This window comes from Jaculus jaculus, chromosome 8 (genome assembly GCF_020740685.1).
Source record: "Jaculus jaculus isolate mJacJac1 chromosome 8, mJacJac1.mat.Y.cur, whole genome shotgun sequence".
NCBI lineage: Eukaryota > Metazoa > Chordata > Mammalia > Rodentia > Dipodidae > Jaculus > Jaculus jaculus.
In genome coordinates, this window is record NC_059109.1 from 50,766,442 (window position 1) to 51,054,799 (window position 288,358).

The 288,358-nt window shown below is 38.2% G+C and overlaps 1 protein-coding gene across 1 annotated transcript; it reads left to right on the top strand.

Annotated features, from left to right (window-relative positions):
• The first annotated feature begins 113,311 nt into the window (after positions 1-113,311).
• Positions 113,312-115,234, top strand: LOC123462851 (keratin-associated protein 10-2-like). Its single transcript, XM_045156988.1, has 3 exons — positions 113,312-113,498; positions 113,638-114,120; positions 115,191-115,234. The coding sequence occupies exons 1-3, from the start codon at positions 113,312-113,314 to the stop codon at positions 115,232-115,234; spliced, it is 714 nt and encodes a 237-aa protein (XP_045012923.1).
• The last annotated feature ends 173,124 nt before the right edge of the window (positions 115,235-288,358 follow it).

The window sequence follows — 288,358 nt, forward strand, 5'->3', positions numbered from 1 at the left end:
GCTGTTGTAGCATACAGGAGGCACAGGGAGGAGGCAGCCCTCTTAAACACAAAATTTAGCATAGAGCTTGCACATAAAGAAAGGTTTGAAATAATCAAGGAATTTGGTGACTTTGGACTTCAGCATGTGGGAACATGTGGCAGTGACTCACAGTGACAGAGAGGATGTTGTACAAGGCCACCTCTCTTACACAGGGAGCACCAGCTGAAAAGAGAGCTAGAAATGTGTTTCTCACAAGAGATTTTAACATCAATGAGAAGGTAAGAGTGAAAAGTCATAATATCAAGTCTTCTGAATGCCTACTAAACACCTTTTAGAAACAAATAAATTACTAAAATTGAGTGGAGGAGATCAGTAAGCCATTGACCTTCAGGTCATGTCTAGAGGTTATCTGAACCATGCCCAAGGTGATGGAGATGGTAGTCACTCAATTTACATTGAAAGACTCATAAAACACACTTGACAGCATTAAAAATAAGCTCTTAGTTAAGACTGTATGAAGCAAAATAAAGGAACCTTACTTAGGAGCATAATGTTATACAAGTATACCTAACATATTATTTAACAATGAAACACTAAAGACATTCTGACTAACATCACAAGCAAGACAATGACTGGGCTATTTCCATTATTAGCACTTCCCTGGAAGATTCATCCAAATATAATAAGATGTTAAAAAGAAAGAGGTAGAAAATTTTCATTATTTGGCTATGAGATTATATCCCTCAGATGTTCTAAGAAATTAAATTTCCTAGAATCAGTAAGACTTGAATCAGAATATTTTAAAGTTAATGCATATTTGCATTCATATATAAAACAATAAAAACCAATTAGAAATTTTTTTTAAAAAAGAGTTTTTAGTTACAGCAGCTATTAAAATAATCTAGAAACTCTATCAAGAGGAAATACAGAACTTTCAAAAGAAGAGTACAAAGGTTTCCAGCGATGTGTGACAACTTAACCTTTTAATATGGAATGTATTTATCCTAATTTCTTAGTGAGTGGCCCAATTTTTAAAAATTCAGACATACAATTTTTACCTTTTTAAATGTGACAGTAGATTTTTTAATTTTTTTCTTTAATGTGTAGGTCAAACTTTTTCAATGTAAAATGCAGAAAGTTGCTGAATGGAAGGCTGGATGAGATATATTATGATGGGATGCATGATTTTTAAAAATTGAATGATGAAAGCCGGGCATGGTGGCGCACGCCTTTAATCCCAGCACTCGGGAGGCAGATGTAGGAGGATTGCTGTGAGTTCAAGGCCACCCTGAGACTCCATAGGTAATTCCAGGTCAGCCTGAGCTAGAGTGAGACCCTACCTCGAAAAACCAAAAAAAAAAAAAAAAAAAGAAAGAGAAAAAGAAAAAGAAAAAGCATAAAAATTGAATGATGAACAGAAACATAGGGACATAGACTAATCATCTAAGAGTATGTGGAGTTGGATATTTGTGAGAGAAAAGACTAGAGTTCATGACCAGAAGGATCACAGCTATGTTAAAAAAGGCATTTTTATAAAAAAGAACTAACAGCATGTTATGATAAGAGGACAGAGAGACTACATTCATAAACAGAAGAAAAGGCCAAGTGTTTTATCCTGGAAGATTAACTGGAGAGGGGAAAAAACAAATGTGAGAACAGATGAGAGAATGTAATAAATTCTCTTTGGAGCACACGGCACTTCAGCAGTAGTTTTGTCAAGTCAGGGTATCAGCGAAACTCTTCATAGACATATTTACAATAACTCTGATGATAGAAGTACTCTGGATAAAGATATGCAACAAATGAATATCTTCAATGACAGAGGGCAATAGGCAGGACGATAGGGTAGAGGAGGGATAAAGGGCTGTACTGATAAACATTATATGTTCCAAACAAAGAAAGGAATTAACTGTAACCTAAGATAAATGAGACTTAATACTTTAATTTCATAATTCTATTATTTTGTTCATTTTTATTTATTTATTTGAGAGTGACAGAGAGAGAAAGAGGCAGAGAGAGAGAGAGAAAGAGAATGGGTGTGCCAGGGCTTCCAGCCACTGCAAACAAACTCCAGACACGTGAGCCCCCTTGTGCATCTGGCTAACGTGGGTCCTGGAGAATCAAGCCTGGAACCAGGGTCAGTAGGCTTCATAGGCAAGCGCTTAACCACTAAGCCAGCTCTCCAGCCCCATAATTCTATTATTTCAATGAATACTGTAACATTATCCTACATCATGAATTTAATAAAAATTTTTGTTTAACTACAGTCCCATTGACCATGAAAAGTCAATCTAAAATATGGTCTGTTTCATCATTCTATTTGAATGAGGAAGCAACCCTCATTCATCTACAAATTTATCCTTCAAGGATAAAGAACTCCATATATAACTATAAATTTATCCTTGAAGGATAAATTTAATTTCACTTATACATTATAAATCTCAGAATCCCTAGCTCAGTGCTAAGGTTTCCCTCTGAATTCTAAATAGAAAATCTGGCAATGTAAAAATGACGCATCGTTACAAAATCTTTGAGTCATCACAGCAGATCTGCATGAAGCTATTTAGCACAGGTGTTTGCAAAGTTGAGGCATATTCAGGGAATTGAGGGTTCCTATGGTTCACACATGCACACTCCTGGTGTGATTTTGTGCTAATGTTAGTAAAACAGATATAATGTTAAATAACCTATATTTCTCAATGACTCATTAGATGGTAAGAGTTTGTTACATGAGAGCCAAAATTTTCCTACATATCTATCTTGGGTAATTTCTATATTTATATTTGCTCATTTAGAGAAAATTCCAAAGACTTTGAAAGCTCATAGTGAAATCATAAGAACGGCTGAAGTTTTGTATGTCAGATCATATTCTGATACATCCAAATAATGGAACACATACCCTCCTTCGTCCCCACATATACACCTGTCTTTGCAATGAGATGCATTACAGCTATTTATTTCCATAGCAGTCTTCTTCATGATTCTGATGATTCTGCAAGGAATAGGTACATTTTTTTTCTTTTCTTTTCTTTTTTCTTTCTTTTTCCAAGTAGAGTCTTGCTCTAGCCCAGGATGACCTAGAATTCAGTATGTAGTCTCAAGCTGGACTCATGGAAATCCTATTACCTCTGTCTCCAAAGTGCCACCATGCCTGGCAGGGACATTCATTTATATGTGTTATATTTATTTTTATGTCTACCAAACAATGTTTTGTATAGAGCAAGCATTTATTAAGCTCTTTTAAACTGAATGATAAAAAATAATCACGATAATAGTTTAATACTTGGATTATTATGAAATAACATACAAAATTCAATGAGACCCTCTAAGAGCAACTATATTAATAATTCAATTTACTGAAATGTGGAATTTATTAAAAGTTTTCCAGTTACTACTAGTTTGAATTCTAGTTTAGAGGTTTCTTCTGTATATTTCTTTCTGGCTTGTGACTTCTTTCATGAGTAATACATTGTAGTTATTTATTCAACTATTAGATAACTATAAGATTAAAACATGTTAGAATTCACTATTCTATTCTACTCTTAGTTGTAAAGGTTGTAGGACAGAGCAAGATACAGAGTAAAGGAAGAGGATATTATTAGTGTGGGCCTGTACTGTATATACCAATGATGTGACAGAAATCAATATCTGATTTGCATATTTCTTGTTTTTATCCTAAAGTTGTGTGCACCCTTTGCTAGCTCTTGTAACCATCAGTATCATCATGTCAGATGTGATTGTTTGTTTTTGAGAGAGGGTCTTACTATGTAGTGCAGGGAGGCCCTGAGTTCACCATGTAGCACAGGATGGCTTTGAACTCATGGTGATTCTGGGGCCTTTGCTTTACAAATACTGTGGTTGCAGGAATGAGCCACATTTTTTAAAGAATTACATAAAGCTATTTGCATGTTTTCTGGCATATTGATGATATCTATTGCTGCTAGTGGTTTTATGTGATACTCGAAGAGTTTTTATAGACAAGAAATGGTTATCTCTCTGTAGTATTAGGATTTAGGGATTAAATGAAATAGAATTATTTATGAGAGAAGTGATACAATTTATAAAAGATGAAAACATCAAAGATAGCTATGTATAAACATTGATTATTTTTCAACTTACTATCCATAAGATCCCATACATTCTCTGAGACTCTATTTTCTGACCTGTAAAATGTAAGTTAAAAATATATAGCTCATATGATTTTAATAGTATTAAATAAGATGATTCATATGAAAATAATGCTTGACACCACACAAACTTTCAGAGAGAGGAAGGGAGGAAAGAAAGCATAAAAAAAGAGAAAGGATGGGGCTGGAGGAATGGCTTACCAGTTACTGTGTTTGCTGGCAAAGCCAAAGCACCCAGGTTCGATTCTCCAGGACCCATGTTAGCCAGATGCACAAAGGAGCACACATGTCTGGAGTTCATTTGCAGTGGCTGGAGGCCCTAGTGCACTCATTCTCTCTCTTTCTCTTTCAAGTAAATAAATAAAATGAAAAATAAATAAAATGTTTAAATAAAGAAAGAAGAGAAGTAAGATAAGAGAGGAAAGAGATGGCAAAGGGTAGAGAATAAAGTAAGGCTTTCTTGTATGATATTTAGTTATATCATTGAGTAACAAATCACTTAAAATTTAGAATGTTAAGACATTTATCATTTTGGTCAAGAGTCCAGACACAGCTGTATGGACCTGTGCTCCAGGTGTCCTCAGAAGCCTTCAGGGCACAGTGTGCAGTCCTGGAAAGGTGCAAGAGTAGAAAGATGAACACCCAAATCTACTTATATAGCTGTTGACAAGATTCAGTTCCTTACAAAATGTTAGCCTGCAAAGCTCAGTTCTTTTGTGACCATCATAACTCTTAGTTCCCCACCACTTCATAGCATCACAATCTGCTTCTTCAGGATGTATGCTGAGGAGTAAAGAGAGGGAAGAAAGCAACATTGGCTCTTTTTTATAATTTTTTAATTAGTTATCTATTCAGCAAATACAGGCAGTTTGGTACCACTATTAGGCTCATCCATGACCTACCCCCTCCCCAATGGCCCCTCCTTGTTGATGTATATGGGTTGTGCATTATGGAGTTAGCTCACAGTTATTGGTATGATAAATGTCTCTGCATATCATGACCCAACATGTGGGTCTGACATACTTATGTCAAAGTATGTCTGTTTTTTTTTTTTAGGTAAGGTCTTGCTCTAGTCCAGGCTGACCTGGAATTCACAATGCAGTCTCAGGCTGTCCTTTAACTAATAGTGATCCTCCTACCTCAGTGTCCTGAGTGCTCAGATTAAAAATGTGAACCACCATACCAGGTGGATCACTGCCTCTCTTATTTTGATTTTAGAAAGATCACACTTTTTTCTGCTAGAAGCAAACCATTCATCCAGCTCTAGAAAAGTTATAGACAGGTGACAAACTATGAGATTGTGCTGCCTATACAACTCTTCCTACTGATAAATAACATTTACAAATGTAGTGATTAAGAACATGGCCTTGAGAGCCATATTGCTTGTCTTACTTAACAAATTAACCATTAAGTACAAGTTACTTAATCCATTTATTTCCCTGTTTTCTTATCTGTAAAGGAGAGATGAAAATAATTACTATATTTGGAACAAATAATGTAATTTTATGAAGTGAAGTAATTCAAATATCAGAAATACATCCTTAAAACATAGTGATTGTCATTGTCATCCTCACTGTTGTTAATTTTAAACTGTAGGAAAGGCAGAAGAACTCCACCCAGCCACAGAGTGAGGAGCAATGAAAAAAAAAAAAAAAAGAGTAATTCAAATGAGTTTAATCTCACAACACATTTCCTCCTAGGCATTTTAAGAAGAGACATGTCTGGATCTGGTTACCTGCCTGAACCATATCCTAAAAACAGGAGGCTGGGTTTCATGACAAGCAAACTCTCTTGTGCTTGCTAGTGGGATGAGTCCTGCTACCATTGGCAAAAATGAATTTTCATAGTGATTTTTCTGAGAAAAATAATCAATATTTCAAGCCAGAATATTAGGTCTCCCAATATCCTCCTCTGTGACAGCAAACCTAGAAATATGGGAGAGGCAATCCTAGTTTTATAAATGATAAAAGCAGTGAATTTTGCAGTGAATTTACACATATATTCACAATAGAGAAATTGTTTTATTTCTAGCTCCTCGTTTTATTGTTAGTAAAAGCCTTACAGAACAACTGCTCGTAAAATATTTTTCTTTTCTCTTGGGTGATAATGAATTTCCCAGTGGAACTAGAAAAGTTTTGTGTTTTGCTACATAATAACTCAAATATTTTAGCATGTTATACCATAATATTTTTAATTATCTAATCAACAAGGCGTTGTATGTAAAAATAAAACTAAAAATTCAAATGCATATTTTTTTCATTTACATAGGATTCTATAGTAAAGGAGACTCTTGAAATGAAGTAACCTTATGCTTTCACGTTGAAGACAAAATAAATGAGGCTAAGATACTAAAGCCTTTCCTAGTTTGTGCAGTGGTTGGAGTATAACAGAGTAATAATAATTCACATACCTACAATAATAAGTCAATGCTAAGTCAGGCACTATATCAGGCCCTTCCCATTTCTATTTCATGTGAATCTCTCACCATTATTAGTCACTTCACAGTGGAAAACAGAGGCCTGGAAATATATTTATTAACTGTTTTAATATTTTTGTGCACCTTCTACATACTATCATGTAAAATAGTATGTTAAACGTATTTAGACAATAGGATAAGTATCTGTCTTTGAGGAGTTGTCATAGAGTAAGGGCTCACCAGCTCATAACAAGCAAGTAAATAAGCATATAAGTATGCTAGTTAAAATTGTGGTAAGTGAAGAAAGCTGTGCTAAGAATCAAAATCAGTTTACTATAGATACCTGCACACTCATGTGTATAACCATACCATTCATAATAGCTAAATTATGAATGGTTTTATAAAATGTGGCATATGTATACAATGGACTTTTGCTTAGCTATAGAGAATGAATTAACTATGTAGTCTCAGGGTGGTCTCGAACTCACTGTGATCCTAATACCTCTGTCTCCCCAGTGCTGGGATTAAAGACATGCACCACAATGCCCCACAGACCCTAGCAGAGCACTTGATTACCCACCAGAGGTTAATGGTAAGAACCTACTGCTAAAGACACCAATTGCTGTCAGCATGGACCAAGCAAAAACCTGATTGGAATCCAGAGGAGAGTCAGTTCTCAGGTAATTAGCCCATCCAGTGCTGGAAGGTGCTACATGAGCTACTAGGGGAAAGTGGCCAACATATGTCCAAGCAAAGTCTAAGTGACTCAGAAGCAATCAACCTGACATGATGCTCACACAGTGCAATAGTGGCACACAGCCATGGTGTAACCAAGTGCTCTTGGCTTGGCTAACAGAACCACTCAGTGGAAAGGAAACCATATCTGGAATTGGGAAATAGGTCAGAATCATATCCAGATAATGATTCTGCTTTCAATTGTCAAGCTCCCACTAATCTTACACTATAAAAGTATCTAAACCCTTATAATTCTCTCTAAATTAATAATGGTTATCCCATTTAACTTGTGCTGACTTCCTCTCTGTTAGAGAACCTGCTTCTCTTTTTCAAATGGGAACTGGACTTGAGGAGATAAACCACCCAGGACACTCCACCCTGTGCCAGCTGAAACCACAGAGGAATTGGGGAAATAAGCAAGAATGCTGCTCCCTTAATTAAGCTGATATCAGCACAAGGGTGATGGAGAAAGATACTGACGACCCTCAACACCTATCACACCAGACAGCTAGATGTTCCTAAGTGACCATCATTGAAGTAGACTTAAAATGTTTCCAGCATGACTCAGGGAACCTTGTGGAAGAGGGAGTGGAAAGATTGTTAGAGCCACAAGTTGGGACATTTTACACAGACATTGCCTCTTCCCCATAACTGAATGCTGCCCCATAATGCATGACCCACCATACCCATGGTGTTGACCTGCATCCCCAATAGGAAGGCATCTTCAGAAAAGGGGCAAGGAAGAGGAAAAGGATGGTGCCAATGTGATACTTACATGTGATATTTACATATAAATATGTTCATATCTCATAATAAAAAATAAAATATATATTTTTAAAAGCATGAATTATATTGTTTATAGGAAAATGGGTGGAACTAGAAGTCATCATGTTAATTAAATTGACACAGTCTACAAAACACAGTTCTTTCATATCTTCTATCATATGTGGAATCATGGAGAGAAGATGGCATCAAAGTTAATGGAGGACTACTAGGAATATGAAAGTGGAAGTGAAGAGGAAATGTGCAGTATAAGAAAGAGCAAAACAGGGGCTGGAGAGATGGATTAGCAGTTAAGTGCTTGCCTGTGAAGCCTAAGGACCCTGGTTCGTGGCTCCATTCCCAACTCATGTTAGCCAGATGCAGAAGGGGGCACATGCGTCTGGAGTTTGTTTGCAGCGGTTAGAGGCTCTGGAATCCCCCCCCCATCCCTTTCTCTCTCTGTCTGTCACTCTCAAATAAATAAATAAATAATGAACAAAAATATTAAAAAAAAGAAGAAAGAGCAATACAGAAGCCAAACAAAGTATGTAATATACATGTATTTAACTTTCCCAACAAAACATTACATTGAATAATCGGCATCTGTTAATTAAAATCAATAAGGAAGAAACAACCAGCAATAAATGATCATGAAGTAGCAATGTTAAATCTGAGCCTAGTCATTCAGAAGAAGAGCGAAATTAGGTGTTCCAAGGGTAGAAAGAAAGGACAGAGCCTGAGAAAGGAAAGTCTATGAAGCTATTGTTCATGTTTGGTACCCCAGAACTTGGAAAACTGAGGCAAGATGATTGCCACAAGTTCAAGTCTAGCCTAGAATAAAATGTGAGACTCTGTCATGAAAAAGGAAGAAAGGAAGAGAAGGATAGAAGGAGGGAGGAAGGGGGGTAGAAGAAGAGGAGGAAAAGAAGGGGAGGAGGTTCTACGTACTGGGAACATTGGCTCTGGGTAAGTAACTGCCTGAAGTCACTAAAAAGACAAAATAGTGAGTCATATCTAGACTCAAAATATGATCCTGGTCTGTCCTTTGACTATACTCTTAAGTCAACTAATAAAAGACACCAAAATAACCATAACCCTTAATGTCTGATAAAGCATCTTCCTTCCAAAAACCTTCAGAAATGATGACAATCTCAATGGAAACATGTATTTTTAAACTTATACAAAATTGGGAAATTTGTCAGTTATCATTTTTCATGATTATAAATTTCAAACATGAAAAATACCAAAAGGTGAGTGTGGCTTTCAGCTATCCAACTAAAAATAAGACTTACTAGAGTCCAAGCCAATAGCAGAACCACCTCTCACTATCCCCAAGATACTGCCAGTTGAAAGATATGCTGAGAACCCCAAATCTAAGGCTGGAATCCTTACTGAAAATTGTGGGTTTTTTTTCCCATGTTGGCTTGAGGCTGTAATATACCAACAGTTTTAACTATAAAAGAAGCAAATTAGTCTTATATTAACACTGATGAGAGAAGAAACTTGACTGACTACCTCCTAAATGTCAAGGAACATTATAGTCCCTGTGCTTATACTGCCTAACTTTTCCCCCTCACAGAAAACCACGATGTAGGTATTTTTTAAATGTAACTTTCCAAAAAAGCCTCAACAAAGGAATTTTTTACTCAAACTCACACAAATGAAAAATGTAAACCCATACCCAATTACTGCAGATGATATCTTCCCCCAAAACTTACTTTTTGAGGTGAAACATTAGGGTAGAGTAATGAATCTGAAGCTCAGACATGGATAGTGATAGATTATCTGTCTAATTTGAAAAAAACTCAACACTCTTGGATTCATCTAGATCATTCATCAGTCATTGTATTTGGGAAGCTGTAGAGAATCTCTGTGCTATATAATTTGGCTTTTAAATCAAGCTCCTTTGAATTCCGATCTGTAAGTCAAGGCAGAATCAACAAATCCTAGTACAGTCTCTGGTGTAGGCAAACAATCTGGCACCAAATGCAAACACCCCCATACAACCCACATTTGTGTGCTCAGTCAAAATGCTATAGGAATATCAATTCCTGCCCAGCAGAGTCTAACACTCTGTGCTTGTGTTCTGGGATCCTTCTGCGAGATGCTGCCCCAATTCTCTTCTCTACACTAATGGGCACATTGCCTTACAAGTACAAATCATTATCAGAATAGACCAGGGATTTGACAGCACCTTTCATCAACAATTTCAAATGCACTAGGCTGGATACCAAGAAAAAAAAAAATGAATCAACCTGTTCTAAAAGCAGGTAAGCTGAACTACAAGTTAGCTTCTGGAAAAGGCAAGTGTAAATGAGGCTCACAGTCATCCGAACCAAAAAGAAAAAAATATTTCAGTGCAGAGAGGTGTTATTTTTTTCATTCCTCCAAGCAGTTGTCAAGATTTAGATTTTGCCCCACCCCATTTTTCCTCCTTTAAAAAGCGCCAGAATATGATTGTTAGGCTTAAATGTGCCCTAAAAAGTTATGTAAGCAGTTCCATTACAGGAATGTACGAGAAAGTTTTACAGATAAAAATAATGACTAGGGCTGGAGAGATGGCTTAGTAGTTAAGGTGCTTTCCTGCAAAGACTAAGAACTCAGTTTTGATTCCCTACTACCCACATAAGCCAGGGGCACAAGGTAACACATGCATCTGGAATTTGTTTGCAGTGGCTGGAGGCCCTGGCACACCCACTCTCTCTCTCTCTCTCTCTGTCAGTCTCTTCTTCTCTTTTTCCCTCCTCCCTCTATTAAATAAATAGATACATAAAAATATTTTTAAAAAGTCAGATTTTTAAAAAATGGTTAATTAAAGCTATTCTAGGCACTGGCTAGAGTGTTCTTGCCTCAAAAAAAAAAGTAACTTAAAAAATTTGAACACATAGTCAATATGAACTAAGATTGAAATTTATACAGAGACAAATAAATGAAATAATATAAATATTGTTAGGATTTGGGAAATCCAACCAAACATACTACAAATAAGATTGTATCCACATTGAACCACAGCATGTTGTATTTGGTCTACTCAAAAGGCTCATTGCATATTATCTTTTCATCATCATAAATTAATGAAAGCATCAGCAATGACACAACAGGCGATAGCTCTGGGATTCACAGTAAAAGTTGTCTGGTTGACAACTTTTTTCTCTTCTATGTAGTAGAACCCAGAAATAGGGGTATGAGATTAACCAGGTGGAGGGAAGGTGGGTCTGTGGGTAAAGCACACAGTGTGAGAACCAATCTTCAGAACCCCAAAACCTATGTGAGCTGACATAGTAGTATGTGCCTGTTATCTCAACATTCTTAAGACAGAGTGGGGGTGAAAGACAGAATTCCAAAAATCCCTTGGGCCAGCTAGCCTGGCACATCTATGATGAACAAGAAACCCTGAATCAAGTAAAGTGGAAGGTGAGGACAGACACCTGGATTTCTTCTCTGAGGCCACAGTCATTCTATTGCATACTGTGTACCTATACTTACTATTCTCTCTCCACCTCTCTTTCTCTGTCTCTGTCTTACACACACACACACGTGCGCACACACACACACACACACACACACACACACAGAGAGAGAGAGAGAGGTGGGGGGCAATGAAACCTGGAAAAATCAAGAATTTAGGTTTACATTAATGAGTCATTAAGAGACTTTTTAGACAAGTAAACAGGGACACATCACAGGACACTTATATATCACATTAAAGAATTAAACTTTTGCTTTGTTATCGTCTTATTCTTTAAAAAAATCTTGAACAGCGATTTGCCAGGTGGTCTAGGAATGGGACAGGAATAGAAAGGAACAGATGTGGTAGGGGGTGACATTCCAGGAAGAATAGAAACAAGACAAAAGACACGAAGATTTCCCTCTTAGCTGGCTTTCTCTTCCTTTCCACCCTTTCGCATTCAAACTTCAGGCTTACAGCACTGCTGACCCTCTTCTCAGGGTCACGCCTTCTTATAACTCAGTAGTTTGGCCACATCAGTTTCTTTAATGTTATGTAAAATATCCCTTTCTCTTTTGACCCTTAAGATTCTGGTTAAATAAAAGTGATCTGTGTTATATCCATCATCTTCATCTTGTACCCAGCACTCTACCTGATATATAGTAAATTTGTCAGATACAAGAATGAATGGACAGGACAGGTAACAAGAGTGAAAGCATGAATGCAAAACTATTGAGGAAATCAAATTCACCTGTGAGAGGCAAAAGTATCTTCATGTAAAAATTAAAACTAATGAATCCAGAAGGAGCTCCAGGAAAGGAGGCTTTTATGTATTAACTTTCTTTCTTCCTCCCTTCATTTCTTTCTTTCTTCCTTCTTTCTTCCTTTCTTTTTTGAGAAAAAGATTTGAGGCAAGATTAATTGGTTAGAGGTAAGCAAGTTAGTTGATTGATTGGTAGACTAAGGTTATGGAATCATAGACTAAACTAACATTCACATACATTTTGAAGTATGGATGTTGTGGTCTTTTTTGTAAGTCTATCAGGATAAATCTAAATTTAAAATAGTCTATATAAATATTTAATTTAATACCTCCTTCTACACCCTAAATCCTGAGAACTCAAGAGGATATTTTCGGGTGGAATTAAGGTTGTTAATCAGTTCAAGTCAAATACAAAGATGGTCCTAGATTATCCAGGGGAGTCCAATGTAATCACAAATAAGGGTCCTTTAAAGTAGGAAAGGTGAAAGGAAGTCAGAGATACTGAGTTCTGAAATGTACCCCTGCTGGTTTGAAGAGAAAAACTGGGCCATGGGTCAAGGAATGCTAGGTCTCTGGAATATATTACAAGGAAGCTAAAAGAGGGCAACAAACAAGGCCTCCCTGAGAGGATAGCAGAAGAGATAGCCCCACACCTTGATTTCAGCTCTTTAAAACCCTCTTCAGGTTCCTGATCTCCAGAATAAAAAGACAACAAAGTCATTGAGTTTTAAGACATTAAATTTATGGTAATTTGTTGCAGCACCAATAAAAAACCAATATAGATGTTAAAATCCACACTAATATAATTGGATAATACTTATCTAATCAAATCAAAACTCATAGTTTGTCTGAATTGTAAATCAGTTTTCCAAGTATGACCTTTTCTTTTGCTTGCACTAGGAAAGAATTCCTGGAATAACTGGCCTCAATTGTGTATATAGAGAAATATTGAGAAATAGCCCAAAATTAATTATGATTTATTACCATGTACATGAAGCAAAGTTTCCTGGCCTCTCCACTTCCATGCTCAGGAAGCATATCGAAGATCATGGAGAAAACTTAAGAAACCAAAGAAAACAGCCCAAGTCCAGGCTTTCCTTCCTATTGGAAAAGGAACCATTGGACAATGGTAGAGGCAACATTGAATTGTAATAATATCTAGGTACCTAGGACATGCCTCTATTTGTTCTAATTACCTGAGATCCGGACTATTCAAGCACAGAGAAGCTATCCTGAAAAAACATGCCTACTCTTTTCTTCTGTTCAGTGCCTCACTGGAGCCATTTAAGCACCTAAGATTCTTCTTGCTGTCATGATAGTCCTCTGAGGGCATTTGAATTTACTCCTGACAATAAGCTGTAGCCTTTTATTGTGCATCAGGTTAGTTTATAGTCCTATTGTGGAACCTTATTAATCATTTATTTTCCACAAGTACCATCTTTCAATTTGGGTTGAATATAAAATTTGGCAGGAAGTGACCAGAACAGATACATTTGTCCCTTACTTCCTACACATACCCACTCTACTTTTCCTATAAACCTATACAACATGCAAGTTAAAACCATTTCCCCATTTCTCCCTGCCAATGAAAAGTGTATCAAATTTGCAATACAGTCTTCTGTAGCTGAAAAGCCACATTCATTCTATAGGCAATAAACAGTGAGCTCCCACCAAGGACTGATCTGGAGTTTGTGATATGAAAGCAGTTTTGTGACAGCTGAATATATAAGCATTTTCTCCCACATGCCTCTGACCTTTACACAGAGACAGGCATTTCAAAGGTAATGAAATCCTTTGTCTCTATTGACAGGAAAAGCATTTACAAATGACAATTTTTATCACATAGTAAATTGTCCCAAAATCCAGCCAAGAGAGTAGTACTTTTGTCAAGTAGAAGTTTCAGAATTGAGCTTAAGTTGCCAATAAAATCTTTAAAAATAAAATAAAGTAGAAACAGCAAATCTATCCCAGCTAACATTTGGCTTTATGTGTCATCTCCTCTGAAGTTCAAATACTGAATGATGCTTTATGCCAAAAGAAATTGTCCCCTTATATTTGGTAGCTGAAGGTTACAAGGTCCAGATCCTTCATAAAGGCCTCTTTGGATTTGCATCAACACAATTCAGTATAATTTGAGAAGAGGAGTAGGACTGGGAGATAAGGACAGAAAAAGTCTAGACAGTACTGTGATATGACCACGATATGTTATATGCACTTATGAAAATGTCACAATGTTATTCTGACTATTTGCACTAACAAAATTGGAAGTAACTTAGTCTAATATGGTTGTGTTGTGCCTTCGCAGTCTTACCCTGCCCCTCATGCTCTGTTTACATTCATACTTCCTATGCCCTGCTGAAACATGTCTCTTGTCATGGTATAGGATCCAACTGTAAGTAGTAGAAAACAAATTTGAGTCATATGCTTAAAAGACTCACATTCAAAACTAAGCTATATGGTTTACTGGCTTTGTACAATTTGAGGATTGTGCCTTCTGAATGTTAGCTCATCCTACTTCTTTTATAGACCATTTTGCAGAAAAATTTGCTTTAAACTTTTTTTCTCTCTCTAGTAATTATATATAACCCATATCATGTTGGGTTTATTTCTGCTACTGCTGGTGGATGAGTATAAAAAATCGAATTTTATACCTTAAAGGAAATATCAATTAACATTTTCATTCTTTAGAATTTGGGGGTTTATCGTAGTGATCACAAAATATTAAGAGTCTTCAAGGAGACAGTATCAGAACTTGTCTAGGAAAAACTGTCTCAAAATTAGAAGTGGATGCTCCAGTAAAAGGTTTTCTGTCCTACTGTCTTTGGTCCTAAAGAGTGAGGTCAAAGGTAAAACTCAAAACACCAGGGATTTTACATGAAAAAGGATTTTTTTGCAACAGTTTTGTTGTTAATCATGCTTTCTTTGTTCAAATTTGAGATTTCTCTTTAAATGTAGGCAAGTAAGTTCCTGAATTTCAACTAAGAGTTGATAAATTTTCACAAGGCAGACAATTCTTTGATTTTATTCCATGCTCTTTGGCTCACCAAAAGCCATGGTTGCCTGGAAAAAAAAAAAAAAAAAAGCGTCCTAGTGTTGCAGTCAGGTTCACAGTGCTGGTAGTAGAAATCACCCAACCAAGAACAGCTTGTGGGAAAAAGAGGTTTATTTTGGCTTATAGGCTTGGGGGGAAGTCCACAATGGCAGGGGAAAGCAATGGCATGAGCAGAGGGTGGACATTACCCCCTGACCCACATAAGGTGGACAATAGCAACAGCAGAGTGTGCCCTAAACTGGCAACAGGACACTGGCTATAACACCCATAAGCCCACCCGCAAGAACACACTTCCTCCAGGGGGCTTTGACTTCCAATCATTAACAGCAGGGGAGATTAGCATTCAGAGTACCTAAGTTTATGGGGGACACCTGACTCAAACCACCACACCTAGTAATATCAATGTAATATATACCTAGAAAATTCTATTTGCAGCCATATTGTGTTAAGTGATTGAAATGTTATCTAATAAAAGTGCTTAATTAAAAAATAAATGCAGGGCTGGAGAGATGACTTCACAGTTAAGACACTTGACTGCAAAGTCTAAGAACTTATTTTCAAATCTCTAGCTCCCATGTAGCCAGACACACAGTGATGCAAGCATGCAATGTTTCACATGTGTACAAGGGGTCATACATGTCTGGAGTTAGTTCACAGAAGCTAAAGGTCCTGGCATACCCATTCTCTTTTTCTCCCTCTTACTCTAAATAAAAATCATAAAAAAATTAAATGCAGGACTGGGGATATGGCTCACCATTCAAGCCTGAGAGTCTGACTTCAATCCTCCCCAGACCTCAAATAAGAAAATGGTAGCTGTCATGGACTTCTGTAAACTCAGCATGCTCTTATGGCCAGGTGGGACACATAGACAAGAGAATGTACCCAAAGCTCAGTGAAAGTGCAATGGCAATCATGCTTCTACACACACACTTGCACACATATGCACACATGCACACACACACACACACACACATACTAATTGCAAGACAGATTTACAAAATCAGTTTTATTTTATTTGCTCTGGTTTCTTCCCATAGTACTTCATTACATGTTGGATAAATAAATGAACATACAAACACGACTGTGTACATGTCCTTTATGAAACCAATATTATTATTACCCCCCAAAGCATATCTCATCATTTGACTTAATTGTCTTAAAACTTCCTGTATTTCCCTGACTAAGCTAAGTTTCTCTGTTTAAATACTGTCATAGAAACTTCTTCTATTTTACAAATTTGCACAAATAGAATTATGCTATTGGATCATCACCTTTAAAATCCCTGTTCTTACTAGATTGTTTGTGCCCTGAATGCAAGAATCAGGCTCATCTTGCTACAGCTACAAAGACCTTATTAAATTTTTAGGAAATGAATGCATACATGTATGATTAGATTCTCTACAAAGTAATCCAAAATGCTACAGTATTCTGCTTCTCCTATTATTTGGGGATTCCCCATAATCTTTGTGGTCCAATTAATATACTTATACTTAAAAAGATATTATTTAACTTATATAAAATATTGGAGGGAAATTAATCTGCCTAGGATGGCAAATAAATCCCCATGAACTTATCCTGAGCCATCTTCTTCTAAATTTGACTTTCCATTATGCATCCAGGTTTTTAGCTATACTGGACTACTTAGCACCTTCCAAACATCCCATACATTTTTGTACTTTTTTGAAGTACTTCAAATTATTTCTGGAATGGGGAATACAAATGAATGAGTAATGTTATTTCAATAAATACTTTGGTACTCTTGTTAGGCTATTTTCTCTTTTCTTTCCGTTCCTCCCTCTCTTTACTAACCTCTAAGGTCTAGCTCAAACACTGCTCCTCTGTTAAGCTTTTCCTGACATTCATCCCACGCCACCCCTGGAAAACTGAGAAGAATGAATCACTCACCACACAAAGATGCCTCTACATTTTATCACATTCTGCTTCACCAAAGTCCATTATTCATCTGTCTCTCTTTTCTGTCTCTCTAGGCCTTGGAAACCCTTGACCAAGAATGTGCAGTATCCATTCCAACACACACAGCATCTAACAGCTATTGCCATGTATGGGGATCCAGACACAGTGACTTGGATCTTCTTCAGACTTTTATAAAATTATGTAGTCAAAGCATCAGTCAGAGCAGTGGTCCATCCAAGGCTCATATGTAAAAACTCTGCTGCAAGGTTCGCATAGATGTTAGAAGAATTTACTTCCTTGTACATAGTTTGGTGGAGTGCCTCAGAGTTCTTGGTGCTTGCCAATTTGAGGTTGCCTTCAACCTCTGCCATAGGACCTCTTCAAACATAAGTTCACAGTTTGGTGTCTGCTTCTTTATGGACTAAAAAAGGGAAACAATGTATCAGCAAAATGGGCATTACAAAACACACACCCACATATCCCTCACATTTTCCATATGATGCAGATTAGAAAGAAGGCATTCTCTGGACACTTAAGAGGAAAGAATTGTAAAAAGGTATGAATACCAGAAATAATGAATCTTAAGAACCCCATGCTGTCATTTGAATCAGATGCCCCCCATAAAATCATGTGTTTTGAATATGTAGGCTCAATCTAGTGGAAAATGGGAGGAAGAGCCTTGCTGGAAGAAGTGTATTGCTGGAAGTGGGCTTAAGGTTGTTGTAGACATTTCACCTTCCCAGAGCTCAGCTCACTCTCCTGCTACTATTTTCCACCTTTGGTGGCAGAGCTGATATCCAGGCTCTACCATATTGTCCCTGCCACCATGAAGCTTCCCTTAAAGAATAAAAGCCAAAATAAACCCTTTCTTCCTTTCAGCTGTTGGGTGTTTATGCCAGCAATATGAAGGTAGGTACAATACCACACTAGAGACTTTCTGTCAGCATCTGCATGGAGTAGCAAGTATAGGAGACAGAAATGATTCTGGAGTCTAAACAATCCAATAATATGAAGGCAAGCAAACAGAGATTCCAAGAATCAAGTGAGCTAAGAGTTTCCAATGTTCTTTGTATTGTGCTTATATTTGTATGGATAAACATTCATTAGATATAAACAGCAAATACCATTAATTATTTAATCTTAATCTGTTATTCATGATTTAATCAGTAATTATTAGATTATTATTAAATTTGCTTATTATACATTTGTATTTTAGATTTAATATTTATACTTACATTTATAAATCAAAAATTAACTAACTTAACTAGAGAACTTTCTGGTATAAGAAGGAAACCTAAAAGTAGGCACTTTTGTTTTTCTTTAAAAAAAAAAAAAGGTGAGTTATTTCTTGTGAGCACAGAACAAGCTTACTATTGGCTATTGGCACTGCCTTCAGGGGTCAGTATAAGTATAATTCACATATGACCCGTCATTTTAAGGCTAGACCACCCAGGCAAATGAAATTCACAATCCTTTGGAAATGTGTAGCTGAAACTAGTCTTAATCATACCTTTCAAACAAAACTTTTGTGAGTAAATGCAAAGGGCTTTATGATAATGAAGTTGCAACTTCCAGTTTTGCTAAAGTTCAAATATCTCCAAATTCAGGAGTGAACTTGACAACCAAATAAACCAAAAATATTAAATTAAGGTGTTTTCTTAGGACAAAGGATTTTATGTTCAAGAATTCTAACAGACACTTTTCCATGTAGATCTATTAACAAGGCTATCACCACATAAAATATACCAGAAGGTATTACTATTAATAAAAAATTATAGCAAGTTATCCTTAAATAAATGTTTTGTTCAGAGTCTATACAGAAGGTGAACACACCAGGTATTGTGCAGATGTGTGTATATGTGTTTAAAGAGAAACTTAAAGGTATTAATTTAGACACACTATGTTTAAACTAATTTATTAATGGCATGTCAAGGAAATTTAAATATAGAAGAATTTCTTCTCTATGTTTCTTGGCTGTTAGAATGATATCTATATTTTAAAGAATGGATGAAATATAAAAACATGTAATTGAAAATACACTGACCTTAATTAAAACCAATGTTGATTTGATTTCCAACTCTTCCATAAACTAGAATTCTGACTTTATCCAAGTCCTGCTCTGAAAAAATGGCTACAAATAATTTCACTTGAAAAATCTCATAGCCATTTTCCAGTCTAAAATCTGTTTTAGACCATTGGTATGTCTTACACCAAAAGTTATCTTGAAAATACTCAAACACAATCTTTTGAAATATGTAAATGTTTATGAGATTTCAAAGTGTCCCACACTTAAGCTTTGAAACTTCTTATTTGATGGATTCCACAGCATACACTTGCAATAATAACATGATAATAAGAAATCTTTTGTTTATTTTCACTTTTCCCTAAGTAATTTTTTTCTTGCTTCTAGCCTTCTCTTTCAAATAAAGTGTCTTTAAATGAAGTTTTCCTTAGAACCAACTTAGAAACACATTTGGATCAAATTTCCTGGAGAATATCTGATGAAGTATTATGGGTTGCTTTACTCTCCTCAAAGCCATTCCAATATAATTCAGCCAGAAAACAATAAAATAGGCTCATGTGTGAGGGTGTTTTGTTGGCATCCCTATTTGGGGGCATAAAAATGTGGGTGCACATCACAAACAGCTTAGAAATAAATATCCAAATTTCTTATTATCAGTTTATTATAAACCAACATATTTCATCACCTAAAAAATGAAAACAGTCTTTTTATGTCTTGTCATCTGCTTCAAAACCCATAACCAAACAGTGGAACTTGACATAGAGCCAGGGAAAATTAGTCCCACTAATTGAATGGCCTTTGGCTTACAGAAGAAGAGCAATGCATGATGCTCAATTTATAACTGAGAAAATTATATGCACCACTGGCAGAGAAGATACAAGGTAGGCTTTCCCACTCTAAGGTTATTTAGATTGTATGTTCATAAAGTAAATAAGCTACTAATTAATTGATACACAGTAAAATTGCTTTGACTCCAAATAAATTATGTAACTAGCATGTGAGGCTTGAATATACTTAAATACTCACTTAGTAAGTACTCAGCTACCACAAATGGAGTCACTTTTAGAAAATAAGTCCAATTTATCTTAAAACATTAAATTCATGTGGCCTATAAAATACTTTAACACTGACAATATACAGATATTATATTGAAAGAGAAGGCGGTCAAAAATTTTATTTTATTATTCTTCTAAGGGCATTTCCTCATAGCCCTAAATGTGTATGTATTTGAGTGTTGAAGGGTTCAATCTCTCTTTTTTTTTAAGTTGTCAAGGTCTTGCATGTCAGCAGCATACAAAGGTTACAAAACATTCTTGGGCATTGATAAAAACATCTCTGTTTTCATCTGCTGCTTTTTAACTTTTTCCCATTGCCAACCTTTAAATAGAATAACACAAAATGTCAAAATTATTCATCAAGGTGTCTATATGGAGAACTACTTATGAATATGGAAATGGAGATCATAATCATAGATCCAACCAGCCACCCTCCTAGCCCAGGATTGTTCCTGTCATGGAGGCAAAGGTAAATGCTACAAACTGGCAGCCTGTGGACTAAAAAAAATCCCATAGCTACATCTGGAGAGGCTTTTAACATTTTTTAATTGGCAGATTTCATATAAGAATACAGAGTTTCAGTTTTTCTTGAGAAAGCCATATAGCCGGCAACACTGACCCAAATTCACATAGGGCAATAATAGGCAAAACCTAGGTAGCAACTGCTTCCTTAACACAAGATGCTCTCAGGCATATGACATTCCCCCTTCATTATATTACATTTAGGCTTCTCTGCTCATTAACTTACCTCCCTGGTTCCCATAGGCATCTGAATTTGCTATTTCTGGATTAGAACATGAAAGTAGCAATTCCCACTTCATAACTTATTGGTAGCTTTTCTTTATTTCTTCCTTTCTTTTCCTTTCTTTCTTTCTTTTTTCCTTTTTTTCTCTCTCTTTCTTATTTTTTCCTTTCCTTTTCATTCTTTCTTTTTTTCTTTCTTGCTCTCTCTCTTTCTCTCTCTCTCTCTTCCCTTCCTTCCTTCCTTCCTTCCTTCTTTCCTTCCTTCCTTCCTTCCTTCCTTCCTTCCTTTCTTTCTTTCTTTCTTTCTTTCTTCCTTCCTTTCTTTCTTTTTTCTTTGTTTGTTTTTTGAGGTAGGGTTTCCCTCTAGCCCAGACTGACCTGGAATTCACTATGTAATCTCAGGGTGGCCTCAAACTCATGGTGATTCTCCTTTTGCTCCCCCCCACCACCAGTGCTGGGAATAAAGGACTGTGCCACCATGACCAACTCCCTTTTAACTTTCCATTACCAGCTGTTAGGCACCTGTCATATTTCTTAGAATTTTAAATGACATTGCTTCTTTTATTTTTTTAAATTTTTTCCTCTTAAAATGTAGTGTTCTCTGGGACACCACCTGAAACCTTTTTACTTGCTCATTTTTCTCACACAAATATAATCATATCTATAGCTTCAATTCTTTGTGAAAATCACTCAAATATAGATCTTTCCCCAGACCTCTAGGCCAATATGTCCAAGTATACAAATTCCATTTCCATAAAAATATACTACTAGATAAATGAGTGAAAATACCTATTAATTATCCCTTCTACAAAATCTGTATGTTTTTTACATTCATCATTAAAATGGCTTTATTATCACTTACCCATAATGAACTTTTCTTTTTCATTTCCCTCCAAATGTTTTAGAGATTCTGAACCATGTTTTAATTTTCTATTGCTACTCATATCTGTGTCTACTTCAATCAACATCCTTACTACTTACCAAGTGGACTAATATATTATTTTATCATTCCCCTTTTTATTCTAGAAAATGTTAATTTTCCAATCATAGATGTAATTATTTCATTTTTTAAAGTTGCATTCGCTGCATTCAGGATAAAATTCAAGTTCTCTACTGTGGCATAAAATTACAATATAATTTCCTATTTGTCACATCAGAATTTATCCTGCTTCTATTTTGTCAGAGAAAATTATTCCCTGAAGAAAATATTTTGTTCTATTAAACTCTGGTATAAACCATTTTATTCTCCACCAGGGCACTAGCTATTGTTTTCTTAAGGTGTTAGACACTAGTTGTGGGGAGCTTTTTCCCCTTGACCATTTTTTCCATACAGTTTTTATGCTGTTTATTCCTCTACCATAGTACCCATCACTATATGCTCTACTATTGATTTAGTCCCATGACTTATCAACAAGATTTCAGTGTCCTAAAAGAAAAGAATGGTATCCTATATTTGCATTCAAAATATTTACAAGTGATTAATATATAGTAAATACTTAATGAGGAAGACAGAAAGGGAAGAGAGAGATTATTGGTGTGGAAGGGCCTCTTGACACTACAAATGAACTCCAGACCCATGCACCACTTAGTATGTCTGGCTTTATATGGGTTCTGGGGAATCAAACCTGGGCCATCAGGTTTTACAACCAAGTACTTTTAACCACTGAGCAATCTTCCCAACCCCAGTTACTTTGTTTCCTTCATGGTTGGCCACATCATAATTTTAATGTTAAATGCTTATTTTAATAGTCTTTAAAAATGGATAAAACTAAATCTCACTTTTGAAGCAAGTCTTTGTATTCTCTAAAAATTGCACTTCAATGAGTCCTCTTTCTAAAACATTATTTTCCCAAAATTACTTCTAAATCTTGAGAGGTAATAGTGTTTGCACCTACTTAATGGGATTAGGAGATATTTTTGAGCTCATAAGTTTACTACAATAATTTATAAGATAAATCTTATATTTGTTCTCAGTTATATTCAATAACTTTCATCCTTACCTATACAAACTAATCTCTTCATAGTCCTGTTAAGTTCACAATTCTAGCTTCAGAGTGATTATAACATCTGTACTTTTAAATTATAAACTTATGTTATAAGTTATTTTCCAACAATTATTGCATTTAAGTTGTATTGTAATGGAGGTTTCTGCCAGTGCAGCAATGTAGCAGGAGAGAAAAGAAGAGAAAGTGAAAGTGAAGGAGCAACTGCCGTTTAATGAGCATTTTAATAGAAAAAAAATACTAAAAGTAAGAGAATTCCTAAACACACTAGTGATGTGTAAACCAACAACATTCCTGCTACAAGCAGTAAACAGTTTAAACATGTCATTTTTGGAAGAGGTTATTTCTCTTGGTTATTTCTATTATAATTTCTTATATTATTATTTTATTATATATTATTTCTATTGGTTATTTCCCAATTTTATATGGCAATGAAGGGGCAAGTCAGATAGAAGCCAGGTTCTCAGTGCTCTGCATACAGGCATGAGTTACAGGGTTTTCTGCTTCTAAGTATGATACATTTGTTTTAAAGAAAACAGTCCAAAACATACAATTATATGAATCTTGCCTAGACTACAACAAAATTGCCCTTTGTTCTCATTCACTGTAAAGCAATAACCTAAAATATGGAGGATGCACAGGAATAACTATTTATCTTTGGCACATTTTTCAAAACATCCTGAAAAAACAAAGTGCAGCTCCATTTTGATTCAGGAAAAAGCAAACAAATGAAACCTTTGAAAACCTCAAGGTAAGGCTGTAGAGCAGAAGTAATCACCAACTGGTACAGGAGTTAGAATAATAGGAAGAGGAACACTATTCCAAAGAAAGATGCTGAAACCCACAGTGAGAAAATGTCTGAAAAGTGTATAGAGAAGAAGAGCCCTGCAGACTGGAGAGATGGCTAAGCAGTTAACACACTTGCCGGTGAAGCCTAACAACCCAGCCAATTCCCTAGGGCCTACTTAAGTCAGGTGCACATGGGGATGCATGCATCTGGAGTTTGTTTGTGATGGCTAGATGCCACAGTGCTGTGGTCTCCTCTCTCATATGTATATTTTGTGTTTGTGTGTGTGTTTTGAGGTGGGGTCTCACACTAGCTCAGGCTGACCTGGAATTCCATTCTCAGAGTGGCCTGAAATTTTCACAGATCCTCCTACCTCTGCATCCCAAGTGCTAGGGTTAAAGGCATTTGCCACCACACCCGGATAAATAAAATATTTTTTTAAAGGAAGAGAAAATAAAAGTCCTGCATCACCAGTGAGTAAACCAAGCACAGCTTTCTGCTAAGGGAAGGCAGTAAGCACTGCTTCCAAAAGGCAAGTTAAGCAAGAGCTGGGCAGTCCTACCTGAGGACAAGCCCGCAGCCCTCACAAGACTCAAATCCAGTTGCAGGTTTGGGTGAGACTGTGGTGCATCCTCTGGGACAGGTAGGCAGTGAAGAGAAATCCCATTTTGCCACATAACGTGACTCTGAGGGCAGTGTCCAGTCACCTACTGAGAACCTATTGGTGAAACCTGCAGCTACCCTGTGGACTCGCCAGCAGGGAAGAACCACGTGTCAGGATGTATTCGCCTAAACCAGAGGAGTGCCAAGGGAAGGATAGCCCCACCCTGGGAGGCCAAGAGCAGCAATGAGCTTGGAGATCAAGTGAATGGATCAGCCTCGGGAACCACCTGTCTGCTGAAGAGCCCAGGCAACCTGAAAGCTCAGCAGTGCGCTTCCATCCACAGGGCATCCCTCCAGCACAGTGAGGAAGAGACAAGAGACCAGGAAATCACAAAGATTCTCTTCCTGTCTAGAAACCAGTTCTGCAGTTTTTCCCCACACTCCAAACAGACTTGGGAGACTCCCAGCTAGAACAGTAGCTATCCCACAGGGATCCACACTGGGGAGTTTCAGGATAGTGAGAGAGCCTACGCCATGTGCAAAGAGGAACTGCTAAAACGAAGACAGTTCTGGCCAACAGTGCACTTTTATCCAACACAGTAGCATCAGCCATAGGAAAGAAAAGTTCAGCTGGTTTTCCATGCTGTCACTACAGAACTGGCAATCCCCAGTTATCTGGGGCCCAGAAGCAGTCATTCCTACATTTCATCCTTTTCAAAATCTTTTGATTCCTTTTTTTTTTCCTCTTTACTATTACCAGCATTTTTACTTTATCATATTTTTAATTCTTATTTTTTATTGACAACTTCTATACTTACAGGCAATAAACCATGATATTTCCCTCTCCACCAATTTCTCCTTCACAACTCTGCTCTCTATCATATCCCCCTCCCTCTCTCCATTAGTCTCTCTTTTAATTTGATGTCATCATCTTTTTCTGCTAAAATGATGGTCTTGTGTTAGTATTGCTAGGCACTGAGAGGTCATGGATATCGAGGCCAATTTCTGTCTGGACAGTTGCATTGTAAGGAGTGGCACCCTTCTTTGGCTCTTACAATCCCTTATAGTATTATTAATTATAGTTTTTTATACTTTCATACATTCAACCAATTTTTCATTTTTCACAGTTTTTCATTATTGGACAATCTTTTGTTCTTTTCCTGTTGTCTTAGTTTTTCTTTTTTAACTTTATGTTTTCCTTTTCTCACCCTATATTTTTAATGCTTTTTTCACCTTACCTTATTGTGATTTCCAAAAATATTCTAATGTTTCTTTTATCCTCTATCTTACATTTACCTAATTTTACTTCTGAACATGTACATTAGTGGGGATTTTTCCTTTTCAAAATGTTTTTTTTCAAAATTCCGTTTCCTCTTTCCTTGTATAATGTCATTCTTACTGCCTCTTCTTTCTTGATTCTTCTATTTAAACTTGTCCCACCTCTATTTCCCAATTTTTCCTACTTCTTTCTTTTATTTTATTTACCATTTCAAACTTACCCTGAATATTTTTTTTGCTCCACAACACGTCCCTCAGTGGTTCTGTTACATTGGTTACTGTTCTTATTGTTACAACCAAATACTTGACAAAAACCAGCTTAAAGGAGGATGGTTTTGTTTTGACTCATAGTTTGAGAGCATAGAGTTCATAATGGAGGGTGGAGGTGCAGCCAGGTGTCATGTATTAGAACAGAAAACAGAGGAAAACTGGAAGTGGAGCTGATAGGCATCCTCCCAAGTGACCTACTTCCTCAATTACAACTTTCCCAGCTGCAACACCAGCTGACAGCCAAGTATTCAGATACATGTGACAGTGGATGACATTTCAAACTTTAACCACAATGCCTGACTTAACAAACAAAATCAAAATTTACAAACTAAAGAAGTATTAATCAAATTATATAAAAGGAACATAATAATATGAGATTCAGTATGTAAAGAAGGTCTCTCAGGGTAGTATACTTTGGAGTCAAAACTCATTTGATTCAACCTCATTCGTCAACTGTTTACTAGGTGATTAGCCTTTTTCCAGTAACTTCTGCAAAATTTTATTTTTAACTATCACATAGCATTTTGAGAATTGTTGTAATAATATAATTTAAATATGCACACTAACTTTTATTACCCAGGAATTTTTTAAGTACTTTACATCTAGAAACAGTATAAATAAACTAATCGAGGGCCTACACCTATTAAATTCTCTGTAAAAAATAAGGGTTATTCAATTTATATGGTGCCAACTTTACTCTCTATTGGAGAATCTGTTTCTCTTTTTCAGATAGACATAGATCCTAAAGAGAAAACCACCCCAAAAGGGCCCTAGCTAAAACTAGGAATAATTGGCAAAGCAACATGGCACCAGCACAAGGGTGAAGGAGACCAACACAGAGAACAATCAACTCCTACCAAATCATATATCCAGAGACACAGAGGCTCCCGATGCCTTATTACTGAAGCAGACCCCAAATGAACCCAACATGGCTCAGGGAAATTTTGCAGAAGAGGGGCAGAAAGAATGTCAGAGCCACACATTGCATCATGACACACAGAGACATTTCCTCCTACCAATAACTGTGGGCTAACTCCACAATGCATGACCCATATACCTCAACAAGGAGGAGCCAGGGGAGGGGGTAGTATATGGATGAGCCTAACAATTGTATCAACATGACTATATTCACTGAGTACAAAACTAATTTAAAAAATTAAAAAATAAAACCCAAAATTTTATAAACCTCAATGTGGGATATTGATGCTTCCCACCTTCTAGGCTGTACATTAAACACTGTATTGTGTTTATTGTGGTATCTCAAGCATGAAAAGAGTATTAACACAGTAAGCATTCAATCAACATCATGTGTAAAGTGAAAGTGTCACTTACCTATTGTATAAGCTCATACCAGTTATGAGGTATCACATTTAACTCATTCTTCTGTTATAAAAAATGATAATATAAGGCTACTTGACATGAACTGAGAATGTAGCTCCTGGGTAGAGCAATTAAATACTATGTACAAGGGAGGGAATTTAGGAATAAAATAAAGAAATAGAAAAGTGATGAAGGGGAGGAAGGGAAGGAAAGAAGGAAGAAAGGAAGGAAAGAAGGAAGGAAGGAAGGAAAGGAGGGAAGGAAAGAAGGAAGGAAATAAAAGAAAGTCAGAAAGACATGTCTGATTTGAACAAAAACTTACCTCATAGGCTCATGTATTGAACAACTCGTCCTAGCTAATAGCACTTTTTTGGAAGGTGGTAGAATATTTAGGAGGTGAAGCCTTGCTATAGTAAATTAAGAAGTTGGAGATGGGTATTGAGATTTGATTGTCTGCCTCTACTTCCTGTTCTCACTCTGCTTCCTGACTATTGATACTATGTGAACAACTGCCTCATTTTCCTGCCACCATGCCTTCCCTGCCCTGATGGATTCTACCTCTCTTAATTTGTAAGCCAAAAACATCTGTCCTCCCTTTAGTCATTTATTGTCAGGTAGTTGGTGACAACAATAAAAATAACTATATTCTGCAATTTGCCTACCCAGGTTCAGTGTCATATTGTGGTAGGAACCATCAACTCTCTATGTCACTTTTTCTTTCCCTGTTAATAAGACCAAAACCACATCAATATTCATCTTGTGCAATTCAATCTGGCTAGATAAGCAGATATGATTAGGAGGGACTTAAATATTTTTGAAAGTAACAATCATTAAGGACATATCTTTGCTGCTTTCAGCCTTTTGAGAATTGTGAATATGGATGTAACCCCTGAATATACTGGGCCATAGGAGCAGAGGCTTCATTGTTGGAAATACTGGGGTAAGAAAACATAAAGTACTTCAAGTAGGCCGGGCGTGGTGGCGCACACCTTTAATCCCAGCACTTGGGAGGCAGAGGTAGGAGTATCACTGTAAGTTCAAGGCCACCCTGAGACTCCATAGTGAATTCCAGGTCAGCCTGGGCTACAGTGAGACCCTACCTCGATAAACCAAAAAAAAAAGTACCTCAGGTAGGATACTGTCAGAGAGCAATGCTACAGACTGACGTTATCAGTAGATCCTAGCTTGAGTAGAAATTTTTATGCTAATAAATGTTAATTTTCATCAACATTAATGTCAAGAGGTTTCTTCACCTAGAAAATACTACACAAGTTGAGCTGATTGTCTCCAGGACCCGAACCAACTTACTATCTGCACATCCTTGTTTCTGGTCCTATGATTATCATTTCACAGTCATCACATGCCTCTTGTTTCTTTTCATGACCACTGTCAATTTCATTTTCTGTAATCAAATCCAAACTTAAGATCTGTTTTGAGACCCTGTTTCTCTGTGTGTGTTCCTAACACAGAGATTCTACAGCAGAATGACTAAAATTGGAAATATAATTTTTATTTTTATAACGATAGCAGTAGTTTTTGGGTTTTTGGCAGTCACTCCATCAAATTACTCTTTCAAGAAATCAATTTCAGGATGCCTGGCATAAGTAATGTTTGTTTAGTTATCATCCTGGATAGTGTAGGATTTCAGGTTTCACATTTTATAACCCTTGGGTATAACTGACTTTTATTGCTGTTTGGACTTTTAAATCAGCATGTCTTCTCCCCAGAACAAGGGAGACAGCAACAAACATGGATCCTTTCCTATGACTTCAGTCCCCTGAAAAGCTTCAGAGTCTACTTTCTGCTGCATCCCAAACCTTTACAAATACATGTCGTGAGCTCTCCTGTATCTGCCTACAGTCCAGTCTTAGGTGGGCTGATCAGTTTTTGCTAGTTTTGACCTTTTGCTTTCTGACTCATCCATAATTTAGAATTGTTTAGCTGTGTTTCTTATAAGTGTACTGAAGTCAACATGTTCCTTGTTTTTGGTAAAGAACACAGAATTTTAGTTTTCCTTAGGCCCACAAAAGTAATGAGAGACATGTGGCCATGAATAGAAAGAGGGCTTTCCAGTCTGAGACGCCTATTCAGACTCCAAGATATATCGCAATTATAACAATTTCAAAATAAAATAGGCTATTAATGACCCGGAATAAACCATTACCACTATCAGGAATGGAAAAGTGAAAGCCATTTTCATAAATTGCAATGTTGATGGAATTAATTTCATGCAGACTTTAAATAGTTAATTACATCACAGACTGCCTTCACTGAGGATAATGCAGCTTGTAAACCAGATTCTTGTCATACAAAGCCATTCAAGTCAAATAACTGAAGCAACAGCTTGAAAAAAATAAAAAGCAACTTTAGCTGGGTGTGGTGGCACATGCCTTGAGTCCCAGCTCTAGGGAGGAAGAGATAGGAGGATTGCTGAGAGTTTGAGGCCACACTGAGACTACATAGCGAATTCCATGTCAGCTTGGGCTACAGTGAATCAATGTTGGTGCTATGATATATAAGAAAGAAGAAGTGACATCTTTATTCAAAATATCCAAGCCAGGTGTGATGACATCAATATATCTAATCTGGTCACCATGTGTTGGGCCCTGAAAGGCAGAGGCATGAGGCCTAGTGGAACTTCCTGAGCCTAGCTAAAGTTTGGCGACCTGTCTCTGGCCAGATATGACTCAGCAAGATACCTAATGGCTTCTGGCCTGCTACCTCCACGTAGCAATTGTAATTACCATATCAATACCTAAAGTTTACTATTGGCCCTTACCTCTTCCCCCATCCTAAAATCCCCGCTTTCGTCCCCAACATGATATAGGCAACTGCTCAGAGTAATAAAGCAAGTTGTTTCTGCCAGTTCCTGCATCCAAAAGACTCCCAACTTAGTGTGGTTTTTCTCCAGTGACCAGGAGAGGTTTCTATCATCCCCTCAACCTCTAGGGAGGAACCAGCAGGCCTGGTCCTTCCCTCGGCACTACCTGACTGGGGAGGAGCCCTGCATCTGGTGTCCAATGTGGCGCTCTGGGACCCCAACAGACTAGTGCACCCAGTGAGAGGCAGTCATTGAGGAGGTAATTGGTGTGTGTGGGTGAGCGTCCCCTCATGAGTTATGAGGCAGTCTTCATATTTAGTGCACTAAACTTTGCTTCTATACCCTGTACTTACTTGTCGACATCTCTTCATTCTCTTTTTCCTTTCCCTTTCATTTCACAGACAAGCTGCATCTGCGGCTTTTGTACAACATGTTTACCTATCTTTTGGATCCTTGCGGTTGTGTTATACTCGTGTGTATGTGGGTTGCTATTGCCCTAGTTTTATGGCCATCTCTCTCTCAACTTTATAATAAGGGACAGTCTACCTATAAATCCAGTCCTGCCTTAGAATCTCTCAGGGCACTCCTAAAGAGTAGAGGGCTTAATTTGACTTATAATCAGGCTTGACAGACCTGGGAATGCCTTTACAAGCTGGCGCCATGGCTGCCGGGAAGAAATCTCTTTGATTGGGACACGTGGGTTAGGGTAGAGGCCCTTGTTTGTTGGGCACATGTGTAGAAGGGTCAAATACTCCCCTCAGGGGTCCTCCCTACAATCTCGGCCCTCAAGGACTGCTTCCCTCCAAGACCAACCAAACATAAACAAAAGACAGAAGGAAAAGATAATATACAGCCTGATCCGGCTACTCCTCCTGGAGATACAGCTATAAAAGCCCCGAAAGAGGATACATCTTTATACTCCTCACTCGATCCCTTTGAGAGTGCTCCCTTGCCTTCTGGGAGACATCCTCCACCTCCTCCATTGACTAACCCTTTCTGGACCCCCTCAGCCCCTCCTTCATATTCAGCCGCCAAGACCCCCTTGGCCCCTCCTTCATATTTGGCTGCCAAGCCGCCAAAAAAATAAAGCTACTTTTTTTATTTCCTGTCAATCTAAATCCTGGGGGCAAATGCCCTGCTGCTTGGTATCTGTGGGAAGCTCAGGACCTTAAGGAGCTTAAAAAGGCAGTCTCAGAGGATGGACCCAACTCTCCTTGGGCTGAGACCCTATTACAGGGACTTGCCCATAAACTTTGTACAACCCGAGATTGGAAAAATCTAGTCAGGGCTGTCTTGTCGGGACCCTATACCTTAAGTAATGTGCCTGTTTTAAAGATGAGTGCCCTGCACAGGCAGAACGAAACCAAAATCAATAGCCCCCTGTGCCAATAACTTTTGGGGTGCTCTTCAGTATCTCTGATCAATATGCTACAGGCACTCAACAGGCGGCTATAGGGATCAGGTCAGGGCACTGGGCTTGGCAGCATGGAAAAAACTTGATGAGGGACCCTCTGTAACCCCCCTTATGAGTATTACTCAAAAACCATCTGAGTACTTGGCTACATTTATAGATAGGGTGGAAAAAAGTCTTCAAATAAAATTTCCCCCAGGGACATTACAAGATCAGTTTACTAAAATGTTGGTCTGGGAAGGGATGATGGCTGATCACCGCCTCGCCTGTGCAGGTCTCAAAGGACAACTCCATGAGTAGATGGATTGTAGCCACCAAGGATGTTGGCACTATCTCCTATCAGGCTGGGGCTATGGCTACCGCCCTTCAGGAAACTAAACAGGGAGATTTAGCTAATAAGACCTGCGCATTACAGTTAAATCCTAAAAACTCAACATGTTTTGGGTGTGGGGACGTGGGCCACTTTAAAAAGGAGTGCCCCAACAAGACAAAGCCTCCCCTGCCCTCTGGGGGGATGACCTGCTGCCCTAAATGCAATAAGGGGTTTCATTGGGCTAGGGACTGCCAACCAAAATTTAACATACAGGGAAAGCCTTTAAACTTCTTCCGGGGCTCCCCCCAGCCCCATTAAATAAGGGGAAAGAATCTATCAAAGCCCATTGGACCGTCCCTCTGGTCCCAGCCTTAGACTCAAAATTATTTTAAAATATTGGCAATAAAAAATTCAAACTTCTCATTGACACTAGAGCAGACCGAACAGTCCTGAGAAAGGAGGAAGTGCCCCCCTCCTGGCAGCTTGTGCCGAGCCCTCCCCTACTGGGAGTTGGCAGACAATCCACCTCCTGGGAGAGTGCCACGTGGCTCCCTTGGACTGACCCAGGTGGAGAAAAGGGAAAAGTCCACCCTCTTGTGGTGACTGGGCTCAGTGCTAACTTACTAGGGCAAGACATCCTTGGAGATGCCGAGGCTTTCATCACTACTGACCATAAGGCCTTTTATAATGATTTGTTAAATAAAAAAAATATATATATATATATATGTCACAACAGTTTGAGGAAGGGAGGGAATGTCATCTCAATTACTCCAATGAACATCCCCAATTCTAAGGGCCACTGCCCAGCCCCCCCCCATTTAAAATCCAGTGGAGACCGAGGGACCCTATATGGGTTGAGCAGTGGCCTCTCCCTTCTTCTAAGTTACACCAGCTCCACATACTTATTGATCAACAGTTGGAGGCCGGACATATCCGTCCCTCCACTAGTCCCTGAAACTCTCCTGTCTTTGTCATAAAAAAGCCTAATGGGTCCTGGAGATTTTTACATGATTTAAGAAAGATCAATGAATGCATGATCCCCTTAGAGACCCCCCCAGAGGGGACTCCCATGGATCCCAGCTATTCCCAATATATACCATATTACTATCATTGACATTAAAAATTGCTTCTTCTCTATCTCTCTCCATCCAGGAGACATGGAAAAATTTGCATTCTCTGTACCCGCTGTTAATTTTTGTGGCCCAGATAGGAGATTTGAATGGACTGTCTTACCTCAGGGCATGGCTAATAGCCCACCCATTTGTCAATATTACCTGTCATCCATTTTCTCTTCTCTTATCAATCTTCCCAATACCCTGTTTTATATCTACATGGATGATATTATTCCTGGGTTCCTAGATTCCTCCACACTCCAGGACCTTACCCACTAATGTCTAACTATCCTTCATACTCACAGCTTTAAAGTAGCTCCTGAAAAAGTTCAAACTGTGCCTCCCTTTAAGATCTTGGGCTCGACCCTTACCCTAGATACAGTTTCACCTGTTAAACCACAACTTTATATGCAGGATTATTACACCTTGCCTCTACTCCAGAAGCTCTTGGGAGAAATTAACTGGATGAGGCTTTGGATACCCATAACTACTGAAGAGCTGTCTCCTTTGTTTGACCTCCTTAAAGATCTTAACTTCTCTCAGGTAATTTTGTCCTCTTGTCATCCACAAATTTTTCATAAGTTACAACAGGCTATAAATACTGTGACCTTAAAGAGGTTCAATCATAATTTGCCCATCTCCCTCTACATTTTCTCTGGGGAAACATTATGCAACACACTGTTGGCCCAGGAAGGTGAGCACATCCAATGGATCCACCTCTCAATCGGCGGGACCCCCAGAGTTTATTCTATAACCAACCGGGTTGCTGATTGCATTATCAAGGACAGGGATACCTCTGTCCAGTTGTTTGTCACAGAACCTCGCCTTATTGCCACTCCATTTAAGATAACTGATTTCACCTGGCTTCAGAGAAATAATAACAGAGTTGCTATAGCTCTCGAGAGGTTTCTAGGTAAAATTGATTGACATTATGGCCCCTACAAATGGATGAGTTCTTTCTCCAGGTTAGAATGGAAGCCCCCCAGGCTTTTTCTGTCCTTACCTAACCCTGACTTTCTTACTGTGTTTACCAATGGAGGGCGCCTGGGGGCTTCCCTAGCCATTTACCCTCCCTTAAAACAGGAAAAAGAGCCTATCCCCATAAAGTCAGTCTCCCATGAGATTGAGGGGTCAGCACAATTCAATGAACTATTTGCTGTCTTTCTAGCTTTGGACACTATTCAAGAGCTGTTTAACTTATTTTCTGACAGCCTTTATGTTGTTAATTTATTACCCAACCTGGTTGAGGACCATATTAGACTGGACTCCAACCCTATATCTCCTTTGATGATTCAAGCTCATTCCCTACTCAAACAACAAATCAATCCTATTTTTCTTCAACATCTCAGGGGTCATCAAAACTTACCAGGATTTCTCTCTCAAGGAAACAATTTGGCTGATAAAATGGCTTCTATGCCTCAATGTAATACTATTACAGAAGCTACACACTTCTACTTATTGACCCATGTCAACTGGAGAGGTCTCAAGCACAGGTTTCCACAGGTACCAGTCAAGAACCTTAAAAAAATTGTCTGGACTTGTAAGTCCTGTCAGCCTTTCCTCCAAGTACCCCCCCCGACACCAAATTTCAAATTACAGGAAACAATCCTTGAGGGCTCTGCCCTAATCATCTTTGGCAAATTGATGTCACACACTATTCTCCATTTGGAAAGCTTAAATATATCTTTCTTTCAGTTGATACCTTCTCCCGCACCTGCTGGGCATCAGCACATTCAAGGGAAAATCCAAACATGCCATTAGACATATGCTTCAATGTTTTGCCACTCTTGGTCTGCCTGATCAAGTTAAAACAGATAATGACCTCTGCTTCATAATCAAGGCCTTTATATATTTTCTACAGACCTGGAAAATCACACATTCCACAGGCATCCCATACAACCTCTGGGGCCAAGCTATAGTTAAAAGATATAATCAGACTCTCAAGTATCAATTACAAAAACAAAAGGGGGAATCCTTACCCCCCACATGACCAACTAAAAAATGCATTATTTACCCTAAACATTTTAAACTTTTCTAAAGAAAATAAACAATTATCCTCTTTTCAAAAACATTGGTCCTCATCTGTTACCTACAGTTCTACCTGGGTAAGATGGAGGGACCTCTTGACTGGGGTCTGGAGAGGGCCTAATCTGCTCCTCACAGCAGAGAGAGGGTTTGGATGTGTCTTCCCTCAAGATGAAAAAAGACCCATTTGGGTACCAGCTAGAGACCTAAAATGTTTGTCCCAACAAGGGGACACTGACAATCACTTCTCTAGGGAGTGTCCCGCCCCTGAGGACTGTTCCTAAAATGGCCCTTCACCCTGCTAAACTAAATAACTCCCTCCCTTGCAGAGGATTGCTGGCTTTGCCTCTGATCTGGGCCTCTCTGGCTGCTTGCAGTACAGTTGCCTGTATGACCTTAAAAAAACTGCTCAGCCACCTTCCCCATCCCCGTCCAGCTTTTCCCAATGCATCCTCTGGGCATTTGGGCCCTGCCTTCTCCCAATAATTCCCGTATAGATGTGGGATACATTCATCCTTCCTTATGTACTTTTAACACAACTGAGCCCAGTGCTCAACACTACCTGCCTTTTGGAATGGTTCCCTATGACATTCTGCCCACCAGTTTTACAGGCCTTGTGCCCCAGCCACCTTAATCCCAGATGTAGATATCATTTCTGGAAGCTAGATTCCCTGGCTAAGGTAGTCCTACAAAACAGGAGAGGACTAGAGCTACTAACATCCAAAAAGGGAGGCATATGTTTGTTTTTATAGGAAAAATGCCGCTTTTACGCCAATAAATCAGGAATCGTCCAGGACAAGATTAAGAGGCTCCAGGAGGACTTGAAGAGGAGATGGGAGGACCCCCAGGACAACCTGCTGTGGACGGTCCTACATGACTTCTTATCCTACCTCCAGCCTCTACCTGGACGCCTCCCCCTCCTTCCCCTTCTCCTTCTCCTCACTGTTGGGCCTTGTGTAATTAACAAACTTACACAATTTATACACCAGCGGCTAGAGGCAGTAAAACTTCATCAGGTACAGATACCACAGGCAGGCCACTCAGGAATTAAGTTCCTCAAATGACCCACTGCCACCTCCCCTGCCCTCCATGTGACCAGTGATGGGTAAGATCCCCAGAGGGGGACAACCTAAGACAGGCGATGCAGTGGGTTCTCAGCGAGCTAAACACCTGGTACTCAATGACGGGTAAGATCCCCAGAGGGGGACAACCTAAGACATGGGCCACGGAAACTAATGCTCTTACAAAAACAAAAGGGGGAGATGTTGGGCCCTGAAAGGCCCAGGTGTGAGGCCTAGTGGAACTTCCTGAGCCTAGCTAAAGTTTGGCGACCTGTCTCTGGCCAGATATGACTCAGCAAGATACCTAATGGCTTCTGGCCTGCTACCTCTGGGTGGCAATTGTAATTACCATTTCAATACTTAAAGTTTACTATTAGCCCTTACTTCTTCTCCCATCCTAAAATTCCCACCTTCATCCCCAACATGATATAGGCAACTGCTCAGAGTAATAAAGCGAGTTGTTTCTGCCAGTTCCTGCATCGAAAAGACTCCCAACTCAGCGTGGTTTTTCTCTAGTGACCAGGAGAGGTTTCTGAGTCATCTGACATTCATCATCCCCTCAACCTCTGGGGAGGAACCAGCAGGCCTGGTCCTTCCCTCGGCACTACCTGACCGGGAAGGAGCCCCACAACCATGTAGGTCAGGTGAATGTGAGCACATGGCACATGTAGTAACTACCCATGGCCTTCACACCCAAGTTTATCTTCTGATTTACTGTGTCACTGGCTACAGTGAATGCTAGAAATTATTTGTAGGTTTGGACCTATTGATTCACAAGTTTATTTAACTAATAATGACTGAATAGTTGTCATTTGTCAGATACTAGCCTAGATGTTAGTGATACATGAATAAGGAACATTGTTTTTCATCACAGTGGGACATTTACTGTAGCTCATGTAACATATTAGTGATATGGGAAAGGGTATTATTTCATGACAGTTAAGGGAAAGGGCATGTTCTTGGCTTCATGGGTAACCATACATTCACTAAGTACTGTAAAGAAACTTCATGTCTCCTTAAATAACATTAATTTTCCCTAGATAACTTTAAAGTTACCATTTTTCTTTATTTGTATAATGAAAATTCATATAACACTAAAACAGACATTGTTGGACAGAGAAAGATTTTGGTGGAAGTAGAAAAATCTCATATTTTTATAAAAACTTACATGCATAACTATTTGCCTATGAGAGCTAATCATGATTATCAACTTAACCAAATCTAGAATCATCAAGGAAACATATCTCTTGACATACCTATAAGGGATTCAAAGGGCATAAGGTGGGTTGGAGAGATTGCTTAATGGTTAAGGCATTTGCCTGTGAAGCCAAAGGACCCAGGTTTGATTCCCCAGGATCCATGTAAGCCAGGTGCACAAGATGGCACATGCATCTAGATTTTGTTTACAGAGGCTGAAGGACCTTGTGCACCGATTCTCTCTCTCCCTCTTTCTCAATCTCAAATAAAAAAATAAATAAAAATATTCAAAAGGTAGAAGGTTATGGATTAAGTGTTTTGATCTCAGGTTAACAAAGGTAGGCTTGTTACAGTTAATCTTGATGGTCAATGAAATTGATCTAGAATCACCTAGTAGATAAATCTCTGGTCATGTCTATGAGGATTTTCTAGATTAGGGTAATTGGGGTGGAAAAACTCCTCCAAACTGTGGGGAAAATAAATTATGGGATGTGGTTCAAGACAGAATAAAAAGAAGAAATCAAAATGAGCAGTAGCAGCCATTGCTGTCTGCTTCCTAACTATGTATCAACATGATCAGCTGCTTCATGTACCTACCACCATTTCTTCTCTGCAATGACAGACTGGAACCTCAAGTTGTGAACCAAACTTAACCCTTCTTTTCTTAAGCTGTGTTGGTCATAAAGAAATTAACTAATTCAAGTACACACCAGCATCAGTCTTGCCCTCAACATCTAAAATTTCTTACAGGCAGAGTCTTCCTTAGTTCTTAGCATAAAGAAAATCAAGTTTCTGCTACTATGGTTTCCACTATCTTCATCTGCTCTATCCAGTGCCTTCCTTAGAATATGAGAATCATGACACAAATTTTACTTAAAAACATGTTAGGAGAAGTACTTGGTATATTATGAAATTTTGTGCATACATCATCAATCCATGGCATTATCTGCATGTTTTGCAGTTGTTTGATAACTGGAATTAGAACAAAAATAAAGACCTTTTTTATTAATTCTCATCTACAAGTAAAAGGTTTTAATGATAGAGGTGACAGTAATAGTGACCTCTAAAGCAAATACCCTCTGTGATTACATAACTATCTTGACTGTTAATTTTCCCCATAAAGCTTGCCAGAGCACTATTTTTCCAAATGTTGTATATCTTCTCTCAATTCCCAAAGCAGATTATTCATTATGCTTTGCCAGTAGTTGTGATTATTATCACTTCTTTCCAATTTCCCGTCAAACCACTGATATGCATCCATTACCAACTTTAGGGACAGAGGTCTGTAGGCATTTGGGGAAATATGAGAATGATTAAAATAAGATTGACCCAATTAGGTCATAAGGTGGCTTGCTCATACAAGTTAATATAGAATGGATTATAAACATGCTGTAAAATATACAATATGAGCATTAAACTGTGTAGTGAAAATGAAATCTCTTAGCAGTCAAAATATATGCTTATAAAAAATATTCATTGTTGATACAAGATTCCATTTCCTGAGAACTTTACTTCAAATATATTAAACTTACTTTAAACATAGCAATAACTCATATTACATTTTGTCTGTCTAAAGTTTGTAATATCTAAAAGACACCGTAACTTTTAAAGGGGTTTATCTCAGTAGTTAGCTAAACTGTCATTATTTATAATTGTCACTACAAGTGGCCAAATTATAGGCTGGCCATAGACTTCAAAAAAGTAGCATAATACTGTCACTCAAGTTTCAGGGACCATGCAAGCAAACTGAAACGTTCATGAGTGGTTGACAGATGTTCTAAGACTATTAGAAGTGAAAATAGAATCAATGAGTAGGTCCACTTGGCCAGGGTACTTTGAAAAACCAAAAGGTAATTAGGTAACCTAGTTTACAGATATGCTTCAGGTCCTATGTGGATATCTGCTGAGTGACTTTCTAGTCTCATTTACTTGCTGCCCGATTCCCAGGGGTAAGATTTTTCTAGGACACAATCCTACTTTTGTTATTTCCAAATGTATTGTAATGAAACTTAGCATGTGTGAGCTATGGAAGTGTTTCTTGTCCTTGAACTCAAGGAATCAAACACATACAGACACACTAAGACACACAAACACATGTATACATATGAATTCACATGTACATACTCATGCCCCTTACAGTTTATTTCCTGGTACAATCAAAAAGTACAAACTTCTCAAAAAAAATTTCAGAAAACAAACAGAATATATCACTTATTAGAGAAAGAGAGAGGTGGCAGAGAGAGAGAGAGAATGGACACACCAAGGCCTGTAGCCACTGTAAAAAACTCTTGGTGCATATGCCACTTTGTGCATGTGGATTACGTGGGTACTGGGGAATTGAATCTGGGTCCTTAAGCTTGGCAGGCAAGTGTCTTAAGCACTATACCATCTCTCCAGCCTAAAGAGAAAATATTTTAAAGGTAAAACCTTTAATTTTCTTTTCATTAGCATTCACTAAAAGTAAGAGGTACACACACACATGCACACACACACACACAAACAACTCTTTGATTTCCTATTTTAAAATACTATTGGGGGCTGGTGAGATTGCTTAATAGTTAAGGCACTTGCCTACAAAGCCTGAGGACCCAGGTTCAATTCCCTAGTACCCATGTAAGCCATATGCACAAGGTGGTTCTGGAGTTTGTTTGCAGTGGCTGTAGGCTCTGGCATGCCTTTTCTCTCTCTACCTGCCTACCTGCCTCTCTCTCTCAAATAATTTAATAAATAAATAATTTAAAAATTACTGTTGACATTTATCAACTTAAATTACCAGGAAAAACATAATGTAGTCACAAAGCAAGAGAGGAATATTTATATAATGATTAAGCTAGACCAGTATCAAATTATGAGAATTGTAAATGCTTCAGTATTTATACTTAGAACCACTTATAACTTTAGAAATTTCCTAGTTTTATACAGAATAAAAGGATGCACAGGGCATTATCTGATGGCATCATTGTGAATGCTTATGACTTCCTGTGCTGCTGCCCACTGGGTTCTATCCAATCTTGGTTCCCATAGAGATTATGAGATCCCTGTGCAGGAACTAATATAAAAGTGCATCACTCCTCTTGAGAAAGGACAGGAACATCTGATTTTTAATATTCACTTACAGAAATGTAAAAACATAAAATCCCTAAGTTATATCATTTTAAAGCAATATATTCTGAAATACACCCTAACTGAAATATAACAGGACCATTTAATTGTTAGATTAGTTTGCTTACTGTCAGTGACAAGCGAATGAGAATGGGAAGCAGAATATCATTAAGTCAACGATTTACATGAAGGATGATAATTTGCATTTGAAGTGCAGAGTGCATCTCATTCACAAAGAGGATGAGTAACCATATTTGTTTTCTTTCCCCATAAATTACTCGAATTCAAGTGGCATAGTAATTATGTGGCCTGATTGCTCTCATGTTTTCAAAAATACTTACAGCATTTAGCCCAGCATTTACACAAGCTTCCCAATTTGGGTTTCAATGATGCATAGAACAATCCAACTTTAATTCAATTGTTCAATAAACTATTTGGTTCTAATTAGATGCACATTTGAAGCTCTAAGCTGAGCTTTAGAGAGCCTGACTGATTAAAGACTTAGACCTTATGTGGTGCATTCTCTCACACTCTTCAGTAGGAAAAGGATTCAATAAAATTAGAGTACTAAACATGATAAGGATTGGGTTGTTTATGTGCAGACAGCCCATTTTAAGTCTGATCATTTTCTAAGCACAATCAAATCATCTCTAAATTGTGTTTTTTTGGGGGGAGGCGATGCCACAAATCCAGCCCAAGACCTTGCATGTTCTAAACACATGCTTCACCAATGGGTTACACCTCCAGGTCATCTTTTTTAAACTTTGAATTGAAGTCATATGCATCTTACCTTGATTTTCCCAAGGTGAATTTTATGCTTCAAAGATATCTATAAACCTCTATCACTTTTTCTGCTGCATTTTTTATATAAAACATCATATGGCAGAAATCCAAGGATCATGGACATTAGGTTCTCTTTTGACAGATGGCATGATAGATATGAGAGAAGTACCAAAGTCACACAGTTGAGGCTCAAACAAATGAAGATGACTATCAGTGCACACTGCTGCCTCTCAGACAAAGGAAGGTGTCACTGGTGGATGCAACCGCTTCTTAAATTATGTAATAGCATCTTCAAAGAAAGCAATGAAGCTGCAGTTTGTTTTCTGTTTTAATTTCAACTTAAAATCCACTGGACTGCTTTGACTTTTATATTCATACAGACAGTATATCTGATGGTTAACCTTGATTTGATTAATAAACGCCTGGAAAAATGGTAAAGGGCACTTTTAGCTATGTCCTTTTGTATTTCCACACAGGAGAAACTAAATGGGAAGCATCCTTTCTTCAATGGGAGTGGTGCCATCCACAGTCAGAATCCTAGATTAACTTAGAGGTAAAACAAATAAATAAGCCACCTAGTACAGGCTTGCTCTCTTTTCTTTCCTGTTCTCTACTCACCTCTTTTCTCTTTCCTTCATGGCTGCACAGGTGAACTACCACAGCAGCCCACCAGGATGAACTGAAGCCATGGTCCAAAATAAATAATTCCTTCCAATAAGTTGTTTTTCTCAGGTTTATATCACAAGAGAAATTTGACTAAAACATAGCATTATGGAAAAATATATTTGTATGTAAACTACAAATTAGTTGTAATAGTGCTTTATGATATAACCTTTCTCAGTATTTTTCTTCCCTATGTCCAAATATATTATTCATGATTGACTTCTGTTTAGAAACATTGCTTCCTTGTCTGAAGCTCAGCATAGAAGTTCTTAAGTTGCTCTGAGGTCTGCTGGCAGTTAATATGGATAGATATCATGACTTGGATACATTTATTATTTTTAAATTATTTATTAAGACTATATCTCAAGCTTGCATGGAAATCCTTCCTTTCCTGCCTCAGTTTCTTGGATGATGTGATTTCAGAGCAAAGTATGTATGAGTCACATAAACTTGAAATGGAAGAGCAAAACTTAAATAACTTAAAGAAATCTTTGTAATAGAATCTATTCTCTTAATTTCACTGAAAGCTAACATAACATTTGCAATTCAGTGTATCTTACTCCCATTCATTTATCTGGGCTTTTGTAGCCTGAGCTTGTGGTATAATAACCAAGTAATTACTGTCAAGTCTAGCGTCAAAGATTTCTACCACCTCAAAGTTCTCTTCTAGGAATTTTATGGTTTCAGTTATTATATTTAGGCCCTATCTATTTGCAGTTGATTTGATGGAAAATAAAAATTCAAGTTTATTCCTTTGCATATAGAAATCTAGTCTCTTTATCATCTAAGTAGGAAGATTCAGCATTAAAAATGATGCAATCAACAAAAGAAAGAAATCTACAAAAGACAAATATTTCCAAGGCAAATATAAGTTGATAGACATACTCTGTTTAAAAAAAAAAAAACATGTAACTCAAGAGCCTGAAAACATATAGCCCAATTTTTAAAATAGACACAGGATATGAAGAGACATTTTTTCCAGAAATGTCAAAAAATGCCCAACACTACATCCCTGTTCTCCAGAAAAATGAAAATCAAAACCACTATGAGACTCAACTTCACCTGCTAGAATAGCTGTTATCAAAATACAAAGTGATAGCAAGTGGTGGAGAAGATGAAAGAAAAGAGAGGGAACCCATGTGATTGGTTGGTGCAGCCATTATGAAAAACAGGATGGAGGTTTCTAAGGAAACTAAAAGTGAGATTACCTTATGACCCACCTCCTAAAGATATCTGCCCTTCCATGTCTGATGTAGCAGTAGGCACAACAGCCATGATATGAAAACAACTTGGTTATCTATCAGTAGACACATGGATTAAGAAGGCGTGATATGTACACATACATACATGAACAAACAGTATAGAAAGACCATTCACTCTGAATCAAAGATACTGCCATTTTTCACAACATTGATGAAACTTGGAGGGTAATCATGCTAAGGATAGTAAGATACATGTGGAAAGAAATTTTTACATAAAATCATTTGTATAGGGATTTTTTAAGTCAAATATAGAAAGAGAGTCAAGCAGTGGTAACTAGGGTCAGTTTGGCCAAAGAATGTAAGAAGATGTAATGTAATATAAGAGGTCAATGTAAAAAGTAGCAAATATGTAGAATGAATAATGTTCAAAAATATAATTTATAACATAAATATAATATTTGTAAGAGAGTATTTAGTCTTCAGACTCTGGTAGCTATTGGGGTGAGAGTTGGTAGCTGTTTGAAATGATGTGCATGTTAAATTGGTAATGATACAAACCAAACCATAATAACTTTAGAATTAAGACAAAACTAAAAGAAGATTTTAGTCCCCAAACTAGGAGGAAGAAAAAAGTGAAACGGAGTATATAATAAGAATGCTGGCTGTGCACTCGGGAGGCAAAAGTAGGAGGATCACCACGAGTTCGAAGCCACCCTGGGACTACATAGTGAACTACAGGTCAGCCTGAGCTAGAGTGAAACCCTACCTTGAAAAACAAAACAAAACAGAACAAAAAAAAGCTGGATTTTACATGTTTATAGGCAAGTATCATCATAAGAAAGACATATTTCTTATTAATTGAATACTAAAAATAATTACATGTTTAGCCATTAGAGTAAATACTAATAAAATATGTAACTAACAAAATTGAGTAGATGTACAAATATACTAACATTTTAATTGATTCTTATAGATATGACATAATAGTACATATATATTTTGTGGTAGATATAATAATAAATTTATATTTTATTTCTGACCCAGAACTTTTAAAACCTTATCAATTGGGAACATTCACACAAAGCTCTTAAAATTCCTAGAATTTTCTGCATGGCTGGAGTATATTTATTTCTACTGAAGTAACTCTTTGGAGGCTCCTGTATAGCCTGCAGCTAGGACTCTGTTATCAGAAAAACCAAGCCAGGATTACAAACCTGGAACTTGCAGTTCTACCCTCATCTTTCACGGAGGGAAAAAGACTAATAGATCAAGTTAATCACGGGCACGGTCATAGTGAGCCACCCACAAAACTCCCTTCTTATTTGTGTCTTCACCCATATACTGGCAGGCCCACGTACTTCACGTGTATGTAGCATGGAGCTCCTGAGCCCAGGACTCCTTGGGATCTCACCCTTTATACCTCTCTGTGTCCTTGATGATATCTGTTATTGTATGCTAGCAGCTATGCATGGTCTTCTCTGAAATTAAATATTTAAATCACTTTAACACAAAATACACTGTATCTAGAAATTATAAACTAAAAATATTTTGGATTATTCTCAGTATCAAACACATTAGATGCAAAGGTAAAGAGTGGTAACAATGTCATAGAAGATTCTTAAAAAAAAAATCTCCAGTATATACTTTGAATATCTGTTAATTAAATATTGTATCATTAAAATACATGACCTAAGTGCCAGGAAATAGGAGAAAAGTTGTCACCAAACATGGGAGGGGAATTTTAATATACCTCTATTTGAAATGTCAAGAAGGCAGAATAGAAGTAAAAAATTAGATGGTCAAATAATAAAATTCACATTTACTGTTAAGATTTTAATAGTACTAATGACAATTTGTGCCCCAAGCAGCCTAACCAAATCAACAGCACAATAGAAAGGGACCTAGGTGGGCACTCAGCATAGAAGGGATTGGAAGGCATCCCAAAAGGTAACAGGACCTATTTATACAAAGCCAGGTACATAGGTCTGCACTGGAAGTGCTAATCTGTCTTCCATGCCAGGGCATATTATGTGTTAGCTTTGACTGATGTATGCTTGTTTGGCTTTACCATTCTCAAATAAACTGTAATTTGGTATTCACTATTATTGCCTTTGATGTTTCCTGATTTAGAGGGCCTTTGTCATTTTCTTCTCTCATTAGTGGGGTTAGAATCTCACTCAGCCCCAGGCTGACCAGGAACCCATTTGAGTTCAGAAATCTCAGCCTCCCAGTTGACAGGATTAATGTGGTGTGGTGCAACAGACACCCTTAGGGATTTTGGTTTTATTAGATTATCTGTTTTTGTTTTTTTTTTTTAATCTTCACTCTTGTATAACTACTCTTTGATGGCTTTGGCTGAATATGAATGCTGGTCAGTTGAATTTTAGAATTTGCTAGTAATATGGTCCACCTAGCCTACAAGAATACTTGAAGAGCATGCAAACTGAACACTTAGGGTCACTTCTGCTGTTACTCTGGGAGCAATATAAGAGGCAAACCAGGCACCTTAAACTCTTATGCTGAAGATATATAAAGTCAGATTTACACATCAAAGAATACTGCAGATAATTAGAAATCTCATGCATCAAATTAGCTCAAGAAGCAAAAATCTCTACATTATAATACAAGTAACACAAAAAATCAAGACAAAACAATTCCACGAAAAAACTACAAATCCATCAGAAATTACCCTCCAGTGATACTGATTTATATGAAATGCCTGAAAAGATTTCTAAAAAAACTTACTATATATGTGTTCAAAAAAGCCAAAGAAGCAGATTCTCCAACAGAGAGTAAGTTAGCACTCAGAAAATTGAGATAACACTTACTTTTTTAATAGAGAGTTTAATAGGTGTAGGCCCTCTTGTACCCCTTTTTTCAGATAGATGCAGATCCTAAGGAGAGAGCTGCCCCATCATACCTCAAAAGGGGCCCAATTGAAACTAAGGAAAATTGGCGAAACAAGCAAGGGTGATGTTTTCCTGATGAACCGGATACCAGCACAAAGGGAAAGGAGACCAACACAGAGAAAAATCAACTCCTATCAAATCAGAGAGCCAGAGTCTCAGAGGCCCCCAACAACTCAGCATTGAAGCAGACCAAAAATGAACCCAACATGGCTCAGGGAAATTTTGCGGAAGAGGGGGCAGAAAGAATGTCAGAGTCACATGTTGGGTCATGATATGCAGAGACATTTATCGTACCAAGAACTGTGGGCTAACTCCACAATGCATGAACCATTTACATCAACAAGGAGGGGCCAATGGGGAGGGGGTATGTCATGGATGAGCCTAAACAATGGTACCAAACTGCCTGTATTTGCTGAAAAGAAAACTAATAAAAAAAAAAGAAAAGTAGAAAAATGAAAATAAAAATTCTATCTTAAAAAAAATAGCCAAAGAAGGAATCAAAGAACTTAAGAAGAAAATAAATTCCTGAAAGACTCCCAAGAAAACACAGGAAAGTGGCAAAAGAAATGAGGAGGTCAATAAAGACATGAGTGAGGAAAAAGAAATCAAAAAAATATAGTCAGAAATACCAGAAATGAAAAATAGAGTAAGTCAAATAGAAAACTCTATAGAAAGTCTCACCAGTAGACCACATCAAAGAGAGGACAGAATATCCAAACTAGAAACCAGGTGGCAGATCTAATATAGTTCAACAGAGAGAAACACAAACTAATAGGAAGGCATGAATGGGAATTTCAAGACATTCAGGCCATTATGAAGATCTCAAACATAATAACTCAGGGTATAGTAGAAGAATTTCACTCCAAAGACATATGAGTTATTTTAAATAAAATCATAGGAGAAAATTAGCTATAGGCCTGCTCTTCAAGTATTCTTGTAGGCTAGGTGGAGCATATTACTGGCAAATTCTAAAATGGGGAAAACTTAAAGTTTTTCCACTAAGATCAAGAACAAGACAAGGGTGCCCACTATCCATCCCCCTTTTATTTAATATAGTGCTGGAAGTCATAACTATAGCAATAAGGCAAGAAATGTACATCAAAGGGATGCAAATTGGAAAGGAAGAGATCAAATTATCATTATTTGCAGATGATATGATTCTATACATAAAGGACTCTAAAGACTCTATCAGCAAACTGTTAAAGCTGATAAACACTTTTATCAATGTAGCAGGATACACAGTAAGTGCACAGAAATCAGTAGCCTTCCTATATGCTAACAACTAATATACTGACAATGAAACCAAGAAATCACTCCCATTCAATATTGCTTAAAAAATAAAGTATCTTGGAATAAAACTAACCAAGGAAGTAAAGATCTCTACATGAAAACTTGAAAACCCTCAAGAGAGAAATTTCAGAAGACATTAGGAAATGTAGACATTCTGTGTTTTTGGATTGGAATGATCAATATTGGGAAATGTCAATCTTATCAAAAGCAGTCTACACATTTAATGCAATACCCATCAAAAGTTCAATGATGGGGCAGGGCGGGGCTAGTAAAAAAAATTCAATGACATTCATTACAGAAATAGAAAACGAATCCTAAAATTCATTTGGAATCACTAAAAGAAAACCTCAAATAGTCAAAGCAATTTTGAGCAGCAAAACTAAGGCCAGCAGAATTACAATACCTGATCTTCAGCTATATCACATAGCCAGAGTCTTAAAAAAAAAAAAAGAAAGCACAGTACTGGTGCAAGAACAGACATGCACATCAATGGAATGGAATAGAGGACCCAGGTGTATGTCTGGAAAGCTACAGCCTTCTGATTTTTTACAAAAATGCCAAAAAGAATTATTGAAGAAAAGACAGCCTCTCTATCAAATGGTGCTGTGAAAACTGGATATCTATATGTAAAAGGATGAAAATAGATCTGTATCTCTCTCCATGAATAATAATCAAGTCTAAATTGATCAGGGATCTTACTATCAGACCTGAAACTTTGAAACTTCTAGAAAGAAAAGGAAGGAAAACCCTTCAACATATTGACGTAAGTAAGGAGTTTCTGAATATAACCCAGTTCTACAGGATATAAGCCACTAATCAACCACTAGAAACTCATGAAATTAAAAAGCTTTTGTATAGCTAAGGACACTGTGAATAGAGCAAAATGGCATCTTACAGAATGGGAGAAAGCCATTGCCAGATGTACATCTGGCAAAGGATTGATGTCCAGAATATACAATGAACTCAAAATATTAAATGATAAAAAATCAAACAACCCCATTGAAAATGGGATAGAGAGTTCTCAAAGAAGAAATACAGATGGTTTATAAACATCTAAAACAATGTTCTACATTCTTAGTCATCAGGAAAACATAAATTAAAACTAATTTGAGATTCTATCTGACTCCTATCAGAATGGCTACCATCAGAAAAATGATAATAAATGCTGGTGAAGATGTTGGAAAAGAATTTTACACTGTTGGTAGGAATGTAAACTGGTATAGTCATTGTGGAAATCAGTATGGATGTTCCTGAGACAACTAAAACTATATTTACCCTATGACCCAGCTATATCACTCTAAGACATGTATCCTAAGGGCTCATCTTACTACTTTATATATACTTGCACATCCATATTCTATTCACAATAGCTAGGAAATGGAACCAGCCTAGATGTTTCTCAACTAACTAATGGATTACAAAGATGTAGCACATTTATACAGCAGAATTCTATTCAGTGGTAAATAAAATTAAATTATAAAATTTGCATGGAAATGGATGGATCTGGAAAGGAAAGTAAGTGAGGTAGCCTAGGGCCAGAAAACCAAACACTGCATGTTTTCTCTAACTTGTAGATCCTAGCTAAAAATGTTTAGATTTTTTTGTGAGTTGGGTAAAAACCAGTAGCAGAGGCCAGTAATCTAGATATAAAGGAGGGAGGAAATGAGTGGATTTAAGAGGAGAGTATTGTATATATGTAAAAAGATGATTAGATTACTGGGGGTAGAATGGCCTAAGAAGAGATTGGAAGAGTGGGGGGAAGGGTTAATCAAATTTTAAAAGGTCATATGAATAAGCCATATAGAAACCTTCTTGTTTGGACAATAGTGCACCCAGAAGTCATAGATTATTACTAGAAAAATTTCAGTGCCAGGAAAGGATACCTTCCAGTGAGTTGTTGACTAGTGAGGGCCCTAATGCCCCAAATCATTATATCACATTGCCAAGGCTCTAGGTTTCCCACCAGGAATATATGGTAAGACCCTAAAGCTGAAGATTCCACATGCTTGGGGTACATGGTATCTGAGAAAGCAAGCTAGAGCTGAGCTGTAAAACTCCTCCCTGTAGACCAACTGACAGAAATCTGGAAAAAGCATGCAGCTCTATGGGAAAGAGAAGTCATCAGGGGAGATAAAGAATAGTGGTCACTATAAGCCTTAAATTTGGCTAATCAGGCCAAATGAGTCAATGGGTACATTAGTGGCATGCTGCTTATGGGATAAACTAACTGTTCTCTAATTGGACTGGAGGCCTACACCATACGAAGGAATACATGCCTGGTACTGAAAACCTATGATGGAGGCAGTCTTGAGCCCTATGGGTGATTATACTTACATAAACAATATTTTATTAAATATTAAATATTTTTGACAGGAAAATATTTGGAAAAATAAAATTTCCTAAAATTAGTGACTTCATTACATTAAAAAAGGCATATCTGTTAAGTGTAATGTGACATAACTATGAGAAAATGATAGAAAAGTAGAAAAGAGAGGTTACCAAGATATGTCTCTTAGAAAGGTCAATTTGAATAACCATACATGCACAACAATACCTTCACAAAAAGCGAGGGATCCAGATAAGAAATCACAGCACATAGGTGGGACACAGGAATAAGAAAGGAAACATGAAGCTTATGGAAATGAGTTGGAAGGACAGTTTCATGTTATTCATGACCATTTTCCCTAACTCCAAACACCACACCACAGATCACTTCCATAGGCACAGATATTTTTACAGATGCCAGCTCAAATCCACAGCAATAAACCCAAGATTAGACTGACTCCTATCACCTCACACTCCAAGTTAATACAACCATAAACTGGCCCTCAAAATCACAGAGCCCAGGTCAGCCTCCTCACCTATACCCATCTTCAAAGATCTCACTCCAGGCCAGCCTAGCAGGAGGCCAGTCCCTACAGACTCAAGTTACAGGACCACCACAGTAACCAATCAATCACTTGGAATCATGTGCCAAACTAGTCCCTGCAGAGAAGGCAACAAACTACCCCCATCCTTGAGCAAAGCAGTCAGGATCTCTAGGAAGGCTGCCTAGGGAAGGGCTTTCCCTCCTGAAAGAGGTTCCTGTTATCCAAACACACACACCAAAACAATATTTTGAGATAACAACAATGAAGAATATAAAATGCCAATAAAGTAACAAAATAAAAGAACAGTAACTGTCCATAAGCAAATATCTACAAACTGCCTGGCAAAGAAATCAAAGTTGTTATCTTAAAGAAGCTTAACAATATATAAGAGAATAAATATTACAAGGAAAAAGTATGTGAACAAAATAAATTACATGAACAAAAACAAAAAACAAAAATGTCTAAAGCTGAAGGAAGGAAGGAAGTAAAAGGGAAAGGGAATCAACGCCTCATGGAAGCAGTGTATTGGTGGGGGTGGGCTTATGGGTGTTTCAGTTTCCCTTTGCCAGTGTTTGGCACACTCTCCTATTGCTATTGTCCACCTGATGGCAGGGGGTGATGTCCACCTTTTCTCTGCTCATGCCATCGTTTTCCCTTCCATCATGGAGCTTCCCTTTCGAGCCTGTAAACCAAAATAAACCTCTTTTTTTTCCCCCACAAGCTGCTCTTGGTTAGATGATTTCTACTAGCAATGCTCTGTGAACTTTTAAAGATGGACTGAATGCATTGCATTTTACATCATGTATAGATATCATTTTATGGGGTCCAGGGGCAGAATGTAGTGTTTTGATTCAGGTATCCCCCATAAACTTAAGTGTTCTGTATGCTAGGTTCCCAGCTGATGGAGATTTGGGAATTAACAGCTCCAGGAGCCTGTGTATTGTTGGGCTTATGGGTGTTATGGCCAGTTTCCCCTTTCCAGTATTTGGCACACTCTCCTGTTGCTATGGTCCCACCTTATGTTGGCCAGGGAATTATGTCCACCCTCTGTTCATGCAGTCATTTTCCCCTGCCATTGTAGAGCTTCCCCATGAGTTTGTAAGCCAAAACAAACCTCTTTTTTTTTTTTTTTTTCCCACAAGCTACTCTGGGCTGTGATTTCTACCAGCAATGAGAACCTGACTGCAATAGAAACTATGTATTTTATAAAAGAACAATATCTAAAATATTTAAGGAACTTAAACAAATTAAAGAAATATAACTGGATTAAAATGGACAAAGGGTCTAAATGGACCTCCTTTCTTTTTGTTAATTAAGTACAAACTTTGTATGGACAATTCATGTGTTGGTACAATCATTTCCCTTCTCCCTGCCCCCTCTGCATATTCCCTCCTACCCTGTGGCCCTTACACTAAAATTCCCCAAGCCTTGGTATTTTTCATTTTTTATTTTTTGAGGTAGGGTCTCACTCTAGCCAAGGCTAACCTGGAATTCACTATGTAGTCTCAGGGTAGCCTCTAACTCATGGTGATCCACCTCCTCCTCCTACCTCTGCCTCGGAGTGCTGGGATTAAAGGTATGTACCACCACTCCTTGCTGGTAGGTGTGTTTTTGTGTTTAGTTCTTGGAAGTTTCTGGATTCTAGTATCCTCACTGTCTGTTTCCATCACTCTAGTGTAGATATTTCAACCTGAGTTCATCATACTAATTTTGAAGGGGAATATCTGGAAAGGAATTAAAAGAAAGTTCCAGAATAAAAGTGTTCATAATGGTTATGACTTTCAAAGAAAACACTTCATGTTGAATGTCATATGTAAAAAAATAAACTGGATGAAAAATGAGACCATACCATGGATTCTCTTCAGGATCACTTGAATTTTTCAATACAAGCATAATTCTCACAAGAATCTTTCATAACCAGCTCTCATGGGAGTGATTAAAGTCCTTTCATTACTTCTATAGAGAACAATGCGGTCTATGTTGAACCTGAGTATTTTAATTCTACAGAGTGTAACACCAGTATTATTATCTGCCCATTCATGAGGTGAATATTTTGTTGGTTTCATCATCCTCAAAATTCAGTATCTGACATATTACCATAATGAAGAATTCCACAACAGTATAAATAACATATATTATACCACACAGAACTATCACATCACCAAAATATGATGATTAAGACAAGTATTAGGTGAGTATAAATATTATATGTAATTTATTCACCATATATATCCTATTTTGCCATCATTCCTAAAGCATATTTCTAGCCATTTTTTCCACCAGATATACATTTTCAAAGCACAAAGACACAGAAAAGTATGTCAGAAATGCCTATATTAAGTAAATAAAGAACTTTAAAAGAGAACTAAGATATGAAGTCCAAACTTTGTGAGGAAAATTCAAGGTAAACAAACTGATATGTCCCTAGAAATACTATGAGTGTGTAAATAAAGAGGCCTAAATCAACTGGATGGGGTATGCCATAAGAAATAAAATGAAAATCTTGGTAGGCTCTATAGAGAAACACACTTCAGGCTTCCTGTCAGGAAGATATTTTGTATCTTAAATATTTTGGGCTTCTTCTCTTTTTGAGACTAATGCAACATTTTTTTTCTTCTCAATGACATACCAAATTTATGTGACCAATTAAATCTGAATAAAGTGAGAGGTTATTTTGTCATGACTTGGAATTAACTAAAGCTACAACATTTTTGTTATATGAATTGAAGAAGTTGACATCTTTGTTCCTAGCTTGTAAAATTTTTAAAAAATAGTCCCTTAAATTATTGACAAAAAAGTCTAACACCAGTTTTCTTTTATAAAAGTTATGGTCTGTTGGAGGGCAGTTGGTTTTCACCATGACAGACCTGTCACCATTGGCTCATTTGGCCTGGCTGGCCAATCATAAAGCTTGCAGTGTCCACTGTTGAATATCTTCATTGGTGGTATCTCTTTCTCCTATTGAACTACATGTAGAATGGCTTCTTCCAGCTTTCTGTCAGCTGGTCTACATGGAGGAGGTTATCATCTGAGTTCCAACAGGATTTCTCAGTGGCCTTGCAGCCCAAGTACGTGGAGTATTCAGCAATAGGGTCTTACCATCTATTCCTGGTGGGAAATCAAGGGCCTCGGCAATGGCCTATAATGTTCTGGGGGCATCAGGGACCTCCCTGGCCAACAACTCACTGGAGGTATACCATCCCTGGCACTGAAACTTTTCTAACAATGATCTATGGCTCCTGAGTGTTCCATTGCCCAAAACTGGAGAATTCCATATGATTTATTTGCCTCCTCTTAGATTTTGATTAGCCCTCCCTCCACCTTTTCTTTACTCAATGTCTTCCCCTAACCTCACTTTGGGCCTTTTCACCCCCATTAATCTATCCTTATACTTACATATATACAATACCAACCTATTAAGTACCCTCCTCCCTTCCTTTCTCTTCCCTTTATATTTCCTTTTTAACTTACTGGCCTCTGCTACTGAGTTTTTCCTTCTCACACAGAAGTCCAATCATCTGTATCTAAGATCCACATATGAGGGAGAACAGTTTTTCCTTCTCACACAGAAGTCCAATCATCTGTATCTAAGATCCACATATGAGGGAGAACATGTGGTGCTTGTATCTCTGGGCCTGGGTTACCTCACTTAGTATAATCCTTTCCAGATCCATCCATTTTTCTGCAAATTTCCTAACTTCATTTTTCTTTACCACTGAGTAGGACTCCATTGTATAAATGTGCCACATCTTCATTATCCACTCATCAGTTGAGGGACATTTAGGCTGGTTCCATTTCCCAGCTATTATGAATTGAGCGGCAATAAACATGGTTGAGCATGTACTTCTAAGGAAATGGGATGAGTCCTTAGGATATATGCCTAGGAGTGCTATAGATAGGTCATATGGTAGATCATTTTTCAGCTGTCTTAGGAACCTCCACACTGATTTCCACAATGGCTGGACCAGATTGCATTCCCACCAACAGTGTAGAAGGGTTCCTCTTTTTCCACATCCCTGCCAGCATTTATGATCATTTGTTTTCATGATGGTAGCCAATCTGACAGAAATGAGATAGAATCTCAATGTAGTTTTAATCTGCATTTCCCTGATGACTAGGGATGTAGAACATTTTTTATATGCTTATATGCCATCCATATTTCTTCTTTTGAGAACTCTCTATTTAGTTCCACAGCCCATTTTTTAATTGGCTTGTTTGATTTCTTATTATTTAACTTTTTGAATTCTTTGTATATCCTAGATATTAATCCTCTATCAATAGTGGCAGGTCTGTCATGGTGGAAACCAACTGCCTTCCAACTGGACTGGAGGCCCGCTCCATAGTGGGGGACACATCCCTAATACTGAAAACTTGAAACAGGGGTAGTCATGAGCCCTAGGTGTGTAACATCCGCTGATGTCTGGAAAAATGTATATACTATGCTTATCAAACTGCCCAGTAAGCACTTCTCTTAATATTTATACCCTTATATTAACACTACTCTCACTTTTGGTAGAGAATATTTTCTTTTCAGATGGCAGTGACCTTGGGATGACTTAGAAGGTATCATAGTGCTAGAAATAAGTGACTGGAGTACTGAGTAACATCTCGATCATACCTTCCAAGGCTCAGGGTCTAATGCAGAAGGGGTGGCATAAAGAATATGAGAGCCAAAGGAAGGGTAGGACTCCTTACAACATGCTCCCTCCAGACATAAAATGGTCGGGATATCCATGACCTCATAGTGCCTGACACTACCTACACAAGACCATCATAAGAGGAACATCAAAATAAAAGAGAGACTGATTGAGATGGGGAGGGGTTATGATGAAGAATGGAATTTCAAAGGGGCAAGTGGGGTGGGGTGGTAGGGAGGGTATTACTATCTGGGTTTTTTAAAAAAAATATTTTTTGTTCATTTTTTATTTCTTTATTTGAGAGTGACAGAGAGAATGGTTGCGCCAAAGGTCTCCAGCCAGTGCATACAAACTCCAGACATGTGCGCCCCCTTGTGCATCTGGCTAGCGTGGGTCCTGGGGAATCAAGCCTTGAACCGGGGTCCTTAGGCTCCATAGGCAAGCGCTTAACTGCTAAGCCATCTCTCCAGCCCGCAATCTTTTTTTTTTTAATATAATCATGGAAAATGTTAATAAAAATTGAGAAAAAAATAAGTTATGGCCCATTAAGATCTTATAATATTCAAGGTCTTTTCTTTCACAAAGTTGCAAATTCTTCCACATTTCATCTACAAACCAGTTCTAAAAAGCTAAGAACTATATGGTCAGATTTATCCCAGCAATAGCCCGATTTCTGGGTACCAATTTTCTGTATCAGTTACTCTCCTATTTCTATGTGTACCTGACTAGAAGCAGCTTATGAAAGAAAGAGCTTATTCTGGCTTATACCTCCTGAAGACAGAACCCATGTTGTCAGGGAAAAGATTGCAGGAACAGAAAGTCTACATCACATTGAAGCACAAGAAAAATAGGAGGCAGCTAAGTGGGGCTAAAGTCTAAAATCTTAAGATCTGCCCCCCAGGGACACCCTTACCGTAGAAAGTTACACCTCCTAAAAGTTCTAAACATCCTGAACAGTACAACCATGTGGTGATCAAGCATTCAAAATCACATTTTATATTCAAACAACCACAGCAATTAAAGACTATAAATTCCTGTGTACCAATGTCATTATCACTGATGTCATGTGCCATGGTTGGCACATTAATCTAATCTGAATAATTATTTAAGGTATTTTAAAGATACCCAAAATAAAACACTCAAAATCAAGTGATTTTCATTTAGTTTAGTCTTAAACTCACTCTTTTCATCTCCTCTACTCTCCCCTTCTTTTCTCTTTCCCTCCCTCTCTCCTGGCTCTGGACAGTACTGCATGTCCTGAAATAAAGTGACCATGGGTGTTTACATTTTTCAGGACATTTCTATACCCAAGTGAATGGTCTAATGCCTGTATAACCCATGACTGGGAAACATATGTATGTTGACAGAAGCCTCTGGGGCTTTCCTCTGACTTGTATCTAATTTATTTCCACCTTGTTAACTGTTCCCTAGAAAGACAATGACCAAAAGGAGAATTAGATTGGAGTTTGATGGTCAGGTGAGGCACAAAGAAGGTAGCAGGACAAAAAATGTGAGAAAACAGGTACCTGTTATTACTCACAAATCTACAGGAATAGAGAGGTGCCCTAGAGGGTTCATGAACAGCAGAAAGCTCCACTATCTGAAAGAAGATGGTGGGGGAAGATGACCCATGAGACCATCCATCTGTTGAGGGTCACTGACAGGAATTATCTCTTGTGTTTCCCTCGGGGGTACTAGACGTCCTAGTTTAAAGGGGACACATGGGGAATGGGAGTTTATTTATATGATTTCAGCGCTTACTATTAGATTTGTCACTGTCACCATTTGGAAGGGTTGTCAGGTCAGTGAGATGGAAACTAACAAGCTAGCTCACAGAAAACCACATAAGGAAAAACACTGCTAGAACACCGGAAATGGGGTAATACTGGGTTTAAAAAGTTCATGTCACAAGTAAAACTATATGCCAAGGTAAAAATTATCTTAAAATTTCCATAGCAATTCACTGCTCTTATTAGTAAGTAAAAAAATAAATAAATAAATGAAGCTAATATGTTTATTTGATAATAATAGTTAAAGTTGCTGTTAGGTTTGATAACATATCCTAGATAATTCTAAGTAGATTTTGTAGCAATTATTGATACTATATTTTATCCAACTTAAATAGAAACTTAAGGGGCCAGAAAGATGGCTTACCAGTTAAGACACTTGCCTGCAAAGTCTAAGGGCTTAGGTTCAACTCCTCAGAACCAATGTAAGCCAGATGCACATGGTGTCACATGTGTCTGGAGTTCAGGAGTTCACTTGTAGTGGCCAGACGCCCCAGCTCTTACATTCTCTCTCTGTCTCTTTCTCTCTGACTGTCTCATAAATAAATAAAAATGTTTTTAAAAGACACTTGAATCATAGTTCTTTTAACATTATCAATACAGCTGATATTTAGTTGTATTTTACAATTAACAAGATGAAAGTATATTTATTTACCATTAATTTAACAGATGGTTTTAATCATCTAAATATCTTAATTTTCTTTTGTTCAATGGTATCTGTGGCTTCAGTACAACCTTGGATTGATAGAAGAGGAAGAACACACCTTCCATATGGAATAGAGTTCTTTCAACACCTCAACATTGACAGTAAACCCCAGTCAAGCTTTAGAATATTTTCTTTCTTTTCCAGCAGGCATCATGTGGTTATCTCTTCTATGAGTCTACCTCTGCATGGTCTAGGTGCTTCAGTTTTGTTTGTTTGTTTTAAGGTAAGGTCTCACTCTAGCCCAGGCTGACCTAGAACTAATTCTGTAGTCCCAGGCTGGTCTCAAACTGACAGTGATCCTCCTACCTCTAATCTTGTAAAATCATTCAACTAAAAATGACTTTCAGTCCTAAAACTTGACAAAAATATTGACCCTGTCAGGAAATGTCTGCCATGAATCCCTAGGTCAGAGATGTTGCTGAGATTTCTCTTCCTGTGTCAGCTCTAACAGCATAGTAGCTGTCACTGGAACAATGTGCCCAGAGGGATCATAAGGTTATGCCCATTTCTGAAGGAAAGAATGCTGTGATTAGTCAGTGATTGGTACTATGGAAACAAGATGGATAGCAATGTAAATGTCACCTCATTCATATCCCATTTTGTAGTCAAATTTGCCAATTGTTCATTAATTAATTAATTAATTATGTTTTTTCAAGGGAGGATCTCATTCTAGCCCAGGTTGACCTGGAATTCACTATATAGTATCAGGTTGGTCTTGCATTTACAACCTCCAAAGTGCTGGGATTAAAGGTATGTATCACTAAACCTAGAAATGTGCCATTTTAAAGACTAAGATTAAAGAGACATGACTTATCCAAGGCCTCACAGTTATTTCTTGGTAAAGTTCCATCTAAAAACCCATCATGACTTCCATAGTAATAAATGATTCTTTGGGAAAGATGTTTGTCATTCGGCTAACCATAATCAACTCACCACTACCAATGTTAGCTCCTTGCTGTAAGCCAATATGACCAGAAGATAGTCCGGAATACTAGCCTTCTATGGCTGTTCCTATCTCAATCTGCAAAAGCTGAAATGTCTCTCTATGTGCTATTCTGTACTTCAGAATAGTTCCAAGAGGTTGGTAGGTTTTGCTAACAATGTGTTCTTCTTGAAACTCTGATTCATACATGGGAACATGAACAATAAAGAATTTTGGTTAGGCAGGTAAGATTTCTCAGTGGTTAAAGAAAATGGCAATGCTTAAACCATAGTTAGCACTCATATGTTTGACTGCTGCTCCAGAGTGATTGCCTTTGTAGCTACCTGGTCACAGTCCTCTATTTATCCTTTGGCTACCAGCTAAATGTCAAGTCATATACCTTTCCAATGCATCTTCTGTTTTGTTAAGGCCAAAAATATGTTCTGTTGCTTCACTTCCACCATCCAGCCAATCCAAAGTTATGTGCAAGCGTCCAAGATGTAGTACAGTCTTCAGATAAGCCACACACTTATATTTTCAACTCACAAAAGCTAGATAGGCAGTGTTCTACTAAAAGACACAGACCTGAGCATTTGTTTTCTTTTCTTTTCTTTTGTTTTCTTTTTTTTTTTTTTTTTTGAGAAATGATGTCTTGTAGTCCAAGCTTGCCTGAAATTCTCCATGTAGACAAGGTTTTCTTTGAACTTCTTATCATGATGTTTCCGTGTACTGAGTGCTATGACCATAGGCATGTACCATCATGCACAGTTTGTGGATACTGGGCATCCAGCCCAAGACTTCATGATACTATACTAGCACTCTACTAACTCAGCTGCATCCCCCAGCTTCAGCGTAGGCATTTAACACATGACTACTCATCTATACTCAAGTCATATAAATAGCACAATTACTCATTGTACAGATTCTCTTAATAATGTTTTCAATTCTACCAACAGTATCTTACTCTTTCGATGATAATCAGTAAAAAAAAATTAAATACCTAAACTGAAATAATGATTTGAATTTAAGGCTAGAGAGATGGCTCAGCACTTAAGGAACTTGCCTGAAAAGCCTTATGACCCAAGTTCAATTCTCCAGTACCCCATGTAAAGCCAGATGCACAAAGTGGTACATGTATCTAGAGTTTATTTGCAGTGGCTATAGACCCTGGCATGCCTATTCTCTCTCTGTCTCTCTCTCCTCTCTCTCTCTCTCTGCTTGCAGATAATTAAATTTTTTTTTTCAAAAAAGTCTTGAATTTAGACATTTAATATGAGTTAACCAGAAAAGTTTTCTCAATTTTCTTTGCCTCACCACATTCAGAATTGCTCACCTGTGACTGTAGTTTGCATAGAATATGTGTTTTTTAAATATTTTTAATATTCTCCTTTATAGAATATTTTCAAGTAAAATATAGCAAGCTAGTAAAAAAAATCTTGCTTACATGCAAAAGTTCCATTAATTTACACTTGACAAATCTTGTAATCCTAAGGCCCGACTGCTTACCAATTCTCAGGAGGGAAAGGTGAGAAAATATACTGCACCACAACTTCAAAATGTATTTCCATCATAAGGCCTCACCCTGAGGGCAACCCAGGGTGCATATCACTCTTCTTGGATATTTACATTAAGACATCTTTTGTTAAAGTAGGTTCTTTTAGTCCTCCTGTCTTCATTAATGAAAAATGATACTTTAAGAAATTTCTCCTTGCTTCCCCTTCCTGTTTCCTATAGAGATCTATGCGTAATCTGTAAAGCAGTCTGAGAAGAATGGCACAAGCAGTCAAAATATTTACATATTTCTCTGTAAAATATTTCATAGAAGATTTAACAGGCATAAGTAAGCTATGACAAGCATCTTCACTTATCTGAAGAAAAATACTTTGAGCTGATTTCCTGGCACCAATAGGAGAGCTAGTTAAGTGACATCTCCCTCTACGGAATGCAATGATTAAACCATCCCGTTGCACTTTGCCTTCCCAGGAAGGTCTGTGTGAAGGAGCTGCTTTCAGTGATGCTCAACGTGTTCACTTAAATAGTCACTTAAACCTATAAAGTTTCTTATTAACATTAGTGTGTGAAAGCTCACTATTGAAGTTAAAACAAAAGCAAAAGAAGAAAAGACTGAAAGGGAAATGTGCTTGTAAATATTTATATTATCAAATGTACATGAAACTGAAGGAGCATTGAGCATTTTGGCAATTAAGCAATTAAGCATTATCTTAACATTAAAGATGAATAAAGGGGTATCCCAAAACTCAATCTTATGATGTCCTTTATCCATAGCCAAAAATTAGCTTTTTTAATTATACTCCCAAACTGTGAGATGGATGTAATTACAGAATTCTGCCATGATTTCCCTCAGGATCCTTCTTCAGCCAGTGGAACAAAGAAACATTAGCAAAGGCATTAATTCACTCCCGTGAAAGAACTTCAAGCTCAGAGACGCTTTGAGATGAACAAGCTGGAATCCCATAAACTGTAAAGAAGTCCCACATATTCTCCCATGCAGAAGTGGTGAGTGTCTCACAGTGCAAATTTGTAGGCTGAGGGGGTAAAGCAGTGAATATTGAAGTCTGAGAAGATCAGATTCCAACCCAAATTCCTACGATATCATGGTGTCTTGAGCTCAACCTCTATTTTGCACAATTTCTTAGAATTTTAGTTTTTCTTTGCAAGGAGAAAGAGAAGAAAAGACAGAGAGGGACAGATGGGAATGCCAAGCCCTCTAGTCACTGCAAATCAGCAACAGATGCATGTGCCACTTTGTGCATCTGGCTTTACATGGGTACTGGGGAACTGAACCCAGGACATTAAACTTTGCAGGCAAACAAACACCTTAAACACTGAGCAATCTCTCCTGACCTCTCAAGTTTCTTGACTGGAGATTTAAAATAATTCCTCTCCCTTGAGAGAATGATAGAAATGTAATTAGGAAACCAGATTCACAAGGGGACACATGAATCTGGAGTTTGTTTTCAGTGGCTGGAGGCCCTGATATATCCTCTCTCTCTCTCTCCCTCTTTCTCTCTTTCTCTCTCTCTTTCCCTCCGTCCCTCTCTTTCTCTGTCTGTCTGCCTTTCTCAAATAACTAAAAATAAACAAAAAAGAAATATAATTAGGAAAAAGTTGATATCATCTACAAATTACCTATTTTGGAAAAGAATGGCAAATGAAATTATAAAGCTGGATATACTTCCTATTTTGCAGAAAACATGGTCACTGACAGTCTTCCCATTTAGAGTAGCATAATACATCATTTGCTCATAAGAGACCTTCTTATCAACAGCTTGGTCACAGCTTTCTTCACTCTAATCTATTTGTTATTTTATTTCAGTGGTAGGGATTCATTCTATCTTAGGCTGACCTGGACTTCACTCTGTAGTCTCAGGTTGGCCTCAAATTCATTATCATGGCGATTCTCCAACCTCTGCTTCCCAAGTGCTGGGATTAAAGGCATGTTTCACCATGCCTGGCCACTCTAACATATTTTGAATTGCTCAACTTAGAAGTATGTAGGACATAATTCTTAACTCTCAGAATTTCAATTGCTTTATAAACTCTACTTTTGGAAAATATTTAAACCAAGACATCCAATTCATAGTCCTTAAGACCTGTTGTAGTTACCTTCATGTTTCTAGGACAAAACACCCAACCCAAAGTAGTTTTTAGAGAAAAGGGTTTATTTTGGCTCATAACCTCTATGGAAAACTGAATCGTGGTATGAAAATGATGGTAGAGCAAGATGTCACCGTGACTACTTGCCTTAGCACTGGCAGAAAGCAAAACGGGCAAGGGGTGCTCTGGCAACAGGAATTTGCCTATAACCTTCCAAAGCTTTCCTCTAGCAACACACCCCATTCAGCAAAGCTCTATTTCCCAAATGAGTACCGCTTGGGAATCATGCATTCCAAAACAAATGGGGCTATTGCCAATTCAAACCACCATGCATTGCCTCTGGCCCCCAAAGACTCATGACCATCTCAGGATGTAAAATGCATTCAACCCAACTTTAAAGTCCCCATAGTTGTTTTACTTGTTTATTAAATTAATTCCAACACTGTTTTAAACTCCAAACTCTCATGTGAACTAGAATCTTAACTGTACTCCTTTCAACATATAATGTCACTGTTGCAGTCAGGTTCACATTGCTGGCAGAAATCACCCAACTATGAGCATCTTGTGGGGAAAAAGAAGTTTATTTTGGATTGCAGGCAAGAGGCAGAAAACTCCATGATGGCAGGGGAAAATGATGGCATGAGCAGAGGGTGGAAATCACCCCCGGTCAACATAAGGTAGACCATAGCAACAGGAGGGTATGCCAAGCACTGGCAAGGGGAAACTGGCTATAATACCCATAAGCTCACCCCCAACAATACATTGCCTCCTGGAGGTGTTAATTCCCAAATCTCCATCAGTTGGGAATCTAGCATTCAGAACACCTAAGTTTATGGGGGACACCTGAATCAAACCATCACATTCTGACCCAGGCCCTCAAAAACTGATAACCATGCATGATGTAAACTGAATGTATTCATCCAACTTTAAAACTCCCCATAGTTTTTATCAATCCCAATGATATTCAAACATTCCCATAGTCCAAGATTTTTTAACTGAGCCATAATACCCCCCCAAAAAAAGATAACCTCACAATGGCACATAATAAATGCAAAAGATGGCATTGGACATAACAAAGAAATATTCAACCAATATAACATTTAAACAGGGCAAACATCAAACTCTGTAGCCCCAAGTCCAACCACTCTAGTCAATGACAATTTTCAGGACCAATAATTCTAACCGGCAAAATGTCTCTGGAGTTACCAATTCTGCCCCTCCAGCTAGGCTACTCACAGCCCTGGAAAACTTCCTCTGGGGATGGCAGCTATCCTCAGTAGCAGCCATCTTCTGGTCCAAGCATCTGGGTCTCCACTGCAACCCACAGTCTATCCTAGTGGCTCCATCAGGTCTCCCTGCAGGCAATCCAGCAAACCTGCTTCACCCAGCCCATGGTCATTTCCAAAACACAAGACCGTTGCAAGTTCAATGAACCTCTCTTTTTTGCATGTCTTATACTCCATAATACCAGGTAGGGTGCCAATTTGTTAATTCAGGGGGGAATAAAGCAGACTTTGAAGAACAGGGCACGCCTTCAGAATTCAGCCCCCTTTAAAAGACTATTCTTTCTGTTGTTCCAATGCAGGTGAGCTGGCCCAATATCAATGATTGTAATTTCTCATACAATTGCAGCTTAATGGGCAGAAGTTTCAGCCGAAAGATTCCATTTCTGTGCCATATCCCTCTGCTCATGCCATTCTTTTTCAACACAAAGCAACCTTGCACAAGTTCCCAGGAATTGGGCATAACAGCAAGCCTCTCACACAAAATGGCTTCTAGCAGAGTCCAAGCAAAGCTTGCCCTCACAAACTTCACAGCACACAGTTCTTATTGCATTCAAGTCTTTCAGCTCTGACCAGAATAGTCCATCAAGATATACTGATAGCACTGCAAGACATCTCTTGAGCCAACATTTCAAATTCTGCCACATTCCTCGTGAAAATCAGCTCACAAAGGCCAAAGCCATACAGTCAGGTATCTAGCAGCAATCCCACTCCTCTGGTAACAACTTTACCATTGCATCAGGTTTGTATTTCTGGCAGAAATCACCTGCCCAAGAACAGCTTGTGAGAAAAAAAAAAAAAGTTTATTTTGGCTTGCAGGCTCAAGGGGGACACTCCATGATGGCAGGGAAAAAAGATGGTAAGAGCAGAGGGTGGATATCACCCACAGGCCAACATAAGGAGGACAATAGTGAAAGGAGACTGTGCCAAGCACTGGCAAGAGGAAACTGGCTATAACATCCATAAGCCCACCCCCAACAATATACTTCCTTCAAGAGGCTTTAATTTCCAATTGCCATTAGCTGGAGAGACTAGCATCCAGAATATCTAAGTTAATGGTAGACACCTGAATCAAACAACTACAGCCACAGAATAAATATTCCTACTGCAAAGAAGGCACCGGACCTAGCAAGAAAAAAAACTGCACCAATTCAAGATCAAAATCAAATTGGGCAAATAATCTAATCCTGTACCTCCATGCCTGGCATCTGTGACTTGCAATGTAATCTCTGGGCTCCAAATTTCACCTCCATTAATTGCAGGTACTTGTTGGTCAGATAGATAATCTGAGCCAGTTAGAATAGGTTTTGTAGGTGGCCATCCAATACTGCTGGTATCTCCAAAGTCCTGTGGTCTCCACTGTAATGAGTGCTCATCTTCATGGCTCCCTGACCTGGCTCTTCTCCTGGCCTCTGTGCAGGGACTATGGCTCTGCTCCACATCAACTATGGACCATCTGCAAAAATTCCATGTTGTAAGTCCAATGACCTACTCTTTCCTGCACTTGTCATACTTCCAAAGCAAGTACCAGATGGGTTCTCAAATGTGTTAATCCAGGGGGAAATAAAGATAACTATGAAGAGGAGGAAATTCTTTAGCATCCTTTCTTCAGTGCCCTCCTTTTAAAAGATCTTTCCTCTTGCTGCTCCAATTCAGAGCAGCTGGCCCAATGTCAATGGTGGTCATCTCTCAAACATTTGCAAATGTACAGGAACTACAGTTTCAGAACGGAAACTGCCATTTCTTTTTGTGACAACTTTTATCTTTATATCCTCCTTGTCTATGTTCTACCACACACACCAGTCCATTACTTTTAAATTTAAATTTGCTTAAGTTCTCAAGACACAGGAAGAGCACAAGTAGACCTTCACACAAACTGCCTCTTTGCCTAGCCTTGACAAAGTTCTTTTCCCCTCAGAAGGCAAACCTTTAGAGACCACAGTCATTTCTGCACCTAAGTCTTTCAACTAATCAGAATGGTCCATCAAGCCAGGGTTACAGCACGGCAAAACATCATAATCCAAAGTTTCAAATCTTTCCATATTATTCCCAAAAATAAGTTTCCAAAGATCAGAATCCATGTTTTTAACAGTCGTGACTCCATTCCTCTAGTACCAATGTTGTCTTCAGATTGCTGGTACAAAACAGGCAATCACAAACAGATAGTGAGAAGAAGGGGTTTATTTTGACTTGCAGTCTTGATGGGAAGCTCTGTTGTGGCAGGGGAGTGATGGTAGCACAGATCCTGGGTGTCACTTCTTGCCACAGCCGCTGATAGGAAGCAGTGTGAGCTGAGGTCTGGCAAGAGGGAAGCTGGGTTATAACGCCTCAAAACCTTATCCCAGCAACACATCTCCTCTTAGCAAAGCTCTGTAACTCAATGCCACCAGCTAGGGACCAAGCACTCAAAACACATAAAGCAACCGGATATGTCTCATCCAAGCCACCGTACTAACTTCAATTCATTTGCAAGAATAAAAATTCAAATTGAGCTTCTTAGAAGACCTAGCTCTACTTTTTTAGAATCTGTGTTCTTAGTCTCTATCAGCAATGTATGCAAGTGGCCAAGTAAAGCAGGGATTCCATGTTGACTCAACTGTTCAGCATGAAAAGCATGGCAACCTACTCAGACTAAAATGACTCTTGAAAGAGCTAATGGTAGTGATCAACTGTTGTCTCCAGACCAATAGGTTCTGCCAGATATTTTTAAAACTAAATAAACTTAACACCATTTTTAAGAATATTATTATTATCTCTGATTTTGAAGAGATATGATTAAATGTTATCTTTTTTGTTTGTTTTTGTTTTGTTTTTCAAGGTACAGTCTCATTCTAGCTCAGGCTGACCTGAAATTCACTATGTAGTCTCAGGTTAACCTCAAACTCATAATGATCCTTCTACCTCTGCCTCCCAAGTGCTGCAATTAAAGGCATTTGCCACCACACCTGGCTGAAATGCTATCTTTTTAAATAGAAGTGGAAGTTAAAAGGAACACGAACTTCTCTGCTTTGCTAAAACAATAGGATGCTTGGACTAGACATGGATGCAAAAGAGATTATGTTTGAGGTGATATTTCAACCCTTCATTTGAACAAGATGAAATAGTTTCAATGTAAAAAATGACTACATTAATCTGAAAGACCATATAATTATGATATTAGTTTAGAACATAGAGGATAAGGATCAAAGGAAAATCAAGGTTCATACCATTTTCAGAAATCATAGCTTTGTTACTTAATGTTTTAAGCTTCCCTCTTCATCAATAAGACAATATTCAGGTAAATTGCATGAGATTTTATAAATATTAAATGAGGTGGAAAATCATGAAATGAGCACTAGATATTTTTGTTGAAGCACATAAATTTGAGCTACATCATGTATATGGCAGATAAAGATAAAATGAATACTGTTTTCCTTAGTCTAAGTCATTGCTGCATACTTTATTTCCAATGTTATGAGTCCCCAGATTTTATCTGCATATTTCTTTGGATTGCTTCTCCTGGTAGCAAGCTCATTTATGTTTTGACATCTATTGACAGCCTCTGTGTACTAAGTGATTTATGATATAGGCTCAGTAAGCAAAAGAATGCAAATTGTTGTCTGGTCTTTGCCTAAAGAGCTATCAAGTGGTGATAGTCGGATGCCAAAAGCACACATGTTGCATACGTTAATGGGTTATGATAGTATTAATGCTAGGGTTCAAGTCAGTGGGCTGATAGGCATGGAAGTGCACGCCTTTTGTTCCAGCACTCGGGAGGCAGATGTAGGAGGATCATCATGAGTTTGAGGCCACCCTGAGACTATACAGTGATTTCCAGGTCAACCTGAATTAGAATGAGATCCTACCTTAAAAGAAACAAAAAGGCTACCAAACAAAATAAAAATATCTCACTGTAGCCGGGCATGGTGGCACACGCCTTTAATCCCAGCACTCAGGAGGCAGAGATAGGAGGATCACAGTGAGTTAAAGGCCACCCTGAGACTACATAGTGAACTCCAGGTCAGCCTGGGCTAGATCGAGACTCTACCTCAAAAAAAAAAAAAAAAAAAGCTCACTGAGACTATGCCTTTTAAGGACAGAAAAAGAGGTAATGTGTAGAGTCTTTGAGCCCAGTGGGAGGAAGAGCCTTGAGTAGTGTGGTGGACTTCCTTCCTCATGGCCAGTTGATAAGGGAGAAAATAGGATGGGAATTAGCTCCAAGATTCTAACATAAGTGTAACAATTGGTCTGGAGAGATGGCTCAACAGTTAAGGCACTTGCCTTTCAAGCTTCATGATCTGGGTTCAATTCCCCAGTACCCAAATAAAACCAAATGCAGAAAGAGGTACATGCACCTGAAGTTCATTTCATTAACTGGAGGCAGGCCCATTCTCTCTCTATCTCTATCTCTCTCTCCTTGTATAAAAATAGGTAAAAAAAAAAATATTTTTAAAAAGATGAACATAGATTGAGGCAGGAGTGAGACAGAAAATCAAACTTCCTAACAAAATACGTTGCCCAGCGGCATGTTATTTCACAAGTATTTCACAACATAATAAGGAGTGACACACAAAAATAGTAACTCCTGTAAAAACAGGGGTTCAATGTGGCTGGCACATTAGGACATGTCACAAAGCTGACTGGAAGCATGAGAGGAGGGATTTCATCTTCAATTAGTACAGAACTGCAAAGAATGAATTAACTTGAAAATAAAAAGTAATAAGAATTGCTTTTATTCTATATCTTATGAGTCAGGGCTTTTGCATATGAGTTCATGAATTCTAGGAAACCATCTATCATATACATGTCAATGTCATCCTCATTTTACTTATGGAAAAAACTTGTATGGAACAATTTGCCTAAGGATATGCAATTGTTGACAAATGGAGCTCAGATTCACACCTAGTCAGGCTAAGTCCCCATCTGGAATTTCACAACCTTATTCCATAATTCCATAGTCCACATGTTCCATTTTCTTTCTGTTTCCAATTAAGGAAGCTTGTGCTCCTAAAGATATGTGACCAGAGCCCATGATGAGCATATGACTTCTAGCTACAGCAACTTCACCAGCACTACATTGACAAGTTGCCACTAGAGAAATAATATGACCCAATTGCCTAGTCATCTGTAGCTACAGATGATGTGAATTTCTTATGGCTAAATTTAGTCCACAAAGTGTGTGAGCAGAAACAAAGTCAAAAATACAAACCAATGAAAAAACAAGTAATAGAGACCTTAGGATAATTTCATCTTCAGTGTAAGAATGATCAATTGGAACTAAATATTCCTTCTATGGATACCAGAAAAGCACAATCTATACAACACAGAAAAGCCCTACCTCAGAGTCCAAATACATCCAATGTCATGTGTAAGAAAATAGACTGAGGTGTGGTGAGAAATGGTTTGTGGCTTCTTTCCTTTATTCTTTCTTCCTTTTCTCATTTCTGTTCTTTCCAGCTTCTTTTCTTTCTCTTCTAACCTTATTTTCTATTTTTTTTCCTTTTTCCTTCCTTTTCTTTGTCTTTCACCCATTTTACCTTTCTCCTATTTTCTCCTGTGTAGTCTTTTATCACTGTATCTAATAATAAAGCTTTGTGATAGAAAAGTAAAGAGAAATCCCCCAATGTTGGGGACTGTCAGTTAATATTTTGAGGACTATTGGATTTAGAATAAATTTTGATAGTTAAATTTATCCCAGAAGTATGATCACCATAAGCTGTAACTATTCATGGTTCCCATAATAAAACAGTTCAGAGTATCAACATATCCGTTATGTCCATGCACTATCACTCAAGCAACCTGCCTGATAACTTAGATAGTAAAACTGTCAGTTAAGAGAAGATTTTAATAGTGTAGTAATCATAAATATTCAGGGCTAAAAGACATTGTGAAGATAATGCATTCCCTTGAATTCTTTCTAAAATATAGCAACTAAATAGTAGCTCTAAGCTAGAAAAGTATATTCCACCTTAATGTTCTGCAGTTACATTATATGCTTATTTTCTGTCATAAGAATGGGAATTCAATTGCATTGGCTGGCAGCCCTGGTGCACCAATTTTCTCCCTCTCCCTCTCTCTCTCTCTCTCTCTCTCTCTCTCTCTGTCTTGCATAAAATATTTTTTAAAAAATCAGAATTTTCTTAAGAATAACTGAGCCATCTTAATTCCAACTTTTCCTAATTTACGTATTACTTATATTCTATCCAGTGGCTATTTGTCTTCAGAACTATGAAACAAATAAATAATGTATTCAAGCATCATCTCCATGGATGAGGTTAAAGAAAATTAATTTTGAACAAATGGGATCTATGACAAAGGCACAGGAATAAGGTGATCAGTCCCCCAAATTAATCAGCATATAAATTAATCTTTCTTCTAAATAAAAAGTAGGACAGGAAGCCTTGTCATCAATAATGTACTATTCAAGACAGTCCCAAGATGAATATTAATGAACACAAGCAAGTAGTAGCTTCCAGAGAAATAAAAATTCTGGAAAGATTAAAAGGAACGATCTGAACATTTTTAAACTAAAAAAGTATACATGTGTTACATATCTTAGTACTGACATTATTGCTCTGGTATTAACTGATTTCCATTTAAAGAGCACCTTATCGAGTACCCATAAACTATAAAGAACTTTGCACATTATTTTTTTCTGGTTTTCACATTCATCTTTTGAAGTAGCTATTATCTCTAGTTTACAATTTCAATAACTGAAGCTCAGAGAGAGTTTTAATGATTCAAGTCTTAAGCTGAGACTCTATGTGCAGCTCTCCCAGTTTCAAAAACTTGGCTAATTTCACCGTCTAATGAAAATACATTTTCAAGTCATATAATTTATTGACATTGCATTTTTATAAATGTCATACTTATTGACTAATTGTTTTCTATGTTTATTTCAGAATGCATGCATTTTTAAAAATCATTCTTTATTTATTTATTTGAGAGAGAAAGAGGGAGACAGAGAGAGAATGGGCATGCCAGGGCCTCCAGCCACTGCAAACAAATGCCAGACATGTGCCACCTTATGTATCTGGCTTATGTGGGTCCTGGGAAGTAGAACCAAGGTCCTTTGCTTTTGTAGGCAAAGATCTTAACCCTTAAACCATCTCCCCAGCCCCCCAGAATGCATGTATTTTTTTTAATGGATAGCTTCACATTGTTTTTATCCTTCCGAACTTTTGGTGTGCTATAAGATGACCTACCAAAGGTTCTAGATGAATGAGGAAACAGATCATCTTATGGTGATATAGCAAGAAAGATTCAGTGAGGGTGACTTCACCCGACCTCACTCCACACAGAAGGCTTTATTCAGTCTTTCTTGTCTTAATTTCCTCTCAGTTTTTCTCCTCAGTTAATAACAAGTTACACAGGGAAAAATTACATTTTCAAGGTCACCAAGCATGCAAAATGAGGAAATATCCTGAATAAATAAATAGGTATGGTTAATAGTTTTTAAATATACTATAAGAAAGTATTTGGAGTAATGATTAATAATCCTTAATTCACAGGGTTCCTATAAATGAATATTAGTAAGAGGCTACATCTCAAAGATTATTTAACCTGAAAAAAATATAAACAAAATAATTACAAGAAGGAAGGAAAATGGACAACAAACTTCAGAAACATGTTCAATTTAACAGTAAACTGAAAATATATACAATCCACTCAACACTGCAAATGCATTATTAACTTACTTTAGTCTATTGAAATTTTAAAATGTTCATCACATTTTGCTCTAGAAAGAATGTGAGGAAGCAGTAATTATATATTGCTACAGTAAGAAGAAAAACCATTGTTTGAAGTAATATAGTAGTAGCTAATAACCTTTAAAACACATGCACTTTGACTCAGAATTTCTATTTTGGCAAAGCTACATTACAGATAAAAGCATATAATCATTATAACAATTATATCATTGTGTTGTATGGTCAATGTAACAGATATCTATGTGTCTATCAATCTTTCTATATATCATCTCTCTAATATATGCACATATCCACATACATATGTATTAGTTTTTATTATGATTATAGTTTATTTTTATTTTAAAAGTACCAAACAATGTTGCTTTGGGGATAAAGACTGAAGCTCTGATCAAAGAAAAATGTAGACATTTGTATTCTTTCTTCATAGCTATTTACTGTCTCCTAAAACTGCATACATATGCTATTTTCTTCTAGACATTTTGGTTTTTAAATATAAAAATAGCAGTTAAAAAGACTAATAGTAAATCTCATGGAGTTTAAGAGACAAAAGTTAATGTGTGATCTTGTCAAAATGTGAGGGTATTTGCAAACTGTTTCTCAGCTGAGCACTCAACAATTGTTAACAATTGTTGCTAGAAGTAAATACCTTCCATAGGTGTGAGGATAAATTGTAAGTGATTCCTTCCTACCAGAAATTTATGTACCTGACAGGGGAAACAGTAACCTCCTTAGAGAAATCTCTGTTGTTAATGGACCCTGTATTTCCTCTCTCAAGGGGAAAAAAATACCAGACATTAAAAAATGGGGTGAATTATTGAAAATCAAGTAAAAATTGATAGTAAATCAGATCTAAAGGTGATTTAGATTGTTGGTGGTGTCCAACAGAGATGTTAAATAGGTATTATATGAACAACCATGAACAGAAACAAAATGAGGTTGTGGAAATGTTCCAGTAGATAAAAGAGGTTGTCTCACAGAGAAGTGGGCCTGAGAGTGCCTGACTCCCTTCACTTCCCATGAAACTTCAGAAGCAGCTGGGAATAGCCAAGCACACCTGTATCCTCAACGCTGTGAAGAGTAGAGCCTGGAGGATTACTAGAGTACACTGGTCAGACAGTCTGACTGAAAACAGCAGCTCTGGGTTCAGGAAGAGTCAAAGAAACACGTGCATGAGGATCCAGCAGGCCATCCCTCATTCTCCTTTGGCTTCTTCACCCATGTGGATGGGCAAGGTACTTGCACACACATACATGCATAGAACATACACACTCACACTACACTAAACACACACACACCATACCACAAACAAAACCACACACATTACACTAAACATGCATACACCATACCACATATACTACCAGAAGCACTGCACTAAACCCACATGTACTATACTTTTATACTAGACACACCTACCAGTAAACACACATATGACACCACCCATACTATACATATATTCATACCACACTCAACATGCACACCATGCCACACATACTATCATTTATATCACACTAAACATGCATGTACCACATCTCACATACAATCACACACATATATACACTCTCACACACACATACACTACTAAACACACACACAATACCACACACCCCAGACTAAATGTGCATATACCATACTTCATATATTATACACACCCACCACTAAACACACATATGATACCACACATAGTACACTAAACATGCATGCACCATACCTCACATACTATCACACATACAAACACTCACACACACACACATCTACTACTACACACACACACAATTCCATACATACTATATATACACTCACACCACTAAACATGCACACCATCCCAAATATCCTATACACACACATTCAAACACACAGACACATACCACAATACACCAAACACACACATACACTGTACCACACATACCACACACACACACACATACACAAACAGTGAAAAACCATATTAGACAAGTGGACATTACAAAATTGAAAAATAGGAATTAGGAAATTAAAGATCATAAGTACTAAAGTTTAGAATCCATTTGTTAAATTAACATTTTGGGAAAATACTGCCCAAGAGTGCTATAGGACAAAGGAATAAAACCATGAAGTAAATATGTAGGATAAAGGAGTGAAACCATGAACTAAATAAAATCACAGATGTTTGTAGTCCTTATGCTATAATGAGTAAAAAGAACACAATAAAATAAACACATCTTAATATATATTTAGAGGGAACAGTAGATAAGGAACCTGAAAAGTTTAATTGAACAGAATGATAGAGCAAGACAAATAAAATCATAACAGTGCTTTCCTGGCAGAGCCAATAACAAATGTAACTGATCCAAGAGTCTAGTGTATTCTTAGCAGCAGAAGATAAGATTAATAATTGCTAGAGAAGCTTGAGAGCTTATTTAGAAGAGAAGATATGGGGTGGGTTTCGATTTGAAGAGTTTCATGATCTTACATTTATTTTAACATCAGATTATACTGTAAGTACTGAGAAAAAAAATCAACGAATTTCTGAAATTTATTGCAGCAATCCAAACAAGAGAAAATGATGATGGTTGTGAATCAAGATGGCATCACTGCAGAAAGTGAGAGGTGCTAATATTTGGATAGATTTTAAGTTAGGGGACAACAACCCATATAAAGATAAGCAGACCAGCAATGCCAAAATGTTTATCTAGTCAACTGTAGGTTTAAAAGTTGTCTGAAGCTAAGACTGTACTGACTTGTTCTGAGGTGGACAAGGCTCAAGGGTGCTGTTTTAAATGAGTGCTAGGCAGGCAGTCAAAACTTAACGAAACAGGGCTGGAGAGATGGCTTAGCGGTTAAGCGCTTGCCTGTGAAGCCTAAGGACCCCGGTTCGAGGCTCGGTTCCCCAGGTCCCACGTTAGCCAGATGCACAAGGGGGCGCACACGTCTGGAGTTCGTTTGCAGAGGCTGGAAGCCCTGGCGCGCCCATTCTCTCTCTCTTCCTCTATCTGTCTTTCTCTCTGTGTCTGTCGCTCTCAAAAAAAAAAAAAAAAAAAAAAAAAACGTAACGAAACAAAAGTACTTCTACTCCGATTTCTGTCTAGAACCCTTAGAATTTAATTTGGAAAAGAAGCATCTTTACCTTTGATATGCATTTGTAATGCAATATGTACCCAGAAATACTGAGCCCAATCATAATGGCAAAAATCACTTCATCTTTAATGAGTAAGGTGGAAGAAAGAATCTCACTGGTAACTTTTCACTCTCACTGTCACCTTTGTACTATAAACTCTGTAAAGATTTGAATAAATTAGAAAATTCATATTAAAAAAAGTTGTCATGGAGTGAAATGTAGAAAACCTTGAAAATAGGGGATCCAGTGGTAGAAGAAAATCAAGAGTTAAGTTTAGACACAGGAAGTAAAAGATCATTATTAATACAAGTCTAATGTCAAAAGTCAAAGAGTTCAATAATGAGATTTTGATGAAGATATAAACAGGAAATATGAATTTGTAAACAACTTGTATAGATTTTTACTTAAAATTAAGAGAGAGTAAAGGAGATCTACCAGGTACAAGAGGAATACAAAAGATTTAAAATATTATTTGCTAAATGATGGTATAAGATAAGAACTTACTTATAAAAATTAACTAATATACTATTAGTAATTGGGTAAAAATACAGAATCACTCAACCCTTATTCTTCTTTTAGTAATCAAACATAAAAATAATAATACAATAAAGATATGAGGGAGGAAGTGAGGGTAGAAGGAAAGAAGGAATGGAGGAAGGAGATGGGGAAAGAAATAAGAAGAAATGGGAGAGAGGAGAGTCAGGAGGAAGCAAAAGAGGGAAGGAAGGAGAAGAGTAAATCTAGTGACTGTTATCCAAGTCACTCGTAAATATGTGACATGAGTCCAAACTCAGTCCACATCTATGCTTCTAACTTCAAGTGTTTAAAGGGAGTTTCAGCTAACTAATGGAAGACTTGAAATGTCATGGCTCTGTTGCTTTATCCCCCTCTCCATTGCTTGTAATATAAAAATGTTTTTAGTTGTTACCCTGTTCCAGTAAGGGCTGATGGTGTGAATGGTGCCAGTTATCAATACTAGGGAAAAAACCACCAGGTAGCTTTTTCAGAAGTCTGAGTCACAATTTGTGATATGTTCCATTCGAAGTACAGTTTGAAGAAGTATAAGATTCCTGCACTATCTGCAGCTAAGTCTCCTGTGCATTTTTAACATTGATGATAATAAATGATAAAATATACTTTGAATGAATGTAGAGTCAATATGTTTGGTATATACTCCAATTAAGACATATTTTAGAGTATTCTTTTCCTGCAGTTTGGGAACACTTTAAAGCCCAGAAATTGATATGCCATGGCCAAAAGGAAAGCAATAAACAGGAAGAGGATGAAAATGGAAACAGTGATTACCTAAATGAGACAGGGATAGTTTAAGAAACTTGAGAATTGTATATAATTGGGGGAAAAATATAGGACCTTTGCTTTCTAATTCCTGGCAGATGGAGACTAAGGTGAAATTTACCGGCCAAACTTAGGCTTTATACAGACAGAACAAGAAAAAACTTACTAAGGAAGGCTTATGAGCAACTGGTAGCTAAGAATGAAACCAAAATCTATTCAGAGATGGGTTAGACCCCATTGTTTCATTACTAAAAGAAAATAATAAAGGTTGAGTGATTCCATATTTTTACCCAGTTACTAATAGTTTATTAGTTAATTTTTATACATAAGTTCTTATAGCTTCATTTAGAAAATAATATTTAAAATTTTTTGTATCAGGCAAACATGAAAAACTTAACTACTAACTTAAATAAAACTGTAGATTTCTATAGGGAAAATTTAAATGAAGCATTAAAATTTGCACTTACTGAGTTTCATAGGTAAACTTCATACCTGCTATATACTTATATACCTGAAAAAAATTAATGAGAAATGTAGGAGATGAAATATGAAATGTGTTTCACATTTTACAAGACAAGGTCAGTGAGTCTTTGCTGCTTTTCTCACTTTAGAATTCATCCATATTTTATTCTCCTTCATAAACAATGTTTAGATAAACCCAATGAATAATGGAGTTGAAAAGAAGAGGTCATCTTGTATATACCCCTTCCTTCAGACAAAATTGCATTCATGCCCACCCAAGAAGCAGTGTTCTCTTATGTCAGGTTTTGTTTGGGATGGTGTTTATTTTGTCCAAGGGAGAGTAGGTTTAGAGAAGAGAGTGATAAAGAGTGTGTTTGCCTTAAAAGCACAATCAGAGTTATTTTTAATGTAAGTGCCTCCCCCTTTCTAATGCCAGGGGCAGAATATACTCCTAACTCCTTATACATGTACTGTCAGCTCTAAATGTATTTGTGCAAATCTCATGAATCATCAAGGCTTTTGAAAATATTTATAGGAAGAGAAACTGTACCCTTTTCATTAGAATGAATAAAACTAACTTTTGTGTATCTCTATTGTCTATGGGGAACAATTGGTGGGTGGATGAAAGAGAATGTCAGCTGGATCAACAAACAGCTGTTCCAACAGGAGCCCTCCTCTCCCATGTAGTCCATCAGTATTCATTGCTGTCTTCCTTCTAAAGATGCTCAATAAACAGAACACCCTGCTTAGTGGTTGTCTGTAGTAAGGCTGCTTTCAAACCACCATTGTAGTGGACACCTGACTTCCAGAGAGAAGAGTACAGACCATAAAAGTTTACTATGAACTATAGAGAGACCTGCACCACCTTCCCAGAGAACCACTGGTGCTTTCAAATGATCTTCCTGAAGCTGCTGTCACCAATGTATAATGTGATGGTCTTTCCCTTGTGCTTCAGTGAAAAGAGGATTTTCTTTGCATATAACCTCTTGAAATACTAGTTTCCTAGCCTGATATTCAGTAAGAGTTACAGTAATTGGCCAGCATTCTAAAGGAGAATTTAATTAGCTAATTGCATGGGCAACTTATTTATTCATTGTGATGCACAGTTGACACAACCTTCTCAAAGGGTAGTTGTGAGAATCTAATGTGGTTTTGCATAAAAATCACTTATGACAACATGTCTGATACATATTAGATGATAATCTTTATAGCTCCCTATTCACAATTTATATTCTTTATCAATAGATACTTTCCATGTTTTTATCTACTGTTTGAGTCACGGAACACAGATAAAAATTTAGTAATATGAAAACTACAAATATTTCAAGCAGAGGAAAGATAACATTACATAATACTTAATAATTAACTCACATGTCCAAACACTTCACCAACAATAAAGTAAATGTTGTGATTCCATATGTTGCTTGTGTTAAACATGATGTTGTGGAATTTACTTAAAGCTTGCCTACTCTAAAATATATTTTGAAATGAGGTTTCTTTATATAACAGTTACAAATAACATTAAATTCTATCTTTATATTTCTCAAAATCCTTAATCATTTTATATATTAATATTTTACTCTGGGGGTTAAATAAAATATTTTTGACTTCTTTATATACAGTAGTCACTATTATTTCATAGAATTATATATTAAAATAGCAAATAGAGTCATTCTAAGTACCAATTCAGATGGTAAAACACTTGATATACCCTGTACACATAATTCTTTGAAAAGTGCTTTCAAATCAAATTATTTTGTGAGTCATGCTACATTTTTTCTCCCCTGTAATTTGCCAGAAATTGAGCTATGAAATATTTATGACAGTATTATGAATCTCAACTTGTACTATGAATAAATACAAACATATATTATAGCAGAATTTGGTCAATATTAAAGATTTTATACACACACACACACACACACACATATATATATATATATATATATATATATATATATATATATATATATATGCAAAATTAGACACAATGTGGTATGATGCATATACTGGCCATAAGACTTAGGCTATAACTTGTCATCTGTTTGATTCTCAGTTTCCTAAGTTGTAAAATGAAGACTGTGTAACAAGGAAGTTATAGGACTGGAGTTTCAGAGTATGTTTAGGAGTTCCTGTCTTTCTGTACATCCAAGATTCTTACTACTGTAAGAGAATCCCAGGTATTTCTCACCACAAATGTTTTAATTTTATGCTGCTTATCTTTAGTTTCTGCTCTTAGGATGTTATACTAGTTCTCTCCCATGAACTTAACTCTGTACTACTCTCATCTATATCTCTCCTTAATAACAAAAATAAAGATAAAGGAAGCAAAGCATTCCCACCAGAAGAACACACACAAGTCAAGTCTCAAGGGCACGGAGCACTGGCAGATGAGTCCAGTTGTACATTTTATTTATTTTACTTCATTTGGTTTGCTTGGTTTTTATACAGAAACCAATTCTCATTATACTGGATTTTCAAAGGTTTCTGGTGATGGTGAGGAAGGTAGACTAACTTTAGCAGCAGGAGCTAAGCAAGGTGAGAATTTCAGGCTGAGGTATAATCAAGGCTTGATGAAATTTTACACAGCACAAAATTAACTTTATGAGCTGTCACAGGAACATGTCTTAGAATGCATAGGACGAAAGGCCATAAAAGATGTTTTCTCCAGCTCTTCAATGTCATTTGTTCTCCCTATGTTGTGATGTCATTTTCAGAACCCAACTCTTAGGCTTACCACCGAAGCTTCTGAAAATGATACATGATGGGTTATATTTTCTAAATGCCTCCAACTGCTATCATATATTGGAAAAAATATGATTGTGACATATTTACTACAAGTGTAGTTTTTTTTTTAATTTATCATTACAAATGTAGTGAAATCCATCCAGATTTTGATGATTAGACTGAATCTCACTGTACTATAACCATCCATTAAGTTTTAAATGTCCTGCACTTTGCAATAAAATGGCTTCCATAAAGAGTCAGAAACTGATGCTAGCTTTAAACCTATTATATGTTATTGTAAAGACTCTTATCATCACTGGGTTCAGAGTGGATGACTATTGCATGCCACAGGATTCCAGAACCTGAGGCTCTGCTCAGATAAAGAAATATAACCAGCAGACTGTTGTATCCAAGGCTCTGTCAGTTGTTGATAAAGCTAAGAGGATATAAAGATCATCACAGCAATTTCACTCCCCCTGAAGTAATAGTCAAGCACTAACAATAGGCTACTGGGATTAAACTGTAGATGTATTGCTGAGACGGTCCCTCTTAGCCCTGACCTAGTCAGCAACTCTTTTGGCAGCTTAAATCCAGTGGTATTGGGATATTACATGAGTCTATTAAGCTTTACCAAGATATTTACTCTTTGCTGTCTATTAAAATAAAAGCCTTCTTTTTAACCTTTTCCTCTATTTACCAGACATTCTATCCCAATAAAACACCTACACATTCCTCAAGAACAAATGTCTGTTTAACATTTTTCACTGCTAACCTTTATGATAGCTATAGATGTTTGACAGCATGTAACTTAAACATTTCACCAGAGCTTAGCATAGTTCCCCAAGAAGCAATTGGTGGAAGTAAAAAGGAAACAATATTCTTTCCAGTAATCAGTCTGTACCCTACTGCCTGTATTTCTCCCTTCCTTTCCTCCTTCTTCTCTGGGATGTTGCCATGGTGCCAAATCACTTGTGTTGCAAGGGCTGCTGTTAACAATTTAAAATGAAGTATATACCCATTAAAGAAAACCAGTGGAGAAAATACAGAAGAATATAACGAGCAAGAGAAAAGTCAATCTATAATGAATCAATAATTACTCTTTTAGAAAGAGTTCCATAGAGCATTTCCTATGAATAAAAGTTTGGAAATTTGCTAGAGTCTTGTTTTGTTTTTAAGGTGTTTATACTGGTATGAGCCATAGTAGCTTTTTATATTCAAGAGTGATTTGGTTGCAACTGATGAAAGGACAAATCAAATTAGTTTCAGGAAAGGAAAAAGGAATAATCATTCTTATAATGTGGAGGAATATTTTGATAGGTATATTCTCAAATATTGCAAGTAAGTATTATTTACATAATGTGACAAGGAAGTATGTTTTGATGTCCTCCCAGAGTAGGACCCTCAGGAATATAGGGCATGCTAGATCCCAGAGTAGGACTCCAGCTGTTTATTACTTTCAATATTGTTATAGTAAGCTATGAATAATACTCCAAGAACTACAAGAAGTTGGGGAAGATAATTAATTTCCCAAAGAGAAAGGAAATGATATTTCTAAAAATCTAACCAGAAGGGATACTGGATACTCCAAACCAAAAAGGTGAGTATTGTCTAAAGCTATACATCACTAATATTCTAGGTGATCAGAAGATTCCTGTCTTACAAAAGGGGCAGAATTTCACAAGGTACTTTCTTATGCATTCTGCTACCCATCTTGAGGAAGTTTTGTTCATGTTTACCTGCTATTTCAGCTCTGTCTCTGAATTAGTAAACACAAATGGAAACAGATAAAGTTGTATGTCTCCACTGTGCTGGAGTTAAGAAAAACACAATTGTTTATTCACTAAGTGATGAAGGAAAATTTGCATGTGGATTCTTTGCATGAACCCATTACTTGAAACTTAGCTTGTTTATATTCTTTTATTGTCCATAATACTATATTGTACAGAAAGGATTTAATTTTTGAATTTTAGGGTTATTTAAAATCCAATTTTTAGATGTGAAATTATTGGGTCACAGGTTGTTATAAGATCTTTTGGTGTGTATTCCTGCTGTCATTGAAACAGTGTTTCCATAGTTTCTTGAAGCCAACTGGACCAGCAGTTCACTTGGTATTGTTATATGCCTGCTTTATTTCCACTCTCTTATTTAGAATTGTTGGTACTGCGTGTATTGCATTGCATATGAAACATATGAATAAAGTGCTTCTCAATGATGAGTGAGAAGATGTTGGGAGTCCAGGGATTTTCCTAATTAATCTGTATTTAGGATACAGGAGGGAAGAGGAAATTCCTTTTATATGCAAGCAGAACACTGAAGGCAAATTACCAACAGAGGAAAGTAACTCACCTCATTCATTAAGTATAAAAATAATGTAAGGTTTGCCTGTCTGTCTGCTGCTGACAGGAGATAAAGCTACTCCATATGTCCAAAAAATTAAGCATACCAGAATTTATGGAAAGAAAGATGCAGAGAGTGGAAAGAGCTCCCTCTCTGCAGACACAAAGCTCAGCTCCAAGGCTCTTAACCTTGCCAAGCACTGGTTACCTTACCTGATTAATGGAGCAGGAACACCTGCCACGCTGCTTCTTGGCACTACAGGGAAGAATGAATAGCTTAAGTCGTGAGTAGGCTCTTTATAAATTATAGAATTCTGCACAAATAAATTATACTTTCTGCCATTATTACAAGCCTGAAAGTGTTGTTGTTAAATGATTTGAGGTTGTAGTGCTCTTTGAAAATGTAATTCACATTCTGAGCTCAGTCAACAGAAAGAAAAATGTGTGCAGTTCAAAAATTACATGTGATTTAAAGGAGTTTATGAAATTTATAAACTCAGCAGATCATGGTTTTCAAAATGCACAAGCTAGTTAAAGCATTATAAAATCATACACTCTTGCCTCATTGACATCTCAAAAATGTTAGCATTATAACATATTTATGATGTATGTCATTATAGACATAACCAAACACAAACATGCCTCTTAATTATAAAGTTTTAGATGCAAAAAAGAAACATTTAAATTGCCCCAATCACAAGCTACTTGCACACTTGTCATATGGGTATACGTGGTAAGAAGTGGCCGGGGTGGGGGGGGTGGAATCAGGAGGAAAGGACAGAACAAGAAAGTAGTAACTATGGAAGATATCAAAGACAGGTTAGTGGGAAAATCAAAGACATGTAATCATCATGAGGGAGCTTCAATTGAAACACTATTTAACAAAAGGCAGAAGAAGCATGGACACAATATATGTGGCACAGAGTGGATATTCATGCAAAATTAGATAGATGATAGGTAAATATATTATTTTAAATGAATGAATATAAATGGATACTTTTCTTGAATGTATATTTTGTTGTATGCACTATGGGAGGTCTTAGACACAATATTTAATAAAGTTTATATGTTGTTGATATTAAGAAAACCTGTTATAAAAGAAAGGTAGAAAAAAATCAAGAAACAAAGTAGAAAGATAATTTCAAACACTTTATGTAGGATGGAACAAAAGGATTTTGTGGGACAAAGCCTGTGGGGTTGGTCTTGAAGTGTGACTAGAATTCAGGTGAGTTCAGGTATTAGACAGATCTGCAAGAGGACATTGCTACTCATACTAAATGAGAGCAGAGCCCAGAGCCAACCTAGGGTACTCCTAAGGAAAAGCATTTCATCCTGAAGACACACTCATACTTGCTGAATGATAAGAATAACCAATTGTTATTTTGCCCAGACTCTATCTTATCCTTTCCCATTCATAATGTAGATTGGAATCTGTTATTTACACATACCTGCAGGAATTATGATTCTTGGAGAAGTTTAGAAAGTAATATTTAGCAGATGTCCAGTTGTGGAAGGGAGGAAAGGTTAAATTATCAAAGCTGTAATCAATCAGTCCTAGAATTTGAACTCACTCCTTTCATGGCTAATGAATGCAGATTCATTAGCTGAGGCATGAAACATAAAAATGTTAGGATGCCCTTTTATAACTCATAGTAAAATGTAAAAGCTTTAGATATTATCTCCCTCAATCCCCTTGTTCTATCTTAGTGGAGAGGGACTGAAAATTGCTCATTTCTGGATGTTGTCTCTGTTTCTTAAAGTCTTCAATAGTGTTTGCTTTAAGCTTGTTTTGTGATTTCCACAGGTTCTTATATTTAAGCTCTGGAGCTTAAGTAGGAGATACAAGAGCTTAACTGCCACCCTAGGCAAATTTCTTAATAATCCCTTCACCCTTTTATGCCTGTGCATTCAGTTAACAGTCACTTCTTAAACAGTTGAACTAAAATGATGACATGGAGTCAACCTATTCTGTCGCTTATTCCAATAACAAATGTTGATCTATGTAGTGGACATTGTATTAGACACCAAAACATCTAAATGAATAAAAACAAGTTTTTTTTTTCTTTTTTAGGATTTGGTGTTGTGAGATTGAACAAAAAAATGCCAACAAAAGTATCCACTTTTAGAGTAGAGGTAAATATACTTGGGAATCCTGAAGGGTAGAATTATCTAATGCTAATTAAGTGGGCCCAGAAAAGTTTCACTGAGATGATGACATTTGAATTGACCAGAAATGAAATAGTCAAAGGTTTCAAAGCTGATACTGGTATTCATTAGCCACCTCCAATGTATCACCAACCATGTTAACCTTTGCCCTAGATACTTATGGCAGTCATTCTGCCTGTTTCATAGCTTTAATTCTTAGATACGTGGAGTCAGTGACTTCCCTGGGCTGAAGCCAGGACAAATATACAAACTTGCCCCAGATCACCTGAACATTCTATAACTATTGTCTGAGTCTTGCTTTGGAAACCAAACCTGAAACCATATAATTTTCATGTAGTCTCTTGTTTCACCATCAACAATTCACATGATACCAGGCTGAATTCATGTATAATATACGCAGGTGTAAAATTTCAGCCACCAAGTCACTTTAGACATATGTTAGATGGGGACTGAATTTGGCTTCATGAAAATACCTTGAGCTTCCACAGAGAAGACAGTTGTGTTTGTCATCACTCCAAGTATCCTCGACCCCAACCCTGACACCAAGCACCACTGGCTTGATTGTATAAAAAACACTTCCTGATTTGCAAAGCCCAGACAACAGATGCACTATATCCTAACTGACAGGTTGGTGTGTTGAGGCATTACAGTGGTCAGCCGCAAAGCTCAGTGAAAACGAACACACTTCAGCATAATGGTAGACAATGAATTGGTAGTGCAGTAAGGACTTAATACACGATTTCAAAAGCCACTAACATATGGGGAAACTTTCCAGTTCATAACAGTGTGGAAAGTAATGCAATAATATATTTGATTAGAAAGGATTTCGGGGCATATTAATGTAAGCATTTAGCACATCTCTCAAATATACCATTCTGCAATAAGCCTATAGATTTTTCAAATACATCCCTTTCCACTTAGCTTATATGTAGCTGATGATTCTAAATTCAGGACAGTTCAACAGGCTCTTTTATCTGCACTAAAACCAAAGCTCTTGATCCCATTTTGGTTTTATATATTTAAGTTTTAAAAAAAACCCTTAAATCTCTATATTTTGTTATAAACCACCACATTATCCTGGTTCTTAAAGTACATGTCTACTTTCAGTCCTCTTTTTTTTTTTTTTTTTAAGTGTGTAAGTACTATGTCCTTTCTCTCTATCCCTTTTTTCTTAGGATACTGATTTGCTTCAAATTCACCATAACAAACCATTGGATCAAATAGTAAATTAACAGTTAACCTGGAAAGCCATATTTTAAACTAGCCTAACAATGTTTGAGGTCGACTATTATGATGCAGGGAGCAACCCTTGAAAGCCTGGTAGAGGAAAAGAAAAGGTAAGACCTGTGGGATAACAGTGCTTTTTTCTTTAAAGAAAGATGTTAGGACATTGTGACAAGCTTCAGATAGTTGATGTAGATTGACTTTATGTGAACTTGGGGAACCAGAAAGGGGAATAAAACTGAGAAAAGATTACAATCACAAGGTTAAACATGGACTCGGCATAAGTGTGTAGTGCCTGGACAGCAGATGACCCATTAGGCCTGTGCCTTCTCTCCTGCCACAGGAGACCACTGACGGAGCACGGGCACACGCACGCACACATGCATGCACACGCACACACAAGAGGCCATACAGAAATCATAAACTGAATGGTTACAGTCGCATAAAATTCTTATGTTAGAGTAAGGTCTCAGCAAGGCTAGATGTGTCAGAGGAAGTAAATACAAATCTGTACCTTATTGTGGTCCTAGATTAAGTTCATTTTCTGGAAATATTAAGCATTCCTCAGTTTGTAGCAACATATCTCATTGTAATGTGGAATTCTTCCTTTATGTCTCTATATCACTGGACATCTCTCTTTCTGAACAAATGTTCACATTTATACAATTACAGTAATAGTAGAGTAAGGCTCACATAACAAACGTAACTTCCCTCAATTATCTTTACAGATATCTCCAAATAAGTTCTCATCTACTGAAATATGGAGGTTTAAGATTTCTCCATCTTTTAAGAGACACAATCCAATGTTAACACTAGGTTCATTCATTCATTTATGTGACAAATATTATAAATCATAATCTATGAGCTAGGGACTCATAAAGCACAATGTGTCCAAATTCCAAAGGCAGTTTCAGAATGCACAGATCTTTATATAAGATGACTATGTGAATAGATATTATAAGAATAATGAACATGTAGTATGTATAGGAAAAATGATTCTCCATTCATTTGGTTATTCATTTATAATTTTTATCATGACAGTGTGATGCTAGCAGCCTGAGAGGAGCACTGTGTAACTGAAGTCGGGGGAGGGAGGAACTACCTCCAAATGAGAGATGTCTTTATAAAAGATATATAGAAGTTGGCGAATTAGTCAAAGGATTGGTAAAGCAAATCCAGGTATAGAAAACTAAGCACAAGAAAAACCAAGGACAAAGAGCCAAGTAGGGAAGGTTTGTAGAGCTATGAGTTGATACATTTGTCACAGGGATTGGGCGAATGAAGGCATAGGTATGCAGCAGGAGAAGATTCTGAGTAGTGCACTGGAGTCGGGACTTCCTCTAGGGGTTAGCGGAGTCAAAATAAAGGAGTAAAAGAGTTGCATGCATGTTTCATGAAATCTCAGAAAACCCTGTAGTAAAGATGGAAGAGACCAAGTCCAGTGGTACACAGAATATTGTGATTGATGGTCAGGAAAGTAAAATGAGATCTTGAACGGAGGCACTTGTAACAGAGAAGACAAGAGGAAAGGAAAAGCTTCAGGAGAAATGCAGGGGAGGATATTACAGCTTTAGAATGGACAGTGGGCATAATCACAGAAGCTGTAGCCATCAGTTATTTAAGCTTCATTCACCTTTCATCACGGTGAATGTAGATTTTAGTTGCAGTGCACATGGAAGCTGGCTGAATATACACATTCACAAATATAGCCATATCATCAAACCTTCCCCCTACTGTTATATCTTCCTACCATACTATACACAGAAAGATGCACTCATCTATGCACCAGCATCAGTTGGGCTTTAAGATGTGTTAAGAAAATTGTTAGTTGAAGAAACTACAATATTCCCCCTATGGTTAAGACTGAAAGTACATCCCACCTAACTTCTTTAAATTTTGGTTCCAAAAGCATTACAGGAATCCATGAATGAAGAGAAAATGTTTTGAAATCCAAATTTTTTGAATAGCTCCAGCAATCATCAATAAATTGCAGACTTCACAGGCATCATTTTCAGTAAGGGTCAGCAAAATTCATTCATTAGAATTATATGAGATAAAAATTTAAATGTCTTTGTAATATTTATAGGAAAAGTATCATCAGCATAAAGCAGCTTTAAATCAGATTCATTCATTATTAAACACTCCTCTACATTTCTGAGTGAAGTTTCTAATGGGATGAACTCTCCTCATTTGCAATAACATCATGGTTGTCTATTCATAGCCAGGTATTCTTGGGTTGGGTATTAAAACAGGGTTTCTCTGTGAAGAGAGACATCTAAGTTTAACTGAATAACCCTATTACTTAGTAAACAGGAGGGTTCAATAATGTTAGAAACACCAGGCAATTATAACTAGATAATATGTGCCCTTAAAGTAGAGTAATACAATTTGCCTGAAGTCAGGTCTTTTGTTATTAATTTGCTTTTAACAACTATGGTTCCACATTGTATTTGAAGTCGGGTTAGCTGGATAGCACTGGATGAAATTCAGAATGAATATGGTTCCCTGTTGTCATTAAGCATATGGGAAGTCAGGTAAGCCATTCTGACATTATATTGGTAGAGATCATTTTTTAAATTATTTATTTATTTATTTATTTGAGAGCAACAGACACAGAGAGAAAGACAGATAGAGGGATAGAGAGAGAATGGGCGCGCCAGGGCTTCCAGCCTCTGCAAACGAACTCCAGACGCATGCGCCCCCTTGTGCATCTTGCTAACGTGGGACCTGGGAAACCGAGCCTCGAACCGGGGTCCTTAGGCTTCACAGGCAAGCGCTTAACCACTAAGCCATCTCTCCAGCCCGGTAGAGAGATCATTTTTCATCCTATTAGTGGCTATTTCCTTCCTATACACAACTGGATCTTTGATAATAGTTTCCATTTTAACTATCACTCATATATCGGCATGCATTTAAGTACACAAAACTGAAAATACACACCAGTGCATCTGCTCATTTTGCAAGCATGCACACACACACACACACACGTAGCCGGTGTAATTACTTGTTATTCAATTTACAAAATTGTGTCTTTTGTTAATAAAGCCTCAGGATACAACCAAATCATTAATTATGAAATATAAACTATTTCACATTGGTGAAATGCACAATGAAACACCTACACACAAAGTGTGAAGAAAGCATAGATGAAAATCAGTTATTAACTACTTACATCTCCAAGCTTGTAATTAGGACCTTTGTCCTCTTCTGAGTTGGACACCATTCAGACCTTGTGTTTTTGTTTTTTTTATCGACAACTTCCACAATTGTAAATAATATCCCATGGTAATTCCCTCCTTACCCCCATTGTCCCCCTTGAAACTCCACTCTCCATCATATCCCCTCCCCTTCTCAATCAGTCTCTCTCTAACTTTATTTTTTGTTGTTGTTTATAATTTTTATTTATTTATTTGAGAGCAACAGAGAAAGAGGCAGATAGAGAGAGAGAGAGAGAGAAAGAATGTACATGCCAGGGCCTCCAGTCACTACAAACGCTCCATACATGTGCGCCCCCTTGTGCCTCTGGCTAATGTGAGTCCTGAGGAATTAAGCCTCCAACCATGGTCCTTAGGCTTCACAGGCAAGTGCTTAACTGCTAAGCCATCTCTACAGCCCTCTCTCTTATTTTCATATCAGGATCTTTTCTTCCTATTATGATGATCTTGTGTAGATCCTGTCAGGCACAGTAATGTCATCGTTATCTAGGCCATTTTGTGTCTGGAAAAGCACGTTGTTAAGGAGTCTTACCCTTTCTTTGGCTCTTACATTCTTTCTGCCACCTCTTCCACAATGGACCCTGAGCCATGGAGGGTGTAATGGAGATATTTCAGTGCTGAGCACTCCTCTGTCAGTTCTTCTCAACACTGAATCCCAAAGACTCTACCAGCAAACTGTTAGAGCTGATGACACCTATAAACATCCATGTAGCAGGACACAAAATAAACACACAGAAATCGGTAGCCTTTATATATATTAACAACTAACACACAGAGGATGAAATCAGAGAATCACTCCTATTCATAATTGTATCAAAAACATAAATAAATAAAGCACCTTGGAATAAACCTAACCAAGGAAGTGAAGGATCTTTACAAAAAAACTTTAAGACGCTCAAGCCAGAAATTGAAGAAGAAACTAGGAAATGGAAAGACATCCCCTATTCTTGGATTAGAAGAATCAATATTGTGCAAATGGTAATCTTACCAAAAGAAATCTATACATTTAACGCAATCCCCATCAAAATTCTAATCACATTCTTCATGAAAATAGGGAAAAAAAGCAATTCAAAAATTCATTTGGAAGCACAAAAGATATCAAATATCTTAAACAATTTTGAGCAGCAAAAAATAAGGCTGATGGTATCACCATACCTGATTTTATCCTATACCTCATAGCCATAGTAACAAAAACAGCATAGTACTGGCCCAAAAAGTAGATATGTAGATCAATAGAACAGAATAGAGGACCCAGATGTAAGTCTGGGTAGCTATAGCCACCTGATCATTGACAAAAATGGCAAAACTACTCATTGGAGGAAAGACAGCCTCTTCAGCAAATGGTGCTGGGAAAACCTGATATGATTCTGTAGAAGGATGAAAATAGATCCTTATCTCTCTCCATGCACAAGAAATAAGTCCAAATGGATCAAAGATCTTAATATCAGACCAGAAACTCTGAAACTGATAGAGGAAAAAGTAGGGGAAATTCTTCAACATATTAGTCTTGGCAAAGATTTTTGGAATATAACCCCAATTTCTCAGGTAATGAAACCACAGATTAACCTCTGAAACTTCATAAAATTAAAAAGTTTTGTATGGCAAAAGACACTATGAATAGAGCAAAGAGGCAACCTACAGAATTGGAGAAAAATCTTTGCCACTTATACATCTGATAGAGGATAAATATCTAGGACATACAAAGAACTCAAAAAATTAAATAATAAGAAAACAAGCAACACAATTAAAAATGGGTTATAGAACTAAATAGAGAGTTCTCAAAAGAAGAAACATAGATGGCATATAAACATCTAAAAATTTATTCTACATCCCTAGTCATCAGGGAAGCGCAGATTAAACCTATGTTGAGGTTCTATCTGACTCCTGTCAGATTGGCTACCATCATGAAAACAAATGACCTTAAATACTGGTGAGGATGCAAAAAAAGAGGAACCCTTCTACACTGTTGATGGGAATGCAATCTGTTCCAGCCATTATGTAAATCAATGTCAAGATTCCTGAGACAGCTAAAAATAGATATACCATATGACCCAGCTATACCACTCCTTGGCATATATTCTAAGGATTCAACTCACTCCCTTAGAGACACTTGCTCAACCATGTTTATTGCCACTCTATTCACAATAGCTAGGAAATGGAAACAACCTAGATATCCCTTAACTGATGAATGGATAATGAAGATGTGGCACATTTACACAATGAGTTCCACACAGTGGTAAAGAAAAATAAAGTTATAAAATTTGCAGGCAAATGCATGTATCTGGAAAGGATTATACTAAGTGAGGTAACCCAGTCCCAGAAAGCCAAACATCACATGTTATCTCTCATATGTGGATCCTAGCTACAAATGATTGGACTTCTGTGTAAGTAGGAAGAAAACTTAGTAGCAGAGGGCAGTAAGCTAAAAAGGAGATATAAAGGGAAAATAAAGGGAGGTAGGGGGACTTAATAGGATGGTATTATATATATGTGAGCAGAAGAACATATTAATGGGGGTGAAAAGGTATAAGGGAGGTCACGGGAAGAGATTGAGTAAAGGAAAGTGGAGGTATGGCTAATCAAAATCTAAGAGGATATAAATAAGTCATAAGGAAACCTACTTTTTTTGGACAATGGAACACACAGGAGCCATAGATTGTTACTAGAAAGTTTTCAGTGCCAGGGATGGGATACCTTCCAGTGAGTTGTTGGCCAGGGAGGTCCCTGATGCTCCCCAAACATTATAGGCCATTGCCAAGACCCTTGGTTTCCCACCATGAGTAGATGGTAAGACCCTATTGCTGAAGACTCCACATACTTGAGCTGCAAGGTCATTGAGAAATCCTGATGGAGCTGAGCTGAAAAACTCCTTCATGTAGACCAGCTGACAGAAAGCTACAAAAAGCCATGCTGCATGTAGTTCAATGAGAGAGAGAGAAATCAGCAGTGAAGATACCCAACAGTGGGCATTGCAAGCCTTATATTTGGCCAGCCATGCCAAATGAGTCAATGGGTTCAATAGTGGCATGTCTGTTATGGGGGAAACCAACCTCCCTCCAATTTGACTGGAGGCCAGCTACAGGGGAGGGAATACACCCCTAATACTGAAAACCTACAACAGAGGTAATCATGAACCCTAGGGGTGTCTGGCTAAATGTATACACTACGCTCACCAAACTGCCCAGTAAGCACTTATCTTAATGTTCATACCCATATATTAATACTCCCCTCATTTTTTGTTAGAGAACCTTCTCTTTTCAGATAATGGTGATCTTGGGATGACTCAGGCCTTATGTTAGCACTGACTTTCTCATCCTACTGATCTCAGCTCCACTCTTGCAATAAAAGTCACTCTATAGAAGATGGTTCCATCTACGCACTATTTTTGTTTGTTGTTGTTCAACATAGGATCTTTTTCTCATCCAAAACACCTAGAATTTACAATGTAGTCTCAGGTTAGCTACAAACTCATGGGAATCCTCCTACCTCTACCTCCAGAGTGCTAGGATTAAAGACATGCACCACCATGCCCAGTTGTATGCACTGTTTTTGGTTGGTTTGTTTGTTTGTTTTTGTCTCCTTACAGAAATCTGTCATGCCAGGGAAGGCACACTTTACTTAGTAAGAAGCCAAGAAGGTTTCTTAGGATGGATGTCAGCTGTCAGCATGTGAAAGAAACACATTGGCATTCTTGGTAAACATGATGTCAGCACCCAAAGATACTGATGGCTCACTAGAGAGGTCAGCTATAACTGCAGATGAAACATGAGGAAAACAAACCATAAAAACAATTGACCTTAAGCTCAAATTAGGAAGCAAAAGGTTGGTAGATGCCTGGAGAGGGCTTATAGTAAATTGTACACTGAGTGAAAATAAATAAGGTGAGTGCTGGTACTAAAAGGCCAACAACCTAGGATACAGAGAGAAGCACTCAGAAAGGACCTCTATGGGAAAATATTGCCAGGAAAAAATTTTAATCTACCATGGAATGATAAAATTCTTTGAAAGTTGACAATGGCTGAATTTTTTTTCAAAGAATTTTGCCAATCTGGATAAAATTAATTATGATAAATTTTCCTCAAAGGGAAGCTAATTTGATAAGAGAATCTATGCAGAATATGAAAGAATATGATGATTTTTTCTTTGCACATGCAAACAATATATATCAATTTCGGTACATATTTATAAGACTTAAAAACAAAAATACTGTTGGTGCTTATGTGAACTTTATTTACATTTTAATCAAAAACAAAGCCTTAATTGGGATTCCTCTTTTACATATCCTGAAAATCACCTTATGTATTAAACTACCTAAAATCAACATTTCTGCTACTCCCTTAAAGGTATGTGTAATATTCTACTAAATTATGTTCAATTTTCATTCTTCTCTTTGCCCTACTTTACCAAGATAAATTATTATAAAGTCTCCATTTAGGATACTTCCAGCAAAAAATATCTATATCATTGAAGAATTTAATTTGTATATTAATGTTTCCAAGTAAATTAGCTACATGTACCACTTTCTGCATAACTGTCACATTACACTTTTTTTTAATATTTTTTTTGTTCATTATTTATTTATTTGAGAGCAACAGACACAGAGAAAGACAGATAGAGGGAGAGAGAATGGGCACGCCAGGGCTTCCAGCCACTGCAAACGAACTCCAGACACGTGCGCCCCCTTGTGCATCTGGCTAACGTGGGACCTGGGGAACCGAGCCTCGAACCAGGGTCCATAGGCTTCATAGGCGAGAGCTTAACCACTAAGCCATCTCTCCAGCCCACATTACACTTTTTATAAAAACAAAATGATCCCAGGAAAGTGATTGCAAGTCTAATTTTACCATAGAAAAAATCCATGCTAATCCTTCATCATTTTCATGTAGTCTATTATTTTCCAATGTGTCTAAAGATAAACTTCATAGGCCTCACATAAATTTGTTTTAAATATATTTATTTGCAAGGAAAGTGAGAGATAATGGGTGTGCCAGGGCTTCTTGCTACTGCAAATGAACTCCAGTTGCATGTGCTACTTTGTGCATCTGATTTACATGGGTGCTGGGGAATCAAATCCAGGCTGTCAGCCTTTGCAAGTATACACCTCAACTGCTGAACCATCTCTCCAGTCCAAAATTCACATAAGTTTTTGACCAAATTGTCAAAAATTACCATTATCATTCTCTTTTATATCCATTCCTCACATCCAATGAGGCAAGTTCATCGTCCTGATATTTTTATTTCATGTTATAAACATAATGTGATTTTAGTAGTGATTTCCAATATAGTGTTTCTACTTTGGAGAAGTAAGGTACACTTAAATCATATTGAAATTAAGTGAACAATAAATGGAAAGACAGAAAGTCTAGGGTGGTGAAGACTAAAGATAACCACTGACAATGCATTCTGATGTTATGCTGAGTATACTGGAGAAATTCAATAAGTCCCACCAAATTTGCTTTGTATAACACACACACACACACACACACACACACACACACACACACACACACACAGTTATTATGATGCAATGTGAATATAGCTAGGAATATTTAACTTGGAATAGGAGATATGGCTTCAAACCTTGAATACCAAGCATTTAATCTATATTTTTTTCCCCTGTGTATGAAATAGGGGCAGCATCATTTACTGACCTGGTTTTTAGTGATGCTGAGCATGATCTTATAAATTCCATAGTACAGGCAATGGCCAAAATGGCTACTTAATAAGATATAATTTTTATTTTTTGTTCTTTTTTTTGTATTCTCCAATACCTATACAGTAATTTCTATATTCAATCCGGGGGAAACTCATGTAGAGAAGCTAAGGGATTCTCCAACTGCTAAAGAAATGTTAAAGAAAAGATGAGCACTGTTTGACTCCCCCTTCCTGCCCCAGGTTAAGCCACTTGTTTCCCACTGGAGAGATGTTTTAGTGCTCAGACTGTTCTATTAAGTTTTGAGATTTTACTATATGTTTTGTAACAGTTCCACTGTGAACCCACTACTATTTTTTCTGATGCACAACCAATACTTCTCTCTCATATCTACTTTATTTTCTCTTTCTTCCTTATTCTGTCATGTTTTTACTTCTAAACACCAAACTTCCCTAGCTTTAATACTCTACCCTTCATATATACAAACAGTTTTAAACTTTATTTTCCTTTCATTTTTTCTCAATTGATGTAATATTAAGCTATATCCTTGACCTATTTCTTTTCCATTCCTAACATTTGTAGCTACTACCTACCATATTACAAAACATACTATTCCTTGTTTCTTTCTTTTTATTTATTTATGAGAGAGAGAGAGAGAGAGAGAGAGAGAGAGAGAGAGAGAGAGAAAAGCAGAGAGAAAGAGAGAATGGGCATGTCAGGGCTTCCAGCCACTGCAAACGAATTCCAGATACATGCTCCCCTTGTGTATCTGGCTTACCTGGGTCCTGGGGAATCAAGTCAGGGTCCATAAACATCTCAGGAAAATGCCTTAACTGATAAGCCATTTCCTCAGCCCCTCCTTGTTTCTTTATTGAAGTCAAACGAATAGGTGGTTTTAACCAGCAATTGAATTAATTATAAAATAGGTATATCCAGTCTGTTGCTTCTGCAGTTCATATTCTACTCCTTGAGTGGTGTTAAGGATCAAACACAGTTCTCTGAACACATAGGCTGAGGGTTAAGCTACTGAACTACCTCCTACTCCCCTGTGGAGTAACAGCTCCCAAACCCCACTACAACATACCACATGAACATTAGAGACACATCAACTGAAAGAATGCAGCAGAAAAATAATCACCCCCTCCAAAAAAACACATCCAGATTCTATGGAGAAGCCTCAGTTCAGAAATATAAGAAACATGAAAAATCAAGGGAAAATTACCAAATCAACAACAATGAGTTCCAGGAAGAGCGAAGTAGATGAAATCTCAGACAAAGCATTCAAAAAAGAAATTAAAGAATGTTTGACAAAAACAAAAGGGCTATAAATAAACTCCACAGAATTCAAAGAAAAGCTACAACAGCTTAATTAACTTAGAAAATAATATAGGATATTAAAGAGTAATTTTCAAAAGAGAAGTACTGCAAAATCAAAGTGAAATTTTGCAAATGAAAAGCTCATTAAATTAAATCAATAAACTCAGTAGACAACCTCACTACAGAAGGAGATAAGTAAAACACAGACTATCATGGAAGGACTACAAGACAGATGGATTAGAACATCCAGACACTGACAAAGACAAAACACAGGAATGTGTGAGCAGAGTATATGAGCTCTCTGTGATGCCAGTAAAAGAACAAACAAAAAAAAAAATCTTGGGAATAAAAGAAGATATGCAGGCAAATGGTATAAATAATTTACTCCATAAAATTATACCAGAAAATGGCCTAAATTTAAGGATAGAGATGGAAATTGGGTCTTCAGAACAGCAAAAGGACTTATTCTATTTAAAACAGTAAGTATAGAAAGGAACAAAAAATGTTGAAAGCTGAAAGCCACATATGAAGACAAATGAATCAGAATTACAGCAGATTTCTCAACAAAAACTCAAAAATGCCAGAAAACATGGAAAGATGTATTCCAAGTTAGAAAGATAATAACATGCATATATAATGATTAGTATATCCAGCAACTGTCTGTCATAATTGATGAAAAAAGAAAAAATGTCCATGATAAACACAGCAAAAAGAATTAACAACAACTAAGTCAGCATTGCAGAAAATATTTGAAGAACTCTTACCAGAAAGAAAGAGGAACACATCGATGAGGCTGCAGGAAAGAAAAGAGTTAAGCTAATAAGGAATAGGAAATCATGAAACTTTACAAAATTAACAAAATGACAGGAATATACATATACATGTATGTATGCACACACACACACATATATTCAATAACAAATTTGAATAATAATGTATTGAGTCCCAATCAAAAGACAAAGCCTAGTATATTGAGTTAAAAGATACAATGGAAACAATCCTAAGAAGGAAGCTTATAACTACAACTGATTGCATTAAAAAGCATTCAAGTATATCTCAAATAAGTAACATAATGATGCACCTTGGGACTATCAACAAAAAAAGAAGAAGAAGGCCAAATCTTAAATCAATAGATAGGGCCAGGACAGATGGCTTAGCAATTAATTCACTTACCTGCAAAGCCAAAGAATCCAGGTTCGATTCCCCAGAACCTATGTAGGCCAGATGTACAAGGTGGCACATGTGTCTGGAGTTCTTTTGCAGTAGCTAAAGGCCCTGACAGTGTGCCCATCTTCTGCCTATCTCTCTTTCTGTCTTAAATAAATAAGTAAATAAAAATGCAGAATCAGTAGGAAAAATAACAAAGGTAAAAGAAATTAATGAAATGGAAATACAATCAATACAGAGAACTAATGAAACACTTGAGTTAAATCTGATTAACAAACCCTCACCCAAAATAAAGAAAGGGAAGACCCAAGGTGATAACATTATAGATGAAATAAGAGGCTTTGTGACTAATACTAACAAAATTCAAAAAATCATTAGATCATATATAAAAAAGTTATATGCCAAGAAATCAAAAAGTCTAAAAAAATAGATCAACTTCCATATACAAATGGCATACCACAGTTAAATCAAGATAATATAAACAATTTAAACAGATCCACAATAAGGAATGAGATTGATGAAATAATAAAAAACATATTTCCAAAATAAAAAAGTCCAGGCCCAGATAAATTCATTAGTTGGTTCTACCAGTCCTGTAAAGACCTAGAATGGATGTTCCTACAACGATTTCATAAAATGGAAAATAAATAAATGCTGTCAGACTTTTTCATGAGCCCAGTGTTACCCTGATACCAAAACAGGATGATGATACAAGAAAAAATAAAATGTGGGTGAGACATTGATTTAAAAATCTCAAAAAAAATACTTATAATCAGAATTCAAGAATATACCAAAAAGATCATTCACCAAGATCAAATTGGCTTTATCTCTGGGATGAGGGGATGGCTCAACACATGCAATCTAATAGATGTAATACTTTAAAAGATGGATTCACTTAATCATTCCAGTAGATGCATAAAAGATCTTCAACTAAATACAATATCCCTTTGTGATAAAAAAAAAAAACCTGATCAAATGAGAAATAGAAGCCACATACCCCAACACAAAAAGGCTATATATTACAAACTTTTCATTATTGTGTTAAATAAATTATCGTGAAAATTTCCTCTAAAATCAGGAGTAGAACTAGGATTACCACTTTCTCCAGTCCTTCATTCAATACAATGTTTAAAGTCTTAGCTAGAACAATAAGACAAGAGACAGAAATAAAGGGGCACAAATAGTAAAATAAAGAAAGAAGTCAAAGTATACTAATTTACAGATGATGTGACCCTATATGTAATAGACATTAAAGCTGTACCAGAAAATTCTTAGAACTGAAAAAAAAAAAAAACTTGCAATTGGCAGAATAAAAAGTCAACATGCAAAAGTCTGTAGCTTCCCTACATAACAATAACAAAGATGCTGAGAAAGAAATAAGAAGACAATTCCATTCATAGTAACATCAGAAGAAATAATAAAATATCTTAGAATAAACTTAATCAAAAAGTGAAATATCTCTTAAGTAAAATAATAAATCAGTGCAGAAACTCAAGAAAAGGTAGGAATATAAATATCTCCCATATTCAATAATTCAAAGAATTAATATTAATATGAAATTTCCATGTTAGCAAAAGCAACCTATAGATTTAATGTGATCCCCATCAATATTTCAATGGCATTTTTCACAGACATAGAAAAATGCAGTCTAATAGTACATATAGAAGCATAAAGGTCCTGGATAGCCAAGGGAATCCTAAGCAAAAGGAATAATGTTAAAGGTATTTTTATACTTGATTTCAAGATATGTTACACAGCCATAGTAACAAAAATATCATGATTCTTGCCCCCCCCACACACACACATACACACACACATACAAAGTTCAAATTGATGAGAGAAAACAAAAGACCCAGAAATAAACCTATACAACTACGAATTACCTGATTTTTGGCAAATATTTCAAAACTATGCATTATAGTAGATACCCCTTCAACAATTGGTGATGGAAAAACTAGATATGCACATGCACAAAAACAAAATTAAGTTATTAATTATTTCATATTTATTGATTTGACAGAGAAAGAAGGATGGAGAGAGAGTGTGTGTGAATGCACGCCAGGGCCACCAGCCACTGCAAATGAAATCCAGACGCATGTGCCCCCTTGTGCATCTGGCTAACATGGGGTCCTGGGAAATTGAACCAGGGTACTTGGACTTTGTAGGCAAATGCCTTAACCACTAAGCCATCCCTACAGCCCAATGTCTCTTAACCAGTACACATACCAACTTCAAATGAATTAAAGACCTTTATTTAAGAACTGATATTCTGAAATTGTTAGAAGAAAAATCAGTGGCAATGATATTCTGAAAATGATGCCAATGTATTGCTCTGGAAAATAGTGTATTATTTTAAATTAATTTCACTCAAGTTCTCCAGGTGTGGACTGAATGTAGCCAGTTTCTTTGCAAGTACATTATGTAAACTTTCTCTAGCCTAGTTCCTAAGAGTGCTTGTTTTCCTCTGATATCTCATGGGTCAAGCTATAGTGGTTTGTATTTCTCTTGGCCTTCTTTAGTCTTTGAAATTAGCATCAAAATGGCTCAATGGGCTTTTCTTGCAGCATCATAAGTCTTCTTCAGTCCAAATTCCCAAATACTTCCATATTCCATCCCAAAACAATTTCCAAAAGAGTAAGAATCACAGGATTTGATTTAATGCAACAACGCTAGCACTTCTCAGTACCATATTTGTCTCAGTTACTTTCTTATTGCTTGGACAAAATACCTGACCCAAGCAGCTTAAGGAAGGAAAGGATTTACTATTAGCTCACAGTTTTGAGTGGTGGGGAAAGCATGGAAGGAGTTGGCCACATTCAGTCCAACAGTGAAGAAGGAGACAACAGTGATGAATTCCGAAAGCTCAGCTAGCACTTTCCTTGTCCTACTACATAGAAGCCCAGTCAATATGAAGGTGCTGCTCACAGGGAAGGTGAGTCCTCCCACCACATGCAATCTAATCTATAAATTCTTTACAGTGATTTGTTTCTGTGGTGATTCTAAATCCTGAAAAGCTGACAACCAGAAATTCACCATCACAGTAAGAAAATATAAAATCCCAGGCAAGTGCTGGGGAAATGGCTTAGTGGTTAACGGTGCTTGCTTGTTAAGCCTGCAGCCCTCCCAAAGCCCAATTCCCCAGTACCCACATAAAGTCAGAGGCACAAAGTGGTGCATGCATTTAGGATTCATCAGAAGTGGAAAGAGCCCTGAAATACCTAACTTATCCTCCCCATCTCTTTTCATTCTCTTTTTCTTTCACTCTTTCAAATAAGTAAAACGAAAATCCCAGGCAAGGAAATTGTACCCTCTTTGGTTATAATTGTTAAAAGAGAATACCATCATTAAATACAAAACTAATGTTCTGTACTGGGACAATAGAAAAGATCACTTGAGGACAAGACCCAACCCATTGAGGCTCAAAATAGTAAGAATGCAATTATTTTTAAAGGAAAGGTCTGAAGGGAGAAGATAGGGATTCCCTGTTCTCCAAGGTCAGTTTATAGGGGGCTACAACTGTGGTCCATTGCCAGGCTTCATCTTGATCTTGCTGTCACTGTTCACATGGTACTGGCCTCATAGGCATGACATTTACACAGTGCTTGTCACTACCTATCATAAATTGCTATGAAGAGCATTATAGAGCTAGCAGGACCACAGATGCCTACTAAGGAAGGCTGTGAGCTTGGAATGGCTCTGACCCAGGGGAGGAACAGGTAGCACATCTGGAGGAGTGGAGCTAACCAAGACTTTTAGAGCCTAGAGGATTCCATAATAAGTGCTAGGGATGGGAAATGAAGCTGTATTATTTGGTGTTTGCCTTGCTGGGTTTCCATTAAGCTTTGGCCTAACCTTTCCTTACTCTGACCTCATTCCTCCCTTTTGTAAAGGGAATGTTTACTATGTGTCATTATATGTTATAAATATGTAACCTGTATTTTGATTTTACAGAGCTCAAAATTGAGTGACCAATTTGAGATTTTGGACTTTTGAAGAGTGTTGGTACTGGATGCCTTTTGCACATAAGAGTCAAAATAAATCCATTCTCTTAAAGCTGCTTTTGTCAGGACTTTTGTTGCATCAATGAGAAATGTAATTAGTTCACTCACCTTTCTGCAAAGGATAATTCTAACAAAAATTAATGAAATGGTTGATATTGTAGAACTTCACGTCAAATAAAATAAAATAGTTAAAATAACATTCAATCATAAAATTAATGAAATGGTTAATATATTTAAATGTTTTGTATATTCCAGGCACTTGTGATGAATACCTAAAATATTTTATCTCATCTATCTAAAATTAACAGCTAATATTTGTTTATTTCTTAAAATGTTTCAGACACTGCTCTATGAACTTGTCACATTGGATTTAATTTCATTGCACAACACTCCTATCTCCTAAGTAGACACTGAAGCTTAGAGACAGTACAAGTGGCCTTTGGAAGGTGATTTCTTGGTGACCTTCAGGATCAGAATGCAATGCATAATGTGTGGTCTCGGTGGCTGAGCAGGAAGTTAGCACAAGACTCAAAATAGGACAGTGCTCTTCCAATGAGATGTTAGATCCAGACAGAACATCCTCATTGAACCCCTAAGGCTATACAACAAGCCAAGAGCCAGACAGGCAGTGACAAGGCTAGTACTGGCGCCAGGTCTCCTGACTTGTGTATGTGAAGCATAGGTCTCATTGTAAGACAGGGTCTGATGGGGTATATAGTATATAGGAGGAAAGAAGCCATTGTTCACTGAGATGCAGAAGCTAAATAACTTTAAAGTCAGGCTGAGGGATGGTGTAGTGGCTAAGGTGTTTGCCTGAAAAATCTGGGGACCCAGGTTCAATTCCCCAGTATCAACATAAGCCAAATATGCAAGGTGGCACATGCATCTGGGGTTCATTTGCAGTGGCTAAAGTCCCTGGCACACCTATTCATTCTATCTGCCTCTCTCTCTCTCTCTCTCTCTCTCTCTAATAAATAAATAAAATATATATTGTTTTAATTTTTTTCTCTCTCTCTCTCTGGATAGAGAGAGACATTTTAAAACCACCTCTTTTCCTCTTCCTTTTCTCCTACATATGAACAGCAACCCCTGCATGAATATTGCCACAGATCTCAGTCTGAACTGGGGACGTAGAAAGTTTTGTTTGCTAGGGGAACTTGTCCTTCTCTGTTAACATGAAAACATGGAGTGTTAGTTCCTTGCTCAGGAGCAGTGGTATGGAGTGAGTAGGCCAGACCCCTGTCTCCCAGCTCCTCCCAGTACCCTGGTCCTATTAGGTCCCATTGTGCCTTACTTGGAGCAGCCTGCTCCCTGAATGAGCTGTGGAATCTAGCCTTTTCCTCTGGTATCATGACTGGCCACTGGGTACCAGCATTCTTGTTCACCCAAGTCAAAGGTTATACTGGTCACAGGACAAAAACTTGCTTCTGCCTCAATAAAATGAAGAGTCTCCCTACAATGGGTAGACAACAATGCAAAAAAATCCAATGAAAGTCAGAAAACTGAGGGATCTCCACCAAAAATGCCTACTCCTACAATTAAAGCCTCCAATGAAATCATAAAGAAATCAACAGAAATTAATTCCCAAAATAAAAACACAAAAACCACTGAGACCCTGATCAAAAATATTGCTGAACTGGAAGCAAACAATCAAAAACTCAACAATTTTATCAGTGAAATTGAAAAGAATCATCTCCTAGAGTGCTCATCTTTTGACGGTAGGCCTAATTTGATGGAAGAAAAGATCAGAACCCTCCAAAGAGATATGAATAAATTGAAGGTGAGTCAAGAAATGGAAGAACTCAACAACTCATTGATTAAGCTTAATGAAGAATTGATCAAGAAGATCATAGTAACCAATATAACCAGTTCAAAATTGTATAGAACACAAGAAAACACCAAGCCCCATAAAATACCCTCTAATGGCAGGGATTAATTCAAACCTCACAGTAATAACCTTAAATATTAATGGTCTTAACTCACCCATCAAAAGACACAAATTATCAGGATGGATCAAAAAACTGGACCCTTCTTTCTGCTGTCTTCAAGAAACCCACCCCACCACTAAAGATAGACAAATCCTCAGGGTGTAAAGTTGGAAAATGATATTCCAAGCATATGAAAATAAAAAGAATAGGTGTTGCTATGTTAATATGTGACAAAATAGACTTCAAACCAAAAGTAATCATAAAGGAAAAAGAAGGCAACTTCCTACTTATCAACTTCCTACTTATCATACATATATATATATGTATGTATGTATGTGTATGTATGTATGTATGTATGTATGTATGTATGTGTGTGTATGTATGTATGTGTGTGTGTATATATATATATATATATATCCTAAACACAGGTACACCACAGCTTATGACAAAATCAACTTGATAATAAAACAGAAATAAACACCAACACCATCATAGTCAGACAACTTAATACCCCACTATCATCAATAGACATATCATTCAAGCATAACATCAACAGGGAAATAATAGATCTCAACAATATCATAGATTAACTACACCTAACAGATATATACAAAAATTTCCATCCCAACTCTACAAAATGAACATTCTTCTCAGCAGCCCATGGAATGTTCTCCAAAACTGACCATATATTAGGTCACTAAGTGTGCCTCTGTAAAGTCAGTAAAATTGAAGTAACTCCCTATGTCATGTCAGATGATGTTGCAGTCACATTCACATTGCTGGTAGAAATCACCCATCCAAGAGCACCTTGTGGGATAAAAGAGGTTTATTTTGGCTTATAGCCTGGAAGGGGAAGCTCCATGGTGGCAGGGAAAACAACAACATGAGCAGAGGGTGGATATCATGCCCTGGCCAACATAAGGTGGACCATAGCAACAGGAGAGTGTGCCAAATACTGGAAAAGGGAAGCTGGCTGTAACACTCATAAGCCCACCCCCAACTAAACACTGCCTCCTGGAGGTGTTAATCCCCAAATCTCTATCAGCTGAAAACCTAGCATTCATAATCCCTAAGTTTATGGGGGATACCTGATTCAAACAACCACATTCCACCCCTGGCCCCCATAAACTGATAATCATCCATGATGTAAAATGCAATGCATTCAGTCCAACTTTAAAAGTCCCCATAGTTTTTATCAATCCCAATGATGTTTAAACATCCCTATAGTCCAGGATCTTTTAACTGAGCCATTATACCCCCCCAAAAAAAATCTCCAAAAAACCCATAATGGCACAGAATAAAAACTTACACTGCAAAATATGGCATTGGCCCAAGCAAAGAATTACTTAAGCAATACATTATTTAACAAGTCAAACACCAAACTCTGTAGCATCACATCCAACAACTCTAGTCAGTAACAAGTCTCCAACTTCAATAATCCTAACCAGCAAAATGTCTCTGGCATTCCAGTTCTGCCCCACCAGCTAGGCTACTCGTGGTCCTGGAAAACTTCATCAGGGATGGAAGCTTTTTTTAGCAACCATCTCGTGGTCCTGGCATCTCCACTGGGTCACCACTGCAATCCATAGTTCATCCTCATGGCCCCATGGGGTCTCCATGCAGGCATCCAGCAAAACTGCTTCACACTGCCCATGGTCATTTCCAAAATACAAGACTGCATAGCAAATTCAATGACCCTCTCTTTCCTGCATTTCTTATACTTCACAATGCCAGGTAGGGTACCAATTTATTGATCCGGGGGAAAACAGAGCAGACTTTGAAGAACAGGACACTTATTGAGCATTCAGTCCCCTCCAAAAGAGTCTACATTCTTCCTGCTCTCCCAATGCAGGTCAGCTGGCCTGATCTTAAAGGTTGTAATCTCTCACTTGCAGCTGAATGGGCAGCAGTTCACCCAAAGATTTTGCTTTCCATGCTATATGCCTCTGCTCACACCAGTTTATTTCTATGCAAAGCAACCCTGCACAACTTCTCAGGACCCAGTCATAAAAGCAAGCTTCCCACACAAACTGCTAGGCCAGTCCAGGCAAAACTCTTTCTCCCCCTCATGAGGCAAACCTCACAGTCCATAGTTCTTCCTGAATTCAGGCCTTTCAACTCTGACCAAAATAGTCCATCAAGCTGTACTTACAGCACTGCAAGGTGTCTGTTAGGCTAAGGTTTCAAATACTTCCACATTTATCTTGAAAATCAGCTCTAAAAGGCCAAAACCACACCGTCAGGTGTCTAGCAGCAATCCCACTCTTTGGTACCACTTTACTATTGTCAGGTTCACACTGCTGGTAGAAATTATCCAACCAAGAGCAGCTGGTGGGAAAAAAGAGGTTTGTTTTGGCTTACAGGCTGGAGGGGAAGCTCCATGATGGCAGGAAAAACAACGACATGAGCAAAGGGTGGGCATCACCCCCTGGCCAACATAAGGTGGACCATAGCAACAGGCAACTGTGCCAAACACTGGCAAGGGGAAGCTGGCTATAACACCCATAAACCCACCCCCAACAATACACTGCCTCCTGGAGGTGTTAATTCCCAAATCCCCATCAGCTGAGAACCTAGCATTCAGAACTCTTAAGTTTATGGGAGACACCTGAATCAAACCACCACAGACAACAATGCTTTAAAGCTAGAAATTAACAACAGGAGACACATCAAGAACTCCATCAGCTCCTGTAAACTAAACAACACACTTTTAAACAATTCATGGGTTATGGAAGAAATCAAAAAAGAAATTGTAAAGTTCCTATCATTGAATGATAATGAAAACACAACCGACCAAAACTTGTGGTACACAATGAAGGCTATTCTTAGGGTAAAATTCATAGCCCTAAATTCCTTCATTACAAAAACAGAGAAATCTCAAATTAGAAACCTGTCTGTCGAACTAAAGGCACTGGAAAAAAAAAAAAAAATCCAATGCAAAGAGATGCAGATGGAAATAATTAGTCAAGATTAGATAAAAAAAAAATACTGAATTAGAAAATAAGAAAACAATTTTAAAATTCAGTAAAATGGAGAGCTGGGTCCTTGAAAAAAAAACTAACAAGATGGACAAACCCTTGGCCAATTATATCAAATAAAAAAATGACATCTCAAATTAATAAGATCAGAAATGAAAAAGAAGAGATCATAACAGACATCAATGAAATTGGAAGAGTTATCAGGGCATACTTCCAAAACCTGTATTCCTCAAATTTGAATAATCTGGAAGAATTGGATGAGTTCCTAGACACATACCACCTGCCAAAACTAAACTCAGAGCACATTAATCTCCTAAAAAAATCCTATTATATCCATAGAGCTTGAAAGGATAATCAAAAACCTCCCTCAAAAGAAAAATCCAGGACTGGATGGCTTCTCAGCTGAATTTTACCAAACCTTCATTGAAGAACTGAAACCAATTTTTCTCAACCTGTTTCACATAATTGAATACTAGAGAAACCTCTCAACTCCCTTTATGAAGCTACCATCACCCTAATACTAAAGCCAGACAGAGATGCAACAAGGAAAGGAAATTATAGGCCTATATCCCTAATGAATTTAGATGCAAAGATACTGAACAAAATCCTTGCGAACCAAATTCAACAACACATCAAAAGCATTATCTATCTTGATCAAGTTGGTTTCATCCCAATGATGCAGGGATGGTTTAACATATGGAAATCAGTCAATGTAATATACCACATAAATAAACTGAACCAAAAGAACCACATGATCATCCCAATTGATGCAGAGACGGTCTTTGACAAAATACAACTCCACTTCTTGATCAAAATACTGGAACAAGTAAGCATGGAGGGTTTATATCTCAATACAATAAAAGCTATGTGTAAATCTCCTAATTCTTAAATAATACTTAGTAGGGAAAAACGCAAGGAGTTTCCATTGGTACTGGGAGTAAGACAAGGGTGCCCACTCTCACCAATGCTCTTCAACATAGTACTAGAATTATTAGCCCAAGCAATAAGATATAAGAAAGAAATAAAAGGAATTCAAATTAGAACAGAAGAAGTCAAGTTTTCCCTATTTCCAGAAGACATGATCCAATATACAAGTGTCCAGAAAGTCTCCTTCTCAAAATTTCTAAAGGTGATAAATTCTTTCAGCAAAGAGGCAGGATATAAAATCAATGTACAAAAATCAGAACCTTTTCTATTTTCAAAGGAAAAAATATAGAGAGATAGAATTCAGTGAGGCTGTCCCATTTTCAATAACAACCAAAAAATTAAATACCTTGGAATAACACTAACCAAGGATTTGAAAGACCTATATGATTAAAAAATAATAATAAACTCAAGAAAGAAATTGAGGAGGACTTGAGAAAATGGAAGCACTTCCCATGCTCCTGGATAGGTACAATTGTTATTGTGAAAATGGTAATTCTAACCCAAATGAATATACATATTTAATACAATACCAATATCATTATTTACAAAGATTTCAAAATGATCTCAAAATTCATGTGGAATGGCATAAATCCTCAGTTATCAGAACATATCCTCAGCAAAAAAAAAAAGAAAGAAAGAAAATTCACCTCTGGAAGTATCACAATACCCAATGTAAAGCTATATCACAAAGCCATACTGATAAAAACAGACTGGTACTAGAATAAAAACAGAAACATAAACCAATGGAACAGAATGAAAGACCCAGACCTTAGGTCAAGTAACTATAGCTACTTGATCTTTGACAAAGGTGCCAATAATGTAGACTGGAGAAAAAGCAACATCTTCAACAAATGGTGTTGGACAAATAGGATGACCATATATAGAAAGTGAATTTAGACCTATTCATTTCACCATACACAAAAATCAAGTCCAAATGAATTAAAGCCCTCAACATAAGACCTGAAACTCTTCAAGCACTGGAAAGAAAAATAGGAGCCACTCTACATAATACAGGACTGGAAAAAGACTTCTTGAACAAAACTCCAGTAGCCCAGGAAATTAAACAAGCACTAAACCAATGGGATCTCATGAAGCTAAAAAGAATTTGCACAGACAAACATATCATAAGCATAGCCAATAGATTTCCCACTGAATGGGAGAAAATCTTTGCCAACTATACCACTGACAGAAGCCTAATATCTAGTATCTACAGAGAACTCAAAAAGTTAATAAAAAAAAAATTCAAACAACCCACTCCAAAAGTGGGGCAGAGAACTGAATATGGAGTTCTCAGAGGAAGAATTACAAATGGCTAACACACACTTTAGAAAATATTCAACCTCCCTAACCATTGAGGAAATGCAAATTAAAACAACTATGAGATTCTACCTTACCCCACTAAGCATAGCAAATATTACAAAATCGAATGAAACAAATGTTGGTGAAGATATGGAGATATAGGAACACTCATTCACTGTGGATGGGAATGAATGCCAGTACAACCACTATGGAAATCAACATGGAGACTCCTGAAAAGGATGAATGTAGAGCTACCCTTATGGACATTTACACCAAAAACTCCACATCTCAGTTCAGAGACACTTGCTCAACCATGTTTACAGCTGTTCATTTCATAAGATCTAAGAACTGGAACCAACCCAGGAGCCCATCATTGGACAAATAGATAATCAAGATGTGGTAATCCTATACAATAGAATTCTACTCAGCAGTAAGTAAAGAATGACACAATGAAAATTGCAGAGAAATGATTTAACTTAATGCTAACCATTCTAAGTTAACTCGCACAATCACAGAAATACAGTTGTCACAAGGTCTCACTCATCTGTGGGTCCTAACCTGGATCTGCCCAAGTTGCTGACATACCTGAATGGCATCTTGAGGCTTGAAAGATAGAAAGGGTAGGGCTTAGGTGTAGGGGAAGGATGGGGAAGGTGACACAAAACTGAATCCAGATTGAACTGGTACTATAGAATCTTATATCCTAGAAGTTAGACTCAAAGCTGGAACTCTCAAGAGTACCTCAAGGAGAGCCCCTAAATTGACAGGCCCTGGAGAGGGTAAGATGAAGCCTAACCTTAAATTTATCCTGTTTATCTTTCTTTGCCTTTTTATTTTTTTCTTTTCCCTTGTCACTAGCCTGTAATTCTCTCTACAAGGATGTGGTTTACATCCACAATGAGCTGTTGATCAGAGTCCTACTAGATCTCCCAAATCAAACAAGACAGATTTCTGTCAGAGCACTTGATGACCCACCAGAGGTTAATGATAAGACCCCACTGCTGAAGACACCATATGCTGTTGGCACTAACCATTGCAAGAACTGGTTGAAATCCAGAAGAGAGCCAGTTCCCAGACAATTAATCCATCTAGTGCTGGAAGGTGCTATATGAGCTACTGGGGGAAAGTGGACAACATCTGTCCAAAAAGCTCAAAGTCTAATCAACTCAGAAGCAAACAACCTGACTTGATGCTCACACAAGTGCAATAGTGCAACACAGGCATGGTCCAACTGCTTTCGATTGGCTAACAGATCTTCTCAGTGGAAAGGAAACCATATCTATAACTGGGAAACAAGTCAGAATCATATCCAGATAATGATTCTGCTTTCCATTGTCAAGCTCCCACTAATCTTGGGCTGTAAGAGGGTATAGACTCTAAATTCTCTCGAAATTAATAACAGTTATCCCATTTAACTGGTGCTGACTTTGCTTTCCTTTGGGTAATCTGCTTCTCTTGTTTAGACAGGAGCTGGATCTGAGGACATAAATGACTCAGCACGCTCCACCCTGGCCCCAGCTGAAACCACAGAGGAATTGGGGAAATTAGCAATAGTGTTTCTTTCTTAGTAAATCTGATATTAGCACAATGATGAAGGGGTAGGTACTGAAGACTCTCACCACCTACCAAACCAGAGATCCAGAGGCTCTTAAGAACCTATCACTGAAGTATACTTAAAATACACCAAACATGGCTCAGGGAATTTTGCAGAAGAGGAGAAGGAAAGATTGTTAGAGCCACAAGTTGGGACATTTTGCACAGAGATATTGCATCCCCCCACAACTGATTGTTGCCCCCACAATTTATGACTCACAGTCCCTATTGGGTTGACCTTTATCCCCTAAAGAAAGGCATCATCAGAAAAAGGACAAGGAGGAGGGAAAGAATGGTACCAACATGTCTTGTTTACATACTAAATATGTCCATATCTAATAAAAGTAAATTTTAAAAAATTCAAACACAGGAGTCTCAGGGACATTTTAGACTCAGTCCACCACAATTTAGGACTTCAGTGAAATTTGTAGATCCATATTGGTCACATATCCATTTTCATCATATTAATTCTGTAGACCCATGAACATGTGAGATATTTCCACCTTCTAGCCTCTTCTTCAATCCCTTTCTGTAGTGTTTATTTTTTTTTCACCAAAGAAGTCTTTCACTTCTTTAATTAGGTTTATTCCTAGGTACTTTTAACTATTGTGAATGATATTATTTTTCTTATTTGTTTTTCACCATGTTTGTCATTTGTATATAGGAAATGTACTGATTTTGTATGCTGCCATTTTGTTGAAAGTGTTTATCACTTCTAAAGGCTTTCTGTGTCTCTAGTACAGAGGATAATATCTGCAAGTAGAGTTAATTTGAGTTCATCCCTTCCTATTTGTATTCTATAATTTCTTACTGTTTATCTGAGCTAAAACTTCAAGCACTTTGGAGAATGTAAACACCACTGTCTCTTTCCTTAATTTTACTAGGAATAGTTTAAATTTGCCTCATTTAGTAAAATGTTGGCCTGCCAGTTTGTGATATATATATATATGATATATATATATATATATTCTCTTGATGTATATATTTCTTCTATACCTTTTGATAGGATCATGTGATTGCTCTCTTTCGATCTATTAGTGTCAAATATTTCACTGGTTTATGTATGTTAAACCATCCTTTCATCCCTGCAATGAAGGTCCACATGGTCATGGTGAATGATCTCAATGTGTAGTTAATTATTTTTTGTCAAAATATTTTTTTTTATTTTTATCTCTTTCAAATCAATTTTATAGAACTATATTGAATTTTAAACATACACAAAATTTTATAACACAATCTATAACTATTTGAACCTTAACCAACTCTATTAATTCTGTCAGTGGTACTTTGGCAAACTTGTTCAGTAATGACATAAGTTAAAATTAAAGTATTAAGCCTATTTTTAATACATATGCTTGATTTTATATTTAGTTAGTTAGTTAGTTGCAAGCAGAGAGAGAAAAGAAAGAGATAATGGGTGCACCATGGATTCTAGCCACTGTAAATGAACTTCATATGCATGTAGCACTTTGTGTATTTGGCTTTACATAGTACTAGGACACAAATCTGGGTTATTATGCTTTAAAGGTAAGCACCTAAATCACAGAGCCATCTCTCCAGCTCCCAGTTTGTGAATATTTTATTATTTATTTTTTTCACAATTTTTATTAACATTTTCCATGATTATAAAAAATATCCCATGGTAATACCCTCCCTTCCCCGCACTTTCCCCTTTGAAATTCCATTCTCCATCATATTACCTCTCCATCTCAATCATTGTAGTTACATATATACAATACCAACCTATTAAATACTCTCCTCCTTTCCTTTCTCTTCCCTTTTCTCCTTTTTAACTTACTGGCCTCTGCTACTAAGTATTTTCCTTCATGCAGAAGCCCAAACATCTGTAGCTAGGATCCACATATGAGAGAGAACATGTGATGTTTGGATTTCTGGGCCTGGGTTACCTCACTTAGTATAATCCTTTCCAGATCCATCCATTTTTCTACAAATTTCATAACTTCATTTTTCTTTACCAATGAGTAGAACTCCATTGTATAAATGTGCCACATCTTCATTATCCACTCATCAGTTGAGGGACATCTAGGCTGGTTCCATTTATGTTTGTGAATATTTTAATGTGACATTTTGCATTCAGGTTCACCACAGAAATTGGTCTATACTTTTCTTTTTTATTGTATACTTATCTGGTTTCAGTATGAGGTAATATTGTCTTTATAAGATGAATTTGGGGCTAGAGAGATGGCTTAGCGGTTAAGCGCTTGCCTATGAAGCCTAAGGACCCCGGTTCCAGGCTCGGTTTCCCAGGTCCCACGTTAGCCAGATGTACAAGGGGGCGCATGCGCCTGGAGTTCGTTTGCAGTGGCTGGAGGCCCTGGCATGCCCATTCTCTCTCCCTCTCCCTATCTGCCTCTTTCTGTCCCTCTCTGTTTCTCTCAAATAAATAAACAAAAATTACAAAAAAAAAAAAAAAAAAAACGAAGATGAATTTGGCATCATCATTTCTCTTTTTAGTTTCCGAGGTAGTTTGATGAGCACTGGTATTATTCTTCCTTAAACATTTGGTGGAATTCAATGGTAAATCTTGGCCTGGAATTTATTTTTAGTTGATAGAGTGTTTATTGCTGTGTCAATCTCATTGTTATATATCTAATTTAAATTGTTTATATTCTTTGTTTAATTTTGTTAAAACCATATGTATCAAGTCATTGAATCAGTACTTCCAAATTTTCCAATTTATAGGATTTCTTTCTTATTTAAAGCTGAATGATATTACATTGTGTTTACATATGTTATTTTACCTTTGTAAGTACATAGTTTTTATGTTTATATATCTAAAAAATGTTTGAAAATAGACTCAAATGACTTTGAAATACAATTATTGTTCAAAGTGATGATGACTGCCTGCATACCATCATGGTATTATTGTTTTAACCTCTGTATTTTAAAACTCTTACAAATGATCTTTATCATAAACGTAGACTAAGATCATGGAAAAAATTGCAAGTTGTAGCACAAGGGTCTGGTAATGTAGCATCGCACATCAAAGATGACCTTTTTTTATATTAGTGGGGAGCAAATGCTTCTGATGGAGTTAACCATTCCTTTCAGTTGCAAACAGGGATGCTATCAAAATTTTCTATGATGTTCTGATTCTGAGGAGGCCCAGAATTAATATAGCACACATCTAGGTTTAAATAGGCAGGAGAAACCCCTGCTCTGTTAATTCATTGACTTGTTTCATTATATGCAGGACTGAGGCTTGGGAATGCTAATTAGAAAACAACTGTGCATTGTTGCCCTCATTCTGGCTTTGTCTCTAACTTCCCAGAGGCTCACTCCATAGTACAGTGATTAAAACCAGGATCTGTTGGAGCTCCAGACACATCTCTGGAAGCAGCACTTCTGCCCTAAGATAAGGAGCTTTTATTGCATTAATTTATCAGTATTACTAAAGATTTTGTACTTGCAAACATCAGTCATATTTTCTCTCTCCACATGCATTTTGATGTCAATTTGAGAAATACATTGAGAAACATTACTACAGCTTTCTTTTCTTTCTTCCTTTCTTTTTTTTTCTTTTTTTGTACTTCCCAGGGACAAAACATAAGCTTTATTTTCATACTCAGCGAGATACAAAAGTGTCATAAAGAGCAGACAATTCTTTGGGGGATTACATTAGTCTCTTGAGGATGGATATTGCTACTCATTATGACAAAATTTGTATTTCTTCCACAGTTTGAAAATAATGGAATTTTGTATGGAGGGCTAGCTGAAAAAACACATTGCTGTTGAAGATGTGCTGTTTGGAGGAGGGGGGCTTTCTATAAGCAAAAGAATGCCTGTATTTACACTATTAAAAACACCCTTTTCTGACCTCAATATATTTTATAAAACAGATACATCAGCCCTTTTGTAAAAATTCATGTTTATTTTTTCTCAGTAATCTACTCACTAATGCTATAGAAAGGTTTTAGAAAAAAAAAATTAAGTGACAAGAATAAGCCACACTGGCAAAAGGCCACAACATGGAATTTCCTGAAGGGAACACCAAGGCTTGCAGTTATATACCTCGGGGCTGTAAGCAGAAAACCTTCAGCAGAAGAAAACAAATTAATTGACATTATTAAAATAGTGAGTTGGAAGAAAAATTTAGATAATCCCTCCTCTCCATTGTCTGGGGACATAATCTATGCTGTTTATAATCTTTCTGGTCAAATGAATGCATCTTAACATCTAGTTCAAAGAAAAGAAGTTTTAAACACTCCTCAAACCTAGCACATTTGGTGGATTTGGTGTGTCAACAGCTACAGTTGAATTCTTGTTTTGCCTAGTAATGCTGTGCAATTCCATATGTTGTATATGTCAAAACTGAATATAATTTTTCTTTTGATCTAATAAACAAACCCTACTTCATAAGTAGAGAGTTTTACAGGATTGGACAGACTGAAGCTTTGTGTCTGTTCAAAAATACTAATAGTCTGATAAACCATACCTGTGTATTGTGAACAATGACACATGGCATGCATATCAGCAACAAGTGTAGCCCAAAACATTTTTCATTTCCTCACAAGAGCACAGTAGATGATGACTTATTCAGTGTAACAAGACAGAGAGTATATGTTGTCTCAAAACAAAAGCAAGATCTGATATATCATTAGAGTGAATGCAACTTTAAACGTGTGCAGACATTATAGTGAATACTAGATTTCCTCATGACCTCTTATTGTGACTTCCTAGAGAACAGTTTGGAGAGAAAACTCTAAATCCAGGTTTCTACTCCATCAATGGTTAGAAAATACAGTGTGATGTTCTGGGGTCTCATGCCAAGGCTGCCCTTGTCAGTTGTGTTTCTGTGTAAGCTATTTACTTTCCCAACTCTGAGCTACAGATAATTATAGTACCCTTAGCCTGAGATGACAAAATCATTGAATAATGCTTTTATTCTGAAACCATCACACCATTTGTGCCACTGGGTACTATGAACAATTCACATGCTCATAATAAGGGATTTATCAAACACTATGGCTAATCAAGCACTACATTATAATTAAACTGGTCCTTCTATTACTTCATATGTTACTTTGTAATACATATGAAGAAACTTTGCCATTAACTAATAAAAATTGCAAAAACAAATAATGCACTGAAATCCTGACTGTATTTGTGTTTGGGTAGTGGATGGAATCTTGAGGAAATGTACTTCAAGATGCATGAAGAAAGTCTGCTTATGAAAGACAAGAAAACACTGGCAGAAATAATTCTCTACAGTGGAAATAAACACCATGAAAGGACTAAGAAAACTTAGGCAGCATATTATTACACTGTGCAGTGCTATTCTGGCTGTGCAGTGCTATGCTGTGCTGGCTGTGCAATGCTGTGCAGTGCTGGCTGTGCTGTGCTGTGTTGGCTGTGCTGGCTGTGCAGTGATGTTCTGTGCTGTGCAGTTCTGTGAAGTGATGTGCAGTGCTGGTGTGCTGTGCTGTGCAGGGCTGAGCTGCAATGGCTGTGCTGTGCTGTGCAGTGCTCTGCTGTGCTGTGCTGGCTGTGCAGTGCTGTGCTGTGCTGGCTGTGCAGTGCTTTCTGTGATGTGCTGTGCTGTGCTGTGCAGTACTGGCTGTGCTGTACTGCGCAGTGCTGGCTGTGCTGTACTGTGCAGTGCTGTGCTGTGCTGCGCTGTGCTGTGCTGGCTGTGGTGTGCTGTGCTGTGCAGTGATGTGCTGTGCAGTGATGTGCTGTGCTGTGCAGTGCAGTGCAGTGCTGGTTGTGCTGTGCTGTGATGTGCAGTGCAGTGCCGTGCTGTGCAGTGCTTGCTGTGATGTGCAGAGCTGTGCTGTGCTGTGCAATGCTGGCTGTGCTGTGCAGTGCTGGCTGTGCTGTACTGCACAGTGCTGGCTGTGCTGTGCTGTGCAGTGCTTTGCTGTGCTGTGCTGTGCAGTGATGTGCTGTGCAGTGATGTACTGGCTGTGCTGTGCAGTGCAGTGCAGTGCTGGCTGTGCTGTACTGCGCAGTGCTGTACTGTGCTGTGCAGTGCTTTGCTGTGCTGTGCAGTGCTGTGCTGGCTGTGCTGTGCAGTGCGGTGCAGTGCGGTGCAGTGCGGTGCAGTGCAGTGCTGGCTGGGCTGGGCTGTGCTGTGATGTGATGTGATGTGATGTGATGTGATGTGATGTGATGTGCAGTACTGTGCTGTTCAGTGCTGGCTGTGCAGTGCTGTGCTGTGATGTGTTGGCTGTGATGTGCAGTACTGTGCTGTGCAGTGCTGTGCTGGGCTGTGCTGGGCTGGGCTGGGTTGGGCTGGGCTGGATACTAGTATATACTGATTGTTAAAAGTCAGGTATTGTATCAGAATCTCTGTTCTACTATTTACTGATTTTATTACTACCCGACTAAGTATCTCCTCATTTTGGTTCCACCTCTCTAACGTACCTTGTAAATACCTATTTCATGAGGATGTTATGAAAATGAAATAGAAGAATGCACAGAATCACTTTATGTAATGTGTAAATCATTATTTAATAAATATTTACTATTATACTATTTCAAAAGCTTAGGAAGATTTTCATTCACATATCTCTCCATAATTTTATTGACAATTTAATGAAAACAATTCAAACTTTGGAATGTGAAGATTACAGCATCAACTTTCAAGACTTCACAGCACTGTTGAACAAACCCACCTGAGGATGAGCTTCTGCTGTAGGGAAGAAAACTATATTTGACTTTGCCATTGTTTTGATTAAAGTCTGGAGTTACAGAAGATGGATAAACTGAAAATTATTTTTGTCAAGTATAAATGCAGACAATTTTTCTCTAGTGTGAAACATAACTCTAAAGTTTAAGGTTTTATTGTAATGTATAATATTAACCAGTTTTGAATCTAATTTTTTCAGCCTTACTTTAGCATTCTTCTTCCTAAGGACTATATGTATTTTTACCATTTTCCTTCTTTTGAATACGAATACCATCCTGTTGGTTCCCTTATTAACAAACAAAATATTACTATATTCTCTCTGTTTTTGTACAAGCTGCATTTTTCACTTCTTGAAGAATTATACTTTAACACTGAAGTTGGGTACATTTAGTTAAAGATTCATTTTTGTGTTAAAATTTCTACAGAATCTTACCTTTGTAAGTATAAAACATAATGTGTTTTTTTTCTTTCAGAAATGAATTTAGCAGCCAGAGAAAGACATTACATGAAAGCTTAGGCAAGGGTTTCCAGATACTTTCTAGGAAGTTGTATCATTCAGAAAGAGACCCATGAGAAATACATTGTGAAATACTGAAGTGGAATGATGGCCATAGTTGATGAGTTTGCAGCTACCATTCACTCTAAGAATCCATCCCACCTGAGGGCCCTCTGTCCTTCAGTCTGTCAAGAGTGTCATAGGTGACAAGAGGTTGTGTATATTAAGAGATTCTAGGCACTGAAGGCATGCCTTGACTACATCAAATGTATACCAGTATTAGTCATAGGGAGATTCTCAAAATGAGGTCTGAGGATCCATAGGGTATCTATGAATTTTTCAGACAATGGATCACAATGACTTGCATCTTCACAACACTATGACATTACTTATATTTTCCTTGTGTTATAATTTGTAGTGATAGTGCAGAATGATAAAACTGCTTGCTCCTTAACATTACACTAATCAGTATCAAAGATTATATTCTTCACTTAATGGTTTTACTTAATGTCATTCAAGAAACAGTGAAATCTATATTGAATCCCAATCCTTGACTATATATATATATATATAAAATCTCCCATTACAGAACCTGTCTTGAGATAAATCACTTGCATATTTTATTTGTGAGTGGAATGAGCTGCTTGGTTTTTCCCCATGGAACATGAATTTTACCTCAAAGATTAAGCAATAAGCTATGGTTATGCATATTTGTATATCTTGAAGAAATTTTCTCAGAAATGAATGTAACAAGCTGGTTACTTCAAGAAACATGGCCAATAACATTTGTTAATTAAGTCAGATCAAAAGCAAATATAGGATTTTAGAAAAAATTATATCCACGCCTATGAGTGTAAGAGCTTCCCAAAACCTAAGAGATTTTTCTGTTGAACAAAATACTAATATTCATAAAAGTAGTTTGTGATCTTTAATGGAATGAGTCAGCATTGAGAAAGGCTAGCTACAATACTCAGTGAAGTGATTTTTCCAAATAAGCACTGAATGATGTTACCAAACATGGGTAGGAAAGTCACTCAAGGACAGACTGATGGATTATAATTTACAAAGTATCTGCTATATAATTCTGATACAATGAGAAAGAAGAATGTCCTTAGATACACGTGAAAATCCCCAAAGCCAGTTAGTTATAGCACTTATGTAACAGCAGGAGCAAACCTTAAAAGAGGCATGAATAACTAGATGGGAATACCAGCAATGATCTGAAAAGGCTATTTAAGGACTTCCTCCTTTGCTATCACCACCACACATCCTTCATACAATGCAATGAAACCATATGGAGCTTGAAACTGAGTGTAGAAGCAACTGTGAGAATCCAGGTGCTAAAGCTTAAAGAGAAGTGGAATATAAATAAACACGTTTTTATTTTTAATATTTCTACATGAGTTTATTATTGTAATTTTAAAATTCATAAATGCATGTTTTAATTTCTCATTTTTAATTTAGCACTTGGAAAGTGTAAATAAATTATATATATATATATCCCATATAACAAAAATTCCTTTGAGATCATCAATAGTTTTTAAGAATTTAAAGGCCTCCAAATACAAAATAATTGTGACACACTACTCTAATGTAATATAGTTAAGCATTAGTAATATACTTAAGGCATGCTCAATTACATTCTTTATCTAACTAAGAAGTTTCTTTAGAACAGCACAAAATAATAAAGAGTTTAAGACTTTGGCATGGAAGAGTTTAGGAATTATGTCAAGTACAAAAAAGTTTCATAACAGGTTGGAAAACAAATAATAAAGCTATAATTTGATGAAAAATTTTAGGCATATGGAGTCTGGAAGCAGTTCATATTAAGATTTCCATTTAAGTAAACACAATGTTTATTTAAAAAAGAATTTGCTTTATGAGGATACAAGAATTACACAGAAAGGCTTTCCTTTACAATACTATTTATAGTGATCTTTTTCTGTGTGTTAATCCATATCCAAATGTACAAATGATTCTAATGTTTACACAGATGTCTGAGATGGGAGGCCCACGGGTGACATTTTATTTTCCTCTTGTTCTCAAGTGGAGGCAGAATCATCATTGACATGGTAATAAGGAGCTTAAAAATCCTGACACTCCTATATTAAGTATATTCAAATTTTCCCTTATGAAATTCACATCATAATAAACAATCATACATGTCTACTTAGCATAGATTAAAGTCACGACATAATGAATAAACAATCAATATAATTTTACAATTTACAGTCAGAAAAAGGTTCATAGAATTTTTGTCCCACAAGCCCCAATGACCCCAAATTAAAGGCAAAGATAAATTTCTAGAGAGCCATAGAAAAAGGTTTCCTCAAATTACCTGTCCTGATATTGGTTACAGCCTTTGAAGACTAATTGTACGTGTCTTTCAAAAGGCAAGCAATAATTTTGAGAAAGAAAGATATGTATTTTAAAATGAAGAGGGAGAGATAAAATATCAGAATAAATGGGGAATTCTTCCTCAAATAGGATAGCTTATCTACTGATTAGATATAAACATATATGTATGCATTCATAAATAACATACATGCATAGTGCAATATACTAGAAAGTGTTTAAGAAAATGGTAACAAATACAATTACTTTTCTGTAAGAACTTCTTAGAAGGAGGAATCGTGTATACACAACAAACAGGGAAGAATTTGAATAATTTTAAAAGTTTTTGGCCTTCCTGGATTTTGGTTTCATTTAATATTCTTCTATTTCAGGAAAGCTTCAAATCACTAAAGATAAATCTCCATGCTACCTCTATAGTATTGTAAATGGGCCTCCCAAAGCACAGACAGGGTCTAAAGGAAAATTAAACAATATTTCCATGTGCACCTGCTGCTATTCAAGAGACATTGGACTTATGTCAAGGCAAGAGATCCATTTGTATTTTCTTTAGAGCTACTCCCTTTCAAGAGGTTACAAGGCAAGCAGAAAAACTTGCTCAGCAATAAAATTAGCAGTAGGTCCTCATCTGAATCACAGGAGCAACTACACACACACACACACACACACACACAGAGAGAGAGAGAGAGAGAGAGAGAGAGAGAGAGAGAGATACTAGGCTTTTAATCAGAAACAGAGCTTTATATATATAATTATTTGGAGTTGCATGATTTTTTTCATTGATCTTATTGCATTTTTATTACACTTTGAAATACTGTAGGGAGGTCAACCTATAATGAATACCTTTGCTTCCCTCTTCTCTATCCATTGTAGAAACACTATACTAACTATGCCTTTCCCAGTCAAGTGAAGAATGAGTCTCAGAACACCTTTTCTAGTCACACCAGAGGCTGATCCTGTCACCTGATTTGATTTGGCATAAAGAATGAAATGCATGTGCTATTCCTGCTGTAGCACTTCATTGCAACACCTGCAGATATTCAGAAGGTCATTTGCTTCAAAAATTCCATGGGCTTATTCACTTCATACATATTGGTTGAGGGTTTTGTATGTGGTAAATTATATGTGGCCCCTTATATAGGTGCCCAGGTCACTGTGATAATGAGGTAATTGTATGAATTGTCCTCCAAAGCCTGAGTGGGAAGAGATAGAAAATGAATACTAGGGACTTTCAGTTAAGATGGCAGAAACCTGGAGTTGGGGAGAGAGGCCATAGATAACATTCGATACCATTTTGTTTTGTTTTTAAGTATTTTTTGGCAAGAGACATCATTTATAAAGGAGCTTAAGTAAGTCAGTTAAGATTCCCACTAAGAAGCAGGAGGGAGTTGCTTGTAGTCAGTGTGGGTTTTAACCAGCTGGATGATAGGAGGTACATCTTGCTCACAGAAACCTGATCCTTGGAAACTTTGGGAAAGGGCTTCCCACTATTCACGCCAGGGCTTCAAAATCAGAAGAGCCTAAAGGAGGGGACAGTGAGTAGGAGCTGAGATCCTCAACACTTCCCCTCCCCCATGCATCTACACCAGGCACACCAGAAATCTCAGGAAGCCAAGGGCTCCTATGTGCCTTTCCCCAACACAGCATCAGTACCTGAGAATCTTAAAGCCTGTTCTGTCTAATCAGCAGATAAAAAGTCGATAGTGCATCAAGGAGGGAAGGGGCTTTATAATTCAATGAAGGTGAGACAGAAACTCACTCCAGTAGGTCCTTGGGCTCATTTCCACTGGGATAATACAAATGCTAAATCTGGGATGTAGGTTTGAAATGGAAGTGTCAAGTACACATCCCATACCAGGGAAAGCTGCTAAGGAAATATCACAGAGAGGGAAAGAATTGAAAACCCATCCCACTAAGGCAGAAATACTGACTTATTAGATCTGATGTTCATTTAGTCTACTTTGTATTGTTTTAATCATTTGTATGTTAAGGTTAAATTTTGTCATTTTTAATGTTTTATATTTTTAACAAGTCTCTACTTGTCCCTATGATGGTTTTGATTGTGTTTGTTATTGCTCAGTTGGATTATAGATTTGTTTTTTATTTTGTTCCACCAAGTCTAATACTTTACGACACTGCCTATGTACAACTCAGATACAATCCCTCTCTTTCCAACTTCTTCTCCACATTCTAACCTCGTTTTCCTCTCCTTTACATTCTCCATAAGAACAACCTCCTATAGCCTTCACAACCTCTAAAATCTTTGAATATAATAGCTTTCTAACCTTCCTCTTACAGGTACTTTTGCTACTTCCATTATTTTTATGACAGTTAACATTATTGTACATCCTCAGACACCCTCTCTAAATCTCTCCCAATTCCAGGAAACAAAAACTCTATCATATTCCATAGCAGCCCTGCTCATTGATACACTGGCAATTATTGAAATCAGAGAGAGCACAGTCACTAATTTGTAACCATGACATTCACATAACAGCCATAGGCACCAGCTCTGGTTAGTCCTACTGTTAGTATTCCACTATGGGAATAACATAGAGACAATAACAGCCACCTTGTATTTCTAGATTGAAGATATAACTTCAAAAATACCGACAAACAAACAGAAGACCCAGAAAATGAAATAATAAGAGATTTGAAAATCCCAATGCATTAACAGTAGAAAAGCAGAAAATCAAGATAACATAGCTCCTCCAAAAATTATGAATTCCACAGTAATAACCTCCAAGAGACAATATGAGAAATGCAAAACAGTTTAAAATATTAACTGTTAGCATATCCAAATAAATAAAAAAGATAATTCAAAGGATTCAAAAAAAACTCTCAAAGGAATCTCAGGAGAGCACAGAAAATCATCTGAATGTAATAAGAAGGCTAATATAAAATATGAGTAAGAAACACTGAAGGAGAACTAATTTAAAACACTGGAAGTGAAAAACACAATAAGTTCAATATAAAACTCCATAGTAGAAAGTCTCACCAATAGAATGGATCAAGGAAAGGACAGAATACCTGAGCTACAAGACAAAGTGGAGGATTGGAACATTCCAACAAAGAGAAAGATAAATTAATAAGAAATCATGAGTAGACATTTCAGGTATTATGAAGAGTTCAAGTCTAAGAATTCTGGACATAGAAGGAGAAGAATTTCAGTCTAAAAGCACAGTAAGCATTTTCAACAAAATCAAAAAGACAATTTCCCCAAATTAAGGGAAAAGATGACAGGAAAGATGCCAGAGGCATTTAGAAAATCAGAGAGCAGAAGAAAACAACCTTTCCTTACCATAATATAACATACCTTCTAAACATACATTCCAAAGAAAATATTTTGAAAGCAGCTTGGGAGAAACACCTGTACACTTATAAAGGCAGGCCAATCAGACTGACAATAGACTTCTCAAAATAAATTTAAAAGACAGGAGAACTTTGGAAATGATATATTTCAAATTCTTAAAGATAAAAATTGACAACTGTCCCAGACTACATTTTCCAGCAAAGCCTCCTGTCATATTTGAAGGAGAACTTTGTATGATAAAATCTAGCTAACATAATTCATGATCACTAAGCAAGTTCTACAGGAAATACTTAAAAGAATCCTTCAGAGTGCAATGAAAGATAAGCACATATATGAGGCCACAGTGCTTGAACAGGAGAGGGATAGAGAAACATCACAAACTACAAAATTAACATGAATGACAAAAATTAATGTACACATTTCAACTAAAACATTGAATATAAATAATCTCAATTTCCCAATAAAATGACACAGGACAACAGAATGGATTAAAAAGCAGTGTCCAATGCATGACCCATATTCCCCAATGAAGAGGGTCCCTGTGGAGCAGGGAGGTCAGGAAGGGGGCTAATGATGGTAGCAACATGACTATATACACACTATGTATATAACTAATAAAAAAATAAATTTATAAAAGCAGTGTCCTCCTGTTTGATGCCTCCAATAAGTTCACCTGTGTATGAAATAAAAGTGTGACTTTCATGTGAAAGAAAGTAAAATGGAGACCAGCCAGCTCTGAGTTCCCTGTGTGGTCAGTGTGTGGGTGGGCATGGTGATCTGGAGTGAGTAGGCCAGACCCATTTCTGCCCCCTCCCACAGCCTGGGTATGAGTTCCTGCATGGTCAGTGTGTGGGTGGATGAGGCCATCTGGAATGAGTGGGCTGGACCTATTCCTGGTCCCCTCCCACAGCCTGGGTCTGAATGCCCTACGTGGTCAGTGTGTGGGCTCCTCCCACCTCCACAGTCTAGGATGCTTACACTGGTACACGTTCTGGAGGACTCAGCATGAAGTAGGCCAGATCCCTGTTCTTTTAATCCTCTTTGTCCCCTGGTCCTGATAGATCCCATTGTGCCTCACTTGGGGAGGCATGACCTCTGTATGAGCTGTGGAATCAGGCCCTTTGCTGTGGTATCTTGACTATACACTAGGTAACAACATCCCTGTTCACCTGAGTCAGAGGGTGAATTGGCCAAAGGACAAAAACTTGCTTTCTCCTCAACATAATAGTCTTCCTAAAAAGGGTAGACAACAATACAAAAAAATTCCAACAAAAGTCAGAAAACAGAGATCTCCAACAAGGATGCCTAGTCCTACTATGGAAGCCCACAATGAAATCATAGAGAAATCAGCAGAAATCCAATGCCAAAATGAAAGCACAACAAACAATGAGATCCTGTTTAAAATATATATATATATATCACTGAACTTGAAGCAAACTATCAAAAAACCAACAATCGTATCGATTAAATTGAACAAAATCATCTCCTGGAATAGTCAGCTATTGACAATAGGATTAACTTGATGGAAGAAAACGTTAGAACACTCCAAAGAGATATAAATAAATTGAACGTAAGTCAAGAAATGGAAGACCTCAATCACAGGTTGTTTAAGCTTAATGAAGACTTGATCAAATGCAAAAATGAACTACAAGAAGCATCAAGAACACCAGAATTCAAATTGAAATCAAACCTTAAAAAATAGATGGACACTATACAAAACATCACAACAGAAAACAAAAATCAAATGAAATTTATGAGAACCTCTTTAGAACCACTCACCAACAGAGTTACTCATGTGGAAGACACAACCTCTGACCTGGAAGATAAAACAGAAGAAATGGAGGGATGCCAAAAACATTGCTAAGTTCCAAAAATCAAGTGAACAGAATACAAAGAAACTGTGGGACACTTTAAAATGACCAAACACCCAGATCATGAGCATACCAGAAAGAGAGGAGATCCAGACCAGAGGCATAGAAAACATATTCAACAAAATTATTGAAGAAATCACAGAACACCAAGCAGGCAGAACCAAAGAAGAAACTCTTCAAGACACATCACAGTTAAAACCCTAAACAATGAAAACAAAGAGAGTGCTAAAAGCAGAAAGAGAGAAGCAATTCACAGCATACAAAGGCAATCCCATTAGAATAACATCAGATCTCTCAGTAGAAACCCTGGAAGCCAGAGGGCCTGGAATGGAACACTTCAAAGTCTGAAAAACTATGGCTTACAACCAAAGCTACTTTACCCAGCAAAAGTATCCCTCATAATAGATACTGAAAGAAAAACTTTTCATGAAAAAAGTCAAATCTATAAGTATATGAATAGAAAGCCAAACCTACAGAGAATATTTGAGGGAATACTCCACACAGAACAATCAAGCAACCAGTCTCAGGAGCCAACAAGAAGATCACAATAATCGAAGTAGACCAGGCTCCAAAGAGTACATAACACAAACAAGCACCCAACCACATAAAACACCTCATCATGGCAGGGATTAATTCAAACCTCACAGTAATAACCTTAAATATTAATGGTCTTAACTCACCCATAGAAAGACACAGGCTATCATGGTGGATCAAAAGACTGGACCCTTGTATCTGCTGTCTTCAAGAAACCCACCTCACCACTAAAGATAGACACCTCCTCAGGGTGAAAAGTTGGAAAATGATATTACAAGCAGATGGAAATAAAAATCAAGCAGGTATTGCTATATTAATATCTGATAAAATAGACTGCTAACCAAAAGTAATCACAAAGGACAAAGAAGTTAGCCCTATTTGCAGATGACATGATTCTATATATAAGTTACCCAAAAGTCTCCATCCCAAAACTTCTAAAGGTGATAAAATCCTTTAGCAAAGTGGCAGGATACAAATCAATGCACAAAAATCAGTAGCTTTTCTATATGCAAATGACAAATATACAGAGAAAGAAATCAGCAAGATTGTCCCATTTTCAATAACAACAAAACAAAATTAAATACCTTGGAATAACACTAACGAAGGATGTGAAGTAAATATATAATGAAAACATAAAAAACACTCAATAAGGAAATACAGGAGGGTTTAAGAAGATGAAAGGACCTCCAATGTTCCTGGATAGGTAGAATTAATATTGTGAAAATGGCAGTTCTACCAAAAGCAATATACATATTTAATTCAATAGCAATAAAAATGCCATCATCATTCTTTACTGAGACTGAAAAAATTATCTCAAAATTCATATGGAATCACAGAAGGCCTGAGATATCCAAACATATCCTCAGCAAAAAAAAAAAAAAAAAATAAGAGAGAGAAAATCCTCTGGTAGTATACCTGGTCTAAAGCTATACTACAAAGCCATAGTGACAAAAACAGCATGGCTCTAGAATAAAACAGAAACAGACCAATAGGACAGAATTGAAGTACCGGACTTTAGGCCAAGCAATTACAGCTGCTTTATCTTTGATGTAGTGGTTTGAGTCAGGTGTCCCCCATAAACTTAGGTGTTCTGTATGCTAGGTTCCCCAGCTGATGGCAATTGGAAATTAATGCTTCCTGGAAGCAGTGTATTGATGGGGGCAGGCTTATAGGTGTTATAGCCAGTTTCCCCAAGCCAGTGTTTGGCACACACTCCTGCTGCTATAATCTACCTTATGTTGGCCAGGGGGGTGATGTCCACCTTCTGCTCATGTCATCATTTTTCCCTCATCATGGAGCTTCCCCTTGAGCTTGTAAGCCAAAATAAATCTCTTTTTTCCCCCCACAAGCTCCTCTTGGTAGGGTGATTTCTCCCAGCAATGTGAACCTGACTGAAACATTTGACAAAGGTTCCAACAATACATAGTGGCATACTGGAGAAAAGACAGTATCTTTAACAAATGGTGTTGGACAAATTGAATGACCATACGTATAAAAATGAAATAAGACCCACTCATTTTGCCATACACAAAAATCAAGTTCAAATGGGTTAAAGACCTCAATATAAAACCTGAAACACTTCAAGTACTGGAAGAAAAAAAAAAAAATTTGCAGCATACTCCACAATATAGGACTGGGAAAAGACTTCCTAAACAAAATCTCAGTGGCCAAGGAAATTAAACAAGCACTCAACCAATGGGATCTCATGAAGCTAAAAAGCTTTTGCACAGACAAACATACCATGAGCAGAGCAAATAGATTACCTACTGAATGGGAGAACATCTTTGCCAGCTATAACACTAACAGAAGCCTAATATCTAAAATCTACAAATAACTCAAAAACTAAACTATAAAAAAAATCAAACAACCCACTCCATGAGTGGGGTAGGGAACTAAATAGGGAGTTCTCAGAGGAGGAATTAAAAATGGCTAGCACATACTTAAAAAATGTTCAACATCCCTAACCATTAAAGAAATGCAAATTAAAACAACTATGAGATTTCACTTTACCCAAATAAGGATAGAAAACATTAAAAAAATCAAATGAAAACAAATGTTAGTAAGGTTGTAGAGGAATAGGAACCCACATTCACTGTTGGGAGTGTAAGCTGGTACAACCACTATGGAAATCAATTTGGGAGCACTTGAAAAGGATAAATATAAAGTTACCAGCACACCCTGTTATTCCCTTACTGGACATTTACACTAAAAGCTCCACATCTCAGTACAGAGATATTTGCTCAACCATGTTTATAGCTCTCACAAATAAATACAAAGCAAAGATATTTACACACACACACACACACACACACACACACCTATAGGGCTGGAGAGATGATTTAGTTAAGCACTTGCCTATGAAGCATAATGACACTGGCTCAAGACTCAGTTCCCCAGGACTCATGTTAGCCAGATGCACAAGGGGACTCATGCATCTGGAGTTCGTTTGCAGTGGCTGGATGCCCTGGTGTACCCATTCTCTTTCTCTAACTGCCTCTTTTTCTCTCTGTCACTCTCAAATAAATAAATATACAAAAAAATTAAAAAAAATACTGTAGCCAGCATTATATAAGTAGAAACAACACTTGAAGATTTCCACTAAAATCAGAAACAAGACAGGGTTTCTACTTTCTCCACTATTATCCAACATAATTCTGAAAGTCTTAGGTATAGCAAGAAGACAAGAGACACAAAGAAACTATACAAATGAGAAAAGACAACATCAAGCTATCTAAAAAATACATGACCATACACAAAACACTTCAAACATTCCACCACAAACTGTTTGAGGTGATAAACACCATCAGCAAAATAAGTTATACAATTATCAGAGAGCAATCAGTATCCTTTCCACTTACCAATAACAAATGTGCAGAAGATGAATCCAAGGAAACAATCCCACTTAAAACTGCTACAAAAAAGTCAGCATCTTTAACAAATGGTGCTGAGAAAACTGGCTATCTATATGTAGGAGCATGAAAATAGATAGCTCTTTATGCACAAGAATCAAACTCAAATAAATAAAAGATCTATCTCAGAACAGGAACTCTGCTACTACTAGATGAAAAGGTAGGGACAAACCACTTTACTATAGAGCCATAAGTAAGGACTTTCTGAATAGAAATCCATTCACTTGGAAAATAAGTCCATAGTCAAAAAATGAGATGCTTCACAGGCAAATGCCTTAACTGCTAAGCCATCTCTCCAGCCCCCTGTCGTGTTTTTTTTTCAAATATTTTGTGTATTTTTATTTAGTTATTTCAGAGTGACAGAGAGAGAAAGAGGCAGTTAGAGAGAGAGAGAGAGAATGGGCATGCCAGTGTCTCCAGTCACTGCAAACGAATTCCAGACGCATGCGCCCCCTTGTGCATCTGGCTAACGTGGGTCCTGGGGAACTGAGCTTCGAACCAGGGTCCTTAGGCTTCACAGGCAAGCGCTTAACTGCTAAGCCATCTCTTCGGCCCGGTTGTTGTTAATATTTCTTTTTTGTCTTAATATGTGATCTTTTTAAGAGAAAAATTCCATGTGCTGTTGGAAACAATATGTATTCTGCTGCATTTTGGGAAAATGCTCTATAATTTTCTAGTAGTTCATTAATTTTATGATGTCAGTGTGTCTAGGTGCCTCTGCTTCATTTTTACTATAATGACCAGTCAATTAATTAGATTAGGATATTGGAGTTTCCCAGTACTGTTGTTCTTGGGTCAATCATGACTATACATCTAATAGTGTTTGTTTAACAAATTTGGGCACACTCATGTTCAGTATGTAAATGAGATTTCATGAAATTTAAAAGCTTCTACTGCTTGCCATCATTAATTACATCTGACTGAAAATTAATATCTAGTATACATAAAGAACTAAAAACAACTTAACAATAAGAAATCAAGCCACCCAAACAAAACAGTGGACTATGGATTTGAACAGAGTTCTCAAAAGAACAAATGCAAATAACAAATAAATATTTTAAAGTGATCAACATTTTTATTCACCAGGGAAATAAATACAAATTAAGATTAGTTTGAAATTCCATCTCACACCCCACAGAATGAGTACGGTCAATATTTTTGTTTGTTTTTGAGGTAGGGTCTCACTCTAGCTCAGGCTGACCTGGAATTTACTGCATAGTCTCAGGTGGCCTTGAACTCACAGCGATCCTGATCCTCCTATCTCTGCCTCCTGAGTGTTGGGATTAAAGGGGTGTTCCACCATGCACAGCTGGGTACTGTCAATTTAAAAAATGACAGAAAATACTGGTGAGAATGTGGGATAGAGGTACCTTCATTCAATGCTGGGGTTGTAAACTCATGAAGGCACCATAGAAATTGCTTGATTGGACCTGGTCCTAAGATGGAGTTGCTGGGGATGAAAAAATGGCAATGAAAAAGGCTCTTACAGGAAGATAAAGAACCAAGCTAACTATATTTCTCAGAAACCACCTGATCTATTGTTTCCCCTTCCCCCTAAGCCACAGTTTACCTATCTAAGAGCCATCTGACCTCTGTTTTGGTGACACATCCTAACTGCCTGCCCATAATCTTGTGACTAACAGAAAAATTCCCCTGAAGAAACTCCCCTACCTAACTTCTTAAACAAGCTCCTATTCCCCTAACCTCCGCCCAATAGAAAGGGCTTACAAAGCCTATCCTTTGCAAACCCAAAGGAGCTGTGATCTTCTTTCATAAGACAGCCTGAGAGTTCATGACTTTTCTGATGAAAACTTTTACTTTGCTTCAGAGCGGTTTTGCATGGTCTGGTCATTCACAAACCTTACAGAAGTCTGTGTGGAGTTTTGTCGAACTGCTAAAAACAGAACTAACATAGACTCACATATGCCACTCCTTGGAATACACCATATGGACTATATCACAGAGATACTTGCTTACTAATGTGTATTGCTATTCTATACATAATAGCTAGAAAATGTGATTCACCAAGATGCCCATCAACTGATGAACAGATAATGAAAATGTAGTACATACACAATGGAGTTTTATTCAGCTGTCAAGAAAAATGAAATTTAAAAATTTGCCAGGAAATGGACAGATATGAAAAATATTACACTGTGTGTTGTAACCCAGGCTCAGTCAAATGTCACCTGTTCTTTTTCATGCATATACTAGCTTTGAATTTTTAGATTTGTATGTAAGCCACAGTAAGAATCAGTATAGGCTAGGAAGCTAGAGAGGGACTATGAAGGGGGTGAAAATGGGGAGCCACTAAGTGGAGTCAGGGGAGAGGGATGAGAGATGGTGGGGGAAGAGTTAACATATATATATACATGCATACACATATATTTATACATATATATATATATATATATATACTATATATATACAATTTAAGAAAAGACAGAATTTGGGCAGTACTCTATGGGGGATAGATAATGGTGCTCCTAGAAGCCATAAGTTATTATATGAAAATTCCAGTGCCAGAGGTAGGATACTACATCCCTGTGAATTATTGGTCAGGGGGATCTCCAAAATAACACAAGTTATTGACAAGCTTTTGGTTGCCCACCAAAACTGTATGGTAAGGCTGTGGTGCTGAACACTGTGTAAGTTGCAGTTGCAGGACACTGAAAAATCAAGCTGGAACTGAGCTGGAAGCTTCTTTCCTGATAAGTGGCTATCATATTTCTGCAAAGCAATTTACAGGCTGTTGGAGAAATGGCACCAATAATCTTAACCAGCAGTGGTCCCTGTAAGCTATACAACCAGACAGCTGATAAAAATGTGCCCACTGTTACATTAGTGGCATAACTATAGTGGGGGTAATCAAGTGCTGTCTATTTATCCTTGAGGCTTGCTTTATGCAAGGAAATTCACATCTGAGTGTGCAAACCTAGCCAAAAGGCCATAACTGTGAGCATCATAGGCCCTAGTGGTAGTGGGGGAGGTGACTACTGTGGTTTTGCTAAATGGATGTGCTACGTCCATCTGAGTATGTATGTTTATGCTTGCAGATTTGTGTTGCACTTGGTTTTGCACAGAGTAATGCTTTGGAACTCTGTCATCCAGACTTGATATGGCCAATGCATTCATTACCTCACAGCAGTTATTGTTAGTTGCACTAGACCTATATAAACTTGGGTCTATCAACATGTTATCATGGATAAGGCAAAAAAATAAAATAAAATAAAATAAAATAAAATAAAATAAAAGAGAGACTACTTAGAAGGAATGAGGTCATTTGAATCGGGATGTAGAAGGTGGGAAAACTAAATAATGGGAGGGGATCATAATCAAAATGCATCTATCCTAAAAAATGAAAAGATAAAAATAAAAGAAAACGGGCTACTTGTTACAGTGTAGAACCTTAACTACTGAGTGAAAAGTACTGAAGGCGTTCTGAGGACAAAAGGAAAGGAAATATATAGTGTCAGTAAAGAAATCATATCCAGAATTATTTTTTGAACTTGCCCTTTCTGAATCTTGAAGGATAAATAAAACTTCATTGAAATTAATAGAGTTGTGAACTACTGTGTGTTCTGGCTTTAAGAACTAGTGAATAATTTGCCACATTGCTCTGAAAGGTAATGATACATGGATCACAATGAAACCCTTTTTGTAAATCCTTTGCTTTGCTAACCTTCTTTAAACATGTTGCATGAAATATTAATGCATTTCACTTAAGTAAGTCTTTGATACTTGAAATTTTATTTTAGTACATCACCACCTAGATGATCCTCATGAATTATGTATGATCTAATATATATTTACTTGTTCTTTCACATACTAACTGATTCTCTCAGCAAAACATAAGCTTCTGGAAGGCAAGACTTTGCTCTTTTGTTCCTAGGTATCACCAGAAGAAATCTCAATCCCAAACCATCATGCATGCATACAACTTGATGCAAGAAGTGAATATAGTGATGAACTTAATATATGATAAGCAGCAATCTATGTTCTAAGTCTGTTGTTCTCATATTGCTAACTGCTCAACAGGATTGAATCTGTCATCATTTTTTAAATTTTTGTTTATTTATTTTAGTAAGAGAGAGAAAGAGGCAGTGTGTGTGCGTGTGTGAGAGACACAGAGGAGAGAAAGAGAGAGAAAGAAAGAGAGAGAGAGAGAGAGAGAAAGAATGGTTGTACCAAGGCCTCTAGCCACTGCAAACAAACTCCAGCCACATGTATCATCTTGTACATCTGGCTTATGTAGGTTCTGGGGAATTTAACCTGGGTCCTTTGGCTTTGCAGGCAGCTGCCTTAACCACTAAGCCATCTCTTCGCCCAGAATCTGTCATTATTATGTCCATTTTTACAAATAAGGAAGTTAAGAGAACAGCACAGCACCTGGTAAAAGTAGAAACAGTTAGTTATAAATTCTATATCATTCTTTTTTTAAAAAAAAATTTATTTATTTATTTGAGAGCAACAGACACAGAGAGAAAGACAGATAGAGGGGGAGAGAGAATGGGCACACCAGGGCTTCCAGCCTCTGCAAACGAACTCCAGACGCGTGCGCCCCCTTGTGCATCTGGCTAACGTGGGACCTGGGAAACCGAGCCTCGAACCGGGGTCCTTAGGCTTCACAGGCAAGTGCTTAACCGCTAAGCCATCTCTCCAGCCCTCTATATCATTCTTAAAAGGGACTAATAGTAATAAGGTTTTAGTGCATTATCAAAGAAGTATCCCATAAATAATGGAGAATGGATTTATAGAAATGTAGTGTCATAGAATTTACTGAACCTAACTAAGTAGGTGTATTGGTTTGAATGTGAATGTATGTTCCCCATAGCCTCAGGGATGTTTTATTAAGATTAAAGTTTGTTGTGGAAGAGATGTGTCACTGAGGGCAGATGTTAGTCCAGCGTGTCCAAAGCAGCCTGAGCACTCCATGTTGGTGGTGTTTCTCTTCTGTTGCAGTGCTATAGGAGTGAGCCAGCTTCTTCCACTATGATACTCCTAGACTCAGTAAGCCTGAAATAAACCCTTCTTCTCATAAACTGCTTCTAATTGGGTGTTTGTTTCAGCAAGAATAAAGTAATTGCAACAGGAAGATTAATATTCACTCTCATCATGTTGTCAAAAATTGTTGCATCACTGAGGGAAAATTTTATAAGTTATTCTGATAGTATCATATGGTACATCAAGATTAGCATTTGCTCACTAAATTTGGGGCATTTATCTGTGGGTATATATTCCATCTTCAGCCCAAACTCATCAAAGGAGGAAAAGTGGGAACAGTAATAAAAAACAATTGTGGAGTGTGGAGCTGGAAGGAGGAGATAGACATTCTGGAATTTGACTCACAGGAGCATTTCCAGACACATACAATAAGGTGCTTAATAGATTCAATGCCAACTAAAAAATAAGCACATTCGTATCTATTCATAATGGCAGTGTGAGTAATTAACTTCTATATAAAATAGCTGAAAATTAAGCAATAAGCAATTGTGATTACCAGTAAAAAATGCAAAATACAGTACGTGTGACTTCTTATCCCTTTGGATCTGTTTTGTAACTATTTCCTAAAATTCATTGTGGGATGTAACAATTCTTTGGAATTTAAATAGTTGTTACAAGAAAAGATGTTTTCTGTGCACATTGTGGTCAACTAAACTTGGGGAAAGTGTAGCACAGTTTCCAACTGAAGAAATTTTAGAAGTTCAGTGCAGGCCTCCTTCCCATGTGTCTGCATGGACCATGTAACCTCTCAGTGGCTCGGCTGTGTCAACTGCGAAGTTTAGATAATAACTGCATGTATCATATTCACTTACTTTAATTATTAACTTAAATCACCTACAATATTACATAACCGTAAAATTTACCATCTGAGCCACTCACTTCACCCCCAAATATTTTGTTATAAAAACTATTAAATATACAAAAAAGTAGAAAAAATTTATCTTTCAATTATATATATATATATATATATATATATATATATATATATATATATATATATATATATGGCATAGATTTTTTTATTAGTATGCTGCTAAATTTACTTAACATGTAACTATCCACCTAACAATCCATCCATGTTTCCTGGATTTGGAGGAATTTATCAGTGCTGTGGCACACACCTGTAATCCCAGAACTTGGGAAGACAAGGCTGGCATACCATGAATTCACGTCCAGCTTGAGATACATAGCAAGATCCTATCTGAAGAGAGAGGACAGAGAAAATGAGATGGAGAGAAAGAGAAGATAGAAAATAAAAGAGGGAAGGAAGGACAAAAGGACAGAAAGAAAGAAGAATATAGAACAGAAGACAGGGAGATAGGAAAGAGAGGAAGGAAGGAAATAAGGATGGAAAGGAACAAGGGTTCCATTGGGACCCTCTAGGTACAACTGCTTATGGAATCTTCAAATATAATTTAACCTATCAGCACATGACAAGAACACATTACATAGTAGTTATCATAGCATCTATTTCTGAAAGTTCTGAAAGAAATAGGCACATCATGTTTGTGCTGAATAATTACTCAATTTACTGGTTGTCTGAGATGATTTTAGGTCACTGTGGTTTTAATTTATAGCACCACAAAGATTGTTAATAGTAGCCACTGTGGCCTCATTGTCCCCTCTCTCTGCTTCTTAGAGAAAATTCATCAAATGTAAAAGCCATCATGGCCTGAAGGAATAAAATGATATCCATAGTTTACCATCTGAGCATCATAAATAAATACATCATAAAATAAAGTCTCCTTCTGCTTGCAAAGTTTTCCAACTGACCACTTAATAACTGAACCACTCAAATCCACCCTCCTTGTCCAGACTCATTTAATTGTATACAGCCAAGTAACTATTTATCCACAAGATTAAAGGAGGTGGTCATTAGCTAGGTTTGCACACATTAACAAACTTGACAAAGGATAAATATGCTTACAAATCAGTCTGACATAGTGAGTAACAATAAAGTTAATAATAACATGCAATCATCATGTATTAAGCACTTTCCATACCACAGAATATGTTTAGCACTCTGCAGAGATCTCTAGAGTTGATATCTAAGATCAGGCTATGTCATTTCTCTTGTAATTGGTGAGTGTACAACTCTCACCTTATTATTAAATGAGCTTATCTACAAAATCTAGACAAGAGTACCTGACCAGATACCTTCCCAGAATTATTGATTGGATTAAAGACTGACAGTGAGTAAATATATTCTATCAACTGTGGATTGTTATGCAGCATGTATGTGGCATTTTATGATCATATGTCCGCCATCATTCAGAAAACCATCTATGGATCTTTGCTCTATAACATGAGCTAATTATAAAATACCAAAGTTATAATACCTGGAGAAGTTATATATATTTGGATATATATTTCTTACATAATATGAGATGGTTGGGGTAGCTTGTGTGTATTATCCCAGCACTCAAGAGACTGAGGCCACAAGATTGCCACAAGTTTGATACCAGTCTGCATGCATAGTGAGTTCAGTGTCAACTTGGAATTAGAGTGTGAGACACTATCTCAAAGAATGGGTGAAAGAAAAAGAGACAGAGAGACAGAGATAAATTGTAGATATATCAATATATCAATAGATAGATGATGATGATAAATAGATGATTGATAGATAGTTAGTTAGTTAGATAGATAGATAATAGATAATTCTTACTTGCCCCCACATGCAAAACTTGTGACATATGAGCTTAAGGCTGTGTACCTTGAGTAAATCCTGTGATCCCTGCATTTTCTCACCTTTAAACATATTACTATTCTACATTAAAGGATTTCTAGGAGAACTAAGTAAATGAGGCATGATGTGCAAAACATGTTATAAGACTGAAAAATACCCCACAGACATAATTATTCTTCATATATACCTGAATATTCCCAGCTTTTGTAATATGGAGAATTTGGATTCCAGATCTTCTTGTAATTGCTACTTAAGCTTCTGCCAAAATGGATGTATTTTTTATTCTGTTCAAGAAGGCAACTTATTTAGTTTTTAGTAGTCTGGAACACTTCTGGAAAAATCTAAACTGGGCTACATAGAAATGCAGCATACCATAAAATGTTCTGCAAAAGCATACCCAAAGCAGTGCTTCTAGCTTAAATCTATTTAACTCCAGTAAACAACTCAGTTTGGAAAAAATTCCAATCCCACACAGGGAGTGAAGGAATTCTGCTATTGTGAGATCCTCTTTGCAGGAAAATAAAAAATGAGAGCTAGTGGATATTTCTTTGTGCCTCCACTCAATATGCTTTCACAGAGTTTATAAAATATGCTTCCAATTAAGATCAATTGTGCAACGGATTATTATCCTTTGCAGGGTCACCTTATAAGGATACTTACTAATAATTTTAGAGTTTATTTGTCTTGTGCTGACATTATAACTAGTCACAGAAATGGCAGAAGAGAAGGAAAGAGAGAGAAGAGAGCAGAGCTTTAAGAGTTTCTGTTGTATGTAATCAAAATAATCCTCTGAATGCATTTCCTTTTATTGTTTGGTTGAAATAAGATCTTATATAGCTCTGTCTGGACTCAACCTTATTATATGTCCATAGCTGGCCTTAAACTTGGCAATCCATCTGCCTCAGCTTCACAAGTGCTGGGATTATGGGCATGTACCACCATACCCAGTGACTGAGTGTTTCCTAATTTCTATTACCTAACTTATTTCTATCCCAGCATCATCATCACTCAAGACCTCTGTTTGAGTAACCCTTGAGTTGATCTGTTAAGGTCTTATCCCAAATGTCATCTGTACAATGTATATTATCATCTTTCCTCATTGTGGATAGGAAGAAGAGAAGTCATGGGAGCACCTATGCCTGGTCAGTGATGAATGGATGTGCTATTTTTTACTCCCTCTCTCTCTCTTTAATAATCACATAATTTCTTTATTTACCTTGTATAATACAAGATGCAGTGTGTGAAGACTTAAGTTCTAATTTTGTTGTTGCAGCTTGTATGAACTGCATATGAATTTTGCAGTCAGCATTTGCAAAACTGGGCTCCACAGAGATGCCTATGTGGCTGTGCAGGGTAGGGATAGAAGTGTCTAAGGCAGAAAGATGGACATACGATGGAGCTCAAGACTCCGATGCTCAACTTACCTCTATACTTACCTACTTTACAGATTTCTTGTAAGGTTTTCCTATAAAGGGAGGTGTGCTGATGTGTAATAAAGGCAAAAAGGATACTTTCTGGACCAAACATGTATTCAATGCCATGTTTTCATTGCTAGCCTTGTTACTAATGACGCTGCACTTTCCTGCAGGGATTATTAGGGCTCAAACCTAAAGACCTGTTGTTTCTGGGCTCTACAGAGGCTATGGGGTTTCAAACATGCTTGCTACTTTAAAGGAAATCTAAGTCTACAAAGACAACTGCTGCTATCATTGTTGAATACTCATGTAAGAGTGCAACTGTAACTGTGAAAAATGTAAGACTGAGGTCTGGGTACGCAGAGAGAGAGGAGAGGACCACTTGGCCAGGCATGGTGAGGAGTTGCAGCTGGATGTGGATGGGAGAGGTCTTAAGAAAGGAGTGGGTAGACCACACACAATACAAAATATGGTATTACTGAAAGTGAAGAATAAGAAAGAGCATGGGAAGTCAGGAGCCTCCAAAATACCAGCTGGCTCCTATAAGAGAGGACCAAATTGAAATGTTTCATGTTTGAACTGTTAAATTCAGACATGTTGGTTTTTACCATATGATAATTCATATAAGTAGAACATAATGAGCCATATTTTAAGGTAGTAAGCCAAATGTTGTGGACATCTGGGTAGAAACATCAGGATTTTGCCCGAAAAGATTTCCATAACTCTTATCTTTGAATCATTTAAACAAGTTGTTTTTTCATGATACACACTCCTCATCTGTCTGGTAAGATAATGTGATCTGGTTTGCCTTGAACTTCACAAGCTTCTCTAGATTTCTTCGAATGCCTGGGGTCAGCCATTCCACCTTTGTTCTGCTACCTACATTAGTTTTCTTCCTGGTCTCATCCAGTCTCATGGACTTCTATGCCACTAATATGATGATAATTTCCAAAATTAAATCTCCCAATGGAACCTCACTTTTGAGACCCACATTGTTATAAAATAGCTACTTAGATAATATTTTTAATAGGCACTTAAGACCTGGTGCCTCTAATGTATGCCTCACACAACATGAAAATTTAATTTGATCACCTGCTGCTCAAGAGAAAAATCTTGATGTTATCCATATAACATATGCTTTGCTCATATCTCATGCCTAGCTCATGAGCAAATATTCTTGGCTATGCCTTAAAAATGCAAGCAGAACTTTGACACTTCAACCAATCCCACTGCTGCTCTTGTCCAAGCCATCACTGTCTCACTCAAGTCAGTGCAGTAGTCTCCTAACAGGTTTCCTTCTTGTCCTTTTAAGTCTAACACAGAATAGCTAGAATAATCCCTCTAAAATACGTTTGCTTGTGTCTTTCATCCTTTCACAATTCCCCAGCAGTTGTTTGCACACTTGCTATACAAGCCCTACTCCTCTAATTCCTGAAACGTCTGGGATCAGCCCTGCATGTCTTATTTCTGTCCACCTTGATCATTGTCACCAGAGAGTTTGCTGCAAATTGTTAACTCTTTCTTAACTCTTCTTCCACAACCAAGGTATGACTTCGTCCCTCACCATTCTGCTCTCTTTCTTCATTTTCTCCTTCTCCTTGGCAACTTCCTCCTTCTACTTCCTCCTTTCTCCTCCTCTTCCTCCTCATCTTTCTTCTCCTCTTCCTCTCCTTCCTTCTTTAATTTGGCAGTGCTTGAGGCTGAGCCCAGGACCTTCTGCATTCTAATCAAGCTGCATAACACTGAGCTATAGTTTCTGTGGCTTGTAAATGACACAACATGCTTGTGCAGTACTTGTTCTATTTATTTTCTGACCTAATGCTAGAGAGTAAACATAATAATAGGAGGATTATTCCAGTTTACTAGTTTTATTTTATTTTGTTTGCTATGGTATTCTAGCATTTACAGTAATAACTATATTACAAATTCATCTTAAGTTAGTAAAAACTGTTCAGCTGATTAGGTTTTTGGGCTATGGTGGGAACAATGTTTTTAAAATGAAGTGTAGAGCTGAAAAGGTGGTTTAGAGGCTAAGACACTTGCCTTCAAACCCTAAGGACCCAGGTTCAATTCCTTCATACATACATAAGCCAGATGCACAAAGTGGCACATGTGTCTGGTCAGACATGTTATCACACACCTCTAATCTCAGCACTTGGCAGTCAGACGTAGGAGGATCACTGTGAGTTCAAGGCCACTCTGAGAGTACATACTGAATTCCAGGTCAGTCTGGGCTAGAGTGGGACCATATGTCAACAAATCACTAAAAAAAAAAAAAAGAAAGGAGAATGAAGTGTAGAGCTGAAGAGATGGCTTGGAGGTTAAGATGCTTGCCTGTAAAGTCTAAGGACCCAGGTTCAATTCCTCAGTATTTACATAAGCCAGGTGCACAAAGTGGCACATGTCTGGAGTTTATTTGCAGAGGCTAGTGTCTCTCTCTTTCTCTCTCTCTCCCTGCTTCTGTTTGCTCTCTTAAATAAATTACACACACACACACACACACACAAACACACACACACACACATATATATATATATATGAGAGATGGCTTAGCTATTTTGGCACTTGCCTGAGAAGCCTAAGGACTCAGGTTTGACTCTCCAGGACCTAGGTAAGCCAGATGCACAAGGTGGTGCATGTGTCTGGAGTTTGTTTACAGTGTTTAAAAAACCTGGCATGTTCATTCTCTTATTTTCTCTCTTTCTCTCACTCCCCCACCCCATCTCTCTCTTAAAATTTAAAAATAAATTTTAAAAAATTTTAAAAATGAAGCATAAAAGTCAAAAAGAAAGATGAATAAAGGAAACATCAGTTCTTAGGTTGTCTTCTAGAGGTAAGAAGTGAAGGAGAAAGATTGAAGCTGTCACTGAAGCCACTCATTGGCATTCATACATCTTGTTGCGGGTTCAACAGAAGAATGCCTCCTACTATGAAAGGAAGACCACTTTTCATGAATCAGTCTCCTCACTACATTAAGCAAGACCCAGCACATTACTTTCAAAGACATTCTTTGGTGTGCTGGAGGGATCCACGTTAGGCAGATGCACAAGGGGCGCATGCATCTGGAGTTTGTCTGCAGTGGCTGGAGGCCCTGGCCAGCCCATTCTCTCTCTGTTTCTCTCTCTCTCTCTCTCTCTCTCTCTCTCTCTCTCTCTCTCTCTCTCTGTGTGTGTGTGTGTGTGTGTGTGTGTGTGTGTGTGTGTGTGTGTTTGTGTCTCCTTTCTCTGTCAAATAAATAAATAGACAAAATTGAATAAACAGTTTTTCAAAGATTTTCTTTGGTTTTGAAAGACAGACTTATCAGTGAGAAAAAAAGACTTGGATAATACATGGCTTGCTCAATGATAGAGTAACCATTCCTCAAGCACAGGGAGACTGGCCATTTCCTTGGCATATCTTGTACCTAGTTGGCACTTAATATGCTTTTGGAGAATAACATGGTTTAAAATACAGGAAGTTAAGAACTGGGTCTTCAATCTTATCCTCTGTAACCCCATCTACTTTGATTATTAGACAAGATAACAACATTTAAAATGTCATATACTACTCAATGAGTTTCTAATAAGGACTTTTGGTAACACCTGAATTTTATAATAACTATAATACAAAAGATAAAAAAGAATGATATGTTCCATAATTATAAAATAGCAATAAACATGTATTTACTAACTTAAAAGTAAGTAGTCTCTTGCCTTCAAGGAATATCCAACTTAGTGGTAAGTGCATGGAAAGGAAATGTAGAAAAATCTGGAACATTACCCAATAAAAAAAGATGATATAAAAAGATAAAAAGAAGAGAGAAAAAGGTGGATAGATATTTATATAAGGAAAATAGAATGTAAACATGAAGGCTATATTTAGGTCATGAAGCACACTGATCTGCTTTTTGGGGAGAAAAAGACAAGAGGTAGGTAGACACTGATAAATGGCAGGGAGAAGGGACAAAGTGAGAACATTCCAGACAGAGGAGGATCAAGAAAAGGTGTTCTAAGATCCTGGCACAAGCAACATTATGAAAAACAATGATGCTTCCTCGGTTCCAGGGGAAACAAGATCCAATAACTAAGAGTTACCTGAGAAGTAGCCTCTGGATCCTTGTCTTGATAATGCCGGGAGAGAGTAGATAGTGAATTTTAACTTCTCCCTGATACAGCAAAGAGCTAAACCACACAGGCACAGAGGGAGCAGCTCTCTGATAGCCCTTCTTCAAAGCAAAGGAAATGGTTATGAAGGAGCAAAGGAGAGCTGCCTACTTCTAAATCTCGAATTGGCTCAGCAAAGCACCTTACTTTAATAAAAATGAAATCTTCACAAGTTATACATATTTAATTTACTGATTCAAAGATGAGTCAGAAGAGGAAAACAATAGTTGTGAACCTTTCAGAGGTAGAGAGGAGGTTTTCTAAAATGTTCCCAAAGCCTTCCTGAGGTCAAACTCATCTGAGGTTGCAGTAATGCAAAGGACTTGTATTCATAGATGTAGCTTGATGAGACCAGAGTCATCATAATTCTTATGTAGGAGATGTCATTAATCAATAGGAGGGGATATAAAAAGTCACAGCCCTCCCTTGCTGTGCCAGGAAAAAGGATGGCAGTCCATTTCCGGCTGTGTGCCACAGCCGGCAGATGACTCATACTGTGCCAAAATACCACAGGGACGTGAGGGGAAAGAGAAGAAGTGATGTCTGTAACAGGCAAAGAAAGCAGTGGCCACCACAATCCAGTCTCTCCCTATAGTTAACAATGAAGTTTTCACTGCATCGGAGGCCTTGGAGCTACAAGGGGCTCCCAAAGGCTTCTAATCCAAACTCCTCATTTTATACATGAGCCTCCTAAGTCTCTATGGAGAAGATGACTGGCTCACATAAGAAATCAAGTGGGTGGAAGACTTTGGCACAAAAGCTGAGATACCCAGAAAGTTTTCTGTAATGCTTGGAATGTTGTAACAATGACTCTGGCGGGCAAAGGTCCCTATCAGCTATTGTCTGAAAAACACTAGGATGTTGCTTGTGGAAACTTAACCAAGTGGATCCACAGAAATCATGGAAAGAAGTCCTCTACAGAAATATGTGGTAGGAAACTGTGAACAATATTGGGAGGCTTAAGGTAACTTAAGTTGGAAGGGAAGTGCTTAACATTCAAAAGCTTACTTAATTTGTGAGCTACTAGAATGAGTTACAGGGGGAAAAAAATCACATTAAGCCCAAATGCCTTTCATAGCATTGCCTTGAAATAATGCAGTTGGGATACAAGGCAGGGATATGCATGGAACACTGACTGTCATACTCTAGTCAAAGAATCACAGATAGGGAAAAGTAGAGGACTTAGTCATGTGTTTCAGCAGAAATTAAGTTTCTGCACCAAAAGGAAAGGCAAGGCTTCCAACCTGTCATTCCCTAGTTGTCTTAAAAAGAGGATAGCCAGGCATGGGAGTACACACCTTTAAGCTCTTAGGAGGCAGAGGTAGGAGGATCACTGTAAGTTCAAGGCCACTCTGAATGAATAATGAATTCCAGGTCAGCTTGGGGCTAGAGTGAGACCTTACCTTGAAGAAAAAAAAAAAAAGAGGATAAAAGGTAGTCTACTGTAGGGAAAGCCTGACTTTGCTCCCATTCACAAAGAAGGTTATTAATCAATTTTTCCTCAAGATCTTGGTATTTGACCTGCTTCATGAGCTCTGATCTGAGACGTGCTCCTTCATGTTATCTAACTCATGAGTAGTGGTAAGCATTGTTAAATGGCTAGTGCAATCAGACTAACAATGACAATAAAAATAGGACCCACATAGTATTGTTTATCTGACATTAAGGGGTAAGTGTTATGCTCACTGTTTTATATCCTTTTATAATCTTCACAACATCTTTTAAGTTAACAAAAGTATGCTCCATTTAGTAAAAATACAACAGAGGCTAAAGGAAGGGAAGAACTTATTCAATGCAGCTAATAAATAAAAAGTCTGGGATTGTAAATCCTGACATTTTCAAATACCTTTTGCTTTAATTGATACATTTTAATATTTGTTATTTATTTATTTGCAAGTAGAGAGAAAGAATGAGCATGGGTGCACCAGCTCCTCCTGCCACTACCAATAAATCCCAGATGCATGTACCACTTTGTGCATCTAGCCTTGCATAGGAAATCACTGGGGAATCAAACCTGGGCAGTCAGGCTTTTCAATAAGATTCCTTTAACCCCTAAGCCATCTTTTCAGCCATATTGATATGTTTTTTAAAAGACACTAAACTTAAACCTGAAATGTCTTATCATTGGTTTCATTGATTCTTCCTAGTCTGTAAATATCTGAGCTATGTTTCTGTACAAAGTTACACTTTGAATTTCAAAGATACATTAAATTTTAAATTGTCTTAGGACCTCAAAGTCTATGCTTTCTATAGAGATCATTATACAGGTAATAAAAATGAAGACCTGAGATATAATTATATATTGCTAGTTACTAACACTTAATAATTTTAGCATTAAAAGGCCACACATTGATTGATATGCAAGTTTGAAAGAGGCCTACAAAGAAAAAAATTAATGAAGTATTATTGGCCTCAAGGGGCAAAAAATTTGTTCAACTGAGCAGTCATATTATTGTAAAGTGCTCTGATTAACATTTCTCTGTTTCAGCAAAGGTAAGGGTGGTATTGATGAGTGAACTAGGGAGAAGCTATGAAGAAAGGTGTCACAATGACATCAACAAAATCTACATTCCACATGAAGCCAATGTGATCAACACCTGCAGGGTTGCACTAATCTAGGCTGGGAATTCTTAACCTAACAGAGATGTGGTGAGTGGAGTTAACATGTTTCATGTACTTTTAGGGATTCGTTCCCTCACATCATTGTTACTTTTTTTTAACAACCACATGAACAACACCTTTAATAAGGCATTTTGGGATGTTCTGAAACTTAATGAAATGTTATTTCATTTATACATTCCAGAACTATTTTTCTTTTGTAGATACAACTAATACAAAATTTAAATGTGAGGTATCCATGCAACTGAGAAAAAGTTAATAGGGCACACCACCGTACCCTCCCCAAACAAAAGTAGAAAGGTATTGTCACCAGAAACCAGCAGGGGGCAGCAAATAGCAGTTGAGGTTGAGAATTTAGAATGAGCTCTTGAATGAAAGATGGTTACCTAGAATCTTACCCCATGAGTGTTAAGATAAAGTAAACAAGAAAATGGGAACTCAGAGAGCCTAAGAATGGCCCCAAAGTAGTAATCTTTTAGTAGTTGATGCGGGAAGATTAAAACATGATTATCACACTTTATTTAAGAAGACTTTGAAGTATGTCAAAACTTTGGAAACACTTTCACTAACAGCAATTAAAATTCTAATAAAAATTAATAAGTGTGAAGGATGGAACTTCTTTCTATCAAAACTCTAACTTTTCTGGAACATAGTCAATGCTGAGATTCTTGAGAGTGTGTGTGTGTGTGTTGTTGTTGTTGTTGTTGCTTGTGTGGTACCAGTAGGTGGGATGAATGAGGGAGAACAAAATATAAAGAAATGAAGAGAAAGAAAGCAGGAGACAGAATCCTTATATTATTTTAGAAATAATGTGGATAGACTAAGAGATGCTGTACCTCAAGCCTACATTCCAAGTTTTCTTATAATCGCTTTAAAAATAAGTCCTTTTCATCCTAAAGGTATCTGCACTTCATATGAACTCTAAGGTGATTTTCTTTTAAAAAATTTTTATGTGAATCCATTCAGCTCCCTTTTCAGCTACAACAGGATGACTATAATAAAAATTTTCCATTCTAAAAAAAGCCTGCCATGTTATGCAGAGACATTTATCGTACCAATAACTGTGTGCTAACTCCACAATGCACGACCCATATACCTCAACAAGGAGGAGCCAATGGGGAGGGGGTAGGTCGCGGATGAGCCTAATAATGGTACCAAACTGCCTGAACTTGCAGAATAGAAAACTAATTAAAAAAAATTAAAAAAATAAAAAATTTTTAAAAAGCCTGCCATGATATTTCTCTCCAGTCTTCTAACTTAACAAATAGTCAAGGCAAGAAAGTCCAAGACTGGCAAGGTCTTAGAGCTCATAGAAGAAGAAAAACCATGCCAAATATTAAGGAAAACAATGGCCACATGTTTACAGACTAATGATGCTCCAGGTTCCGTGTCTCACATAGGAGAACAGTTCTTCAGTGCTCAGCAGATTTTTCGTAGTGTGAGTTAGTGAGTAGTTGGGTGTCAGCTCTTCCCGTAAAGTGCTAAGAGCACAGGACGAAGATGCTATGTATAATTTTAGGGACGGTTGTCGATTGTGGATTGGCTGTGATAAACTGCCTTCATTTAGTTTCCTGAAATTATGAAAGTAAAAATGTCTTCATCATAAAAGATTTAGGCAGTTGTGGGAAAGGAACAGAGGTCGAAAGGAATTTGAAGATGTCCAAAATCAATTCTCAATTTGCTCCCCTCCCCCCCTTGCTGTCTGCCACTTGAACATGCATACCAGGTTCTAAGGACACTCCCAGACTCTTGCAAACCCTCCTCCCTCCCTAACTTTGATGTTGCAATGGCATATAGTATTTCAAACATATAGTTCTCTAAGAAATGCTATTAATTCCTATCCCCATTCTTCTTTCAAATGACTGGTTTAATCCTCACTGTTTCTGGAAAAAATTTGTGATTTTCTGAGGTAGGAAAAAATAATCACAGAAAATTTAATATATTAAGATTATAATACAAAAAATAAATTATCATAATTACTTAGATATGTTGTTTCCCCAGTTAACTGTGGTCACCTTTGTATCAGCGAATTTGTCTCACAAATGTCTCATCAGTATTTCAGTACATCATGTACCATGTGGTATGACACATAGTAGATGCATAAAATTAAATGAAGAATTAAATTTAAATTAATGAATAGTTTCTGACCTATTAAAATTAATTACTTAGTATAAATGGTTGACAATATACATTGTATGAACCAATAATTTTAATCCTATTGGTAAGATTGGATCAATTTAAATACACTAAAAATTACTTCTCAGTATGTTGCATAGACATCATTGAATCCCCAGGGTGCTGGATGGCATCTCAAAAGAGTCTCATTAGCAGAGCTGGCCTTCACTTTGTCAGCACCTGGTGAGGTGCAGATCTGGACCATTGTGGTCCCCTCATTTTCCCGAGTCTGCTTTGTCTTTCTCAACTTTTGCACTTTCAGTCTTGATTCCTGTTTGCCAATCAGCTCACTTCTCCCTTCTGGTCTTCCAGCACAGAGTTGAGGTTCCTTGCATGACAGATGAAGGGGCAGGGCCTCAGTGGCTAAAGAAGACATTGAGAAGAACAGCAGAGCTTTCAAATAATCTCGTAGTTGAGAATCCAAGCAAAGACTGGCTTTAGCATCTTTGCACGCTTTGGCAGTGAGTGGAGTTTGGTTGCAAAATTGAGTATTTTTCTGGCAAATATTTAAAAGTCACCAGTAGGAGGATGGAGAGATGGTTTGATAGTTAAGAACCTTTCCAGAGCAATGGGTGTAAGAGGGACTGAGGCCACTGAGTTAGGTTCCCCAGCATAGATATAAAGAGCCAGCGCAGGCGTATGGGAAGCAGTGATCAAAGAACCACTATATGTCATGGAAATGGCAAGCTTCAGAATCAGTAAGACTCTATCTTAAGGAAACAAGTGAGTGAATTATGGAGGAGGAATGCCAACATTCCCCTCTGACCTCCACTTGCACACATAGGAGACAAGTATTTATTGTTATTATTATTGACAATTTCCATAATTGTAAACATCATCCCATGGTATTTCCTCAACTTTCCCCTTTGAAATTCTACTCTCATATCCCCTCTCCCTCAATCAGTCTCTCTTTTATTTTGATGTCATGGTATTTTCTTCCTACTATGATAGTTTTGTGTAGGTTCTGTCAAGCCATTTTGTGTCTGGAGGAGAACGTTGTAAGGAGTCCTACCCTTCCTTCAGCTCTTACATTCTTTCTGTCACCTCTTCTGAAATGCACTATGAGCCATGGAAGGGGTGACTGAGATATTTCAGTGCTGAGCACTCCTCTGTCACTTCTTCTCAGCATCATGGTGCCTTCTGAGTCATCCCAAGGCCACTGCTACCTGAAAAGAGAAGGTTCTCTAACCAAAAGTGAGAGTAGCATTAATACATGCATATGAACATTAACAGAAGTGTTTACTCTGCAGTTTGATGACCACAGTATATACATTTAGCCAGACAGCAGCAGATGTTACACCCCTAGGGCTCATGACTACCCCTACTGTAGGTTTTCAGTATCAGGGTTATATTCCCTCCCATGGAGCAGGCCCCCAGTCCAATTAGAGAGCTGATGGTTTCCCCCATAACAGATGTGCAGCAGTTGGCTCATTTGGCCTAGTTGGCCAAATATAAGTCTTGCAGTGTCCAGTGTTGGGTTCCTTCACTGGTGATTTCTCTCACTCCCATTGAACTGCATGCAGTATGGCTTTTTCCAGCTTTCTGTCAGCTGGTCTACATGAAAGAGGTTATCAGCTCACTTCCAGAAGGATTTCTCAGTGGCCTTGCAGCCCAAGTAGGTGGAGTCTTCAGCAATAGGGTCTTACCATTTACTCTTGGTGGGAAACCACGGGTCTTGGCAATGGCCTGTAATGCTTTGGGGGCATCAGGAGCCTCCCTGGTCAAAAACTCACTGTAAGGTATCCCATCCCTGGCACTGAAAATTTTCCAGTAACAATCTATGGCTCCTGTGTGTTCCATTATTTAAAAAAGTAGGTTTCATCTGGTCGTGGTGGCACACGCCTTTAATCCCAGCACCCAGAAGGCAGAGGTAGGAGGATCACCTTGAGTTTGAGGTCACCCTGAGACTCCATATTGAATTCAAAGTCAGTCTGGGATAGAGTGAGACCCTACCTGGGGGAAAAAAAAAAGTAATTTTCCATATGACTTATTTATATCCTCTTGGATTTTAATTAGCCCTCCACCTTTCCTTTACTCAATCTCTTCCCCTGACCTCACTTAGACCATTTCAACCCCATTAATCTGTTCTTCTATTTACATATATACAATACCATCTTATTAAGTTCTCCCTCCCTCCCTTTCTATTCCCTTTATATCTCCTTTCTAGCTTACTGGCCTCTGTTACATGTACACATGTGCATATAGCACACACACCACACAGCACACCATAACACACATACTACCCACATGCACATGCAAAAACACACTAGTAAGACTTGATCTACCCACTGGAAAGCACTCATTATACATCAAATCTTATTGTGCAAATGATGCTATCCTCAGCAAATGATGCCAATGCATAGCATGATAGATGATTCTGTGTGAAAATTTAAATTTGGGGAAGTCACTAACATCTCTTAGCTTTAATGTCTCCCACATGTCCCAAGGAAATTCATGACAGTACCACTCCATGAAGTAGTGATTTAACTTAGATGACTCAAGTGAACATGTTTGCATTACAGTAAGCATGTAAACATTGGCTGTATGATAACAATGATAAGCCTCACCCTTGAAAGATGCCTCTAAAAGCTGGTCTGTTCTGCAGAAAAAGGAAAACAATTGTTTTTATTTGGTACCTCTGAGTGTTATTCCAGCTTTCCTGTAATTCAGTGGCATTAGATTGCTTCTTCTCATTTAATTTGAGTTTTGTTCAGTGACCTGAGCCTAACTGTCACATTGTCAGGAGAGCGAAACAGATCAAGGAGTTTTGTGAAACCTTTGTTTTCTGTGAAATGTGTTTCTAAGAGCCATTCACTCAAATTAATCTCTGTGATTAGACAGTGAGGCTTCACTAGCAGACATTGCTCAGAGAGTAGTAGTCGGTGGAGGAATCAGAGGCACCACACAAGGTATTGCCGTGTTTTACAGCTCGGTCACTGGAGAGAGAGCTACTTCTCTACCAAGAAAAATGACAATTTCAATCCCCTTCAGAACTTTTCTTGTGGCAGGGATCATGGGCCCATCACTGAACTTGAATTTCATCTCCCATGATGGAATTTCTTTTTTGTTTTAATTTTTTATTTATTTATTTGAGAGCGACAGACACAGAGAGAAAGACAGATAGAGGGAGAGAGAGAGAATGGGTGCGCCAGGGCTTCCAGCCTCTGCAAACGAACTCCAGATGCGTGCGCCCCCTTGTGCATCTGGCTAACGTGGGACCTGGGGAACCGAGCCTCGAACCAGGGTCCTTAGGCTTCACAGGCAAGCGTTTAACCGCTAAGCCATCTCTCCAGCCCCCATGATGGAATTTTACTGTGATATCACTTTGGTTTGTTTGATGTCCACGTGCTGCTCAACATATGATGGATTATACTTCATAACTATACATAAGCTGAAGTCTCATGGGCAAAGATATTTTAGTGCACCTAGTTTACCAATACCACAGCTTAGCACCATGGTACACTGAAGAATATGAGTTGTTCAACTCCTTGGAGCTGTGGCTTCCAGTGAGTAAAGGAGTTCATAGTTCATAATTATTGGCCCAGAAAAGATCAAAATTCAAAATACTAAATATAGCTTCTACTAAATGAATGCTGCTTTTGCATTATGACAAAGCAAAAAAAAAAAAATCATCAGCCAACTCATTGTAAGCTTAGTACCACCTTGTCTGCAAAGAAAGCCAAAGAAACTAAATCTTTCTTAATCCACTTAGGAGAACCAGACAACCTGAAAACCAAGGTATCTCCAGTAAAGACTCATACTATGTTACACATTCTCCTCTAGTATCGTTGGTGCCAAAGAAGACACGGCAACTATGGCCTGTGTAGCTAAACCCATCAGCTAAGGTAGTAATCGCTTGGATGCTTCAGAGGCCTGATTGTAGCAGCTCAACCAGATGGAGCTTCTTTTTGTTGTTATTTGCTTGCTTTATCTCCTATGATGGGAAATGATCTACTCTTAAAAGACCTCACCAAACACTGAAGCTCATTCTAGCATGTTTTACCACCATCTATAGCATATAACTTTTGACCTCTTTATATAGGATGCCTGCTCTTCCTTACATTGTGTTTATGGTAGGTATCAATTGCCTTCTTGCTGCTGGGGGAAGAAAAACCTGACCAGAAACATCTTAATGAAGGAAAGATCTGGTTTCTGATTTACAGGGAAGTTTCATCATGGTGGGGAAAGCATGGCAGGAGTGACAGCCAGGCACTGGGAAGCAGAGAAAGATAGAGTGCTTCAGGCTGGGCTGGGCTGGGCTATAACAATCCATGGCCTCCAATGACATACTTCATCCAGCAAGGCTTGACCTCCCAAAGACTCTATAACCTTCCTGATAAGTGCTATCAGCTGGGTATCAAGCATCCAAACATGTGAGGCTAAGAAAAGTTGTGGAAAATAGGAGGAAGACATGACTTCCAAATGAATTGCTCATTTTTAAGGCTTTTTTTTTTTTTTTTTTTTTTTTTGCTTGCTATGATTCCTCTTAACTCTCTTTAGAATTTTATTTGAATTCCACTGGCTAGAATAGGGTCATATAGCCTGCCCCTAGCTATAAGGGGTCAATGAAGGGAAGCATATTGATACCTGTACAAAACAGAATCCCAGTGGAGTAAAGCTGAAGACAGAAGGGAAAATTAAAAATTAATTAGGTAGCTGATAATATTAAATACACTTAAGAACAACAATAATCCACTTGTTCCTATAGGAAAAAAATTATCATAGCATAAGTGCTACTTCTGAAGTTCCCTAGCACTCAAATAACAACAAAATCTCTATTCAAAAGAGGATAAATAAATGATATCTTTCCCTTATTTTGACATTTGAAATCAACCTTGTCCTCCTAGTCAGGCTTTTTACCCTCTCATGTTCTCCATTGAAATCTTTCTCATGTTCTATGAGCTAAATCAGAACCAGCTCTGAGGCCTTTTGCAAACACCTCTCTTCATGCTATTCACAGCACCAGTGTAAAGCCTCTTGCCTCTCCAATCACTCCATAAGAACTGCTTATATGTTGACTACATCTCACTTGCATTACAGTCATTTGTTGATAATTACGTATTGAATTTTGCCTTCATTTGATAAGTTTGGAAGCCAAATCAAATGTTCTCCAGTGTTGAGATTATCATCACTACACTATTCATAAATGTCTCTCTTTTAGGAAATAATCACCCTTTTCAAAGACAACTGTGTAACCCTTTCCTTCATAGAACTGGGCTTTGCTGACTACATGAATTCAATTAATGCCTCAATTTACAGTTAAACAAATTGAAAGCAACAGAAGCCACATGTTATTTCCTCTTGCCTCTGAACCACTTGTCTTTCTATTGTATCATATCATTTAATCTCTCAAGAAATATTTATTAAACACATACCATGTGCCAGGCAGATAAGACATTTTCTGTAGAATAAAGACCTTAAACTTGAAGATTACAATCTTGTTTCCTGGAAAGAGACAATAACGACAACAAAAATCCCAGAAGGGTTTGACAAAGCACTTTTATCTTTCAGCATGTGCCTGTGCAAAACTACTGCCAATTCTGGATCCAAGGGAAAGTGTGGGTGACAATTGTGGGGTCATTTATCATTCTGTGGGTTTTTCTGCCCCCGATTACTCCTCTTCTCCCTCTACACCATTTCTGATATCATTCCAACAGAGAAAACCTACAGACAACATATATGGACACTTTGCTTTCAGTCTCCATGTCAGTGAGTCACACTACCTCTCTCACAAACCTAAGGAGAAGTCTATCAGAAAAATCTCGCAGACTTTTGCTATGTCAAAATTGTTACCATTTGCTGTGCGATTTTTTTCCTAGGGTCTGCAGTCTTTGAAAACATTTGTAAAAAGAACTTCAGACAACTCAAGTTTTTATGTCTATGAAAGCATAAAGAGAAAACTTTGCTCTTGTCTTCAGGTAGGCCAAGCCCTGAGCCCCTCTGACATCAGAGGGTTACTAGAATTAAACTCTGTCTGAAACACACTCCTCTGACATTGAAGTTCACATTGAGTTTGTCTTTTATTAACATCTGCAGTCAATGTCCAGATGCACAGATATACCCCAAAGAGAAAAGGTAAGAGGAAAAATAATGTAATGGCCAATGTGTTTTGTCTCCCCAAACTTCCTTCCTCTTATGAAAGAAAGCCAAGCTGGTTACACATGTGCTAACTCCTGCTGAAGATGGCCTCCAAAGAGCCTTTTGTGGCCATTGCACCAGAGATAAAAATATGCTTCCTACTTCTTCAACATAGACAAGTGCTCACTTATTCTTTCTCCAGGCCTTTTTTAGAGAAGCTGAGGTGATATAAATGTCCCTTGATGGAGACATCTTGAATTATTCATGCTTCTAGAAATTCATTTAACAGCAATTCTTTTCTTTGAATCTTCATATCCATTTCTGAGAAGATGGTAGCGTTTACACAAGGCTAGTGAAGATGAGTCTTTAAAAGGTCTGTTTTTGTTTGGTGCTCCCATTCAGAGGAATACATAAGGTACCTAGATGGTAAAAGCCAGGTGGGCCTCCAAGAGATGTCATCTGTGCCCTCTTCCCACGCCATGTGTCTGCCCATGACTTAAGTTGCAAATGCCATGGCTAATGTTAAGAGAACAGAGACCCAGTCAATCTGTGAGCATACTATCTTCTCCTCTGCCTAGCAGTTTCTCTGAGGGGACACAAGTCCATATAGTTGAAGATGCAACCTAGAAATACAGAGAAGATAATGCCAACAATGGAACCAGGAGTGAATAAGAAAATTTACCAGTCTCCCTTCTTCAAATAGATGCTGGACATACCCTTAGCTTTCTCCGGAGCCTCAGTGAACCACAACATTAACTTATTCTTCCTAGCCTGTCTCATATCCCTGTTTCCCATTCTTAGAATATTCACATCTGATTTCTGGGACAATCTCTTTTAACAGAATTCAAACTCAAATACTGCTTATGAGAAAAGAGCTCATTAGTAGATCTAGGTGAATCAACTAGATAAATTTGAAAGAAGAAAAAAAAGATCAACTCACAAGAATTATTTGACATTATTTAGGCATAGAAAAAAAGTAAATGATTTTTCATTCATGATGTTGACATCATTTAAAAGAAGACTATGGGAGCTGTGACCATGAAAAGGACTGGTCTAATATAATAAACAATATTAAAATAATTATTAACACAAAGATTACATATAGTGAGCCTCCTTGACTTTTCTGTTTGTAGCCAACATAGATATTTCTGTCAGCAAAATGTACACAGACTTGGTGGTCAGCCAAGAACAAAATTATGGCCTGACAATCAAGTCCTTTTCATCAATGCACATATCCTAGGTGACCACAGTAGTTGTTATTTAAGTAAGAAAATTAAGTGGGTCCATATGCCATAAAGAAGCTGTGGTGGTATCCCCCATAAACTTAGGTGTTCTGAATACTAGGTCCCCAGCTGATGGAGATTTGGGAATTAATGCCTCCTGGAGGCAGTGTATTGTTGGGGGAAGCTTATGGGTGTTATAGGCAGCTTCCTCTTGCCAGTGTTTGGCATACTCTCCTGTTATTTTTGTGCATCTGTTGTTGTCCTAGAGGTGATGTCTACTCTCTGTTCATGCTCCTACCATCATAGAGCTTCCCCTTGAATCTGCAAGCCAAAATAAACCTTTATTTTTACTCCAAAAGCTGTTCTTGGTCAGGTATTTTCTGCCAACAATGTGAACCTGACTGCCACAATGAAGTTGGTACCAATAGTGGGGTTGCTGCTTCTGGAAACCAGACTATGAGGCTTTGGCCTTTTGGAGCTGCTTTGCAAGAGGACATGGATGAATTTGAAATCATGGCCTAAGAGATGCCTTGCAGTGCAGTAAGTACAGCTTGGTGGACCATTCTGGTCAGAGTTGAAAGACCTGAATGCAGTAAGAATGATGGACTGTGAGATAATGCTTATGAAGGTAAGAAAGAGCTTTGCCTGGGCTGGGCTAGAAGTAGTTTATGTGAGGGGCTTGCTGTTATGCCATTGTCCTGAGAATTGGTGTAGGGTTGCATAGTGTACAAATGGTCTGGTATGAATAGAGGGATATGGCACAGAAAAATCAAGTCTTTTGGTGAAACTTCTGCTTGTTCAGTTGCAGTTGAGGGATCACAACCCTTGAAATTGGTCCAGCTGACCTGCATTGGGATGACAGGAAGAATACATCATCTTTTGAATGGGCATGAATGCTGAAGGAATGTCCTACTCTTCAAAATTTGCTTTATTCCCCTCTGGATTAACAAGTTGGTACCCCATCTTATATTAGGGAGTATAAGAAATGCAAAAAAAAAAAAAAATAGAAGGTCATTGAATTTGCACCATGTCCTTCTGTTTTGGAAATGGCAATAGGCAGTGTGGAGCAGGTTTGCTGGATTGCCTGCATGGAGACCTGATGGAGCTATGAGGATGGACCACTGGTTGCAGTGTAGATGCTGGGACCATGAGATGGCTGCTAAGTAGAGCTGTCAGCCCCAGATGAAGTTTTCCAGACTTTAAGTAGCTTAGCTGGAGGGGCAGAATTGGAACTCCAGAGACCTGTTGCTGGTTAGAATTATCAGACTTTGTTACTGACTAGGGTTGTCAGAGTTGGAGCTGCAGAGTTTGATGTTTCTACTGGTTGCTTTAAATTGTGTATTGGTTGAACATTCAGAGGTGGGAGTACAGGCATATTTTTTTCCCAAAGTAAGAAACACATAAAGATGTAAAAACAAAACAATGACCACAAAGCCAGGTTCTTAAATATTTTATTGCTGAAATATTACCAAAATAGTTTGTTGGTCAGCTAAAACTGAAGTTGTCTCACACTTGCCACTATGAGACCACAGTGATGTCTCAAGGTGGAAAGGCAAAGATGGGTTAAGGGAAGGTCTTTTGATTTTGTAAGGATTATAACATGGTATGTCGGCATTTCTGACCACAGCAAGTAAAGTCTTAGCACAAGTTTTAAATAGCTTCTAATATGGAGATGGGAAGGTCCCTGACAGAAAAATTCGTCTTTTTTTTTTTTTTTTGAACTTCTTGGCCAAGGTTTTCTTGCACAGTGAAACCATACTGAAAACAGTAGATGATGCTGCATCACATTGCTTGTACCCGAGAGGTGTGTAAATAAAGATGAGCATTTCACCAGTCACATGATTGAATTTAATTTACATTTGAAAAGTATGGTTTCAAGACTGATATCTTCAAGTGGTTAGAAAGTATATGGAAATTAAAGTTATTCAGGTATATCTTCTCAAATGAAAATTAGACATTTAATTAGAATCTCTTTGCATAGCTTCCAACTTTACACACACCACACTGCCTAAATTCACCTCCAAGCCTTCAACGTGACGATGCCTTGCAAGAGATAAGGTCTTCTAGTTCAACAAACAAGGAAGCAATGAATTCCTGAGAGATTAGGAGGAATCCATTATAGCCACTGAAGACTCCCCAGCCCTAGAATTGTGCCTAATATACAAGATGTGCTCAGTAAACACTACTTGATGAATAAATGTTGAATAAACAATAATGCGTTGTTAAATAATATAATATCAATGAATAATATTGCTGCTAACGAACATATTTAATGACTTCTTATTGTGAAGCAGAGACTGGGGTAAGCATTGATATGCACTACCATGTTCATCCCAGCCAGCCACCTTATGAGATGAGTGCTATTTAATTCCCATCAAGAGAGTAAAACACTCCAAATCCTACACAAAGAGATGCAAAACCATGATTGGAACCTAAATTGTAGAGCTAAGAATGCTGAGTACAACATCTCCCCTCCCATGCTATGTAAAAGAGCAAAGTAACATTACACATCACATGAAGGAAATTATAGCCTGGAAACCTTGACTATAGGATTCATAAAAGTGTGTGAGGTATGTATAAAGTATATCTATCATGACATGTTTGTTTTGATTTTGTTAACTTCCCTTCAAATTCATACCAACTTCTATTGTTCCTGCAAACATCACAGTACAAGCAAGCCAATCCCTGGAAGCAAGAAGAGGTTTATAAGAAGGTAACCCCAAAAGATCAGCCAGATCCAGACAAGTCCCATGGCTTCGACTGGACCACAAGTCAGGGAAAGAATTTTGTCTGGGCACCCCTAGGATCTGACACATATATGGTAGACACAAATATAGCACTCAGTAATCAGACCAGCTGAATAAATTGCATGCGATTTCTGATTTGAAATATGAACAAGCAGTTTAAACAGAGAGGCTTGGGGTGCTTCTAATTTGTGGGCTCATAAAAGAATCCAATAAATAATATTAATCTTCCACATCCAAGTTCTGACCACACTGAGAAACAAAACAAAATAATAAAACAAATACCCATCATAATAATGCTCTTGCAGGGATGGAAGGATGGCTTAGTGGTTAAGGCATTTGCCTGCAAAGCCATAGGACCCAAGTTTGATTCCCCAGGACCATGTTAGCCAGATGCACAAGGGCTTACACATATCTGGAGTTTGTTTGCAGTGGTTGGAAGCCCTGGAACACCCCTCTTTCTCTGTCAAATAAATAAATAAATATATAAAAATAGTCTTGTAATAGAGAAGGCTGATTTTGAAGGGTGTAGCATGCACAATCACTCTATAAGCTCCAGAATTAGAGGACGTCTGTGTCATCAGACTGTCCTGGAAAGCTGTTGGCTTCTGCTTGTAGGAATGGAGCCTTCCTCACTAAACTCACGTCCTCTGCCAGCAGGCAGGTTTCCCTAAAGAAAAGCAAAGGAAGAGACTGAACTATTCCAACACCCCCAATGGATCCAGTTTCTTCCCTGTCCCAGGAATGAGTCAGTGCAACAAAGGAAGCTTGTACCTGTGCAGTTCAGTCCCTGTGGGTTGGGCGGTGTGGAGGGGTGGGCAGGAGCGTGTGTCTGTTCTGACTGTATCAAAGACAATGAAGATAGAGGGCATCTGGGATTGTAACAAACTGTGCAAGCAAGCCTTCTAAGCCATGGAAAAGCCAGCGGGGGAGGCTCACATATTTCTGCAAAGAAACAGCCATTGACTGGCATTTTGAAAGTTTGAGAAAGAAAGAGTACAACCCTGCAGAGAGCCTGCATGAAGGACAAAGGACTCTTCCACAGAAAAGGTTTCTCTAGTAAAGCACCTGTCTGCTTGAGCAGCAGTAAGGGTTTCTCTCTAAGACTACAAAAAATATGTAAGAGAGGTCAAATCTTCTTCACATCAGTGTTCTCCCCCACATCACTGATTTCTCTTTTTAATTTGACATCATGGTGGCTGTTCAAGGAGTCTAGGGATCAGTTAATCATTAATTACTAAACCAACTTTATGATGCAGATGGTCACAGAAGAGCCTATGGCCTGCATTTTTCCTGCAGGAGACTCTGCATACAGAATCTGATCCCCTTGGAAGATGAATTCCTGTGTTTTCATAGTGATGGCTTCAGTTTGGGGAAAGTACTGATACCATTTACTGGCATTTCAGCATACAAATGAGTGAAGAAACAAAAAAGCAATTTTATTTTTAAGTCAGAAAATCCTACAGCCAGCATCACAGAGAGACGTAGAGTTCAACTATTTCCCTTACTGGAAACCATCTCTTAAATAATGCAAGGGAAGCTGCATGTACATCCTCAAAGTGAGTGCTATGAAAAGGCAGAGGAGCAGATCCCGGAAGATCCCAGTGATACTCTGGGTGTGCCGGGCTGGTGAGGGGAGCTCTGCCCAGGCAGAGGCCTATACAAAGGGGAGCAGCTGGGTGCCCAAAACCAGACATACAGGATGAACTCCAGCTTTCGTCACTTAGCTTATAAGTGTTAGGCTAGGTTCGGTCTGCATTCTGAACACATCAGCCTCCGATCACAGGCTGTGTCTTATTTCTTCTCTCTCTCATTAAACTTTGTTTTAAGGCATCTCAAAATTCTGTGACAGGTGTTTGGTCAAGTTGTTTTCCTTAAAAGTACTAATTTTTAACAAAAAACAAAAAACTAGTAACTTAAAACTGGCCCCCACCCACACACATGATGCATTTTCCTTTCCTTCTGAAGGTTTTACAATGCATTGTTATCATTAACCAGTCTTTTACTATTAAATTTAAAAGGCCAATTGAGACAAACAAGAGTTTGCACGTAAGACTTTGAGAGGGGAGATACTACAAGTAATGGCAGAGGGAAAAATTCAAATTTGGAATTTCAGATGTGAGTTCTGTCTTCACTGACAGTTAGTCCTTGGTCACTTTCCTGATGCTATTTGAGTCTCACTTTAGACATTCATAAAATGGAAATACTAGCCACTGTGCAGGTTTTACTGAGATGAACACATGAGGTAATTATGAAGCTGTACTTCACAAAACTGGGAGGAACGTTAGGCTGCTCACAGTGGCCAGGGAAAGCCAATGAAGCGGCTTTCTGGGAAGTTGCCTGAAAATAGGGCTGGTAGCTACAGTAACAGTTGCCCGTAAGGATAATTATAGTCACTGAACTTTAATTTTGGCCCTCTCTCATTTCCTGTTCTGTGACCCTTCCAACTTATCATGGCATTGGGCTGCCTCTCTTCTTTATAGCATCGGCTGCTATACCATTTTCTCTTGTGTTTGACTTAGGTGCTACCATTTGAATTTATGAAGTGAATAGCTTCTTTTATCCTTATTAAAAGTTACCTGTTATTATATTCTTTTAGGTTTTTATGTTTTATTAGAGAGAAGGAAGGGTCGACTCACAGTGAGTAAACTACTCAGCAAATATAAATCCTTAAACATCCATAAAGAATTGGTTCCATGGCACCACCACCTCAGATACCATAATCTACAGATGTTCATGTCCCTAATATATGATACTGTCCAGTGTTTGCATATAACCTAAGTGCATCCTTTTGTATTCTTTTTTTTCTTCATTTTTTTTAAATAAATGTTTTATTTATTTATTTGACAAAAAGATGGAGAGAGAGAGAATGGGTATGCCAGGGCCTGCACTGCAAGCAAATTCCAGATGCATGTGCCCTCTTGTGCAGCTGGCTAATGTGGGTCCTGGGGAATTGAGCCTGAGTCCTTTGGCTTTGTAGGCAAACGCCTTAACCGCTAACCCATCTCTCCAGCCCTTATTCACTTTTTTGCACAAGATTGATCTCTTCTCTACTTAGCTTTCACAATATATTTTTCAGACCATATTTTGTAACTTGATGGGATTCTCCTTTTTTTTTTTTTTTCTTGTCTCTGTCTTTATTCTGTGGTCTTTTGACATGGGATGAGTTTATATTATTTCTTTATTTTTTTAATTTGATTTATTAGTTTTCTTTTCATCAAATACAGGCAGTTTGGTACCATTGTGTAGGCTCATCTATGATCTACCCCCTCCCATTAGACCCTCCTTGTTGATGTAAATGGGCCGTGCATTGTGGAGTTAGTCCCCAGTTATTGGTATGCTAAATGTCTCTGCAAATCATGACCCAACATGTGACTCTGACATTCTTTCTGCCCCCTCTTCCACAAGATTTCCCTGAGCCATGTTGGGTTCATTTTTGGTCTGCTTCAGTGCTGAGGTGTTGGGGGCCTCTGAGGCTCTGGCTCTCTGATTTGGTAGGAGTTGATTTTTCTCTCCGTTGGTCTCCTTCCCCTTTGTGCTGGTATCCGGTTCACAGGAAAACATTACCCTTGCTTGTTTCACCAATTGTCCTTAGTTTCAGTTGGGCCCCTTTTGAGGTATGTTGGGGCAGCTCTCTCCATAGGATCTGCATCTATCTTTTTCTCCCTGGTATCTGGAGTGCAGCTAGGTGGTCACCATCTTGGCCGGAAGTCCCCTTTTGTATTCTTTAAGTCATCTTGAGATGACGTTGGGAGTTTGATTCAGGTGCCCCCCCCCATAAAATTAAGTGTTCTGAATGCTAGGTCCCCAGCTGATGACAATTTGGAAATTAAAGCCTCTTAGAGGCAGTGTTTTGTTGGGATCAAGTTTAGGAGTACTAGAGCCAGTTTCCCCTTGTCAGCGTTTGACACACTCTCCTGTTATTGTTTTCCACTTGATGTTTGCCAGGAAGTGATGTCTACCTTCTGCTCATATCATTGTTTTCCCCTGCCATGATGGAGCTTCCCCTCAAGTCTGTAAGCTAAAAGAGACTTTTTTTTTTCCCCACAAACTGCTGTTCAGCAGGTGATTTCTGCCAGCAATGCAATGCAAACCTGACTGTAACAGTAAAGTTGGTATCAGAGAAGTGGGATTGCTGCTAGATACCTGACTGTATGGCTTTGGCCTTTTGGAGCTGATTTTCAAGAAGAATTTGTAAGGATTTGAAATCTTGGCCTAAGAGACACCTTGAAATGCTATAAGTACAGCTTGATGGGCTATTCTGGTCAGAGTTGAAAGGCCTGAATGCAGTAAAAACTATGGACTGTGAGGTTTGGCTTGTGAGGGTGAGCTTTGCCTGGACTGGCTATCAGCCATTTTGTGTGAGAGGCTTGCTGTTATGCCTGATTCCTGGGAACTTGTACAGGGTTGCTTTGCATAGAAATGGACTGATGTGAGAAGAGGGATACCACACAGAAATGAAATCTTTAGGCTGAAATTTCTGCCCATTCTGCTGCAATTGTATGAGAGGTTGCAACCATTGAGATTGGGACAGCTGACTGGCATTGCAACAACAGAAAGAATGCAGACTTTTGAAGAGGCCTGAATGCTGAAGGAGTATTCTATTCTTCAAAGTCTGCTTTATTTCCCCCGGATTAACAAATTGGCACCCTACCTGGTATTATGGAATGTAAGACATGCAGAAAAGAGAGGGTCATTAAATTTGCAACACAGTCTTGTGTTTAGGGAACAGCCATGGGCAGTGTGAAGCAGGTTTGCTGGATGCCTGGAGACCTGATGGAGCCACTAGGATGGACCATGCCTTGCAGTGGAGACCCAGCGGAGATGTTGAGACCATAAGATAGCTGCTAAGGAAAGCTGCTGGCCATGGATAAAGTTTTTCTGGTCTGTGTGTAGCCTAGCTGGAGGGGTTGAATTGGAACTCCAGAGACTTTTTGCTGTTTAGAATTATAGAATGTGAGACTTGTCACTGATTAGAATTGTTGGACTTGGAGCTACAGGGTTTAATGTTTGCCCTGGTTGTTTTAAATCATGTATTGGTTGAATATTTCTTTGCTCTGCCAAATGCCATCTTTTGCAGTGTGAATTCTTATTCTGTGCCATTATGGTTTTTTTGAGATTTTTTTTTTTCTTTTTGTATGTATACTCAGTTGAAAGATCTTGGACTATGTGAATCTTTGAATATTATTAAGATTGATAAAAACTAAAGGGCTTTTCAAGATGTACTGAATGCATTGAATTTTACATCATGGACAGTCATCAGTTTATGGGGGCCAGGGGTAGAATGTGGTGGTTTGATTCAGGTGTGTCTCCCATAAAATTAAGTGTTCTGGATACTACATCCCCAGCTTATGGAAATTTGGAAATTAAAGCCTTCTGGAAGCAGTGTATTGTTGGGCTTATGGGTAATATAGCCAGTTTCCCCTTGTCAGTGTTTGGTGCACTCTCCTGTTCTTGTTGTCCACCTGAGGTAGGCCAGGAGGTGATGTCCAGCCTCTGCTCATGTCATCATTTTCCCCTGCCATAATGGAGCTTTCCCTCAAGTCTGTAAGCCAAAATAAAGCTTCCCACCCCCCACAAACTGCTATTGGGCAGATGATTTCTGCCAGCAAAGCAAACCTGATTACAATGTTAAGCGGAATTATGAGTTTTATTTTACTTTGCTTTCATTTGGAAATTAAGTATGACGTAAGGAGATATGGTTTGGTGTCAAGTTGACAAGGGGTGGACTTGTGATGGCTAAGGTACTGTCAACTTGATCTGTTTAGTAATCAGGTGGGTCCCTGAGGTTGCATCTAGGAAGGATGAACTGAAGGAGGAAGTCTTTTCCCCAGCATGAGCCCTTCCCCTAGAGCAGAGGCCCCTCTCAGAGGGGGACTTCACATAAGGAAGCTCTGGGTGAAAAGAGCCCCCTTCTTCCCATATGGCTGCTGGAGCTGCTTGTTGCCTTCCAGCATGGATTGAAGACTATTGTGGACTGAAGACCAGTGGGGATCAAACACCAGCAGCTCCTCAGGAAGCCTACAGGTCTTCAGTGCTGGATTGGGATTGCTGAGGCATCTGAGCAGCTACCAGGTTCCTTGATTCTCAGGCTGGCAACTAATATTGGACTGCCATAAAATAATCCCATATATTCCCTTTTAAATATGATTCATTCTAACATTTCTGTTCCTCTAGAGAACCCTGACTAATACAACTTAAAAGACCTAATATATATAATGTGAATAATATATAAGTATTTGTTATACTTTATTGTTTGAGGAATGACGGGAAAATGTCTATGCATGATATTTAATGCAATTGTTCTCAAAGTTTGAGCCCTGGACCAATAGCATCATCTGCAATTCCCTGGAACTTATAATAAATGCAAAGCATCAGGTTCCATCCCTTCCTAGAATCAAAGCCAGGTGTGGTGGCACATGCCTTTAATCCCAGCACTTGGGAGGCAGAGGTAGGAGGATCACTGTGAATTTGAGGCCATCCTGAGACTCCATAGTGAATTCCAGGTCAGTCTGAGCTACAGTGAGACCCTACCTCAAAAAACCAAAAAATAAAAAATAAAAACATAAAAATAAAAAGCCCTTCCTAGAATCAATGACTCTTAAATAGTACCAGGAGTCTGTTTAACGAGTCTTCCAGGTGATTTTGTAAACCCTCAAACTTGAAAGCCCGAGATTCAATGCACTTCTCCCTATAAAATAAGCAATATTAACATTATACAGGTGAGAAAAATCAATTTAAGAGGTTCAGTAACTGCCCTGAGGTCATACTGCTTATAAATAGCCAAGATGGGATGAAATTCAAGCCACTCTGGCCACAGAGCCTGGCTCAAGTCCACCCTATCTCCACCAGCACCATAATTACCAGAGCTACAAACAGCTTTGCATGCCTAGGAGATAATAATTATATTCCAGCTGCCACTCAACACCAGGGCTAGAACTTGGGGATTTAGAATCATTAAGACAACTGTTCAAACTCTGGCTTAACATTTCTTACTTAGGTGACTATGTTTAATCTCAATTTCTTCATTAATGTAACTTTCATTTGGTTTTATTTTTTACAAAATCCAGTAACTAAGATCCAACATCATACTTTTGTAATTCCTGGCAAAGTGAATGAATTTGGAAACATGGACACTATCTTTACTCCTGCAGATAAAATTTGTATTTTGAATCTAGACCTACTTAATCTCATCCAAATTCTACCATTCAAGTACAGAGCATATGTGGCCATTAATGGAGAGGAAGGAGAAACTGCAGAATAGATGTGAAGTTCAATTTCCCAGCCAGAGTTATAAGGAAACAAACTCAGGTCTTAAAGGTCCCAATCACAATTGAAGGCAACAAATCTCTTTCTCAAATGGAAGGAAATAAAAAGAACACTTTTTTGTTTGGTTTGGGTTTTAGGAACTAGAAGAGGGGGGAAGAGGGAGAAAAGAATGGGAGGAGAAGAGAGGAGTGAAAAGGGAAGGAAAGAATGGATGGAAGGAGAAAGGAATGGAAGGGAAGGAAAGGATAGGGAAGGAAAGAGAAAGGAAAAGAAAGAAAAATAGTATATAACTGATCTATAAACAGGTCAGAATGAAGCCTGGCCTGTAATTTCCAATTGCCCATGGCTAGAGCTTGTACCTGGAACTGACAACTACATAAGACTTGTCTTGGAGAAAAAGCAGAGTCACACTGTTCTTAGCTGAGGTCTAAGTGGAAGAAATGCATTCTCTCCTCCAGTGGACCTCTATGTCTTTATCCATAAAGCCGGAACACAAGGAAAGACTGTTTTTAGGATGGCACTGAAAGCAACACATTTTTTAAATGTAACTTCGTTACCAACTTCTACTAATTTGAAACAGCTACCTAGAAAGCAGCATTAAGAAGGAGTCTAAAGCTCAGGGTCCTAGATAATTAATAGTCAAACTCAAGGACATGGGAAGGGGCTATTAAACTAAAATCTAAACTCCTCAGCATAGCCTAAGAAAGATACTTTGCCTCTATAGACAGGCTCTTTTGGTTTCTGAGTCATCCTCCTCATCCTCAACCACCCAATCTGCTATATCCAAAATGAATAATTTCCATGACTGTAAACAGAAAACTCCAATATTGCCTATACACCCTGGAATTTTTGGCTTTTTACCTCTTCTCACTTCATGTGTATACACATATCACATTTTTCAGGGCTATTAAGTGATAGGCTCCTGTGACATGCACCTTATCATCCCATCATAGCCCTGAGATGTAATTAAACACAAGGATTGCATTTCTTGTTGTTCTCATTTTGTGTGTGTGTGTGTGATCACGGATCATGTACCTGATGTTACTCTATGTGAAGTACTGTGCCCCACCCATAGAACTTCTAGGAAAATAAATCAACAAATCTCTAATATGTTCCTAGGGGAATCTGAATTGTGAATTCTCTCTACCATTGCCTGAAGCTGTCTTGTAATAAATCAAGCTTATGGCATAGATTCCTCAAAACAACACTTACTTAGGGTTGCTGTGAAAGATTGCATTTCTTCCACTTAGGCCTCAGCTAAGAGCAGTGTGACTCTGCTTATTCTCCAAGACAACAGCTTAAGTTTCAGTTTCAGGTACAAACTTGCCTTGGGCATTGGGAAATGCTAGGCCAGACTCCATTCTGGTGTATTTGTGTACTACAGATTCAGCCACACAATCCCTTTCCTTCTTCTTTCCTTTCCCTTATCTTTTCTTCTCTTTTTCCTCTTCTTTTCATTTCCTTCTCTTTCTTCCCTTTCCCTTGCTTCAAGAAACACTTAAAAATTATCTAGTACAGGGATGGAGAGATGGCTTAGTGGTTAAGTGCATGCCTGTGAAGCCTAAGGACCCTGGTTCGAGGCTCGGTTCCCCAGGTCCCACATTAGCCAGATGCACAAGGGGCGCACGCGTCTGGAATTCGTTTGCAGAGGCTGGAAGCCCTGGCACGCCCATTCTCTCTCTCTCTTCCTCTATCTGTCTTTCTCTCTGTGTCTGTTGCTCTCAAATAAATAAATTAAAAAATTTTTTTAAAAGTAACTTGTACATAGCAAGGGGAACATAATTTGGGGGTATAATTATTATCAACTGTTATTAAACAGTGTTTAAAATTTTTATTTATTTACTTGTAAGGAGACAGAGAGAGAAGGAGAGAATAGAGAATGGGTATGCCAGAGCCTCTAGGTGCTGCAAACAAACTCCAGATGCATATGCCACCCCATGCATCCGGCTTTACATGGGTACCAGGGAATTGAACCTAGGTCATCAGGCTTTGTAGGCAAGTACTTTAACCATCAATTCATCTCTCCAGTCCTAAATAAGTTTTAAAATCACCAGCATCAGAACAATTCTTTAACCTAATCATAACAAAAGACTAAGTATGTGGAACTGTCATTAAAGTTAAGTAATAAAACTGGAAATAGGAACTTTAAACTTAATGCTTCAGCCTAAGCTTCTCTCTACTAATATCATACCACAATATGTGGAAAGTCTCCTTTCTCTAGCACTTAAACTTCATGTAATCTGAAAGTGATTATACCATAAAGTATCACACATAATGCAACCAGAATATAGCATTTTATTGACATTAGAACAGGTGGGATTTCCTTTACCTGCCTTTTTTAGGTAGACAAAAACCAGTGTTTACTGTGATATACATCATCTCACTAATACATTGAAATATTAAGTATGACTAACCATGATAAGAATTTCTTGTTCTTATATCATTAATATCACTTGCGTTATTAGCATATATATTTTTTCTTGAAACAATTTCTTATTTTTTTTATTTATAAGCAGATTGAGAGAGAAAGAAGAAGAGAGAATAGCCATGTCAGGGCCTCTTGCCACTGAAAACTCCAGACACATATGCCACTTTGTACATCTGGTTTCATATGGAAACTGAGGAATTTAATCTGTGCTGATAGGCTTTGCAAACAAGTACCTTTAACTTTGAGCTATCTCTTCAGTCCTTGAAAAACTTTCTTAATGACATTGAACATGTAGATATAAATCTAGACTTAATGATCTCTCCTCTTCCTTCATTTACTTATTTGATAGTAGATTGTGCATATAGTAGATATTGGGATCATGGAGAAAATATGGCCCACAATTAACTCTCTTCAGCTCTCATAGCCTTGATGTTGAAAATCTTCAAACTTGATTGGAACCCTAAACTAATAATATTGCCATCAATATAGGTTAAATAGTATTGCCTGGACATATTGAATACAAAGTTCTTCAATAAACTAAAATTCTGAACAAGTTTAATTTTTCCAAACACAGAAATGGTACAAATTCAGGTTCATTGCAGAATCAATAGTCTATAATACCTACCAATAAGTGAGTACTACACTATAGGTCTACTATTGTAGGTATTCAGGACTGTATATTGTAAAGAGTAAGAGAATGAAATTAATGTATACAACTCATGAAGTTTTTAATCTATGGCCACCTTTTCTGAGGTAAAATCAGGCTGAACAGGAATTCACTATACAGTCTCAGGGTGACTTCCAACTGATAGCAATTCTCTTACCTCTGCCTCCTGAGTGCTAGGGCTAAAGCATGTATAACCAGGCCTGATTAATCTATGCACTCTTATCACACTGGCTGTACACTGAAGTTTCATTTGAAATAAAGACATTGGCAAGGCAAGATATGACTTAGCTCAAAACTACCAATTTCAATAAATCTATATATCAATCCCATAGCCCTTGAGCAGAAACCATGTCTTATCTGTTTTGTTCCACATGTCCCTATGGAAGAGGCACATTTGTGGAGTGGGTATGAGCTGAACTACTCTAAAAAAGGCTATCCAATTCTTATTGATTTGTTAATTCTGGTCACACATGGAATTCACTTCAAAGCATTTCGCAGTCAGTGCTTATGTTGCACAAAGCCAGATTCTATCTGGGGGATTGCTTTCTATTTGAAAATCCAACAAAATAAATCCAAAGTGTGTGATTTCAGGAGTGTTTTCCTTAAAATAGCATGAAATAAACTACAAACTATTGGAAAATCAGCAATGTAAGCAGTATTCAAGTCTAAGAATAATTTAATGTTCAAAGGATAATGCCTCAGCTTTTGTACACTGATTGCAGCAAATATTGTCAGATAGATGAGCCTTGACTAGGGATGCTAACATGGTTCATGGTGCCCTAGGAAAAGAATGACTGCACAAGCTAACTCCACGAAAAGCCTGTCAGTGATACAGACACCGGTTTACCAAGCAAGAGGACAATACAACAAAAAACCTGTTATTTAAAAGGATCCATGAGCCTACAGCACCCTGCAGATTGTGAAGAATCCACTTTAAAAGGTGCCGAGTATTGAGACTGTCACCACACACACTGCAATGACATATGGCCAATAGATTGTCAGTAAATATTTAATACAATGAAATGCAAGATGCTGACGCCAAACTGCTAGGATTACCAAGAAGTAGAACCATCATGACAAAGTGGGGCCTGCTAGTGACAAGTTTACTATGTCACAGTGCTCTGTTCTGCAGGCTAAAAGTAAAAGTCACTCCCTTCACATAGCACAACTCTCTGAAGATCTTCTCTTCAAGGTTTTCTCTTTAGTTAAGGCTGTCTTCTCTGCTTTGGCAGCCTTTCTGCAGGGGAAATCACACTGTTGAATCTTCACATCTGTCTCACATTCTGCATAATGACTCGAGCTACTGTGTATTGGAATTTCCAAGTTCCCAACCTTGTTGTGATCACTGTTTTGCAAATTTGTTATATTCTCCCCATGTTGGCATTGCAAGAGAGATTTTCTGCTAGTTGGTCCAGATGAGAAGTAGATTATCTGATTAGTAATATACTTTAGTCAAAAGTCTGCATTTGGTATAAGTATAGCCAATTTCCACTTTTACAGACCTAAAAATATATTAAAGTATTCAACAACTCACTAAATTGGAGCATTCATCTGTGTTCCCTACCACCCAATACTGTTGACTCACACCAAAAATTCAGGTCAGCAGGAAAGTACTGGAGAATGAAATAAATGTTAATAATATTATTAGTGACTATTTTTAACTGCTTGTTTGTGCCAGGACCTGTACTAAATGTGGTATGTAAATTATTTCCTTTAGTATTCAAATAACCCTGTACAGTAAGTATTATCATCTACACTTTGTGAAAGAGAAATTGAGACTCAGAAAATATCTACTTGAGGGGGGACCTAAAATTAGCATATAGGTTTGTTTTATATAAAGTCTGTGCTTGCTGCCACCTAATTATAATAAGAGTATCCAAAACGTTCTAAGAAAAGAGTTCTATGTAACCATCCAGGTAATGAAGTCAGAAGCAGGCTGAGAATCATAGGTATAAGAACTATATTTCAGTTTGTTAAAATTAAAGGGGAAATAAATTTTAATTGGCATTTTTTTTTAACTATCCAGGGTTCTATGGGGGTGCACCTTGGCCAAATCAGAACAGGTAAAAAGAAGCAAGTGGCAGGAGGCTTGACCACGCCACCAGGGCTCATTGTGTGTTCATGCAGGACCTTGTATTAGCTTCTTTTATTGTTGCTGTGACAAAATACCTGATGAAAACAACTTAAGGAAGGGTTTGTTTGGGCTCATAGTTTAAGAGGACAGCCCATCATGGCAGGGAAGTCATAATGGCAAGTACATGAAGTAGTCACATTAGATATCTGTGCAGTCAGGAAGCAGAGAGTGAGGGATGCTGGTGGTCGGCTCACTATTCTCCTTTATATTCCATCTAGGACCTTGATTAATACCTGTCACATATGGTAATAGTGATATGGAAAGGTACTACTGACAGTCAGAATGAGTGTTCCCAACTCAATTAACCTAATCAAGATAATCTCTCATAGGTATGCTTAGAGTCTCCTAGGTGAGTCCAGATCCTATCAAACTGACAATCAATATTAATTATTATAATCCCAGGATGGGTGGCAAGATTAAATGCAAGAAGTACTTTATCTGTATGAAAACATCAAGTTCCAAAAAGCAGGTTTACAACAAATTTGGGGTAGATTTGGTTGATACCAAAGGACATCAGAAAACATGATGGCAAGCAGTACTGGGGTTGGTAAAGGTAACACATCCCATGAATTATGAAGTTCATCAACACATGAGATGCTAGCTGTGCACTTGAAGGTGAATAGGAGTCCTGCACACTTCCCTTAAGAAAGTCACTGGAGGAGGGATTGTCACATACTGTCTGAAATTTGCTTTTGGATTCAACTTTCCCTTGTTGTCTCGGTACAATATGTGTTAAAGACATGTATAAATATATTTGGCTGCTAGTGGATGAAAGATTGTACCAATTATTTAACACATCCTACAGTTTGGAAGTGGTATCAGTTGTGAGCACACTGCTAAGCAAAATACTTCCTTACAATACAAATACACGTGCATTCACACATTCACACCTTGACTATATTCCCATGGTCAACACAGTGATCTTGAGGGCACAGTCTGAACTACAGCCTCAGGGTTTCTATTGGAATTTTAGCCTCTAGCCAACTAACATTTCTGCCTGGAAGTCAGGTGACCAACTTTGTGTTGCATTACTCATTGTCAAAATTTCAGCCAAATGAGGAACATATGTAAAACTTATAGGCATTCTGGCATCTCTCTTAATTAGTAACCACGATCTGAGCATTTGTTATTTGAGCTTATTTAATTCTAGCCAGATTACAATGTGTTGCAATGCAAGCTGCTCCTGCATCATCATTCGAGACTCCATTAGCACACTTCAGGGAAGCATAAAAAGTCACATTTGATCTATTCCTAGAGCATATTGTCCTGAGCTGGAGGTAATGTGAGCTACCAGAGGTGGCAGCTTGGCCATGGCAGACCACGAGGCAGAGTTATCAGTGAGGGGCTGCTGGCCAGCACACTAGTGACTGTCACGGGCCTTTTTAATTTTCTATCATATGTTCTACAATGAACATCCTTTAGGAACCATGCTGTTGTTTTCTAAAGTGAGTGTGTATTCTTTCACCCTAATGATAAAAAAGAGATAATCTTGTTTTTCCAGTGTAGATAGCAGAGGGCTGGAATGTCATTACTGATATGAATGGATAATAGGATGATTAATTAAGATTAATAAAAATTTAAAATTAAAAACAAAAACAACTGTCTTATAGGATCAAAAGCTCTTGATTGGCCATGTGGTTATAGGTCAGAGGGCTTGATGTACTGTGGTCAAAACATTGCAGCTCTTTCGAATAAAGCCTAAAGCTTTTGGATGCACAGTCTTGCAGGATTTGTCTCTTCACAGACATGCAGGACATTATGTGCCAGGTTATGCAGAAAGTTTGGAGGATCCAAGGGGATCTCTCTTCTGTCTTCTCTTGGGGAGGTAGGTTATTTCAGAACCTTTACATATCAAGGAGGACTTACCTGTGAGGTTTGTGTTTTGAGGTAGAAAAATCAAGAACTGGGGAAGTGCGAGGTAGAGCCCAACGGAAAGGGCTGAGTCATCCACTGTGGATCAGGGCATTGTCTTCCTATCCATGACTGTCCTCACCTGGAAAGTGCCATCCTGGGGTGTAGTCCTCACTGTATTACTGCAGGAGGACTTATAACAACTATGACACTTCTTGGGGTCTCATTTTCTTCATTGGTCAAATGAGAAGCTAAAGTAAATGACCCCATATCTATTCTAATTTTACTCTCCTGTTGCTATTTCAAGTTAGGAATCCTAACATGTCTATGATTCTCAGTTTTTTAAATAAATCCTTCTTAGACAAAGCCAGGCTTTTAAGAAAAGCTTTGCTATTGAACTTAAAACTTACTTTAGGGGAATAATGGTTATTAAAGGTCGCTTTGTGCTCAGTTCCCTAATAAGGCCTAGTTTGCAGGCCAGTTGGCAAGATACATAGCACAACCATAGAGTAAACGAAAAAATGCGAGACCATGCAAAATTACGAGAGATTAGCGACAAAATAATGGATGCTAAAGAACTACATTGTCAACATGAATAGAAGCAGTCTCTTCTTTATTTTTATTTTAAGGAGAATTAAAGCACATGCATGAGAAAGAGAGACACAAGAAGAGAGAGAGGAAATTAGTGTGCCAGGGTCTCAGCCACTGCAATCGAACTTCAGACACTTGCGCCACCTAGTGGACATTTGCGACCTTGCGTTTGCCTCACTTTTGTGCTTTTGGCTTAAGTGTGGTCTGGAGAGTCTAACATGGGTCCTTAGGCTTCTCAGGCAAGTGCCTTAACCACTAAGCCATCTCTCCAGCTACACAATCTTTAGATTTACAGGTGGTAGAACTAATGTTTAGCTCAGAAGAAATGTGCACAGGAACATGTGAAGGGGATTGCCAAAGCAAAGAATGAGAAAACATATACACTTTATCTGCTGAAAATGAAGAGGAAGAGGAATGCAGAGGCTGGAGAAAGTGAGGAGTCAACTTTGAAGAGAAAAAATCATGAAATGAAAAAATGGTAATGTGAGAATGAAGCATAGCAAAGGGAAGACTTTAAAGGTCAGCAGTACAATTTAAAACTCATATAATGTATTTTGTAGATTTATGCTTTTGAACATAACTTTTAATCATTCTATAATCTTAAAGTTTATGGATTTAGTATCTCTATAGGCATTCTCACATATATAACATGCCTCATAAACTTGTCATTTATACCTGTACAATATCTCTTCAGTCTAGATCTACCTAAACTTGAGCCACTGCCTTACTAGGACCTAGTTGGATAAAACTGGGAAGGTTATTATTACCCTCAATGGGCCTCAGTTCCCTCATTTGTAAAAATTTGGACAGAAACAAGATTTTCACAAACTTGAAATGCACTAAAATTACAGAAGTATCTACAACAGTGACTTGCACAGCATAAGCACTCAATACACATTAGCACTTGAGTTGACTCAGTCACTCCTCAACTTAAGGAATTTACATTACTTTCCATTTTTCACCATTCAAAAAAGCACTGATGAGCACTTCTTTGTGCAAAAACCTTTTTTGTTGTTATTTAGAATTAGCCCTTCTTTAGGAGAAAGGTTCCCAGAACTAGAATTGCCAGAGTCAAAGAGTGTGAATATTTGAAGATGCTTGCTACATGCTGCCAAAGTAACTCCATAAAGTGTTTAATAGCCTTGCCCACACAAGATACTTGTTTCTTTTAAAAAGAAACAGAGGAGCTGTCCATGTGGCAGAAGGAATCAGTACATCACTTCAATTTTGTTTGCATATCTTCACTAGGGGGAATCAATTCATCTTTTTAAATGAGAAACATGTCCACTGTGGAGCATTATATGTATATGGATTTTGCTCATGTGGCTGTTTAGATCTTGATCACTCTAATGTGACTTTTGTCACTGCTTTCACTGGTAGTTCCTGGTAGTTAATAGGCACTGATACATTTCTCTATAGTTGGTGTAATTCAAAACATGTTTATTTCTTCTATATAAACAAGAATATTGTCTCATAATCCCTAAGTGCTCATTTCTGACAAATCATAGTGCTTGAAGCAATGCAGTGCATAGAATTCATATTTAATAAACACCTGGCAAGCCATTCAAAGAATACCATTTTATCACTCTAATAATCTATTTTCTAGAACTGAAACTTCATACATGTTTGAAAACAAATATACAAACACACATATTATATATATGTATATAGGCACATACATACATATATGGATATGTGTGTGTATATATATATATATATATATATATATATATATATATATATACATACATACATATATACATATTATATATATACATATATTCAGCACATGATTCTTAGTAGTAGCAACATGCATTTATTAGTAGAAATGACAAATGTGTACCATATTTGAGAATTGTCATCAAGAGTTTGTCATGAAAGAATATGTATTAATAAACCCAAATAGTATTATTAGACTAGCTTGACCCAATCCAATATCTTAACTCCATTATTCAACAAGTGTTCAAGCCTGCCAAAAGGAAAATATGGCACTGTTTCACCTTATTACTTTTGGGTCATGGAAGGCTTGAATGAGAGAAGAGGAATAATGAAGTGTATGTTCTCCTGGGCTGCCTGACGTAAGCATAGGAAGAAAAGTGGCCTATATTTCATGAAGTGAAACATTGATAGGGGCCAACTTTCAAGCTCTCGGCACTCAGGTCATTTCATTAGCAGTTGTTATTTTTACACATTGGTAGTTATGGATGTCAGTGACATTTGAATATCCCAGAACGGCCATAGTACTGGTATGCTGACTCCCTATTCTTCTGTGGATCATTTCTTAAGGAAGAACTTAGCTGGTAATGTGTTTTAACAACTTTCATAACAGAACTAGGCAGACAAAAACAAAGATATTCTCTCCTAGGTATACACTGAACTGTCTCCTGCTTAATTTTATGATAACTAATATTCGTTTTCATTTGCTTTTATGAGATTTAAAAGAAATATTTCTTGTAGAAAATGCTTTTCAGAACTTCAGTACTAAAGTGATTTGCTTGCCTGGTATTAATTTTTACCTATGCCAATGCTTTAAAGTATTTAGGTTGAGAGATCGTTCAAGTACATTTTTCTTAAATACTCAAACCAAATACCAGTCTCCTCTCCATGATGACTTCATGACCAATGTCTCTGAGCTTCCTTTAAAACACTTTTAGAAAGAACTGTGCTCTGCTCGCCACTTCTATCGTATTACTTGACATATTATGCCTCATTGCACAGAAGATGCTATTGGATTATCAGCCTGGTTACTCAAGACGATGATCAACATTTTGATGAGCAATAAATCAAAGGGTGACATTATCCGATCCACCTTGGGCAATACAACCCATTCTTGTTTACCTGTGCCTCAAAGCTAGCTACCTGACAGATAGTCATAGAGACCTCCTCTTCCCCACCCCAGTTCTGCTGAGGATCTTCAGTGGGGTTATTGGCATTTGTTGTGAGGACCAGGAAACCTCCGCTAATGTCTTCTGGGATGAGGGAAACAAAATATATCCGGCTATTCTCACCCACCTTGAGGCCCTCACAATCTTTTTACCTCCTCTCGGGCAATACTCCCTGACCCTTGTTAGGTAAGCTAGAGATTTGATTTAGTGTTTCTTTCTCTGGATCTCTGTTTCTATGAGGTTTGAGGGACCACAGTATCTGTTGCCATTTCCCTAGAACTCATTTTTATGAGACCAGTATTCCTGTCACCACTTCCCTGTAATGACTTCTGAGTCTAAGTAGGTGAGGTGGAGGTGACCCATCTCCTGATGGACAGTTGGCTCTCTCTTCTTGATATATTGACATATCCTTTTTCTTCCCCATATTCTCCCCCATCTGTAAAATAAAACAGATTCTTCAATCAAAAGTGGGAACTACCAAATGCTGGTTATCCCTGAAATGTTAGCTCCTTTTTCTTCATCCTGCCCGCAGAACCAGTGCACTGGCAACAGACTCCTTAAGAGTAGGCATTCTGTTTTACTTATTACTGGAAGTGGAAGCATGCATGAGCAATGTGATGAAAGTTTTGATGAGGATCTGAGAAGGTTGCAAGCAGCTAAAGACACTACCTTACAAAGTCTCCTGGCTTTTCAATTGCCAAGACAGCTATGTAAGTCAGATGCAAAACATGGCCCAAGCATCTGGTGTTTGTTTCAAGCAGCAAGAGTCCCTGATGCACTTAGTTGAAGGTGCATGTGTTGGCACACATGCACACTAAGTAAAAGTTTTTAAAGTTTTTAAGGTTTTTTATTTTGATGAATAAACTCATCAAAAGTCAATTGCTAGTGATCTTTCTTAGAGTCAGAAAATTCACACAGAACTAGGAATGCTCACTTCTATCCTTGGCAATTATTCAGTCTGCCCTGTCTAAAGGACACTGCCATTTGACGACAGGAAGGCAAGCCGACAGAAAAGGAACATGAGCACACAGCAGAGCAGCAGTTACTCTGGGACATGAATGACCTTAGTCAAGTTAGTAACCTTTCTGGAAGTATCCTTTCACTTATAAAAGCCTATTTTCAAGAGTGCTAGGAGAATGTGAGTGAAGCGTAAGGTACAGTTGAAAACAACTTTGTGAGCTGGCAAAGCATGAGTTAAACAAGATAGAACCATTATTAATGCAGCATGTTGAATAATGCAGAAAAGGAAGACGACCATGATTGGGAGGGAAGGAATTTTTTTCAGGCAGTTCTCTAGATATTTACTATCTGTGCATTTTAATTCCTCCTCAACTAATAACTAACAGAACAGTTTAACAGACAGATTCAGCTCTGAGGAGGTTAAACTGAACCAATATGTAAACAGCAGTGTTTTCTGAGGGAAATGATAGCCTTAAAATAGCATGGCAGACTCACTCCTGTGACCCAATGATCCTGAAATAATACCCGGGGCTCATAGATGACCATTGGCTTCTCCCAAAGATCTGGTATACCGTGCAGCTGTCATGGAGGTGAAGGTTCAAATTTCTTAGAAATATCTAAGATTAGCACTTGCCAGAGGCAGAGTAATAGGCTACAAGGCCCTCATCCCCTTGAAATATTTTGAAAACTAATGGGCATTGTGTTTATAAATGTAACATTGGCAGAGAAAGGAACGTTCCTTGTCCCAGTGGACCCACCTTTGAAAAGAATGTAGATCATGGTGGCATCATACCAAAACCAAGGGACTTTCTGATAAAGGCAAAGTCGTACTCAGATCCTATGCAACCATCTTTTTATTAAGTCTCCTGTGATAGGTCATTTAGGGTCTATGGGTCTTCTATCTCTTCTGTAAGATAATGGTCCTAATTTAAAAAGCTGATGTGAGGAAAGACTAAAGAGACCCTCAACTAAATTAAGTCGAACAGAAATGTTTTAGAGTCAACCTTAGTGACTCACACTTATAATCCCAGCACTTGGGTGGCTGAGGCAGGGGGATTGAAACAGGTTCAAGGCCAGCCAGGACAACAAAATGAATCTGACGTTGGCATGATCTACAAAATAGGACCATTTTTGAGAAAAAAAATAAATAAATAAGCATTGAGGGCTAGGGATATGCTCACTGAGTAAAAGCATTTGCCTCTCAAGCATGAGGGACTGGAAAAATCCTGATTAGCCTTGAGTTCAATTCTCAGTGCCTGTATAAAAAGTTGGGTATGTCTTTGCATACTTGTGACCCCAGTCTTGTGTAGAAACAGAATCTGAAGAATCACTGGGGCTCACCGATCAGCCACTCTGATGAAAAACAGCAGCCCTGTGTTCATGAAAGTTGGTGTCTAAAGAAAATAGGCAGATGAGCAGTAGAGGTGGATATTCAGATTTCTCCTCTGGCCTCTGCATGTGTGTGTGCATGGGGCACCTGCATCTGCACATACACATGCATATATCCATATAATACACAAAACAAAAGAAAGGAGGTTATTCACAAAATTGAAGGAAAGACTCAAGGACCATGCCAGGCAGGACAGGGACCTTACATTTTTGGACCTCAAAGTAGGAAATGAGCACCAACTTCTCCTTCTCTTCTGATTCTTGTCTTCTCCCTGTTACATAGGGTAACCACATGCAGGAAACTGAAACTTGATCCACACATTTCACCATGCACTACACTCAAATCCAAATGGATCAAAGACCTCAAGATAAGACCAGCAACTCAAATGCTACTGGAAGAAAATTCAGAAGTACTTTCCATGATATAGGAATGGAAAAAGACTTCCTGAAAAAACCCCAGTAGCTCATGATTTTAAACAGTCACTCAACCAATGGGATCACATGAAGCTGAAGAGTTTCTTTACAGACAAGCATACAATAAGCAAAGCCAATAGATTATCCATAGAATGGGAGAAAATATTTGCAGGTTATGTAACTGATAGAGGCCTAATCTCTAGAATCTACAAAGAACTCAAAAATCTAAACAGTAAGAAGTCAAACACCCCACTCACAAAATGGGGCAAAGGGATGAACAGGCAGTTCACAGAGGAAGAAACACAAATGGCAAACACAGACTTAAGAAAATGTTCATCATCTCTAATCATCAGAGAAATGCAAATTAAAACAACTATGAGATTCCACCCTACCCCAATAAGGACAGCAAACTTCAAAAAATCAAATGAAAATAAATGCTGGTGAGGATGTGGAGGAGTAGGAACACTCATCACTGTTGGTGGGAATGTAGGATGGTACAACCACTTTGGAAAACAATATGGAGACTCCTGAAAAAGCTGACTATAGAGTTACCAACAGACCCAGTTATTCCCTTACTGGGCATCTACCCTAAAACCTTCAAACCACAGGCCAGAGAAATTTGCTCAACCATGTTTGTAGTAGCTCAATTTATAATAGCTAAGAGGTGGAATCAATCCAGATGCCCATTACTAGAAGAATGGATAACTAAGATGTGGTATATCTACACAATGGGAATCTATACAGCAGTAAGAAAAAAATGACACAAAGAAATTTGAGGAAAAATGGATGAACCTGGAACAGATCTTTCTCAGTGAACTTACCCAATCACAGAAAAAAAAAATCTCCACATAGTCTCACTCATCTACAGCACCTAACCTGAATCTATCCAAGATACCTTACATACCCAGCAAGCATCTCATGGACTAGACACTAGGATGGATGGGGAGGGAGGGAAGGACATAGACAGTGTGGGAAACAATAATTTAGACCCAAACAGCAATGGTACCATAAAATTCTACTTCCTTAAAGCAGACCAAATGGTTGAACCCTCACCAGGCCCTTACAGGAAACACCTGAACCACAAGACACTGGAGAGAGGGTAGGATCAATCTAACCTAAACATTCTACATCGTCCCTCCCTCCCTCTCCCCCTCTCTCTCCTCCTTAACACTTGTATATTAGTTATATTCGTCCTTATTTTCTTAGTGGGCACTGACCTGTGACTCCCAGTACCAGCATGGGGCTATCATCCACAATGAGCTTTTGATCAGAGAAACCTACAAGGTTTCCTAAAAGAATGACAGATTTCTGTCAGAGTACTTGATGACCCACCAAAGGTCAGTGGTAAGACCCTATTGCTGAAGACTCCACATGCAGCTGACATGTAAAATGGAACAGCATGGCTGGAAGCCAGGAGAGAGTCAGTCCCCAGTCAGCATGTCTAGTGCCAGAAGGTGCTACACGGGCAACGGAGGGAAATGTCCAATATCTGTCCAAGCAACTCATGGTCTAACCTACTTAGCAACAAATAACCGGTTGTGATGCCCACACAAGTGCAATAGTGGCACACAGCCATGGTGGGGAACCAACTGCTCTTGAATTGGCTACAAGAGGGTCTACACCTATTAAATTCTCTATAAAAAACAAGTAAGGGTTATTTCATTTGTCCTGGAACTAACTTACTCTCTGTTGGAGAATCTGCTTCTCTTTTTCAGATAGATGCAGATCCTAAGGAGAGAGCCACCCCATCATACCTCAAAATGGCCCTGGCTGAAACTAAGGAAATTTAGCGAAGCAACAGTGCTCTTTTCCTGATGAACCAGATGCCAGCACAAGGGGGAAGGAGACCGACACAGAGAAACATCAACCTCTACCAAATCAGAGAACCAGAGCCTCAGAGGCCCCCAACACCTCATCACTAAAGCAGACCAAAAATGAACCCAACATGGCTCAGGGATATTTTGCAGAAGAAGGGGTGGAAAGAATATCAGAGTCACATGTTGGGTCAAGATATGCAGAGACATTTATTGCACCAATAACTGTGGGCCAGCTCCACAAAGCATGACCCATATACCTCAACAAGGAAGGGCCAAGGGGGAAGGGGTAGGTCATAGATGAGCCTAATAATGGTACCAAACTGTCTGTATTTCCTGAATAGAAAACTAATAAAGGGGGGGGGGGAACTAGAAGTATCAGACAGGTCTGGCTAATTATTCTACCTGGTGAAAGCAAGAACATAAATACACTATAAATCCAGTTTCATGTGCATGACAGGAGAGAAAACATCCCTCAAATAAAGCATGGTTATTGTATTTGAAAGTAGGTCGGATAACCTCAGTGCAGCTGAAATACTAACTTAAATGAGAATTAAGTTCTTTTAAAGCAGTAACACCCTGGGGCTCTGTGTAGATTTGACTATATGATAAAAGAATAGCATGAGTAGAGGTAGTAAACCACAGAAGACAGATGTGTGCTCAAATAGCAGCTCCCTTACATAGTCTGATGTGATAAGACTTGAAGAGGCCCATAAATATATGTTTTACAAACATTTCCCAGGAAATTCTAATGACACCACTATCCCCCTCATGTTTAGCAGGAGAATTCCCCTTGGAGCACTTTTATAGATCACCTAATGACAGCCAGATATTACAACAAGACACTTTAGCATCTCAGTTCTTAGGCTTCTTCTCTACCTTTCACTCCAAGAAAGAGGAGTATTACACGATACAGTTTAGCCCCAGCAGAAGCAGAAATACTCTCCCACTCTCCTTTATTAGAAACACTCAATTTAGCAATCCTCCTCCCTCCTGCTGTGCTCTCTGTTCCCCTCCCCCTCACATGCCATATGCTTTTAATCATGCCCCCACGATTCTCTTTCTGCAATGTCCCGGACAACTTAAACTTGAGAAACAGAAATCTGAGTGCTTGGAGCAAACATGGAAACTCGTGACAATGGTGGCAAAGTCTGCCATCCTTTGAACAAGGAGATGATTTTGGCCTCCACCCTGATAACCTGGTAGTCCACAGACTTCTAATGACAGACAAGAAGGCTTCAGATGAGTTAGAACTGATGTTCCCAAACCTCTGAAAAGTCTATTCTGGAAAATTTTCTTAGAACCTAACTCAAGAATTAAGAGTTGTCATGGTTGGGAGCTGTCACTTTCCAAAGCTGTCCTTTGACCCCTGACTAACAACATTTTAAGAGTTCTGTGAATCTCTGACTCAAACTTCAAAACAGTGATGTAATCATAGGTTCCTTTCTTCAGATTGCACCTTAACTTTCATCAGATTTTTGTAAACTTTATCTACTTTCAAGACCCAGTCCCAATCACTGATCTCAAAGGCTATAAATATAATGGGTAAAGCCTTTCATCTTTCTGTCAGAGAGATCTGCATCAATTCCTTTGTCCACCACTTCTGAGATGTGAAGCCCGAGGCTAATTATTTCTAAACATCTATTTCCACAATTATTTGTGGCAAAAATTATCTGGCTTATAGCATTACTTAAGGAAACACATGGTTTAAAATAAAACAATTAAAAAGTGAGTACGTAGTACCTGATACCCCATAAATCTTAGATTTAAATATTATTTGTGCTATTGACAGAAGGGGAACTTGAAAACTGATATTTTCCAGTAGTTTTAAATAATCACAAAACCACAACATCAAGTGTTGTCTTCTTATTTCTTCTTACTACAAAATTTATCAATAGGAGCAGATTCCTAATTTTATGGAGTTATAGGGGCTTTCTGGCCCAAGAAGGAGAAAACCTCATAACACTACAGAGGCAATATAAGTATGGGAAATATCACCTATAGTGTGTTCTTACTTCTGTAAAGGCCAATACCCAAAATATTACTGAAACTGACATCTTCACAGAGACTTATAGGATTTTCAGAGTTATTAATTCCAATTACTTTCTTTTATAGTTGGGAAATTGAGTATTTAGATTGGTCAGCTAGCTAATGCAAACGACAGTAAATTGGAAGCTTTGGCAAGAGGCCAGCTTACAGAGGTCTAAATGTTTGTCCTTGGTCCACATTAATTGTTCTTAAGCCATACGCAAGAGCCAGAAGAAGTTGGTTTTAATGTTAGACTGTGATAAACATTATAAATATTTCCTCTCAGAATATGTAGTAATCACCAAATAGGTATAGGACATTGGAAGCAAAGGGTGTTCTGCACTGAGTGAAGCAAATCAGATCCATGATCTTCTAAAGCTTGTATTCCTGAAAGATGATCTGTGCAAAATAGCAAATTACAAACTGGCGATCTGTTACACCTGTGCTGTGAGAGCTGTGTGGGTTTAAATGCACCTGTCTCACACGCAGGACTTATGTGAAAATTATATAAATGAAGGTACTTGGGGCATGTGTCAGAGTGCTTCACTTTCACTATATATTATATTGGTGTGTTATTTTTCCCGTTCCCTACATTGCTTTCCATGTACTGCTTTCTGTGTAAAATACTTCAAGTCAGGAAACTAGATCTTATAACGTGAGTTGGGTTCTGACTGCAGTTTGGTGGAGGTCACTAGGATTTTCATTTCTTTTCACCCCCAATGGACACTACTGAAACACTTTCATCTATTAGAACGCCCAAGTGTTCTTATCAAAGTTTGACTCATTTTCTTCCACAGTTCTGAAAAATCCTATGGTCTTTTGACAAGAGAAATCATGAGTGACTTACAATAAAATCACTTTTTTTTTCACTTAAACACAGAAGGATGTTTCTTTTGCTTTACTACTTAAAGAGGTGTGGCATTGAGCAATGTTCCAGGAGTTGCTTTTCTTCCATGCTGACCTAAAAGGCTAGGGCTCTGTGAAGTTACTCTGTGTCCATGCTGTATCTCTAGCAGACAAGTAGAAGCAGAGCTGTCCAAAGCTTTGCTCACCTTTAACCATCTCCCAGCATCCCCATTCTTCCGCTTGCTCCACATTGACCCTGTCTGCCTCCAAGGCTTCTTTTATAAATCCCTGCCTTGTGTGAGTTCCTGAGTTACTTCCCTATTATGGAAGAATCAAGTTGAATTTCTGTGAGCTTTCTAATCCCAGCTCCCCCTTGTACTTGCTGTGTGGCTTGGGGCTAGCTCTTAATTATTCTAAGCCTATTTTCTACACATGTAAAAGGGCCAAATGCTTACCTCAGAGGTAATCATAATCATATAAGATAAAATAATATGCTATGAAATAACTCCCACAGCTTTGTTAAGCAAATATTCAAAATTGTCATTTTCTTTTTTCCCCCTCTAACATGGCCCCTAGCCAGGGATGGGATTGTCTGGGTGTATTCTTTGGATCTTGAGCTTTCTGCAAAGGGGTCTCAAGGCCACATAGCAAAGGCAACAAAACAGACAGTAAGATGCTGAATCTGAATTAACGGTGATTATGACAGACTTTTTACTATTACTTTATGTATTGGGATTCAGTATTTTGTTAAAAAAATAAGTTAAGATGCAAAAGTGAGTTGAAAGGTAGAAACTTAGGCAGGTATCAAATTAGAGTAAAGTCAATAAATGACTTCCATAATTCTGACCCTAACTGTAGTTCAGAAGGTTCTGAAAATCTATTCTGATGAGCCATAAATCACTTGGAAGTACTTGTTGAGCACTAAAAGAAGTGATATTTGCATTTATAGCTCAAGGACACCAATTAAATTTGGCAAAGAAAATAGGTACATAAGACAGAATCCAGGATTTCAAGTGTGCAGTTTGACATAGAATTCTCCCTTTGGAGTCATGACAATCTTATTCTCCCAGCAACACATGTGAAAATACTCACAAGACTATCAATAACAAGTAGAGTATTCCAGGTTCAAAACACAGCGTTCACATCAGGGCTCTACTGCATAAGATAGAATTGGTTGCTCATGTGGCTAATCTTAGCTTCCAGCCTCTCTGGGGGTTGGCTGATACTGGGTGGCCCAAATATCCTTTGGTACTAACTGATGTGCCATAAATGACATTATATTTCCCAGGGTGACCCACAGTCCCCAAGCAAAGACATGTTTATAAGATATAACATTCCACATGCCTAAGATTATCTCTAAAAAGCCAACAGCAAAAGTTTGACCTTGTTTGGAACAGGGAGAAGTACTTTGCTCCCTAGACAGCTACTGCCAAATGCAGACTATTCACTCTATTAATGTCTGCCAAGACCTGTTCCACTTTGGTCTCTACTCATTCCTCACCTGTTTAACATGAGTTCAAGGCCTGCCTTTTGTCACAATTTTCTTGACTGAACTGACCTGTATTGATTCTTAATTTTTCTTATTTCCAATTGTGCAGTTTATCAGCCTACTTGCTGGCATTTCAGGAAATATTTATTATGTGCAAAGCATTCCTTTAGAAAAAAAAGAGAATAATGACTGACACATTAATCCCTGATTTAAGAGAGCTTAACATCAAGCAGGGCTGGCAGTTTTGTTTTTTTTTTTCATTCATTAACTCAATGAATATTTATAAAATACACACTCTGAACTGGGACTTATGCTGCTTATGAAAATATGTAATTATATAGAATCATGATGAGGTAAAATATAAGACTTGAGGAAAAACATATAAACAAAGATGAAATTCTAGTGAGTTTTAGTGTTAGGTTAAGGTGCTAAAGTTTTACTCTAGAGTCCATTGTTTGTTAACTGTGAAACACTGACCCAAAGAGCATTTGTAAAGTTAACAGTTCTGTTAGTCATGCATTATTTTAATGCATCATTTATAAAATGATTATGTGACCAGTATATTCCACTTACCTCAAACAAGGGCAATTACAAAATGTGTCATTTGAGACTATTTGACTACTAATGTGGACATATCATACCCAAGTCCAGATAACACACAGCTATGACTAAAGTGCCCTAACCAATATTAGAATGGTTAGAGTTGAGAAGCCTTTGCTATAGTAAAGGGAATGAATGACATGCTCAAATGTGATTTTTTTCTTGATACAGAATCTTACTTCATAACCTTGAACTCCAAGCAATCCTTATGCCTCAGCCTCCCAAGTGGTGGGATGGTGTGCGGAACAATATCTGATTTTCATATGCAACTTTAAGGAAAGTTTCCAAGGCACTAACAGGGACCATGGATCAGAATGGAAGCTGTAGGTTCAACGAAGATACTTTTTGAAAGAAATGAGTAAGCCCTAAGTTAGGGCTGATTAGTTGGGTTGGATAGGACAGGACATATTTTTAGCAGTTTGGAGGACTTGGATGAGAAGTAAAAGTTGAGGAAAAGGGAGAATCTGTAATAACTTTCTGCTTTTAACTTGAGTAACTCAAAAGGGTACAGTGGCATCCAAGTAGGAAACACCGACAGTAAAACAGGTCTTTGTGTTGATTATGTATCCTTTTCTGGAGACTGGATTTCACATTTTACTTTTTGAGACATTAATCATAGCCTCCTGAGAGTTGGGAAAACAGGTATGGTGCACAACATCGACATTAATGAAACCAGTTTGGAGGGAAAGAAGTTGAGTTTGGTTAGGAGGATTTTGTAAATCCTCACTACATTTAAATTTTAATGAATGATATTATCTCATTGTTTGACATATGTATATTTTATCTCTGTATTAGAAATGTATTGTTAGGGATTTTTTTGGTGTGAGGGATCAAACCCAGCATGTGCATGCTGAGTCAGTATTCTAGGTCTCCACTGTGGCGTTAGCTCATCTTCACTTGAAATTAAGCTAAAATAATAAATCACATTGTTTCCATAGTGATAATCTTTTTTCATCAAAACAAGTAGTAAAAACATCTTTTCAATGGAATCTTTGGGAGTCCCAGTCTATATTATCAGTGTGATATACCTCTCTGGGTCTCAGTTTCTACATCCCCCAAATAAGATAATATGATGGCCAACCTCTGGATGATAGCTTGACAGGATTTAGAATCACAGTGGAAACAAATATCTAGACATATTTATTAAGCTTTTCTAGGTTAGGACATGCCCTAAGTATGGGAGGCATCATTTTGTGGGCTGGGCTCCTGGGCTGAAGGAAGAGGAGAAGGCCCGCTGAGCAGCAGCACGCTCCTCTGTCTTCTCTCTGCCTACTGTATGACGTCTTGACACCGGCCTATGCTCCCGTCATGCTTTCCCTACCATATGGAGGAGGTAAAAAGTCTCTAATTCAGAAATAAACCTTCTCAATTCATAAGCTGCTTCTGGTTAGATATTTTGTCCCAGTAATGAGAAGTTGGCTAATACATATAATAATATTAATATTAACTATTAAAATAAGAATAGTGAGAAACTGTGAGGAGATAGTGTTCGAAAAATAAGTTATGTAATATATCTCTCCCATTCAGACTTTCAAAAAGTAGTACTGAATAGTGACAATATCCAGACTTCATAAATGGAAACAGATGATTCCCTAACTACCATTACATTTTCCTCATCTTTGAGCAAAATAAGGCCTCATGTTTCATATTCACTTGACTAAGCAAGACAGCTTTTTCCCTCCCCTTTTACCCATTGGCCTCTATTGTCAGAGCCTAATTGTAATTTGCATTGTGTATTTTATTGCCTTACTGATGAGTAAATCTCTAACATACAAAAATGTCAGGTACCTCAAGTCCAAAATGAAATCCTGTGCTTTCTGTAAAGGGAAAATGACAATAAAAGGCTCTTCATAGACCCAAGAAAAGGCATATAGAAAACATCGGCCTTCTCAGCGAGACGATGGAGGTGGTTTCTATTTGCATGTGTTCCTTAGCATGTCAATGACCTCAGTGTTGGTGAACATGAATTATGGCTACTTACCAATTGTGATGGTTTGGATCAAGGTTTCCCCATAAACTTAGTGTTTAGAGAGCTTTATCGCCAACTAATCATAGTTTGGGAGATGGAGCCTTGCTAGAGGAGGTGTGTTTGTAATGGGCCTTGGGTTGTTACAGCCAGCTGCCCCTTGCCAGTATTTGTCTCACTCTTGTGCTGCTGTTTACACCTGCAGGGACAGGGAGGTGATGTCCTGTGTCTGCTTCACTATCTTTCCCGAGCCCTTATGCAACTCCCCGTCAAGACTACAAGCCAAAATAACCAACTTTCCTCCCATCAGTTGCTTTTGGTCAAGTGGTTTATTCCAGCAAGGAGAAGGTAACTACAGCACCAAATAACTTGTGCTAGAGGACTTTCACTTGTTTCTTCTAATCCATTATGTGTCCTTTACGATCTAGCCTGAGTAGATTATATTACAAGCTCTCTCAAATTCTGTCTTTCTTTCCAGTCGAGCCAATGGGAAGCTGAATAGGAAATTGGTGGGAAAACAAAATTAGTAAGGTCATTGTTTTATTCTACCAGATCCTTCTCCATAAAGTCAAAATGTTGAATACCTCCGCCAAAGATCACACTGCCTATTGTGTTCTTTCTTACAGTGTTTCCTCCTTAGAAGATTTTATTAAACACTCTCCTCTCTCCTATTCAGGCCTAGGAATGTTACCTGTGCTCTGTCTGACTTGCTATTTAATAATAACAAGTATTTATTTGGATAGTATCTTCGTTCTTCATCATTTTTTGTACTTACTTTCACATCATTGCTCTGAAAGTAACTCCCAAAAGTCGTGCTAGGGGCTGTCTTTCATACTATATTCACTATTCTCTTCATTATGTTTTCATCAGAAACTGCTAGATACTTGTTAGGTATCAGGTTTTCTATAATACAGTTAAATAATAATAATAGCAGGAACAATAACATTGACTCACATTTAGTCAGTATTTTTATGTCTCAAGCATTCTTAATGAATAACTCATGGACCTTACAGTTTATTCCTTTGACACTACAAGTTGGAGGCTATGATAGTTATCTTTATATATTTATTATATAAAGAGAAAACGACTGAAGTATTTAGCAATTGTCAGAAGCCACACAGCTAGTGGATAGCACTATCAGCATTTGAACACCAACATCACCTTAGAATTTAAGGTCCTTAACTGCTGTGAAATACTTCCATTGGTCACACTTTTGGTAGGAAAATCCTTACTTATTTGAATGTGAGAAACCATAGCTATAACCCTTCAATAAGACATATTCATAGTGCTGAAAATAATCTAGAGTTAATTTTCATAATTTTCTAAAAGCCGGAATATCCAATTCAAATATAAATGTAAGATTTTGGTTTTTATCCACATCACTGGTGGTAAAATATTTTCAATGTGGACTAAAAAGAATATACCTCAATGCAGAACATGGTGTTTGAACATGAAGATAAGTCATAGATAAACAAAGTGCCATGGTATAATGAGAACCACATCAAATGCAAATACCACGTGAATTGGCAGAGAGGTATAAATTATAGAAACCTACTTTCTGGGACAATGAAACACATAGGAGCCATAGATAGTTGCTAGAAAAATTTTCAGTGCTAGGGATGTGATACCGGCCAGTGAGTTGTTGTCCAGGGAGGTTCCTGATACCCCCAAAGCATTACAGGTAATTGCCAAAGCCCTTGGTTTCCCACCAGAAATAGATGGTAAGAGCCTACTGCTGAAGACTCCACTTGGGCTGCAAGGTCACTGAGAAAACCTGTTGGAACTGAACTGAAAATCTCTTTCATGTAGACCAGCTGACAGAAAGCTTGAAAAAGCCATGCTGCATGCAGTTCAATGGGAGAGAGAGAAATCACAGTCAAGATACCCAACAGTGGACCCTGTAAGCCTTATATTTGGCCAGTTAGGACAAATAAGCCAATGCAATAGTGGCACGCCTGTTTTGGGGGAAACTAACTGCTCTCTAATTGACTAGAGGCCCACACCATGGGAGGGAATATATCCCAGATAATGAAAACCTACAACAGGGGTAGTCATGAGCCCTAGGGGTGTAGCATCTGCTGCTATCTGGCTAAATGTACATACTGTGCTCACCAAAGTGCTCAGTAAGTCCTTCTCTTAATGTTCATACCCATATATTAATGCTAGTCTCACTTTTGGTTAGAGAACCTTCTCATTTCAGATGGCAGTGACCTTGGGTTGACTCGGAAGGCACCATGGTGCTGAGAAGAAGTGACAGAGGCTTGTTCAGCACTGAAATATCTCAATCACACCTTCCATGCCTCAGGGTCCATTGAAGAAGAGGTGGCAGAAGGAATGTAAGAGCTGAAGGAAGGGTAGGACTCCTTACAACATGCTCCTCCAGACACCTAAGAGCCTGGATATCCATGACCTCACAATGCCTGACACTACCTACACAAGATCATTATAATAGAAAGAAAAGATCATGACATCAAAATAAAAGGGAGATGGATTGAGAGGGGGAAGGGATATGATGGAGACTGGAGTTTCAAAGGGGAAAGTGGGGAAGGTAGGGAATTACCATGGATATTGTTTACAATTATGGAAGTTGTCAATACAAAATAAATAAACAAATAAAATTATCTAGAAACATGTATGTTTATGTGTAGTGGGATCTATAATGTCAAACATGAAGTAACTAGAGTGGGCAGAAGAAGAGAATAAATGTATATACAATAAAATGTACATTAAACATGGATTTAAAAGGATTGTCTGGGGCTAGAGAGATGGCTTAGTGGTTAAGCACTTGCCTGTGAACTCTAAGGACCCCGGTTCGAGGCTCGATTCCCCAGGACCCACGTTAGCCAGATGCATAGGAGGCGCACACGTCTGGAGTTCATTTGCAGAGGCTGGAGGCCCTGGCGTGCCCATTCTCTCTCTCTCTCTTTCTCTCTGTCTGTTTCTCTCAAATAAATAAATAATATTAGAAAGATTGTTTGAATACATTTCTAGACAAATGCTCATGGTGTTCTTAGCTTATGGTAGCATAAGAAGAGTACATGTAGCATAATCAGTTTTTGTTTAAAGACGTACACACATGTGCAAGGTAATTTTAAAACTCTGTAAGTATGCATGCTAAATGTCCTCTCCAGATTAAAGTGATGTAGATGAGGGGATTTTATAGCCTTCCTACTTCTTATCAATATTCTCAATGTTACCTCAGTTAAAGATCATTATATTTTTTCTAAAAAGACAGTGTTGAGGGACTGGGGGATGGTTCAGTGTTCAAAAGATGCTTGCTTGCAAAGCCCGTCTTCCAAGGTTCAATTCCTTAGCTATCTACGTAAAGGCAGGTGGACACTTATTTTCAGCAGCAAAGGACCCTGGTGTACTTATATAAAAACACACATGCAGATGCACACATATGTACATACAAATAAATTAATTAAATTTTATGAACACCATTTTCCTTAGTAAAATATCATATCAAATTTTCTGCTACTGAATCCAATCACAAATTTTAGCATGCATTTACGAAGACATGCTTATTTTTTAAAGTCTTGGCTGGCTCTGAAAAAGTCAATTCTAATGTCTGTTTTTATAAATGTGAAGTCACTGATTTCATATTTAATTTGTCAGAGTCTAATTTACATTTTTCCTTCTCCCTTGATTAAAATTTGATAAAGGAAGGTAGGCCATTCCTTGATTGGACAAATGATAAAAACAATTAGAATGTGGAATTCTGTTCTGCCACTTCCTAAATATATGAGCTTAGAAAGAGTTACTTAATCTTTTCTAAGCTCAAGTTATTTTTCTTGTATTTGAAGATGAAATTTCAGTATATTTAATAATGGTAAAATAAAATGTATGAGGGAGATATTCTGAAGCTTTGAGGAGTTACATCAGGAAGATGTGAAGGTTTATTAATTTTCCTTTATCACAACCAAGTTCATGTGAGACTTTAAGCAAGTCATTTCACCTCAGTATCATGATCTCCATCCTCAAAGCAAAGGTTGAATGTTGCTGGGGACCTTCTGGGGTTGTTTCAAACTGACATTCTATGATTCTTCCGGCCTGTTTGTGAGTCGTGACAGCCTCTTGCAGAGCCCTGGAAAATGATATGGAAATTGAGTCCATCTAACTTGGCAGGAAACACAAAGCTGACTTCAGTTCTGTGATGATGTGGTGATGGGTTGGATGGCTTTGGAAGAAATGTTCTGTCTTGGTAGTCTGTGAATCATTTCCTCTCCAAGTGAGGGCAAAGATGAAGAGTGAGAGATTCTTCAGTGCCTGTGTGTACATGGAAACTGACCCAGGTCGATTTCCAAGGAGCACGTGGAGAGAGCTTTGAGCCTTTGCAAAGACACTTCTGACTCCCCTAAAGGCTCTGGCTGAGTCCTGAGTCCTCAAAAACCCAAGGTGAACAGAGTACTAATTGCTCTTCAAATGTATTTACAGTAACAAAAAAATAAATGTGTGTGAGAACACTAAACATAAGAATGCTTCTACCCATGAATGTATTACTACACAAAACAACTTATGGGGGAGGTTGCAGGGAAACATGCCATGTTCTCACAGTAAAAATACAGAAAATGTTCAGAAATGAAAAAGTATCAGAGAAGAGGGAAGACATTTATTGATCACGAGTTTCAGCTCAGTCTTCTGTGAAGGTAGAGACTAACAGTGGGGAAGATGGAGGAGCTCAGTTTCTGTACTGTTTGTCATTGCTGAACAGACCTCAATATTCTCATTCTCTCTCTCCATGTGTGTCTGTGTGTGTGTATGTGTGTATCCCTAAATATCCCTCCATCCTTCCCTCCCACTCATAACACACATACATATATGAAAGATACATGTCATACATAATGATAATAACAGAGGTGTGTAAATAGAATTCATGACAGCAATGCATGTAATAGATACATTTTGTTCTTCTACATTTTCTGAATAAGAAAGCAGAGATTAATGTAGGCTGAATGATTTCTCAAGGTCACAATCTAATTAGTGGAAAAAATACAAGCCTTTTGTCCTTGACAATAAGAATCAGAGGAAGGAAATGAAAACTTTTTTTTCTTTCTTTCTTTTTTTTTCCCCCTCTAACTTAGAACATCCGGCCCAGGGATGAGTAAGCAGACACTAAGGTACTTTTTTAACTTCCTAAAGATATAACAACTTGGATGCTTCTAAATATCAGACAGTTTTTCCTTTATAGTCTTGCTTTCTATCCTGGCCACTGGCAAAGTGGCATTATTATCTTATGAGTCATCATGCTAATAAATATATCTAATCTGAAGATAACCCCTTCTTCACTATCTAGTTTGGTTAACCCTCCCCCTTCCTCTTCATCCCTTTCTACTCCCAGCAACAGACCCCAGTGTCTAAAAGAAAAATGGCACAGAGGCCATTTTTATAAAATGAAGTGAGGACTGTAATAAGATTCCAAAATATTGCAAAACCATCACTTTGGAAAGGAACTTTTGGAGCTGTTTGAGATGACTTTTACAATAGGAAAGGATGTAGAAAGGAATATGTCTTTAAGTATATGCTACCATTTGCAAAGATACTGCCTTTGTAAAAGTCATTGGTAGCAGCCAAGGAATGAGATAGATAGATAGAAAGGGGGAAGCTGGTAGGATGTCCACAATCTTTGAGTTCTGTCAGGTTCTTATAGCAATATGTACTTTGTAATTGCATTTATTTCTCTGAATTTTCACTAATTCTTTTCATATCTGTATCTTCAAGAGTTAGTTTAGTTACTAAAAACATAACACACAGGGTTGGAGAGATAGTTTAGCAAAGCCTAAGGATCCAGGTTCAATTCCCCAGTACCCATATAAGCCAGATGCACAAGGTGGCACTTGAGTCTGGAGTTTATTTTCAGTGGCTGGAGGCCCTGGTGCAGCCATTCTCCATCCCCTTCCCTGGCTCCTACCACCAAGGGGATCCTTCCCCATAGTATCATGGTATCCACTGCGAGACATGAAGGCCTCAGTTAGTCCCTGCAGGGTAGAGTGGAGACCACATCTCAGGGTATTGCTACCCATGCTGTGGCTCTTACAATATTTTTGCCACCTATTCTGCAATGTTCCCTTATCCAGGGAAGGCCTGTTGGCAGTCTGATTTAGAGTTGAGTTCTCTGTAGCCTCTGGATTTCTGCTTTGATGCATTTTGATTGGTCACCATGTCTGTTGGAATCACCCTGGAATGGCTGGTGGTAAGAGCAGCACTTGCGACGCAGCTTCCTTCACAGTTTCTCCTGGGCCCCAGTAGTTGTGGTAGAGGTGGCCCATCTTGTGATGGGGACTCTGCTATCTTCCTGTTTTATCTTGGCTCTCCTCTATTTTCTCTACCATCTATAAGATAAAAGAGATTTCCCACCAAGAGTGAGACAGACTAGGAGATAGGGGTATGCAAAGTTATTTGACGGACTTTTTTGGGTGTGCAAGCCCCCCCTCCAGATAGCAGTGGGGGCTTCTCTCTGAATTATGAGTTTCCTGACCATGGGATTCTGAATTGGTTTTAAGTACGAGATATAAGTTCTCTCCCACGAAGTGGGTTCTGTGTCGAATCAGAGAACATGTGGCTACTCACAGAGGCTGGGTGCCACTATTGCACAAGTGTGTGCTTCTTGTTCATCTGGTTGGTTTTATAGTTTTCAGGGTCCACTGTTTGTCCATGCTATTTGTGACCTCTGTCCTCCAGTGACTCCCATATGGAAGCACTATGAGGGCTAGCTAGCCAGGAGGGAGGTAGTTTCCCTTTTTTAAAAATATTTTTTTGTTCATTTTTATTTATTTATTTGAAAGTGACAGAGAGAGAGGGAGAGAAAGACAGATAAAGAGGGAATGGGCACGCCAAGGCCTCCAGCCACTGCAAACGAACTCCAGATGCATGTGCCCCCTTGTGCATCTGGCTAACGTGGATCCTGGGAAACGAGCCTCGAACCAGGGTCCTTAGGCTTCACAGGCAAGCGCTTAACCGCTAAGCCATCTCTCCAGCCCTAGTTTCCCTTTTGGTTCTAGTATGGTATTGCATTGTCCTGGGTGTCTGTGCCAATAGGGTCTTTTTTTTTTTAAGCTCTGATATGTAATCAAGTGTTTAGCGATAGTTTACATTGATATGGCTGCAGCATCTGTCACCCCACTGGTACCCAGCGTTGATTCAGCTGATCTGGATGACTAAGGAGGTGCCCCCCCCACCTCAATAAATAGAGATTTATGCCCCTCCTGAAGCTGCAGGCAGTTGAAGAGGATGACCTTCAGAACTTCCAAACACGCTCTCAGGGAAGCCCTGTTTCTAATGCTGCAATGACTCTTCTTGCTCTAAAAAATTTAAGTGTGATGGGCCTAATTCTCACCCATAGTGGTCTCAGCATGCATGCCAGGCCTTGCCTTTGAAAAATGCTCTGTCCAAGAATTTTCAGCTCAGGAACATGCGCATGATCTAAGCCAAACCAATCAGAAATTTCCCAAACATATGTCACCCAACCAGAGATTTTTTTTTCTTCCTTTATCTGATTCTATTTGCTACAATAAAGGCCAAATAACTTTAAACTGCCATGGGGTCTGTAAGGGAGGGAGGGAAGTGAGGAAAAAAAGAGCGATTATATGAACATGTAATAATAAAACCATTCAAAGGCAAACAGACCTAAGAGAGGAAGCCTTGATAAATCCTATAAAAACCTGAATCTGGCTATATGTGCATATTGAATTTTCCTTCTTCCAGTTATGAGTCAATAAATTTTTGTATCTGATTTGGGCTCTCTCACCTCCCAATGCCACCCTGTTCAGAGATAAAGTACACTAAATGAGTTGCTGGCTTGAATGAAGGAAGAAAGGTACCTACAAAAAGTTAAGAATGATCAGTGTTTGAAACAAAATTCATATTAATGAGTTTTCTAGGCCTTGAGAATAGCCTTGGACAAAACAATGAAAGATTTACTCCCCAAATTTCAAGTGAAGCAATATAAATATCTAACCTCTCTCACCTCCTTTCCTAATAATGAGCCAGTGCATATATACTAAAAAGAGGACTGAAAGTGGAATGAGAGGAAGGTACTATCATCTGCCATACAGTATATCACTGTGGCCTTGAATAATATCATATCAATCACTTTATATCTCACATTCCTTGTAGCTAACAAAAGGATAATAATAGCCATTTCACAGATTATTGCAGGGGTTAAAATTATATGCAAATGTGAAGATCAAGTTTCCAGATATAAAAGACTTTCTGTATCACTGCTCTGTAAGACTTACAGACAAGGGAAGGGACAAGACAAATGGATGGGTTGTGGTGGCACACACCTTTATTCCCAGCACTTGGGAGACATAGGTAGGATGATCAATATGCAACGACAGAGTTCTTGGTCAGCCTGAGCTACAGTGAGACCCTACCTCAAAAACAAACAAACAACATAAAAGACAAAAGTAAATTATATATACATTATATAATTGGCACAGAGTACCTTTTCATCCGTATTTGATAAAATATATCAAATATATTACATCACAGTATATCAAGTGGTGGGGTGAAGAAAATAAAGCAAGGTTAAAAATGTTACTTTAGCTTGGCAAGATTGATCAGTGCTTAAAGGCACTTGTTTGCAAAGCCTGCAGGCTAGAGAGTGATTCCCCAGTGCAGCCAGATGCACAAAGTGGTACATGTGTCTGGAATTCGTTTGTAGCAGTAAGAGGCCCTGGCATGCACATATTATCTCTCATACTTTCTCTCTTTTCTTTCTCCCTTTCTCTCTCTCTCTCTCTCTCTCTCTCTCTCTCAAATAAATAAATTATAATATTTTCAAAAGTGTTTCTTTAATGAGTGGTCATTAAAGGCATCACTAAAGAAATAGTTTATAGACCTCAATGAAGTAAAAAGATAGCTGCACGACTATCTTGGGACAAACATTCTAGGCAGAATACATAGCCACTGAAATATTTACGGGCCAGTAAACCAAGTTTGGGGGATGAAGCAGAATAAACAAGGAAAAGAGAGGTAAGAATTAGCACATTTACCTAATTTTCATATAACTGCCCACTTTTTCATCTCTTTACCACACTAAACTCCAGGATTGCAGAAAGAGCCTTCTGCATCTACATGCCAAATGCCTAGCAGAATACTCACAAACAGCACTGCTAAAATGCTTTATAAGTATTTATACTAAATTATGCATGTGTGATTGAATTACTGGGATGTCTGTAAGTGGCTGTCAGATTTTCAACTGAATAATACATTCGGGTTAGGCCAGATGTGACATGCTTAAACACTACAGAAACAAAGTTGGGAAATAAAAATAAATGTAGGGGTATTGTTTTTGTCTGCTTGCTGTGCTAAAGATCAAACCAGGGCCTCTATCTTACTAGACAAGCTTCTACCCTGAGCTGAAGCCCTCACTGGAGTTTCGTGGTTGTGTGTGTGTTTGTGCTCCTTATCAAATGAGATCATGTCTCAAAGTGGTGAGGCAGTATGGAAATGCTACTGGAGAAAATGTTGTATGTGGCCTCAAATTAATGTGAGAAGTATGCTAAAAAGATTCTGTTGTGGCTTCTTGGCTGAAAAATGTGAAAACTGAACTATGATGAAGGGCTAGAGATTCAGTGAAACAAATTTGATGTAGAAAACAAAGACAATAATACACAAATGACTACTGCACCAAATGTACAAATTCTCACTTTCCTGGTTCTCTCCATTGGATACTCAAAATGTGTTCCTAGACATGATAGAGAGTAGAGAATTTTCAATAATTTCTAAACTTGCAACATTTTTTAATGTATGATGGCTCAATGGGAAGTTCTGGAGTAGAAGAATACTGTAAAAAGTAAATCACTATGAAACTTTTAGCATATGTCAATAAAATATGTAAAATGGGAACATAAAGAAGATAAACAAGAACTAAGGAATACTAGACTAATGTACCACTATGAAATATTAGTATACAAAGTTCAGAAAATAAGAAAAAGAAAATTAAAGCCCAGCTAACAGTAGCACACACATACACACACAAAAAAATGACATTACAATTGGAAAAGAGTTAAGGATAAAGAATGGAGTAATAAGAAAAGTGAGGAAATAAAAGATAATGCATATATTAAATAATATAATATATAATAAAAGATAATACAGATATTAAAGTTTCAGAGAAAGATTACACACACATTTAATTCATAATTTGTGGATTAAAAATATAAACATATGGCACATGCTTGAATGGTGATTCCAAACTAAAGAATACAACTAATAAACATGCAAAACAGTTGGAATTGAAGGAAAATTAATAGGGTTTTAAAAAATGCTATTTGATATTACTGTTAAACAAAAGAGTAACGTGCTTTAGGTTAGTTTCACACAAAAATGATTAATACTAAAGGATAGTTCAGTAAAAATTTTTAATTGCAAATCTAATGAAGCATTCATTTGGATATCTGAGAAGTTAAAAAAATCAAGTTTGTTTATAAGGGGAACTGTACTATGACTGGCCTCCCATTTCTCTAAGGCCATACTGAAAATTAGAATATAGTGATTTTCTTTCTTTAAAGAAAATCTATATTATTCAGAATTCATTCCAAACAAGCAATTGGAGAAAAGCTTTTTGAATACATGCAAGAATTATGTTTCATGAAAGCTTCTACAAAGTACTAAAGATAAAATTAAACCAAGAAAAAGTAACATGAGAAAATTCAATAAAAACAAATTTATTGTTAGGACTGTGGATAAAGCAAATGTAAAACTTACATTGCTCATAGAATTTAAATATCAAAAACCTGACAAAATAAAAGAAATTGAGGAAGTTTGTTGGGATATAGTATAGGAATAGGCATTTCCTCATCTTATACAACTAGGTAAAAGACATTGTTCAAAGCCAATGACATTTTAACTGAAATAGATGATGTTTAACTTATTTGACAATTTAACCAATAATAAATAATTAGCCACAAATTAAATTGTCTAGTGGAAGTAACATAAGGATGGTAAGAAAGATGAGTATATATTATACTGGTATTTATAAGGCTTCAGTACAAAATGTCTGAAAATAGAAGATTTGTTTTTATTCCCTAAAGTTATACTTAAACATCTAACTACTAGAATGAAATACATGTTTTTCCTTTGAGACAGGTTGGCCACAAATCTACTACATCCCCAGTGACTTGTAACTCCTGGTGGTCTGGGCTTAGCCGTTTGAGTGCTGGAATTATAGGTATGTGCCACCATGCCAGTTTATTTAGTGCTGTAGGTCAGTTCCTGGGTTTTGTGCATGATGGATAATCATGGTACCCACAAAAGTATATCCCCATCACCAAAATGCAATCTTTCTAAAATTTCAAGAACTAAAATACCCAAAAGTATATACTATGAAAGAAAAACTTTAAAACAAAGAAAAGTCATATTATGAAATTTAAAAACAGAAGAAATACCAAACATATGCATCATAGCAACAAGTTGAATTAAATCACTTGTTGAAAGATAAGATACCTCAAAAATTCAATTGTGAGACAAATTTCAACTCTGTGTTTTATGTACATGAAATATGACAATGTGATTAAGGAACTTTAAGTCTAATCAATAGAGGTTAATGTCATGTTAGGCAATATTAAATTCATACAAAAACATATATATATGCCTGTGAAGCCTAAAAACCCCTGTTTAATTCTCCAGGTCCCACATAAGCCAGATGCACATGGTGGCACATGTGTCTGGAGTTCATTTGCAGTGGCTAAAGGCCCTGGTGCACCCATTCTCATACTCTCTCTCCCCCTCTCTCTGTTTCTAATAAATAAATAAAAACTATATATATATATATATATATATATATATATATATATATATATATATATATATATATACACACACACACACATACAGAGAAAAACAGGTAGAGCTATATTAAACTCAGGTCACTTTAATTACTATTTCGAGAATACATAATGTCAGGTGAAATTTAAAAACTATATAAATCTAAGAACATCACTATAAAGTAGATATAATTTATATATATATATATATTGAAATCCCCCCAAAATTTCAAATATTAAAAATTTATAAAAGTTAACCCTATTCTAAAATTTAGGAAAGGTAAAGATAATATTTCCTAATGAAAATGTAAAAGTAAAGTAAAATTTAACTTAAAAGCAAGGAAGAGAGAGTGATGAAGACAGAACAGAAATTGAGAACAAAGAAAAATCAAGTTTATTTCCCAGAGAGTCTAAATTTCTATCCTGAATAACCATGAGAGCAAAGAAAAAATTCAAAATAAAATCTGAAAGGCATGTTGAAAATAACCATGACTTCTGCCCTATAATTTGTATTTCTAGCATCAAGTTAAACCATGTTCAGAGAAAATCCTCACAGTCTTAAGAATGCATATTCATGAATAACAAAGCATAAAATAAATAAATCATTGGAAAATCTATGATTAATCATGATGTGTAAAAGGGTAATGATTTCCATAGATGCAACAAAGGCAGTTCATGAAAGTTAAAATCTACTTTTGAAACTATATCTTAGCAAAACAGAAACAGGACACAGAAATTATCCCTAATTAATGGAGGGAACAACGGGGCTTTTACTAAGAAGAAGAAAGCTAGAAGAGAATGTCTTTCTCTTCATTAGTGCTTGACATATTGTGAAACAAGTAACAAATGCAATAGGAAGAGAAAATTAAGAAAAGAGAAGTATATGACATTTAAAAGTTTGAAGTAAAATTCTTATTATCTGGACACAAACAAATGATTTTGTTGGAAACTCATAGTACAGATATGAAACCTTTATGAACTAGAAAGAACTTAGTATGTCTGCCCAAAAAACATGCATATACAGAAAACACAATGAACTTAATGTATGTCAACAAAATGAAAATATCCCCATTTATGAAAGTAACAGATTAAATGAATTCTAACAGAGTTCTAAAAGAAAATATGTCAAACCCCATGAATAAAACTTAGACGCACTAATCATAGACTGTCAGGTAGTAAACACAAGGAAATGTTCAAGACAGCCATAAATAGAAAACCCAGCACCACAACCTGCAGTTTCCTTTGATAATTAACAGCAATGCAAAAACAATATTATTAAAAAATAAACTAAGCCAATTAGATTTTATTTTAAGGAAGTGTGCTTTAAAAACAATAGTCTTGGGCTGGAGAGATGGCTTAGTGGTTTTGACACTTGGCTATGAAGTCTAAGAACAAAGATTTGATTCCTTGGTAACCATGTAAGCCAGATGCACAAGGTAACACATGTGTCTGGAGTTTGTTTGAAGTAGCTAGAGGCCCTGGTGCACACATTCTGTCTATCTGCCTCTTTCTTTCTTCCTTTGTCTCCTTCCTTCTTTTTTCTTTTTCTCTTTCGATTAATTAAATAAAATATTAAAGTAAATATTAGAACATATTATAAGTGTCTAATAACTAAAAATTTTGATATATCCAGTGAGAAAATCCTTACCTGCTTCTGACTTAGGAGGAGTATTTAAAAGTCTGGACCCTAATAACATGCAGATAAGAAGGATCTCTGGGGCATGGAGTCTATGAACCCCAACTGGGTCCCTTTCTTTGTACAATTATTGCTATGTAATAGTAAGCCCTGTGTCATAGAGTAAGAGAGAAGTTTTATGGAACAATCTTATATTACATATTCTATAAAAAGAATATTCTTCTCTGGTTTATGTCCTTTACAAAATTGGAAAAGGCACTTATATATTTTCTCAATTGCCCTTGTCAATATAGTCATGAACTATCACTAGGTAGAGTACAAGTTTTCAGGAAAAGACACTTCTGTTCCACATGAGAAAATGATAGAGAGGCTCTCACCACCATGGAACTTCTTATTAGCTGTCACTAGAAGTGTTTCTTCTGGCCATCCTAAGGGCATTAATAGGAAAGCATTGAAAGGGAAGGCAGCAGAAAGATGAGAAATAGCTACATAACTTTGACCCTGCTGAGTAACTGAACTGAGCCAGCAGCTATCTATCTCCAAATCTCATATGATATGAGGGAAAATACACCTCTGGGGGTAAGCTACTATTAGTAGAGCATTCTGTTATTTAGAGAAACATACATTCCTAGCTGTAAAAATATCAATACAAATAAAAACTACTCACATAAACTCAGCTGGTATAGAGCTTTTAGTAGTGAGAAACACTTAAATACAGTGTCAAGAATTACTTACAATTTTATTAATAATTCTTATTTAGAATCTGTTTCCTCTTAGTCATTGTCCAGATTTTTTTTCATTTCTTCAAATTAATTTATTCATTATTTCACAAGTTAGTATAAGTTATAGGCTGTTGTGTATATATGTATGTATATACATACACATGCATGCATGCGCTAGAGCCATGGGACATTATATTCAAAGGATGGGTAAGTGACAGGGTAGATTCTATGTCCATGAAGGTAGTGGTATGAAATTGAGTGCTTCTCTTAAGTTTAAAAGGATGGAATCTATCAGTTTTGGTAGACTCCCCACTCAGTTGTCAAGAAGGAAGCACTGGGATCCTTTAACTTACAGTTCACATCCATCAGTGAACAAGTGTGAATGAAGGGTTCCAGCTTGAAGCTAGTTTCCCTTTGCGCATTGCCTGAAGCTCCAACTAAAGTTTGTTGATGTGACTCTCACTGGATAAATGGATCAGCCCCAAGGGTGCAAAAGGACAATCACTCACTCATGTGGGTGAAGTATCTTCACCATCCTTTGTAATGTTCATTAATCATTCTTCCTTCAAATAAAAGCAGGGGCCCCAGGAATGATAAGATTACTCTGTAGGCACTATATTCATCATGGGACAACTGGTGGAGGCTGACATAATGTATACAGATCTGATTCCAGAAAGAGATAACCCATTCATAGTAAAGCTCATAGCCATGTAGTTTCCCATCACCTAAAAGACAGGTTGACTTTTTTAAGTTTAGCTAATCAAGATTCATGTTCACCTCACAAGGGTGTGGGAGGAAGAAAGAAACAAAGGAGCATTCTGTTTACAAGTTCAACACTGAAATATATATAAATATAAATATATAAATATAAATATATATATATGCTTCTCTCTCTTTTTATCTCTCAAAGAATAAATAATAAATAATATTTAAAAGAATAGAAAGACCACACAGAATACACTGCGATGAAGCACTGGGGTACTAGAGCTAGAGTGTCCAAGAGACTTAACATACTGGGAGGCTTTTATGGCATCCAGGAGAAGGACATGTCAGTTGCTAGAGGCAAGGTATAGGTAATCCTTTGGTTTAGGCTAAGTTCACTGTGTATGCCTTTCCTATCATGCATCTAATCTTAATCATATGCATACTCAATCTTGCATAGGCATAAGATGTAAATGCAACTTTCTTCTCTCAAAGTTTACCAAGAGGACAGAGTTTGCCTCTGTACACATGCATCCAAAACCAGTCCAGGCTGGATAGGCTCCCAGATGCTAGTTTCCAGGGAAGCTCTCAAACAGGTTGGAATTGAAAGTAACACAAAAGGGATTGACCAAAGTGTTAGTAAGAAGGGGAAGCTGCTTCATTATTTGAAGCAGACCATACTACTTCATGCAGATATATGGGGTCCCTAGGTTACTAAGTACAGTGTTGGGAAGAGCATATGTAGCTCAAGTCAAGTGAGTCTTGTCTTGTTAAGCCACCCCTATTCTTGTCTTCCTCAAAAGTGGAATGGGCATGGTGGTACACACCTTTAATTCCAGAACTCCAGAGGTAGAGGTAGGAGGATCAATATGAGTTCAAGGCTACCCTGAGGCTACATAGTGAATTCTAGGTTAGCCTGGGCCAGATTGAGACCCTACCATGAAAAACCAAAAAATATTTTTAAGAAAGTAGACTGGGGATTGGGCATGGTGGCACACGCCCTTAATCCCAGCACTCACAAGGCAGAGGTAGGAGGATCACCATGAGTTCGAGGCCACCCTGAGACTACATAGTGAATTCCAGGTCGGCCTGAGCTACAGCAAGTCCCTACCTTGAAAACCAAAAAACAAATAAAAGAAAAAAGAAAAGAGAGAAAAAGAAAGAAAGAAAAATGTAGAAGGAGGCACAACTTGCAAACAGGGAAGGGACTAATGGGAAGAGGAAGGGGGGCAAGAGAGAGTAATGGGGAAGGTGAATACGAGAAAAGTACATGGCATGATGTGTCATGAAAACATAGCGGAACACATTGCTTTGTACAAGGAATATATACTAACAAAAAATACAAAGAACATATGTTCCTCCTTTAATATGTATAATTTCCATGTTTTTTGCATCAGTGACAAAGAAACTTAAGTCTAAAAAAACAGCAAAGGAATTTCTACTTTAACCTGAGTTCAAATACTCCATACCTAATGGCTGGGTAAGGATTTAAGTAAGGATCTGAAAGGGGCAAAAAGGAGCGAAGATCAGAAGAGAGACCCAAGGGAGGGAGCAAATGCTGCAGAGAAGATCAGAAAGCCTTAGATGAAGTCTAGGGGAATGGACAATCACGTTAACAGTTTATGTCCCAAAGGAGGACAGAAGACTGGGGGAATAGCCTGATGTCCACTGTAAATACGTCAGTAACAACATTATGATGGACTGGTACAGATCCAAGAGTTCTCTGAAGGTGCAGAAGTCACAGATACCACAGAACACTGTCTAAGGCAGTCATCAAATTCCCCCAGTTCAGAGCAAGATAGTTTGAGAGCAAAATATAAATAAATAAATAAACAAGAAAAATAAATAAATTAAAAAAAAAAAAACCTTCCACCTGCTTCCTTTTTACCCTGAGCACATAAAAACCCAAACTTGTTTAAGACTTTTTCATTTTCTCTTATTATTACTTTACTGTTTTGTTCATTTTAGCTTGCATGTTTGTTTGACATGAAGGAGTGAACCTAGGGCCTTGTACGATCTAGTCAAGTCTCTACTACTAAACTGCAACTCCGGAATTAATAACCCTCTTCTTAGAGAGATATAAGAAAAAATGGGAAGCCCAGAGATGCCATTGGAAGGGATGCTATTCATCCTTTGGAAGGAAATAGTAGCTCCTAGTCTTTGGGAAACATCTAAGGTTGTGAAGCTATGTCATAGTATGGAATGGTTTAAATGACAAAAGTTACTCTTCGTATGTCTAGAGGCAAATGGTCTGACAGCAAGCTCATAGTATGGTCAGGCTCTTGGTTAGAGCTCTCACATTGCTTTGTAGGTGACATCTTTTTCTATACTCACAAAGTGGACACCAAGTTCTGCTGCCTTCCTCTGCTTGTAAAGGCACTAATCTCATTCATGATGACTGACCTGATAATATCTCAAAGACTCCACTTCTTAATACAATTATGTTTTGCAAGTAGCATTTAACACATTCAGTCCATAGGACAAAGAGAAAGCTGTGTTTTATAGGCTTCATTCCTGTGTCACCACAGTAAAGAGCAAAGCACTTGATGTTGTCATGGTCCAGTCTGGCAAGGGATTCTAATTTACAAGCAGAACAGCATCTGGGCCTTATGATGTGAGAACTTTGATGCCAACTTGCAAAAGACAATAACTTTGTGGGACAAACTGTAACATCAATGAAAGGGTTGAGGCCACCATGGGGAGACCACTAGGAAGACAATGTAGAGCTTCCCAGGGTTTCCATCAATAGCAAGATTTTCTAAGAAGCAACACAGTTTATAAAGTATGCACCATCAGTATTCCCATCCATGATATACGACTGGACCAATTCCAGAGAATTTAATAATTCCAGCCAAGCAAGAGAGAAGGAGAAAGTCAGGAGTTTGAGAAGGAACAATGCAGAGAGACAGAAAGGGAGAGAAGGAGAGAGTGCCTTTTGAGTCCTTATTTAGTGATCACTTATTTTTGCTTGCTACATTTTATGTTGCCTTGCCTCTGATCAGAGCTATAGATTGAGTTTAATATTGATCTTTTGCAAAACACCTCTAGAATACGAATCTGGGCCACAACTGTAGCCACTGTCTAGAGATATCCTCCTTAAAGATAATTCTGCTTTTTAAAATGTATACTCATAGCTGTCTTCCCAAACTGCTGAATTATAAAGTACAGGAGGCTAATTAAATTTTCCACTTTATACCAACCACTGTAGGTCAGATGACGTGCAGAAATAGTTTCTGTCATGGCCAACTCTGCGAAGATTCTGGCAACAGGTAGATCATAGAAGCAATATGATCAGAAGTTCAACTTCAGTTTCAGAGTGGTTATGAGAAGTTCATTCTTATTTTTAAAGTAAAGATTGTTATCATATCCCAAATCACATCAATATTCTGAGCCAGAAATTCAAAGTAAAGGGAGGATATAATTCCTGTAGTCCCTAAAATATCTGCAACTCACCTTCCCAGACTTCAGTAGGGTAGAAGAAAAGGTTCAAAGTTAAGAATGCGAGCCACCTTAGTAATTTCATCTCTATCTCATACCTTTATGAAAGGTATTTTGAAAATTACATATATTACATATATATGAGATTTAAGAGCTGTTTTCCTTCACCCCATATTAGTTTAAGTAATCCAAGAAACAGATTCTTAGATTATATGAAATGTGAAAGAGTTTTATTAGGGGAGGGACCAGTCAATGGAAGAGAAGGATACCAGATTATGAAGTAGGTTTGACACATGTAAAAGGTAAAAGGGAAGGAGAGAGAATTAGGGATAAAGGTCCAGAATGCAGCACATGCCCAAAGACATTTCAGCTAGACTGATGAGTTCTTCTGACTAAGCTATACACTGGAGGAGTATCTCAGCCTATACCTTCTAGCAGATGTGATCAACACAAAGTCAAACAGACAATAGCTATTGCCACAATTCATTCTATTCCTCAAAGTAAGAGATTTGAATAATTCATTTTGATAGTCATCATGATCCCCTGCCTAATAGTCAGGACTCCAAGTTAGAAAACAAACAAGCAAGAAAAATGTCAACTAAACAAACAAAAAACAGAAGTACACCCTGGTTAACTTAATCCAAAACAGGAAAAGAGGAGATAACTTTGTAGGATTTATGAGAAGTCTGGAAAATGGAGCAGTCAGAAGCATGATGAGGATGCTGCTGCTACCATGTCAGCCCAGTCTCTTCCTGTCTCACCCGCCACCAGCACTCCCATGGTCAGACTCTGAATGCCACTGCCACTTAGCCACTAGTAAACACATTCTAAGTCACTGCTCTTCATAGCACTTGGGACACTTTCCTGGATAGAGAGCAGATGTTTTCATCAAAAGCTGACAATACAAGGTTTTAATAAACATCACATGCCCACACGGCCATAGAATCAAGATGGCCTTGAGGCACCTATCCTTGTTCTTGAAAGAAAAGTACATTCAGTAGATCCTGAGGCCGTTCTGTCAATGCCTATGCAGTTAAGGTAGATCTATCAAATGGAAAGAGAACCAGGAGCCCTTCTGAAATACAGCACATGTAAAAGGAAGATTGTTCTGTCCTTGGAAAACAGTCTCCCAGATAACCAGAACCATGTGTCCCAAGCCTGTGTCTTCTCATTAGGGTGCCACACTCTGCTAGGCCCTGGAATGCACTTCCTTCACACAAGCAGAACCAGGAAATGGGAGCCCCCAGTTCCTCTCCCAGCACCTCATTGGCTTCAAGCCTCCCTTCCCCCAGGGCAAACAAAATCACTTCATCTTTGTCTTTTACTCATACAGCCATCAACCTTTTTCAAACTGAGAAGAGGAAAATGGTTTCACAGAGTATTTCTTCCTAAGTGACATCTCACTTAGGCAGTTACCAACAGGTCTCATGGCAAAGGCTTCTTTGGGTGTTACATGGAAAAAGTAATAGTTTTCATAAACTCTCACTATAATTTTATAAAATTTCCTAATGTTATTCCATTTCTATTTTCTAATTCCCCTTTTCTCAACACATACATTCAGACACGTATCAGATTTTGAATCACTTGTTACCTCACTTTGACACTCAAAAAAATATTGAAGGACATTTATCATTAAGTGTCAAGTACTGCCTTAAGCATATGTGAGACAAATTTAAACAACAATGTCTTCATAGAGTTGTCTTCTTGGTGTATACCACAGAAATAAATAAAGTTTCACATACAGTTTATTACACTAATATTTATTGATAGCATTGAAATTTCCCAAGAGAAATAAAAAAAGATGTGTCCAGGCTAGGAGATGATCTTTTTCTTTTTCCTTCCTTTCTATTTATTACTGATCATTATTTCTAGCCATCACCAATGATGTACTATCATAGAGCACATACTGTGCTAGAGATTGGGTGGCCAAAAAAAAAAACAAAAAAAACCAAAAAAAAAAAAACTCAGAGGTGTTGTTTTTATGAAAGGAACAATCTAGATGGGGAGAGATGCATCAAAAGACATTCTGTAATACTGGATCATGCAGATGGGATGACATTTACCATGGATCCTTCCAGATGAATGCAGAAATTATGGCTACCATGAAAATGTTTTTTGTTGTTTTTTTTTTAAATACAGGCTTTGTATTCACATTGAACTAAATGTAACACACATGTGATACTGTGGAGGTTTATATTAAGTGTCACTCATAAACTTGTGTTTTCCCTGTTTGGTTCTCAGCTGATGGCAATTTGGGATTTAGGGCTTCAGTACAGAAGGTGTGTTGCTGGGGGTGGGTTTAGGGTCATATAGCTATCTTCCTTTGTCAAAATTTGACCCACTTTTCTGCTGTTGTTTGCTCCCTGCTATAACAAGAAGATAATGTCCAGCCATCTTCCATCTTCCCCCTGCCATCATGGAGTTTCCTCTTGAAACCATAAGCCAAAATAAACAACTCTCCTCCCATAAGCTGCTGTAGGTCAAATATTTTGTGCCAACAACAAGAAGTTAACTACTAGTCATATGGGCTGCTACAATAAAATACAAGAAGCTGAAAAGCTTCCAACAGAAACAATACTCACAGTTCTGGAGTCTGGGAAGTCCAATACCAAATCTGATGAGGACAATCTCTCTGGTTCATAAATAATGTTTTGTAGCCCACATGGTGGAGGGGATGAATAAGCTCTTTATTTCCTCTTCTGCAAAGACACTAATCCCAATTTTATGAGATGGGAACTGTCATCATGACCTAATCATTTCCCAAAATCTCAGTCTCCTAATACCATCTCATTAATTTCAACATATGAATTCGAAGGAGTTGGGAAATGACACAAACATTCAGATGACTCCACATTTTTCAAAAGCTACAAAGATGTTCCTATTTATGGCGATTGTCAGAATTAGAGCCATGTGACAGCCTCATCAACAAGCAGAAATGGACAGTAAATCCAGAGTCCAAAGGCTTTGCTGGTGGGTCAGACAGGTGAGCCACTGTCCACCATCCAAGCAGCCTGATCAGGGAGTCCTTCAGGAGTTCCCAAGAAGCCATGTATGTCAGCCAGCTTCCCAGGCACTCAAAGCATCAGCAGCATTTTGGCCTCATCAACAAGAGCCTTTAGTCATTTTAAAAGTGAGAGAAATTGGGACCCAGAGTGGTAAAGGTAGTAGTGAATCAGAGATCTGGAGTGAGATCCAAAGACCCTCTATAATATGTGTCATGGGATGCATTGAATTCTGAAATGATGTCTGTGGTGGTTTGCTTCAGATGTCCCCCATTAACTTAGGTGTTCTGAATGCTAGGTTCCCAGCTGATGGAGATTTGGGAATTAATGCTTCCTGGAAGCAGTGTATTTCTGGGGGTGGGCTTGTGGTATTATAGCCAGTGTCCCCTTTCCTGTGTTTGTCACACTCTCCTGGCTTCTATTGTCTACCTTATGTTGGCCAGGGCATGAGGTCCACTCTCTGCTCATGCTATTGTTTTCTCCTGCCATCATGAAACTTCCCCTGAAGTCTGTAAGTCAATATAAACACTTTTCCCCCCAAAGCTGCTCTTGGTCAGGTGATTTCTGCCAACAATGTGAACCTGACTGCAACAACCTCTATGATCTTCATCCTTGTATAATCCTCTCTCCTTTGCATAGGTGACCCATGCTAGTCGATGAGATGTCACTTTGTGATTGTGTTGTTATATTTTATAACAAAAGAGAAATTATCATAATTAATACTGCCCTAATTAAGTCCGTTTTCTTGCATAGTTCCTTCTGGTATGAATAATGCTAGCCAGTAGGGAGAAAATTTCAGCTCAATTTCATCTTGTTTTCTTTATGTCCTGCCACTGAATTATGTGGTATCTTCAGCAATAGACTTCTATCTAATTCTGGAGGCAACCAAAGCAATGGAAACAGCCAATATTGCTTTAGGGGCCTCTGTGGCCTCCCTAACCAACAAATATTTAATGGTAGGGAAAGGGGTAAGAGAAAAGGGTACTGGGGAAAGTGAGGTCATAAGGGATTATATGTATTATAAAACTGTCAAGAAATCAAAGTCTAGTTTCTTACCCATTATAGAAAAAGAAGAGAGAAATTAACATCTATTTTGTAAACTTCCTGAGGAAACCAAAAGGCAAAGACCTGAAATTGGTCATTAGGAGCTGAGAATAATCCCTAGTGAATAGCTAATAGAATGGGAAAAGCCTCAATACCCTAGCTGCAAGGAAATAAATTCTTCTATCAGAATGTGGGCCTGATAGAGGATCTAAGCCCTATATAAGAAGAAAAGTCCCAGCTACAACCTGATACCAGACTTGCTAGACACTAAGTGGGCATGGAAGATACCTAAGGACTGCTAAATTGATGGTAACTTTTCTATGCAGCAAAAGCCATCTGAAACACTCAAAAAGAGTATAACTGGATAGGACAGGACACTGATTTCAAGAAACTAAATCTGGGATGGTACTGAATATATGTAAGTAGAAGAACAGATTAATGGGGATGGAATGGCCTAAGTGAGGTCAGAGGAAGAGATAGAGTTAAGCAAATGTGGGAGAGGGCTAATCAAAATCTAAAAGGGCATGAATAAGTCATATGGAAACCTACTTTTTTGGACAATGGAATACCCAGAAGCCATATATTATTACTAGAAAATTTTCAGTGCCAGGGATGGAATACTTTCCAGTGAGTTGTTGGGCATGGAGTTCCCTAATATCTCCAAAACATTACAGGCCATTTCCATGGCTCTTGGTTTCCCACCAGGAATAGATGGTAAGACCTATTGTTGAAGACTCCACATATATGTGTGGCAAGTTCACTGAAAAATCCTGCCGGAGCTGAGCTACAAACCTTTTCTATGTAGACCAGCTGACAGAAAGCTGGAAAAGCATATGCTGCATGCAGTTTAGTAGGAGAGAGAGAAATCTCCAGTGGCAATATTCAACAGTGGACACTGCAAGGCTTAAATTTGGCCAGCCAGGCCTAATGAGCCAATGGGTGCAATAGTGGCATGTCTGTTATGGGGGAAACCAATCACTCTCTAATTGGACTGGAGGCCCACTCGATGGGAGGGATTACATGCCTGATACTGAAAACCTACAATGGGGTAGTCATGAGCCCTAGGGCATAATCTCTGCTGATGTACAGATAAAGGTATATACTATATTCACCAAATGGCCCAGTAAGCACTTCTCTTAATGCTCATACCCATGTATTAATGCTACACTCACTTTTTGTTGAATAAGCTTCTCTTTTCAGATGGTGATGACCTTGAGATGACCCAGAAGACACCATGGTGCCGAGAAGTGACAGAAGAGTGCCCAGCACTGAAACATCTCTATCACCCCTTCCAAAGCTCAGGGTCCATTACAGAAGAGGTTGTAGAAAGAATGTAAGAGTCAAAGGAATGTAGGAATCCTTACAATGCTTTCCTTCAGAAACAAAAAGGTCTGGATATCCATGACCTCTTGGTGCCTGACACTACCTACACAAGATCATCATAATAGGAGGAAAAGATGATTACATCAAAATAAAAGAGAGATTGATTAAGAGGGGGGAGGGGTATGATGGAGAGTGGATTTACAAAGGGGAAAGTGGGGAGAGGAAGGGAATTACCATGAGTTATTGTCTATAATTATGGAAGTTGTCAATAAAAAATAAATTAATTTTTTAAAAAAAAAGAAACTAAAGTTGGGTGGAAAAGATGGCTTAGTGGTTAAGGTACTTGCCTACAAAGTCAAAGGACCCATGTTTGACTCCCCTGCAGCAACATAAAGCCAGATCCACAAGGTGGTACATGTGTCTGGAGTTTCTTTGCAGTGCCTAGAGGCCTTGTGTGCCCATTCTCCCTATCTTCCTCTTTCTCGCTCCCTTTTCATTTCTCTCTCTCTCTCATAAATAAATTAAAATAGAATGAAATTAAGCCTTTATCACATCAGTCTGAGTATATCCAAAAATGTGACAGGAGAGCCATTATTATTGCATTGAAAATTAGAATACATGATCTTTAAGATATATGAAAGTAAACATACAAAAAAGCTAAGTGTGGATTCTTGCAAACTTTGTAGATTCAAATTAGTCACTTTAGCCACCTATTCTACTATGGACTCCACATGCTAAAATCACATAACCTGTTGATACTTACTTAATATGACTTACCTGTCTCCAGGCCACAATTCAGTTTTGCTTTATCTTTGGTTAAGCCTGGATGGCTATATTGAGGATTATTTTCAGATCTCTGTTTGCAATCTGCAAGAAGAATGAATCAGGATAAGAAGCAGTGGTTGCCTGCCTAATCTAGGGCAGTGAAAGCCTGTGGCCATCTGTTTGCCAACCCAATGACCTGCCATTTTTTTCACGTTCAGCTTGAATGGCTTTTCTCATCCTATGTCTACTAGTGAAAATTCTACATATTTTTCAAGGCCAATAGTAATGGTTCTTCATTCTCATTTATTCACAGTTATAACTATGTTCTACTTCCTCTTGATCCCAAATACATCTTCATACTTCTGTTTCAAATGCAAGCTCTGTTAGTGGTCTGTGTTCTGCTCTCAGTTAGGTTGAAGTTGTGATATCTAGTGCCTCAGAATATGAACCTGTTTGGAAACACATCTTTCGCTGATGGAACTATTTAAGATAAGGTCATAATAGAGTCAGATATACCACTATGACAACATGATTGATACCCCTTTAAGAGAGACACAGATGCTCTTTGGGAAAGATAGAGATGTGGCAGGTATGAAAGATGTCCAAGAAAAGAGGACTGAAGTTCTGCTTACAAGGGAGTGAAAATCACCTTGACCACTAAAAGCTAGAAGAGGCAAGGGAGGTATCCTTGCCCCTACCACCACTAAACATTTTTAGGAACTTACCACAGTCAGAGAACTGCCTCCAAAACTGAGAGAGAATAAATTTCTGTTTTTTAAAGCTGCCTAGCCTGCATCAGCCCCAGTAAACTAATATAGATACCTCACTAGAATCTGTCTCCCCCATTAGACTTGAGATTCCTCAATTCCAGAGCCTTTGTTATAACCATATTTTATCTTACATAGTACACATTGTCAGTAAGTTTGGGACAGAAGCATCAGTAAATGGATTACTTAATTCATTTATTCAGGAAACATTGAGTGCTTAATATGTGTAAGATATAACTCTAAACTCAATATATATCTCAGTGGGAGAAGTGGTAGAAGATCTTGTGTTTAATTTCCAATACCTCAGAGGGAAAAATGAAATACACACCCTTTGGATATGTAATTGTGTGCAAAATAACTTTTTGTGAATTTTAACTCAATGATCTGGTAAATAAATGAACTAAAGATGGGTAAGAAAATCATGTAAGAAAAATTCAACCCCCCAATTTGGCTAGGATTTATGAAAGTATCTAAAGTTAATTTGATGAAAAATCTAAATTTGAAGAATTAGATTAAAAATCTGAGTTTGTAAACTTCATGCAGTAACACCCACACAGGGAAGGTCTGCCACCCCCCCCCATGAATGTTTGACTATAGATATTTTGGGTGTCACAGCATTTGAAAGAGCTACTGGTTTGCAGGAAGCAGAGACCAATGCTGCCAAACATCCTGCAATGCATAGCTTGGAATCCATTGTAAGGAATTAATTATGAGGCTCAAAATCCAGTGATGCTAGAGTGGCGGAACCCAAGGTAGAAAAACAACTGAGTTTGCAATATCTTTCATCACCTACAATATTGTGCCGAAATGTTTACATTGCTTAACCTAATTCATCTCACTTCACAGATGAAGCCAAGGCTCAGAGTTAGGTCACTCTCGTAACACTGAGCAATTAGCAAATGTAAGCCAGCATCAACCTACTTCTGAAGGTGTCTTCCCCTTCATCACACTGTTTTGTTCAGCACAATTTCCCTGACTCAAATCTGCAATGCAGTTACGTCCCCATAAGTGAAACAACTGAGCCTCAATCAGCCTACAAAAGGAGGCTAGCCAGGCCATGATTGCACCACAAGTCCTTTAAGAATGGCGGCTCTACAGGGGCTCTGGGTATCAGGTGTATCAGAGTCTGAGCATCAGCTAAGAAGGGAAGTGGGGAGATTGAAGACTGACCCTCCCCTCAGCCAGAGAGCCAGATAGAGGTATATGCAGTACAAGGCAGCTGTCTAAGAAGAAAGCAGTTTAAAGAGAGTTGACATGCATAAGGAAAATATCTGAAATGAAGGAAAATATCTGAAATGAAATCATGAGACTATAAAAGGTATAACAAATGGAACCTGAAAGACATAACTAATATGCAAGAAGAGGGCTTAGGATCACAATGTATTCATCCATTTAACCTAACTATTAAGCATTTCCTGTTACCAGGTAAGATGTAAGTATAAGACTTTATATTAGTGAGCAAACATATGAGGTCCTTAACCATTATGCAGTGTACAGTGTGGTGGAATGCATAAAAACTATCCCAAAAGATTATGTGCATTTGTGTGTGCATGCAGATTTAGTCTCAATTAAATGTAGTGGCAGTTTAGAGAATTAAGAGACTATTATGCAACCTTGACTTTCCATATTTTCTTAAATTATGCATCGTCTCCTGGCCTATTTACATGCTTTCTTCAAGGGCGACAGCATAATGGTGATAATGATCACCTTTCTTATGTTCAAAGTGATTGCTCAGCAGCCTCTGATGAGACTTAAGGAGCTGGGGGAAAAAAGAAAAACTAGCACTGTATTTGGAGTGGCCAATTAGAGGAAATTATCTGAGAGGATTAAGGTCCTTCACAAACAGAAGGGCTCTTTTTGGAGTGACCTAGTTGAAATGATTTCAAACAGGCCTTATCTGCAATCCAGTAATATTATAATCCTATTTTTTTTTTGTTTCCACCTTCATAACTCCTTTTCTAGAGAGATCCTGACACTCTATTTTAAACCAAGTAACTAAGACAAATTATAGACCCTTCGGACGAAATGCGGTAAGTATGGGAAACAGGTAAATTCTTCCTTCACAGTCAATTTATAATACCCAGTGTCTAGAAGGGTTATACCCCACAGGAGATGCTTATTAAATAAATACTGGATAAATGAGTTCATTTGCTTTAGAACTTCCTCTCATTCTTACAAAATACTTGGGGATACCATTATTATTTAATGACTGTATGGGTCACTCTTATAATCCCTGCTACCAATCATGTCCTCTTCTATTTAAGGAACACTTGCTGTGTCTCAAGTACTCTATTTCCAGATGCTTCATAGAAGGATATTATCATGGCCCAGTGAGCAGTATCCCCTAGACTGTTTTGTGCACTGTGCAATGGAAACACACTGTGGTAGTTTGAATATATGGCCCCAAGTATATTCAGTATTTTATTAGTTTGTAGTTTGTATATATAGCCACCTGACTGGAGGCAGGGTCACTGGGCCACTGGGCAGATAGATCTTAAAGTGAGGTGGTGGGTTTGAGATTTCAATCTAAAGATAAGCAAAGCATGTCTAGCTGGAGTTCCTGAAGTGTGCTGTGCTGTGTGGCTTTTGTTCTCTCTCTCTCTCTCTCTCTCTCTCTCTCTCTCTTTCTCTCTCTCTCTCTCTCTCTCTCTCTCTCTCTCTCTCTCTCTCTCTCTCTCTCTCTCCTTGGACCTATGAAAGGCCAGACGCTTCTGCCATTTATGGAACTTCCCCTGGATCTGAAAGCTTCAATAAATATCCCTTCCTCCACAACTGTGCCTGGTTTAGAAGTTCATCTCAGTGATCTTGAAGCTGTCTGCTATATATACATTTTATAAAAACGTAATATATTTTTACAAGTAATCTCTCTATGAAAGAAACAGAGTTGAGAAGGCATTCTGTCAAGTACATCCTATCCCATTCTCTCTGCAAGCACTAAAACGCTGACTCCAGGACAGAACAGAGCCTAATGCAATCCAGAAGCCAGACTTCAATAGAGATAACATCACACTATAATGTCAGTTCCAAGAAAGCCAGAACTTTGTTTCTTCCAATCCACCAGGGCATGAGCAGAGGCTGGCATGTATTATGCACTGGCCAAAATAAATTAATAATTTGTAAGTCTGTAAAAAGTAATTCAGAAAATGCCACTGCCTCATGAATTCATAGCAGTGATGGCTACATTCACAAGACTTACCAATGATGTTGCCAGTCAGCATTCTGTTAAGAATGAGAGAGGGGCTAATGAGGCCATACCTTCCCTGAGGAGCCAAGAATAATTAATGGCAGCTGAAGCATGGGGAATCATTCTCTATGGGGTAGCTAGTGTTAGGTAGTGAGAAAAAGGAGAAGTACAGTAAGATGGGGGAAGACAGAGGACAGGGAAAGGTAATACAGGGTGCATATGATCTAAGTACAATATATATGTGTAAAAATGTGAAGCAATGGATAATTTTAAAAGATAATTTGAGAAGAATACAGTGTTACCATATGGGCAGGGAGCTTAGTAGCTATATGGAGAGAAAAAAGAATTAAAGGAATATATAATGTGTACTTAAAACTCACATTTTGTAAATGTTTTAGAAAAAAAATCTGTATTATTTATGAGACCAAAAATTTAACAATATGGTTTTGAAAAGATTTTTTATAGCTAGGTATGTGCAGCACCCAGGATACTAATGGGAGTCAAAAGGTGGAGATCAGAGGCTAGAAAGATGGATCGATTTTCTCTCTCTCTCTCTCTCTCTCTCTCTCTAGTAAATAAATAAAATATTTTTTTAAAAAGGACTAACCTATATAATCTAGCTATACTACTTCTTGGTATATACGCAATGGAGTCAGAGTCAGATACAATGGAGATAGCTATCCCTATATAGCAGCACTATTCACTAAAAGTATAAAAGCTCAACAACTTGGGCTGATTCAGGTTAGGAACTGCCGATGAGTGATCATGCATCAGTTGTCTTTCTGTGATTGTGTGAGTTTACTTAGAATGATAATTGAATAGCATCTTGAGGCTTGGACAAAGGGGAGGATAGGGCTTGGGGGGGAGGGAAAGAGCTGGGGGAGGCACAAAACTGAATCCAAATTGAACTGGTACCATAGAATCCTATATTCTGGAAGTCAAACTAAAAAGTGGAACCCTCAAGAGGACCTCAGGGGGAGCACCCAAATCAAAGGGCCCTGGAGAGGGTGAGATGAAACCTAACCTTAAATTTGCCCTGTTTGTCTTTCTTCTCTGTCGTTTTCTTTCTTCTTTTCCCTTAGTGTTGGCCTATAATTCCCTATACCAAGATGTAGTCTACATCCACAATGAGCTGTTGATCAGAGAGACCATCCAGATCTCCCAAAACTGACAAGACAGACTTCTATCAGAGTACTTGATTAATCACCAAGAAATTAATGGTAAGATCTTACTGTTGAAAACACCAAACGCTGTTGGCATGGACCATGGAGAGACCTGGTTGGAATCTGGAGGAGAGCCAGTCCCTAGTTAATTAGCCCATCTAGTGCTGGAAGGTGCTACATGAGATACCAGAGGAAAATAACCAACATTTGTCCAAGAAACTCAGTCTAAGTGACTCAGAAGCAAACAACCTGACATGATGCTTACACAAATGCAATAGTGGCACACAGCCATGGTGGATAACCAACTGCTCTTGGATTGGCTTACAGATCCACTCAGTGGAAAGGAAACCATACCTGGAACTGGGAAACAAGTCAGAATCACATCCAGATAATGATGCTGTTTTCCATTGTTAAGCTCTCACTAACCTTAGACTATAAGAAGGTCTAAACCCTTTAAATTCTCCTTAAATTAATGATGGTTATCCCATTTAACTGCTGCTGACTTCATTCTCTGTTGGAGAATCTGCTTTTCTTTTCCAGATGGAGCTGGACCTGAGGAGATAAATGACCCCAGCTGAAACCACAAAAGAGCTGGGGAAATGAGCAAGAATGCTGCAGTCTCAGTTAAGCTGATATCAGCACAATGGTGATGTAGAAATACACCGAATACATTCAACACCTACCAAACCAGAGATCCAGATGCTCCTAAGTATCCATCACTGAAGTAGACTTAAAATGCTCCCAGCATAGCTCAGGAAATTCTGGGGAAGAGTGGGCAGAAAGATTGTTAGAGCCACAAGTTAGGACATTTTGCACAGAGACATTGCCTCTCCATCCCCATAATGCGTGACCCACAATACCCACGGGGTTGACCTGCATCCTCAATGAGGAAGGCATCTTCAGTAAAGGGGCAGAGAGGAGGGAAGGGATGGTACCAACATGTGATGTTTACATACAAAATACATCCATATCTAATAAAAAAAAAACTTCTCTCACTGCATGAGATTACAAATAGAAGGATCCACTTATAAGCCTGAGATTTGGATGAGGCCTGGTGACTCACACCTATAATTCCAATATTGGGGAGGTAGAGTCAGGAGGTTCTGAAGTTAGAGGCCATCTTTGGCTACACAAAGATACTACCTGGGCTACATAAAAAAAATATCAAAACCAAACAGCTGAAGAGAAGACTGTGGGTAAACTGTCTGCAACACAAGCACAAGGGCCTGAGCGTAACTGTGCATCCAGTGCCAGGCATGGTGGTGTGACCTGCACTTCAGCACTGGGGAAACAAAACCAGGGAGTCATAAGGGGCTCAGTGACAAGCTAGTCAAACAGAATTGGTGAGGTCAAGATTCAGGGAAGACCCTATCTCAAAGTATAAGGCAGAGAACAATTAATTGAGAATGACACCTGACATCTACCTCTTACCACCATGTACATGCAAAAGCATATGTGTGTGCATGAGACACACACATGTCCCTATACATGTAAAAGTGCATGCATGCACACACACACACACACACACACACACACACACACACACAGCAAAATATAAATAACTTAATGATAAATAAATCATGGATTTTCCCTTATCAGACATGGAATCTGAAGAACTTGATCTTGGATTTCTCAGCCTCCAAAACCATGAAGAATAAGCTTGTGTTGTTTATAAATCATTTTATCTCTTCTGGCCAAGTAGCCATATCTGAACCACTATTTAAAAATGTTTCTGGAGGGATGGAGAGATAGTTTAGCAGTTAAGTGCTTGCCTGTGAAGCCTAAGGAAGGACCCCAGTTCGAGGCTCGATTCCCCAGGACCCATGTTAGCCAGATGCACAAGGGGGCACACACGTCTGGAGTTTTTTTTGCAGTGGCTGGAGGCCCTGGAATGCCCATTCTCTCCCTCCCTCTCTCAATCTCTCTCTCTCTTTCTCTCTCTCTCTCTCTTTCAGCCTCTTTCTTTCTGTGTCTGTTACTGTCACTATCAAATAAATAAATAAAAATAAGCAAAAAATTTGAAAAAATGCTTCTAGAGATAGAATATGGTAAAATACAAAATGCTTTTAAAAGGCTTACTTCTGTCTTGTGGACACATTGCATTCATTGCATTCCCACATACAAATATACAAACACATTCCATTAAACATGCCAGTGACAAAGATGGGTAGGACTCCTTTCTTGCATCCTAAGCAAGAGCATACACTCTTATAGGGTAGTCAGATTTCTGAATATAATCCTAGGTGCTCAGGCAATAAAATCAATGATTAACCCACTGGGTCCTCATGAAGTTACAAAGTGCAATCTCAAGAATGGAAGAAAATCTTTGCCAGCTATACATCTGAAAGAGGAATAATATCCAAGATATACAAAGAACTCAAAAGCTAACTAATAAGAAATCAAGCATCCCAATTTCATAAAGGGCTATGGAACTAAATGAGAGTTCTCAAAAGAAGAAATGCAAATGGCATATAAACATCTAAAAAAAATGTTCTACATCCTTAGCCATCAGGGAAATGCATATTAAAACCTCATTTTGAGATTCCATCACACTCCTGTTAAAATGGCTACCATCATGAAAGCAAATGACAATAAATGCTGGCAAGGATGTGGAAAAAATGGAACCCTTATACACTGTTGGTGGGAATGCAATCTGGTCTAGCCATTATGGAAACCAGTGTGGAGGCTCCTGAGACAGCTAAAAATAATTTACCATATGACTCAGCTATACCATTTCTAGGCATATATACTAAGGACTTTTCATAGTACCTTAGAGATACCTGCTCAACCATGTTTATTGCCACTGCAGTCACAGTAGCTTGGAAATGAAACCAGCCTAGATGGCCCTCAACTGATGAGTAGATAATGAGGATGTGGCAAATTTATACAAGAGTTCTACTCAGCAGTAAAGAAAAGTTAAATCATGAAATTTTCAGTAAAATAGATGGATCTGTAAAGGATTATTCTTAGTGAGGTAAACCAGGCCCAGAAAGCTAAACATTGCATGTTCTTTCTCATATGTGGTTCCTACTAGAAATGACTGGACTTCTATATGAGTTGGAATAAAACTCAGTAGCAGAGGCCAGTAAGTTATAAAGGGGATATAAAGGGAATAGAAAAGGAGGGAGGAGGGACTGAATAGGATGGTATTGTATATATATGAGTGGAAGAAAAGATTAATGGGGGTGGAAAAGCCTAAGTGGGGTTAGGAGATGAGACTGAGTAAATGAAAAGTGGGAAGAGGGCCAATAAAAATCTAAGAGGGAAGCCAGGCACGGTGGCACATGCCTTAAATCCCAGCACTTGGGAGGCAGAAGTAGGAGGATTTCCATGAGTTTGAGGCCACCCAGAGACTCCACAGTAAATTCCAGATCAGCCTGGGCTAGAATGAGACCCTACCTCGACCACCCCCCCAAAAAAAAATCTAACAGGGTATGAACAAGGCATATGAAAGCCTACTTTTTTGGACAATGTCATACCCAGAAGCCATATATTGTTACTAGAAATTTTTCAGTGCCAGGGTGTAGCAGACAGCTTCAGGCTCATTGGGATGAACTTCCAGACCAGGCACAGTTATGGAGGAAGGGATATTTATTGAAGCCTACAGACCCAGGAGAAGTTCCATAAATGGCAGAAGAAGTTGGGCTGCCTTCACAGGACCAACCAGAGAGAGAAGCACAGGCCAAAAGCCAAAAGCCACAGCACACTTCAGGAGCTCCAGGTAGGCACATTTTGCATATCATTAGATTGAAATCTGAAACCCACCACCATACCTTAAGATCCACCCAGTGAAATTGCCTCCAGTCAGGTGATTGCAAATGCAAACTACAAACAAAAAACTGAATATATTGGGGACCATCTATTCTATTCAAACCACCACAATCCGCCCCGGCCCCCAAAAGATTTATAACCATCACACAGTGTAAATTGTACTCAGTTCAATTTCAAAGGTCCCCATAGTTTTGACCAAGTTAAGATATTAAGACCTGTAAAATCAAACAAGTTAAACAATTCTAACATATAAAGGCACAGAGTAAACATTTTCAACTGGTATAAGGCATAGCAAGGAGAGACTAAAACAATGCAAACTCAACCACCATCAAACAAACATCAAACTTCTGCAGTTCAAGTCCAATACAACCAGAAACTGACAGTCTCCAGATTTTCCAATTCTGCCCCTCCAGCTGGGCAGAGTAGCCAGGGAACACTTCCATCTCAGGCCAACAGTTCGCTCTATGGTAGCGCTTGCATAGTCCTGGTATATCCAAAACATCTTGAGGTCTTCATGCAAACCACGGTCCATCTTTCAAAGGCTCTTTCAGCCTATTAGGGCATCATGCCCTGCCTCATGCCACATCTCAGCAGCAGCTCCTGGAACGGTGTGCAATTCATGACCACTCCTAACATTTTCCATGCTTCTGAATCCAATACCAGGTATATAGGACACAGCCACATTCTTAATTCACAGACAAAATTAATCATAACCTTGAAAAGCAGTTTCTTTCTCTAGTCAACTCTTTCCAAAAGTGTTTACATTTCTATGATTGTCGTTCCTCAGGCATCCTTTCCATGGCAAAGCAACTGGACCATCTTCCTTAAGATTGCTAATGTGTTTGACAATAGCATCTTGAGAAACCAAAAACCAGTCTCAGTGCCTGTAATTTTAACTTGAGGTTTTCCATCTTAAAATCTTAAGTCTCTCAGTCCAATATTTCTAGCCAAGCACATCAGTCCATTACAAATTTAACCTTGATCAAACTCTCTGGGCCTGGGCAGCAGGATGCATCCAGCCCTTATGCCAGTAGCCCAGTTCCAACAAAGCCCTCTGCAGTCTTTCCTTCCCTGTAGAAAGCTCATAAACCAAGCCTCGAAGTTCAATACTGTCTGCACTTAGCATTCTCAAACTCTGATCAGCATAGTCCATAAAATATGCCTTACCACTCCAGAAGGCATCTTCAGTTGCAAACACCATGTCCAAGCCCATTCCTCCAAAACAAAGGTTCCAAAAGATCAACATCCACATGGTCAGGTTCATCTCACCCGACTCCTGGTACCAATTCTGTAGCAGACAGCTTCAGGTTCACTGAGATGAACTTCCAGACCAGGTACAGTTATGGAGGAAGGGATATTTATTGAAGCCTACAGATACAGAGGAAGTTCCATAAATGGCAGAAGAAACTGGCCTGCCTTCACAGGACCAACCAGGGAGAGAGGCACAAGCCAAAAGCCACAAGCCACAGCACACTTCAGGAAATCCAGCTAGGCACAATTTGCATATTTTTAGATTGAAATCTGAAACCCACCAGCACACCTTAAGATCCAACCAGTGACACTGCCTCCAGCCAGGTGACTGCAAATACAAAAAACTGAATATATTGGGGGCTATCTACTCTATTCAAACTACCACACAGCGGTAGGATACCTTGACTAGGGAGGTCCCTGATGTCTCCAAAATAGTACAGGCCATTGCTAAAGCTCTTGGTTTCGCACCAGGAATAGACAGTAAGGACTATTGCTGAAGACTCCACATACTTGGGCTGCAAGGTCACTAAGAAATCCTGCTGGAAATGAGCTGAAAACCCCCTCTGTGTAAACCAGCTGACAAAAGCTACACTGCATGTGGTTCCATGAGAGAGAGACAGAGATTACCAGTGGAGATAAGCAACAGTGGATCCTGCAAGCCTTAAATTTGGCCAGCCAGGCCAAATGAGCCAACAGTTGCAATAATTGCATGTTTGTTATAGGGAAAATCAACCATCCTCTAATTGGACTGGAGGCTTGCTCCACAGGAGGGAGTACATGCCTGATACTAAAAATCTATGACAGGGGAAGTCATGAGACCTAGGGGTATAACATCTGTCTGGCTAAATGTATGCACTATGCTCACCAAACTGCCCAGTGAGTATTTCTTTTAATGTTCATGCCATGTAAGCTGCTCTCACTTTTGGTTAGAGACACTTCTATTTTCAGATGGTGGTGACCTTGAGATGTCCCAGAAGGCACCATGGTGCTGAGAAGTGACAGAGGAGTGCTCAGCACTGAAACATCTCTATCACACCTTCCAAAGCTCAGGGTCCATTGCAGAAGAAGTAGCAGAAAGAATGCAAGAAACAAAGGAAGGGTAGGACTGCTTACAATGATTTGAATGTGAATTCCACAAAGCGTAGGTTGGAAATTTAACCTCCATGCAACCATGTGAGATAAGGATGCCTAATCAGAGGTGCTTAGTCACCAGTGTTCCACCTTTTTGGATGTACTAGTGCCAATAATAAAAGGTATTAAAACTATGAATTTAATTTCTCTCTCTAAATATATATATATCTCCTTTTTTCTCCCTCTCATCTTCTTTTCTTCCTCTCCCCTTTCTCCCTCCTTCTCTTGCCCTTCAACCATGGGACTGAGTAGCAAAAAATATTTTGCCATTTGTCAACTCCCGGGTTGCAGACTTCGCAGCTTCCAAGACCAATAAATTTCTGGTCATTATAAGTTACCTAGCCTGAACTGTTTGGTTATTGCAGCATAAAATGAACTAAGACAGTATTCTACACTCACAGCTCATGAATATACATACATTTCTGTGTTTCCAGTCTTAGTAAATGATATCCTTACCTACATATTGCCCAAACAAGAAAATCTGATAATGTACATTACTCTTTCATAGCACTTATCACTGAGCTATTACCTAGTTCAGTTTGGCTTTCTTACATATACATGAAATCCCCAAAAGACAGGAATGTTGTCTTACAAAGAGTCATAATCCCAGGTCTGACACAGGGCTTAGCACAATTCCCGTGCCTAGTAAATATCTGTTGCCTGCATGGCAAGTGTATAGTAACTTGGAAAATTCTTTCTTTTTAATACTATTTTTAAGTCTTATTTATTTATTTATTTGAGAGAGACAGAGAGAGAAACAGAGAGAATGGGTATGCCAGGGCCTCCAGCAACTGCAAATGAACTCTAAATGCATGCACCCCCTCATGCATCTGGCTTATATGGGTCCTGTAGAACCGAACCTGAGTCTTTTCGCTTTGCAGGCAAATGCCTTAACTGCAAGGCCATCTCTTAAGACTGGAAAATATTTATATCTGAAAGTTGATTACCATTTTCTTTAAGATGGGAGTCATCCTTGGCTGCTGCCTCCCACAAAGCCGAAAACAGGTCTCCTGGCAGAAGGAACAAATAAGCAGGAACAGATGATCAGATCCACTGGTTCTTGCTCTTTTCCTACAGCAAGAATCTGCCTTCACTTTCAGGTAGGTCCTGGCTGCTGTGGTCCATTCCTTGGCCTCCTGGGAATACATAGGAAGACAACTTGGCAACAAATAAACAAACCGTGTCCTGACAGGGAGGAGGGTATTTTCCACCATATCATCAATCCAGCCAGATGGCCAACTGTCTGCATTTGTCTGGTGACAGGTCAGAGGAAGGGAGAGTAATATCCTAACCCCAGCCAGTGGTGTAAAGCATTTTCCAGAAAAGAGAAAGGCACACTTTCCTGGACATATACTACAAGGAGAAAAGCAGGGGGAGGAATGAGGAATGTGTACTTTTGAAAGCTCATAACATTACAGATATGAGTAACTCAAGCCTTTTCATGCAGAGAGTAATCTTCCTTGAGTGCCTGCCCTAAACCCACCATATTAATTAAGCCTTCTCCAACATTCCCTTTCCAATCAACAGCAGTTACCAGGCACATATCCAACTGAGGTACAAAGTACTGACCACAAGCTGAGTTATAATCATGGCTGAATTATCATGTGTTTTGTAATTTAACTATGGAAGCTGGTCTTACCCTCCTGTTTTGAAAGGTCAGAGACCATGTTGGGCTTCTCTGTATGTTAATTTTAGTTCTTTTTGTGACTGAGATGTGAAGAATCACATCAGAGCCAAATGAATAATAAATCGGGTGTGTTTTATTCATTCATGGAAAGTCTTACTATACAGGATTCTTCTTGCACTGCAGGCAAGGCTTCCTAAAGGAATCATCTTCTCCTGACCACAAACACCAGAGTATCAGTAACCATTATCACTCTATCTTTCAGCCAAGAGACATTTGATAGACTTGATTCAGTGCTGGAAAATATGAGCTTCTTTGGGGATTCTCTATCTTGTGCCATCTTCCTGTGTTCTCTTCTCTTCTTCGTTTTCCTCACTCTCTCTCTCTCTTTCTCTTCCTATCTCTATCTTATCTTCTCTATCTATCATCTATCTATCTATCTATCTATCTATCGATCAATCAATCGATCATTTTCTCAGAATCTATGGTTACCCAAGAACCCTTGGGTTAGGGTTAAGTATCATAGTGGCTAGCATCTATCTGTTTTTTTTTTTTTAATTTGTTGTGTTCTTACTGTTAATTTGTGGGGTTACTCTTTTGTGGGGAGCAGTATTTTTTTTGATGGGCCAGATAGGCTTTGAACTCTATCTTCCTGCATCCAAGTGCAGGCATTATGGGCATGCACCACATCCAGCTGCCTATCATTTAAATAATATTGAGATGTAGGTTTATGTTATAGAAAGACGTCTGTTTCCTCAGATAAAGAATGTAGTCTCTGTTCAGTTGGCAAGTATGAGTGTCTGTTCTCCTCTGATAAGGTAGTTTTTATGATTGCTAAGCAATGATGCTACATGCTTTTGTACTTCTTAGGAAACCAAGACATAGGTCTCTGCTCTCTGAGAGAATGTAGTCTAACACTTGACAATCAGTTGCTCAGAAAGTAGGAGCTTAGAAAAGGGAGCAAGCTTGTGAAAGGAAAAGGACTTCAGTTGAGCCCTACTCTCTCTGGGATTTTGCCAGTGAAAGAGGTTACGTAGCAGGCAGTCATTCTAGACTAAGGAAACTGAGAAAACCCAAGTGTGAAAGCAGGAGTATGTCAGCCTCTTCAAAGAACAGTGTGAAAATCAATCATTTACCAAAAAAAAAAAAAAAAAAGTAAATGTAAACTACTCATGTGAAAAAAAATTCACCACAGGAGTCTCCTCAACAAAATTTGAAACCTATCATGGTAGCTGTTTTAGAGAACTGTTGGAAGTCTGGACTGTGTCTTTTAGGTTTTGCAGGATGAAGCAGCTTGTGAGACATTGTGTTCACTGTTCAGTGCTGGAACAGTGCTTCTCAAATTTTAATATGAATGTGAGTCATTCAGGCATTATATGCAACATGCCAGTTCTGATTCAGTATGTCAGGGGGTGCTGTCCTTGAAATATCACACTTCTAACCAGCTCCTAGATTACATGGATACTTCTGGTCTGTGGATCACTCTTTGAGAACCAAAATTCCAGAACATCGCTCACTTTGTTGAATTAACTCCCTCTTATTCTTCTAGACTTCTCATTAAGTATACTATGAGATGGAATACTTGCAATAAAATAATGTACCTTATAAGATTTGTATAATAATAACTATATAATCAATCTACCACTTGTTTTTACAAAGTTTTTTTCTGCAATACAGATATCCCCATTCAGACACTCTGCTATGCTACAATGTCAGAGCTAAGTAGTAACCACAGTGACCATATGGTCCATACAGACTAAAATATTTACCATCTGCCCCTTACATAATTTTTTTTTGGTGATCCATGGCCTATAAGTTTGAGGATATGATTTCTGACTGTCTTACTGGCCTAGAAGTTAATCACATAAGCTACCCTTTAAGCCTACTATACTAAAAAACAAAGATCAAAGATCTTCCTATACCTTTTGGATCAGAGAAGAACTAGAATTCTCCAAATATCTGGTTGATGCAAACTGACCAGTGGGGGTTATCTTGAGAGATCTGCATTCAGGGCACTCACAAGTTTCTGTTGTTGTTTTTAGCAAGTACTAACCCATAGCTGGAGCTGGGAAACAAGTCAGAACCATACCCAAACACAAGCCCACTCTACAATATCAAGCTACCATCAATCACGGGGTATAAGAGGGCCTACACCTATCATACTGTCTATCAAAAAAGTAAGTGTTATCTCAATTTTCCGGATGCTAACTAACTCTCCGTTGGAGAATCTGCTTCTCTTTTCCAGATAGATGCAGATCCTAAGAAGACAGCTGCCCTAACATACCTCAAAAGGGACCCAACTGAAACTAAGGACAACTGGCGAAACAAGCAAGGGTAATGTTTTCCTGTGAACTGGATACCAGCATAAGGGGGAAGGAGACCAACACAGAGAAGAATCAACTCCTACCAAATCAGAGAGCCAGAGCCTCAGAGGCTCCCAACACCTCAGCACTGAAGCAAACCAAAAATGAAACCAACACGGCTCAGGGAAATTTTGCGGAAGAGGGGGCGGAAAGAATGTCAGAGTCACATGTTGGGTCATGATTTGCAGAGACATTTATCATACCAATAACTGGGGGCTAACTCCACAATGCAAGACCCATTTTCATCAACAAGGAGGGTCCAATGGGAGGGGGTAGACCACAGACGAGCCTAAACAATGGTACCAAACTGCCTGTATTTACTGAAAAGAAAACTAATAAATTAAATTAAAAAAAAAAGCAAGTACTAAAAACCTTCAATGCACTTACAATTTTGAGGTAGGGTCTGACCTTTGCACAACTATTGTGCTGGCTCTAGAGTGAACTCCAAGCAAAAATGGCATTAAACTATGGGTGCACGATGGTTCTCACTCATCCTGGAACCCAGACCAGACTTTGTGGTTTGGCCCAAAGGTCCAAGCCTTCCAACAATCTTTGTTTCAGATTACTTAGTGTCTATTCCAATCTTGATATCAAACTATGAAAGCGTAAAAAAACGAAATAAATCCTTGCTAGCTCCTGGAGGAATTTGAACTGTGCCAGAAAAGAGGTTTACCTGTAGATACACTCCTAACCTGTCACACTGGACCAAATTGATAGATATAAAGATCAAAAGATAATGAAGTTAAGCCTTTTCCACCTTCTAGAGGATGCTTCTGTCCAAAACAATAGATTCTGCTAGATAAATTCCAGGCCCAAAATTGGGTTACACCCCCCCACACAGTGAGCTATTGGCCAAGGAGATCCATGAGCTTCCCAAAACAATGTATACCATTGCCAAAACATGTGATTACCTGCCACAGCTCAAAGGTAAGAGCTTACTGCTGCAGACACAAAAGACTGTGGTCATAACACATTTGAATAACATGCTGGAAACTAAAAGGAAACTAGCTCCCTTCTGGCTAGTTTTCATAGTGCTAGAGAGCCCCATAGGAGTCAGTGGAGGACAATCGTCATCAATGGCATGAATTAGTAGGGGACCCTGAAAAACACAAATCAATCAGACAAACAAAAAGCATACACTTGTGCAGTAGTGGCACACAGCCTCTTTGGGTAACCAACTGTTCTCTGATTATATATGAGGATGGCTCAGTGGGAGCGAACTCATATCTGATACTTGGAACCAAGTCAGGATCCCAAGGTCAGGAGACTCATAGACTTTAGAAAGAAGCCGTCACTGCTCTCTGGAGAAGAGTGGGCTTATATACCACAAAGTCCTTCAAATAACTATGCATACCTTCTTTACCCCAAGCTACTCTCACTCTTTTTGGAGAACATTATTTTTCTTTTCAATTTTTTTTCATTAACAACCTCCATGATTATAAAAATATTCTATGGTAATGCCCTCCCACCCCCCACTTTCCCCTTTGAAACTCCATTATCCATCACATCACCTCCCCATCTCAACCAGTCTTTCTTTTTTTGATGTCATGAACTTTTCCTCCTTTTATGATGGTTTTGTGCAGGTGGTGTCAGGCACCATGAGGTCATGGATATTAAGGCCATTTTGTGTCTGGGAGGAGCATGCTGTAAAGAATCCTACCCTTCCTTTGGCTCTTACATTCTTTCCGCCACCTCTTCCACAATAGACCCTGAGCCTTGGAAGGTATGCTAGACATATTGCAGTGCTGATCACTCCTGTCACTTCTGTCCAGCACCATGATGCCTTCTGAGTCATCCCAAGGTCACTGCCATCTGAAAAGATATTCTCTATCAAAAGTGAAAGTAGCATTAATATAAGGGTATGAACATTAAAAGAAGTGCTTACTGGGCAGTTTGATAATCATAGTATACACATTTAGCCAGACAGCAGCAGATGTTACACTCCTAGGGCTCATGACTATCCCTGTTTTAAGTTTTCAGTACCAGGGATGTATTCCCTCCCATGGAGCAGGCCTCTAGTCCAATTAGAGGGCAGTTGGTTTCCATCATGACAGACATGTCACTATTGCACCTGTTGGCTCATTTTGTCTGGCTGGCCAAATATAATGCGTGCAATGTCTACTGTTGAGTGTCTTTACTGATGATTTCTCTCTCTCCCATTGAACTACATGCAGAATGGCATCTTCCAGCTTTCTGTCAGCTAGTCTACATGGAGGAGGTTATCAGCTCAGTTTTAGCAGGATTTTTCAGTGGCCTTGAAGCCCAAATATGTGGAGTCTTCAGCAATAGGGTCCTGCCATATATTACTGGGAAACCAAGGGCCTCATCAATGGCCTATAATGTTTTGGGGCATCAGGAACCTTCCTGGCCAACAACTCACTGGAAGGTATCCCATCCCTGGCACCAAAAATTTTCTAGCAGCAATCTACAGTTCCTGAGTGTTCCATTGTACAAAAAAGTAGGTTTCCATATGATATATTTATATCCTCTTAGATTTTGATTGGCCCTCTCTCCACCTTTCCTTTACTCAATCTCTTTCCCTGACCTCACTTGGGTACTTAATAGGATGGTATTGCATATATGTAAGTCAAAGAGTAAATTAATGGGGGTGAAAAGTCCCAAGTAGAAAACATGTTTTATTTTACAGATGGCAAAGAAAATGTAGGAGAGCCAAAATACATTGATAAGACAAAAAGATATCCAAGTGCCCACCATAAAAATTAGCACCTCTTCCCTCTACCACATATTCTGGGATCCAGGAGAAATTGCAGAGGAAACAGGGAATGTGTACTACTCTCACTGATAGTCTGACAACCAACTGCAAGGGGATGGTGACAGACATGTTGATCAATCAAAACCCATCAAAGCAGAAATCCAGAGGCTACAGAGAACTCAACACTAAATCATATAGCTAACAGGCCCACCATGGCTCAGGGACTATTTTGGGAGAAGGAGCAAAATACTGTGAGAGTCACAGAGTGGGTAGGAATACCTTGAGGTATGGCTCCTTGCTACCCCACAGGAATTGACTAAGGTTTTCATGACCCCACAATGAATACCATAACTCCATTGAGGAGAACTCCCAGGGAAAAGGGAGTAGGATGAAAGGGATAATAAATATAATTTTTTTATAACATAAGATTAAATTTTAATAAATGAAATGAGGAGGGATGCATGTTAAGAGGGACAATGATATAAGCATGGTGTTCCTTGGTGTTTGGTGCAAGGACTCCTGAGAAGAAAATTATCAAATCAATAGAAAATGAATCAAGGTAAAAACATGAAAATGCATCTTAAAGATTCAGAAGAGTTTGCCCAAGTGGGTGAGTCTGGTCACTTGCCCAGGTAGAAGTACTAGCACATGTCAGGGGAGAGGGGAATGTCCAGCAGCAGAAAGGTTGCTCAGAAACATGGGCCAAAGAATACCAACCAAGGAGAGTATGGCCAAGACAAGGAACTTCATTTGTCTCTTATAGGGATTGTTTCCTTTCTCTACCACTTCTTTCTCTTTCTTCAATGCCCCTTCCTCCACTCCCCTTTCCTTTCTAATCATCCCTTTCTCCCTCCCATAAATTAATTGTGTATTTTGCATTAGGCATCATACTATAAAGTTCAGGAATATAATGCTGAGCAAAGTAAAAGTGTCTGCTTTCAGGAAGCTTAGGAGTCTAATGAAGGAGGCAGGCATGAATAAAATAATGGTACATATAAATATGGAATTACTATAAGTTATACATGTGGTAGATGCTTGTCTAAAGCAATATGCAAAATATAATCCTACATCAGGGGTTTTCACTGGAATCATTTTTCCCAGACCTTTAGACTGTTCACTTCCTCCAATCTTCCACTCACTTTGTCCTAACAGTGAGACTTTCCCCATAATCTTGGGTACAAAACAGTTTCCTCCTATCTAATTTATCTTATACCCCTGGTTGTTTCACCTTCCCAGTTGTCACTTTCATTATGTTAGCATGTAATGTAATATACTTTCATTTGGTCATTGTCCTCTGTTTTATTTCCCTTTCTACAGGAGTCTAGGATTAAGTACCATAAGACCATGAGCCGTGTTGCAATCACTCTTCTGCTATATCCCTACTACCCAGATTGCTTTATTAAAAACGTGAGTACAAACTACAGATGAGTTGAGAGAATGCTGCAGGAAAACTTTTAGAGATGTCTTAACTAGCCTAAGAAGCAGAAAAGCCACTGCGGGAAGAGAGGTGCATGTAGAAAGACCTCAGGAAGTGAAGCAAACATGAAGCTGGGGTGAATACGAGGCTAAAACCATGTTGGATTTCAGAGAACAAGTTCTTTTTCCTTTTATTTGAAGAGCAATTCAAAACCACTAAAGGTTTTCAGCTGAATGATGACATGCTCAGATTTGCATTTTTAAAATGTCAGCCTGGCTACTTATTGGATCACAGATCAGAGCTATCAACAAGCTGCCACAACACATTTGAATCATGCAGTAAACTCCTCATTCTCTGATTTGGTGCACATCAAACTCTTTTCTGATTAGGATTTCCAGAATTTGACAAATAAAGAGTATGACATTCACTTTCTAAAGTGCATGAGAGGTATGTGAGTCAATATAAAGGAATCAATGTATATTCTGTGTTATCTGTCAGTCTCTCAATTAAATATCTGAACAACCCTCCTCTGAATAGACTCTTGCTCCAGTGAGCTGATGAGACAAGTTTTCAAAGCAGGAAGTCTGAGAGTTAATGTCCATCAACCACTACCCTAGTCCTACAGTCTACTGATAGCCCACCAGCAGACCTGCCTTGATAAATCCCCAATGTTGAAGCCTATCCCCCATTCAAATCTTTGGGATACTAAGCAGAAAATCACGAGTTCATTCTAGACCATGCCTTTTAGGTCTTACATGAACCTCTGAGCCAGTATAAATCAGCTAAGCTGAAGTCTGACCACAAGAAGTGAGCTGCTGTATTAAAGGAAATTGCAGTTGCTTGAAGATTCTGGGTGCAGGGGAAGGATATTTCAAGGAAACATCTCTAAAGATTTAAATTTGAGTAATAACAAGGTGGAAAGCCATTTCTTTAGTCACTTTGAGGGACTACTAAGCTTATTTGGAAAGAATATGTATGCTGAAAATGTGAAATGCAGCCAGGAAGGCAACTGATACCCATGTAGTTTGGTAAGAGGCTTCTTCTTTTTTTTTTTTGGTTTTTCGAGGTAGGGTCTCACTCTGGTCCAGGCTGACCTGGAATTCACTCTGTAGTCTCAGGGTGGCCTCGAACTCTCAGCGATCCTCCTACCTCTGCCTCCCGAGTGCTGGGATTAAAGGCGTGCGCCACCACGCCCAGCTCAAAAGGCTTCTTAACAATGAAGAACAAATGAGCTTTCTTCGTGCATCCAAGAAGTCGCTACTGAACTGAGATTTGGTCAAAATACATGGAGTTTACCGCAATGTGGTGGACCTTGGGGAATGGATGATCTCCCATGAAAAATACACAGCATAAGCAATAGCCCTGAATAAGAAAGCAAATTCATTCCATCAGATTTCTTCTGCCTACACATGTACAGAGATCACATGGTTACTTACATGTTCCAAACACCAGTCCCCTAAAACAAGTCAGAAAGTCAACCATATGGTGTCCCATAGAATGCAAACAAAATAACTATTTCAAGTGACATTTTACCATCCACATATGTGCTTCCCCCTGCCTAGTTTCTGAAGATAAAAGGTACTTTTTCTGGGAATGAATATTGAAAACTATTAATTCTATTCTCACCTTTGCTGCTAATAGACTTTGATCCCTTGGAGAGACACAAGTATTATACTTGATTTTTAATTGTTTGATCATTCACAGCCATTGGTTCTTTAGACCATGCCAGGATCCATGTTGTGGTCTTAAAAAATAAAGGAACATAGGAAGCATTCTTCCAGTGAAATTTCTCCAAGTTCCTTTGGTCAGACACACAAGAAAAGAGCGAATGTAACAGTAGCAGCATAACAAGCTTCAATACCAGAAATATGTACTGAGTATTAAGTGGGCTTAGAAGATGACGTAGGTTTGCCTAAGAGAGGCTGGGAATGCATCCAAGAGGAAGTGACAGCTGAACTGAGATTTGAACAAAAAAAACTGGATGGGGTTCACCAGGGCAGTGGGGTGGACCTCAGGGAATGAATGATTTTCCATGTAAAAGACATAGCATGAGCAACAGTGTTGAGTAAGAAAACAAATGCTTTAGGCAAGCTGCAAATCTTCAAGAGTCAAGGGCTTGATAAACTGTACAGAATAATGGTGACCAAGAGGCAGTGGACAGAACATGTTTCTCACACTGCCAGGCTTGTTATCTCCTCAGCACTCAATTTCTGTGCTTGCTTCTCTCTGCCAGCATGTATCGTCTTCTGCCTGAGAATTCTCTTTGGTCTCAGGAGCATGCTCTTCCCATTCCCAGGGTGAACTAAAATACTGAGTTATGAATCAAAGCCACCAAAAATTATGGACTGTAGTTGACTGATAAATATGAAACTTGGCTTCCCAAATAGTTCTTACATAGTATCCTGTGATTGATTCCCAGTGTTTCACTAACCTACAAATTAACTTTCCAATTACATTGCTTACTTCCCTATTTGTTTAACATTGCTATATGGATTGCTTCTCAAATATATAAATTTTTGGCACTGAAATCTTTATCTTAAACTGTTTCCCCTAAAGATTTCAGTGCAAGTTGTTTACTTGGCAATATCCACAGTATGTGTAGCATCCTGGTAACTGAGGGTTGATTGGAATGAACATAGAAGGCTTATGGAATATCTCTAGTACTTTAAAGCAATGGAAATTTAAAGTATGAAGGATTACGCCTTAAAATATTAAGCATAAAACTAGTGGTGTTGATTGTCTTTTTTAAATATAAAAGGAAATTTTAAAGCACAAATGACAGATCAGTCAACTATCAACTCAGGACATGATATGAAAAGTAGATGGTCTCCATGGTAACATATGAAGAAAATTAATATCTTGTAACTTAGCTGTAGACTGTGCTGAAGAGTGGATCCAAGAATTGATTGTAAGGACAGAGTTACAAAAGAAGTTGGTTCACAACTCTGGCTGGTCTCCAAAAGGGATGGAATGGGACCCTGTAAACAGGACCAAGGATGTTTGGAAGTATATATTTGACATCCAAAACTCCACTTGTCCGGAGCAGCCATCAGTTTCCTTGGGGATAGAGAAGAGGAGCATTTCTTGGCCTGGAAACCATGCAAAGTTCTGATCTGAGTACTTGTGAGATGATTGGATCCTCCTTAGGACCTGCTATGACCTCTCCACATCACCCTGAGAAGAGCTGTAATGTTTTTGATTAATTGGGAGATTGTTGTTATAGTAATTTTTAACATACTTGTGCCTCTACTTTTCTCATATATTCTATACAAATATACTGGATATTAAAGTAGATGTCATTATAAAGACTTAAGCCCTTAGGGCTGGAGAGATAGCTTACCTGCCTTGCCTATGAAGGCTAAATATTCATGTTCAATTCCCCAGTACCCAGGTAAGCCAGATACACAAGGTGATGCATATGTGGTTTGTTTTCAGTGGCTAGAGGACTTGATGTGCCTATTCTCTCTGTCTAAAATAAAATAGTTCAACAATGTCAAATTTATAAACATTTCAATCATCTTAGAAAATTATTTTGAGCATAGACTCTAGATGAGTAAGACACAAAAAAGATACATGGAACCAAATCTAAGCATGGCATACACACAGACTTGCTGATCTAGAAATGGGACCAACATGGAGAGAAAAAGGCTTGAGCCATGAGGATATGAGGTGTTTGCTAACAGATCATGAATATTTTGGAGGCCAGGTAGATGGTACACCAAGAAAAATAAAGCATGATTTATACAGCAAAAATATAAATCTCGAAACTAATCAAGAAAATGGACAAAATATTTTATGCAATGTATAGCCACAGATGCATGGAGGAAAGTAAGCCTATGAAAGATGATCCACACTATTAGGCCTGGGAAATGCAAATTAAAACCACAATATACTACAGTGTACTTACCAAAATAAAGTTTTTGAAATCTACCAAATATTGGAAGGTTATGATGGAACTGGGACTCTCATGAAAGAATCACTTTACCAAACTTCATAATCTGGTAAAAACCTAACACACATGCTAGTCATACAGATACTATTGGGTGTTTGACCAAGACTATCAAGAGTGTGTGTCTATATAGATGTGTATGTGTATCTTAGAGCAATTTTATTTGTGAGAGAAAAAAAAAAAGTCTTTAGGACCATGAACAGCAGAAAGAAAAATAGCAACAACAACAAAAGCATGGGAGACTTGGAGATGGCTCCTGTCAGTAAAATACTTGCTACACAGTCCTGACTATCAGAGTTCCAATCCCCAGACCCTGCATAAAACCCAGAAGTTTTAGGGGTCTTCTGTAATCCCAGCATGTTGATCACAACATGGGATGTAAAAACAGAAGATTTTCCCAGAAGTCCATGGACCAACTATCCTGGTATACATAGCAATGAACAATAACCACATTGAAATCCTGACTCAAAAGAATGAGATGGAAGGTGAGGAATGATACCCAAAAGTTGTCCCTTGACCTTCATACCCACTGTGGCACATACCCTCACTCGTACACACACCAGAAATAAGAAAAAAGAAAGCAATTTAAAACATAATATATTCTTAAATTGTAAAACACTGAGCAATAAAAATGAATAGCTTACAGATACATAAGCAACAAAGATAACATTTAAAATAGTTATGTTGATTATTTTTATAGAAGAAATCAGGTGATGTTTGCCCTTAAAGAGCAGTCTTGTTTTAGTTTCCAATCATAGCAGAATTTTCTAATATCAATGTCCATCAATTACATTGTAGTCCACTATGCATGCAATATCTTTCCAGGCTCCCTCCACATTGTTACCCTGAGAATCTGAGTAGTGATAGTGGCGAGATAGGCACTATGCATGAGACAAGAGATCTATAAGCTCAAGCATCAAGGCTAATGTAACTATTCCTAATGCTGGCAATTCAGTATAGTGGCTTTAGATAGTTTTAGATATCAACACTGATCTCTTATTAGTCTTCCATCCTTCAGGGAAAATAGCTCTTTGCCCCTTTCAACTTGATTATGTTAGATTTCTTCCATAGAAAGGGACAGTGATTTACCCTAAAAGAAACTGGTAACATATTCTAGCCTTTCCATTCATTTCTGCGGTGTTTTGGTCAACATCTGTACTTGATGACCAAAAGAGTGCCTTTCTCTTGACCTATGATTCCCATTTAATATTGTCTAAGACTATAGACCCACATTAACATAAAAGACATGCAAGATAGGCATCTGATAAGGTCAACTCTCCCCACCATACACTGTGTTTCCTGGGCGTTGTGGTTTGGCCAGCTGCTGGACTAGCCTGAGGAGGTACAGCTTGGAGTACCATGCAGAGTTGGAGTGTCACTCTTCAAGATTCAGGGCTTACTTATGACCAATAGACAATGTGTGATGCTATGCTTCCAATAGATAGACGGAGCACTCATGGATGAGAACAAGGGACTGGGGACAATCACTTCTTAAGACCCATTAGAGGAATTCATGCTTTCCACTACCACAATTCTTGGTTGGGTTGGTTTCTAGAGTGGGAAAATACTGCTGAGGCTGTTAGGGTGACTGGGCCATGGAAGTAAATGGCAGGAACGTCTTGGGCCTTCCTTTGTAGTCTCTACTTTGTGAGAGATCAGAGAAGGATCTGGCTTCTCCTTATCTCTTGCATAATCTGTTTTTCCATAAACAACCTCAGTCCTTCTATAAGAAGGAGTTCCCCTTTCCTGAAATTAAGGTTTAGGATGACGACAGACCCCCCCCAAGCCCTTCTCACACGTGTGCTCTCTACCCCTCCTGCCTTCCACATGGCAGGAGCTCTGCACTCTCTTCTCTTTGCTATCTAAATCCCTTTCCATGTTTCTTTCAGGCTCATTCTCCACATGGGTTCTCAGACCACATAAGTATATCCATTTCCCTTCCCTTGGTTCCATACTTCCCTGAATAAATATGGTAATTAAATAATTATTCTTTGCAGTCTTGTTTTATCCCAATTCTCTGGTAAAAAATAGAAATAAACTCAGAGTTTGGAATTTAAAGACTACCCGAAACCAAAAAACTCCATTACACTTCTACCACCAGACACAAAAAGTTCTTCTAAATCTAAAGTTAAATCTTTTGCCTGATCATTTGGGGCTACCTATTGAAAAAGAACAATTAGAAGTGTCTATGTTGTGAGTAGTAATTAACCTGAGCCCTGACTAGGTGATTCTACTCTTCAATTTTCTGGAGTAGTAAGGAGAACTATGGATTCAAGAGAATACTGATGTATTACTTGATACCGCCGGACTCTTATAAAACACAGATCATTAATGTCAGCATCTTTATACTGACAAGTGACAGAAATAATGAACATGGACCACTCAGGGATAAAGGACTGGATTACCATATAAGTCAAGTAACCTAGAAAAGGAGAAATGTAGGTGATGATGTAAAGGAATTATCGGAGAAAAGATATGAGCAGTAACAGTTCCAGGACCTTCTACATCAGTGTGAACTAGAACTTATACATCTCTTTATTTTTAGAAGCCCATGGAACCGTCTGCATCATTGAAGGATCACTAAGGAAGGGAATAAAGCTAAACACAGGCAATGGTGGATCACAAAGTGGAAGAGGTTGATTAGTAGCAGATGCTATTTGTTCCTCCACAAATACATCAACTGAACTCTTACTGCAAGCTCCTTTAATTTTTCCCTGAGAGCAATATTATTGCATGTTGACCAATACAAGAGGCAGGAGAGAATTGTTGGAAAATAAATCCAACAACAGAAGAAACCCTGATCATAGAAGGAGTACAAAAGAATCACAGTTTTCTGGGCCCTCAAGTCAAACAAATCTGAAGCAATTCTATCTTTGTTTTCCAGGAGTGCCCTACACTATAAAGTACAGACTGACCATAGTAATAATGTCTTTTATCAACTTTCTATTATCTTTCTTCTACTTACCTTTCTTTCCCAAGAGAAATGAAAGGAATATGAAGAATGTGAAACAAAAATGTATAAAGGTTGAGTGAGTATCTACTTTCATTTCTACATGAAAGGTCCATACCTATAATCTCAAATATAAGACTCAATCACTTCAGGATTTGTTTTCCCCCTCAGGAGTCTCAGACCTGAGTGAACACATGTTAGTTCTCCTGCTTTCTCTATTCTGGTGTCATGGGCCACTTTAATGCAGACTTTTTTGCTCTAGCATTGCTGTACAAGTACCAATTTGGTTTTCCCCTCCAGATAACTTCTCAAGCCGCATCATCTAATATAGTGAGTTTCCAAGTATTTTATCATCAGAGTAATAATAATAATTTCAGCCAAGTACTCACCACAATCCTATGAAGTAGGTTTTGTTATTATTGTTCTTACTCTGTAGAGGTGTCAACTAAGTCTCAGGAATATTAAGTCATTTTCCCAAGGGCACTCTGCTGGTAAGTGGCATCCGGCTTTGAAGGTAGACAGTATGTCTTCCTAACCATTAACCTCTACCACTTCTCAAGAACTATTTTTAGTCACATCTTTTCTTCATGAAAATATCGTTTTGATACTTTTGTTTATAAAAAATAATGACTTACAAATTACATAAAATTATTAGGTGATGATAAATATGTTTTTAATATATTTAGTTAAGTATATGGAACTTATGACCATAAAGTTGAAATTGCTATTGTGATGAGTAAATGTTAATTCTGGAGTTAATAAATTAATGAAAAAGTTTAACTTGTATAATTTCAGCAAAAATTAATGCACTTGACATTGAAGTTACATTCTCCTGTTTGGAAATAGGTAGTTTTGAAGTAGTTTACTCCAAAATCAAATATCAAAAATAAGTTCCATGAACCCTATTGTTACTCTCTGGGGTTGTCAGTGGCTTGAGAATTCCAAATGATACAAAGAGAAAAAGGAGAACTCCTAATCCTGCAGATTTTTTCTTGAAGGTACTAAGTATTGAGTTTTCTGGTTTTGTTTTGTTCTCTTTACATTGGAGTGGTGGTGCTCAAATCTCTTGATCTTATGTGGACTACTCAATACAACTGACTTCTTTCCGTAGACCACACACAGTTAAAATTACTACTTAGAACATATAATTCTGTTACTAATCTATATAAAACCCTCATAAGGATATTCATGGACAATGTTTAGGTAACAAACATGGGCTCCTTGGCATGGTCCATAACAATTTATAAGACCTCTTTTTCAAGAAAGTACTGTAGAAACTTTGTCTAGAAACTTTAATCACTCCCAGAAAATTTATGACACTTGGTAAATATGCTTATCAAAAAATCTTATGCCTCATTGCTCATCAGTGGTAGCTTGCTGTTTTCCATTCGTCTCTTAGTGCTCACACTTGAGTATGAATTGCTAAGGTGGAGCAGGTACTTTAAGCTTCCAGTCTGACAGAAAATAGTCTAACATGAGCCAAACATAAACAAAACAAAATTAGAGGTAAAGTACTCAAAATTAAGAAAAGGCATTATAGATGTCATCTCCTCTTTAAAAGGAGAGGGGCCATGAGAAGCAGAGAGGACATGGGGAAAGGAGAGACCATGAGACCAGGAGAAGTGGAGAAGCCATGGGGAGGGGACAGGCTATGGCAGTGGAGGGGACCAGAAGAGAAGACAGCACACAGGGAGCAGAAAGTTAGGGAGGGGAGAGGATATCAGTCCTGGCATAGAAGCAAGTATAGCAAGAATAAATCATTTACTAGGAGATTTAGAAGGAAGTAAAGGAAATTTCTAAGAAAGTACACAGAATAAAAAAAAAAGCAAACAGGAAAGGAAAATTAAAACTGTGCAGGAAAAGGGAAGTAGAGGACCAAGCAGAAGGCTCAATATCTCTCTAATAAGGGTTAGCTGAGAGATTCAATAGAAGTAGTAAATTTATCAGAAGAGGGAGATATGAAAAATTTCCAGAACTGAAATACATGAGCCTCAAAGAAGAGAGGGAATTAGCACTAAAAGAGGTAACTCTATTCATCTCACCTGTAAGATGATATTTAAGTAGGATAGTATTTACAAATTTGGAGATAAATGCCAAATTTTCTGCACTTCAAACAACACAACTTAGAGCATGTAAACTTAAGAAAAATACAGACAAAGGCATGCACAGCAAATCAGAGAGTGAGAAAGAGAAGAACATGTGCTTTGTGTCACCACTTTGTGTGTCTTTATTTTCCCTATATCTTCCTTGCACCCTGTGAAATTTGTTGTGTTTGTTAAGTAGTCCAGTCTCTGAGTACTAATTTTTTTCTATTTTATGCAAATACAACTAGCAGTATTTAGAACAGTACTTTGTCCAACAATAGTAACTTAGAAATCTTCTAAGAAATATACCTAGCTAGGTGTGGTGGTGCACACCTTTAATCTCAACAATCAAGAGGCAAAGGAAGGAGAATTGCTGTGAGTTCAAGGCCAGCCTGAGACTGCATAGTGAATTCCAGATCAATCTGGGCTAAAGTGATATCCTAACTCAAGAAAAAAAAATAGTTACTAAAATAAGAAAGAGAAGGAGAATGGAACAGAAGAGTCATTAATTGAAACTTTATTGGGAACTTTAATATATGAAAATATTGCATATTGGTTGTGTTCCTATCAGGTTATCCTCTTGTGTTCCCTCTTTCCCCATTCCCCTGAGGGCCTACTTCAGTGGGGTATTGGTAGTCTATGCCATCATGGTTGTGCCAGTCAGTTCCTGTGGAGAGGACAATGCCCTCAATATACCTTCCCACCCTGTGGCTCTTACATTCTTTCCACCCCTTCTTCCATAATGTTCCCTGAGCCATAGAGGGCATTTTAGAAGTCTAATTTAATGTTAGGCTCTAAGCAGCCTCTTATACTTTGCCTTTTTAAGCTTGAGTCTCTTCGATGTCTACAACTAACTCTCTGGCTAGCCATGAGTCCAGTACTTATATTTAATCTGATTCTTCCACTGTAATGCTTCCTGGGCTCTGGCAGGTGGGATAGAGAAGACTCATCTCCAGCTAGGCTTTCTCTTGTCATTCTAATGGGTCTCAGGTATCCCTGGAGTTCACCACCCACTGTCAAAAGGTAGCTTCTCTAACCAAGAATGAGAGCAATATTAATCAAAGGGGTTAAAATATATAATTAGAAGACTTTCTGATGGGCATAATTTCTCCACTTAGCCAGGGAAGTGTAGGCTTCCCTCTATGGTCTATGATCTGCCAAGCTACAGGCTTTTGACTTTGTTCTCAGTACCAGGCATGGATTCCCTCCTATTGTGATAGTGTCATCCAATCAGAAAACAGCTGATTACCCCCATAACTGCCATACCAGTATTGCACTACTTTCCTGGGTACTTGATTTTGTAGCTTGCAGGATCCATTGCTTATTCACACTGCTAGTGATATCTAAGATCCTGTAAAATACACAGTCCATTAGGTACAGGTTAAATCTACATACAGAGGACAGTTTTACTGCTTTGACTTTGACAAAAAAAAAAAAATCTTCAGTTTGTAGTTAATAAGCTCCTAAGTAACTGTCCAGCAGGAAATGTAGAAAAGAAATTAAAAATCAATGACTAATGTGGATAATACTTTAAATTCTCTACTGGGATACAATATTTATGCCCATGAGACAAATAACCAAGCTTGAGGGTGCAAAAAGATTCACTACCTGTCAAACATCAGAAATTAACTGAGAAAGAACCTTCCAGAAAGAATTAGATTTGTATGATAATGCATGTATGCCACTTACATGTGCAGCACTTTTCAGACTTTACAAACTACTCCTAATTGCCTTGTAGGTAAGTATTATGATTCCCATGTGAATACAAAAGATTAAACAACATGCCTCATTCACACAACTAGGGCAGTAATGGAATACTGTCTCATTCCAGACTTAAGGTTTAACCAGTTACTACATATGGTTCCAAAGAGCAGATAAAACATGAACAGACCCAATATAAATGAGTAAAAGAAACAACAACAAAAACAGAGTAACCCCAGATTAGCCAAGTTTAGGGAAGTACACACTGGATTTGTCACCAAGGATTTGGTGGCAGGGACCTGGCCTAGCTGGGCACTTATGACTTAACAGTCAGGCATAATAGATGGAATTCGCAGCGTTATAAGTTCGGTCCTCTGTCTCCTCATCTATGAAATAGGGTTACTGTCTCCAAGATACGTTTTCAGATTACAATGGCATCTGTAATTTTTTTTTAATTAAAAGAGCATTTGTCATATATTTTTGTCCTTTTCATAGTGGGTGTGGAGGATTATCGATGGTGGAAAATCATAAGTAGTTGCTAGTCACAAACACCTGGTCTAATGCATCAGTCCAAACAAACCACCTGCAGGACCAGAGCTGTACATTATCCACTGACTTCTGCCAGGCTCTTCAGTGCTTTGATTTTGGCCATCTCAAGTCAATCCAAACAGTTTGTGCAGCTCTAGGAAACAAGCTGAGTTTGGCCTGTGTGTTTTGGCATCCTGGATCATAGTGGGGAGGGGGAGAAGGAGGAGGGAGAATGGAAAAGTACCTGCAGTACCTCTTGAATCCAACTTCCTGCTGACTCTTGCTGACTCTGAGTCACCAGCAGCATGCCTTTCCTCCCCTGCGGCCCATCCGCCCATTAGGCCGGCAGCTCTTCTATGCTGACTTCCCTCTCCTGCTCCCACACGTGTGCTCAAGGTGGAGGCAACCCTAATGAGGAAGCACGAGGCAGCTGCTACAGCAGGCATTTCCTCCCCAGCCATCAGAATGAGGCCTGCAGCAGCCTTCCATACAGAGCCTACTTGCCCTACTGCCTTGCAGCTACCCCCATAGGTACAGAGTGCCCTAAAACTTGTGCCCTGTAGCCTTCCCATAGGATTTAAAATAAAAATAAAAAATAAAACAACACTGAGCTCTAGGCTGGGATCTTAGATTGCAGAGTTGACAGAGCTGTGTCCTTGTTGAAGAAGAATGTCTAGAAATGTCTTAAGATTTGCCCCATGCACTGGCACCGTGGGAGACTCAAATACAGTGTGATATAACCATCACCAGGAAAACACATTCTGTGACACTTCTAGAAGTCACTATTCCTCAGGCAGATAGCCAGGGTCTCCATACTCTGCCTGTAGTCTATTTTCTTCTTTTTTGTTGGGTTTTAGAGGTAAGGTCTCCCTCTTGCCTAGGCTGACCGGAATTCACTATGTAGTCTCAGGGTGGCCTCAAACTTACAGCAATCCTACCTCTGCTTCCCCAGTGCTGGGATTGAAGGTGCACGCCACCATGCCCAGTTTCAGTCTATTTTCTGAGATGACCCTCTATTCTGGCTCAGTTATGAACTTAATTAAGTTAATTAGGAATTTAACTAACCCATCATGACACTTCATGTAATCACTGAATTCATGACTCTGGGTAGAAAAGGTGATGCCTCAGGGCTGTTAGTATAGGGAATATCTTAGGCAAGTGGAAACAGCACTACTGGCATGGCTTTCCATATTTTTGGTAGATGGCCTTAGAACTCAATGGAATACCTCAGTGGTCAACTTAGGGAAAGAAGGAATTGTTGCAGGGGGTGCTCGGGCTCTCGGGACTCTCCATTGTAAGTTTAACTGGGCCCCCTGCAAGGATAAGTCTGCTGAGTGCCAACTCTGGGATCCTGTTAAAATGACCTAATTTAAAAATTGGTTCTGATTTTTAAAGTGCGGCCACCTTGCCTAAGGATGGGCAGTAAATGCAACATGACTGGTCACCTAAGAAGAGAAGGAAAGAGAGATTTGGGTACAAAAATGTGCAGATGCAAAGAAGGCCAAGTGCACATACAGGCAGAGTGTGGAGTCACATTTCCACACACCAAGAAACATCCAGATTTCTGACAGTAGCCAGAAGAGGCAAAACAAATTTGTCTCTGAAGTAGGGTTCTGCAAATGCCCTGATTCATGCTTCAAGTCTCAAGAGCTATGAAAGGAAAAGTATCTGATGTTTTAAGATACTGGTTTACTATGATTTCTTATAACAGCTTTAGATTACTAGAACACCCTGAATCTCTCTCTCATCAAAAGACTAGCAAGGTCCATGACCCTCCTAGTGTCCAAGGCCAGATGAGATTGGCATATTCAGGATGGTATGGCCATAAACTCAAACTCAGTTGTTCTCTCTCTGTGACACACGCACCACACACTCACACACACACACACACACACACACGGGGTGGGGAGAGAAAGAGAGAGACAGAGACCCACACATATTTGTTTTGAGGCAGGGCCTCACTCTAGCCCAAACTGACCTGGAACTCACTGTGTACTGTAGGCTGGCCTCAAACTCATGGAAATCCTCCTACCTCAATCTTCCCAGTGCTGGGATTAGTTAAGGCATAAACCATCATGCCTGGCTTTATATACATCTTGGAAATAGAGCAGTTTGGTTGTTTTTCTTTATGGTATGCCTTTGAGTTTATCATAATCTAATATTTGGATAATTAAAAATTCAAAGTTTGTAAACCCACAACTTTGGCCAACTTAACCATCAACTAGTCACCAAGAAACCTCTGAAGTTTTTTTTGTTTTTTTTACTGTCATGTTTGTACTCACAATTTTTCTTACACCTGAATTTTTTTTAATTTTTTTGTTTATTTTTATTTATTGGATAGTAACAGAGAGAGAAAGAGGCAGATAGGAAGAGAAGAGAGAGAATGGGCATGGCAGGACCTCCAGCCACTGCAAACGAACTCCAGATGCTTGCACCCTCTTGTGCATCTGGCTAACGTGGGACCTGGGGAATCGTGGGGATCCTTAGGCTTCACAGGCAAGCACTTAACCGCTAAGCCATCTCTCCAGCCCTACACCTGAATTTTTTAACTTGTCAAATATTATCTAACCATTAAGCTCAACTTTAACATAATCTTCTCCATAAGTTAGATGTGATTTCTTCTTGTTTTTGAATTCCAACTTCATTTTGGGGTCTTCCTGTATAGTAACTGCCTCATTTAACACTGTATTTCAGCCTTACATGAAATCTTTTAGTTCTGTTCCTAATTTGCTCTCTGGTATGTATGTTTTCTTCATTTTTATAACTTGATTGCCACTCTCTATTTCACAAAGCAGTTGGTATCCAATGAGCACCCACTCAATAGAAGGCACGGCAAACATTTACAAGTTTATGAGTTAAGTGTATTGCATACTTGTGAATGACTTTTAATGTCTCAGACATAGTAAACTGATACATGCTCTTTTATTATGACTTAAGGAGTTAAAAAAAAATCTGTACCAAAAAGACAATGATCTGAACGTAGAAGCTTTCACACAGACAAGGGACCAAATCACCAACATTTCCATCAGTGAAGGATACTTCAAGACTTCCTGAAAAAGAAAGTGAGTGTACAGAGTGGCAAGAGAGAGAGAGAGAGAAAACAAATTTATATATACATACATACTTTTTTCTAAATTTAACTTGCTTTAAAAATTTAGAAGGGGGGCTGGAGAGATGGCTTAGCAGTTAAGCACTTGCCTGTGAAGCCTAAGGACCCCAGTTCAAGGCTCAATTCCCCAGGACCCATGTTAACCAGATGCACAAGGGGGCGCACGTGTCTGGAGTTTGTTTGCAGTGGCTGGAAGCCCTGGTGCTCCCGTTCTCTCTCTCACTCTTTCTCTCTCTGTCGCTCTCAAATAAATAAACAACAAAAAAAAAAAATTAAAAAAAAATTAGAAGGGAAAAGTGAGAAGTGATTACTTTGAAATTCTGGTTCACTAAATAATCCTAATCCCATAAATAAATAAAGGATTGCTCAATGGAATCAACAATTCCAGGTTTTCTAGTTTAAAAACTAATTTGGTGCAAACACAGCTTCACATTATGAACTATGACTTATTAGACAATTTCATTAAAAAATTGCAATATTTCCCTGTTAGGTGTTTACTTCAAATTCTAAAACCATTTTTCCCCCTAAAAAATACATATGGCCCTCAAAATCTTTTCTTTACCATATTCTTTGCTAAAAAGATAATTCATTTTGTTCTTATTTTAAAAAATGGTGAAAATAATTTATTTGATTGCAATGCAATGGGTTATATATATATACATTATATATATATGTGTGTGTGTGTGTGTGTATACACACACACACACACACATATAATTGAAGAAATGGAAGCATTGAACTGGAATCTGGCTGTATTTCTCCCATAATTTAACATACTCTCAATTCAACCAACCAGAATCTGGCTAATTGGAGCTTTTAATCTGACACAGTTTGTTTTTTATCTTAGGCAACGGGGTCTGGTCAAAACAGACACTGTCTTAGGGTTCTTGTATTAGCTTCCAGGATATGTGCTGTTTCAGCCTACAAACATCAGTGTCTCTTTCGTCTTTGTGATTACCTTAACTATTACTGAAATGTAACGAGGGTGGCTGTGTCTATTTTCATCATCTTTGTCACCCATACCTCCAATAACACCAGCTACTTGATAACTACTCAATGAAACTTGTTGAATCAATAACTCTTTACTAACCTTAAAAAACCCTGCCATGCAGTAAATATTCCAGAAAGGGAAGCTGGATATTAATGGACTGATACAAATTACTCATCAAATAATTAGAAAATGAAATTTTCATGAGCCCTCCAATCTTCAGGCATCTAGTTAACTGAGAATTTTCCAACACTTGGAGATAAAGAAGGACATTTCAGAAGGCCAGCCAATGTGGCCAGCACTGTTTTACACCCATGTGCTATACAGGAAGAGATTCTATTCTAGTTAATTACCTATCAGTACTATTTTTCAAGTGTCCACAGACTTCGTTACTTAGTCACCAAATGATCTCCACCAGGCTAGCACGTCCTGGAGCCTTTCTATTTTCATGTGTGCTTTCATCACAAACACCTTTTCATGCTTCTTAATATTTCAATGCATCATTTCATTCCACTCACAGAAAAAACAAGCAGTCTAAAAATGATTCTCTGCTGTTTCCCACTCATCTACAGAGACTGAAGTTGCCATTTACGGACACTTGCTGTTGCCATGTTTTTCAGAAAGTTTGCCATTCCACAAGCTGTTTTTAGCCCCCATACCCACGACACTTCCACAGGCATTTAGGATGTCTTGAGATGATGCTTTTCCAAGGCAATACCTCCGCCTCCTCATTGAATCATGCGGACTGTCTCTTAATCAAGTGATATTTTTTGAAGTGTTTCCTCACTGGAGCCCACAAGGTTGTTTCTCATTTTCCCCCACACCTGCTTTGTACACTAGTAAAGGAGAGTTACTTACATGGTTTATTGTACTTTATGAAATAGGAAATATGATAGCTGTCATTTTCCTATTCTCCACAATCTGGCCCAATAGTTAAGTTACCTAAACACATCTAAAAATATCAACAAATACACTCTTATTTTCTTTTTCCCTAGAAGATGATATATTTTCTGTGTGTGTGTGTGTGTGTGTGTGTGTGTGTGTGTGTGTGTGTGTGTTTTCGAGGTAGGGCCTCATTCTAGCCCAGTCTGATCTGGAATTCTCTCTGTAGTCTCAGGGTGGCCTTGAACTCATAGTGATCCACCCACCTTTGCCTCCCGAGTGCTGGGATTAAAGGCGAGTGCCACCATGCCTGGCTTTCTGTTTCTTGTGTTGTATAAAAGGTTGACCAGATTTAAAAAGCCTATGATGTAGTGAAATAGCTTAAAAAATTAACATTGGAGAGATAGATTTGGATAATATTTAGGTGAGATGTACCTGGATAAGAGAACCTCAAAATCGCAATCTTCTTATCTGCAAAATGGGGAGTTAAGGAATTAACTATCAGAGTTACTTAAACAAGACAAGCCACACATGGCATGACACACACTCAAGAACCCACAGTCCCTCCAACTGTAGTGTGCCATAACTTTGGCACCAATAAGTGGACAGGAATATGTCCAGGACGTAACTCTTTCCTATGTGTTTAATGATAAGGCAATTATAATAATAAGACAATGATAAGACAATGATAAGACAAAAAAAAAGCAATTGTCAAAGTTGGAAATTAAACTTATTAAGAAGGAAGTGCTTTGAGGGTTTTTTTTAATCTAATGTCTATTAGGGAGTAGAAGACAGAATTTTTAAAATTATTTTTGTAATGTATATCCAATGTCCACAAAGCTTAACACAAAGCTAGAACACAGAATTCTTGACTCTTACAGCACTTGGGTTTTGCTGTAGAATGTTTCTGTACATTGAAAAGAAGAAGTTGAATTCTCTATCTGAGATGATTCAACAAGAAGAGAATTTATGAGTGAAATTTTCTGTGCTTATAAAATTTAGAGCTTGGAGCCAACCATGGCAATGTAAGTCCTCTAGAGGTTTTCGGGTAGGGAATCAATGAACTTAAGTAAGGGAATAGCTTTCCCATAAACTATGGAAAAGGAGCTAACTGTGAGCTAGATCAGAATTAACAAGCTAGTCTCTAGGGTCTGGTAATAAATATTTTGACTTCGGGAACATATGATGTCTCTTTTGACTACTCAGTCTTATGTTGTAATAAATTAGTTGCTGACAATATATAAGCAAATAGGTATGATAGTGTGTCAGTAAACTTTATTTTCAAAAATTATTGGCTGATCATGGAAATGTAAATTAAAAGTGCTTTGAGTTCCATCTCACCCTACTCAGAATGGCTACCATCAAGAAAAAAAATTCTGGAAAAGATGTGGGGGGAAACTAACCCTTTATTAACTGCAGTTTGGAATATAAGCTGGTACGACCACTGTGGAAATCAGTATAAGGGCTTCTCAAAAATCTAGAAACAAAACTACCATATGACTCCACTACACCTCTCCTGTGTATATACCCCAAACACTGAATTCTACCACTGAGATATTTGCACATCTGTGTTTACAGATGCACACTTTTCTTTTTTTTTATTTTTAATTTATTTTTAATTTTTATTAACATTTTCCATGATTATAAAATATATCCCATGGTAATTCCCTCCCTCCCCACCCCCACACTTTCCCATTTGAAATTCCATTCTCCATCATATTACCTCCCCGTTACAATCATTGTAATTACATATATACAATATCAACCTATTAAGTATCCTCCTCCCTTCCTTTCTCCACCCTTTATGTCTCCTTTTCAACTTACTGGCCTCTGTAACTAAGTATTTTCATTCTCACACAGAAGCCCAGTCATCTGTAGCTAGGATCCACATATGAGAAAGAACATGTGGCGCTTGGCTTTCTGGGCCTGGGTTACCTAACTTAGTATAATACTTTCCAGGTCCATCCATTTTTCTGCAAATTTCATAACTTCATTTTTCTTTACCACTGAGTAGAACTCCATTGTATAAATGTACCACATCTTCATTATCCACTCATCTGTTGAGGGACATCTAGGCTGGTTCCATTTCCCAGCTATTATAAATTGAGCAGCAATAAACATGGTTGAGCATGTACTTCTAAGGAAATGAGATGAGTCCTTTGGATATATGCCTAGGAGTGCTATAGCTGGGTCATATGGTAGATCAATCTCTAGCTGTTTTAGGAACCTCCACACTGTTTTCCACAATGGCTGGATCAGATTACATTCCCACCAGCAGTGCAGAAGGGTTCCTTTTTTTCCACATCCCCGCCAACATTTATGATCATTTGTTTTCATGATGGTGGCCAATCTGACAGGAGTGAGATGGAATCTCAATGTAGTTTTAATCTGCATTTCCCTGATGACTAGTGACGTAGAACATTTTTTAGATGCTTATATGCCATTCGTATTTCTTCCTTTGAGAACTCTCTATTTAGCTCCATAGCCCATTTTTTGATTGGCTTGTTTGATTCCTTATTATTTAACTTTTTGAGTTCTTTGTATATCCTAGATATTAATCCTCTATCAGATATATAGCTGGCGAAGATTTTTTCCCATTCTATAGGTTGCCTCTTTGCTTTTTTCACTGTGTCCTTTGCAGTGCAAAATCTTTGTAATTTCATTAGGTCCCAGTGGTTAATCTGTGGTTTTATTGCCTGAGCAATTGGGGTTGTATTCAGAAAGTCTTTGCCAAGACCAATATGTTGAAGGGTTTCCCCTACTTTTTCCTCTAGCAGTTTCAAAGTTTCCGGTCTGATGTTAAGGTCTTTAATCCATTTGGACTTAATTCTTGTGCATGGCGAGAGAGAAGAATCTATTTTCATCCTTCTGCAGATATTTATCCAGTTTTCAAAACACCATTTGCTGAAGAGGCTGTCTCTTCTCCAATGAGTATCTTTGGCATTTTTATCGAATATCAGGTGGCTACAGCTACTTGGGCTTACATCTGGGTCCTCTATTCTGTTCCACTCATCTACATGTCTGTTTTTGTGTCAGTACCATGCTGTTTTTGTTACTATGGCTCTGTAGTACAGGGTAAAATCAGGTATGGTGATACCACCAGCCTCTTTTTTGTTGCTCAGTATTATTTTAGATATTCGAGGTTTTTTGTGATTCCAAATGAATTTTTGGATTGTTTTTTCTATTTCCATGAAGAAAGCCTTTGGAATTTTGATAGGGATTGCATTAAATGTGTAGATTGCTTTAGGTAAGATTGCCATTTTCACGATATTGATTCTTCCAATCCAGGAACAAGGGATGTTTCTCCACTTTCTAGTGTCTTCTGCAATTTCTCGCTTGAGTGTTTTAAAGTTCTCATTGTATAGATTCTTTACTTCCTTAGTTAGGTTTATTCCAAGGTATTTTATTTTTTTTGATGCAATTGTGAATGGGAGTGATTCTCTGATTTCATCCTCTGTGTGTTTGTTGTTAGCATATATGAAGGCTACTGATTTCTGTGTATTTATTTTGTATCCTGCTACATTGCTGTAGGTTTTGATCAGCTCTAACAGCTTGCTAGTAGAGTCTTTAGGGTCCTTTATGTATAGAATCATGTCATCTGCAAATAATGATAACTTGATTTCTTCTTTCCAATTTGTATCCCTTTTATGTGTGTCTCTTGCCTTATTGCTATGGCTAAGACTTCCAAAACTATATTAAATAGAAGTGGGGACAGTGGACACCCTTGTCTTGTTCCTGATTTTAGTGGAAAAGCTTCCAGTTTTTCCCCATTTAGTAATATGTTGGCTGTAGGCTTGTCAAAAATAGCCTTTATTATATTGAGATATGTTCCTTCTATTCCCAGTCTCTGTAGGACTTTTATCATGAAGGGATGTTGGATTTTGTCAAATGCTTTCTCTGCATCTAATGAGATGATCATGTGATTTTTGTCCTTCAACCCGTTTATGTAATGTATTACATTTATAGATTTGCGTATGTTGAACCATCCCTGCATCTCTGGGATAAAGCCTACTTGGTCAGGGTGAATGATCTTTTTGATATACTCTTGTATTCTGTTTGCCAATATTTTGTTGAGAATTTTTGCATCTATGTTCATGAGGGAGATTGGTCTGTAATTTTCTTTTTTTGTTCTATCTTTGCCTGGTTTTGGTATCAGGGTGATGCTGGCCTCATAGAAGGAGAATTTGGTAGAATTCCTTCTTTTTCTATTTCCTAGAAAAGCTTAAGAAGCAATGGTGTTAGCTCTTCCTTAAAAGTCTGGTAAAATTCAGCAGTGAATCCATCCGGGCCTGGGCTTTTTTTAGTTGGGAGATTATTGATTACTGTTCGGATCTCCATGTTTGTTATAGGTCTATTTAAGTGATTAATCTCATTTTGATTTAATTTAGGTAGGTCATATAGATCAAGGGAATCATCCATTTCTTTCAGATTTTCATACTTTGTGGAGTATATGCTTTTATAGTATGTCCCTATGATTTTTTGAATTTCTCTGGAATCTGTTGTGATGTTACCTTGTTCATCTCTGATTTTATTAATTTGTGTCTCTTCTCTCTTTCTTTTGGTCAGATTTGCTAAGGGTTTATCAATCTTGTTTATCCTTTCAAAGAACCAACTCTTTGTTTCATTAATTCTTTGGATTGTTCTTTTTGTTTCTATTTCATTAATTTCTGCCCTAATCTTTATTATTTCTTCCCGTTTACTGATTTTTGGTTTGCCTTGTCCTTCTTTTTCCAAGGCTTTAAGGCAAAGCATTAGGTCGTTTACTTGTGACCTTTCTAATTTCTTAATATAGGCACTTAAGGCTATAAATTTACCTCTTCGAACTGCCTTCATTGTGTCCCAGAGATTTTGGTATGTTGTGTTCTCATTTTCATTCGACTCTATATATTTTTTGATTTCCTTTTTGATTTCTTCATTGACCCACTCATCATTTAGTAGTGTATTGTTTAGCTTCCATGATTTTGTGTATGCTCTATAGCCTTTCTTGCTACTGATTTGTAGTTTAATTCCATTGTGGTCAGATAGAATGCAAGGAATTATTTCAATTTTCCTGAATTTGTTAAGATTTGCTTTGTGTCCTAATATATGGTCTATTTTAGAGAATGTTCCATGTGCTGCTGAAAAGAATGTATATTCTGCAGCCTTTGGATGAAATGTCCTGTATATATCTGTTAGGTCCATTCCTTCTATGACCTCATTTAGTCCAGATGCCTCTCTGTTTATTCTTTCCCTGGATGACCTGTCAATTGATGAGAGTGGGGTGTTAAAGTCACCCATCACCACTGTGTTAGGTGTTATCTGTGACCTTAGTTCTAATAGTGTTTGTTTGACGAATTTGGGAGCCCCCATGTTAGGTGCATATATGTTTAGGATTGTAATGTCCTCCTGTTGGAGTGTGCCCTTAATCAATATAAAGTGACCTTCCTTATCTTTCTTGACTAACGTCGGACTAAAATCTAACCTGTCTGATATTAGGATAGCAACCCCTGCTTGTTTTCTAGGCCCATTTGCTTGAAACACCATCTTCCAACCTTTCACCCTAAGATAATGTCCATCCTTTGTAGAAAGGTGAGTTTCTTGGAGACAACAAATTGTAGGATCCTGCTTTTTAACCCAGTCTGCAAATCTATGTCTTTTCGTTGGGGCATTGAGACCGTTGATATTAAGAGATATTATTGAAAGGTGTGTATTTATGTTTGCCATTTTTGTGTGTGTGTGTGTTTCTGGTTCTACCTGTGCTCTCTTCTGTTAACTGGTATTTGAGTATAGCTTGTTTTTTCTAGGTTCCTTATATGTGTGCTTTTCCTTTTGTTCAGCATGGAGGATTCTATCAAGTATTTTCTGTAGAGCTGGTTTTGTCTTCAAATACTCCTTTAACCTGCTTTTGTCATGGAATGTCTTTATTTCTCCATCTATTTGAATGGATAACTTTGCAGGATAAAGTAACCTTGGTTGACAGTTGTTATCTTTCAGAACTTGGAATATATCACTCCAAGCCCTTCTGGCTTTAAAAGTTTGTGTTGAATAATCTGCTGTAATCCTGATGGGCTTGCTTTTGTAGGTAACTTGATTTTTCTCTCTAACTGCTTTCAATATTTTTTCTTTGGTGTGTGTGTTTGGAAGTTTGATAATAATATGGCGAGGAGAGGTTCTTTCTGGGTTTTGTCTGGCTGGGGTTCTAAAGGCTTCCTGTATCTGTATTGGCACCTCTTTCCCAATTTGGGGGAAATTTTCCTCTATGATTTTGTTGAAGATGCCTACTATGCCTCTGGAGTGGAGTTCTTCTCCTTCTCCTATGCCCTGAATTCTTATATTGGATCTTTTCATAGTGTCCCGAGTATCTTGAAATGCCCACTCATATTTTTCTATAAGTTTGTCTTTCTCTTTGTTGGACTGCATTAGGTCTGCAATCTGGTCTTCTAGCTTAGATATTCTGTCCTCTCCATCATCCATCCTACTGGTGAGATTTTCTACAGAGTTTTTTATTTCATTAACTGTGTTCTTCATTGCTAGTAATTCTGACTGGTTTTTCTTTATTATTTCTATTTCCCTATTTATGTCTTGTATTGCCTTCTTTATTTCATTAAATTGGTGTCCTGCCTCTTCTTTGATTCCTTTGATTTCCTCTTTGATTTCCTCTTTGATTTCTTCTTTGATTGTTTTCATGTGCTCTTTGACCTCTTTGAACATATTTATAATTATTCTTTTGAACTCTTTCTCAGGCATTTCCTCTAACTCTTTCTCACTGGAGGACATTTCTGATGCATTAATACTTTTAGGTGGATTTATATCGTCTTACTTTTTAGTGTTTCTTGTGTTATAATGTATATATTTTTGCATCTTGGATTAAGTTAATGCTTGGATTTTCTAGCTAGCTGTGTATTCTTAGCTGTATCAATTGATTTGATGTAATATATTTTCAGGGTAGGACCTTAAGGTATTAGGTGTGGCTCTTAAGACTCTCAGAGTATCTACAAAGATGTTCTTAGGGGTTGAGATTCCCTGCTATAGGAGTATTCAAGCAGGCTGAGTGGAATAAAATACAGGTAGATTCTAAAATTTAACTAAACACTGTACACATTCAATCAAAAACAGCCCCGAGTATGTATGCAAGAGTAGTTATTATAATGACCAGATCCTCTATCAACAAAGAGGTTTAGATTTCTGGCCTGTTGACGGATCCAAGTCAGCTTGTGACCAAGTGAGACCCTTCCCTGGTGTAATCCCAGTTACCTTGGGTGATTTTGGTCTCAGTCAAGTTGCTGCCTGGGTCATCGGGCTGCTGTTCTGATTTCTGGAGCTGGGCACTTGCTTTTCCTATGGGGCAAACCGAGCCGCTGCTGCTGCCTCTGCTGCTGCTGTAGCTGCCACCACCGGAGCCACCACCGCTGCTGAAGCTGCCGCTGCCATGTCCACCGCTGCTGCTCCCCCCGAAGCTGCTGCTGCGGGATCTGCCGCCACTGCCGCTCCTGGGTCCGCTGCTGCTGGGGCCGCTGGTACCGGTGCTGGAGCCGCTGATGTTGCTGCCGAACTCTGCTCCTGCTTGGGTCCCGCTGTCAGCACAAGTCAGCGTGGCTGGGTCCCAGGCCACTGCTGTGTTCGCTGGAGCTGGGCTCAGGTGGTGGGGGAGGGGAGGGAGCCGCGGCTGCTCTGGTTGTCTCGCTGCTCCACGTGTTCTTCTACCTCGCAGTCTGCTCCTCCGTTGCTCGCTGCCGCTCTCCCCTCATGTGTCCCGAGTTGTGGAGAGCGCGGTGTGAGGGAAAAATCCCGCACCTGGCTTTTCCTGCGGCTTGAGCCGAGTCTGGTGGTTTTCTGCTGCGCCGCGGCCATGGCGGTTGGCCAAGCTGCCGGAGCCGCTTTTCCCGCCTGTGCGGGCTCTGGATGCTCTATAACTCTTCTACTTCTCCACTGCTGCTTCAATTTCCTATACACCTCAGTTTTTAGTAAAAGTGTGTATTTTGCTGAGTTTTTTGGGTCTTTTTCCCCCCTAGGCTGCTTTGGCGTGGTAACTACGCCGCCATCTTAACCGGAAGTCTCCCAGATGCACAATTTTCTGTAGCTAATGAACAGAAGCAGCTCAGATATCCATCAGTAGATGAATGGATAAAGCAAATGTGGTGTAGAGACACAATGGAAATGCACTGTCATAAATAAACAAAACTGAAATCATGATATTTTCAGGAAAATTGATGGATCTGGAAATTATCATGTTTCATGAAATAAGTCAGACATAGAAAATAATGCAGATCTTAGCTATTAATTGATATACATGTATAAAAATATATGATGGTATAGATCATAAATTTAGGAGGGAGTCATGTGACAGAAGGAAGAGGTCTTAAGGGATAAGAAAAGGGTAAGGAGAAGGTTTTAAAACTTATGTCACATAAAAACCAGAAGAGGGGACTGAAGGGAGGAAGGAGACCAACAAAAGGGGGTGGGAAGGACAGGAATGGCAGTGAGGGGAGACACACTAAGAAAAAGTGTGATGACACATATGTGTAAAAATGTCATAATGAAATCCATTACTCTGTATGCTAATTTAAAAAATTTTTTAAAAGAACTACCTTATACAGAGCTTATATAGAGCTCATGAATAACAAACACAAGTGGCTGGCTAGATGTAGGTGTAGTCCATGGACATTACTTTGCCAGACACGGATCTAGACCAGTGGTGAGCACACAACCTTGTACAGACCATATCTAGCCAAAGGCCTGCTTCATTAATGCCCTGTAAAATAAAAATGTATTTTTTTATTTTTGGTGATTATATTTTAAAAGATCATATAACTATGTATATAATACCCACTATTTTTCTTCTTGTCTTATGAACCCTGAAATATGGCCATTTAAAGAAAATGTGCTGTGGCCTAAATGGATATGTTTTCAAAACCTGTCTGCTGAAATCCTACTGCTCAATATATTGATATAAGAGATGGGACATGATGAAAATATGAAAGTAGATATTTTTTTTGAGATTTTTTTTTAATTTAATTTATTAGTTTTCATTTCAGTGAATACAGGCAGTTTGGTACCATTATTTAGGCTCATCTGTGATCTACCCCCTCCCATTAGACCCTCCTTTTTAATGAAAATGGGTCGTGCATTGTGGAGATAGCCCCCAGTTATTAGTATGATAAATGTCTCTGCAAATCATGACCCAACATGTAACTCTGACATTCTTTCTGCCCCCTCTTCCGCAAGATTTCCCTGAGCCATGTTGGGTTCATTTTTGGTCTGCTTCAGTGCTGAGGTATTGGGGACATCTGAAAGTAGATATTTTAAGAGTGGGATTGGTCCACTTTTGAAGGAGCATGGAGAGATAATGTCTGTTCTGGGCATGTGAAATATAAGAAGAATGTAGATATTTGCCATCAGGAAGTGTGATCTCACTAAGCAATAAGAATAACTACTCAATTCGTTACAAAGTTCATCAAAATCTGCTCACCATATTTTGGAATTCTGATACTACCCAAGGATCTCAGAAACAAAGACTGTAAACTGGATTTTCTTGGGCAAACTCATGCAGGCACATGCTGGAATCTTTATTTATTCTGTGTAAAATTTACATGGTTTAGGTTAAATATACCTCAAGACTTCAGGTATGATGAAGAACTCTCTAAAATTACCAAGAAGTTAGCTTTCCCAGGGACTCATACTATACTTTAAAAAAAAAATCTTATTAGTCAATTACATGGTGCTTACCAGCACAACACATACAAAGGATACTGTTGGAAGAAATGTTCCAAGAGGCAAAAAGTGAAGAGAGAAGTAACTTCATGAGGACACTGGGAAGAGAACAATCCAAAGAAGTCAGACTCAAAGTAACTATGATGCAGAAGATGCCCCTCCAGAAATGGACCCAACACCAAACTGGGTGAAAAAGAGATTTATTCAGACTGGGGCCAGGATAGCTCCTGAAAGACACTGTCCCCAAACATATTGTATAGTCTCAATTTATAGTCTCAGTGAAAAACAGAAGCAAGCAAGCAGATGTTCCAGATGCAAATTCATGATGGTTAGCAGCTGCTATCACTGCAAGGAAGTGGGGAGGGGTGTGTAAAATTACAAAAAGGGAAATTTCAAACCTGAGTATGTGACATTCTAAAGGCAGCAGAGCAGAACGTGTGGCTTTAGGCCGCATGGCAGAGCAAAGGTGTGACTATGGGCAGGCTGCTAATCTCACAAGCAGGCAGGGCAGCCTCAGTCCCCTTCAATCTAATAATTTTCCATTGTCCTGCACCTTCCCTCCTCTCCACCTACATAATACCTTTCAGGTCATTATTTGTAATTTTTCATGAGAGAGAGAGAGAATTGATGCACCAGGGCCTCCTGCCACTGAAATAGAACTCCAGACCCACGTGCCACCTTGTGCACATATATGACCTTGCGCATTTGTGTCACCCTGTGCATCTATCTGGCTTACATGTGACCTGCAGTGTTGACTTGGGTCCTTAAGCTTTGCAGGCAAGCACCTTAACTGCTAAGCCATCTGTCCAACCCATATTTTGTTTTTACTTTATCTTGTGGGAACCCATTGTTGTTCTTAGCATGATGCCTGTGATTTTACTGCCTCTATACCATTCTTGACAAAGTTTAATAGGAGGTTAAGAATACAAGCTCCAAACAGTGTGTTCAACAAGATAATAGTTATGGCACATCAGTGACACAAGCCAGGAACCCTACATTACTCAAACAACTTTCCATTGTGTATCTTCCTTTTTGCTCCTAGCCTTTAATTCTTCCTAACAATTATCTAGCATTTTGTCTTATTAATCCCAACTGGCATAACGCAACATTCTTCACCAGGAACACTCATATTACCCCTTTCTCTGCAGTAATCAAATCTAATCCTCTCCAGTTCTACAGGACAACCTTTGCTAGCAAGACTATTTGGTTGTGGATGGTGACTATGCTCTGTTGGACAATGGTTAGGTCCTACTGAATCTGGTTAGAGAGTTGGCCCTGTTATACTTGTTGAGGCCTATCACTGTGGCACCAAGGCCGTGTTTCCTACATGGGCAAATCCTGATAAAACTTGCCAGAGCACTGGGATTATTTCCTGTCTCATCTCCTGGGAGCTTGTTGAGGTCAGGGTCCAGAAACACTAATTTACAGTTTTCCCCTGGGTAATAGGAATAGGTACCCTTAGGGCAGGCAAAATATGTACCCTGAGTGGTCACTGTTTTGGTGGCCAGCCTAGTATAGTTTTTCCCTGATCCAACACCTTAAACCTCTCCTATAACTTTGAATGGTGGCCCAGTCAAGCAGGTTTCTCTTGTTTTGTTTGTCAGGATCTGGTTAGTTACTCCCAATGCAGTATAAGAGACCTGTCTGGCTCTCAGACACAGCCAGCAATCTCTTCCCAAGGAGGAAGTTGCTTACTTAAGAAGTTAATGACTAGCATTTATTAAAGCTAACATCTTGAGTAGGGAGGCTTCAGGATCAAATGGCCTTTAGCCAGACTGATTTGGGGGGGGGGGCTCTTCTTGCCTAGATACCCAGTGGTCATCCAAGGAGTTGACTTTGCTCACCAGGACAGCATCTCACTGTCCTGTTGACAACCAGAGGATTATAGTGGGGTCTCGGCCTTCCCAACCATTTAATCTTAATGCCACTCTGTGAGTTCCCTAGTAATGGGGGCTCTTACAGGTCACCACTATTTGGACACCTCCCTCTTTATCTGTGGGAATGCCCTTGATAGTTTATACCATTTTTCTGGAGCTGGGTGTTTTTCTTACCACCTTACTACTAAGTCAATGTATGTCCATGATTTTAGATGATACCAAGTGTTCCCCTCCCACCCAATCTGACCATTCAGCCCCATAGAGTGAAGCCATTCCAAGCCAACCAATTCTCTTCCCAGTAACTATTTTCTCTACTGCAGTTATGATTTACCCTTTAGGTATAGGGGTGTCCTGTACCATGAGGTGGTAAAAAGGCCATTCCCTGAACAAGCACTGGAAGTCACAGGGGGCAGCCCAAGATCTGGAACATCATTTGCAAGATATCCCACAAAGGCCAGAAGGGTTCTGGTCCTTCCAGGGATTTTAGTGACCAGAGGCGGAGAAACAGCCTCACAGTTACCAATTCTTCCAGGACCATTTGGTAGAGTAGGGGCTATTGCCGTTGGTGAAGCCAGGTCACCAAGGACAAAGACAAGAGGAGCTCAGCCAGTGGGCTGGTAGGAGAGGGTTGTTGAGCACCCTTCCCTGGGAGCTATAGCTAGTAAGTAGGCAGCGCTATGTCCTCTTCTATCATGGCTGAGAGCAGCACCAGTTTCGTTTTGTGGGTTCAGGTTTGGTGCTTCTTGCAACCAAGATAGCTTGGGGCAAGGGACCTGGGATCTGGTAACAGAGCCATCCAGGGGGTCCCTAGCCAGCATATACCATGAATCAATGTATACCCAGGAAATGGCCTAGATTGCCTGGTATTCCTATGCAAATTTCTTGGAGCATACTAACGAAAGCCAATTCCAAAGTTCCATCCAATGGCCATCTGACATGGAATATGGGTCAGTCAATTTCACATAGGATCCTCAATTTAGAAGGTTTCATCTTGATTCCATAGTCATAAAAAAAAAAAAAACTTGAAATTATCAAACATGGTCTGCAGGATGGCCCCAGGTCAACATCGGGAGTTTTGAGCCCATGGTGTGACAAAGCAGGGATGGGACTTTCCGAACAGTGATTTCATGTGTGCCTAGTACATGTGGCACATAGGGTGGGTGGAGAGAATGACTCTCCAGCAGATGCCTGCCTGACTGGCCCCCTGGAGAGAACTCCAAGAAGCCTTACCATGGGGCCATGTGTATGAGCCCCATGCCTGGTTAACCCATCCGTTATGGAGGGTTGAGTGCCCACTGAGGTGAAACAACTTCCAAAGGAACTCCAGGCCAGGACCCAGTCAGATCCCATAACCACAGGGCCAGGAGAACTCCAGAAAGACTCTTCCTCAAACACCACATGTATTCTCAATTTGTAGTCTCAGTGAAAAGCAGAAGCAAGCAAACAGATGTTCCAGAAGCAAACAAGTGATGATTAGAAGCTGCAATTGGCACAAGGAAGGGTGGAAGGGTGTACAAAAATACAAAAAGGGAAATTTCAAACCTGAGTACATGACTAGCTGCAGGCAGCAGAGCAGAACAAATGGCTTCAGGCCCCACAGCAGAGGGGGGAACGGCTAGCTGCAGCTAGCCAACCTCACACGCAGATCAGGGCAGCCTCATTCTTCTTTAATCCAGCAATGTTCCATTGTCCCGTTGTCCCAGCACAATTAAAATAACACTGAGAGCTGGGGCCATAATGAAAAGTAAACAAAAAGTCAAAAACAATGGTTTGAGGGGATAAAATGTAAAATGCAAACATAAGCTCTTCAGCTTACCATTTTTGACTAGGAAGCATTTTTGGTATATCACACCAGAAGATATACAGATTCAGGGGACACATGTTCTATTTCAATACTCAGAGTAACATACAAAAGTAATTTTGTTGAGATGAGAGGATCCATTCCCTGTAGGGAAAGAATAAATTATTGGAAGGTGTTGACAGGATAAAGCGTAAAGCTTCGGGTGGTGGGGGGGAGGATTCCCTGTCAGCATGAAGTAAGCCTAGAATGACTGGGGGAGGACTTGGCATTTAGGTGAGACAAAAGTTATTAAGTTCCAGTATTGACAGACAGTCCTGACAGTAAAATGAGTACAATCTTTGGTTTTCTAGGGATATCTTCAGATGTTTCTGGAGAATTAAGACCTGTGAAACTATGGCCTCTTGGAAATATGGAAGCCTCTGGAAATGAACAGCCTTAGAGTCCCATAGCCAGTGTATAAAAACCTTTAAATATATTTTTGAAAGAAAAGAGGATCTATTCCATACATTTTGAAAGGGTAGCTAAGTGGATGGATACCATGTTACAAGCCAAAGATAACAGATTTCTGTAAGGTTCAAGATGTGGTTACAGTGAAGTGGGCTCAGGGTATAATTTGATCTGGGTCTCACTTTCACAAGAGCTTCATGTAAAAAGTTTTTACTCTAAATGATGTTATAATCATTGTGGTTACTTTATAGTATTTTATATATGTATGTATCTAAAAATTAGTTAATATAAATATTGTAACATAAAATTACCCTTGCTTAGAATTTTCCCCTTTAACATTTAGTGAACTTCAAAAGGAGAGATTTCTTCAATTAATCTATAAGAACTACTGTTTCCTTACCACTATGAAAGATGGAAGGGTATTTATTTAGGATGTGCTCATTTGTATGTTGGGTATAATCTGTGACATTTAGCATTGAAATTACTTCTTTCTAGCTTTTCTAGACTCTCTTTTCCTTGCCCATAAAGCAGGTTGGAATAACTCAGCATATCTCAATGTATTCTTAGAATGTTCTGTGATTTTTCTCTATACCAACCCCATAAATCACCAAAATCTAAGTAATTCATATTTCTCTATCTGGTTTTAATTTCAATTTTAGATCAGTAGAGCAAACTTGAGTAATTTATCATGTTAGGGTGAATTTTCTGCTAAACACCTAACAGTTCCACTTAGATTCCATGAGAGGCTGGAATCATTTTTCATTGTGTCAACATTAAGGACAGCGCACAGTGCTCCACAAACAGCACCTGCTCAGTGAGTGGCTATTAGGGAAATAAACAAATTACTTATAAAATTGTTAGGTGATAATACTATTTCCATGAGAAACACTGAAGTATTCTTGACATGGTTTTATTATCATGTTCAGAGTCTTAAATATGAAAACAGTATTGAAACAAGATATTTCATACCTGTTCAATTCCAAGATATATTAATACAAAATTTATATTTATGAAATTCTATATGTATATTATGATAGTGTTTAATAACGTTCTTATTCTACTAATAGCTACCAAAAAATCTATTATTAAATTTTAATAATCACTTCCAACAATTCATAGTCACATAGAATTAAAGAAACCCATGAGTGTTAAATATTTCTCAAATATAGTTGATTATAGAATGATTTTTGACAGAACCCCTGGAACTGTTCTGTGGCTTACATTTTGGGAAACACTGCAGTATAAAACCACTTCCATATTTACTAACTTTTGACTATACTGAGCAAAATAGAAACAAAAGGCTATAGATAGAAAGAATAAGTTATTACTGCTGCAATGCCTATTCCTTGGCCTGTTAAACCTATAGAAGTCAGTTAAGTGACTTTGTTACTAAGAGAGGGACAATGATATCTTTTTATCTCCTGCCAGGACCATTATTAAATAATCACAAAAAATAAAATGCATAGAGATCAGATTCTGTTGAAAGTTATTAGAAGGAGCAGAGGTTACTCTAGTCCCCAAAATATATTGAAATGGCATAAATCATTTTTTAGAAAAGACTTCCCTAACAGAAGCAAGAAAGCAAGCAAGACAGGGAGAAAAAAAAAAAAAAGACCAAAAAAATGAGATAATGATATGGAGGAAGGAAAGGAGGGAAGAAGGAAGAAAGGAAGGAAAAAGGAAGTAGGATACATCAACACTTTGGTAAGCAGACAAATGAGCGTTAAATAATTCCATGGGTCTTAAAATACTTAACCCTGAAAGTAAAGTAAACACTAACTTAGCTTTCACTCTTCAAACACTGAATGTAAGCTTAAGAATGAAATACATGGAAAGCAATAAAGAAATATTCAAAAGAGAAAAATTAGGACTTAAAAGGTACTTTTTTTAGTTAAGGATAAAACAAAATGGGGGAAGAAGAGGAGAAATAAGGAGAAAAGGAAGAACAGGAGGAGGAAGAATAGAATAAAAATTAATGTCAGACCTCTGGGTAAGATGACAGCATAGTAGCCATGCCAAAGCCTGCCGGGGGAGGGGGATAAGTAGAAAAACAGCAAAATACACTCGTCTGCCAAAAAGTGAAGGTGCATAAAGAATTATCAACCACAGCAGAGAAAGAGGAGAGACCCAGAACTTCTAGCCAGCAGGAAGCGCAAAAATGGCGGCCCCTGCAGCGCTACTGGCCGTGATCCACGTGCCCACACTGCCAGGCGCAGCGCAGTCTCAGGAAGGGGAGATAGATAAAGGGGTTTTCTACTCACATCGGCTTCTTTGCAAAGTCAACAAACCAGAAGGAGAAGATAGCAGGGACCAGCTGAGCAGCTGCTGAAGGAGAACACAAACTGGACCAACTGAGCAGCTCCAGGCACCCTGGACAACTTCCTTTCCCCCACTCACCAGTGCCATGAACCATGGGAACTTATCCACCACCACCACCCCTCAGCCGCACAGCATTCACAATAGCAGATCACCAGATCCACTAACCCAAGCAGCCTAGCGGAATCCACAGAGAGGGACCAGGGTAGGTACTCAGCATTGGTGAGATTATAAGTCATTCAAAAACATAACAGTGCATACTTACAAAAAGCCAGGTACTTAGGCCTGCATTGGAAGTGCTAATCTCACCTTCCATGTCAGGGAAGGTTATGTGTTACATTTGATGTATTCTTGGTTGGCTTTACCATTTTCAAATAAGCTGTATTTTGGTATTGACTATTGTTACCTTTGACATTTTTTGAATCAATGAAACAAAAAGCTGATTCTTAGCAAGTCTGACCAAAAGGAAAAGAGGAGAGACACGAATCAACAAATTAGAGATAATAAGGGCACCATTACAAGATACCAATGAAATTCAAAAAATCAATGAGGACATGCTTTCAGAACATGTACTCCACTAAGTTTGAAAATCTAAAAGAAATGTATGATTTCCTAGATGTATATGACCTGCCAAAATTAAATCAAGATGAGACAAACCATTCAAATACACTTAATAAGTATGGAGATCATCAGGTTATTTGTTGCTAATTAGGTTAGACCATGAGTTGCTTGGACAGATATTGGTCATTTCCCCCAGTCGCCCATGTAGCACCTTCTGGCACTAGACGCACTGACTGTCTGGGGACTGACTCTCTCCTGGCTTCCAGCCATGCCGTTCCATTTTACGTGTCAGCTGTGTATGGAGTCTTCAGCAATAGGGTCTTACCACTGACCTTTGGTGGGTCATCAAGTACTCTGACAGAAATCTGTCATTGTTTTGGGAAACCTTGTAGGTTTCTCTCATCAAAAGCTCATTGTGGATGGTAGCCCCAAACTGGTAGTGGGGGTTACAGGTCAATGCCTACTAAGAAATTGAGGAAAAATATAACTAATATACAAGAGTTAGAGAGGAGAGAGGGGAGGGAGGGGGAGAGGGAGAGAGGGAAGATGTAGAAGGTTTAGGTTAGTTTTGATCCTACCCTCTCCAGTGTCTTGTGGTTCAGGTGTTTCCTGTAAGGGTCTAGTGAAGGTTCAGCCATTTGGTCTGCCTTTTAGGAAGTAAAATTTTATGGTACCATTGCCGTTTGGGTCCAGATTAGTGTTTTCCACCCCTTCGAATCCCTCCCCTCCCTCCCCATCCATCCTATTGTCTAGTCCATGAGGTGCTTGCTGGGTATGTAAGGTATCTTGGGTAGCTTCAGGTTAGGTGTTGTAGATGAGTGAGAGTATGTGTTGATTTTTTTTTTTCTATGAGTGGTAAGTTCACTGAGAATGATCTGTTCCAGGTTCACCCATGTTTCCTCAAATTTCTTTGTGTTGTTTTTTTCTTACTGTTGTGTAGATATACCACATCTTAGTTATCCATTCTTCTAATGATGGACATCTGGGTTGATTCCAGCTTTTAGCTATTATGAATTGAGCCACTACAAAGCAATTATTAAAAAAAATCTTCCAACTAAAAAAGTCCAGGCCCACATGGATTCACTGCTGAATTTTACTAGATATTTGTGGAAGAATAAACACAAATGTTTCCAAAACTTTTCCATAAAATATAAAAAGTAGGAATACTACCAAACTTCTATAAAGCCAGCATTATCATGATACCAAAACCAGACAAAGACAGAACAAAGAAAAAAATTACAGACAAATATCTCTCATGAATATAGATGCAAAAATTCTCAGCAAAATATTGGCAAATAGAATACAAGAATGTAATGAAAAGATCATCCACCCCTGTGAAATAAGCTTCATCCAAGAGATACAGGGATGGTTCAGTATACACAAATCGATAAATGTAATACATTATATAAAAGGACTGAAGGGGCTGGAGATGGCTTAGTGGTTAAGCGCTTGCCTGTGAAGCCTATGGACCCCAGTTTGAGGCTTGATTCCCCAGGACCCATGTTAGCCAAATGCACAAGGGAGCACATGCATCAGGAGTTCATTTGCAGTGGCTGAAGGCCCTGGTGCATCCATGTTCTCTCTTTCTCTCTCTCTCTCCCTCCCTCCCTCTTTCTCTCTGTCACTCACAAATAAAAATAAACAAAATTTGTTTAAAAGAACTGAAGGATAAAAATAACAAGATCATCAATAGATGCAAAAAAGACATTGTACAAATTTCATCACCCTTTCAGGAAAAATGTCCTAAAGAAACTGGGAATATAAGGAACATATTTCAACATAATAAAGGCTATTTATGACAAACATACACCCAACATAATACTAAACAGGGAAAAATGTGAAGTTTTTCCACTACAATCAGGAACAAGACAAGGGTGTCCACTGTTAAATAAATTTTATTTAATATTTTGCTAGAAGTCTTACCTATAGCAATAAGGCAAGAGACACACTCAAAAGGGATGCAAATTGGAAATGAAGAGATTAAATTATCATTATTTACAGATGATATGATTCTGTACATAAAGGAACCTAATGACTCTACCAGCAAACTGTTAAAGTGATAAACACTTTTATCAATGTAGCAGGATACAAAATAAAGAAATAAATATCCTAATATATACTAACAACAAAAATGCTTAGGATGAAATCAGGGAATCACTCCCATTCATAATTGCCTCAAAAAATAAATAAGTAAATAAAGTACCTTGGAGTAAACATAACCAAAGAAGTGAAGATTCTTTACAATGAAAACTTTAAAAACACTCAAAACAGAAATTGCAGAAGACACTAGGAAATGGAAAGACATCCCATGCTCTTGGCTGGAAGAATCAATATTTTGAAAATGTCAGTCTTATCAAAGGCAATCTATACATTTAATGCAATCCACATCAAAATTCCAATGACATTCTTCATGGAACTAAAAGAGATTTCAAAATTCATCAGGAAGCAAAAAACAAACAAAACAAATTCAAATAGCTAAAACAAATTTGAGCAACAAAATAATGCTGGTGGTATCACCATTCCTGATTTTAAGTTGTACTTACAGAGCCACAGTCACAAAAAAAAATAAAATAAAATAAAATAAAATAAAATAAAAAAACAGCTTTGAACTGGCACAAAAAGAGACACCTAAAATAATGGAACAGAAAAGAGGACCCAGGAGTAAGTCCAGGCAGCTTAAGCCACTTGATTGCCAACAAAAATGCCAAAACTATTAATTGGAGAAAAGATAGCCTCTTTAACAAATGGTGTTGGGGAAACTGGATATCTATATGTGGAAGAATTAAAGTAGGTCACTATCTCTCTCCATGTATAAGAACCAACTCTAAATGGATCAAAGACCTTAATATCAGACTTGAAACATTGAAACTGCTTAAAGAAAAAAGTAAAACCAGAGCTGAGAGTGGTGGCTCATAACTTTAATCCCAGCCCTTGGGAGGCAGAGGTAGAAGAATCACAGAGAGTTTGAGGCCAGTCTCAGACTACATAGTAAATTTCAGGTCAGTGTGAGACCCTACCTCAAAAAACAGAAAAAAAAAGTAGGGGAAACACTTCAACATACTGGCAGAGGCAATGATGTTCTGAATATCACCCTAGTTGCTTAAGAAATAAAACCACAAACCAACCACAAGGACCTCATGAAATAAAAAATCTTTTTTTATAGTAAAAGATACTGTGAACCGAGCAGAGTCAACCTACAGAAGGAAGAACGTCTTTGCCAGCTATACTTCTGACAGAGGATTGACATCCAGAATGTGTAAAGAACTTTAAAAATAACTAAATAATGAGGTCTGGGGAAATGGCTGAGTGATTAAGGCACTTGCCTGCAAAGCTTATGGAACCAGGTTCAATCACCCAGTATCTATGTAAGCTACATGCCCATGGTTGCACATGGCTGAAATTTGTTTGCAGTGGCTTAGAGTCCTTGGCTTGTGCATTTTTCCCTTTCTTTCTTTCTTCCTTCCTTCCTTCCTTCCTTTCTTTCTTTCTTTCTTTCTTTCTTTCTTTCTTTCTTTCTTTCTTTCCTTCTTTCTTCCTTCCTTTCTTTCTTTCTTTCTTTCTCTCTCTCTCTCTGCTTAAAAATAATAAAAATATATTCTTTAATTTTTTAATGATAAATAATAAGAAATAAAACAACCCATTAAAAATGAGCTATGGGGCTGGGGAGATGGCTTAGCCATTGCCTGTGAAGCCTAAGGACCCTGGTTCTAGGCTCAATTCCCCAGAACCAACATTAGCCAGATGTACAAGGGGGCTCATGCATCTGGAGTTTGTTTGCAGTGGCTGGAAGCCCTGGCACACCCATTCTTTCTCTCTCTATCTGCCTCTTTCTCTCTGTGTGTCACTCTCAAATAAGTAAAAAATAAAAATAAAAATAAAAAATGGGCTATGGAACTAAATAGAGTTCACAAAAGAAGAAATACAGATGATCTATAAACATCTAAAAAATGTTCTATATCCTCAGCCATTAACGAAATGCAAATTACAACTACTTTGAGATTCCATCACACTCCTGTCAGAATGCCTATCATTAAGAAAACTAATAACAATAAATGCTGGTGAGGATTTGGAAAAATAGAAACCCTTCTACACTGTTAGTGGGAATGCAACCTGGTACAGCCATTCTGGAAATCAGTGTGGCGATTCCTGAGATAGCTAAAAATAGATCTGCCATATGACCCAGCTAAACCACTCCTACACATATATCCTAAGGATTCTTCTCACTGTCTTAGAGATACGTGAAGTGAACATTCATGTTTATTGCACAATAGCTAGGAAATGAAACCAGCCTAGATGTCCCTCAACTGAAGAATGGATAATGGATAATGAAAATGAGGTATGTTTATACAATGGAATTCTATTCAGTGGTAAAGAAATCTGAAATTAAGAAATTTACAGGGAAGTTGATGGATCTGGAAAGGATTATACTTAGTGAGATAACCCAGGCCCAGAAAGTCAAGAGCTGCATGTCCTCTCTCATATATGGATCCTAGCTACAAATGTTTAGACTTGTATATGAGTTGGAGTAAAAATCAGTAACAGGGCTCGGGAGGTTGCCTAGTGGTTAAGGAGTTTGCCTGCAAAGTCTAAGAACTCTTGTTCAAATCTCCAGGTCCCATGTTACCAGATGCAGAGGGATACAAGCATGCAATGTCCTACATGCACATAAGGGGCACACATATCTGGAGTTTGTTCATAGTGGCTGAAGAAGGCCCTGGTGCACCCATTCTGTTTCTCTCACTCTCTGTCTCTTTATCTCTCTCTCTCTCTCTCTCTCTCTCTCTCTCTCTCTCTCTCTCTCTCTCTTTCTTTCAAAAATAAATTTTAAAAATCAGTATCAGAGGCCAGTAAGCTAGAAGTGGGCTATAAGCAAGGGAGAAGAGGGAGGACTTAAGTGGATAGTATTGCATATATGTAAGTAGAAGAACAGATTACTTGGGGGGGGGGTGAATGGCCTAAGTGAGGTCAGGGGAAGAGACTGAGTAAACAAAATGTTGGGGCGGGTTAGTCAAAATCTAAGAGGGTATGAATAAGCTACATGGGATCCTAGACTTTTGGACAATGCCACACCCAGAGTCCATTGATTGTTACTAGAAAAATTTCAGTACCAGGGATGAGATACCTTCCAGTGAATTATTGGCCAGGGAGATCCCTGATGCCCCCAAAACATTACAGGCCATTGCCAAGGGTCTTGGTTTACCAACCAGAAAAGATGGTAAGACCTTACTGCTGAATACTGCACATTCTTGGGCTGCAAGGTTACTGAGAAATCTTGCTGGAGCTGAACTGAAAATCTCCTTTCTGTAGACCAGCTGGCAGAAAGCTGGAAAAAGCTGTGCTGCTTGCAGATCTATGGCAGAGAGAGAGGTCATCAATGGAGAAAAACAATAGTGGACACCATGAGCCTTAAGTTTGGCCAGCCAGGCTAAATGAGCCAATGGATGCAATAGTAGCATGTTTGTCATGGGGAAACCAACCACCCTCTAAATGGACTCAAGGCCTGGTCCACAGGGGAGAATACACATCTGGTACTGAAAATCTATGGCGGGAGAGGTCATGAGCCATAAGTGTGTAATGCCTGCTCGTATCTGACTAAATGCATACATTATGCTCACCAAACTGCCGGTAAGTACTTTTTAAATGTTCATATATATATATTAATGCTACTCTCACTTTTGGTTAGAGAAGCTTCTTTTTTCAGATGGCAATGACCTCTTTGATGACTCAAAAAGCACCATAGTGCTGATAAGTAACAGAGGAGTACTCGGCACTGAAACATCTCTATCACGCCTTCTAAGGCCCAGGGTCCATTACAGAAGAGGTGGTAGAAAGAATCTCAGGGGCAAAGGAAGGGTAGGACTGCTTACATTGCAATATGCTGGACACAAAATGGCCTGAATATCCATGTCATCACAGTGCCTGACACTACCTACACAATACCCTCATAATAGGAAAAGATGATTATATCACAATGAAAGAGAGACTAATTGAGAGGGGGAGGGGATATGATGGAGAGTGGAGTTGCTAAGGGGAAAGTGTGAGGGGAGAATTATCATGGCTTATTGTCTATAATTATGGAAGTTGTTAATAAAAGTTTTCAAGTCCCTTCACTGACATGCATTTCAGTATTAAATGTATCTATGATGTTTTTTATACATAGAATAAAAAACAGCTATGATCATGACAACCAACTTCAAATGTTGGAATTCAGCAAATGCAGATGATTGAATTCTAGTGTGTGTGGGGGGGAACAAGAGAGATAATTGGAATTGAATTAAGCTCTTCAACAACAATTCAAGAACAACAATAAAGTGGGTGATCTTCTAATGTGTGTGACCATATCAATAACAGATACACACTTAGAGTTGGGAGATAAGTTGGTCATTAGTATATAGAAAACAAATTATAGAACATCTAACTTGTGCAGAAAATTATCATGGCATAAACATAGAACATAACTACATCCATGAATGTTGATATGTATATTTAAAGGAGGATTTGTAATATTTCTACTGTAGTGTAAGACTTACCACAAGTAAAGCATCAAAACACAATAGACCCATATCTTCTCATCTCTGCTAATCAATAGGAATCAGAAATTCAAGCAGGTATGTGGGTCTTCTGCAGAGGCCCCACAATTAGGCCATTCCTTATCATGTTGACAGAACTTATTTCCTTGTGACTCTTAGCAGATTTCTTCCTCAAAGCCAGCCAAGTAGAAGAAAATGATCCTGCTAATAAGACACAGTCATAGGTAACAAAATGTAGCCATAGGAATAGCACACAACTAAGTCTGCATTCTTCTACTGAGTAGAAGTGAGTGTAATCAAACCAGGCATAGTAGTGCATGCCTGTAATTCCAGCACTGGGAAGGCAGAGGTAGGTGGATCTCCATGAGTTCAAGGCCACTCTGACACTACATAGTGAATTCCAGGTCAGCCTGGGCTACAGTGAGACACTACCTTGAAAAACCAAAAAAAAAAAAAAAAAAAAAAGTGTAATCATCTAGAAGTGGGACTCACTGGGGCCTCCTTAGAGTTTATAATATAATATCAAATACAGCACAGAGGCCAGTGTCTTCTTTCCTTGATACTCCATAGCTAGACAATATAGTAGAATTAGAGAAATCTGGATAGAATCCCATCTCCTCCTCCATTTAACAATGGGTGTTATTTAGTGAATTTACAGAGTTGTATAGTTGTTGTCATCATAGAAATGTCATTATGTCACATAGTTCATTATGGGGATGAAAAGTGGAAGTAAACTATGGGAAATAATTGTGTGAATAATTTCTAATGGACCTTATAAACAACTTCTCTGAGAATATTGTTAGTGAGATGATTTCTCTGCTAAGTCCTTGAATTGTAAGTTGTCCTCAAATTTATCTTAAAACCATGTAATCTACCCACTTAAGGCAATATGATGAGGTTTCTTCTTCCTTATTGTACCTTTGGCCTGATCAGAACAGATGTTGACAAGGAAAGTTTATAGATAGTGACTGATTTTAAGCTATGCTATTTGCCTTACTTTCTCAGTGACCTGGTTGCACTCCTTTCCCAAAACAAGCATGCACACATGAGAAGTGCAGAACACAGTATTGAAGACAAAGAGGTCAGTAACAACTTGCCACAGAACTACCACCAATATGATGAAGACAATAGGCTGAGTATGATTACATTTATATGTGTGTGTGTGTGTGTGTGTGTGTGTGTGTGTGTGTGTGTGTGTTCATCCTGGATCAGAAGAGGAGTCTAATAGGTTACACATCTAAATCCCCTTTCTTTAACAAGTGTTTAAGGACTACCCAAAGTTAAAAGCTCTTTGTCCTTCATTCACATGTTGCCTGTTCTTTGCCCATGTAGTGTTAATTCTTCCCATACTACTATTTTTTCTGTTTAATAAAAACACAAATGAGTGCCTGTCAGCAGAAGACACAGCCACAGAAATATCAGAGAAATCAGCAGAAGCAGCAAGCTAACCCATGGTTTAAATGACTCCAGGGATCAGTTTACTCTCCATCAGACTCTGCTCCTAGAAGAGAGCTTTCTTCTTTATTCAAATATTTTATTTATTTATGAGAGAGAGGGGGAGGGATAATGAGCACAACAGGGGCGCTAGCCACTGAAAACAAACTCCAGAGGAATGTGTCACCATGTGCATCTGGTTTATGTGGGTACTGAGGAACTGAACCTGGGTTCTTTGGCTTAGTAGGCAAGTGTCTTAACGATTAAGCCACCTCTCCAGTCCAGTCCCGAAGACAGCACTCTTGAACAACCAAATCCAAATCAGTTCCTATAACTCTCTGGTAGTGCACCCACTCCCACAATTGGGTACTTTATGTCCATTTTCAGTTTATTCCCATTCTAACCTCAGTCCCAGGGAACTAATGTGTTTTCTGTCTCTAAACATCTGTCCCAGCTTCTCCATTGTTTTCATCTATCTCACCAAGTCCCAGTCTACTTTCCATAAGACACAGTCTGTATCCTTACACTTGTCCTCTAAGTCACCAGGAGCTACCTACTATGGGCTACATTCAAAAAGCTCCCATCTCAGCAGTGGTTTCAGCCACTCCTAAGGATTTTCTATAAGTCCCCACCTCATTGCTGTGGTTTCAGCTTTTCTCAAGTTGTTTGAGTCTCTGGGATCTTCTCATTGCCTCTCTGTCTCTAGAAGTTATGTATGCTACAGCTGGTTCTTGATAAGTCACATGAGTCACGTGTTAGATCTTTGAGAATTTTTCCAAGCCTGTGGAAAAGCTACTGGTAGCTTGAGATTTACTACAGAGGACATAGCGCTCAGCTGTTGTTTGGTTTCTTTCTTCAGAAAGCTGCCTGACCAAGATATAGTGGTCTGGTATCTTACTCTTGCTAAAATCTGAACTACCTCCTGCTTTATCTAACCTCCAATATATGTCCCATATGTCCAATATATGTCACATAGCCTACTGCCTCTCCTTCAAATGAGAGAGGCCAATCTTTGTACGCAGTAGTTAGTGCAGAAATACTTATATTTCAAAATCAAAGCCAAGTCTTAAAATGTACTGTGGATTCTACTTCACTCTCTTTTGAACCACTTCCTCTGGGGGACATTTCTTGCTGTCATGAGCAGACTCAAGAAGCCCCATGGAGGAGGTCTATGTAGTAAGAACTTCAGGTTTCCATCAACAAGTCATGTGATAGACCAGCCAGGAGGCAGAACCTTCAGCTATGTCCAGCTTTCAAATAAACACAGATCAGGTCAGTGTGCAAGAATTTGAGTCATAAACAAACAGCATCACTCTTCCTGGATTTCTGACCCATAGGATGATAAATGGTTATTACTCAGGTCACTAAATTTTGAGATTATGTGTTTCACAACAACAGAAAATGAATACAGATTTTGCTACCAAGAGTGACATGCTAAAACAAAGCTGAAATGGAGGAGCTTACTTGAAAATATACAGTAGCTAGAAGCTAGAATTTAAGAAATGTGTCAGTGTAATCCCAAGGTCCTAAAAAGTCTGGTAGTACATCCTTTGATGAGGCTATAAGAAACATGAATAAAATGCTACTCAAGGGCTGGAGAGATGGCTTAGCAGTTAAGGTGCTTGCCTGCAAAGCCAAAGGACCCAGGTTTGATTCTCCAGGACCCAATGTAATCCAGATATACAAGATGGTGCATGTATCTGGAGTTTATCTGCAGTGGCTGGATGCTCTAGCATGCCCATTCTCTGTCTCTTTTCTTTTCTCTCCCTGCCTCTGCCTCTGCCTCTCTCTCTCTCTCTCTCTCTCTCTCTCTCTCCCTCTCTCAAATAAATAAATAAAAATATTTTTTAAATGCTACTCAAACCTGGATTAAAGGTGATCCTTGGTATGTAAAGTCAGAAATGTTAGCAGCATGCCCCTTTTGGTATCACAAGTAGGAAAGTGGTGACCTAACAGAAAGGTTTTGGGGTAGTATTGAAGATGCTGCCTCATTTCTTCTGGTGTTTATAGTAAGTTGTAAACAAAGACAGAAAAGATAAATGAAGGGCTAATTTTCCTTTTTCAATACTTTATTTATTTGGAAGATAGAGAGAAAGAGAGGCAGATCAAGAGAGAGGGAATGAGTGTGCCAAGGCCTCTACTCACTGTAAATGAATTCCAGACTCATGGGCACCTGGCTTACATGGCTACTGGGGAATCAAACCTGGGTCCTTAAGCTTCACAGGCAAGTACATAAGCAATCCCTCCAGCCTCAGGAAGGGCTAATTTTCAAAGGAGCCAAGTATTGTGCACTTTGAAAATTCTCAGCCTGTCTAGTAAACATGTAATACTAAAATTAAGAAAATATTTCTGGTCAAAGTTCAAATGTAGAAAAATATGACGTTTAAATACAAACCCAAAAGTGTGATATCAGAAAGGCCAGAGAGCTCTCTAAGAGCCATTCAGACAAGGATTGGAACTTCTAAGCAACACTAAGTCTCAGCAAGAGAACCCTATCGCAAAGTTTTCATAATTAGGGCTTCTATCTACATAGCACAAAGAATAAACAAATGATACACTTTGTCCCTTGGTTCCACAACAGTGCTGATATCAACTCAAACATGTCTTTCTCCAATAAGTGCACTTATTCATTTATGCACAGGCTTTGCCAACCCTGGAAAAACTTTTATCTCAAAGACAAATGAATGTTGTATGTGCTAAGTGGCTCCAGTGGTCATCTGGCCCAGGACAAGTTCCTCTATACTTAGTCTAAATTTGTTTCTTGACTGTGATGTTAAAATTATTTTAGCTTGTGATGATAGTTTATATTCAGTTGAAAGGGGTATTCAGCTCAATTATTTGCTCGTCTATATGTGTCTTCATTTCTACATTAAGGGAGAAGACTCGGCTCGTGTGGGAAGGCTGTCAAGCCCAGACCACTCCAGTGTTTTATTCTTATACAAATATAAAGTGGCGGCAATGTTCACAGGAATGATTATGAAAGAGAGAGAAGGCTGGGTGTTTTTGAAAAACTTTTAAATTGCTTGTTTCTACCATCACCCCAGCTATCATCCACCCTATGCCCACAAGGAGTTTCCAAAAGCACAAAATCAGTTTTAATGTAGGTAGGAGGTGAAGTAATCCAAGGCACTTTGAAAGAAGACAAGTTGTTCAAGAATGTGGAGCAAAAGTGGGGTCATTGGATTATTTTAGTAAATTATTACAAAAGTAGAAGGCTACTTACTACGAACAGGGTCAATGGGTGACTTCAACTGAGTATGTACTGTAGACAAAATGCTAAATCTACAACTTGAATAAAACAGCAATTTACAGGCCTAGCTGTCTATGGAGGACTCTCCTTTTACATACTTGGAGCAAATGAGAATTTTCCAGACTGATTAAAATAGTTACCCAAATATAGCTCTTCTGAGAAAGAGTGTATTGGTCCATAGAACTTCATAAACTGAAAAGAATTCATAGTTTTATGAACAAATTGTGGAAAAGTTTAAACAGATTAAAATGGTCTTACATAAGAGTGAAGGTCCATTCAGTAGTTAAAGGAACAAAGTGGGTCATGGTGTAATAAGAACCTAAAAGAGGAAAGAATTGGGTCACTCAAATTATTTATATCATAGTCATATATATGACAAACGTATGCATTTTAGAAAATGTTTTCAGACCATAAGCTCATTGATTTTTCTACTGATGATAATAAATGCTTATTAAATGTTTAATATGCTTTCTATCCTATGCAGTAACTCACCAGTCCTCACAACCATTCAAATGATCTAAGTGCTGTAAGGATTTTCAGTATGCATATAGGAAGAAACATAGATATTAGATGACTAGCCCTACATTTCATGACTAATAAGTGTCAAGACAAGTAATAAACTGAATCAATGTTCCCAGTCACACTATATTGAAACTTATTAAGCAAATGTAAGCTTTAAATAATTCCAAGTGATAATAATATTTTTTTTTCTACAGATAGAAGCTAGATGTCCAGTGCAAGAAGGCACAAGCCATTTTAATAGTACACAGAAGGTTAGTCTATGGTCTCCATAATTGATACACATACATTTCAGTGGAACTATAAGCACAAATGTCATAGATCATTACAGTATGTACATTTATTAATTTATACATAGTGTATTTTGTTGTCTCTATAAATTCTAAATTTAGTGCCACTCCAGGTATGATCATGCTATCTGAAATGGATAAAATATTTAACTATCATGGTAAAGATTACAGAATCCAGAGAGAAAAAAACAAAAAAGAAAGAAAGAAAGAAAGAAAGAAAGAAAGAAAGAAAGAAAGAAAAAAAGAAAGAAAGAAAGAAAGAAAGAAAGAAAGAAAGAAAGAAGAAATGAAGGAAGAAAGGAAGAAAGAGCAAGCCTGTGGTAGTTTAAATAGATGGTCTCAAATACATTCTGTGTTTTACTACAGTTTGTAATTCAGATCTGCAGCCACCTGGCTGGAGGAAGTGTCATTTGGGTGGAATTTAGGGTCAAACCCTAAGATATGGGGGTGCATTTGAAATTCCAATCTAAAGATATGCAAAGTGCTAAAATAGAGTTCCTGAAGTGTGCTGTGTAGTGTGGCGCTCTCTGTCTCTCTGTTTCTCTCTCTCTCTCTCTCTCTCTCTCTGGCTTCTTCTGTCATTATGGAACTTTCCTTGGATCTGTAAGCTTCAATAAATATTCCTTCCTCCATGACTGTACCTGGTCTGAAAGTTCATCTCAGCAGACCTGAAGCTATCTGCTACAGTGCCCCTTACAGGATTTTGTCTCAACAAAGTTTAGTTCTTCTCCTAATGCAAAACAATGTAATGTGATCCAGTGTGACTGAATCAAAGTGCTTATCCCTGTAGGTTCACTTAACTGGACATGCTTGAGCCACTTACACAAAGCATCCTATTTTACTACTGATTATTTCTATTAATGACATTGACTTCAGTTTATCATGAGTTCTAAAAAGGCATGTATTAGTTCCAAAATGATATAGTTTTTCAACTACCTTTAAAATTCATGAGTCTAGAATTCTAATTTATTATAATTCCAAAGAAGTATTACACACAAATTACATTGCTCTGCATGCACATTCTCAACGATGATCTCTTGCACAAACCCTCCCTGACCTAAGGTCAGACCATTTCCTTATGCTTAAGTGTGAAGGAACAATATGTTTTATCAAGGAATCACTCTGAAGGGTAGATTTCCAGCTTCTAGCCCTAACTGAAATGGACTGTTCAGAAATCCATGCAGTAACAACAGAGCATGTGAAGGAAAATTGCCATGCTAGAACAGAATAACTGCCAAAGTGCTTCCCATCCCACCCACTGTGTTCATGAACAGTTCACAAGAGATTCTGGGCTCACTCTTTACAAGGTTTTTTTTCTGATTGGGATTAATAGTCTAAAATTGAGCTCGTATGTTAATGAACTACTGGACTTCCTAATAAGATGTTTGAATATCTAATAAGCACAGAAATATAGGTTTCTATTCCTTTTTATTCTTATTTATCTTGATTGACAATCTCTATGCAGAGAGACAGTATGCCAAGATGGTAATTCTCCTCCTGTCACTCTCCCTTTCCCTCTATCTGAATCCCCCTTCCATTAAACCCCTTCTTTCCAGGGCTGGAGAGATGGCTTAGCCGTTAAGGCGCTCGCCTGCAAAGCCTAAGGACCCAGGTTCGATTCTCCAGGTCCCACGTAAGCCAGATGCACAAGGGGGCACATGCATGTGGAGTTTGTTTGCAGTGGCTGGAGGCCCTGACGCACCCGTTCTCACTCTCACCCACTCTCTGTCTCTAATAAATAAAAATAAAATTAAAAAAAAAAACCCTCTTTCCAACTAGTCTCTTCTATTTTGAGGTCATAGTTTCCTTCCTATTGTGTAGGTGTTGTATAGGTAGTATCAGCCAATGTGAGGTGATGAGTGCCACAGCAACTTTGTTTCTCAAAGAAAGCATGGCAGCCATTCCTTCTCTTCCTTTGGCTCTTACATTCTTTTCACTGCCTCTTCCTCAATAGCCCCTGAGCCTTTCAGGATGTGACAGAGATGTGCTGAACACTCCACTATCACATCTTCTCAACACTTTGATGAATTTTGTACCTCCCCCATGTTTAGTACCACTTGAAAAGAGAAGCTTGTCTAACCAAAAGTGAGAGTGGCTCTAATATATGGGCATAAGCACACATATTTAGGGGGCAGTTTGGTGGCATAATATATTCTATTCCTTTGATACAAGTACTACAGCCATGTAACCCAAAATGCATATCAATCTAAATGCCCAATTTTTTAAACTTTTTTATTGTCAATTTCCATACATACAAATAATATACCATGCTCCTAATTCCCTCCATGACCCTCTTTCTCCCTCACAAATCTCCCCTTCATCAAATCCCTTCTTCTTTCCAACTAGTCTCTCTTCTACTTGGATGTCATCATTTTCCCCCACTTATTATGCAGGTCTTGTATAAGTATCATTAGCCACTGTGAGGTCATGAGTATCAAGGCCACTTTGTATCTTGAAGACAGTGTTATAAGCACTCTTTCCTTTTTTGGCTCTTACATTAAACTTCTAATTTTTGAATGCAACAACATAAGTACTTTTTGGAGACTTACTATGTGCAAGTGCTGATCACAGGTAATAATTGTCGCAGATGATAAGACAGGGAGATCTGTAAGGATAAGGACTGTGATTGATGGATTTTTGCATGCCAAGTGTTTAATGTTTAATAAACTAGATGAAACAAATTTTTCCCAAGCTTTAAAATATTTAATTGTAATTGTTTTTCAACTTTGAGTGGGATATAGCTTCTTTTTGAAAAGATTCTTAGTTGAACCTTAAATCCTTTGACTTGTTTCTTGTTTTTTGGGTTTTTTTTTTTTTTTTTTTTTTTTTTGGTTTTTTGAGGTAGGGTATCACCCTGCACCCTTATCCAAGCTGACATTAAATTAAATATGTAGTTTCAGGGTGGCCTTGAACTCACAGCAATCTTCCTACCTCTGCCTCCCAAGTGATGGGATTAAAGGTGTGCACCACCACAGTGGTTTTAAATCCTTTTTCTTGATGCAAGAAAAGTAAATTAAAAATTAGGAAACATTGGTGTCAATAAATGCTCACAAGATCTTGGCCTTGGGAGACTGTACTTATATAAGAAAACCCACCTGCAGATATTGACACTGGACAGGACAGGACAGTGCATGAGCCCAGCTTTGCTTTGCCTTGCCCTTCAGGGGCTCCTCAAGAGGGCCCGATTTCAAGACTCTAGTAGAATAGTTGAGTGCAGCCCAGAGACACTGCCCTTAGCTGAGAAGTTGCCTAGAACATCCATTGTGAATTTTCTCAGATAGTAGAGAAACAGAACCAAAAGCCTGTGATTGTTGAATGTAGTGGGGATAGGTGGACGCCGCTAAAATAAATGAAAGGACTACTTAAATTTCTCTGGAATTCAGTAATTATTTTTAGGAGCAAAGCTTTATTGTAAAGCTACTCACAGTGCAATGTGTTCAACATTTCTCAGCATCAAGTTGAGTTCTGAAACGATGTAGAACTGAATACATACTGTGTGATCACTTACAAAGAAATAGGAAACCTGAATAACAACACATCCTTGCCCAGAGTGCAGTTATCGTGAAGCTTAAGGTTTATACCCTTACTGAATGAAAAACAGAATTTTCTGGTTTAATGCCAAATGAAACCGATAGCAAATCAAAAATTCTTTTAACCAAGAGCAATTTCAAGGAAAAGATGCTCCTATGCACTTGAATGAATTGATAGTACAAACTTGCACAGATTGATTTCACAAATCCTGGCTACAAAAAAATTTATTAAATTTGACAAATTCAAAAATACTGAGGGCTGGACAGATTGCTCAATGGTTAAAGATGCTTGCTTGCATAACCTGATGTCCTGGGTTTGATTTCCCAGCATCCACATAAATCCAGATGCACAAAATGGCTCATATGTCTGGAGTTCATTTGCAGTGGCAGGAGGACCTGATGTGCCCATACTCACCTCTCTCTTTCTCTCTCTCCTTCTCTCTCTCTCAAAGAAATAAAAAATATTTTTAAAATATTGAGTTTTAAATATCTCACTGTCACAGTGAATAACCTTCCATGTATGATTATGCAAGCATCCCTAAATAAACTCAGTGACCCCACACACACACACACACACAAATATCAAAATAAAAGGGAACAAGTTGGGGAAAAGAAGAGGTTCAGCAAGAGGAGAACAAGAGAAGGTGATGGGGAGTAAATATATTCAAATATACTACAAGCATGTACAAAATAGTCAAAACATAAGACGAATTTCAAAAATGTGTCTAAATTTTCTTATGGATTGCTAGAATATTCTTATATGAAAAGACAATGCAAAAGGCCTTTAAAACTCTATAATTCACATGTCAACTTTCTGGTGAAAGATGAGAGACTTAGCCTTGCCCATCTCTGAGATCAATTATAAATATAGTCTGAAAAAGTTAAGTCAGGTTATCTCAATAAATAGCTTTAATTACCTTATTATTTTGAGGATGGAGGCCCTAAAGAACTTCCTTTATAAAGGTTGATGCATATTTTAAACCAATATCCTATAACCAGATAGCTATTTGACACAATGGTTGAGATCTAGCACATATTTGGATATGAAAAGGAGAAAATTAAGTTTTGATCATAAATAAAATGACAGTTAAAATTATAAAAAATGACAGTAACTTTATAAAAATTTTATACCTTCTAGAACATTTTCATCTTTCTACTCTCATTTGATTAGAGCTGCTGCATTTTTTCACAGGGAAAATGTAATACTCAGTTAAAGTCCCACAAAATGTACTGAGTTCCAAAATATCATTGTGTGTTCCTTTGTAATTTGGGGACAAGCAAGTAAGTCAAGGATGAAAGAAAGACATGACACTCAGTGCAATCGACAATGAAATTTGTCAATCAGTAAATGCTTTCTCCCACGTAATAGACCAGGACAATATTTTTTAGTTTATTGGGGTGATTAAAAAATGAGACATCTACAGTGAATTATCAAAAGACACATAGAGAATGTTTAGGGCATAGTACCTACTGTGTATAGTGGATGCCAGGGATGATCACAAACCTCTCCCACAACACAGCTGCTGATGCCTCTGTCATAGATTGCTTTAGTCTACATGGACAAAAGGTCAGCTCCAAACTGGCAATCCTTATGTTCTTATTATGCATATTTCGTCACTGTGTTCTAGAAGAAGAAAGACCATCACCACCAACAAATGTCTCCTCATTCTGGCAATGTCATCTAAAAATACCTGCAGACGGTATTACCCTGTGATTACATCACACTCCTGCCCATCAGCCATAGCCACCTCCTACCTCCAGCTCACTAATAGCACAGTCCTGTATCACCTCCTACTCAGCCAAGCAACACTACTGTAAGCTGCTTTAGATACACTCATACCTATATATATAGTCTCACGTATAAATATATATTCAGACGTATACTCATATGCATGCAACAATGCTTTTACAAAAGCAAAGGAGAAAGCAACTTATATGAAAGGAGCTGCACTTTGGAAAGTTAGTGTAGTATGCCATTTGGGAAACAGTTCCTGTTCTGTCTGGATATCTATCTTATTGCCTGTGATGATTAAATTGCATTTAATTATTTCTGACATAAGGAGTATTTGGTTTAACTAACCCTTTGAGCAATTGAAGCTTCTTATTCTTAAAACCATGGCCTCGTTCCTCATTTGTCCCTTTTTAATATTATAGTTGAATATTATAAATTTAATGTTTGTAAAATGTAATAAAATTTTTGGATCAGTTTGGAACATTTTCTATTTTTAGGATATTTTAAAAGATGCTATGCAGAGAATTCAACAACTATCTATTCTACTGCCACTTGTTTTTAGATTATTGTTGTTGTTGCTTAATAACCCCTGAAGTATTGCTATGTCATTTAAAGACAAAATGAATAAGATAGACAGGAGTCAGGAGCAGGCCCAGGGGAGAAAGATCTAAGAATGAGAGATGCTTGTTTCTGACAGCAACAGCAGACAAAACCATTAGCATGATCACAGCAATCACAGCTTGCAGAACAGCCAGGAGCAGGGAGCCTGTGACTCCTCAGCTCATCGGCACCTAGCAACAAGCCCACGTGAGCACCCTAGAGTAGCACCTAGGGCTGTGAACAGTAACTGAGATCGCAGCTGGGGAAGCACTGTGAGTGAGAAAATGGCATTAGCATGCAAAGGAAGGTCTTCCATTCCTGTTTAATCATGTCATGTGCAGTAATCTTTTATACAAGGATGGCTGAGAACACAGTGGAGTGGGCACTCTGGCTAGAAGACAGGCTGGTTGTCTGAAACCCAGGGTTCAAATCCCAACCCTGATGCCAATTTTCTCAGTGACCTTAAGCAAATATTTTCTGATATCTGATCCAAGTCTAGTTTTTCCCATCTGGTAAGTAGCTACCTCTCCCATCTGCCCTACACAGTTACAATAAATATTTAATTAGAATTGCATATGAAATGCCTTAGAAAGTAAAGCATAAGTTATGGCTGCACATTTACAACTGATAAACTCAGTCTGTATAACATTCATATCCCAGAATGAAATTAGTATCTTATATTACCCTCCAACCATCCTTTCCAGCTTAGGAACAAGGTGACTGTAATGTGAGCTCCAGGTTGGTCTGTGTTTGGAACAAGGACTGGTAACAAGTAGCTCTCAGCTAATATACATGACATGAACAAATGACTCTATTAAATTACCCATTAGTAAAGGAAGATCATCTGCAATATACTCTTTTTTATTATTATTTCCTTCTTACATGTGAGGGTGATATATGTATGTGTGAATAAATGTTTCCGTATGTGGATGCAGGTATTACTGGTGCACATGCATATGTGTGCATGCAGAGGCTAAATTTGCATCGGTTGTTTTCCTCTGTGACTTTCTACCTTATACAGCGAGTCAAGGTCTCTCTCACTTGAACTCAAGGTTCACCAATTTAGCTAATCTGGATATCTAGCTTCCTCCAGACTGGCCCTTTCTCCACCTTCTATATGTTTACCGGTGAGTACTACCATGCCCAAATATTATGTGGGTGCTGCAGATCTGAACCCAGGTCCTCAGATGTGCATGGCAAGAGCTTTTCCCATAGAGCCATCTCCCCAGCCCCTATGACACATTCATGTTCTTTATCCTGGAGCATCTAAGAAGTCACTGTCTCTAGGTTGGGGGTGGGGGCAATGAGTCCTATCCTCCTCAGTCTCTGTCACTGTTTCAAGGCCTCCCTTTCAGGAAACACTGGGGAATTTGCCAGTGTTCATCACATAAAGTCCACCATGGTGAACTGCAGGCTGCTGGCATAATGACTTGTGGAATTAGGAAGCTTTGCTCACCATTGACTCATGAGCTGCTTGGGTTAGCCTGGCTCATATCAGCTTGTACTCTTCTTATCCCCACCTTTGCCAGTGTGACTTGATCCCTGGGGATCCTCAATATTGCCACCATCTACATTGCCAACAGAATGATCTTCAAAAACAAGACCTGATCATGTTGATTTCTTACTTCAAAACCTCCACTGGTCTCTTCGGAGTAACCTAACAAACCTAAAATGCTCAGGAGGACAGAGTAGATCAGGCTTGTAATATGAAGACAACTTCCTGGGACCATCCTCAGGACTCACACAGTCATTAACATTGAACACAATGTTCCTTCCACAACTTGTACACTTTTATTTCCCTTCCCTCCACTTTTGCTCACACCTAGCTTCCCAGGACAGCCACTCTCTTGGCCTCTCCACCTGACCACCTACATATTCTCCAAGCCCAAATCAGAGATCACATCCTTGTTAAAATTTTTTGTGATCATCATTTATCTCCTGTTTACCCCTCACTAGGCAAAATGAATTTCTCTATAACATTGTGTCCATAACACTCCCAAAGTAACAATATCAAGTTTATTAGAATTATTTCTCTATTATTCCCTCCCACTGGAGTATTAACTTCTCTTCAGCAAGATCAGGTTCTTTATGAACCCTTGGCAGGCACTGAAACACTAAGTTAAGTTCTTTTGAAGCTTGATAACTCACAGTGCTCCATAGACCAGAAACATCACCTCCACATGGGGCCTGGTTAGAGAAACAAAGTCTTGGGCATCACTCTGACCCACTAAAACAGGCTTTCCATTGTAGATACAAATCCTGATGATTTCTTAGTACAGGAAAACTTGAAAATCCCTGGCCCAAAGAAAAATAACTAGAACCAATTACTGACGCACCTGACATTTAAGCAAAGGTACAAACATCTCTGGGAAACTGGAATCTAGTGAGTTTTTGAACTAGAGTTATTAGAGCAAAAACATTACTCAGGCTGAGGCAATGACTTAATAGGTTCAAGTGCTTGCTGCACAAGCATAATGACCTGAGTTCATATCTCCAGGTCCCCCATGAAGCTGGATGCTGTAGTGCACACCTGTAATTTCAGTGGAACTACAGCAAGATGGGAAGTGGAGACAGGAGAATTTCTGGACGTTTGCAATCCAGCTAACTCAGTAAAGGTAACGGCAAACAAGAGAACCTGCCTCATGGAAAGCTAAAGGCAAATGTCAACACTCAACATGTCATGCTACCTCCGCTTGAGCACTATCACACACATGTATTCCACCTGCCACACACACATGCATGCATGCACACATGTACACACATGTGCACATGATTATAAAAGAATATAAAAACATTATTCATAGATAATCTCTTAGCTTTTTAAGATGGTTTAAAGGAATGAGACTTCAATAGGCTTCTCAGCTGACAATTCCTCTCTACCTCAGTCCACCAGGGAATGTTTGGCAATGTCTGGAGGCAGTTTTGGTTGTTACAACTGGGAAATGCTGCTAGGTTCCAGCAGGAGGAGGCCAGGAATGCTACTACCCATCATACAATACACAGGACAACTTCTCACAACAAAGAACAACGTATCCTAGAATGTTAACAGGGGGCTAGAGGTTGAAAATCCTTGGAATAGAATAAAATAACAAGCTACCACAATAATATGAAAACACAGAGATGAACCATCCCTGGTATGATGGTGTTACTAGGTCAGCTTAGAGGACCGGAGAAAATAATAGTTGCTTCAAAGTAAATCAGTAAAATTTAGTGATAGTATTATTACAGAACTGCTCCCAGTGTTTCCCTTGAGGTGAGGGTGATAATGGGAATAGCCATCATTTCTCTGTGAAAGAAAAGATTGGAGGAAGCAGGATTTCAAACTACTTAGGCAAGTGACAGGAATCCTGATTTTAGCGCAATTCTTCACCAAGCACCTTTGTGCTGCTGGATCAGTGCCCTTTCACACATCTGACCATATTTAACCTTCCAAGAACTCTCACAGTTGATATCGATCGTATTTTCCTGTTGAAGAAATTGAGGTTGAGAGAAGTTACCTAACTTTCTAAAGAAAGAAGTAGGCCTCAAACCCACAGATGCTGACACCCAGCCCATTTAATATTCTCTCTCCCAGACATGGAGAATGGAATTGTATCAGTTGTCACTGAGCAATCATGGTCAGGCTGCCTGTTTTCATAAGCATTGAGAGGCATACCCAGCTTCATCAGCAAAGAATGCATATAAATGAGAGCTGCAGCCTGCAGTGGGAGAGATGGCAGGGCACAGAAGCCCACTTTTCTTGTCCTTTCTGAATTGTGTTGTCTTTGGTTAAAGCCTGAAGGACTTACATTCCTTTTTCATTATAAGAACCAGATTTAAGCAATAGAAGTTAAAATAATTACAGTTCTAGCATTTAATGAAATGTTTCACTTCAATGTAAAATGATCATTTCATCCACAGACGCCATTTCTTCTTAGAAACTAATTACAATGAGCAAAATATAAATAACATTCAACATTCATGCTATTGTTAATTAATACTGAAATCATTAATATTGGCAAGTTTTTAAATCACTGAGCATACAAAAAGCTCATGCCATCTTTTCATTGAAGTAAGTTATATCAAAGTTACTGAGCTGAAGGACAGACAAAATAAACCTAAGCCAGAAAAAAGAGGAGGAAAGTTAAAGACATACTCTTTTTTTACCTTTTTTTTCCCCCCATAAATGTGTGCCTTAATTCTTTGCCTGATAACTTCTGTTCAGAATTCAGACTCAAAGAAAAATGGTATCTCCTGGGCTGAGGAAATGACACTTGATCCGCAAGCTTGCCCATAAGAGTTTGGATAACTAGCATATTCATATATGCCAAAAGCAAAGTGGCGCATGCATCTGTGATCCCAGTACACCTATGACAATGGGACGTAGAGTCCGAAGGATCCAGAAGCTTGCAGACCAGCTAGTCTGGCCTTCAGAGCAATAAACACTAGAGACACCTTGTCTCAAATAAGGTGAAAGAAAAGGACTTTGGTAGTTTGAATTAGGTGTCACCTATAAACTTCATGTGTTTTGCATGCTAGGTCCCTAGCTGGTAACAATCTGAAAATTGGAGCCTGCTAGAGGATGTGTATTACTGGGGTGGGGTTATGGGTGTTATAGCCAGCTCCTCCTTGCCTGCCAGGGTTCAGCTCACTCACCTGCTGCTATTGTCCACCTGATGTTGGCAAGAAGGTGATGACCAGCCTCTGAACATGCCATATTTTCCCCTGCCACCATGGTGCTTACATCAAGTCTGTAAGCCAAAATGAATACTTTCCTCCTGTCAGCTGCTTTTGGTCAGGTGCTTTGTGCTAGCAATGAGAAGGTAATTACAATAAGGACCAGCACCCCAAGGTTGTCTTCTGATCATAAGATTCATGGCATGCATATATTTCTCCATAATACATAATAATAATAAAAAAGATGTGCCCATTTTCCTTGACCCTGATGAAAGCAATTAGCTTTCCCTCACCTGGGACCTCCTAGTACAGAATGCATACTTCTACATGAACATTATATTCATACATTGTTTTATGTGCAAGTTTATATCTCTAATAGGGCATGACTCTCTTTAAATCAGGACTATTTTTAATTCATTTTCTACCTCAGTGCACAGAGCAGTGTGTGACTCCCAGAAGTATTCAATAGAAGCTTACTGAATTCAATTAGCATAAACAGAGTCCCAGCAAATGAGTGTGTAATGTTATGCCTTTTACTGCATCTGATGCTCTTTTCAAGTGTATTTAATATTCCTAAATTCTTGTATGGACACACACTGTTTCAATAGTCTACACAAACATTAAAATATATGGATATCAAGCTTTTTCACTTATTTTGAATGTTCTCTGTTCATCCATGTGGTAACTGATGCAGTCCGATTCACATTGCTGGTAGAAATAACCCAACCAAGAGCAGCTTGTGGGGAATAAAAAGGTTGATTTTGGCTTATGGGCTTGAAGGGAAGCTCCATGATGGCAGGGGAAAACAATGGCATGAGCAGAGAGTGGACATCACCCCTGGCCAACGTCAGGTGGACAGTAGCAACAGGAGAGTGTGCCAAATACTGGCAAGGGGAAACTGGCTATAATACCCACAACCCACCCCAAACAATACACTGCCTCCAGGAGGCATGAATTCAAATCTCCATCAGCTGGGAACCTAGCATTCAGCACAACTGAGTTTATGAGGGACACCTGAATATCAAACCACCACAATAACTGATGTCAATATTTCACTCATTGATGAGTAAGTAATATGTTGTATGGATCTTGGTTTATCTATTTGTTGATGGATTGTTTCCACTTTTTAGCTATTGTAAATTCATATTCTGTGAATATCCATGAGTGATTCTTCTTTTTTTATTTTTTTGAGGCAGGGTCTCAGTCTAGCTTAGGCTGACCTAGAATTCACTATGCAGTGTCAGGGCCACCTCAAACTCATGGTGATCCTCCTCCCTCTGCCTCCCAGGTGCTGGGATTAAAGGTATGCACCACCATGCCTGGCCCATGAGTGATTCTGTTCACATAAACTATTCATTCTGGAAAAGTCCATAGAAAGATAATGCTAATTAATAGTTTCTGGAGAAGATGGATAAGAATTTCTATTAAAGATGATAAAAAAAACTTCTTCAGATAGATAGTGATATTCATTCCATGGCTCAACATTACTGACTTTAAAATGGTAAATGGTATACTTCATGCTATATATACATTATATATATATATATATGTATATATATATATATATATATATATATTCACCATTACATAAATATATATATTTACCATCTTCATACATTTTGCTAGTTCATTTTTATGCTGATATAATTTACCAATTTCTTACGTGTATGTAGTGTAATTTGTACAATGAATTTATATATATCAAAATATATTTTGCTCAAAGGTAAGTAGAAAAACTATGTATTCAGACCAGGATTGGCTACTGAGAGAGACTGAAATTTTTGGTCATGGGAAGCACTCAGGGCAGTTGTGCAGCTTACCTCTGTTTGCAGAAGCAAAGATACTTTGAATGACAATCCTGATGAAGCTTTTGTCTATTGCTACTGGTAGCATCAATATAGCAATTTTCATAATATTTTCACTTTAAATATTTATTTTATTATAATTAATAAAAATACTTATTTTAAATATATGTCAATAACCATGATATTTTATTTAAATGTGCCAGGAAGATACATTTTAAGGAAATATTATACAAGTACTATATAGCTATATGCATTAAAATGTTTATTACAGGGCTGGAGAGATGACTGAGTGGTTAAGTGTTTGCCTGTGAAGCCTAAGGACCCTGGTTCAAAGCTTGATTCCCCAGGACCCACGTTAGCCATATGCACAAGGGGGCACACACGTCTGGAGTTCGTTTGCTGTAGCTGGAGGCCCTGGCACACCCATTCTCTTTCTCTATCTGCCTCTCTCTCTCTGTCGCTCTCAAATAAATAAAAATTTTAAAATAATGTTTATTACAAACATGTCTATATTAACTAAATGTTTGCCTAACAATATAGAGAATTGTTATTTAACATATGCAATGTTAAGATGATAAAATATATATGGAAACTATTTTAAAATTTCACATTAGGTAAGAAAGAATACTGCTTCAAGTCACTATAAAATGATTAATTTAAATATATGCAAGGTGTTGATTGACAGAGAATTTCATTTTGAAATGAAAAATTATAGGGCTTTAAATTACTTTTTTCTTTAAAATATTTTATCAGTTACTCCATATTCTTTTAAAAAATACTTTTAAATACTTGGAGCATGCCAAACAAGACACTATGCTTGGAGTTGTGACCACATTAAACACTATGGTTAGATTTCCTGCCCTTAGTAAGTTTTCATTTTAAACAAAGATGGGCAGAAGCAAAAAAATATATATATATATACAGATTAACTATTTAATTTCCTTTTTAACAAGGACTATGAATGAGATGTAATCTATTTGATTTGAGGTCTGTTGGATATTCCCAGGAATTGCCTAGTAATGTCTGAATGTAAATGTCTAGAGGTGGAAGGAGAGGTCAGGACTGTCAACATGATGCAGAGATTAGCCTTTCAGAGGTAAAATAGACAGTAGCAATCACCAGGAATACTTTGAGAAGAAGCCCAGGTCGCGAAGGTAAGTGAGATGGTGATGAACCGTCTACATGCAGCAATTAGTGTGGTGAACACAGACTCTGGAATCACATGCCCTAGGCTCAAATCCCCCTCCTCAGAGTGAAAAAACTTCCTTTTCAACTCCATGTCCTTATCTGTAATTACTATGCCTTCTCAAAAGGTGCCATGAGAATGCACTTTATATGTAAATCTGCATGCATTTACACATTTCATATGTATTCCTTAGAAGAGTGGCTGCCACATATTATGATCTATACCAAGGTCAGGGATGAAATTCTCTCAAAGGACCCTAAGAATAACAGCTAAATTTGCAAGGAAAAGGTCAAAACATTAGGGCTCAAAGATAATAGAAGACTAGGAAGATTGTTCAGTGGATAAAATGTGTGCCATGCATGTATAAGGAGCTGAATTCAGATTTCTAGTACCCACAAAAAATGCCAGGCAGTGTGGTAGGTGCCAATAATCCTGCACCAGGGAGGAGAAGAGACAAAAGCAGAAACACCTTGGGGTTCACTGGATGGCAAGTATAGCTGAATTGGTGAACATTAAGTTCAGTGAGAGACCCTGTTACAAAGAATGAGGTGTGAAGTTATTGAGAAAGACAGATAGTATAGACATCTGGCCTTCACATGCACTTGCACATGCACATATACCTAGACACATACAAACATGCATACGCACTGTGGTGGTTTGATTGTAAATGTTCCCATAGCCCCAGGTATTGTTGATTAAGATTAAGCCTCCTGGGCTGGAGAGATGGCTTAGCAGTTAAACACTTGCCTGTGAAGCCTGAGGACCCCAGTTCGAGGCTCGATTCTCCAGAACCCGCATTAGCAAGATGCACAAGGGGGCACACGTGTCTGGAGTTCGTTTGCAGTGGCTGGAGGCCCTGGCACACCCATTCTCGCTCTCTCTCTCTATCTGCCTCTTTCTCTCTCTGTTGCTCTCAAATAAATAAATAAAAATGAACAAAAAAATTTAAAAAAAAAGATTAAGCCTCCTGCGGAGCCCTGCTGGACAAGTTGTACCACCGGGGGTAGATCTTGAGTCCAGCACCTGAGCCACCTTGTTCCCTAGCTGTTCATTCCACCTCTGCTATGGATATATGATGATATGAGCAAGCTTTTTCCCCATAGAATCTGTAAGCCTGAAATAAGCCCTTTTCTCCCATCAGTTGTTTCTGGTCAGGTGTTTTTCCCAACAACAAGAAGGTAATTGCAACATACACACATCATACAACAAACATAATTTTTAAAATGCAGTAGATGACCTGTGACCACAGACTGTGATGTCTTTAGCAACAAGGTCTTGCCATTTAGTGTTGGTGGGTAACCAACTGCATTTTTGCAATGGCCTACACTGTTTTGGGGACCTCATAGGCCTCCCTGATGAACAGCTCACTGTGGGTGGTAACCCAATTCTTGCCCTGGGACTTACCAAGCAGAAGGTATGGTTTTAGTATTAGATTTTCTTACTCCCTTTAGGACACTTCTGCCTGACTCTTTCCCTCCCCCTTATTAAGAGTTATTATTGGGCTGGAGAGATAGCTTAGTGGCTAAGCGCTTGCCTGTGAAGCTTAAGGACCCCAGTTCAAGGCTCAATTTCTCAGGACCCATGTTAGCCAGATGCACCAGGGGGTGAATGTGTCTGGAGTTCGTTTGCAGTGGCTGGAAGCCCTGGTGTGCCCATTCTCTCTGTCTCTATCTGCCTCTTTCTTTCTCTGTCACTTTCAAATAAATAAATAAAAATAAGCCAAAAAACTTTTTAAAAAGTTATTATTACTTAGCTAACCAGGAGGAAGGTTTCTGTGGTACGTATTCACATTTTTATTAGCCTTATGTATTCCTCACCACCCTCCCTTCACCTCCAACCCCCAACGCCCTTCTACTCCCTGTATTCTGGTCCTTCCACTGGCCTAATAAGTATTGCCTCCACTCATCCCTCCCCATTTCCATTCTCTTTTAGCCTCTTTCTAGTTTCTTGCTGATACTCTTGATGCTTACTAAAACATACAAAGAAATAAAGCTGTTTCATTTAGGAATGGCTTATGAGAGAGAACATGTGGCATTTGCCTTTCTGAGCCTGTGTAACCTCACTTTCACCACATTTATCCATTGTCCTGCAAATTTTATTATTTCATTTTTTTCTTACTGCTGAGTAGAATTCCATTGTGTATGTATATCGCATCTACATAGAGAGATCATGCTGGAAATGAAGAGGAAACCAGCTCCCTGTTGGCTAGCCATCATAGTTCTGGAAAATGCTATGTGAGCTGCTTGATAATGGTCACCAACAGTGTGAGAAAGCAGAGTTCTACAAGCTACAAAATCCACCAGTCAGGCAAGATGTACACACCTGTACAATAGTAGCACATAGACTGTGGAGGTAATCAACTGCTCGCTGATTGGATGTGAGACCTGCTCAGTGGGAAGGAATTCATACATGGTACTGAGATCCAAGTCAGAATTCTAAGGATAGCAATGTCAGCACTAAAAGTAATCTCCCACTGCTCATTGGCTAAAAGTAGGGGTTATGCTAATCAAAAAGTCTTCTAAATGTCTATGTTTATCCCCTTTAGTT

Bases quoted from the DNA above. Each gene is read 5' to 3' on its own strand.
- LOC123462851 (XM_045156988.1), top strand. From the start codon at position 113,312: ATGAAAGGACTAAGAAAACTTAGGCAGCATATTATTACACTGTGCAGT. The intron at 113,499-113,637 runs GTGTGCTGTGCT...TGTGCTGTGCAG, and splicing joins TGAAGTGATGTGCAGTGCTG to TACTGGCTGTGCTGTACTGC. The intron at 114,121-115,190 runs GTGCGGTGCAGT...TTTTTCTTTCAG, and splicing joins GTGCGGTGCAGTGCGGTGCA to AAATGAATTTAGCAGCCAGA.